Here is a 203,909-nt window from a genome sequence, read left to right on the forward strand (position 1 = left end):
CGAGCCACCAGTGCATTGCAGGTCTCACCGGGCATTCGGCGATAGTTTTTAGACACCTATATTTTAACGCTTCTTCGTGAACTCTCTAATGAGAATATTCTCCTTAGATAGAGAAAGAATATAGCATATTGACCTAGAAGAATTAATGTAGCATATTTACATAGAAGAATTAAGTAAGTTAAGCGTCTACTTACAATCTATAATTACCCTCCTTCCTGTCAGGAGCTGTCTCGTTGGACTTGCAATACACAGGGTGTAGACTTCTATCGGGAAGTGGGCATGGAAAATGAAAGTTTCTTTTTGTGATGCCGAGGAGGGTGTGATTTACGGTTGTTTTCTGTTGTTTGTTTTTGGGGGTTGAGGAAAGGAAGTATAAGGTGGAATGTAAGTAAGTGTAAATCGAGTATATGATCCTTTTGCTTTTAGAATTTTACTACGGTGTTTAAAGGTTAAGACATAATCCTTCTTATTATTAATGTAGAGTTAGCTAGAATAGAAGTAGTTAATAATGTAAAGAGAAGTTAGATTTCTATAAATTGAAATACTTATTTGTTATTAAAGTTTTCTCTATTACAACAATTTATTCTTTAGTAATCAAACAACTCAAAACTAACAAATGTCTATAAATAGACATCTGTTTATAGCGACGTATTAACTTCCAATCTCTAATACACAGCCAAGTACATTATCAACTTATTATCTCCGTCCTCATCTAAAACCAAAAACGTGACAATACGTTCAATCATAATGCGAGTCATTCTTGCAATACGGATCACGTCGCCTAGCCCAATACTCTTCTCTCCACTTCTCCTTATCCCTCCGCCACTCCTCCTCCCTACACTCCTCATTATATGCCTCACACTCAGCTTGATCCTCGAATTCCAGCATCTCATTCTCACTAATTCACGTCTTCTTCGGAAGCACATTGACAGCCACTGTCCACCCACGCTCACGCAATTTCACCCTCTCATCCGCCAGGGCCCCCCCGCTGTACACCTGGAAAACGACACGCACCTCCACGGGCGACGGCATGACTTTGAGCCGCGCGTCAAGCAGATCGAGGTTCTGTTCCGAAATTGGTTCGACGTCGACGCCGTCCGCAGGCAGGCAGAGTTCCAGCGTGGCAAGGCCAGTGCAGAGCTCCCCAATAAGGTCTAAATTCCTGCCATGTGCGCATGCGCTTTCCTCCTCGAGGCTTTGGAAAACATGGAAAGAGATGCAGATGTGTCGGAGCAGAGCGACATGGTGGCCGATCTGGTCTAGGAATGGATGAATGCGAGCGCTGTACGTCCAAGGTCCCGGAGTCAGGATGTCTGGGAATTGAAAGCGATTGTGGGAATAGAGCGATGGACTTGCTTCGTTGTAGATGTGCTTGTTTAGGCGGAGAAGCGCGGGATGGAGGTCGTGATCTTGGGGTAGATAGAGGGGCGGCAATAAAGAACCCCCGCATGCTCGGAAGATAATGGTGTCGTGGTAGATGAGGAGGGAGTTGTAGATTTGCAGTCGGATTTCCAGAGGGAAATTGAAGAATTCCATCGTTGTTGTAGTTCGATAATAAATTTTGCTTCGGGGAGTTGGGTGGTCAGAGGTTTGCTAAAAAAGACCAGATTCAATGGTCTTTTTAAAAGCATCGTGCGTGTAACTGAACCCGAATAGGTTTGGCTGCTTATGTGGTGTTACACAGCAGTAGGTTCTCGTACCAGCCAAGGTCCCGAGCTTGTGGAGTAATTCTTCTTCTGCCTCGTTGCCTAGGTGTCGGGTCTAACCATCGAGACTAGGTTTGTTAGATCTTTCTCAGTATCAAAATTTGCCGTCCCCACCACGCATTGTCTACAAGGGAGTTTTCTGGTCGGAAGGAACGCTGAAGAATCGTGTTTACCCGTTGATATCAGTGATATGTCGTTTTCAACAACCCTTGATTTCATTATCTCAGTCTGCAAAGATGTGATGTTAGACTCAATCAGTTTTATGTATTTCCACTTACCACTACGAGACTCGTTTGGTCAAATTCTTCGACATGTTGCACCCTCGTATATTTCAATGTCAAGTCTTGTAGCAACAAAACCATTTTACTCGCCACTCTTTCTCAACATAAGTAGAACCCGTTTAGCCTAACTTTGCACTGGCTTGTTGCTGCTCGTTTTGGGATATAGGTAGTTGGTGTACTGTAGTCAAACAAGCTGCTTCGCTTTGAAAATTCAGGATCGTAGTCAGAAAAAGCCGCCATGCGACTTGCTGAAGCTTGAAAGACGCTACAATTTAGACACGTATAGGTTATTTCACAGACCCGGGCTGCAGCACACAGCTGGAGAGACTTTTATGACTAGTGCATAGTAATAGGTTATCTACAAATCATCTAGTTTCCTTTGGGTGTGGAAGATCGACGAACTGTCATTATCTTTGGGTGTTTGAAGAACTAAATGGAGTATTACGAAGGTATTTTTTTTCTTTTGCTCCTCACGAACTCACACGATGGCTGTTCCTCTTGGCTAATTTACCCGGTATGTGGCGCCCGTATAACTGTGTCACAGTATGCATCTCCCAACAGCCGTTTCGCAAGCTGCGGACCAGCTCAGCCTGGAGAGTTCTATCACGTCTGTCTTCAACATAAAGATAGATTTGGTTGTTACTCGGATCCAAACTCAACGGAACACCGAAGATATTTCACGACTTTTCGCTTGCACGTTTTGTCTTCCTCGTTGGCAAGCTCAGTCTCAGGAGTTACAGCAGGTTATCGGCGTTACCATGCGCCTCCTCAACTCGACAACTCTAGAGATGAGGCAGTTCTATCACCCAGATACTCCGTCCTATGCAATTCTCTCGCATACTTGGGGTAATGAAGAAGTGACCTTGCAAGAGATTTCATGTTCTGCAGCACAAGACAAGGCCGGGTTTGGCAAGATCTTGAGCTGCTGCAACCAGGCAAAAAAGACAATATTGATTGGGTATGGATTGATACTTGCTGTATCGACAAGACATTTAGTACCGAGCTTTCAGAAGCCATCAACTCTATGTATACATGGTATGAAAACTCACATGTGTGCTACGTGTTCTTGGAGGACGTACCCGAGCACAGCCCGTTATTTTCAAGAACGCCGTTCAAATATGCGAGGTGGTTTTCTCGGGGCTGGTGCCTCCAGGAATTGATTGCTCCCAGAAAGATTGAGTTTTATTCCGCAGACTGGACGGAAATTGGCACACAAAACAGTCTTCGGGTCTTAATCGAGGATATAACTGGGGTCCCGGTAGCAATTTTACAGAAGGAGGCATCTCTTGCTGACTTGACAATTGCGCAAAAGTTTTCCTGGGCTTATAGACGGCGGACGACCAGAGAAGAAGACGAAGCATATTGTCTCCTTGGAATTTTTGGCATTTCTATGCCATTACTTTATGGAGAAGGGCGACAGGCCTTTCATCGTCTACGGCTGGAAATAATGAAGAATACGGAGGACTACTCACTTTTCCTATGGACTGATCAGTATGAATCACATGGCGGCTCGACTGGGGTATTGGCATCCTCCCCGGCGTGGTTTCCCAAGCGTGGATTTGAAGCCAAGCAGAGGATCATGGACGACAGACCAAAAGAATCGCTAAAGGGTTTTAAGTACAAAAACATCGAATCGATCTTTCTTGATAGTAGGGCTTTAAGACGACTTCCCTTCGACCTTACGCGATGGAGTCCCTTGCAGATGACGACTCGTAGACTATATTTGTATAGTTTGACGAAAGAAGTTCAACCCGCTAGTCCTGCTCAGGACGCTTCTTCCGCCAATCTCCGGCTTCCTTTGGAGCCAAAAGTGTTGGTATTTTGGACCGGGTGCGTGTACTCACAACAATATCTGTGCATTGTACTCGATCAAGATGTGAAAAGTGGATTCCTAAAGTTCGTTAGAAAGCCGGCGTTGAATATCGTACTTGTACCTCCATCACAGCTCGAGTCATTACAATTGACCGCGATATATCTCAATACCGACTGGCAGCGCGGGAACAGGATAAAAATACAAAGGCCATTTTCTCTGCATCAAGCCTTCCAACACTTCGAGGTCCTTGTAACAAAGAAGTGTCCAGAAGAGATCGTTCTGGTAAAGACTTTCCCGCCGTTAGCTTTATGTCTTGCCGTCAACGATGCTCGAGGAGAAAGAGTTTACTCTGGCAAGATTGATTTATACGCGCGCTTCTGGTTGGACTTTTGGATCTTTGATGGTAATTCAGGCGTTACCACTGGAAAGTTCAGAATAAAGCTCGAACTCAATGGATTGTGGCCAGCCGGCACGGTGTGCGACCTCGCTACCGACATCGAACAAAGGGTGTTCCCTAGTGGTGCAGGTCATAGAACCGAGAATCTTACAGATTCCGACCTTCTAATTATTAAAAGAAGGCATGTGAGCGATAAAAATCCAGTGTCTCTCGATGATCCCGGTGGAACCCTAAAGATATTTGGAAATAATTCCTCGGTATACAATGAGACGGAATTGGGCCAATTGGCCCCTATTGAGGATGGAGACCGACCTACGGGCAAGCTGAAAATGGGATGTTGGTATCGGTAGCACTGAAGACGAGCCAAGTTGGGGGGTTGAACGAAGAAAACTCGAATTCGAGGTCGACGCTCTCGGTGTTATACGTCACTGTTTTTCCTTCAGTGTATAAACATTTAGAATGTGTTCCGGAATACTCACTACCTTTTGATTGGCTAAATTAACATGGCGCTATTGATTGATTATTGTTCTACTAATTAAAGCTCGCAAGCTCGCTCTAAATTACGACCAAAGATCAGGAGTAGATTTGGACTAAGGTTTTAGCTTTCTAATTAGTCGAACTCAAGTTGCAGGTACTAAAAAGCTGTAATACTCGCCTAATTAGGTAAAGACACAAAGTTTATACGACCCTATCAGGTCCAGTACGTTGAAGAATCTAGTATTACGAATACCATGCTCTACAAGCCCTCTTCAAGATCAACTGAAAGAGAACCTACTACCCCTACGATTCTCACAGGTCAATCTATTTTATTTCACTCAAGCCAATTTAAAGCCCTTTTAAGCCCTCGGCAAAATCTGTCACGGAGTACTGCAGCCTGCGCAGGTCTACGCGGTGTGGGTTTAGGTTGCGTGCCTAGGACTTGAAAGGACCTCAACAAATCACTAACCGCATCGCTCAAAACTCGCGAATCCCTATCCGCAATTCCGACTTAACATGCATTTCTAGACGTATAGCCTCTAAACCCTCCAGGTACCGGGCAACCATTCAAGAAGTAAAAGAAGCACAAGAGCTTAAGCGCAAATGTATTTCGGGTTTTTCGTTTAGTGCAAGGGTCCGGGAGTAGATTGTAGGATTGTAGAGCGGTAGTTAATAAATAATAGTACTAGTACTGCAGAGGGATTTCATGTTCTTTAGTATACCGTTATTATCTAGAAGATTCAAATGAACGCTTAGTCGAGAGGCCCGTGTGAGAAAATACAGTCCTGTGAAGGCTCGCGGCTGGAACACATCGTCGATTTCGAGAATAGACAGTTCCATAGACTCTGAAAAAGTCGACCAACGTCTTATGCTATCTGGAAGTCTTTCAAAACTGACCCCCGTGCCACTTAATCAATCGTACAAATAATCTTCCCCTTACTCCCATCCCCCTCCATATACCTATGCGCCTCAACAACATCCTCCCACTTAAAAACCTTATCAACATAAACCTTCAGTCCTTTCCCCCCTCCATCTTTCCCCTCCCCCTTCCCATCCTCACCAAACAGCCCAACCCACTCCTCCAACCGATCCCGCAACCTCCCCTGATACACCTCATCCCGACTCCTCAAACTACTCCCCTCATACCTAACCCTCTTCAACAGAAACCCGCTTATATCCACGCCCTCCGGCAATTTACTGCCGCCCATGAAGCCCAGCTGCACGATGCGCGCGTCTTTCGCTGCGACTTTGAGGTTGTTCTGGAAATACGGCGCCCCGACGAAATCGACGATTATATCGACGCCTTTGCCATCCGTGGCTTTCAGGATTTCAGAGGCCCAGTCGGTGGTTTTGTAGTTGAAACCTGCGGTGGCGCCCAGTTCGTGCGTGCAGAAATCGATTTTCTCTTGCGAGCCCGCGGTGATGTAGATGTTTGAGGCTTTTCCGACGCGGGAGAGTTGGATGCCGGCGACTAAGATATGTTTGTTAGCGAGGGTGTGGAATGGGAAAGGGAGGTGGAGGTACTTGATACTGAACTCGCGCCCGCGTGCCAAAGAACAGATTTACCCTCCGCAAATTCGCCGATGAGATATAGTGCCTGAGTAGCCGTAATCCACGTCTACATTTCATCAGTCCCCCATATCTCCAAGTTAACAGCTTTCACTCACCTCCGGCACCCCCGCCGCCTCCACAAAACTCAAATGCTCCGGCTTCTTCAATATCATCCTGACACTAACAACAATCCACTCCGCATACGCGCCTCCATACGCGAGACCGAACACCTCATCACCAGCCTTAAACCCTTCTTTCCCGCCGTCCCCGTTTACTTCCTCGATTGTACCGGAGAACTCCACGCCGAGCGTCTTTGGGGCCTGTGGAGGGACAGGGTAGCGCCCTTCGCGTTGGAGGAGATCCATGCGGTTTAGACCAAAGGCTTTTATTTTTATGAGGGCTTGCCCGGGGGAGGGGGTTGGTTTTGGGAGGGAGGTGATGTGGAGGGATGTGGCGGGGCCGGTGCCGTTCTTGATATCTGGAGATTTGTTTAGTATGGGTGGGTGAGATTTTGGAGGGAGCACTGACCGACTGCGCGCATTTGTGCCATGTTGAGGTTGTGTTGGTGATGGTCTTGTTATGGTGTTGTTTATGAGGAGGTGACAGTAAAGGTATCTGACTTCGTAAGTTTAAGTCAACCCAATTCTTCTCTTGATACCAATCAAACAAGCAAGTAGATAGAAACGAGTTTTTGCCTACCTTTGTCTAAATAAAAAGAAAAAACAAGGGGAATTCGATGGAATATACAAACCTCTCACTCCCCAAAATATTTATCATAGTGGGGTCGACTCAATGACGACAGCGGGGTAAATTCCGGTGACATCCAACATACTGCAACACTAAGTAGAGAGCTGCATAAAGCTTACTCATAAAACGTTCTTAACTCCGAAAACGAGTCAATTAGAATGGCCTCTCCATATTGTCTTTGCTATGTTATTAGTAACTCAACATTAGCTACGTGAAAAGGCTTCCTATGAGTGAAGGAATTCGCACTCGCTTACGGTCTGCGAGAGTGGAAGTGCATGGCTGCAATGTGACTGTACAAGGTTGTGCGATTTATTGGTTCGTAGAAAGTTCTTTTTGGGAAACCCTAATTTCTGACATGTTGCTTTCAAATTTACATGGACGACGTTGGAATTGCTTGTAGCTAGTGGATGGTTGATGTGCCGAGAGGGCGTAAAATACTCGGCAGGTTGCAACCCAATATACGCAGAAGTATAGCCTTACGAGTAGTAAGAGGTATATTGACCATCATGACAAAGATAAATTCCCTATCTAGCTGCAAGTCTACACCCTTTGTCAGACCACAACGCCAATAATGCACCCCATGAAACCGCACTACCTCATTACAGCTGACTCTGGTTTCGATACTGTCTCTCAACCTCATACTCGAAATCGAAATATCCCTTGTCGAATTGATGTACACGAACATATCCATCCTCACCTCCACTGGCATATCCCTTTCCTTGTGGGTCGACTGCGACGGTGTTGAGGGGGCCAAAGTGACCTCGGACACGACCGATTTCCTCCTCGAAGATCTTGTGGTAGAATCGTGCTTCAAATTTACCTTGCCGGGCGGAGGTGGTTGTGACGTCCATTGCTGCTTGACCACCACCTAGAATAACGTAGTCTTTTTTGGGGGTGATTGAGGCGCTGTTTAGAGGGGTATCGGATACGTAGGTTTTCATAACTTCGAGGTCGGCGGCGTTGATGAGCTGATAAGTTAGAAGGGAAGTAATTTGGGGATAGGAAGTTGTAAATACATACCTTCGCTGACTTGTCTTTTGATGCGGTAATAAAGTATGTCCGGTCTGGAGACCACTGGATATCCGTGATCTGGGCGTCCATTTCGTGCACTTGCGTGTTATCGAGCTGTTCACCAGTCTAAAATTCGTCAGCATATATCCAGCAGAATTTTCTGTCATCCTACCTTTGCGTCGTACTGCGACACGGTTCCATCCTCGTGCCCAGCAATAATATATTTGTTCATGAAACTCCATCCAGCAACCGTCGCCTTACTCTCCTCACATTCGATGGTAAGAACCTTTTCATCATCCTGTTCTCCCTCTGGATCCAGGTTAATATTCACAACCACGATCGTACCCAAGAAACCCATGCGCTTTTCGGTGACGGCCAATAATTGTGATCCATCCTCGTTGAACTCGACTCGTTTGACCGCAGTGTTGAATTCCCACACCTTCAAACACTTCCCACTTCTGATATCCCAAAGGCGAACGGTGTTATCGGCAGCGCCACTCGCGATGAGTGTACTTGTTGGGTCGACGTCGACGGTCCACAGAGCTCCTTGGTGGCCATGATACGTTCCTAATCGCTCTCCGTTGTGTGCGAACCAGGCGCAAATATGTTGATCTTTCGCGGTTGAGAAGATGATGTCTCCATCTCTGTTGTATCTTGAAAAAGTCAGTACATATATATCGTGGCGGAGGGTCTAGGTTTCTGGAAGGTATTCGCATACTTGATTTGGGTGAGCGCACGCTCCTGTGAGGATGTTAGAATGGTTTTCATCACCGTTCGCATCTAGCATAACTTACGTGTCCCTGTAGCAATATTGGCCTCATGTTTGCGATTCTATGTGGAGTGTAGGATCGTTGATGGAGGGGCGAGAGACGTGATATTTATCGTGGGCTGCGGCTCCAGTCTCCAAATCTCGAAAGTTCGCGGGGCTCAAAATGAAAATGTGGTCGTGGGCGATTGGGCCAATGAGGTGTGGCGAGAAAAGTGGTCCGAGAGGTCCGAATGAAAAAGCAACCGGCTTCACAATCGGCGCCGACACGGACGACCAGCATCTCCTCCGAAATACTCGAAATTACATTTTCCTAGGAATGACCTTCTTGCCTTGAGTCACTTTGGAGTCATGGAATCCGCTTTGTCGATTATGACTGCTTCAATTCGAATCCTTCTCTGCTCGTTTAATTCACGTGCTGGATGACTCTTGCTCCTTGCCCCATTGCATCCATCGGGAACTTTTACCTCTTCAATTCGGCCGGTTTCATGTTTCTGGAAGTCACACCTAACCTCCGGTCCTCGCAGTCATTTATCAGATTCCCAGATTCCCGTCCGAGACAAAATCCGCAAAATCCAAGGCCACAAGTTCAATTGATGTATTTCTAGATATTTACAACTTCAACCGTTCGAACAAATCATTTCGAAATGTCAACAATGCTCCGATCACAAAAGTCTCTGTTGTGCTCATCCTCTCGCTTCCCACGCCTACCGATTCGCTCTCCTCGCTCTGCCGTACCAGCTCCAGCCTCGTGTGTTGGTGTGAGTCGGAGAGAATGGCGGGGTTTGTTTTCGTGTCGAACCCGAGCTCTTTCCACCCCACCCTCCACATCCACAACGACAACCACATCCACCTCAACACTTGTCAACAGTCATAATTTGACAAGATCATTGCAGAAGAAGTCGTTCTCAAGCACTTCTGCCGCGATGACTGCAACCAAGATTGACGGCACAGCTACGGCTAAAGAGATTAGGGATTCGATACGTGCCGAGATTGAAAATACCCAGAAATCAAATCCGAGGTACAAGCCGTCGCTCAAAATTATCCAGGTGGGCGAGAGATCTGATTCTAGTAAGTCAATTCTAGGATGATATGACATACTCCGCCATCAAATTATATCTGCATAATCAGCTCTACTACAACTGCGAGCCGGATCGTTTGAGAATTTGCTGCATAGTCTGATGCTTACGGTTCATGCTCGTGTGATGCACTCGCTTACATTTGATAGCTACATATGTGCGCATGAAGTTAAAGGCCGCCGAGGAGGCCAAGATTGATTGTGAGCTTCTTCAATTCCCAGAATCTATTACCGAATCCGAGTTGATCGAGACCATCACCCGTCTGAATTACGACCCTGCCGTTCATGGCATTCTCGTCCAACTTCCATTACCAAAAGGAATCTCCGAGTACGATGTTACATCCGCAGTCGCTGATGAGAAAGATGTTGATGGATTTGGGACGAATAATATTGGGGAGTTAGCAAAGCGTGGAGGACGTCCACTATTCACACCATGCACGCCGAAAGGTGTCATGGTCCTACTCGAGAAAGCAGGTGTGGATCTGAAAGGAAAATTCGCTGTGGTTCTTGGTCGAAGTGATATTGTCGGAAGCCCAGTCAGCTATCTTCTGAAAAACGCCAATGCTACCGTCGTGGTATGCCACTCACATACAGCCAATGTTGAAAACTATCTGAAGATGGCGGACGTGGTGGTGGCTGCCATTGGAGTCCCAGGTTTCGTTAAAGGAGAATGGCTAAAACCGGGAGCTGTCGTAATTGATGTCGGCACCAACTTTGTTGATGACAGTTCCAAGAAGTCTGGTCACAGATTAGTTGGTGATGTCGACTTTGCATCTGCTTCAGAGGTTGCCTCCCAAATCACCCCAGTTCCAGGTGGAGTTGGTCCAATGACTGTTGCAATGCTACTTCAGAACGTCGTCGATTCCGCTACAGCGTATTTCGATCGTCAAAAAGCGAGAGCCATTCAACCTTTACCATTGAAGCTCCAAGATCCTGTACCATCAGATATCGCAATTTCCCGAGCACAACATCCAAAGCAAATCACGCGAGTAGCAAAAGAGGTCGGAATTGCAGCTCATGAACTCGAACCATATGGCGCATATAAAGCCAAGGTTGATTTGACTCTTCTCAAACGTCTTGAGCACCGTCGAAATGGTCGCTACGTAGTTGTCACCGGTATCACACCAACACCTCTAGGTGAAGGAAAGTCTACTACAACTATGGGTCTCACCCAAGCCATTGGAGCCCATCTCAATCGTATCGCTTTCGCCAATGTTCGCCAACCTAGTCAAGGCCCAACTTTTGGTATCAAAGGTGGTGCTGCCGGTGGTGGCTACAGTCAAGTCATTCCTATGGATGAGTTCAATCTCCATCTTACCGGTGATATCCATGCTATTACAGCTGCCAACAACCTCCTAGCCGCTGCAATCGAAACCAGAATGTTCCACGAAAACACTTCTCCAACCTCTGCATTATACAAGCGCTTGGTTCCCGTCAAAAAAGGCAAGCGAGAATTCCAGAAAATCATGTTCCGTCGTCTTAAGAAGCTTGGCATTGACAAGACTGACCCTAATGAGCTCACGGAGGATGAAATTACTCGCTTTGCAAGATTAGATATCGATCCTTCAACCATCACCTGGAGACGAGTACTGGATGTAAACGATCGTCACTTGAGAGGTATCACAGTTGGTACTGCCCCAACCGAGAAGGGTCAGACTCGAGAGACAGGTTTTGATATTTCTGTCGCAAGTGAATGTATGGCTATTCTTGCTCTGAGTAACGATCTCGATGACATGCGAGAAAGACTTGGACGTATGGTTATTGGATCATCAAAGAGTGGAGATCCAGTCACTTGTGATGATATTGGTGCTGGCGGAGCTCTCACTGCGTTGATGAAGGATGCTATTAAGCCTAATCTCATGCAGACTCTGGAAGGCACGCCTGTGTTTGTACACGCAGGACCATTCGCAAACATCAGTATTGGTGCCAGTTCGGTGCTTTCAGATAAGCTTGCCTTGAAGCTTGCTGGTACCGAGCCTGATGAGAACCATAATGAGAAGACTGGCTTTGTCATCACTGAAGCTGGTTTCGATTTCACCATGGGAGGGGAGCGATTCATGAACATCAAATGCCGTTCTTCCGGACTTGTTCCAGATGTTATTGTTGTTGTGGCGACTGTTCGAGCATTGAAGGTGCATGGTGGAGGTCCCCCAATTGCACCAGGAGCTGCTCTTGACAAGGTTTATCGCGAAGAGAATGTCGATATTCTCCGAAAAGGTTGCGTCAACTTGAAAAAGCATATTCAGAATGCCAAGTCATATGGTGTACCAGTAGTTGTTGCTATCAACAAATTCGAGACCGATACTGAAGCAGAGGTTCAAGTCATTCGTGAAGAAGCCATTGCGGCTGGCGCAGAAGATGCAATTCCAGCAAATCACTGGGCAGAAGGAGGAAAGGGTGCTGTTGATCTCGCTAAAGGTGTCATTGCCGCCAGTGAAAAAGACAAGGATTTTAAACTTCTTTACGATCTCGATGGAGGTGTTCAGACCCGCATCGAAGCTATCGGTAAACAGATGTATGGCGCCGACAAGGTTGAGTTCAGCGAGATTGCTCAAAAGAAGGTGGATACATATACCAAGCAGGGCTTTGGAAATCTGCCTATTTGCATTGCCAAGACACAGTATTCATTGTCTCATGATCCAAATCTCAAGGGTGCACCAACTGGATTTACTGTTCCTATTCGGGATGTCCGGTTAGCTGCTGGTGCTGGATATCTGTAAGTCACTCACACTATTCCTTTTGATGAATTTACTAACACATTGACAGCTACGCACTCGCAGCAGACATCCAAACAATCCCCGGTCTTCCAACAGCTCCAGGCTACCTTAACGTAGACGTCGACACGGAGACAGCGGAGATTGATGGACTATTTTAGACGGGAAAAGTATGATTGGCACGGACTTTGCTTTTCAACATCAAAACGGCGTTATGTGGAGTTTTCTTGTCAACAAGAATCTTGTTTTATATTCAACAATTAGCGATACCAGGATTTGGGAATCATCAGTAAAAGCACCTTCAACGTGTGTATATTATGAAGACACGCTTCAACATTGGCGTGGCGTTGGGAAGAGCTATGGTGGGTTGGTTTGTGTTGTGTTAGTGGAGGGGCTGGAGGTGGGATGAGTAGGTGGAGATGTTGGGGATGGAGAGATTTAGAGAAAAACGCGAGAAGCGGACTGATTAACTCAGATCGATAGATGGTTAGACAAAATAACATGATTCTAAAACAGTGTTTAATATACTGTTAGTATACTTCGCCGTGAAAATTGATTGTAAAATCCGTATTCCGACAGTGTGTTGGATTAGAAAGGGGAGAATCAAAGTGGATAACTGACGGTAAGAGGGAGTTAGTGTATTCAAATGGTTGGAGTGGAGTCGAGTAGGGGATACCTACTACCGTATTGCTTGGCCAAAATGGGTTTTCAACCCTCCTATACCTCCAAAGCCGCCACCTTCTCAATATACATCCCTTATCTGAACTATAACCTGAGATGTATTCACACATCCGTAGTTCTCAATCTCTGATATTGAGGGTACGTGCTAATATATTGGAGAGCTGCGCAGAGGGTTATGTGCTAGGCTGAATTGTCCTGACTGAGGTGGGATATAAACTAAACTGACATTAGTAGTCTCCAGTGATTTTTATAAACGGGCAGAATTGAACCCACTTAATACAGTACTTAAACAAAACTCCACTCATCCTCATCTTACCCTGTGTAAGTCATTCATACGCTAGATAGAAAAGAACGATTTCGAGGAAGCTGGCAAGTTGGTGTGGTAATTGATGCTAATAAAAAAGAGATTTGGGAAGGGTTAAGGAGAAGATGCGTATACCTTTTTTGAGAGGCTGAGAGGTAAAGACCGTGGAATCGTGGATGATGGATTGAGAGATGTGCGGGTGGGAGTAGTGGTCAGGGCGTTTTATAATAGGGTATAAAGGTTAGTTTAGAGATGATGGTGTGTTTATTTGGGATAGATGACTAATCCAGTGTGAAGTTATTGAATTCGTGTTTTCATCTGGTTTTTGGCTGCTTGGTTTAGGAGTAGAGGGGTAATACAGTAAATAAAAGTAAAGTGGTATAGAACGGAGACAGAGAGAGAGAAGAACAAGGTTCCGCTGATTCTTTTTATATTCCCGGTTTAGTTGGGAGAGTTATAGGGGTTGAAACTAAACAATAATCAATTATTCCACCCTATCCTACTGAATAGAAGACTACCCTGTAATAATCCAAAACGCCGAAACAAAGCTCTAGAAGCTCCAAGAAACAACCCGAAACATCTTGTCCTAGAGTAGAAAGAAAGAAAGACATAAACGCTCATAGTAATCATTTATACACAAACCACCATCCTCACTAGACCCCATGACATCTTCAATCAACAATACCATCTCCCATTCATCATCCCACCCTCCTTCCCCCCCCTATTCCCTCCCCTCCAAGTGACCTCGCTCACTCCCCCGCCCTTCCCCTAAAACTCCCCATCTTCTCAATCGAATTCATAATCCCGCTCCTCCCCGCCCCGCCCGCCAGATACCCCGTGCCAGCCGCAAACCCCAATCCACTCCCTGGCCGCCCACCCCCCGCACTACTCCCGCTTCTACTCCTCTCACTCCCCATCCCGCCCGCCATACCCACGCGTCCAATGCGACTCTCCTGAGTCAACGGCGGTTTACCACCAGGCGCTCTAAGTCCACTGCCTCTCGCCATCCCAATCTGACTCACCGGTCTAGCCCTCGGAGAAGCCAATCCAGACGACGTAGGCGTAGGCGGCGGGACCCTTTCCTTCTCCTTCTCCCGTTCCTTCTCAGCGAGTAAATCATCAAACGCCTGGACAAGCGGGATCATCTCATCGACAGCTTGTACCAAACGTCCCTTCTCTGCGCGCTCCTCGTCCAGCATACCGCGGAGATCGTGGTTGTCGCCTTGAATACTCCTCAGCACCTCGTTCAGACCCTCGAGCTCGGATTCCAATTCCTTTGCCTTCGCAGCTTGAGCGGAGAGTTCGTCTTGGGCGCGGGGATCGACTTTAGTCATCGTAGCGTCGCGGCCGAGTCTGAGCTCTTCATTTTCGCGGGTGAGATCGGCGATCTGGGATTCGAGGTCTGCGATCTTCTTCTCCCAGCGTCGTTCGTAGGATTTCTTGAGGGCGGCGACTTTGGTCTCGTGTTTATCTTTATACAGGGTGTGGAGTTCGCGAGAGACTTTTTCGACTGCCATTTCGACGTTGCGTTGGCCACCACATGCGCATTCCCCTGCTTTAGGAGATGAAGGCGCAGGCGGTGGTTTGCCGGCTTTCAAGGCGGCGAGTTGACGTTCTGCTTCTTGCGCCATGACTTCGGACATTTCTCTCCTGCGTTCCGTTTCCTCGAGTCGACCTTCTAGATCGTCGCGTTCGCGTTCGCCGTGTAGGATTTCCTCTTTGACATTGCGCAGAACGGCTTCCATCTCGCGGCCGCGTTTATCCCATTCTTCTTTTTCGACGAGGAGCTGGTCTTTGAGATTGCGTTCTTCACGGACTTGTTCGAGACATTCGCCGACACGTTTTTCGGCATCACCAACAGCGGTTTTGAGGAAAGCGACTTGGGCTTCTTGGCCGCTGAGGGAGGCTTTGAGACTGCTAATCTCAGAGAGGAAGCCAGACTTTAACGTTTCGAGTTCGCGGGGAGTGATCGAAGGCATACTGCGTGGCGTTGGTGCGGGTGGAATATCAAAGTCTAAAAGATTTGACATGTTATTTCTATTGACGGATGGGGTTGATGGCATCCAGGGCATATCCGACCCTTTCATAGGTGATTCCCTTCCTGTTTTGTTCGGTGATTGGCGACGTCCGGAAAAATTATTGAACTGTTCTGTAAAATCGAGAAGGTTTGTGTCATCTCGAGTCTCTGTTCTGGTCGCACGTGGCGTTGGAGATGGTGAATATGTACTCATTGGACGTCTTCGAGCTGCCGCTGCAGGGGTATCGAAAGGAGCTCTTCTAGGCGTAGGACCCATGGTTGCATGTTTTGGTGTTTGACCCAATTTTGCAAACATTGTCATGTCTGGCATAGCAGAGAAATTACTAAATGTGCTAACCATTGTGTCGTCCATGGTCGTCTCATCTCCATTCTTAGCTGCAGAAGTGACAAAGGTTTCCTCAACAAATTCCTCATGCTCGCTATCATTGTCCTCCAAAATCTCAATAGCCTTTGTAAGACCTTCGTTGTTCTTCAAAACATCATCAATGCTCAAAGATCGTTCCACTGGCGGAGGCGGAGGAGATGTCTTCTCTGGCGGCGGTGAAGAAATAGATTGCGAAATAGATGGTCTGACAGGAAACCGCTTTTCCGGCGCAGACATCTTTCTCGGACTTTTCATGTAATCATGAGATGTTTTCCTCGGTGATTGTGTTGATGTGGGTGATGCGCGGCTTTTAAGCATCTTCAAGGGGGAAGTTGGTTCGCGCTCGACGGGACTTTTGGATGTCAATCGAAGCATCTTGTTCGGTGAAATGTTTTCTAAATTCGCAGATTCAGAGACATCCTGAACATCTTGAACAAATGGAGAGCTTGGTGGTCCATCGCTATCGGAACCATTTGACGTCGTGGTCTGCGTGGTGCTGTAACTTATTACTTCATAATCGTCCTCGCGCGAGGTAGCTATCGATGTTGGTGCATTAAGAGCCATGACTCCAATTTCGGAGAGCGGTGCTGCCATTCCAGTATGATAAAAATTGAAGGTATTCGCAATGCACAGCTCAAAGGGGTTGCGATGTTGTTCTGGTGAACAATCTTTCGTTGTTGCGGATTTCGTTGTCGAGGTTGCTTTTGTTTACTGCGCCTGCCAGGTTGTTTACCCCGGCTACGCAACTCTAGGGGGTTACCGCTTGGGGCAGAAATTTGAGCTTTAATTTTATGCAACGATATTGCCAAAGCGGTGTATGTCGATTCATGTAGTCATTGGACGACCTGTATTAATGAAATGATGAATTTATAGGGTATCATTATGACGGTCATAATATCTACGAGGATCATAAGATTGTCTTTTATTAAAAATCTATTCTTATCTGCTCACCAATCTCGATTATTACGTGGTAATTATTCGTGATTATTCTTCAAGCAACGGCCGCATGGACTTGCTTATGTAAGTCTCATATCGGCAGCGGAATTTGGTTTTCCCGGCTATCACAAGCCAAAGCCCCTCGTGGCGCATCATCATCCGTTGTCAAAATGTATCGCCAGCTCTCGACCGTAACCTCACAACACCACGAGATAAAATAAGCGCTGGTACGCCTAACCTTAATCATCAAGGGAATTATTCCCGGAGTTCTTGTAGCCATCTCACCTCCTACATGCGCCGCGCTGGAATTTCTTTGATCACTCCCCCAACAATCTCCCAAAATCCCCAAGTTGTTTGGCAGACAACGAAGCCTTGAGAATAAACGATGGAAAAATATTCGCAATATCGAGATCGTGGTATGTACTTCTGGTCTTATTAGGATTGGAATCGCCCAAGTCTGACTCTTGCTAATGCGCTTCAGGATCCGGCATAGCTCCATTCTTCCCAATCTCGTCGCAACCCGCAGGAATATATCTACCAGTCCATATATTCCTTTTCCTCTTCAAACTACCATTTCTCCTCACAATCTCGACGACATACTTCCTATTTCTGCAATGGTTTCCACTCGGATCTCTACTCAAGAAAGCTATTTTATGGATGATATTGGGTATACCTGGAATCTGGTGGATTGATCTACAAATCGATGGTGTCAAGAAAGGGTCATTAGCAAAGAAACATGGAGGACGAGTACCGGAACCAGGAGACGTCATAGCATCCTCTTTTACCTCCCCGATTGACTCGCTATATCTCGCGGCTATTTTCGATCCCATCTTCACCGTATCTTATCCTCATACTCGCCAGGTTCAATATATTTCTTTGTTTGGCGCCATGTTCCGGGCTCTTTCAGGACCAGTGGAATATCCACCGAAAGGAGCCAAAATGACGGACTTGAAGACTTTGGTAGCTGAGCACCCAAAAAGAGTTATTGTGGTGTTTCCAGAATGTACGACAACAAACGGGAGAGGAATCATGCCGTTTAGTCCAAGTCTTCTCACAACGCCATCAAGGACCAAGATATTTCCAGTCAGTCTGAGGTATACGCCAGCAGATGTCACGACTCCAGTACCAGGACAATATTGGACATTTATTTGGAATCTTCTCTCTCAATCCACTCATTGCATACGAGTACGCATTGCAGAGGTGGTATACAACGACTCGCAGTCATTAGATACGGCAGCTGAGAAGAAAGAGAAATATCTGTCGAATTTTATGGACACATTAGGGGAGGATTCGGCAATGACGAGTAGCTCGGATACTTTGACAAGTTTGAACGAGCAGTCAAGTGATCTTAACGATCAAGAAAAGAAAGTTTTGGACAAAATTGGGGAGGCTTTGGCAAGATTAGGTCGAGTAAAGCGGGTTGGATTGACCATAAAGGACAAGGCTGCTTTTATTAACGCCTGGTCGAAGCGGCGGTAGGGTTTAATGATAGTTTATTTGATTATTGCGACAAGAATGTGTCGAAATGCCATCTTAATTGCATTATGCCAACAACCTCAGATCCAGTCTCACGGCGTCTTGGACCATCTTGCTCTACTATCTCTGGCAACGAATGTCCCAAACTAGAATGAGCTGCTCATGCCGACCTCGTATTTCGGTCTTGTGTTCAATGACAAGCAAACACTATTGTCTTGTGCTGAACTCTTCTAACCCCTTGACCAGCCAAATTGTACTTCGACATCTTCCAACAACGAAAAAAACCCCCGAGACCCCATTCCTGCCGGATTACCCGATAACAAGCACATCTGAGATCCCCTTTTCCGGCCATCTGAGATCCAAGAAAGCTTGCATCGCCAGCTCCATCCACTCGTTCCCAAGAAGCTCCAGGAAATACGCCGATTCGCTTTCTCACATCTTCTGCGTCTCCAATTATGCGATCACCATGTCTCGCAGGTGGATAAATACTACCGGACGTCCAGCCAAGAATGTGGGGAGATGATTCATGTTACGAATTCATCCCATCACAGCATATAAACGCGGGCGACCCCGTATTTAGCGACGACCGATGTCACGACTCGTACCGGGGGTTTGGTCCGATCTGCCCCGGTTTTCCTGTCAGATGTCAGCCACACGTCAACGACAGTGGATGATCCATGAATCATAGAGAATTATTTTCTGTGAGTTTTGGTGTTGAGATGTCCGGAAGGTTGTATGGAGTTTATTGTAGATGGCGCGTTTTAGGGATTTATTCTCCACATATGAGGGTGTCTGAATGCTATTTCGCAAGTCAATCGTCGTCAATTACATGTATTCATCGGACTCGCTTAGTATTTCTGAGTCTGAGAGGTATTACACCGTCGATCAGGAGACGAGTATTCAGTAGATCTTCTATGATCCTCCTTATGGGTCCTGTCAAGCTTTCTGCTCGAACTCTAACATCCCATCCCCGTGCCATGGCGGATCAAAACTCTCTCCAAGCGAATAAGCGAGGATTAACAAGTGAACTCACGACTTCTGTTCATGTGTAACCGGTCACCGAAAGTATGGACGTCCTAGAAAATCCGGAGTGTAGATTCTCTTATTGCTATCATAGATAATGAGTGAACAAATTATCTCTCCAAATCCATAGTATCCATGTAACCCTGCATCTTCCCGTCCAAACAAACAAACATATATATCTCCATCCCTCACACTTCCCATCTTCCTTCCTCATCCTTTCCAGATAACTACAATCCAAAATGCGTCTCCTCCCCCTCCTCCCCCTAGCTCTGCTAGCACAGGCACATTCCCCACCATGCACGAACAAAACAGACGCCACCCGCGACGCGATAATGGAAATCATCACCTCCCCACACACAGACGAAGTAGACCTCCTCGCCGCCAAAAGCCTGTACACATTATCCAAGTGGCAGAAAAAACACGACAGGAATAACACCTGTACGATTGAGAATGCTGTGAGACGACGAGAATGGTACGTTACCACATCAACCCCTTTCATTTAGCGAGGATGTGTTTCAGAGCCGATGTTGATATTCACAGGTCCAACCTCTCGGGCCGCGAGAGAATCGCATACACAGATGCTGTGAAATGCCTGCAACGATTACCGGCGAAGACTAATTCCACGTACGCGCCGGGTGCGAAGTCGCGGTTTGATGATTTTGTGGTTACGCATATTGAGCAGACGTTGAGTATTCATGATACGGTAAGATGCCTACTTATGAGGGATGAGACTTGAGTGCTTGTGAGTGATGGGGTTCGGGGAAAGTGGGCTGACTTGATAAAAGGCGAATTTTTTGACCTGGCATCGGTATTATGTTTATACTTATGAAAAGGCGTTGAGGGATGAGTGTGGGTATGAGGGGTATCAACCTGTGAGTTATAAACTCCCTCTTTTCTTGGGATGAGATGCTGATTATGATGGGGGTAGTATTGGAATTGGGGGAAGTACGCTAAGTAAGTTAAAAAGCTGATGTCTTGGGTTGAGTTGAGGATGTTGGACTGATGGTTACTAGGGATCCGATTCATTCTCCGCTTTTTGATGGGAGTGAGACAAGTGAGTAAGAAAGCTATGGGTAGTAGGAAATATACTGATAATTTTAGGTATGGGAGGAAACGGCGCATACGTCAATCACACCGGTGTGCTCATCACCGGTACTCCAGCTCCGTATGATGTTATACCGCCAGATCAAGGAGGTGGTTGTGTGACCACTGGTCCATTCTCAAAGTACTTCCCTCATTCATTCCTTCTCTCCTCCATCATCCATCTTCCACCTGTCTCTCTCCTCTTCTCCCGCTAATGTTCTGTTTAGCATGACAGTCAACCTCGGCCCCCTCGCCGCCTCCATCTCAGGCGTCCCATCTAACCCCCTCCCTAACGGTCTAGGCCACAACCCCCGCTGTCTGCGTCGAGACGTGAATAAAAACTCCGCTACCGTAACAACCAGCAACTACACGTACGCGCTTATAACCGAGAGTGAGACGCTCGCGCGCTTTCAGAGGGTGATGCAGGGAGAGTTCAGCTTAGGGAAGTGGGGTGTACATACGGGGGGACACTATACTGTTGGTGGGGATCCTGGGGGTGTAAGTCTCCCTCCCTCTATCATTCTATCTCGGGTGAGTTAATGTTGATGTGTCTTCAGGATTTCTTCGCTTCCTCGGGCGATCCCACATTCTACCTGCACCACGGAATGATCGATCGCGTGTACTGGCTTTGGCAACTCCAGGATTTGAGTACGAGACTTAATGAGGTGGCGGGCACGATTACGTTGGGGAATGTGCCGCCGAGTCGGAATGGAACGGTGGATGATGTTGTGGGGTTGGGTGTTAATGCGAAGGGTGTTAGGTTGGGGGAGTTGTTGAATACTATGGGGGGTTTGGGGAGGGAGTTTTGTTATGTTTATGTTTAGGGGGTGGGGTAGGTTGTTTTGGTCAGCTAATTTAGCGGTATAATAAGATACTCCTAGGATTATCATGAATTTTTAGGTCAAGAGCATATGTGAAACCAAAGGCTGTCTAGACTTCGGTCTCACCTTCTAAAAGCATAGAGCGGGTCGTCTTTTCAAATTAGGAAATAGTAACCTCGCCTATAAAGAATCTCTCATCTCGCCGCTTAACAAGTACCGTAGGCGATAACTCTCAATGTCTCATAACCGTAATCACACCTACACTAATCCGAGTCTGGGAGTAATAGCGTTTAAAGTAGAACTCATCAAACAATCTTAAATCACTTTTCCTTCTCGGTTTCTAAACCGATTTAAAAGGTTGATAAGCTCGACCGACCGTTCCAATGTCCTTTGTACCCTTTTTCACTTTGAATTTAAGGTGTTTGTATGCCGTGGCTTATTTTCAATTAGCTGCTTTCCTCCTAAGGAAAAGTAGATTGCAGAGCGTAAACTTAAAGCAGTCTGCGATGAACAAAGGGGATATATAGGTTTAGATAAATACGGCTGTCTGTCGGGGTTCTGGCTATTTCAATTTCAAACTCATCTTTCAATTTCAAACTTATCTCTGAATTTCTGACGAGAAATTCTAGGAGTAAAGCGTTTAGTATTAATACCATAAAGCTGTAGTGCCTATGCTAGGTAACAGCATTTGTAATTTTGTAGTCGTATTTAGTTAGGGATTATTACTTAACTTTAAATCGGCTATGTTAATGAACGTTACAACTCTAAGTATAATGTAGGTTTAATAAAAAACTTCTCGGTAGATAGTTTACTCTAATATAGCTCCGCGTGTTACATCTAGTAACTCAAGTGGTGAACCCTTTTGTCGCGATTCTAGTAAGAGTAACTTTAAACCACAAGACTTTGACTCTTGCTCACTCTCCCTTTTTTCTTTTTTTTCCATACTCCTTCGAGTAAATATTTGCTACTTTTGCTATTAAAATTTCAACAATTCTGTTTCAGTCAATAGCGCATGGTGTTCTACTTAAAGGGTAATGTGTTATAGAGGGTGATAATGCAAACCTGCCCCATCTCGCTTGCCTCGCTTCCCTCGCTTCTTAGATCAAGCACAATGTTTTCGGCTGCGGGGTCACTTGACACCTTCAAACGAAACATTCTTTTACGAAGAGTACCGGTCTCAACCTTTATTCGATAAAAGCTCATATTTACACGAGCATTAATGCAGCGTGAAAGTCAACATGCGACTACTGAATGCCTCAACATTTGAGATGTGCGAATTTTTTCCCCACGATACGCCGCCTTACGCAATACTGTCGCATACATGGGGGTCGAAAGAAATAAGTTTCCAAGACTATCAAAGCCACAATCTGCCTTCTGTGAACCATCCTGCCAGGAGGAAATTGACGGGTTGCTGCAAGCAAGCAAAGATTGACGGTATTGATTGGGTCTGGATCGACACATGTTGCATCGACAAGACATCCAGCAGTGAATTATCCGAGGCGATTAATTCCATGTATGCGTGGTATGAAGAATCGGAAGTGTGTTATGTGTATCTCGAGGATGTATCGTATCCAGAAGGCATTGTGGAGCCCGAACATATACGGGTTGAGTTTACATGGGCAAGATGGTTCACGCGCGGCTGGTGTCTACAAGAATTGTTAGCTCCTCGCAAGGTTGAATTTTATACAAAAGACTGGGCGGAAATTGGCACTAAAAGAAGCCTCCAGCACTCGATTGAGTTTGTAACAGGTATCCCAGCTGATGCTTTGCTGAAGAGGACAAAGCTTTCCGATTATACGATCGCATACCGAATGTCTTGGGCTTCGAAAAGAGAAACGACTCGACCAGAAGATGAGGCTTACTGTCTCCTTGGAATTTTTGAACTTTCAATGCCGTTGATTTACGGGGAAGGAAGACGAGCGTTTCAACGTCTCCAACAAGAGATTATACGGCAGACTGAGGACTACACTTTTCTTCTCTGGAGCGAAAGGCTTCGTGAGCCAGCAGGTGTCTTGGCATCATCTCCAGGTTGTTTCTTACAAATGCACTTCGAAAATCATGCCGAGATGCTTTCTATGCGTGTGATTCCGACTGTTGTCACGGACACCGGTTATGGAACTTTGAGGTCGGTTTTTGCAAATAAGTCTGCATTGATGACCATTGGAGGGGATTTAAATGTCAGACAGATTTCAGCAGAAAAGTATGACGAAGATCATGCCCCAGCAGAAATGGGATCTAGTTCTGTCGCGAACTCAATCCTGGATTTCAATAAGTGGAAACCTTTGCAGATCACCACTCGAGGTTTACACATGAGCACTTTTGTTAGAAGGCTTAACTCGAATTCACGCAGTCTAGTTCTTTGGACACTGTGCATGTCTCATGACGGCCGGTTTATGTGCATATTAGTTGAGGAGGACCGAACCAACGGAGTTCTAAGATACAAGCGATCTACAGACGACGTGATTCTGTTGGAAAAGACTTTGGCCGCTTTCACATTATCCGAGTTATATCTCTTTACTGAAGTGCGAGATATAGCACCTAGACGGAAAAAACGCCTCTTAAGGGTTCCACAGTTAGACACAATTATATCTGCCACGTCCGCCGGGAGGATTGTATTTATAGAAACTATTCCCAGCATTCCCATTGGCCATTGGGAAATCACCGTTGACACCGAACGGTTCTTCTGCGGTCATAAAATCCTAAAAGACCTTGGAGAAATCTTGTTGAGGTTCAAGTTTTCTGAAAATGCACCCACAGCAGACGTCACAACATACTTCTCAGTAGAGGTTGGTCTGGCTAGAGCTCACAATGACGAGCCGTGGTGCCGTATAGCCATTGAGCCTCAGTCCAAGTTTGAACCACGAGATAATTATCCTCAGCACCAGATCGACCACTCGAATGTTCGAAAACCATTCTCCGATAGAGCGACCCAAAAACTGCCTAATGGAAAGGTGGTTCTTGTGGCGATTAAAGAAAGGAAGCAGACGAAGTTTATACTAGAGAATAAGAAAGCACTAGTACTATGTCACACTTTGTATATAACAGTAAAGCATGGACCGGATGAAAACCAAATATCTGACGACTCCGAGTAATGCTTAGGATGTGAAGGGAAATAATATAAAAAGTATATTAAAGAACGCTTAGTCGCTCAATAGGAAATTTATGACAGAGCGTTAGTGACACAGCTTGGCGATCCAAAAGCACTCTATTCCAAAAATAGGATCGATTAGATCCGGGAATTAACTCGTCCTCTGGAACTCGTAGACATTTCCATTTCAACTTTATCTACCTTCTTTGTTCCAAAAACATTAAAACGTATTCTCCTATCACTACCTTAGCTTCGAGCCTTTAATATTCGTGGAAATAAAAATTTGGCCCTTATTCACAAGAAAAATGAAAGCTACAAAGTTCTCTGTCGACGAGGGCAATTTAGAAGAACGAAGATAAGATGTTATTAACTATTAACAGAGGACATTCTTATATCTCTGTCTAGATAAGTAGATAAATATTTTTTGTCGGGTAATTTAGTACAAAAATGTTAGAGCGATAAACTGTTATTTCTATATTGCGAGTTTTACTCGCTTTATCTTAAGAGGCGGATATAAATTTCCCTGTATGGAAGTTCATCATCGCGCGATAGATGTGTTGCATAGTTACCTGGTATCGTCTGTTTGACGTGCATCTGTGTAAAAGGTTTACAAACGATTCGTGTCACGAGGGCTACCCGGTTGTTAAATTCAGGGGGTTACGCTAAAGAATAAGCGAAGCGAGAGCCCCTGACGGGAGTAATGATGAGGGCTGGTTCTTGTTTCATTTTCGAATGGCATTAGATCTAAAGCTCTATTGATTTTTCATAAGCTACAGCTAACATCTACGCAACAGGGTATATATGTAAACAAATCAACACCTTAACTTCAGTTCCCTTATCTCGAATATTTTTACACATTAGCTAGATTGATCGTGGATCCTCCGCATAAATGATTGAATCTAGCTTCTTGAGCGAAAGATTAAAATAGTTCGAGGTACCTCTGGTTCGTATGTAGGTGTTTGACTTGCGAATTTTCTGGAGAATATCCTCGGCCATACCTTTGCTAGCGGGGTCGAATCTTTCGTCGATGAGGCTGTCCAGTAGAGTGTCCATAGGCCCTGCTGGAGATCGCGGTGCCGAGAGGATTTGTTGCATATGAGATTTATCAAATGCTTTGCTGTAATTATAGTCCTCAATATAGATGGCAAGGTCGGCGGCCACAGGAAGGCCAAACGGCTGAGTCCTAAGAAATGTGATTCTTTGGATAACGCGTCCATCGCTGTACTAAGCCAATCGCCCACGGGTGCTCTCCCGTCATCTCTACAATTGCGATAGCGTTTCTCTATTCGGCGCTGCTCTTTCAAGATATCGGCTTGAATTTCGTCATGCTTCTCCTTTGCCCACTTCTTTGCAGATAGGGGAATCCATGAGGAGAGGATACGGAAAGAGTCAACTAAACATTCTTCCTCAAGAATTGTGTCCCAGTACTCCACTTCTCCCTGAAGCTTTTCCAGTGCATCTTCAGGCTGAAAATCAGGATCGGCTTCCCTGATCCGAACTGCTGTTTCCATCAACATATCATCTAGGATATCAATAAATGTGTCGTGAGGCTTCAATTGCTGCAGCCATGGCTCAACAACACCACTCTCAAAATATGATTGTCTGCTGAGGAACAAGAACAAATCAAAGGCCAGCAAAAGTCCATTTTCAAGATTCCCTAGGCGCCGTATCTTGGGAAGAAATTCCTCGCATCGTGAAACTAATGTTCGGGCGTACCACACCTTCGTAGGTATATGATGTTTGCTGCAAGCATTGTCGAGGCCGCCCCTCATTGCGACAATTTCTTTCCGTAGCCGCTCGTAGGTCCTCTGCGCTATTCCAGAACCTTTGTTCCAAGAAGACAGCCTTCCAAAAGATTGTTCCAAGTAGGGACGGGCTTCCTTTTGCTCAAAGAACTTGACATGCGGTTCCAAGACATCAAGATATTTTGACACCAGAAAGATCTTGTCTTCTTCGTGCAGTCTTTCGAGAATATGGAGAAGTAACACATCTGCAGAAGAATCTGAGGGACGAGTTCGATCATTTTTGTCTTGATCAAAGTTTTTGTGGCAATAAGACTGAGCACTCAGATAGATCAACAAATCACAAGCTAATTGAAGACCTCCAGGCATTTCTGCAAGCCTGCCAACCTCTGGAATATACTCAAGCATGGCTGCGTCGCGTTTTTCGGTCTGATCTATGCGGTTGGGGCTATCATTCTCAATTGCAAGAATTTTCTCATCAATCAAGCCTCGAACAATATTTGCGTGACTCTTAGCAGCATCTGGGTGTAAGTCGACATGTTTTCGTGTTGATGGAGAGGTTTCTATTGGCAAAAGTTAGATCGAAAGCTAATATGAGGAATTATATATATTTATTATATATTGATAAGCTCACTGTGCAATAGATCCTGGCTCAGGACGAAAGATTGTAGCTCTTCAAATTGAGATTGGAGTGCTTGCACATCCGGCGAAACGAGGCTTGTGCTTGTGCTAGGTGTGCTAACTCCAGCTGCTGGCTTTCTAGTGCTTCTTGTTTTCCGAGGAGCGTCCAGCTCAACTGGAGATATCGATCGTTTAATTGAAGGCATTGGGACGTAGAGTTTGCGTAGAAGGAATCAATTATTAGGAGGGGCTCTTCTGCCCCGAATGATTGACAACAAAGATCAAAGGTCAATAGCATTCATGGGTTTATTAGGAAATTGTTAGACTTCAACAGAGTTGGTGGTGTGACGCGACGGACGCGTTCCAAGGCGCATCAATCGTGGTCCGTGCACAGACCCCGCTTGAGCTCACGTGCCTCCATCTCGACGATATCTCCGATTCCGAACAAATACTCTTCGACATCTTGATATTTCTCTACTTCTCAAATCAACTAAATACCAACAAAGTAAACTCTAAGCAAATGGGTTCTCAATTCGATTCAATAAACCATGTATCAGCTATTAATCAGACAATCAGATTACTATTCATGCGGCAGACAGTGACGAAATCTGTTCAAAATATAGTACCGTGGGTCTATACTTAAGTACTAGTCTCGCTAGTACTCAAGGAAGTGTGTGAGATGATCACTCGTATGTTGAGGGGACTTTCATGTTGCTACGAAACACACCATTTGTAGTTGCAAGAGCTGGAAGGTCAACGACCTAGCAACGTATGGTTCAACAGTCCCCTTCCGTCGATTTCTGAAAAGACTCAATATCACAGGCCAGTCGAGTATCACCTTCCATTTACTTTAGTTGCACATTTCCTCTTACGTTGAAGATGCCGTGACTGACGGCTTTCCTAGCTTTACAACAAAAAGAACCCGCAATTTTCAGACAAAATGGAGTGGATCGCACCACAATCATTGAAGAGATACTTTGGTTTTGAACTCAGAAGTATCTGGCGCTTGGGGGTTTGACATTGCCAATTATCAGGTAGTTGATAATACTGCCTCGCAGAAATGGATGAGAGTAACGCATTTATGAGGTCGTCGTATGGTGACTAATGTCGTTTTTGATACAGGTCGAACGGACAGAACTTGCAATGGATAGTAAGAGGAGCTCGGTTAGACGCTTTCTGGCTTACTATATTCGCAAGACTTCAACGACTGTCACCCAACACAGTCCAAGAGGGTTCGGTCTTTTGAAGCTGGGAAGCGCTAGTTTGAATGAATATTCCAGCGTCATTGTTAGCGACCGCTGACCAAGCGCGTCTGACTTAGGAGATCAAGCACCAATGGATCCCACGACCATGGATTGGTTTACAACAAGATTTAGAACATATTGTTATCATTAATGTGGGTAGAGTCTACGTCTGCCTGTCCTATGTTACGCAGTTACCCAGGTTTTCACACAAACATGCTTACCTAACAACAGACTTTGATTACACTGCAGTCTCCAAAATCGATCATTTGTTCTTCATCTCCTCGTCAAGAGCCTTGATCTCTTGGTCCATACTGGACCCGGTGATGCTCGCCACAGCATGCAGACCAATCTTCGCTAGAAAGATATGCGTCTTGTTAGGCATCCAGCTCTCCTCAACAGCAAAGTCTTTGTTTCCTAGGCGTCCCTTGATGCTTAGGTGGAAAGCTTCTTGATCTGACTCATCAGCCCGAATGATGCCCTTGAGCTCGATGCGCTGGATGTCAATCATGGCGTCTAATGTTGCTGCGACAAAGTCACGAATTGCGTTATAGGCTGCTTTCTCCAGCGCACTGAAGGCAGCAAGAGCCTTCTCAGCTGCGAGCAAGGCAATGTTGTTCTTGCGCGCAAACTCGACGGCTTCTTCCAATGCCACGTAGCCCACCTGCTTGAACTCACTGGCCATCTTCTGCTTCTGCTTATCTAGCACTATGCTACGCGCGCGTGCCTCTTCCTCGTACTTCTGACATTCCTTTTCGACGTCTGCAACTAGGCTGTTGGCATGCTTCATGAGACTATCGAAGTTGAAGTCCTCTTCCCTGATCGTCCTCTGTAGCTCATCAAACGCAAGCGATGCGATACGGCCTGCCGTCTCCAAGGCGGAGCGGATCTGGTCACCCACGGTGTTGAGGTATTGCTCGGCCGCTTCCATAGCCTCTTTCAGCTGGCGGAACAGAGGGCTATCAACAATCTCACGCGCGCCGCGGAGGATGCCCTCATAGACGAGGAGGCCTCCTCTTGCAAACGCCCATGCGTTCCGTTTCGCCAGGTACTCGGCCTCCAGGTCGACACGCCACCACTCGTGACTGATGCGATCCTCGAGTCGATCGGCCTCCCAGCTGAGTCTGTTGACTTCACGCTCAGCATTGTTCAGATCTCGCAGAGCGTTGTCAATCACGGCGCTTGCATTGCCAAACTTGGAAAAGAAACTATCGCGTGTATTGGTGCGCTTGTTCCTCGCCTCCTGCATCTTCCATTCCCGGTTACGCTCTTGGTTCTCCTTGTCTTCATCTGCGCTGCGACGTGCAGCAGCTTTGGGCTCGAGGCGAGCCGCACGATCTTTCTCCGCCTGCGCCTGCTTTCCACTGCACTTGGCTCGCTCGTCAGATGTGTATTTCTCGTTGCGTTGCTTGACTTTCTCAACGTTGTCTTGCGCCTCCTCAATCTCGCGATCAAGACGGTCGATTTCTTCCTGTAGCTTCTTGTGCGCGGCATCCAGACGCTCCTTGGCCTCGCGGCAATCTCTTTCCCAATTCTCTTTTTGACGCTCAACATCATCCATGGCGCTTTTGATACCCTTTTCCATGGCTTTGTGCGTATTATCTACAGCCGAGAGAATGCCCTGCTTGACCTGTGCAATGATAGACTGCTCCATCAAGGCGTAGATCTCCCAGTCAGAGCCTCCGGGATGGCCTTTCAGCTCCTTTCCTGTCGCGATGTCCTTTTTGCCACTTTCTGTTTTCCTGCGCTGATGCATCTCAGCGTGCACCTTCACAAGCAGACCAGCACTCCACTTGAGCTCAAAGTCAAAGACGAACTTGGGCGATGGCATAAACTGGCAGTCGACGAAGCAGGCGCACGAAACTTCGAAAATTTCAATCCGCCCACTCAGATAGAACGACTGCTTGATCGGGTTGAGCGTGATCTCCATGGATGCGCCTTCTTCACCCTCGAGGGCTCCACTGAGCTTCAAAGGACCCAGTTCAAAGCCCTTGATTTTAGTCAAGCAGTGAAAGCCAATACTGTTTAACTCTGCATCCATGGAAGCCTCCAAATCCCAGAGCTTGATTATGCCCTTGAATTTGAAGCCCTTTGGATAATAGGTATCGAGCCATGTGCAACCTCTACTGACGTAGATATCTAAATCACGTATATTGATAAAGTCGACGTCGGGGACGGGCATGTCCTCATCGGCTACTGCGGAGATGAATTTGCAGAGCTGCGGGACACCAAGTGCATTAGCCTTGATATTGACCAGCGTTTGCGTCGGGTTTGTCCCCAGCTGCATCTCGCAGGTGTAGCTGTCCTCCTCGATGGTGAAACGGCCACCAAGTCCAAAGCTTTCTAGGGCACCCGTGGATAGCAGCATTGCCCACTTCGCACTCACGCGGCCCTGGAGAGAGTATACGACAAATCTGTCACTGAACCCCAATGGTCCCTTTATGCCATCCAATGCATCGATCTTCATCCCTATCGAGCCACCAATATGGTCGGCAGCTATCTCGAGGATGAATTTAATGGGTTTCTTGCCCGGCTCGTCCACTTTCATATAGAGTTCGCCATGAAACTTGCAAATAGGATCTGACTCGGCATCAAGCTCCAGAAAGATGGCACCAGAATAGAACCGATCGCCAAACTCCACCTTGAATGATGGTGGCAGGAAAATGGTAATTTTAGGAATTTTGTCCCCCTTCTGGTATCCAATGCGCAGGTATGCTCGATCTGTCGCTGTCGACTTTTTGAGCACCTTGCCCCCGTCTTTCTGGTCTTTGTCTTCCAGAATAGGCACGCGATCGAGTGTAGCGCACAGGTAGAAACCCTTCTTGATGGGGAACCTAGAGATCTCTGGTGGCACGTCTGGGTTATCTGAGTTGGTGCCCATAAACGTAAGATCAGATAGTTGTGCATCAAGGAGACTGTCTTTTTTGATCGCATCGCCGCAAATGTCCCGCAAAGACACTGTGGAGCGGGCTTTGCCTGCCAACAGCACTTCTACCCCCTTTGTTGGCGACTTGGATACGGTAAAGGTTACGGCGAACTTGAATTTGTAGTCGCCATCCAGGTCTTTCGGGCCATATGGTAAGACAAGTATGCCATACACCTTGAAGCCAAAGAACCAGCTGACTTCTTTCTTCGGCTTTTGGTCTGATCCCGACCCTGCATCTGCAGTCGTAGCTGGCGTGTCAGTGCACTTGGTGTCTGTTGCGGCTTTCTTGCCTGGGACAGCTGAAAGAGAGTCATTCCTTTTGGCTTCGTCCATGGAAGTCTTTCCAGCCGATTTTGGAATGAGTTTAATATCTGTCTTGTCTGACTTCTTTGTCTCTTTGCTTGTTTCTTTGGCCTCATGGCCACCCTCGACGCCCTCATCGTTACCATTAGCTGCCGTTTGCTGGCCTTTCCCATCCTCAGGGAGGTTCTCGGAACGCCGTGCAATAAAGAGATCCAGGCTAGCCTCTCTAATATAAAAGTCCGTCTCTGGGATCTGGAACTTCTGCGCTTTGCCACTGATGAAGATGCCGCCAGAGGAGATGATGATACTCGCCTCAAAGGTTGCACCGTCCACAGTGATCATACCGTAAAAGGCAAACTTGCCACTGAAGTCGATGCGGAGGCGCATGCTGTCCAGTCGAATATCCTGCTTCGGCTCTGGAACCTCGTAGTCATGGAGTTTTTTCGCTGCCTGACGTATGTCGTTGAACGTGGGACCCGTGAGAACGGCCTCAATGTATGAACTATCTGTCCGGCTTCTCAGCATCGATCTTCTTCATTACTGTTACTTGGGGTTTCATACTAGCCTGTGTCTTAGTGGATGAATAGATCTCTCCTTTCAATGAGAGGTCCTTGAAGCCCATGTTCCAGCTTCCCTCAATTTTGCAGGCAAAGCCATCGTCCAACGCGGCCTTCTCAGCCATCTTACCAAAAGCCTTGTTGGCATTCTTGGTTGGGATGTCTGCCGTGATCACAATGTCTTTAAGCTACATCACGTCAGTAAGTGGTTCAACTTGGGCCTCTCCATGTGTGGCATCGTACCTCAAAGTTCTCAATTCCAAAGGCGTGGTCCCAGCTCTTGCCCTCAGAGAGAACCATATCAAAGTGGATATTCTCAGGGGAGTACTGCGCTGTATACTCGAGCTGGAGAGGTACCACACGTCCAATGTACAAGTGCAATAGAATGTTGCCAAAAATTTTAGCAGTGAAGCTGCTCTTGCCTTTGTCGTGAGTGGTATCCGGCTGTGGATTCGTTCCTGTCGTTACAGGCCCAGAAGGGTGAGTCAAGGCTGCCGAACCGACGCCGATCAACTTATTGGGATCCGTAAGATCCGCAATCTTCGAGATAGTGGAAGAAACCGATGGTTTCGGCTTGGGCGGAATGTCTGGCGTGTCGGCAGGAGCGCTGGATGAGCCAGTCTCCGTCTTAAGCTTCTTGGGATCGGACATCTCACCACTCTCAGGTGGTGGCCGTTTCTGACCATCCTTTTTGTTTTTGTTGTTTTCAAAGGTTATGCGCATGCCTGCGGAGACGATCTCGAGAAGTACATTTCCAGGAGGATACGAGACGCGCAGGCCACCCAGACATCCAGCAAGCGTGAGATTATCGAAATGCAGCGGCTTATTGTGGTCCAAAGTAAAGCCTAGAAATGCTGAAAGGCGAATGACAATGTCAGAGTCGGAGAGAAACATTTTAAAGAACTCAAGTGGTCCGTCCAGCAGGCCACCCAGGATCAAGTCGGTGCGGAAGTAAAGACCAGGAGCATTCTTTTCGATCTCTCGAGGGTAATACGACAGGATGCAGTTCTCGAGGGCAAGGTCTCTAAATGCAGAGTTCTCGAAAGATGGAAAGAAGTCAACGAGTTGAACGTTGTCAAATATCTCGATTTCCTGGATACTGTCCGCGGAAGGTTTACTTCCAAAGGTATCACGCCAGAGAGGACTAAGAAAGTAGGAGTTTTTCTCTTGTTCCTTGGTCGGCCGTGTTGCTCCTGGTCTGGTAGTGAACCAAGAAGTTTGAGCTGGAGTTGGGCCGACTGCTTGGACAGGGCTAGAGAGATCTCTCCCCATCGTCTCGTTGGAGGCTTTCGGGTCGAAGAAGTGGCTATTGATGCCCTGATCCACGGATGTGTCAACAAAGGTTGACATGATCGGGACTCGATAAGAGGTCAATGGCTGTAGAGAGCCCACCTCGCTGAATGACGGACTGTAAGAAAAGATGCTCGGCCATAGCTGGCTTAGGCAGGCTTGATAAAGGGAAACTTAACCATGCTTCCCTAGACTGGACGTTAGGATTGTCAAGGGCATTTGTGGGCCAAGGTTTGGATAAGCAATGCGGAGTTTACGCCGAGGAAGTATCTATCACAAGAAGTAAAGATACCCAGACAGTCAACTCAGCTCAACTGGATCTATGAGAATCAATCCCGCCAATAATATGACCAATATGGACGGTTTTTGGCGATCATGCACCTTCACGCATCTGAAACAATATCACAATGGTCTAGCCAGACGTTCAAATGTATTTATTGACAGCTGAGTTCCCGATCAAGTTGTTGAGTCGGCGGCAAAGCGGCCAAGGATTCGTTAATTGCTTTTTCGAATTGCGGCGTCGAACTGGACCACACTTGGTGGCTGACTGTAAGAAGCACCCGCAGTAAGATGTTCCCCATCTGGACGCCAAGGAGAGTTTAAAAAAAGCTTGGCCAAGCCCCAGATTCTCAAAACAGAACCCCAGATTCAAGCCAAGGAAAAACTCACTTTCTCACATTGCTTTCTATCATTCAACTTGAGCAAACATCTTTGTGTGTTCCGAGTCTAGCTACCATTTTTGCTTTCGGATCACCTAAATTCTTTATAGCTACGACAACTCAGATCATTTAATATGTCGATGCAAAGAAATGACAACCTTGCCTCGAGCGAATATCAGCAGGCGAAAGAAGCTAGAAAGAATTTCCAAGTGAGTCTTGTGGGTAGAGGCCATCTTGAACTCTCCTCGCTGATTGCGTATTGCAGCCTGTAAGCGTGGGCACTGTCTGCGTATTTCCCCAGTTCGCGTTGGAATCCAACCGAAAATGTGCTGTGAGATGGCAACAAGAATACGAAGAGCGTGTTGACGATTTTCTGTTGGTTCTCTTCGAATATGCTGGAAAAGGTATTAGGCGGCTAGGAAAGGTCAACTACCCGGGCATCCTAGCTGACAGCTCACCCGCAGACCCGTTGAAGGCGTCCTGCTTTGGTCGCCTCTTCATATCCAACAAGTGTCTCAAATCTTTTGAGGCCAAAACCTCTAAGATTGACAACTTAAACAGCGACAACGAGTGGCGCGCCTTCACTGTGGATAATGACTTCCAGTACGGACAGGCTGACTCCAAAGGCACGCATCGCTTTCTGGTCTTGCATGACAAAGAGCAGAAACCATACCAGGTTAGCTTATACTTCCAAATGAGCAGGATCTGAAATCTGACCCTACTGATGTAGCACCGTTTCGTGAACTCGAGATGGGTGAAGGCGGGCACGCTGTCTCTTGGACTGCTGGACAAGGCGGGTTTTGGATCGCCTGAGGGGCTCGACCTCGCATCCGAACAAAGCCGCAACTACTTTGGCGATTACCTTCACAACTTTGACGGACAGGAAGTGAAAGGATCGGTGGATATGACTGGCGTGATGGATGGTGTCATGTCTGGCTTCGACGATTTCATAGACGAATTTGACCTTTGAGCATTCGACGCAAGTTGCCAAATGTTTACAGATTAGTGCAAGTTCACTTTGCTCCTTCTTTTGTCCGAACATTATCAGTTTGACAAGATCGTTCGTGAAAGTATGTTCTACCCGTTCTTCAACAGATGGTGTTTGTGGATGGAATGGGTCAACTCCATCCCATTCATGAATGGAGTTACTTTTAATCAAAAAGCCCACTTGATTGCCCTTATTGTAAGCCGAATTCTTATTTCCAGGCTTCTGCACAGAGTATTCTGCATAGGTACATCGACAGTACATGGTAAGGAGGTTTTCCTTTTTACTAATCAAAGATATAGTGGAAAAGTAGTATTTTCGCTGTATCTTGACCGCCTACGTATTTGAGGCTCTTTAGGCTATGTAGGCAGTACTCTATCTAGTGTTTACGAAAATGGAGATTTTATGCGGGAATACTAGATTATAGACGAATAGGCTACTAGAAGTGGTTTTCTTATTGGTAAATGGCCACCCCATTTATCAATTGGGTTTGTTGACGAACGGGTAGAATACATGCAGGGACATCCCGTGGCCTCCGCAGAATGCATTGGCGTGGAGTACTAGCGCCTGGGTGGCGCTCCGTCACTTCCCTGGCGTGGGCTGAACGGGCTCTAAGGGGAAGTGGGCACGGGAAGTTGTCCATTTTGGGTCACAGACTACACTAAAAATTAGCCGAGCAATACTGATTTCGTTGATAATAAACAACTTCGAAAGAATAGAGCTTACTCGTCCTATGCTTTTAAATTCTACGATCTAAAGGGCCAATTTACAGAGCTAGTAGATCTACTCAATTGAAGAAAATTACTTTATAGTCAAAGAGACTAGTGTCGTTACTTTTTGCCCCAAATGGGATGTTTTCCGCTCCCCCTTACATTAAGGGTGGCATTCGGCTAAGTTAGACGTCGCCAGCTGAACTGGGGCAACTCATAGTGATCTAGAAGATGTGAGCTTCATGGACTCATCTAGACCAGTGTGATATTGGCAACGAGCGCGTATAAGGAGGGTGCCAGAAGCAGAATATTCCTTCTGAGTCGCATCAAAGACTGCTCCAAACCGCTCTCCAAAATCACAAAGAACTTCCTTTTCGCCTTCAGAAACACCGATAGCAACATGCCTGTCAAGACTTCTGACGTTCTCACTATCCCCGAGGAGGGCAAGTGGAAGAGCACCCCCATTACCTGGAAGCAGAGCTTCAAGGACTACAACAAAAACTATCTTCGCATTGAGTTTACCAATACTCGTGGTATGTATGAGCCTAGTCAGAAGAACCAGTCTCCGTGATTCTAACTGAAACAGACGGCGAGGCTGAGAAGACCAATTATCTCTTCGTCTCGGAGGAGTTGCTTGACAACTTCAAGTCGTCCAAGATCCAAAAGACCGACTCAGGGTTCAAGCTCACGGTCGACGATGGCTACGTCTATGGCCAGCAAAAGGGAGGCAAAAATCGATTTCTCGTGTACCACGATAAGGACCGGCCGATTTTCCAGGTATGTCCCTGTGATATGTGTGGCGATTACCTTGCAATAGCTGATTTTATACAAGCACCGCTTTGTTGAGGGTACCATGGTTGCCATTTCTAAGCAGGCGACTGATATTAGTGCGAAGCTGGGTTATGGTGAAGTGAAGATGGTATCAAGCATTCTAAGTGGTATTGTCGGAAACAAGCTTCACCCTATGAGCGAGGGCTGATTTTCATGCCCAAGTGAATTGGCAATAAGACGTTGCTGTGTTTGCTTACTACTCGTATCTTGATAATCAATTTAATCAATTCTTTCAATGAATTTGTGCAATACAACAGGAATGATACTTGTTTGGCGTCGTAGAATTAGAGGCTTGGGCAAAGCTTTGTCAGTACGACAGCTTCTCAATCGTTTTCAAATCATTATGAATTAATAAACGGTTTAATCCCAATAATCTCGTCCTCCCAATTCATTGTTATGAAATCGTCCGAATCGTTGTTGCCACGAGCCTTCACCTGTCCAAGTAGCTTTCGCCAGTGGCAATATCTGCGCCTCAACCACCAAGTATTGTTGGGAGTTGACCCTCGACGAAGATGTTCAGCTCGTTCTTCTTCGAGTGGTAAGAAAACTGATAATTGATGATAAACACTCTCGACCGGCCAATCATCCTGCGGGACGGTGGTCCAATGTGATACGACTAGCATTTGGGCGGCTAGACTCAGATATTCAGCTGGTGTTGGAGTCAAATCTACAGCCATAAATGCAGATCTTCTGACTTGTTCATTTTCTTTGGCAGACTTGCTCATATTGTGCGGAGGCCCCCAAAATCATGCCTTCAGCTCCCCGGAATCTTTCAAGCTCAGAACTCCTGATGCAAGGAGAAAGGCCAATATCACAACTTGCTCACCTGTTTGTTTGTGGCGTTGATGCCGGCAGCTGAGCTGGATATTCTGGGCCGCTTTCAATACTGCAAGATGATTCATCGCGATTTGCACTATCTCCTAGGCCGTGTTGAGAATTATACTACCCTTTCGAAGGGATTAGCTGGTAGAGATTACAGGACTTAGCGAGAAACTAGGCTAGATCTATACAAATCTTGTGTCAACTGACCTACCATTTTCCCTACAAAAGTAGCCTAGCTTCTTCTTTCCCTGGTGATCTTTCGAGGCACGTCCTGTCAAAGTGGTGGTGTCAAATGTGTAGTGCTTAAAATGGTGGAGTTTATCAATAACGATATCACAAGACGATACACGATTGCCTTGGATTTGCAATGATCTGATTCCATACCATTTAAATTAACACATGAACAGTGAATGCATGGGACCTTCCAGCTTAGCAAGATTTCGCTGAAGCTCGGGGAGAGAGATGTCTAATCTTCTCCTATATAACCATAGTCCATGCCCAGTAGCAACCAATGGAGATAGTCAGAATCTCGCCCGCCGATAAAGCACAGCAACATAAAGCACAATCCACTTCACACTTTCTATCATTTCTTAATAGGATCATCCTCAATTCATCATCATGGACAAGTCACCACAGCAACAAAAGAAGGACTTAATCACCAAGCTCGGTAAAACTGGTGGCAAAGAATTCGAGAAAGATGTACAAGACCTCCTGAGTGCCAAACCTTCCGAGCAAATCATCCCTAGGCTGTGGACAAGGACCGATTTGATGCGTGATTTCAGAAAAGAACTCGAAAAGAGTTCTGATGGCGTAGAATTAAAAGCCACCTTTTTCTCCGCAGCTCTGTCTAAAGCTATTGAGAAAGTCGCCAGTGGGGGAGCCGGTGATCCTACCGGCCTCATTGATCAGGCGACAGATTTCGTCCTCGACACAGTTCAGAAGCGAGGTGTTGGTGAGGTTGTTGGCTACGTCGTTCAGAAAGATTTTGAAAGCAAGGCGGCAAGGAAAGCAATGCGTAGCTTCGGAACAAAATTCATCCTCATGAGCATCGCCCTTGCCAAGGGCACCGCTCTCACGCCCGCCGCTCCAGTTGGCATGATCATCACGTACATCTTGTATCTGCACGAAGCGGCGAAAGAAAAGCAAGATAATTGGAACAAAGAACTCGCAAAGGTTCTGGACGAGCGCCTGGAAACCATCCGAGCCAATGCCCAGGCCAAGCTCGATGCCAAACATGAGACGCAGATTAGGAGATTTCTGTTGTCTAACATCGCGCACGAGACCGAAGATAGCTCGCCTTTGGGCAAGTACAAGAACTTTACCCTCAGTATCGGGGACGCCGCGCAGATTCGCGACAACATCAGAGCCAACTTGGCCAATGCAGTCACCAATGCTGATCTGATCCTGATCGCCTCGCAGCTTGGCCTCAAGACTAGCAAGACCCAGACGCTCACTTTGACGGAAGGGCAGATTGAGAAGTTGAATGCCTTCGCTCAGGATATTAAGGATGCTGACTTCCATATCGATGTGATGGATGAAAAGTTATACTGATAGTAGCGGGGTTTATTTCACGCCTGGATATGAATATAGGGGACTTGGGTGGTTTTTGGAGCCTTTGGAATTTGTAGCAGGTGACTTTTCTGACCTTCATTCCAGCAAGTTGAACGCTATGTAACCGTAGAGCAGCCTCACTGTGATTTTAAATGAAAGAACCCTGTTCACTGAAGTCCCACTAGACATATTAGAGCTATTTCGAGAAAGCATGAGAAAACACACCAAGTTTACATCTCGGTATACCACCAAAAGTTTCCACGTGTACTCCCCCCTGAAACATCTACTCGTTTATTGAATGATGGCCAAGCTTGGCTTATGGCCCTTCAAGTTCACAATTATTCAAATCTCATATCGTTCTCTAGAAAACAAAGAAGAACTGCTATATAATGTGTTGACCAGTTCAATAGAGATGTGGCCGGTAGACTTCATTATTGCTCCTTGGGAAGCTCGAAGACAGAGACCCTTCCTAACTGCATTCAAAATAACCACAAGCAGAAGCCCATCTGTGGAACTAATTCGGTTTGCACAGTGGAAGGCCCAAAGAACATCCGAGCTAGTCCCTGGACTACTAAATAACTCAGACTTTAACTCTTTTTTTCACTGGTTCCGTTTTAGTGTCTATATGTGCACTTCCTGTAGGAAAACTGGCATATTTAGATCCCGCGATACAGTTCACAAAGAGAGTTTTAGGACAGAAGTACTCTCTATCGACTAGTTTTGGATCAACGCTTGTACTCGAAGGGATATTCTAGTTTCTATCTTGATAAAGTCTCTTGTTCTGCCACGATACAGAATGAGAAGCCAATTTTCTTGCTTTTTCATTCTGGTGATGAATTTTGGGTCTGATGTACGATAGCTCAAGACTGCGACCAACAGGACGAAAAGCTGGGCGATTTCGAAGGCTTGAATCACTCGGAGGCGATTTCAAGAAAATGAAGTATTTTTTTGAAGAGATGCCAAGAATTCAAAGTCGCTAAAACCATAGTTTTATATGGATGCCGATGCAAAGTCGGCTTTTGGTCGAGATCATCTAGACTCGAACTCTTCCTTAGATAGAGGATGAAGTAAGGGGGGCTTGTGTTTGAAACAATCGCTGTCACTTCTGCCAACTTTTTAGAGTAATTTTTGCTCGACACAAATTGCAACATATCTCCTGGTCTAGAGATTCTGTTACCCCCATCATTTTCGGTGTCCTCGATGCCACGAAAAAGGCTTGATAAAGATGTATGAGATGTATGAATAAAGATCACGTGTCAGGCAAGGATGAGTAACAGCAGTATCAACGGTTATGGCATGTCATATATTTAATTTTAGAGTTCAGCTAAAGAAACCCCTCTAGATTCTGAGAGAAATCACAATTTCCAAACTCGCCGTTCATATCAAAGTTCGAAAGATCAGCATAATCGAGCTCGAAATCAATGGTGTTTTGCGAAAGGTAGGGTTCAGAGTTCAGATGATCGTCTTCAGCACTAGTGATTGCCTCTGAATTTGAGTCTAGTTTTGTTTGCGTTAGAACGGTATCTATGTGGGCATGACCAGTTGTTTCTTGGCTCCACTGTGATGGAAGCGAAATTTGAGAGCTCGAGGCAGAGGTATTAACACTGGACTCGCCAGGTGTTAAGGGCAATGTAGATGGCATGACTAACGGGCTACTGTCGTATCCAGAATCCGATCGATCATTGCGGTCAGGCTTTGAAGGTGTTATATTTGGATCTGATATATCCAAGCCAGACTCAAGGTGAGTTTTAGGAGAGGGTGGTTGGCAGAAAGAAGGCAGTCGAGCTTGGCTTCGACCCTCTAAGCTGGCGATTGTTGTTGGCTCGCTCCTTAGAGGTGATGTTGCAAAGCCTTGCGATGAAGAAGAGGATGTATTTGTTTGCGGGCTTGAACTTAGAGCGCCTCTTGCAGATGTCCCTGTAGTTGTTGAGGAAGATCTGTACCTTGAGAAAACTCGATCTTGGGCATCGCGAATTAAGTCCATTAACTGGCTCCTAAGTTGTTCCTCGAGAGGTTGTGTATTGCTGTTCACAATTTCTTCTAGTGAGGCTCTAAAGACCCGTGGTAGTTCTCGACGACAGTATTCTTCGTAGTCCGCAAGATCCCGAGAGTCGGGCGACTGAATCACATCCTCCTGGATTTCTTCGAAGACTAAGCTTCATCTTAGCTTCTAACCACAGTGTTTACAATGATTGAGCAATCCAAAAGTGCGAATCTCAAGTTGATGCTGCAGGATGATGTGAAACTTACATAACTTACAAGGACTAGGTACCAATTCCCCAGGAAAAAGGATCTCGTAAATCTCTTTCCATCTGTCTTCTTCAGACTGGTCCCGGTGCGCCTTCTTCTTACTCCTCAATCTTTCCACCATCTCAGTTGTAATTCCATCCTGTTGCACAACGTCAAGAAGCTTACAACCTTCAGGCTCCATAAGATGGTCGTTCACCCCTTGCTGATCGTTGAAGACCTTTTTGCATCTCTGGCATGGAAATATCCGATGGTGTCGGTACAGATGTCCCCTGGTGCTGTTAGTACTATTCCAATTTAAAGAATGACAATGACTTACTTCACTCGAGCGACTGTCTCTAGGGGAGTTAGGGCACAAGAGCGCCAGTGTCGAACGCAATATCTTTTGGCATCATGCTTTCGATATGGACATGCGAACTTGCTGGTGTCGTCTTGACTTCGAGGAGGTGATAACAGACCTTTGGGCCTCTTTGGGTTTCGCTTCTCGCTTTCATCATTCTCATCCTCATCTTGTCTTTGACGTTCCCTCTTCCTGTTTTGGCCAGCAGTGGGACGGGTTCCATTAACCTGCACATCAGGTTGAATGCTAGACTTTGAAGCCGGTGCTGTGTTCTGTTGGTCCCCATGAGTTGTATGTTGTGCCTGGCGCTGTTGCGAAGAAGAACTTCGTGAGATGGTATTTTCATATCTAAATTACTGTTAATTTCATGTTTTGAGGATATCACCACTCGCTGTGACACAGTGCGAGACATACATGTCGTTTGCCTTTTCTTGGTTGAATATTTGCCAGAACTCCACCATAATACGGTCAACCAATTCCTGTTTCATTTTTGATAAAATCGGCCTTGCAACAAGGGTTGGGAGTTCCTGTTCACCCGATATATTACTCCCTTCAATAACACGTGCACCAATAGTCTGATGCGCATCGTCGGATTCGTCATCTCCCCAGTCTGTCTCATTATCTGAGAACCAGGAACATGTTTCGGAGCTAGAACCGAAAAATGGGGAGGGACTGGATGGTTGTCGCTGATCATGGGTAAGATTTTGTCTTGGTGATGTATTGATGACTGACTTGGTGGCGCATGGCAAAGGTAGTGCCTCAATGCTGCTCATTATATCTTCATTGCAGTGGCGCTTAGATGCAAAGCCAAAGCTTTGAGACACGGCGACTTGATGATCTCGACGTTCCGTTCCATTCTCATTCGCTAAAGACTTGGGCTGATAACCACCTTGCTCACACTCTTGGAGAACATCTGATAAACCTGAGGATCTTAAAGTTTTCTTGGGAGGGGTTTCGGCTGGCTCTACTGGGTAAAGCTTGGTATTTGTGTCCAGTTTTCTATCTTTAAGCACCTGAGTCGGCAGGTAGTTGAGGTTGGATTCACTGCTGGTTGTCGTTGAAAGATATAGATCCTCATTTGTGGCAAGTAGTGGCCACGGACAAGTTTCGTTATAGCCAGTTAAGAAATTCTTCACAAAATCTGGCTTAGCGAAAAAAGAGTTGTCAGAGTTGAAGTCATAGTCCGTAGACGCCGTAAAATTTGATTCGAATCCCGAAGAGTTCTCCAATCCCGGCAGCTCGTCCCACTGACCCCCGGGAGTCAGTACCTCAAGATCCAGGGTGTCATATGTTTTGGAAGAATCCATCGATTCCAATGAACCCGTCGATTGTATCGAAATCATTGATTCGCTCGATTCCCCTGAGTCCGTCGAGTCTATCGAATTCGACGATCCGTTCGAAGACGACAATTCCATCGGTCTCCCTGCCGGTTTTATCAATTCCATGGATCCAAAAAGATCGAATTGGTTGAACGGATACCCTAAGTTAGGCTCCGAGCTGGCAGATACCTCCGGAACTATAGTTACAGGCGTGAAGGCATGGGATCCTAAGACGTTGGCGGTTAGAAATGGTTTTGTTTGAGGGTTCTGAGAGTATTGGTATTCCTGATACTCAAATGAGTATTCCGATCGTGGTGTGTATGTGTTAGTCGAACAGTGGAAGGGCTCATAATGTACATGTGGAGGGGGATTGCTGACTTCCGTAGATGGTTGACAGGAAGGAGCATTGTATATCTGCCCCGTAAGACTTGGATCCATGGCAGGTACATTGCTCATACTGGCCTCGGGTGAGGGACAATTTGAGGGCGTCAGAACGTTCCGATTTGTTGGAGATGAGCGGGGAGTGGGCAATCCGTGACGAAGATGACTTTGCGGTCTATGAGGAACTCGTGGTTCAAGTAGAGATCTATCGTTTCGATGGAGAGTCATGTCGTCTTGTCCTTGACGTGCCATCATCGATCTCTTTTTGTTTTGTTGCTCTAGGAGTTTAAGCTGCATTTGATAATCCTGCAATGCATGGTTACCAGTACCAAATGGAGCCGACATATTGAAACTGGCGATTAAATCTACTTCTCGAGTGAGGAAGCCTTCCAATTCATAGGTTACATAGTCGTGTTGCTCGGCCTGGCTCTCGCAACAGCCTCGCTGCTTTGTCACAATTCAATCGAGGGAGACTGCCTTTCAATGTGAAAGGTAATTGTCTCTATTTTCAACAAAAGCAAAGCGATTGTAGCGAAATAACAAGCCAGTGAAGAGTTCGATGTGGAAAGAAGAGGAAACTTCTTCGAGGTTACGAGGACGGGCTCTGGGGCTGAACTGTCGACAGGGTTTAACGCACACCGGCGCGAATCTCACGTCTCTGCAATTGCACACGTGACTTAGATCACTAGGATGAAGGCAAAAATCGTGACCACTTTCGTGCGCAGCTGTGCGATTATACACTCTTCTGTGTGCCTTTTAAAATCGAACTGAGGAAGTCTCTACGCAGAAGTGCAATGCAATGGGACGTGTTTTGCAAAGTCGGAATGTCTTCATATTGTATCTCATATATTAAGCCACGATGATGGTGCTTCATGAATCTTTTAAATTCGATTCAGAAATATTGCCAAAATTCCCGTTATAGTATAATTTGATAACATTCATCTTCTCGTTATCAGAAACGTAGATTAGCAAGAGATGTCTTGCTGCAACAGAAAATCTACCGCCGTCGACAAGCAAACCACTATAATTTGCTCCAAGCACCTGCCTATTGAACGGTACTTCGACCATCTCTTCTTCTTGTTGATCATTTCTGACACTTTACTAGTGCCGAATACAGAGCGCAGAACTCGAGAGGCCTCAACAGCCATGTTTATGCCACTCCGAACGCGACAGAGCGCCTCACCCAAGGTGTAACAATGTCGAAAGCTCAATATCAAGCGCAAGCGGCAGCCGCGATTGATTCTTTTGACAAGACCTTTTACAGGAGGGATTGAAGGAGGTAGGGGATTTTGTTTAAGAGTCGAACGGGTGTGATTCTGTTTTACGCGAGGTGTAAAACAGATTGGGCTGGGACAAATGGTTTGGCAAACGTTCCTGTGGTATTTTGGAACAGCAGTTTGAATAAAATGTACTCCTGGTGCATCATGTACGAAACTCAACAGCTCAATAAAGTGCTTTAATATAGAGCCCAGTGACTTAATGGTCTACTTAAGCTACTTAAACTAATCATGAGTAGCATGAGTTACGTTTAAGTTAAGTTTAAATAGTTAATTATTATCTTGAGTTAAGTTTGAGTAGTAACCACTAATCCACTTAACTAAACTCATTCATTAAACTGATAGAGCCCACTAATCTTTCTCCAGAATCACCCGCAACTTGAGAATTCCATCCACCTGCTAATGAACTTTATTCAACCAGGTCCGTTTGGCTTTTTTCTGTCAACCTCGCTCGTGTGCTGGAGTACCACAGACTCCCCGCCTGCGTATACCGCTGTTAGTTAAAAAATGACTTGCCCTCTTTTTTCGGCAGCACTTATGCTTATCCTTCGGCTTGTCTAGTCTTCCTAAAATTCTTGAGAGATATCTGAAAACTCGACTTCCTTTTAGTCCTTCTCTAGTGCAGCCAAGTTTCAAATAAGCTTATGGCTAAATCTGTCTTATCAATACACTTTTCTTCGACCGTGTTCCGTCGTGGAAGCATAATTGTTTGATTGCTTAATAATTGACATCAAAATCTCCTGAATCACAATTTCCACCTATCCTTATAACAATCATCATGGCAAGCTCCTCATCGCTTCCATCTTCGTTCCAAGCCTATCTTAACCTGGATTTTGTCTGTTAAACTGCAAGAGCTATTTGAACCATTTACTTGATACAACTGCTAACGTCTCTCTTGTTCTTTTTGATTATGCTTGTACAGTGGTGCGTTTTCTATAGAAGCTGATTCCTTCGAAACTTAAAAATTAATTAACAGAACATTTACTCAAAGTCAAATGACACGACGGTACATTAAATCGTTTACTTTAAATGATTGTTTCCTATTTACTAAGTTGACTTGGTTTGGTGAGTGACATTACAAATGGTATAATATGATTGGCTATAAAAATGAGGCTGCAGTCAACCTTGAAAGTGCAGCAGCGAATGGCTACGTAGGCGCCCCTGCTGAGGCTATGCAGCCAGCGCAGCCAGCATGAACAATAATGTAATATAACCAACTGCTTTTGCCTATAACCTCAGACTTCGAGGTTAAGGATGGACCCTGTTTCAGCAATCGGTCTTGCTGCTTCGCTTGTGTCCGTTGGGGATGTTCTTGCAAGGAGCTTGCAGTGTCTAATCAATCTCCAATCCCGATACCGAAGCGCCAGCCTTATCGTTAGTCTGCTCATTGGGCAGCTGACGACACTCAAAGCTGCAGTGAATCAAATCACAGATTGGGTTACTACAAGCTTATTTAACGACCCCAAGCATGAGCAGGTTGTTGCGGATCTAGAAATATCCTTGGAAAGCTGCAAAATCTTGATTCTCGTGCTGGAGGAGCGGCTTTCGCAGCTTGAGCGTGATGGTGGTGGGAATTTGAACGTTAAGGGCAAGATTGGGTTCTTATGGGATGAGTCTGAGTTGAAGGAATTCTCAAACCACCTGAGTAATCAGGCTAACGCTCTCAATCTACTCCTTACAGCCTTGCATTGGTGAGTCTCGATATCCCTTCAGCCTGAAGTGAACTGATAAGAATTAGTCGAACTACTTTTGAGCGCAATGCATTGCTACAGGATAATGAAAGCCGCCGGATCATCAAGCGGATAGAAGAAAATAGAGCTTCCTTACTTTCATTGAGAGACTCAACGTCGGAAGACACGAGAAGGAGTAAATCGACGGATAATTCTCATCTTCTAGATACGGAATTTGACTTTGATCAGGAGGTCATTACAACTAGTGTTTACCGGGCTGCACTGAGATCCAACTTGCGAAAAGCGGCTCGGAAAGGGAAATCGCCCGGACTTCCAAGCGAAACTTTGGGAGGCTTCGATCCAATCCCTGAGATTGTAGAAAGTCCAGGGGTATTTTCGGGTAATTTACAGGAATCCCTATCTGGTCCATCTGGTAACGATGCCTCACTTCAATCACCCCAAGAGCTCTCGGGATATAAAAGATGGTTTCAAACAGACGAGGCTATCACGCACACCACAGAAGTAGATCAGGTCAGTACTCGACTAAGCAGATTGAGTAGATTAAGCGATGATGTCTCTGTACTGTCTTCTGAAACTCAGGAGCGAGATGATGAAGGGGGGCCGGGCCAGTCGTTACTCGCATCTCAGAACACGGTGCAAGAGAAACCACTTGAACCAAATAACAGGAAATGGCGTGCAAAGAAATACCGGATACGAAACATTTTCACGCCTCAAAGTAGCGTAGATATGCAAAAGTTACCAGCTCCTCTGGTTCTGGATCCACTAGTATCGGTAGATGGAGAACTACCAAAGGTGTTGGTGCTCGGAACTGGTAACAGCGGTAAATCAACCCTGTGTAAGTCCATGGACGCACTTTGCAAAGGAGGTTGGACTATCCAAGACCGTCTACGGTTTCAAGAAGCCGTTTTCACAAATACGATCCAAAACATGAAAATTATCCTGAAAGCTATGACTACGCTCGATATTCCTCTGGATTCTGACAAAAATCGTTCTCATGCTCTTACGATAATACACCATCCCTCGTCTATTGGTAGAGATTTCCCTCCAGATGCCTGTAATGCAATCGAAGCACTCTGGGAAGATGGCGGAGTCAAACAGACCTTTGAGAGATCGAACGAATACATACTACAGGACGCCACCGCATAGTGAGTATTCCTGTCTTCATACACTTCTCAATGCTAATTTAGTATACGAAAGCTTTTTCAATTCTCTAAGGCGTATTAGCGAACCAGAATATATCCCGACAGACGAAGATATTATCATGGCTCGTATCAGAAGTACGGGTCTCTATCCTATGATACTGAGCTCAGGTGGCATTAGCTTCAAACTGATTGATACTGGCGGAGAACGGAGTGAAAGAAAGAAGTGGATACATGCCTTCGAGAATGTCAGTATAGTCATTTTCACGATCGATATATCGGCATACGACCTTGTCCTATACGAAGATCTCAATTGCAGCCGTCTGGCAGAGGATATAGCGCTTTTTGAATCTATTTCTAACAGCCATTGGTTTTCAAATACGCAGTTCATCCTGCTTTTTACGAAATTGGACATTCTCGAGGCGAAACTCGGGAAAGTTTCTATTAAAACATATTGTCCCGACTTTCCTGGGAGAGAAGATAGTTTGGAGGATGTTAAGTGGTATATGGAGGATAGACTTTTGGCACTTATCAAAGATTCTAAGCGAATTGTTACAACTATCTTTACCAGTTTTTCAGGAGGGTACGAGGGCCCGGCAAACTTAGTCCTCGATGCTATTATTAATCAGCTTTAAAGCTCGCCTAGGATACACGGATTTACTGTTTAGATAACGAGGAGAGGATAGAATTGTTATCAAGATGAAGGTATATACGGATTTCTATTTTTTAGATATATATAGTATTGTCTGGGTGGATAAAGCAGGAATGAGCAAAGGATGTTTGCTGTTGTTGGTGATACTGTTAAATCTGATACATCTGGTGCTGATTAAGCCATGTTTATAGCAAACCTGTTTTATAGCCTGTAAATGACCTATTACAGAATATTCAATTTAGTAAAAAAAGAGAAAATTTATTTATTCTTTAAATAAACACTTTTAAATCTTGAACTAAGGGTTTAAAATAGTCAATAATTTTTAGATTATCAAATTATTAAGACTATAAGATACTAGAAGTATAATGTAAATCATCAATAAAAGTTTTATTCAAGTTATTATAGTATAAAAACAATACACAGCGTATTTAACATCCACTACTATGATTGTCGGAATAAGCAATATGTAGATTGCAGCTGTTAGGACTCAATCCGTCGGCGAATCATTCCCCAGATTCAAGAGAATAAGTAGGTATTTAAATCCGGGTGTTCCCTGGACCGACAGCAGCAATGTGAGAAATTAAGTCAGACCCATAAGGAATTTGGAAACGACAAATAAACGACAACATTTACTTGCTCCATCAATTTAACAGCAACCAAATTCTTAGGAAGTTAGCATTTTGGACATCTTCAAATTGACTATCGATCAAAGTTCCTACAGTATAAAGAACGAATCCATATCATGCTCACTAACATTGCAGCTTCCGCGCAAGAAGCATCGTCTCCCACATTCACCTGCCTTCCAGCTTCCCCAAAAGCCCAATCAAAATGCTCATCAGCCTCAACCCGCATCTCTCGAAAGTTGATCAAAATATCCTCAAACTCAGCAGCCCTATTCATGCCATGACGAGTGGTACGTCTCTCAAAGCGTCTAACCCCCCGTAACACGCTGTCCATCTTCCCAATTATTTTGAGGAGACTTTCATAGATCTCAATGTATTGCTTAGCTTCGATCAAAGTGACATTCGTCATCGCGTCTCGTTCTGCTGCTAGGGGTGTTGTTAGCTTGGTGGTGTCAATGTGCGAGGGGCTGAATGTGTACCGTATTTCACGGCGCGAGATCAGAGATGTTCTGAATGCTTAGATTTCGTTTTGTAGTTGTCTGGAAATGACCGTTGTAGCAGAGAGAGTTGTGCTGTTTGTGGGGGTTGGGATGATGCCTGTTGGCTGTGTTGTTCGTGATTTCGTTTTCGGTCTCATTTTGGAAGATGCCGTTTGTGCACTGGTAGAACGTTAGTGTGATAGTAAAGTAATAGAGCTGGAAGTCAGACGTTGGTAAATCTTATCACTCACAATTCTGAAAAAGACTGGGATGGAAGCGAGACTGTATATATGGGACCTCAAGAAGATGGATGTCGATGTTTGAAAGGATCCAAACCTGGAGAAACAGCTATGTTCAGGGTCTTTTGGTGGCTAGTAAACGAGACAAAACCATGCAAGATTCCGATCTGGGGAGCTAAATCCGTTTGCACAGTACAAGTTGTCCAAGAAAACCCAAGGAAGTGGCAAGCTACATGTGGACCTTCAATATCCGAGTGATGACTTACCAATGAGGTTATTTCCAGCTTTCACATGACTTCGTTTGCAGGGGATACTTCGTTCGTGGAGGCTCAAGACCAGTTTGGGAACGATATTTCGGTGAGTGGCAAGTTACTGGCGGTAACGCTCAGGCTCCGATATTGAATCCGATTGTGAAGCACAACTTGTTCATGTTCAAGGAAGCACTCCTCAAGCTGCGTTCTGGATCATTAATTAGCCCTTTGAGTAATGATGTTTGTGTGTCGAATGTATCATTGCCGATTGTCTTGAAACATACCTTCCCCAGAACGACTGGAAGAAGAATTCCGACTTCAAATTGAAGCTACCTCTCGCAACGCAAAGAGGGCCAACTCATTAAAAGAATTCCAAGAACCGGAGGCGCCTCTGATCCTCTCCCATCTTCTGGAACATATCGACATCTTTCTCCTTCACGTGAATGTAGGCCTTCAGTAAGTCTTTCGGTATCAGAGTATTCATAATGTCGTCCGCCTTCAGCGACTCCAATGCTTCCTACAAACTAGCAGGCATTCTTTTGTCGATCTGATAATTTGCGCGTTCTCCGTCGTCCAGCGCATTAGGAAAAACGTGGCAATCTGTCCAAACAAGCTCCGTCTTCTGGTCGAGCCCGCTCAAGCCAGCCAGAAGAATAGCCGCAGAGAACAGGTACGGATTTGAGATGCTATCCAGCATGCAGAACTCCCAATGCTGATCGCTTATCTTGCGTACTGGCAAGTCGCGGTTTTCAGTGCCAAACCCTACCCACGAGCCAGCTGCGTCTGTTCCTGTTCGAACATACCCGTCAAAGTTGGCCATCCCGAAGGCGTATAGAGAGCGCATATGGCTCAAAACTTTGCGAGGAAATTGTCTGTGTGTGGCAGTGCTAGCTTGTCGACGGACATGTGTAAGTGAATGCCATTGGTTGGACCTGCGAGGAGTGGTTTTGGAGTCATGGTTGCCTTGATGTTGTGTTTAACGAAGACTGTACGTGTTGTCTCCTGTGCTAGGATGAAAGAGTAGATTGCGTGAAGTAGCGGTTCAGGACCGAGTGCAAACTATATCTGGTCGTGGGTTTCGGTATGGAAGTGATAGATATGGATAAATGGGTCCTTGAAATTGTCAATAATCTCTTCCACTATGTCTAATATCTTGCGTCGCACCCTTGCAGTGGTCTAATAGCTATTCAATACGTCGAGCGGCTCACAGTTCTTGTCCAGTAGCAAAGCCGGCTAACACTTTTGTGTCTCATTATTTCCTAAGCCTTTCGAGGGCAAGGGGTAATATCATACGAGGACGCTTGCTGTACGTGTACTCCGCCTCTTTATGTTCTAAGAGGTAGATAATAGAAGTATAACTATATTTTAATCCGTAGCGCTATAGTATAGACCATTCAGATCGCGGCACCCTGATTTCGAGATCACTTCCAGGATTCGCAGGTCCTGTTAAGACTAGCAAGATTCAGGTACCCCTCATCCCCACATTCCCTCATTCCCACGAGCTATCTCCAGACATCGAGCAGTAAAGAAACCTCGAATCTTTTTAGACAAGCAGATTATTTTTCTTTCTATACACCCAATTTACAGCTAATACACTTTTATACAGCCCTAGCACACCAGCGCCGTCGCTATATTACTTACATATTAATACACCTTACCTGTCTTACAGCAAATCCATCCTACAAATCCTACAAACTAAAAACCTCCTGCTTATCCCCCTCACTCTCAGCCTCAGCATCAGCTACAACACCCTTCCTCCTCTTCACAAACGCACTACACAAGATACCAGCAGCCACACTAACATTTAAACTATCCACCGTAAACCGCTGCGCGCTGCCAGGGATATAAACATCCACATCGGCCTTCTTCCTCAAATTCATGCGCAGTCCCTCGCCCTCACCACCAAGCATAAGCACGCACGGCCCCTCGACCAATGGATCACCCAGACGGTCTGTCGACACCGATTTTCTCGAGTAATAGCCATCGCGACCACTAGCTGGGGCAACAGCAGCATAGATTTTCCAGCCCGCCTCACGCGATTCCTGGATGAAGACCTCCGGTTTCGAGACGGAGAAGAGCGTGATATTCTCCGATGCACCAGCGGAAGCTTTGAGGACGACGGGAGTAAACGAGGCGCTGTTACGGGTGGCGATAGCCACGGCGTTGATGCCGAGGAAAGATGCCGTGCGGATGATGCCGCCGAGGTTGCCGGGGTCTTGGACGCTGTCGAGGAAGAGGACGATAGGGTGGGCGGCTGGGCCGGTGAAGGGGGCTTTGATAAAGTCGTTGGTGCCGTTGACGAGGGCGTCTTCTTTGGATTGGTGGTCGACTGTTACTTTGAAACCGGCGACGCCGTCGACGTTGGTGATTTCGGCGAGACGGGTGATAGGGAGGCGGGGAAGGGGGGATGCTTCGAGGACGTAGCCGTTGTGTGGTCGGCCGCCGCTCATTTTGTCCATCATTCTTAGGTCGTCTGGACTTTTCATTCGGGAGACTTTTACTCCTGCTCTGCTTGCCAGCTTGGCAATATCAACATCTCGATCGGTGCTTGATTTTTCTCTGTTTTCCCCCGTGTATATGTAGAGCTTGTATAGCTGTCTAGTAGGAGCTTTACGAGATGTCAGAGCAGCCTCCACAACCGATGTCCCGTAAAGAAATTCCGAGGATGGAGTTGTGTATGGTATTGGTAGTGGGAATCGATCGTCCATCGTGTGTTTGGTGATACGTGGAGTGCTAACTGAAGCATCGATATCTGAAGAGCCCGGTGTCGCCAGCTCTGGAGGGATTGACATTGCGGCTGTACCCGAGAATCTCTCGCGTTTCATGGAGAACCGTCCAGCATCACCCCCAGATCCAAGATTTGAATCGTCGCGAGGACGAAATGTCCTGTCTGAAGAACTGCGATCCGAAGGTCTCTCGGCTGATCTTGGGGACCATCCACTGGTGCCAGATTTTGAATCGTCTCGTCGGCCGAAAGAAGATCGAGGTCGCTCATTGAATTTAGGCCTTTCGTTTTCCTCTCGAGGTGTTCGCCTTTGCATTGAAAATCGATTTGAGTCCTTCTCATCCGACCCAAAAGAGGTATTCCGTGATTGATATTGCGTAGAGGATGTAGACTCCCCTTTTATTTTTTGCATCTCCTTCACTTGTTGATAACCCGCAAATGCCACCTCCCTATCCGAAATACGAGCCCATTTCTTTTTCCCTCCGGACTCTGTGGAGTTCCCAGCATCTCTGCCAACGGAAGGCCGCGATGATTGAGCGTCGCCGTCGAAACCACTCTCTCGTCTTTCTCTACTGTCAAACAAAAATCTGCCTTCGCTCGATCGTCTCCCCGCTGGATTCGGCTTCTTTCGATCTATCTCTTTGTTGGATTTGATGACCTTGATACCCCGTCGAATCTTTGGATCACGTCCTTCCCGATCATAACCTTTCGGCCCCGTCTCCCTCGCAGGCCTGTCATTCCTAGGCCTCTCATTCCTTGCCGATTCGTCTCGACGTTCGGCTCTCTGCTGCAAGTCGTATTTTACCGGTAGATTTCCAGAAACATACTTGGCCCGCGGATCATTGGGATCTTTTGCGCCGCGTGAGCCAGATCTGAATGCGAGTCCTTTGGATTTGCGAATGCCTCGTTGAATGGCGGTATTTACAGAAGCACCTCTTCCGGCATGGTATTGACGCGAGGTACACAGTACTCTTCCGAGATGTAATGTACCTTTGGCGTGGAAGAGAGTGTTCATTTGGTTGTATTATGAAGATGAAGATTCCTGAGCTTGTCGCAAAAATAATTTCAGCATGTCTGAGCAGGTGCAGGGGTCTTGGATGTGATTGATGGCACGTGCTTTCGTGGTCACTTCGTGTCGTAAAAAATCCACCTCGCTTTCCAACCTCATCTGCTCCACCCAAAAGCTCTCGACTTCCTTACGCGATTATTTGTATCCAGAGCTTCTTTTAGCGGGCATAATTCAACTACTCTGACACCTCTTTTCCTTCTTTCGCCTTTCAAGATGGGGATTTTTTTTTTAAAAAAAAAGGACAGGGCGTCTCGGCTCATCGCATGGGTGCGTCAATGTTATTTATTAATCTCATCGCTCTGTAAAGTACATTCTGATAGCTTAAAAAAGACAAACTAAAGGGCTTCACGAGTCTGAATACCCCCTTCTCGCGAAGAGACATGCGCAGAACAATTGACGGTATGATATGTGTCATTTTAACCAAAAGAAGTATATTTCAAAATCGAAGTTTTCGCATACACTCCTGCTGCTCATCCGTTCGTGCAGTCTCGCTTTCTCGTCAATAGTTCATTATCAGAAGTTGCACGATGGGAGATATGACACTTTGTGCTTGTCTGTATGACTTGAATATTTTAGATGGCATCGGACCTTCAGTACTGATCATAGGAGTCAGGATTTGAGGAACGGGATAAATCAAGGGTGGGTTGAATATGAGGATTTTTAGTTTCTGTTGCATGGCTACTTATCTTACAGTTTCCTGGAATTCTTCCTTTAACAGGCAAAAACACACCGCTAGCAAGATTACCCAAAATTCAGATAGCTATCAACATGTTACACCGAAGTCACCGACCGTCAACTTGAACTCTCACTTTTGGGTCCGCCTCTTCTTTGCTTTCTGACTAGGTTCGGCTGGTGAAACAGCAGAGACCGAAGGTCGTTGTCTCTTCTTGGTGGCGGGCTCTGGAGCATGACTATCCGTTCCATTCTGTTGCTTGGTGGCCGGTAACAGCTTGACCCTAGGCCTGGATGGGAGGACAGATCTCTGAGTCTTTCGTGGAAGGAGTCGTCGTTTTGGTATTTCCGCTAGACCATCATTTGCTTTAGGTCGTTTTAACAGCAAAGAAGGGTACTGAGGCTTACTGGACGAGATAGTAGATCTAGGGGCGTCATCTGGCAGACGAGTTCTCGTTGGCTTGATGTGAACTAGGGTAGCGTTGAGATGAGTTTCGAGTTGCGCGTAAGGAGATACATATGGCGGAGCTGATTGTTTTGCGTCCTCTATGGCATCCACCTTTTTCGATCTTGTGTTTGGCTGACTCCTGAGATGATAGGCTATTGTTCTATCAACTTGTTGTTTCAAGAACGGATTACCAGGAGGATATTCACTTGAACTTTTTTGCGCAAGATCGCCTGTTATCTTCTGCCGCAAAATGTTTGTCGGTGTCAAATCGATCTTTGACGCCATTTCCATCTGACTCGCTGTTTCCACTACCGGCGTTTTGTCTTCACCCTTGACATCGGTGCAGATCGCAGTTTTCGTCGGGTCTCGAACCAAGTCCTCGTCCTCGAGTTCAGGAAGAACCTCTCGTTCGGTCTTGTATTCAACTACAGCCTCGCCGATGGTGAATGCGGCATGATTTCCGTGATCTTCCTGCCAGTCATCACCGACCACGCTAAAGCCATGGGCATGAAAGCAACCTCTCGCGTGCCGTGAATCTGGCCAACTGAAGGAAAACTCCTCGTTACTCACATCGAACTCCAGCGACGCACGTGGAGATCTGAAGAAACATTGCCATCGGAAGGTTCCATGGGCGATTTGATATATTCCTGGTTGAATGTGGTTTCTAAGCTCTCTGATAGGAGCTTTTTTTGCGAGTAAAATCAGAAATTCTTCCATTTTGGAGGTTTCGAGTGTCTTCATTTTGTTAGGATTGAACTTAATTTTTTGGATGTGGTATTGCTTGGACTGTTTTTATGCTATGATCAGAAGAGATGATGTGGTTGCAGGAATCACAATTGCAAAGGCAGTCACAAGGTAGGATTTGTTCTTAATGTTCGTTCACTGTTTTATTTTATTCTTCTGTTCTCAGGTGATCTGAGCGCGAATGGGTTTCTGCTCCGAGTGAAGTTGTTCATTCACGGTGGTACCATGGAGAGAGTAGCGCGATTGAGTCGTTGATGAAATAGCAGAACAAGCTAGACTCTAAAGACAAGCTTATTCTTCATATCCCAATCAACCTCACTCTCCGCACCCATCGAAGCCCTCACAGCACCCGACATATACCCCTTAAACTGCACCCTAGCCAATCCAATCATAACCGCCGTTCCATTTTCCACCACCATAGGCAGCACAACATTAGATTCAAGACCATTTCGAACCACCATAGTATCCTCCTTGAGAGTCACGGTAAGCGAGTTATTCTTAAACGGCGCTAGCTTGATCGTCCACGGCTCGTACGTTACATCGACTGCGATTTGCACTGATGTCACGCCCTGGATCCGGGTGATTAGAACGGAGCCGGCGCGGTCATCGAACTCGTACCTACCTGGTCGGAGACTGGGTGGTCCATTGGTTTTGGTCATGGAGAAGATCTCGAGCAAGGTTCGCAGGTCGTGCTGGGTGATTTTATTGATCATTTTGAGGGGTTGGTGGATAGTGTGGGAGTATTGGATAGTGTAGAACTATTGAATAGCGCGCTCTGAGATGCAGATCTGGTATGAAAAATTGCAAGCATATCTATGCGGATCCAAGCGTTGTTTTTGTTTCTTTGAAGATTCACAATGTCTTTGTGTTTGTCTCATCTCCGATATGATTCTTTGATCAGCGAGGACAATGGCATTGTTGACTGTCAGCTGTTGTGTGGAGCATTGTTATAACACATTCTCTTTGTTAATTCAAGCCAGAAGATGCCACAAAGTACCACTGCAGGAAAGTCTAACAACTTTGATAATATGAGACTGTTGAAGTCAGCAGAGGTAGATACAGCTAATCGATGTAATGTCACAGTGGATCCCGAACTGTAGATATTGCACTATTTAGAAGAGATGGTAGTAATCATAACATCACAGAGATCCCACTGGAGACCAACTTAATGTCACGACTTATGTTACCATCCATAGGGCCGATTTTCTGATTGGGAACTGTTTTGTCGCAACAATTACTGATGTGATTATCTTCAAAGCTATCGACTAGACAGCACTTTATTTCTACTAAACACTATCGCTCATGTCATACTTCAACGGTCTCTCCACAATTTGAGTATCTCAATTATATTTCAACGCATTCTTCCCGAAACCGCCACAATGTCACAAATCGCTTTCAAAGAAATCAACAACTTCCTCATGGCTCTCACCAAGCCTCCTTCCCCAGCCTCACGCAAGCATTGGCTTTCTCCACGCAAATATACCATCCACGATACGACTCAAGGGGAACCCCTCAGAACCGGCGAATTCGAATGGTACCCACGAAGCAAAACCGAGATCATGATCAATATCAAGGGCTTTCCTGAAGGGAACTCCATTGAGGTTCTAGGTGTACCGCTTGGTGCTGTCGGGACCGGTCAGCGTCACTATTCTGACGAAGAGCACCAAAGAAGGCTTGCTGATAGCTGGTTTGACTATTTCACCGTCATGCCTGGAGTCAATTTTACATGGGGATCTGAGATTCCATGGCGAAGACTTCAGGGTCGTGCGTCTTTGATTCTTCCAGCAGGTAGCGGGATGAAGTATTTCGTTGGATATAGCGGCGTGCCTGCTGATGGCTATTTGATTTATGTCAAGGGTTTGAGATGCTTGATGGATGAAGATTGTGTTCCTCAAGAGGGAGAGGTGATTCATCCGGAACGTTGGTATCTTGATGCTCCCGAGAGAGAAATTGTCCGTGGCACTAATTCGATTATTAAGAAGAAAGTCCGTTTCACTGGTGACTTGGAGTCAGGTGCTGATGCGACTCCAAAGCGGGACGCATGTCAATAGACGCTTTTAACCACAAGGATTTTGCAACATACGCGTAAATCTTAAGACCTGATAAGATTATTGATCACAAATGCAACTTTGCGATTGATCCATTCATCCATAATAGCTGACGTCCACAAACGATCGAGTCACAACTACTCAAAATACATGCAATTCATCAAACAACATTTTCACAACACTTGACCCTTTATCGTGATCTTTACTTTTCTTTCTTGTCTCATTAACCTTAGCACCATTGACTTAAAACTCACAACAGTATAGATCATTATCTTCTTATTCTTGTTCTCGTTGGTCGTGGAGTACTTATCGGACTCAAGTCAGCTGAAAGCCCACTCCAGTTTTCCTGGGGTCTATAAGGACTCCTCGATGTAAGGGGAGGTTCCACGTAAGATGTTCCATCTTCCGATGCAATTCTGCCCGGTCAATCATCAGAGCTAGACCCCGCATCCGAGTCATCGTAGTCACCGCGAAATAAATGGCGGAGCGGCGTAAGATTTGCTGGAAAAACAAAGTGAGGCGAGGATTATTGAACGTAAGAATGTATCACTTGTTTCACACTCAACAAAGGCATAGAAATGAATGTTATAACCAGCTCATCACAAAGTAATTGTTTCTCTTTGATGTTTCTTCCAGAATTAACCCCTTTTTTAACACATCCGTGTCTGTTTTTCTGACATTTCCAAGAACATGTTGTTGAGTCGTACTACCGCGTACTTTTATAAAACAAGCTTCTTTTCTCTCTGGGTAATACATCGTTATCAGTCTTGATAATCTCATCATGAGTTGCTCGAATATGTCCCAAATCACACTCCCTGAGTTGAACAACTTTTTAGCTCTTCTCGCATCGCCAGCATCCTCTCGGTTTTGCAGCAACGGCGGTGATTGGAATGGCTGGCTTCGAAAAGGTACGTACACCATTCTAAACACCCATCCCATTGGCACATTCAGCTGGCACCCCAAGACTCCCACTGAAGTTCGCATCAACATGAAGTTCTCTCAAAGAACCCCAGCTCTCTGGGGTGTTTCCCTAGACGTTCCTGAAGCGGCATCAACAGCAACCACATTCTGGGAACGCAAGCTCGCTCTCGAACGTAGATCCCAGAATCACTTTCATTCTGTCGCTTCCCTGAATGTTCGACATGTCTCCCATGCGCCTGCTCCGGGTGACTTTCTCTGGGGAAACTCAGTTGTGTTTCAAGCGAAACAGGGCATGGATTTTTGGTTCTACAAGGATGGAAGTGAAAAAGGATTCGTGCTCTACGTGAAGGGTTTGGATAGTTTGGAGGAGGAGGACATGGCTTGTCTTAGTCGTGGCGTTCGTGAGAATCATCGTCGGTCGGTAAGTATCTGATATACTAGGTAGGTACGTATCTTAACAATCCCATGTTGTCCTCGCACTCGACGCTCACGACTTGCCCTTCCTTCCTGATGACTAAAAGAGTCTTTGGGAGGAAAACCACTTTGATTTAGAAAGAAATTGTCAAAATTCCTAAATCTTCGGCGCGATAATCAAACATGACCATTCTGAGGTGTTTTCAGCACTCTTAGTAAGACATGTCGTATTCAATAAACACTACGTTATCTTTCATTGTATTTTGCATCATTTCCCGCTAACTGTCATGAAAAATATAAACTTTAAAGCTTGGTCATCCTGCAAATTACTTCAATCTATCCTTTCTCACCCAGTAGATATTGAAGCTTCTCCGATTTGTCTCAGATCCTGTGGTACACACGACTGATTTTCCCTTCCTCAACAGCAAATTTGATTACATTTAAACGTATGAGGATATCCTTCCCCACACATATTCTGTTCCCCTTCACAAACTCCGTACCAAAAACATGCATATGTCGCAACAAGGGCATTTTCGGCTCCTTGACTTTACGGAGGCGATTTTCCCTTACTCCAGTGATGTAGTCCATAGTCCCTTGGAATCCTTCCCATACTAATAACCCAGCGTTGTCACCATTAACCTGAACAATACTCTTCATCGTGTCCAACATCCTTGAATCCTCGAAGTTCTTAGACCGCAGCCCCGGATCCGCAGTAAATGATTTCTTTTCGAACGCTCCATCAGGATAGGGTACTTCAACTGTAATCTCGGCATGCGTATTTTGCTTGTGACTAACGGTGGTCAGACGAAAGTCGAGGCATCCTGGTTCTCGGTGTGGTTTCCAACTGAATTCAAAACGACAGTTATCATTGGGTGTCCTGATGTAGTCAGGCTTTTCTGGATTAGAGTTCCATAACGGGTTGTCTGAGCGCTCGAGATCTTCTATCAATGCTGGTACTGTGGGTGCTCTTTTGAGGAAAGTGAAAAATTCGTTCAAGTGATCGAGTGTTACCTCGGGTTTGTTGAATGGATAAGACATGTTTAATAATCCAAGTTTGTTGAAAACATGTCTCTGGAAGTGTGAGATAAAAGTGAAATATAGAAAGTTCTTTGTCGTCTCGACTGAAGATGATGCTTTCGGTCGTGACAAAGGTAGAATAAGAGTCGTGTGTGTACCTTTTTCTTTGACGCTTACGGAAGCAGTCATCGCTCTGGTAGCTTTGGTAAGAGCATTCATAAAATTTCAAAGGAAGCAAAAAAGCTGAAGCTTAACGCTTCGAAGTGTTTGATAAGACAGCACTTCGTTCGGTCCGAAAGTGTAAGTAAGTACTGCCGTGACGCACCAACCAATTACTGGTGTCGAAAAAACAACGTCCTTATCACAGTATGTTAGAAGAAATGAGTTGGCTTTATTGTTTCATGATATTTGATTGATAATGGGCTTTGCCGGACCCCGAGCGCACTTTAACCCCCTAACATCTCCATCGAAAATCAAGAAAGATCTTATCTAATTTGTTTAACTTTTCGTCAATCTTCTCATTGCGGGTCATAAATTTGTGACCGTCCCTTCACCTTGCCAAATAATTTTCTTCATGTGATCTTCCATCGACGGATTTCGACCATACGATGTGGGTGCTGAAGAAAACTTATCTTAAAGAAGTGAACCAAGTAGCCCAGCAGGCTTTAATCTCGCCGATTTGTCTTTCCACCTTCTCTGCGATCTTCTGGACATGACTGTGGATATCTTCCGGGTTGACCTTAAGCACGAAATGAATATCAAATCCCAAACGAATACTAGTCCCCTATATTCGTTCGACTTGATCCACTTGACAACTTTGCTTCAGTATTTCCTTGCTTTCCCATATATTTCGTTTTTCCACTATTTCACCCTCAGTGTATGTAGATCCTTCAACAATTAGGTCCCCAAAACATTGACCACTCTGATGCATGCTGGTCTCAAAGATATTCTGCTTCGTGGGACATTCAGGACCTTTTGGTGTGTAAGTCTGTGTCTGTACACTTCCTTTGGGATGGATGACGACTGTAAGGTCTCTTTTGCCGCTAGAACAGACAGCCAAAGAGAATTTAAGCAAACGTTCATCTTCGTAGGTGTTCCACGAAAAGTTCAAGGTGCATGTGCCTGCTTTGACTTCATAGTAACATGGATAAGCTACTGATAACGGGTTTTGCGAACTCTCGAGTCCTTTCCGCAACTCTGTTATGCTTTTAGCGTATGCTGCGAGGTAAAAGAAATGGTTGAGCTGATCAAGAGTTGCTTTCGACATCCTGTATACTTGATTATGACAGTTTTGAGGTCTCGACTGTACTGTGGTGGTTTGGATTCAAAGGTGAAAAGGGCAGTGTTACAAGTTGATGGACTACGGCATTTATATCATGAATATAATTTCCATGACGCATTAAAAGATTAACAATCATACGTACACCTTCGAAAGAGTCTCCAGCAATACATAAAGATGCAAGATTAGTCGACATTGAATGATTCACTTCCTTGTATTAATCCATCACCAGGTGCCTTCCAAATCACCGTCGCTTTCTACCAAGTCTTCGTCGTTTGATGATGTACTCTCTTGGCTACTGTTTCCTTCATTATCATTATGATCTGAATCGTCTGAATCGTCTGAGTCGTCCGAACCATGTTCAGTTGCATGCTCCTCCTTAACCACCAGAACTGAACTTTTTTCACCTTCCGGAAATGGCCCAATAACATCGATCTGAATCGTGATTCTACTCGGAAATGAAATTGAGGTAGCCTGTATATAGTCTGCACCAGAATATGACCAACATAGTCCCTTTTCACCAAGGTCATCAGAGGGATCATTCGTTTCGTCTCCAAACTTGGTCTCGTCCACTTGGGTCGTTTCAGAGCATGACCAACATAGTCCGTCCTCTTCAGGTTCATCCGACTGATCGTCTGTTTTATCACCTTTAATAGTATGACATCTGAATTCTCGAAACTCTTGGCATTGAAAAACCCCAGCGATTTGACCATCCCATGTTAAGCTATTCGAAAAGAAGTACCTTTGTATGTCTCTGGTTTCATCGGGATTTCCGCCATATTGAGACGGCGTGATCGTCTGGAATAGCTGCTCAGTACAACTTCCAAGAGACGCTGTCTTGGTGCAAAGTGCCACTTCGTAATTTTCGTCGATGCGCAAAGCGCGGATTCTAAAATCCAGGAGACCAACTTGCTTTGGATCGTGATTCAATCTCCATTTGAATCTTAGCTTAAAATAAGGAGTTTTGATGACATGTATCCTTGGAAGAGGTATTGACAGCGGATGCTTCATGTGCTCAAGTCTATCTCTGAAATCTTCTGGCGTCGAGGAGATTTGCAAGAGTTTGAAGAATAGATTTAAGTCGTCCATTGTCTTAGCCATTTTGGAGATTTTGATGGGAAGTCTGATACCGGGAATATAAAGTAGAGTCTGATAGGGCCGAATAAAAGGGTCAGACTTGAGGTTTTTGTTCTTGAGATATTAGTTCCGAATGCAACTAGTTTTGTGTTATGGGGATCTCGGATATATGAAGATGGAAGTAAGAAGAAGCTTCTTGTAGATCGATCGAAGGTAATATATTGGGCGCGGACAAAGGATTAAGAAGTCACAACCCACTCTTCACCTTTCGAGTCACCAACTGTTTATGCAAACACGAGCATAATTTTGGTGGCTTGTTGTATTTGGCACTGTAATCATAACATTGGGAAGAACAAAGACATGTCCGAAGCTCGGCATGAGGTTGTGGGACAATATTTTGATTGATCTGACTCTCCAACAGGAAGGTAATATCATAAGTATAATAATTCTGGTAGTCCTCTGTGGTTGGGATCTTGCATCCCGATAAAATACTGAAATAAAGAAGCGACTACTTTTATGATAAATCATACACCACATTCCTCTATTCTCTCTCCAAGTAGTTTCCTCTTCATCTCCTATAACCAAGACATAGCGCGCTCTATGAGTTCCAATTCACGTCTCTCCCGTTCGCTGTCGGTTTCTTCTACCTCAACTTCGATGGCATTCACCTCTAGCAGAAACCCACCTCCCACTTCAATTTCATAGCCAGTGCAATATCCAACTTGATTCACCTGTACCCGCCGTAATACAACTCCCTGGTCATCGCCGTCTTCCTTCAAACCGATAATTTCGTCATCGATATTTGAAAAACCTTCGAAAAACAATCCCCCAACGAACTTTTTACCCCACCGGAGACTGGAGTCGAACTTGTCCCCATCCCTTTGATTCTGTAAATTTGATGATTCTGCTTTCGGATTTTTAGCCCTGAAATTGTGCTCAAAAACGCCTTTGGGGTAAGGTGAGGTGAAAGTCATTGCGATGTGCTTTCCGGGAGCAATGCGATGAGAGGTTAGATTGAAACTTGAGAGCTTTTCCATGTTTGTGCACATCCCAACAAAAGCTCAAAGCAACGTCTTCTTTTACTTCTATTACATCAATTCCGTGCCCACGATTGGAAAATGGGCTTTGTCGCACAATTATCTTATGCTTCGAGCCCATTTTATGAGTCGAAAGAACTCATTCAGCTGGTCAAGATTTGCTGGCATCGTGAAAGATGATAGTGGACTATCTTATTGTGTCGAATAGGCTTAGTGATATTTGATATAGAAGTGAAAGGGAAATACCAAATAGATGCGGGCGACGGTGTTTTTTGGCTGGCTCCACAACAAAGAAATGGGTTTCCATCCCCGCTTGCGTTGGTGCTAGGCGCATCACCCCGTACAGAGAACTTCTCTTTCACACAAGTTCATGCTCGGAAGTTACCGTTCCTTCATTCACTTTTGTTTGATTCCGAGTCCTTTGCTACAGTCGCTTGCAAAACCGGCTTCCCCTCCACCACAGTAGCACAAACAACTCTCGCTTATGACCAGGGTGGTCCATACACCTGTCTAGCCTAATGCGGACTAGTGTAAAAGGCCCCAGATCTCAGGACACATCTTTGTCATTGTTTTTACTGTACTCTATCGAAATCAGACTTGATTGCTATTGAAATATGGCGCCTAATCTTGCTTCCTCAACACACGAACTGATTCAAGATATGATACTTGATAAGCGGCTAAAGACTAATCAAATAGCAGAGGTTGCCGAGTGCAGTGAACGGTCGGTCAAAGGTATTCGTTCGAATATTCGTTATTATGGAGCCACAAGAGCCCCTCCGAATGGCGGTAGGAGGCCTCGGTCAATGACACCTCTAATGATAGATACTTTATGTGAACACCTTCTAGAGAAGCCTGGGCTATACCTGGAGGAAATGGTAATATTCCTGTAGGACGAATTTGATGTTCTTATGTCGACATCTAGCATTAGCAGGGCCTTGAAGGCAAGAAATTGGTCAAAGAAGGCTGCTCGTCGAGTGGCGAGAGAGCAAAGTCCAGATCTTCGAGATTTCTATCTACGGAACTTATCCGCTTTTAGGTCGTATCACCTCGTCTATATTAATGAGTCTAGGTGCGATAAGTTGATCGGATTCAGGCGGACGGGCTGGTCCCCTCTCGGTGTAGCGCCTATCCACGTCTCTAAGTTCCACCGGGGCCAACGATACCAGATTCTACCTGCCTACTCGCAGGACGGGATCCTTCTCGCACGTGTTTTCAAGGGCTCTACAGATAGCGAAGTTTTTGAGAATTTCCTCGAGCAGCTCCTTCCCTATTGTGGCAAGTGGCCTGAACCGAAATCCGTGCTTGTTATGGATAATACTTCTTTCCACCGCACGGAGCGAGTTGAGCAGATGTGTAATAAAGCAGGGGTTAAGCTTGTCTACCTGCCACCGTATTCCCCCGACCTGAATCCTATTAAGGAGTTCTTTGCTAAACTAAAGGCTTTTATCAAGAAAAACTGGCAGACTTTTAGAGATTCTCTAGAACAAGACTTTGCTGAGTTTCTTGAATAGTGTATTGATGTGGTTAGGGCCAAGAAGAATAACGCCAAAGGTCATTTTAGGCATACTGGGATCACTGTTGAAGAACTATATTGAAACTTGGTAGACAATTGAGAGAATTATATTCCGAACTAACTTGAAAATAGCCTGTCTTAGTAAGTACAAAATTTTTAACATTCTAGATTGATGCGCGTCACAGATATTATCCGTTATGCATCCCGTTCATTTGCCTTCGCTGTGTTACCTAGTATAGAATATCTTTTACAAAACGACGAGCAACCCCTGGCCTCACACTTACACCTGTGTCCTTGTCCTCGTTCGTGAAGAAGTTAGGATTTTAGTCCTCATGAATCTGTTCGAGATCTAAACCATGCTCTATTGCCTTCTCGTAGGCGTTCATGAACTCTATCTTCAGTATAGGGTCACTAACTTGTGATTACTGCCAGTAAGTATATTCCTTCAAAACAACATCTCGAAGCCCATAGATCAAAAGAGGTTTAGTTACAGCCACAATAGAATAAGAAGGGATAGATTGTGAGTTGGTTATAGCTAAGGTCGGCATCAATAGTTAGGAAGAAGGTCTAGGTAGCACATTAGTAATGTTAATTAGAGGGATGTTCGAAGATGGCACGTGAGTAGCCCTCTGATACCTTTTAAGTCGCTGCTGCTCTTCTGCATAAATCTGCTGACGGATTTCCTCAGGGACATCATCGTGTGTCCGCAAATGGCCGCCGTGCTCTATATGACGTATAAGAGCTTTGAGTTAATAGGTTTTTGATTTATAGTGCTTCCTTCTAACTAGATCCCTCTAGCAATGTGGCCCAAGATGGCAAGGGGGACCGGGGCAACGTATAAGGTTATACACGTCTCGCCAGACTAATAGTTCCCCCACGGATTCTTCTTTAGCATTAATTTAAGTATAGATTTCTCTGTACATCTACTGCGTAGTAGAATACCTACTTCGTTTGTCACCCCTTCTTACTGATAAGGCCTGTAACTGGCCTGTTTCTAAATAGTTAAAGCAGATATCTAACCTTAGCTTCTTACTAGCGCGAAAGAGCACTCTCCAAGCCACAAGCTGCTTCTCTATCACTGGCCAGTAAATGTCGGTTTCGTCAAATCGCTTTGTAAGATCTCTTTCTGATCGTTCTGTTACTAAGACTACCACGTTTGTATCATCTGGCCTGACACGTTTGTTTAATAACAACTTCTTGTAAAGTAATTTCTCTAACTTAGGTTGTAGGAATAGGGGCCAGTAAAAGACCGGCGCCAAAACGAGATTCTGCTCTATATCCTTGGAAATTAGCTTATTATTAAATGTAACCTTTTATTCAATCGAGTAGTGGATGTAGCTAGGAATGGGTTCGTCATATGCCTCTTCTTCATCCTACTTATCTACGTAAAGCAATTGGAGTCTATCTGGCTAAGAGGTCTCTTCCCGCTGACTGTGAGTTTTACTACGATTACTTTTATCTATAGTGTTTCGGTCCCTAGCAGATGCAGATAGTGTCTCCTCCTCTGTGTCTGTTAATTGACGGTCCGACATATGTGCCGGTATGAGGGGCACTGATGGCTTAAACGGCGACAAATTACGCAAATGATCGTATACATTATTGCTTACTTGCGAAGACGCCTACGATTGAGACTGTTCACGATGCTGCTGAATTCCTATTAGAGCTATTCTGGCCCGATATCGAGTTGGTTAATTACGGTGGACGGGCATCTTGATGTCTTAATGATTGCTGTGTCTATTAAATACACAGGTACAATTACATAGAAGTAGTCCACGACGAGGTGTGTTGGGTACGATGTGGTCCGTGCACAAATTAATCCGGGGGAAATGTATGTTTGCTCATACATTACTTAGTAAGCAAGTCGTGGTGAGCCGCGGCTACGCATTATTAAAAGAACCAAAAATCGTCGAGTCAACTAAACCACCACGCACTTTTGCTAAGCATTCTTGCACTCTACTACAGTACAAGTATAGCGCCTACTCTCATATCTAAAGAACAACAATAGAAGTAGTCCTTGACTTACTGGCGCCGAATGTACTCGATATGCTGCGTATTCTTAAAATCCCTAAGGTGGAGGGTAAAGTAATGCGCGAACTAATAATCCGACTTGGTCAAACGAGTAAGTAAGATCGTACTTGACTTCTTCGATATCTACTAATGCTCTATTCGTTCAACGACACTCTATCGAGCGGACTCGATTAGTAGGTCTGTCCTCGTCTCTAGGTGAATTCGCGCTTTTATTAACTCCTCTCCCTAGCCCTCTATATACAGAGACCGAGCTTCACGAATCCCGCCGTACATCTAAACGCCTCGCAGATCGGTCACCGAAACGATCCTATACTGCCATACAAGGGAAAAGTACTAGGCTATACAGATCTAAGAAATTTAAAGTACTAGGTCAAGAGCATCTAGGGAATGAATTTACAAGCAGATCTGGCTTCCGTAGGAGCACCGGGGGAATTTCGATCACTAGCGAGCCTTCGACAGACTATTCGGGTACTAGTGCTTCTTCTTAAGATAATCCCCAAGAGCCGGAGTAGTCAAAGACTTCCACGATTGCGTATCATCCTAATACTGACAAATCCCTCTGGCAAGTGGTTCTACAGGGAAAGGAGGACAAAGAACTAATTAGCGACGATAATATACCTGCTATAACTCATGATGATAGAATGGCTATATTGGATAGGTATTTCCCTAGATCTCCCGTGGTACAGAGCTGGACAAGCCATGCTCTAGTACTGGACACTTTACGACCTTCAGATAAACAACTTTCTACACACAATACCCCTCCAGCTTGCCCTAATACGCCTAAATCATTATTAATCGTCCAGCTATCAGATAGAGTCCTGACCATAGTAGTTCCGGACTCCTACTAGACTAAACCCCTCGTAAACACAAATCTACTAACCGCAACTATGAATTATTGTCTAGTAAAGCGGACAGCCCTTGACGAGTCGGGCTATAAATTAGACGATATCATAGAAGCAATCGCGAACTCTACTGACACTACTTAAATACCCAATTTCATCGTGCCAGGTGTGGCGGAATACCTGATTAAGGATGAATCCATAGACTACTCGAAGATTGTGATAAGTATTGTAACAAATTGTTTTAAGTCTAATCGCAATCTGTCAAAGCCAGTACTCTTTACTAAGAAGGAAAGACTTCAAGAGTATAAAAGGACTACGTTAGAGCGTATTGCCGAAGATCGACAGCAAATGAATATAACACTCCCCGCTCGCCTTACGTCGGAAATTAACTACTAGTAATATATAAATCGCTTAAGGAAAGAAACACAGTAAGCAATTGTGCGCCTAGACCTAAAGGAGCTCGTCGACAAGGAATTACAAGAAATATTATCTAAACCTAGTAAACTAACGGGCGAATTTAGAGACGAGAGTGACTTTGAACAGGTTATTAAGCAGCTTAAGAAAGACGGGGCTAATAGTACCCTTACTCAACAACGGAGCTTATAGAAAGAAACGTTTTACTGGCCTATGATCCAGCAGCGCGCAAAAATAGTTGGCTAATTACCTAACCCTTCAGGACCCAAAACAGATATTACTCCACAAGAAAGGACTATAGCTAAGAGGCTTATCCTTACACTTGGGTATGGCACAAGTAGAGACAATGTTTTTAAGTAGACATCCTATTAGAGGCTCCTATTCGACCTTCGAAATAACGGATTAACCAACTTACTTCTCTATCGGACTAGTGAATTTAAGGCTTACTTCTTTCGCAACGCAAAAAAGCTTAACACCTTACTTTTATGGAATTAGGTCCTTGACATCCCTCTCCAGCACCTTCGTCGAAGAGTGATAGCCCAGGAAGGAGGTGATTTCTCTGGTAAGTGTGATATTAAGGACAAAGGGATCTTCGACAGACTTCGTACCGTGCGACCTGGCGCTTAGTGTGATGACATTAGGATCTCAGACGAGTCTGATCCAGAACACAGGAGTCTCTCGATCATTCATAGTTCAATGGCTACCTCTGGACGGCCAAATGAGTATGTCCTTTATCATGGCATTAAGGGCAAAAGTGACTGTAACAAGTCCGTTTTCGTGAGCTTGGTTCCTTACGACGGCGAATCTGGAAAAATGACGATCGGGAATAAACCTGCGTCGAGTAAACTCCTTTCTGTCTGCTCCATCGCCGTAGTGGCATCAGGGGATCTTCTTGGTTTCTTTCCTGGAAAACTTCGAGACGCAGGTGGGAGGCCGTCAAATGCTATTAGGAGCCCTTTCCCAGGGCTTTGGCTAGACTATTCCGAGACTCCGGGAAAGCTTACCCAAATGAGAGTAGCAAAGCCTGGTGAGATGACAAACGTCTGCCTTGCTTGGGAGGGGGTAAATGAGGTCAAAGGAGAGAAATCATTCTGTCAATATTGGCGAGTTTTAGTTATTGCCACAAGGGAATTGCGGCCATTTGACCAGCTGATCCGTCCTCCCTAAGTCGAAACTTCATGAAAGGGAAGTCTTTGCCTGAATTGGGGTTTTGTAGGTAAGGGGTTACCGGTTTAATATACTTCGTACTTCGTACAGCTCCCAAATAACCTGCCAAATCGAGTGGATCTCACGCCACCCTTGGCAATGCTGCTTTAAATGAAAATAAATTAATTGCTTAGTATTTTGTATAGCTACCATTTGCTAAAACTACATCTGTACATCAATCACCCATTCCTCGAATTAACTCCTTAATTTTAGCCTGTGAAATCGATTCCCAAGCCTCCTGGACGGCTCTTCTTAGCCTAGGATTAGAAGAATGGACTTCAGGGCAGTCTCTCTGAACATAATCCTTCATTTCATCCCAAATCGTCTCAATTAGGTTCAAATCTGGTGAATTAGCTGGCCAAAAAATAGGGGTAATACCGATTGCCTCGAGAACCTCTTTTGTAAAGGCCGCAGAATGCCCTTTGGCATTATCTTGTTGAAAAGAGAGGTCTGGGTATTGAGAAAGTATATCCTTAACAATAGGTATTATTATACCACTATAAGAGCCGGCGCTTATCGTCTCCCAATCCTTCTCCCAGAAGAGCCCTCTATGCTTCCTATATCTACTACTTATACTCCTCCAAAACATCCACCCTATCTTTCTCTGGTACCGAGATTCGATACAACCGTCGTAGAATAGCTCGACCTCCCCTATCCGCCTAGTTACCCACAGTTGCTTATGCTTTCCCGGATTTACCCAAGTCTCATCTTTTCATAGTACCGAAGCCCACTGCTCGTCAGTCTAGAATAGGTGTTCCCAGGTCCAGGCAAGCCGAGCGGCCTTATGGGCGGCTGTAAGTGGTGGTTTTCTTCGAGCAATTCGTCGTCCAAATCCCTCCTTTTTAAAGGCAGCTCGAATAGCCTTTTTACCACAAGCCCATCCTAAATTAGGAGGTATATCTTCCCACCGGGTTCGACGTTTCTTCTCGGACGAATAAACCCATTCAATAAGGCGCTTTCGTTGTGGTGTATTAAGGAATACCTTTTGGCCTCATAGTTGCTTTTGAGGGGTTAATTGGTGGGATAAAGCGTACTGGACCTGGGCCCGAGTAAGACTAGTTTGTAGGACTATCTGATCTTGGGTAAAACCAGCCTCGTAATAAAGGGTTTGTACCCTTAATCGATCATCGCGAGAGCATTGCTTTGTTGGTGTTTTTGGTGTCGGTACAGAGTATAGAGAATTCATAGCTTAACCGTAAGTAAAGAATAGAAAAGCGGCGGTCTAAGCCTTATAAGCTGATTGGCTATAGTATGGAACCTTCTGGAGCGACGGTGGCGACGGGTGTAGGTTATTTCGGCCCTAGACTAAGTATATAGCCAAATACTCCTACAATTCCAGTCTGTGCGTTATGCTACAGTCTTACTTCTAGGGGTAATAAAATACTACAAATCTGAGAGTTAATTCGCTATAAACCCCGGTTATTCTAGAAATATCCAGAAGCCGCACCGACGACTAATATGGAAGTTTTTAGCTATATACAAAGTATAGTATACTACTAAAGAATTAAAGCGAGCCTTCTAGAATATTCCTAAGAAGGTAATCAAATACGCTTAGAAATTATTTATATTTATTAAAATAAGTATATAAACACCGTCTCCCCCAAGCCCCTCTTTATTAAAGTTATAAAAATATATATAAGAGAAAGATTACAAGGTTAAAGAGTCTCTTTAGCTAAATGAGCTCGGCTTTGTCGGACTTGCCTCGATTCTCTAAGAGAGCTGCGAGGTTGTTTATACTCGAAAGCGTATTAGGGTGCTCAAGGCCAAGGACCTGCTCACAAAGCTGCAGCGTCTGCCGGTACATGGGCTCGGCCTCGTCGTACTTGCCTCGATTCTGTAAGAGAAGTGCGAGGTTGTTCATGCTCGAAAGAGTATAAGGGTGCTCAAGGCCAAGCATCTTTGTTCTCCCTTTTAAGACGCGTTCCCACATCTCTTCAGACGCACCATATCGACCATGACTCTTAAAGAAATCCCCAAAACTAGACGCAGCTTGTAGTAGTCTAGCATTTTCTAGGCTACCATTTAAAATCCTGTACTTGCTTTCGTTCTGAAGCACTGCCTCTAGATGAGCCAATAAGACCTGCTTTCTGTCGAAAGACATATCATCCATGCTGTGAGCGTCTATAAAGGCTGATAATAGAAGAATCGCTTCTAAGCCGTATGTCTGACGATTATCTATAGTGATTCTCATCTCTACCCAGTCTTGAATAAGTGGATGTAGTGAAAATATCGTCTTATTTCTTCCGATATGCACGTTCTGAAGCAGTGATAAATTCCGTAGTTCCTTTAATATATCTTGAGCCGCATACATGTCCCACGTGCCGTCCTTCATGCAAGACGTCAGCCAGTCACTGTTCTCAGATCCATAATATCCGAACAGATCATCGGAAACTTCTTTGCTATCGAGAAATGCTGCAAGAGTAAGAACATGAATCTTGTCTTTCCGTGTTGTTGGATCTCCACTTATCAAATCGAGAGATAGTTCCCAGGTTGTAAACACGGTCAGCTTGGTTTCTACCTCTGCATCTGTCTTCAGTCTTCGTCGATAGTCCCATAGTTCAGGCACTTCATTGAGGACCTTCTCTTTGCGATCGAGGAAATGCGTCATATAGAGATCCAGGCTAAGATCCCGTGCTAGAATATAAGCACCAGCCTGATCAATGGCTAGCGCATGATAGCCAAGTCTCTTGACAATGTTTGCCCCTTCTTGCAGATTTATATCTGTCCTACTTGCCTCGCTTCTCTTGAGCAAGAGCTGTAGTGCTTCCTCGTCTGACATATTCGTTACCTCAATGTGGAAGCCTAAACTTCTCACCGTGGCATGCCGGCTGGTAAAAAGAATACAACTGTAGCCGCCTCGTGGGAAATACTCTTTTATGTTGTCAAACAAGCTTGGATTATCAAAGTTGTCAAATACAAGCAGCCATCGGAACTTCCACGCTCCTGTCTTATCAAGAACAAATCTAGTGTTCCCTTGATTATCCGCGGTTTCGAAATTCGGCTTCGAAAACTTATATGCAATGTCGGTAAACGACTGCGCTATGCTTGTAGGGGAGCTTGCATCAAGCCAGAGTATTGCAGAAAACCATTTGTCGTTCTGTCTTTGCCGACAATACTCAAGTGCAAGCTGGGACTTACCGCAGCCGCCCATGCCAAGTAAAGAGACTACTGTTGGCGCCGTCTTATCTGGTGGGTCCTGAAGGCATTGATGGATAGCTATAAGGGGATCCTTTCGAGTGACATAATGCAAAACTTGGTATGATGGATATATAAAGTGATGACGAGGATGATTAAGAGCCGCAACTGCTCCATCTATTCAATGCTTAGCATATACAATATAAATAGTTATTCATTAGATACCTAACTGGCCTAAAGGAAATGCTTGTGAAGTCTTCCCTAATAGTGTATTCACGATTAAATCTATCCCTTGGCTAATGGCCTCATTACTCAAATATGCCATAGTGTGTTGTTTAACATCTCCAAGCTTGTCCCACTCCTCAAGAGATATCTCTTCAAGTCCTCTCTCAACGTTCAGCCGGTGGTAGAGGTCGGAGCAGTTCTTAAATCGGTCTTTCATCGTTGACGCTTCAATCTCGGTGTCTGTAGCCATATCTGCCAGGACCTTAATAAGTTCCAATGGCAATACTCTTTGAAATAGGCTTGGGACTTTAAAACCTGTAACCTTAGGCTTTCCTGTCCCAATGCTGACAATACAACTGACTGTTCTCTCAGCACCAAATTCCTTCTGCGCTTCCTCAACTAGATACCGTGTCGGGTTATTACATCCCATACCTGCATCGATGAACTCCTCTTGTAAACCCGGATCTCCAATCAACATCCGCTTGAAAAATCGTGGAGCAGCCGAGGTCGCACGAGCAGCTTCCCAAATGTTACAGTTATAACCTGGACTTTTGTCTGCTGACCAAGTCCGAAACAGTCTTGGTTGTTTATTGATATGTTTTGCTGGGACAGCGCAAACGAAGCTAAGAGGTCAGTATCTCAAACAAGTACCTAAATCACTATTTGAAACTCACGTCTTGCATGCTAAGGCATCATTCTCAAACATTTTCTCATCGGCATAGCCTTTGCCTAGTTTCCACTCAACAGTTTCTTTTATTGCCCCCTCCAAGTTTGAGGCTTTGAATATTCCATCCTTTCCTTGCCCTTTCTTTTCCGAGAAGACTTGTTTTGCAAGGAGTCGGTATTTGTCGATGGCTTCAGGAACAGACAATCGGAGGCGGCCGAGAAGTAGAGCAATAAGCCTCAGCGATGTCAGAAGACCTCGCAACACCATCTGAACAATTGATACTCACCCACCAGTACTTGTACCACAAATCATGTCAAAGTAGTCTGCCGGAAGTGGTTTGGATACGTTTCCTAACCGACCTACACGATGCATGATCTCCTCTAGTATAACTAGCTCCGAGATTCCTCTGATGCCGCCGCCATCTTCACAGTCAGCAAGCTCGTTTATGCACCAAGATCGTGTCTACCTACCCAAAGAGAGAAGACGTAGTGGGTGGTTCGACAGTTCTCGCATAGCGGGTGCCATATTCATAGCAGGGAAAAAGTAATGTGGATTTCCTTTGAAAATACATTGCAGGTATAGGAATGTTATATACACAAATTGAGGGGTTGATATTCAGCCGCACCTGAAAACATGCTAACCTCACTGAGCCTAGCGCCTACTGAGAGCGTTTAATCCACGAATCAGCTATCGTGGACCTTACGCACTTCTCCGGTTGGTTTCAAGCGTTTTAAATCGTCTGTAGCTCAACATGCCTCAGGCCGTACCGATAAGTAGAGATATATAAAGCTACTTTAGCTTTGAGAGATCCACTTCCCCGGCTAGGGACTGCTGATCTGGACAGTTGTGACCCCTAATTGAAGCTTGACCATATACAGCTAGCTCTTCAAGGAACCCTTGTAAGTTAAGCGAGGATGAGTAATTCTCATTGCGTACGGAGGGGAAGCCGGTTTTGCAAGCGACTGTACGTCTCCCGCACCCATCACCACTTAGCTGACCTGAATATCTGCAATGTCAATCAAAATAACAGTTTTACTTGGGGGTAAAATGCGCTGCCATGAGACGTCCAAATCGTTGGGATTATTGTATCAACAATCAGCTGTCGTGGGAAAGAAACAACCAGACCGATGCTAGATGCGACTGGCTCCAAACGTGTCAAAATAAAACACGTGAGCCATTAATCACAAATATTATGCACTTATGACCGTAATTTTAACTACTCTTTATTTGGTTGCTCCACAAATACACCTGTTTTTGACGCTCATAAAAGTCTCACTATCAACTCGACACCAAAACAATGACATCCTTGGACAATATCTGAACACTCCCAAAACTCTCACGCTCGCTCTCATGCTCTTCTATTTTTTTCATTTTCTAGTCTAGCTCCTCTTCTAGTTCCTCTGTCACATTCTTTTCCACGTCCTCTAATTCAACACTGAGAACAATGCCTGTCCCCAAGCTGATGTCTTGGCCCCTAGTCTCTGCGGCTTCATAATCACAATACATAAACTGATCCGCTTCATTGTCGTCGTCTTTGCCATTTTTGAGCGTAACTTATCGGAAGCAAGTAACCCCTTCGCCAATTATTATTCCGGCACCACTGCGTAGTTCGGTACCCGGAGCTTGCCCTTTGAGAAAGGTTTGTACAGAGTTCGGTATTTTGGCACGACGGTAGACTTCAGGGTCCGTGCCATAAGGCTCTTGGATGTAGGAAACTTCATGTCCTTGAGGATATGATATGGATTATACCGTACAATAACGTCAAGCATTACCATGGGGTTGGCAGTGAAGGACTGGGGCTTCAAGACAAAACTCATGGTGGGTTCTTTATTTTGTTGTAATTGCCAACTGAATTTCAACTGAAACTCGGGTGTTATAGCGGTGCAGGGAACTTCTGGTCTTCCAAGGTGATTCTTGACGAGTAGCATGAGTTCTGCGAATTATTGAGCGGGATTAAATTCTGCTAAAAGCTTGAAGGGGTCGTTGAAAAACTGAAAATAGATCATTTTCAGCCATCATGTAAAAGCTGTTGAAGTAGATAACCTCTTGGTTTGAGTTGATAAAAAAAAGGAGTTCTTGGTTTCTGAAGTGTTAAAGAGAAAATGAAAAGAGAAAATGAAAATAGACAATGGAAACCGCGGATATCTCGACAAAAAGCTGGATTTTATGCCCGTCTTAACATTATGAAATAGCTAACACAGGAATTGAATGTCACGTTGGATATTTTCGGGTACTTACCCATTTGAAACCGTTTCGATATTCTCTTCCCACTAAGCAACTACCATGACCGTCAATTTATTAAATTGTGACTGCCTAATAAAGAATTTTCATTTTGTCTCATCCTTGAATGGGTCAATCGGCGTACTAGCCATACAACAAGAATATCTGAAATTGCACAGGTGGAAAGAAAATCATAAGATTGTAGTTATGTCTAGTCGATGAAAAGAAAAACAGAGAAAAACATAGAAAAACAAATAAAAGCAAAGAAAAACTTGAAGATAGTCTCATGAGTACAAGCGATATTTACCACCATTGTTAGAAATTAATTTTTCAATAACATTTTACAACCAGGAATTTCCAATTCCCAAATTACATACTAAGAGGTATCCTTGGCTGCCTTCCTTCCCCTTATTTGGGAAAGACCGGCCAGGATATCGTGAGTAACTAAGCAATACTAGGAAACCTGTTCCCAACTACTCGTCAACCGATTAGATGTAATAATTAATCGATTTATCGAGTAAATAATCAATATATCGTGATTAGCGAATACAACAGCTAGTTTACTAACTTAAAGTTTAACGTGGAAATCGTGCGAAATTAGTAAAAATATCTATTACCTCTTACTCTACTCTCTACATTTCAAACCCCTGTCAACACACCCAAATAGCATTGAATTAAAAGCGTATGTACGAAAAGCAAGGCTGTTTAGGTAGACGCTAACGTATACTATTCTAATTGTGCAACACTGTTTACAACACAATTGTGAACAAGTCGTTAGATGCTGAAATCTTCGAATTGGTTGTTGAAGCTGAAAAAATGATAGTTGAATTCGACTACTTCATTTGTCGACAGTAAAAGGAGGTCGCCTAAAGAGAATAACTAATTGCGGGTGCTATTTGTTTAAAAATGTGTATGGTTTCATTCAAATTGATGAGACACAAACCAAATTTAGACCAAAGATTGGCCAAGTTCTCTATTTTAAAATTTGAAATCTAAATCTACTGAGACTATATTACATTGATGCTGATAAATCAACGAAACTATATCCAGTGTGATACATTGTTGAGACTACTGTCTCATACACTCTTCTAGTTCATCCCTCAGCCCCTAACAGATGACATGCGCAGCTTCAAAACATTGTTACTATCCCTAAACGCCCATTCCTCCAGTTATTCCCGTCCCCTGTCAGTACTTCATTCGTTGGACACCTCAAAGCCGATGTTTATTGTACTGCCCAAGTTTGTCTTTACTTTACGAGTTGCAGCTCCATGGTAACGGAAAACCCGTAGCTGGTCCGAATTTTCCGGTTCGCGTTCAACTGATGTTTTGACGTATTTCTCCTTTTCTTTAGAACTCAACGTTCGTACCATCCCGATCAATGGAGCTTTTTGTCCCTCGATTTCTGGCTTTATTTTAAGTTTGGTTTCGTGGTCATATGTTTCCCTCGTTCTACCTGTTATAATCTCTTCGACGATGATCTCCCCTGGAATCATCACGCCGGTATAGTCATTAAACCCTCCTAGTTGATCAGGTACTTTAGCGACGAGAGCCGTCCGAAGGTGCTTCGCAATACGCAGAGTCTTTAAGGAAAAGCTAATGGCACTTCCTCCAATCTGCTCCCATTTGAAATCAAACAGATAATCAACTGAAGAAATGGGTTGATTAACTTTTGGCTCCCACAAAGGATTTTCGTGGAACTCCAGGTTCTCGCGGAACTCGTCAATTGTGTGATATTTCTGTATGGTTCCAAGAAAGGTTTGGAGATCCTCGAGTGTTGCATCGTTGGGCTCTGACATTCTGGAGCTTTTGGGATAGATATCCCGCTGCTGTCTTATTGTGTCGGGATCTGAATAGGTCTTTTCATCTCGTGGGCGATGTTCAGAAGAATAAAGAGAAACAAGAAAAGACCTGACGAGAGAAGAGAATTTATACCTTTTCAGAAGAGAAATGACTGAACCAACAGACCAGTCTTTGCTCACAGTTCCTTTGTTACATGACACAACCCATGCTGTTGGCAATGTAATGATAACATATGTCAACTCGAACAGAAGTGCAACAAAGAAAGCGCCTGGAATGAGTGGAAATCGGTCAGATTTGGTCAGATTTTGAAATTCACAGAGTATTGTTGTGACCCACTCAACCCAGTTGAAGCCCACTCACAACATCAAACCTCGAATTCATATCCAGAAACCTTTGACAGATAACCACGACAGTCAAGCATAAACGTTCTACAGGCGAATATCCCTGCGGAATTAGAATTTCCTTCGTCGGAGTTGACATGTGTGACAAGTGAAATTTGCTCAAGACACAAATTCGTGTCTACTCATTGTTGCTCCACGAATCACGAATTCTTGGGACGCGCTTTTCCATCGACCAAACATCTCATGAGCGATCCAACACGCCTCATGGTTGGTACTAACCGTCGACCGTCGCGACGAGACTTGGTCGCGCATCTTTAAGGTCCGAACGATTTATTCAGTCACAACACGAATGGTAAACTAAATATTGTAACATAATAGGCATGCGCATCAACAAAACAATTCGCTAGCTATCGACTACATGTTTTAAGCACATAACGCTAAACTAAACCAAAATCTTCCTCATAATCCTCTCCACATCATCCTCCGTCATCAACGGCAACCCCAAAAGCTCATTATCAACCTTCTCATAGTACCCGCCATACCCCTCGGTCCAGATCGAATTATAAAGATACGGAATCATCACTGCACCGCTGTAATCTCCCTTCGCCAGCCCTTCATCAGACTTGGCCTTCGTCTCCGATGTCAAAACTAGCTCCGTCTCCCATGCCTTCTCAGGCGCGACTTTCTTCCCAATCTCCACCAGCTTCTTCTGCGAGATCGCAAGATCATGAACAAAGACCGCGCGATTCTTTGTTTCCTCGTAGTGTTCAAGCACACTGACAACACCCTTTCCAACGCTAGCGAGGGTCGTGGTGCTAAAGGGTTGGTCACCACCATCATACAACGGCGTCTTCCCAGTCTTCACATCAAAGAAAAATCCCACTTCAATCCCCCAGTCCAAGAAAATGCCGTTGCGGAAGTAGGTGTACGTCATCTTCTCACCTTTCTGCTCAGCGATCGCGGCTTCGAGATGTTTCTCTACCATGACTTTGTGAGCAAAAACTGGGAGAGCTGCGACTAATGGGTTCTCCACGTCGGAGCCGAATGCAGATGGCAGGAAGCGTTTCACGCCTGCGGCGATGGCGGCGTCGATGACTTTGGTTTGGCCGGCCATGCCGTCGTTGCCGACGGTTGAGATGACTGCGTCTTGGCCTTTGAGAGCGGAGGTAAGAGAGGCGACGGATTCGAAGTCGACGCGGAGGACTTTGACGCCGGGTGGGTAAGTTGACTTGGAGGATTCGCGGGCGAGGACTGAGACGGTGAATTTTCCGGAGTCGAGGAGGGCTTTTACGACGGGGACGCCGATGGTGCCAGAGGCCTGGGTGTGTTAGACTTCTGGTTGATGTTGAAAGGAGGGATTGAACTTACACCTGAGACTGCAACATTCTTGATTTCAACCATCGTGGATGATGTTGGATGTTAGATATGTGAAACTAGGAATGATTTTACGATTTAGTTTGAGTATATGTCTGAAGGAGATTTGAGAGGATGATATAGTACTGAAGGCTTGTTGAATGGAGATGCAATCGGCGGATCCATCGCTATTTATCGTTTTCTAGAAGTCCTAGTTCATAAATCACGTCACGTAAGTCATGATCCGTTTTCTAAAGCCTCCCACACTTCTTGGTATCAGAAACATCCGCATTGAAGAAAGCAGCCTAGGATGGGGTGTAGTTGAGAATCCGTGTGGGAGAACACCGATGCCAAGATAGTTTCTGGCGAGTAGCAGTAATGGTTGAAAAGGGGGAAGGGCGTTGCCGAGTAAATTATGTCAGAAAAGCGAGTCTTAAGGCGGCGCTAATAAGTGGGATCCGTGGCTTGAAATGCGGTGATACCAAGAGCTCTCATGCTGCTTTTAAATTCATCGGCATCCCACATCTTCCAGGACACGGTTTGGCCTAAGGCTTCAAGATGTCGCCACGCTCGAGCCTTCCACTTCTACTTCCAAATCGGCTCCCACTTCAACTTCTCCTCCACACATATCAGCCACTCTAACACCAACAAGCCGTGCATGATATTGGACCTGCATGTACGAGGATTTACTGCCGTTCTGTCGATGCATCGATTTCAATCCAACCCAGAAGAGAGATCGGACGCCTCGGTGAACCACTATCCTGCCCCACCTCCCGTTTCCTCGTGTTCGTCGACTCCTGATATACATCAAGGGTATCGGATCCCACATCGCTATGAGTACAGAACAAGTTAACCGATGGCATTGCAAACATGAGGGCTGTGAGAAGAGTTTTGCGAGAAAAGAGCATCTGAATCGGCATGAACGCACTCATTTACCGGCTGAACTGTTCATATGCAATGTTTGTAATCAGAAATTCAATCGAAGGTGAGTTGGAAGTGAACCTATTTTATGTTTGACATCTTGTATCACACTTAGCAGCAGGATTCATTTTCTTCGTATACTTACTAGGTGGTTGGTTTTTATTTCGAAGTTGCCTTCTCACCACCTGTCATCTTTTTGAAAAGCATTGCTGATGCGCAGACCAACGGCTGACAAGTATATAGTGACAGTCTTCATCGGCACCTGATTAGACACGGAGATGAGTTCAAACCCACTCCATCAGGAAGAAGTAAAAAGGCGTGTGTCGCATGTCACAAAGGAAAAATCAAATGTGATGGAAATCAACCATGTTCGAAATGTGCTTCGAAGGGCTCAGAATGTAAATATGAGCAACAACCTAGTCAGAATTCGTCCGGGAAACAAAGCGAAGATGCTGTCACTACCCCGGAATTCCCACCATTTACCGTGAAGGGGATCATAGACTGGGCTTCCATGATGGTCCGGAAGCCGTCAGAATCTCCCGCCAAGACAGAATCGGACTTTGAAGATGAAAAATCTCATCTTGTTCGACCGAGTGTATCTGATGAGGCAAAAGAAGAATATATTGACAGTTACTTTCGGCATTTTCACCATCGATGGCCGATTATTCATCGACCGTCGTATTTGGCTTCTGATCACAGTCTACTTTTGTCATGCGCCGTGACTATGATTGGTGCTTGGAGCTCTCAAGGTGGTGGAGCAAAAATGTATTCTATCGTGATGCAAGACTATCTCGTGGCCCGAATACCTGTGTTACTGGTATGTGGTTGCTAAACTTCACTTCAAGCGTGCTTACAAAAATACTCTAGCAAAAGCGACACTCCGGAGAACAATTCCAAGGAACACTTCCGGCAGCTATATGTCAGACAGCTTTGTTAGTCATAATACATAGTTTCACGACAGGAGTGAGTATACCTTGAACCCAGCGGTTGATGATACTTGACAACCTTATGCTTTACCCTATGCACACACCTCTAACGCTGACAGATTGAGAGGCTAGTCTCCTCTTCAATGCTCATATTAGCAAGCTTGGTCACCATTCTTCACGAAACGGAATTTTTCAACCCCGCCACAGTTTACAAAGATGAAAAGCTGGGATATTTTCTTCCAATGCACCATGCTGCTCTAGGTGAAAGACAGAGGTGCGCTTACATTTCCTAAGGGCAAAATAATCTGCTCACTCATTCTAGACTTGCTCAATATCTGTTCAAGATTGATAAGTACTTCAGTATTCTTCGCGGACACCGAGGAATCATTCCCCTGGACGCACTTCATTTTCCACCACCCTCTTCGTATGCGTTATGGAATGGTGATGGCCTTGATGTGTAGGAATTTTCAAATCAAAAGTGATTACGTGCGCTAACATAGTACAGGTGGGAAAGTAGAGTGTTACTGGAACCGTCCTTTCGCGGAGAAATATCTATGGCCGAAATATTCGGCAACTCATTTCCAGATCAAGGATCTGACAGCCAACCAATCTTGGTAGAAGATGTCCAGATGTATATGTGTGCCCTACAACCCATGATTTGGCAACTACACAAAGGGGCTGTACAATCGATCGCAAGTTCGTCTCTCATTGAGTTGAAAACCCAGCTCGACGCTATCAAGTACAAGCTCGGTCAGATGGCTTCTCAACAACCGAATTTGGCCAATTTTGGAGAAGAAGAACATCTACTATATCGTTATTATTTTGGATACGAAGACCAAAATAAGGAAGGCTGGCAGCGAGCGCCCATAATGAGAGCCAAAACCCTGATATTTGATGCGTTGTCCTTTTATCACGTCCTCGCTATAAATCTTTATTCGAATGTTCCTAAGATCAGGCAGCTGGCAAAAGATTTGAACTTGGATAACAAAGCACTTAATGACAGACATCGGAAAGCGCAAGATTCTTGCAGAACCTTCGTCAGTACTTGGGCCAAGACTCAAAACGCCGAAGCAGCTCTCCATCACGCCAACCAAATCCTGAGTCTTCACAAATGTCTCACGCTTGAACTCGACTTTGAACAGAAGGGGCTTGATGCCATTACTTATGGTGGACTCCAAATTGCGATGATCGTTGTATGGGCGTACTGCATGTTCAGTGATAAACCTTGCGCCCGTTGCGATGGCACCGAAGCATGCATCTTGAACAAAGTGTATGCTGAGATCGATGGTCTTCAAGTTTGTCTGTGTAACACCAATGAATTGGTCGAAAAGTTTCGAGCGTTCTTGCCAGATCGCTGGAATTTACCCGAGACAACCATATGAAGGTCTTGATTTGTTCTCACACGGAGCGGCAGTGCGGAGTTGAAACTCTCAACGATGAGTGATTGAATTCAAGAAGTTTAAAATCAAAGGCTGGGCTCGTCAAGAGCCGTCATAACAGCCTCAAACGATCGTCGCTACGAAATGCCATGTCACTACGAAATCCACCATTGCATGACATCTGCTCAGGAAGAACTATTCAACCCAAAAACGCAGAAACGAGTCTGAACAAAGAAAAAAGCCAAGGTCATGCTCAGAACTCATCAAAAACCTTCGACTTTCACCTGACGTTCGTCCTTCGATTGTTCGAGGCCGCTGAACAGCTCCTCCACCGCCCTCTTATACATCTCTTGAGTTGGCTCTTTTTGTTTCTGCGGATAGATTCGCTGTCGTGGATATGCCTGTCGTGGCGCGATTGGCCTCCGTGGAATCACTCTCTCATCTTCGGGATACCGTCTTGTGTCATAATCGCGATCAATGACCACTGGCCCATAAGTCGACTTTCTAAACGCATCTCGGAATCTATCTGGAAATCTGACATTCGCTGCATAGTCTTTCCCGGCTTCTTGCTTGAAAGATGTCTCGCCTTTGAGGATACAACCCCATTGAGAGATTCCTCCTTCACCATTCCACCATCCTGACCAGCTTTGTGCCTTGGTTGTGACCTTGGGCTTGAGCGGTTGGATATCGACGATGCTCCACTCGCGGAGGAAGCGCACATTGGAAGAGGCCCTCTCGCGATCTTGCATCAGAAGTACAAGTTCATTTTGAAATCGATATGAAAGGGTTGAGATGGTCGCTTTGATGGATGCTTCACGGGCGTGATACTCGGCTTCCGTTCGGGTCTCCTCGTCTTTCGCCTTCATTTCTTCTTGTGGTCTCGGTTTACCTTCAACTGTATAGCTCGTGTCATCCATCATCTCTCTGGCTGTAAGACCAAAGAACTTCCATGTCGACCGAACTCTACTTTCACCTTCAATCTTTTGCAAGATCCAGTACTCGTAGACTGCTTTTGGCTTGACAAATTGACTGAAGAGGGTTAGTCTTAAGACCAGATTCTCCCAAAATCAACTTACTCGGATGCGAAAGAGTCAAACGAAGCGATACTTCGATTGTCAAATTCGCGATAAGTCATCGGACGCTCCACAACACGATCAATAACACGGTCGTGACCACCATAATCCGACACATTGTCATCCATCCTCGCGGCCCTCTCCTGATACAAAGCCGCATCAATCACCTCTTTGATCATTATCTTCTCCCGCTGAACAGTCTTAAAATCATACTGCTCAACCGCCCTCTTAATCTCCCTCTTCTGCTCATCACTCCTCTCCCTAAAAGATCAGCACTGTCTACTCCCAAGAAATAAACAACTCACCCTTCAGCAATCCCCATTAACCCTTTCGCCTTCGCCATCACCCCCAAAAACGCCAAACAATCCAACCCATCCTCAATCGTCACCATCACCCTCCCCAGCGGCCCAACCGCCATCATCCCCTCCTGCAACGCAACCTGTCGCGGATCGCCCCTCCCCGTGCGCACTTTCTGCCCATCATCAAGCCAATCCACATCCGCCTCCTTTCCCAACGCCTCTTCCAGCACTTTCTCCACGTTATCAAACTCCCTCTCGAGGCTGCGCAGGATGATACATACGCTGTCCTCACAGGAAACTGGGTAGGTTTCCACGGTCGTGTGGAAAGTTGTTAGGATTGAGGGCGCGGCGGCGATGATGCCCGCCACGGAGCGGATCACATCGGTGCCGTGGAAGTTGGTGGAGACGTGGGTGTAGAGGGAGGAGGAGAGGACTGTGGCTTGCGGGATCAAAGGCAGGAGGAGGGCGGGGATGGGGGAAGTGGGTTTTTCGTCTTCGGCGGTGGCCATGGTCTTGGTTCTTGGGAGTATCGCGGTCGAGCAAGTTGCAAAGTACTTGAGATCAGTTCAAGAACATATATATACCCCCCTCGAACTCGCCTCCTGCAGCCTCGCACGTCGCAGCCTGAAAATCATCATACCCGCATACTTGCCTAGATACGTCGCATCTCATAGGTGCTTGTGCGAGAGTGAGTAACTTGCTTTTTCTCAGCCCTATGCTTGGGCCGATGTGCTGCAGGTGGGTTTGATGCGCCAAGGGTTCTTGCCTGATGGGGGCGGGATGTGGGTGAGTCACGGGTTCGTCTCGTGATGAGGGATGCCTTTTGTGTTATCATGTGTTGTAGTTTGGTTTGAATTTGTTGTCTTGATAGGGTTTTGTGGGGTGTAGTGGGATGTTGGTTTGGGGGATGAGATGTTGGGTAGAGGTGGAGGGGCTGGTGATAATATCTTCGTGGCTATTTGATAGAGCGGCTTTTGGTACCGTTTCTTGGGGATAGTGATGAGGGGTTGAAGTATTTATTTAGGGCTTTTTATGTGGGTTCGCAGAATAGGGATATGAAGGATAAGGTTGGAGAGGAGCGGCTGCGATTGTTATATATTATAATATAAACTTTAGAGAAAACTAAAATTTTTAATCTAGATATATAGAAAATACGAGATTTCTCGAAGAATCGAAGTAAGGAGAACTTTATTAGTAATATATATTAAAGTTTCTTATTCTCTAATCTATATACATAATAGTTTACTATAGAATATACTAATTTATTAGATATCTTTTAAGTATAATAAAGCGAAATTTAATAAAATTTATGGAGAAAAGTATATAGAGAATTATATAGATAGATCTAGAATAGAGACGAAGATGTAAAAAAAAGGGTTCTTACTAGTAGACACGGCTTTAACGAGTAAATAGACTATAATAGTATTTTTTTTATAGTTATTAATTACAAGTTGCGGTAAAGACGAGTCTATCGAATTATCGCAACCCCTAGTGGTCCCTTATTTTACACAGCTCAATAAAACTACCGTTGAATTTCCACTCTTGTCGTAAAATGTTGACCAATCAGTTCCCCTCGAGATGCAATAATGCAAAACATACACAGCCTTATGTTTTCATTTCTTCTCTAGTTTGAGATTAGTTTCGGGGTTTTAGATGATATAATCTGGAGATTGGAAACTAAAGAAAGACAGCGGATAATTGTTATAATCGAAATCGAGTGAGGTTAATGATAGCTTGTGCGTTGCGTGAGACGATATCAGAATGTGTGAAATTCTTGAGATAAATTGTAGTCGGTGATTTGGCTGTGGGATTTGGAAGATGTGAAGGCTTTGACCTAATTTTGATTCATGGGGAAAAGAGAAGGACTGTTAACACACGAGACTCTCGCAGCAATGATTTTAGATGGAATGTATATCAGGAAGAAGATTGTTTGACTAGAAATAGTGTACCTAAGATCATTTCAGTACAAAAACGGGACTGGCTTTCTGTCTAGGTGATTTAGTAGAGTTGATTGGGACATTAGAAGTACCTGATGAAAATGCTGAAGAATGAAAGTACTCTTTATACATCACAATCTCAACTCCTTTAACGACTCTCAAATGTGATTAGCTTACCCACTGGTTATTGCTCGACTTATGACAGATACACAGCTCCAGATTACCCTCTCATTTGAGAGTTGCTCTACTACAAGTAACTCCGGATTTCCACAAGGGAGAAGAGTTAGTATTACACAGGAACATTTGAGATCAGACTATGCCACCCCGCTGTGCGGACAGCTTTGATTACCCATAAATAGTATTACATCAAGCCGAATATTCATGTCCCACCATGCTGGTAGAGTCAGTTGTTGGAAATATTGCCTATGCAAGGTTACAGCCATGCACCAACCAACAAATCTCCCCTTGGCTGCCTGCCAAAACTAGGAAACTCGTGTCCGCATTGCACCGTCGTGCAAAAACATCTTTCTTACAAGAATGTTTCTCGTCGGCGAGGCTGTACATTATTCTCACAGTATTGTCTTCTGATATCACGATCCACCATCTCAAATCGCAAATCATGGCAGAACTAAACTCGGAGCCTACCACTGCATCTCAAACCCCCGATCCAGGTGGCGTTGAGGGTATCCAAGTAGCAGACGAGCAGCAACAAGAAGAAAGTACAAGCAGTCGAAGTTCTTCACCCGCGTCTTCCACCACAGAGTCGCTCTACGAGATCCACTGTGAGATTGCGAAATCGCTCCGAGTGGCATGTCTTTCTGGCGATTTGAAAACCGCGCACTCGATATCCTCAGCAGCTAGGGCAGATAACAATAGACAGCTAAACAACCTTATTGCCCAAAAACTCTTAGTCGATGCTTGCGAGGCCGGTCGAGCTGGTGACTTGACAGCTCTCTCACGCTTGCTACAACATGGAGCAAAGCTTCACAGGGCATTAGTTGGGAGTGTCTTGTCAAAAAAGCCAAAGACTAAAGCCGTCGTGGATAGGCTCGCTCAAGCATTCGACATACTCGAGGATCACGGGCTAGACTTCAAAAAAATTCCAGACATTGACTCGTATTGAGCCCCCGGACACTTTTCTATGAACGAAAAAGCTAACTGTTGCAGGTATGCGACCGGTAATGTCTTGATGCTCGAGTTCTTGCTATCAAGAGGGGCGGACCCGAATCAGATCTGTTGGAACGGATTTCTTCCGCTACGGTTTTTCGAAACTTGCCGAGCGTGGGAACTCCTCATGGATTATGGGGCAGATAAGAAACGATCTAACTTTTTACACAACGCAATCCATGTTCGTGAGGATGCAAGATGTATTGCACTGATGGAGTTGGCAATTAGCAAAGGTGTAGAAGTAAACGCTCCTGCTGGCATGGTAGAAGTAAGCAAACCCACAGTAGGGTATATGAAGGCAACTAGGTGGATTGGAAATAGAGGCACTGTTCTCCACTGGGCCATAAATGGCCGGAAAGTCAGTCGTGCTCTACGAATAAAGTGGTTGTTAGATTATGAAGTAGATCCCATGATCGAAAACGCGAAAGGAGATTACGTGATTGAGTATGCGAAGAAAAGATTTAGCCAAGAAAGCTGTACTCAAGAAATAATCGATCTGCTAATGAATTACAGCAAGAATTCTTAGTTTATAGCGTTGTGTTGACTGTCGACAGAAGTCCAAAGGATATAGCAGATGTTGTTGAGATTCTTGGGGGAAGTGCAACAAGAGGATTAAAGACGATAGATGTAGAGTTGAAAAGAGAATTTATGCAGAAATATTTTCATAACGTTAGGCGGTGCTGTGCAAGACTCACGGGACAATTTGCCTCATGACTTGTCTGTTCTCAGCCATGTAACAACCTGAATATTTGTACAGTGTAGAGATTTGTTCCCAGATGCTGGAATTGCGTCGATACAGATGCTGCTGCTACGGAGGCCGATTGAACAGATTTCTGATATGTGGTAAAATTATAAGAAATCGTTAGAGAAAACATGTAAGTTATCTATCACGTCACAGACAATTGTACTGTGTAAGTCATTCGTCGAGTAGAGAGTCGAGAGCTTGACGAATGGCTGAGAATCCCAGCAAGAATTGAATGGTTTTCGTAAAGAATGACAAAATGACCCAAAACCTGCTTTCAAACGAGAAAATAAAAACCTGGATGAGTTCGACAAACAGAACGGAAAAGCAAACAGAAACCTGGATACGTTGTTATAAAGGTTGTAAAAGATTTAAAGATTCCCGAGCTTGCAACAACGACCTTTGCCCAATCGACGCTAACACCACAACAGCCTAGCGCTAAGCTACCCCTGTTCGCCAAACCACCAAAAATTTATTCCATTCGCATCGCAACAGCAATATCGCAAACCAAAACCACAACCGTCAACTCAGTCAGTCCGCCGCCAACCTCCTCACAAACCAGTACGTCCCTCTCGCCTCCTCCCCTTCCTTTCCCCCAAACTCTCATCCCTCTAACATCCCCCAGACAACCTGCAACCATGCATCTCATGTACACGCTCGACAGCACCGGCAAGCGGATCTACACACTCAAGAAAGTCGCATCAGGGGAAGTGACCAAATCCGCACATCCAGCACGGTTCTCGCCCGATGACAAGTATTCGCGCCATCGGGTGACGTTGAAGAAGAGATATGGGTTGCTTTTGACGCAGCAGAGTGAGTTTTCTCTACTTTATCTTTGTGGAGGGGTGGGAAGGGAGAGGGCAGAGGGCTAATGTGTGTGTTTCAGAGGATTTGAAGGTTTTGGGACAGTAGAGAGGGGTTAGGAGGGCGGACGGTAGAGAGGGAGGGGGGAGGAGGGAGGATTGAAGACGGCGGATTCGAGGCGTGGAGGGAGAAGAAATGGGAGGATATGGGATGGTGATGTGCACAAAATTTGGCCGTTTGGCGGAGTACAAAGGCGTTCATGCGAGGTCGCTGGAGTTGGCTTGATTGTGGATATTACGGTGGAAAAGAGAATTTAAAAATTCATTGAAAATATTTACGATCCATCTATCTACCATATTCCCACAAAGCCGTAGCCGTATCCATACCTGCCCATTTTCAGCGCCAAACACCATACAATGCAGCAACAAATGGAAGAAACGATTTAATGTCTCCTCTTTGAATTCACACCCTTCCCAGCACCGACTCTAGGCCTTCCCCCAGGCCCCTTTCGATCACCAGACAAAATACTAGGAAGATAATCCTCATCCATGAGATCCCTCTCCTTCTGTCTCCGCCCATTGGTCAAAGCCTGTACATATTCTTTCTGATCTTCCGCCAATATCAAACTCTGACCCCATCCACCTTTTCCACCGCCCGACACCAGTTTTCCATTCGAAGTACCCGCAACGGGTTTAGGAATACTGTAGACGTTGCCTCGCGTATTCCATTGCATGTTCTTCTTGAGATGGACTTGGAAATTGCCGTTTTTGTCTGTCGAGCACGAGGTTCGTAGGAGTGTATCTTTTCCACAGCGAGCGCAGAACTGCTTCGTCATGTCTCTGGTGATGGCAAAACAACCATGACATCGTAATACCCAGGTCTTCACTTGTTGAATTCGTTTGAGTGATGATGATAGAAGGTTCAAATTCATGCGCATAAGTACGTTCTGCATGGCGAAATCTGAAGTAATGGTTGCGACTTGCATGATCTTGATTTCTTCTGCTGGCTCAACTGAACCTTCGGCGTCTTTTGCTTGGTGCTCCTTTAGATTTTGAGGTGTGATCCATCCTTCTTCATCGGAATCTTCTGCTTCATTTGGCTGTTCCTCGACGATGGCGTTTGCTGGTTGTGGTGCTTCTTCGTCCGCTGGACCGGGTTCTGGTTGTGATTCCTTCTCATTCGCCTCCTTTCCAAAATCGGGCGTTATATGTGTATTTCCAAGTTGCGTCTCTATACTCTGGTTGGTGGAAGTTGTGTCTCTTGGTACATCCTCCTGCTTCGCCTCTGCAGCCTCTTCACTCTTTGTTCCTTCTGCTGCCACGACCTTCTCAACCGTTGCATTTAAAGCTGAACCCGGTGGTTTCCCGTTCAGACCCTTCTGGCCTGGTACACTTCGTAACCTCCAATCGCCATGATTCCTTTCACACTCCAACTCATATGCCAGCGCCATCAAATGCACATCCGGCCGACTCAGAACCTCCAAATCGCCCGTCCTCCTCGCAAAATCCGTAATAACTTTGATACTGGCAGGATTTGGTTGCCTGCTGATCAGAAAAGGCCTCAGCGTCATTTCGATTCGCATTCTCGTTGTCTCATCGCGGATTTCGTCGATAACGGCGGGGATGGTGTAAAGGAATTCTGCCTGTCCTAATAAGGTGGAAACGGATGGCTCATTTTTGATGATCGGTCCAGCATCGAGAACTAGACTGTGTACGGGTTTTGGCGTATCGTTAGACATGTTGCTTGGAATAGTCAAAATTATGGTGTTGTAAGAATTGGTCGCATTCCATTCAATAAATTTTTGGAGGGGAAAGGGCAGAATCCGGGCGGTGTAGTGAATGTGCATGACAGTCAACTCTTGGTCACGTGGAGTCCTCTCCGAAATAGACGATCAGATATTGACTTTTTGTTGTGCCAATTTCATCTTCCATTAATGGACGATTTTTTTCCTGAAGTAGCTTCGAGTCGATATAAGCCTTTAAGAGACTGTGCGTCATGTGGCTCTAGTTATGGCACTATCGCTTACTTTTCGTCCCAGCCAAGACAAACCTCTTCAGACCAAAGACTCCCAAGCTTTCATTGCATATTTCCCTCCGAGGCGCCTTTATATCTGTCCCATCATTGCGCTCATCTAGCTTCATATTTCTAGATGGCATGGCGCCATCAGCGTTTTCCATCTTTCGTCTTCAATCTCCCAGGGTCCTTGGGCCTCCGCCAGCCCGAATCGCACACCGAGGAACAGCAAGGACCAGCAATATCCACACCAAGCTCACACCATAGCTTCCTTATTGAGGCTATATCAACAACCATGTCGGCCCATACTCTATCCAAGCTATTCGTCGACAAGAACGAGCTCCTCAGCAACATGATCGGTTGCAGATACCCGGAGCACCAATGCCCCGCGGCTGACTATGAACCCCAAGAAGAATCAGCAGCTCTCAATCAACATATCTAACATATGTGACGGCCAGTAAGCACCGCATAATACTCATGGTGAAGGGCAGCACTTGTAGAGAGAATCCTACCGGACAGCTCTAGGCTAGGCATCCCATCACCATGTCCATTGTGCGGAGGAGAAAAGCCACAAGTGATCGCAGCTTTACCGCCCCCAAAAGAGAGCAATTCGATGATGAGTGAGTCGCAACTTCTCCTCAATCCCAACTCGAGAATTTGCGCTCGCACTAGCCACGGATTTCTTTTCTCGCTTCACTCAGGAGGTGTAGCAACAACATCCAAATACCATATCATATGTGGTTTGACAGAAAGGCATCGTAGATTGGCCTGGATATTCTACCTAGCAGGTAGAAAGCCAATTGCTATCAAGTATTGAGGCCCACTTGTGAAATTGGAGTAACGAATCATCACAGCCAATATCTTCAACCCTCGCAATTCTTCGCGAAGGGCTGAACAACGGGAAGCTTAAATTGACCTCTCCTTTCTCGCCAGGCGAATTGACACAACAGCATTGATATGGTTCGCCTTTGCGTTACTCGCGCTTGACATATATCCTGCCAATCTCCGGCCTCTCACTTTGCAGACTTTTGCCTGCATTGTACTGACACCCGCCTCCTATTGGCCCAAAAACACTCGTGGCATGCCATTTCGTTCTGCTTCCCACTCGAAAAGAACAAGGCAAATGGTCTTCAGAACGAGGCAACCAGGCTAAGTGCTAAAACACATACATTGGACGCCCGATTTCTACTGAATGATCAAACTTGGTGCATGCAGTGGAAGCTGATCCTTGCAGAGTCGCAGAAAAAAGACCATAAGATGAGCCTCCCACCCTCAAAACTTTGTAGCAAAAAGACACGGAGAATAACAGAAGAGACAACGAAAAAAACCAGTCAGGTGATATCTTCTCAACGCCCTCCAAAGTCCATAATACTTGGATCATTATGAACTTTGCAAGGTCGCTAATCTGCTGCAGGACTTCCTGGGGACGATATGATTCGTGCGGTTTTCTTTTACGGCGAGCCGAGAAATCGTCCACACCACCATACCATCATCGAATCATATCGTCCGCGAAACAGCTGAACAACCATTTTCTCAGCAACTGAGCAGTGGCTAGTGGTCAAGATATACCCGATGAACTCGCATCGCGATCGCAGAGCCTCATTCTGCATTTTCCCGACTTGGTGCCGACTTGTGGGAAATCCATCAATCTTTTGAATGTTGTTCATTTTCTACACCCTGCATGTGGGATTCCCAAAGCAGCCAACGCCACCTTCCTTCTCCGAACAGAGAAACTCGCCATCGATCTCGAGTCTTCACGGTCTACTTTGAACGGAATGCCGCCAACAACCGACGAACCAAGCATTGGGCATCTTATCTAAGACTTGTATACATCTAAGCGATCATTTCCCTCTGGACGATGTTGCGGGAAATCTGGAAGATGCGGGACACCTCTGCCGTGATTGGATTTTGGCCCCTCCCTCCACCATTCGGAAGAGGTTCAGTGCATGTCAATGGGCGTCTGGTGGATGGTACGATTCCCTATGTTCAGTCTAGTCTTGGTATAAGTCCAGAGACCGACCCGCAAGTCACACCCTGGCGACCTCGCTATTATCCAGTCTGGTTAAATGCAAATGGATAGTCAATCTTCGTTTTGCCAGTCTTGTTTGATAATACAAATCTTCATGTACGAGACTTGCCTGGATGCTGCTTTCAATGATGGAATCCACTTGCACACAGCGGTTCGCTTTGGTTTTAGTGGAAGCCAATCAACTTGGCGCAGATTGAGGATTCAGGTTGCGCTCACGTCGTCTTTTTGCTTTTATCGGCCAGCCAAACATGCATAACGAAGCTGCCATGCAGCTCCTGCTAGGATTGTGCTTGCTAATAGTTCACGATTATCCAATAGATGCTATCACGAGAGCATATTTCATTGATATTGGGCATCAAGAGGACTGATGAGGCTGGTACATACTGATATGCACCAAGCCGAGACATACGAGATATGTTGATATCATATCCATCTCAATTCCCTTCCGGTCGCCAGTATCACTCTTCATTGTTTAAAACCGCATCTTAGGAAGAAACACACTTAGCACCACGACAGAAATAGGACATGCGATGTCTTCCAAATCGGTAGGTTCATATCCTGGTATACGTACACAATCTCATAGGCTTGTACAATTAGCGGTCATCGAAAGCACAGGGTTCATCGTCGCGCCCAACCCCATCTTCCCCGCCTGTCAGCTTCCTCTTCATCGTCAACGAATTACCAACAAACGACAATCCAGAGCACGAAGGATCGGTTGAAGCACTTTACGTTGATGGTCGATGGCGCCCTCCAGTTGACATCCGCGGGTTCTTCGCACAAGAACCTGGAGCCGTGTATCGATGGAAAGATGGTACCATCACTCGAGCGAGCGAATTTGGTTGGTCCACTCAACAACTAGGACAACCTCCTTACGCAGATGGCACGATTTTCAGGACTTACAATGGCTTTACGGACTATCCTACTTATTACCGCGCAGCTACCGTCTTTTACTGCAACCGATTCGACCTCTTCTTCACCGCACGCGGTGATGCTAGCGTGAGGAATATCAGAACTTGCGATCCCGAAGAAGGTTGGCATCCTCTTACATTCCATCACGACGGCAGAATCACCCGCGCTGAACATGCTGGCGACCAAGCACATACGAGAGTCCGAGAAGCGGATTGGATCACTCAGTTGATTCCTACCAATTACCGGGCTGCGTCTGGCAACACCACAAGTGGCGGACTGGCTGGCTTGCTCCCGATTGTGATTTCGCTAGTCGCGTTTTCTTGTACGGATCCGTATCAGCTTGATGAGATACTCATGGTTGACCGGGCGTGGAGAGGACATCGTTGGCATGGTCATCGCAGGGATACTGGTCGTGAGTCTGGCGCAACATCAACTCTATGCATCATCTAATATCTGTAGGAATCGGCGGAAGAGGTGTCATTACCACTGTCTATCTCGACCCAGATAATCCAGAGGGCTCGAATCCTAATACCTTGTGGGATGTGGAATATGGAAATACTCCTATCTTTCGCTAGATTGTCGTCGCTTCGATTTCGAGTTACGTTTGGATGCTAAGTCAGTTGATTGCATTGTGCATTCGTCTGGTGATTTCTTTGCACTAAATACGGCGCAGGAAGATGCTGGAAGACAGTTTGGATACGTATACATTAGGAGACGCCTGCGTCGTCAGGGTCTTCACGGCTAGGGAACGAATTTTCTTTCGGGGGCCCCGGATGGCAGCATCTGCTACACAACAAACGTTAGCCGATGTTCTCATGTCACCACTCAGTCATATACGTATGTGCGTTTATGAAATTCGACTATCACTACGATCATGGTAGCTATGTTGTGCATCCAATCAACTCACAAATGAGATTTCTCTAGCTTAGGAGGGGGCGGTGGCGATAACTGAACAATTTTTGTCTGGCAAGGAATTTGGCGAGTGATATAACCTTCGTCGTCTCATTTGGTCAGTTTGTTAATTAGGAGGTTTAATCCTTTCACGTTTGGGAACTTGCTGTAATCTTGGGAATTTCGCGATTTAGTAGCCAATAATGATGTGGAAGATAAGTGCAATTAGCCTTGTATATCTTTATCACTACCTGTCCCGAAATTGACTTTTCATATTCACTTCTCCCCTCCATCATCTTTCGTGCGATAACTAAGTAACAACTCAACCATCTCCTGATTATCTTGACTCCTCGCATAATCAATCGCTCTCTTACCCACCGCATCCTCAATCTCCGGATCCGCATCATGTTCCAACAACCACCTCACTCTCGGAACACGATCAATCAAACGATTCTGTCGCCCCCCTAATAAATGCCCTTTCACAGCCCAATGAAGCGCCGTACCTCTATTTCCCAGCCTCTTCACACCATCCTGAAGTTGTCGAGGACCAGCTTCTTCCTCCACGAATACAGCAGGCCAGTTGATATCCACGCCTCTGTCGAGGAGAAGTTACATGCGCTCTATACATTCGGCGTCGTCTACGGTTGCAGTTGCTTCGTGCATGGGATTTGAACGTTTGATGTCTGCACCGTGGTCGATGAGGAGGCTGGTGATGGCGAGGTCGCTGAAATGCTGGTAGGGGAGCGATCCAAAAACACCCAATCCGTTGGGATTGGCGCCGTTTTGCAATAGGTATTCCGTTATTGGATATCAGTTGGGCTGTGTGTCGCATATGCTGTGAACTGTCAGCTTGGTGCTTGATGAGGTTAGGACATGTGAGATGGGACTCACTCTATCAAGATGTCTGGGATATCTCGTAGTTTCAACCCATGTGCGAAAAAGAGCTCCATGACCTTGATTGTTGAATCCACATCTTCGATATCTTCAGAGGCAAATATAACACTTTTAACTACCCCTTCATGGAGCTCCGCTCCGCAATCCAAAAACCGCGAAAGAACTTCAACATCATGAGTCCGTGCCGCCTCATACATGTCATGGTAGAACTCATCACCGACTGTTTGGTTCAATTCCTGGTCATCTTTTGCCTTCACTGCCGAAATTATCCTCTTTCTTTCTTCCGGGTTTTTCGAGTCATATGATTTCCGTAATAATCTCGAAACAGCTGCGCGTTGGCGCTCGTCGAGCTTGATACCGTTTAATAATCCGTGGAGTCTGGCTAAATTATCGTCTATCGTCTCGATTTTGGATTGCGCAAGTCCAGCGTATGGTATAGACGCGACAAGAATTGCGAACCCTTGGTCTGAGCGGTTTTGGGACATGATTTTTGCTGCGAAACTGGTAAGGGCCGTCATCGATTGTGGCGTTTATTCGGAAATAAAACTCGAAGGACGTCTTATTTCGTTTGTCGTCTGTGGACGCCCCACGCCGTTGAGACGTTGAGTCGTTTTTTAAGGCAGCTATCGGATCATCCTTGTTGGTGACTTGTTGGTAACTTCTTGGTATATATTGGCACATCATACAGGGCGGAGCCATAAAGTGAAGTATAACCACCCGAGTGGTTCATTCACGTTCACGAAATTGTCGAAACAAGACAAACAGCAATAACTAGATGGCTAGCAAAAGTGCGAAAATGATTACATTCAGTTATTTGTCTGAAGTTCCAATGAAGAGCAAATATGCTGATTCCTACAAAAGGGGTCAGAGGATACTATTTTAAACAAAGGTTTGCAAGATCCCTATTGCTTGGTGCTGAACTACTTGGTGCTGAACTTCTGGCTTTCTCGTAAATGATTCTTTATTAGGATCATGCAAAGAACAAAGGATTGGAAGATGTAGTTGCATATTAAGGGAGAGGTTTTAGTTCGGCAGATAAGGTAAAGAGTTCTGCACCGGGCTGCTTAACCGAGGTGGTTGTTTGTTTGTTGTTGTTTGTGTGAAACATGATTGTTGCCAAAGACTCTCTCCTAGGCAGCATCTAGGGTCAACAAAGATCTACGAATGATCTTGCATCATAATCACATCATCAAAGCGCTATCAATGCCAAGAGATCAGAAAGAGTCGGAAGATGTAAACCATTTGTGAACGGTATGGCAGATATTGTCAGAACTCACAATGTTCACAGTTTTCAAGGGGTTGCTTGATTTATTACCCAGGCATTCGAGGTTTCTACTACCCCTGCCCCAAGTTTTTTTCCACCCTCCAGCCAGTTGACAGAGCCCCAGTAAATGTAATCATCTAGTTGAAAGTAAAAAGCCGCTTGCTTGTTATGGAAAAAAGATCTGATGTGTGATTTGAGTCTTGCTTGCCAACCCCTCCCCTACGAGTTACTATTGGATGAGATTCTTCAACATAAGAATGCAAACCATCTGTCTCGTACAATATCACACCCGAAAGTTTAACCATTTGGAGACAAAATTCTCGTTGTCCTTGGCTGTGGTTATAGCGGGGACGGCAGTGGGGATTACAAAGTACTTTTTTGAAATCTGTTTGCTATTGTGATAAAGTATTTGAAAGATGTTGGGAAAAAGAATGGTTGTGATGTATGCACATCAAATTATACTGTTTTTGGGAGGTCTAATATTTGTTTGAGGTGAGCTCTTGTTAGAATCGAAAGCGGAGTCTGCTTCTTTTCAAAGCGTCTTGAATATTGACGAACCTAAGCCTTAACCGCTTCTAAACACATCAAATTTGCTTGGTACATGTAGACTCAGATACAAACAGCAAAATTTCAAGGATGCTAGTATATTGTTTGGCTTAAGGTGACTTCCTCAAAGCTTCTTTTCCTTGAGCTGACAACTAATTCTCAGAACATGCAGGAACCCGCTCACGCATACACCTTCTTTATACTATGTCTTTGAAAATTCTTTTCATGTATCATTGTACATGAAGCTAAGGTGCACATGTAACCCCCCCATATGCTTCAGTTTGAATTCAAAGGCTGAGAATGATTATTTATGCTCAGCAGTTCCCCATTCTGAAACAAGACACAACACCTTCTCAACCTTCTCAGATACTCAGCAAGACTTTCACAAAAACAAGACGTTCAGTAGTCTGAAGCATCCCTTTTACAACCACTTATCCTTCAAAATGCTGTTACGACGTCTCTTGGGCGCTACGTTACTGGCCGCTGCCACATCTCAAATAACTCAGTCGCCGTTGACGGAAACCGACAACCAACAAGAAGCTCATATGATGACCGCATTCTCGGCAACTCTCGATCTTCCATTGATTCCAACTTGGTCCCGTGCTCTACTGCGGTTGCTACCACTTCAATTCTGAAAACTCAAATCGTGACGGTGACGATCAAACCATTTCCGACTACTTTCCAGACGATGACACAAGCTTCCTTGCCTGAGGAGACTTTTGAAAGCACAGTATCAGCATCTACCATTAAGAGCCAAACTACTTCGCTTTCTACCGCAGAACTAGCCATGGAAAGTCCCCCTAGAGCAATGCCTGAGCTCGTACGACGAGGGAGTCTGTTGACCTCAACCACGACCCCTTTGCAAAGTACTGCCACCCAAAAACATGCAAATCCTTCAGAACTCGAGCCCAACCAACAGCAGGATAACAGTCCTAGCAATATTCTGTTAGCAAAGTTGGTCGCCACGCTATCAAGAGAGAAGCTGACCACTGTTTCCCAATATGCAATTATCATTACGATGGTCTGCAACGTTATCCTGTTTCTCTACAAGCTGGTGCATGGGGCTATGTGGTTGCACGAAAAGTCTCTCAAAAAACCCGAATCTAACGCACAACAAAATTCCCCAGCGGATGTTGCGCTCGTGAGACGCCCAGCAGCATCAGAGGGTCAAAGCACGGAGGATGGACTGATATCAGCCACGGCTGATTTGAAATCGGCGGCGGCTGACTTGAAATTGGTGGCGGCTGGCTTGAGATCGGCGAGCGAAGCTTCTCAAGATAATCAAGGGAATTCAGTAACGAGTGGTCAAGTTGCAACCGGGCGGCCTTCTTGAACCGCATGTCTGTTTTCTTCTTTATGATTAGAAGGATAACGCGTTTCGGGCTTTTTCATTAGGGTGTGGCTGATTGGGGAAACTTCCGTAGACATCTGTTTGGATAGAATATATCTATTTAGGTGGAATGTTTAGTTGGGCGGGTGATAAACGCGACAAGCATCCATTTTGGAATTAAGACAGGTGTTGTGGAGATATATGGATTCTAGCTAGCGAAAACTGAGTGTATATATTGACATTAAACCATTTCTTGGTTCGTAGGCCTACACACTATTAAAGGCGTTTGGGAAATATAAACGTCTTCGATAAAAAAGTCGATTATGAATGATGCTCTGTGCGCTGTCGCTAATACGTTGCATTTGTTTTCTACGTTCGAGAAAGTTGTGTCTACTTTATTAAATATTAAGATTAGGAATATTATCATGTGTCGTTTTATTCGAGCATCTGCGCATAGTTATAAAATTCCTGTTACGTGTTTGACAGTAACTATGTGTCAAATTCAATTGCATGCTTTTATCCTTGAAAGGTTCAATTTTCAGGAGAATCTTTTGTTTAAAGCAGTTGAATTTACATAATTAATTGTGCTCACAAATTGTGTCCGTCAATACTATACTTGACAAATTAAAGCCATGCCAAATTGTACAAAGTACTACGGAACCTCCACTGACTTTCTAAATAGTATTAACTGACATAAGTTATATACAATGCCTATTACGTTTGTATCATTGTGAATCGAATCCTAAATTTTAGAGTTTTAACGACTTCCACGTTTGAGCTGATAAGATGAATTAGCTCTTCAACTCGCTAATGACGATCAATTGACTAATGGATTAGAGACTCAACAAATCGTTACATCTAATTAGTCCATTGAAAATTGACGAGTAGTCGGAATAGGTGCTACTACCTTTACACTTTTATGGTTTTGAATCCTTCTACCTGTTACTAAGTTGTTGTTCTCCATTTATTCATTTCATTTATTTTATCACGTTAGATGTATTTCGATTAAAACAGGTAAAGCGTTTAAGTATTATCTCTTATAGTTCTTTGTTAAGTACCTCTTTGATAACTCGTCATTGCTTTTACTACCCTCATCAAATTCTTTGTACCGGTGCCTTTGTCTCAAGCTTTGTTATAAGCTGTTTCTTTCATCCTAATAAGACCTGTTTAATGGGAAGTATTACCTTTACGTGAAAGCTTTTACAAAAAAAGATCCTGGTTCGGGTGATCTTCAATTTCTACAAACGTTTCCAGAAAAGAACAATAAGGGAGAATGTTTATAAATTGTCTTTTTTGTTTCTTTCCCATGAGTTAGAGAAGGATCACCAAGCGAACCGAGCAATTATAGCGTCTCTTCCTGAAACAAACAATTGGCAATCCGCTTTCACTATGAGCACAAAATCTCTATCACAAGTCCTAGGACTTTACGAGCCAGTCTATGGCGCTAATATCTTGCCAGGTCCAAAAGAAATTGCCGAAAGAGAGGAATGCCCTATCTGCTTGGAAACTTACACTGAGGACCGTCCTATGTGGTTTTTAGGCCACTGCACACATACGATTTGTAAAATTTGTTTCTCTCATATGTTTAGAAGCCAAAACATGACAGTCTCAAGCAATGTTAGGGAGTTGGCCGCTTGTCCATTTTGCCGAGCAACTTTAGACCAAAGACTAAGATGGACACTTCCTCCACCTTCACAAGTCAAATCTACACACAATTTATTGTCGGGTGATTATGAAACCACCCCAAAATCGAAGGAAAACAGGTACTTAATTGGAATAAACAAGTCTGGTCAGGGCGTAAGAATTCAACACACTGCCACAGTAGAGGTACGGCAGATAGGAGACATTACAGAGACTGTATGTACACGACAATTAATGTTGAACGTAACATCATGCAAGTCTTGCATCCAGACTTACACTCCAAATTGTACAACCAAAACGATTACGAGTCAATCGAAAAAGTATTCACAACTTCTCGATCTACTGGCATACGAGTCGCCTCGTCAAGGCAATAATAAAAACACAAAACGCGAGCCGGATGTAGTCACATTTCTCTCTCCGACGGATTTCTTAGAAGAAGGCGACCCTTCTTCGAATTGTATCGTTGAATTCTGGCTTCAACGAGTGTTGATCCGGCGAATTGGCTATGATCATGACCCAGAGTGTCTACCTTGTATTTGTCCAGGGGGGTCTACATCTTACGAAGTCGTAACTTGGACCAAGAAGCTCCGAGAGCGTTGCTAGCCGGGTACATTGTTAAATTCTAAATGCCCTCCTGGTCCACTGCCAAAGGACCGACAAATCATTCTCAAGGCATTTATTGACATCCACAAGGTTTTAGCTGTTGCTCACCCTATCCTAAGCGGAAAAAAAGACCTTATATCCTTTCTCGAATCTCGGGGAATTCGAACATCCAAAAACTTCCTTGCGTTGGATCCTCTAACAGACTATCCTTTTGGCCTAGAGCTTGTTCGGAGCGAGGCAGGGATTGGACGTGCACACGTGGCTATTACGTCTGTCGGTAATGGACAGAGCGAAAAAGAAGGCGCTCGTTTGGACTGTGAGTCCTGGCCATCCGATTCACTGACGTATCCGGTCTCTATGTGGTACACATCTTTAGAAAATGTTCACCGTGGCAACTTTTAGTTCACGGAGTCGAAACTGAAATACCTTCTGGGGCTGTAAGGATGTTTCGTACCTAAAAAATTACTAAGATAAATTGCTTATCATTTGAATAAGATCATTGCAGAACAGTATTTTATGGACGTGGAAAGAGCTTAATGGAACCATTGTAAATCAGTATGTTAGGAATATAAAAAAAACTCCCGAATAATATAGCTAACACAAATATGAAGTAGCCGGAAGGCAATTTAAAAGATCAATTAAGTTCGCTTACCAAACAGAAATTAAGACACGATTTTAGTGGATTAAGTGACATGGGAATGAGACGAGTGAGATATAGGCCGTTCCGATGAGTAAAGGTGATAAAATTCAAGACTTTGATGACTGGATTGCTCCACGATCACTTGAGTGGTGTATTCACAATTGCAAGTGTCAAGGTAGTTTGAAGTAAAATGTAGAATTCATTTGGTCCTAACTATCATCTCTCATGCGGAAGCAGCAGGCTCCATGTAGTCCATGATTCGATCCGTCTATATTGATTGAAACCATCTATTTCTTTGGTGGGAGCTTGGAAGTGTCGTGAATTGCATTCGGAACAGCGCGCTCGACAGACTCTGGGAGGACCTCTTGAAGCTTTTCTGGTACTATGCTGTCCCCGGTAGCGTGAGATTGACGACCTTGGGAGCCAGTGTCGTGGACGTTGTTAGGAAGGGTCTCCTCGAGTCCCTTTGGGACCTTCTCCTGGGCCTTGTCGGGAACTTTTGCATTTATTAGTCTTGAAACAGAATGTTACTTTGGACGCAAACTCACCGACGGATTGGCCAGTGGCATGGGACTGGTTTGTGCTTGCAGACATCTTAATAGATTGTTGGAATGTAGTGCGTGAAGTGGTTGAGAAGGAGTTAATTGAAGATGAAGGGTATTTTAAAGTGCTGGTTCTGATGGTTCTAAAGCTCATGTTTGATGATTGAAAAAAGAAGTCGCACCACGAGCGCTTATATGTCCAATGAAACTCTCACTGACGCTTACTTATTAATCTTGACGTCTTTGAGTACGTAGATGAATTTGTGCTTCCGTTGCCTAATGACGAACAATATGCATCGAGATATACTGGTCATCTAAAAGTGGCTGCAGGACGACTTGGCGAACGGGAAGACCCAGCGTTGTCTTTCGAGTAGCAGGTTAAACAACCCATTTGATTCATTTCATGACCGGAATTATGTTCCTGGTTTGCGGCCTAGTTGATTCCGGTGTTGGTGATGTCTAAGTGGTCAACAAATCATGTGATTCGAAGGTGGGCGGAGATGATCTCCCACGGATTCCCGAATAGTGTTTACATCAGTTGAAATTGAAATAGCCGAAATCAAAACTTGCCACCCTATTGATCTTGGTTGACTCTTCTCGGAGCTTTCGTATAGCGAAGAGGATGAAACACCGAGAATCGAGTCTTAATCCGGTCCGGTCCGTTGACGTTGACAGGTCCTCGCGTGGCAAATGTTGAATCTAGACCTCCGAGAACACTGGATCAAATATATATCGCATTGCAATTGTGTCGTATCACTTTCTGGGTGGTATGAAAACATGAGTGTTCCTACTGCAGCGCCTTTGCCATGCGAGAGCTCCAATCAATGCACTCGTACCGTTTCCCGTCGCGGGTGGGCCAAGAACGCTGCCTACGGCAATACCGCGTATTCGTGCCATCATCAAGCAATTGCATCCCGTCTGAGCGGAAACCCTTGACGTAGATAATCCCAAAACGACCTAGAGTGAGGGTGTAACAGACTCAAGGTAAATAGACAGCTAGGACCGATGCTTCGAGATTGAGCTCAACAATGAAGGAATGAATCGATGAATCCCAAGGTCAACCCCAAAATACACTCAAATGTCTGTGTTACTCGATATATTCACAAAAGAATACTCTTGATTGTTGATTGTTGTAGCTACAACTTTTGGTCCGAAGCAGCGGCAATTGAGTCCCTATGGCGTACGAAATTATGCATTCCCGATATTGAATGAACAGTTGCTTTCAGGATGAGTGAAGCTCAGTTGATGGCGAATACTCCATATCTGAAATATCTTTTTGGTATCTCTGCGCGATATAGATTTACCAGGAACCAGAACTTTCGGCCATTGAAAAGTGCCTTCAATGGTCAAGATGAAATGTGTTGCCACGGACAAGACCCTGCCAATTGTTTTTGAGACACTGTTTGGAGCCCAAAGGTGTCTCTATCGTTGGTCCGAACTTGCAGTGGTGGCACGAACCAAAACAACCAGCTCCATCCCACTTTCGTCCGTTTCGTCCGCCGAAGACGGGAGGCTGGTTTTGGCGGATGAAGGTCACGAGGTTTCACACATTTGTACTTTTATTGCGGAATTCATGGATTCTATTAAATTTTCCCCCATAAAACGGTTCAGACATTGAGTGAATTAATCAGAAAAACGCCCAACAGATTTAGAAGTCATGTGTGTTGCTCATATGTCTCATAGGGGTACTCTAAAATGCTCCCGAGAAATCCACTCGTGAGCTTTGAAAGGTAGAAAAAGTTCCATTACATACAATACCCGAATTGTTTCTATCGCTAGGTTGAAGAAATCCGAGTTGAATCAATCCTCTTTCCATAATTGATAGGCCATAAAAGTAATTATTCCAACTTGTCCCCAAACGAATCCTGATTTCTTAGTATGTCGAGACATTTATTCCTCCGAAAGTTCAAATCAATCTCGAAATCAATCTCGAAATCAATCTTATATCAGAAAACAAAGAAAAGCATCCAGCCTGGCCAACTCATATGTTCGAGTGCTGGAAGAACCGATGGCGTCTGGCCGACCGCACGGACTCGGGCAATTGCCATTTCAACCCATTTCAATCCTCGCGCAATACGGGATTTTTGATATGAACGAAAGCTTCTCCTGACTGACTTAGGTTCACTACAACAAAAGTAGAGTCTAAGGGTATGTCGTCCGATGGTATGGGAACGCCAGTACGACGGAGGGCATCTCTCGCCTGTGATGTTTGCCGGTCCCGAAGAACAAAATGCGATGGTGCAAAACCCACTTGCTCTTTTTGCAGTGTGCACGGGCTTGACTGTGTTTATCGTACGGTAGCTGCACCAGCCCATTCCAAGTATAAAAACATGAGTCGCGTCAAGAATATAGAGGCTAATATTTGACAGACATGAGCGAGAGATTATCAGCATTCGAGAAAGATTGGATTACATCTCGGGTGTCTTGTCCATACGTCCTCGAGATCCGCATTCCGTATTTTCGGAAGAGCCAGAACGGATATCAACTAATAATGTCACCGGGGTTGGGGATTACCCCTTGGACGAATCAATCATCAGCCGGAAATGGAGAAATGAGTTTCCATTCATGACAATTCAGACGCCTTCTATGATGTGTTTTTTGGGATTACCACCAAGATTTGCAGCTCAACTGGTAGTTGCCGAAAGAGAAACCTCATCAATGTTGATTCAGCCAGGGTTATCGCTGAATGTGGAAATCCACGAAGAGCAATCAATCGGGTGAGTATCTGCATAGATTAAGCCAAGAGCAATATTCTAATTTTCCATAGAGCGTTTAGAGCCCACTGCTATAAAATTCATCACTGGTACCCTATTCTGCATCCGACATTCTTTAATACATACCTCGAAATGACAAAAGGCTTACTACCTCAGTCAACAGATCTGTTTCTCAGTCTTGTCACTGCTGCAATTGGATCAGTGGTTCAATGCAGGTCATTTCGAGAGGTTCAAGAAACCCGTCCAGACACGATTTATATCGAACGAGCGCTGTCGATATTGCCAGTTGTAAACATGGAATTCAGTCTGAGAAGCGTTCAATGCCTCGTCATGCTCACTATTTACTACAATTGTATAATGAAGCCATGTCAAGCACACGACTATATTCTGATGGCTTCTTTCAAAGCACAAGGTCTTTTCAAGTGGTGAGTATACAAATTAATTGATGAAAACAAGGCTGATAGTCCTGTATTCAGTCATTTTTATCCCGATGATGACATCAATCAAAATCTGTTGAGAAGGTGCTTTTGGTCAATTCTCATGATTGAAACGTTAGTACCAGCTCATCCATATGAACATTTGATCTAAATCGTTGATAGAGATCTCGCATACCACATCGACATGCCCGAAAGCAATGCTTGGAAATTCGATGATCGCATTCTTCTGCCCGAAATCTTCGAGTCATGGCAACCCTACAGAGAATACGAACATCACCAACTGGACGACCTCCGGCTGAATGAAAATACCACCAAAGCCTACTTTTTGGCAGCAATTGCAATGTGTCGTATGATTAGGCGATGCACTACAGCCATAACAATTTCTCACGACAAAGAAGTTTACGCGTCAGTCATTGCACATGAGCTCGCTCGCCAGCTTGATACTTGGTACGACCGTCTTCCTGAATCTTTACGATTCGATCGAACTATTGATCAGGGCGCACAAAATACTGCTGTGTTATCGCCAAGCAGTGAAATTCCAGGCCTCACTACTGCCACGAAATCTCTGAAAATGCAATACTATCTATGCTTGACAGGCATATTCTGGCCTGCAGTTTATAGCGCGGTATATGTCGACAACATAGGCTCTGAAGCGTTAGCTGATTGTGCGAGGTACTTTGACGCATATGCTTCTTTTGTGGTTAGCGCCGTGGAAGCACTTCACAATTATCCCCCAAGTCCATGGAGCATCTATGCGAGGTAAAGTCTTATCCGAAATCGCTAAGAGTTAATTGACTACATCTATCTAATAATTCTGCAGTCTCTTCATTACAACTATGGCAGCTTTCCAAGGCGCTCACTGTCCAAATCTTCGAGGCTCCATTTCGCACGCCGTGCTACGGTCTTTTCAGTTGGTCGCGGAAACTTTTCGAACGTGTCAAGAAGTAGAAGTCAGTCCTTCTTTGTCAAGGATGCAAATGGTGTTAGTTGATCGCATTGGAAACCAGTTGTAATAATCTTTCATAGTCGCGTAGTATTGTCACAATTTATAATTAATATCTTAAGGGGCAGCGAAGATTTTCTATAACGTACTTCGAAATATAGCGAAATATCTTTGTGTTAATACCTAATATAGTGATTAGTTTAGTAGAAAAGTAAATATTAACTTCTAAGCTAGAATTAACTTCTTGTCTATAGGTCTCGATAGATTAACATTTTTTATAACTACTAGAGAATATTATATTTTAAAGCTACTATATTATATTTATAAGTAAGAGAAGAGAAGAGAAATTTATATATCTAAATATTATAAAATAGCTTTAAATTTAGCTTTATAAATCTAAAATTAATAGTTATACTACTATAGTAATATAACTTTTATTAGAAATAACTATAGCTCTATATAATTTTAGGTTACTAATTTATATTATTGTTACGAGCGGCGTCGGCCTCGGCGTCGTGATACTCCTAGGACTAAAGGTCCTAGGATTAGGCGAGGTCACGGGAATTAAGTAGTTCCTAGGACCGCCGTCTAATTACTTAATTTGGTTAATATTAGCAATGTTTATGTTGGTAGATAGGCCCCGGTTTTAGGTAGTATCACGTGACAAGTAAGAGTTCGATAAGTTCGCCGGGTTCGCTGTCGAACTCGTCGAACTCGTCGAACCCGTCGGGATTTAGGTAGGGCAGGAAGTCCTATATAATGATTGTAATTTCCTTAGATAGGAGCTTCGTACTCAACTACTTATAGCAATAGTATATTATCTGTTTGACTTACCCTTATTATAACGAATAGATCTCCGAATCTATAAGTGATAATCTTGCGCCTACTTCTTAATATACTAACCTTACGATAACCCTAGTCTACCCCGGGTAGAACCGAATCGTTACACTTTAAGCACCTGTTCTTAGTAAGCACTAGATTATTAACGATAGCTCTAAACGTCACTAGTCTAGCCGGAAGCGTCGTGGGAACCCCGGTACTACTACCTCTACTAGTCCCTACCGTGATCGAGGCAAAGGAAGGCCTGCGAATCCCTCCGCCAGACAAGTATAATAGAACTCTAGCCAACCTAGAGTAGTTTATTATAAAGGCTTAGCTCTATATAGGTTTTTATAGAGACAAGTTTAGGAACGATACGGATAAGGTTTTGTTCCTAATCTCGCGCTTCGAGGGAAGGGCCTATAACTAGATCGAGCCTTATATTAGTAATTACTAGGAGAACAAGACCTAAACAGGGTTAGTATCCACAGTTTGCTCCTAGTTCGTTAAAGATTATTTCAAATTAATAAAAGACTTCGTGGCCGGTATAAGGAAGGCCTTTGGGGACATCGATATTAAGAAAAAATCGGAGCTAGCCTTACTTAAGCTTACCCAGACTAGGTCAGCTGTCCGTTACAATATCGACTTCTAGCAAACCTTAGCTAGGTTAGGACTAGGCGATAAAGTACTAAGAATACTGTTCTACCGAGGATTAAAGGAATTCGTAAAGGACGAATTATTACGTATAGATCCTCTTAAGAGCCTTTACGAGCTAAGTAAAGCCGCTATCAAAATCGATAACTAAGCGTATAAGCGTTGTATTAAAAAGAAAGGAGTTTATTCTTACTATATACGTCCAACTAAGAACTACTATAGCGATCTAATAGAACTCGATGCGATTAGTAGAAGGGAACTTAATACCTCGGAGAAGAATAGGAAGAAGCTTTCTAATAAGGAAAGGATACGTCGAAGGAAGAAGGGACTCTACTTTAAGTGTAGAAAAGAAGGTTATATAGCTAGTTTCTATTATAAAGGAAAGCCGTAGAGAGGCTAGAAGAAATAGTTCGGCAACACTAGGCAACTAGCGGTAATAAACGGAGTCACCCTACTAAAAGGTGATTAGGGTAAGTAAGAGGCTACCGAATCGAGTTCGGCGGTCTAGGTGAGATCCGAAACACCTCTAGTAAAGAAGGAACACCGGATCGGAGACTCCTTACACCGGACAGACTTAGAACCTAACAGCCCCTCGGCCTACTAACCCGAGGAAGTAGTCCCGAAACCTAGAGAATACTAGTACTTTTAAGAGACAATAGGTGAGGGAAATATTTAGATAACTAAGGATAGCTAGAAGTTTACCGCCGACTAATAGATATAGGGAGAGAAACCCGTAGTTAACACACGTTATAAAGTGTCTTTCGTAGATATAAAAAGAGTAGTATTCTAATAAGAACGTACCCGGAAGACGACTATCGAACTACTTAGACTAATTAGGTAGTTACCCTACTTAAATAATATTCTTAAGCTAGGAGATATATAGGAGATTATTAGTAGATCTCTAGGAAAACGTATTTAGGAACGGGTCTCCTTCGTTAAGGGACAAACCGACGAGTTTGTCTAATAGGAGGCCCCGGTTCTAGACACGTATACCCTACGCCTCAGTACACCCTATCGTTTACAAGAATAGGCAACGTAATACTGTGTATAGACCGACCTACTCCGAGATGTAGAGGTTACGGAGATGTTGTTAGACCCTTATAAGCTCTATACTACTAGAGAATAGGGACAAATTACGGTCGAAATAAAGATTAGAGGAAAACTAATTAGAGTTATAATTGACTTAGGGGCTAATAGGAACTATATCTTACCTCGTATAGTAAAGAAGTTAAATATCCCTATAACTAATATTTAACTATACCCTCTAAAACTCGTAGATAGGTTAGACTATATTAATAGATAGGTTAATAAAGTAACTATCCCGTTAAAATTGTCCTTACTAGATAGACATAAAGCTAATGTCTAGTTTAATATTACCGAAATCGGAAACCACGAGGCTATATTAAGAATGGCCTAGATCTAAGAGTATAACCTAGAAATAGATTAGTATATAAATACTATAACCTATAGGAGATACGCCTATAAGGGTACGTAGATTTAACTATAAGGCCGGAGAGAGGTTTGCGCTACCTTCTCTAAAGCGCCCGGACACCTCGAAGGAATAGAGGGTCCTCCACAGGATACTAGTAAGGGTATAGAAAAACAAATACCTATATAGTATAGAAGATTTAAGAAGTTATTCGAAAACCCGGAAGACTTTCGAGCCTTACCTGAACACTAACTATAGGATTACGAGATTAATCTAAAAGAAGGAAGACAACTACCTTCCGAGAAATTAAGACGACACCGGTTCGACGTCTCTAAGACGTTAGAGGAATACGTCGACATAGTACTTAAGAAAGGATAGATTAGACTATCTAAATCGCTAGCTACTTCGAACATACTAGTAGTAGTAAAGACAGGTAATAATAAAGGAAGACCTTACAGAGACTTCTAAAGGCTAAACGATATTACTATTAGGGATTAATACCCTTTACTAAACGCGTAGTATCTACGGGATAGACTAGCTAAAGTAAAAATATTTACAAAACTTAACTAGAGGAATGCCTTTAACCTTATTAGAATTAAGGAAGGATACGAGTAGATAACCGTATTTATCGTGCTCTCTAGCTAATATAAATACACCGTTATACCGTTTAGGTTAACTAACGCCCCTACAATATACTAGAGACAGAACGATAATATCCTACGAGAGTACCTCGATAAGTTTATTATCTACTACCTCGACGATATCCTCGTATATTCTGAAAACGAGGGTAAATATAAGGAGTATATCCGCTTAGTTCTAGAGGCTTTAGCTAAGGTAGACTCGAGACTAAAGTGGGAAAAATACGAGTTCGGCGTTCGGAAAACTAAGTTCCTAGGGTTTGTTATTAAACTAGGAAAAATAAATATTAACCTAGAGAAGATCTAACGAATAAAAGACTAGCTATAGTTAGAAAATATTAAAGACGTCTAGTTATTCCTCGGTTTTGGAAACTTCTGCCGACAATTTATAGAAGGATATTTAAGGATCACAGGACCGCTTACTAATCTTACCCGGAAGGACGTACCCTTCCTTATAGGAGAAAAGGAGAAAGTAGCTATATAGGAATTAAAAGACCGGTTTACTAAGGAACTAGTTATTAGGAGTTTTAGTATTAACAAACTAAGTACGGTCGAGACCGATGCCTTAGATACTACCGTAGGTGCTATCCACCTTTAACTAGACGAGAATAGGAAAATATACTCCGTTATATATTACTCCGAGAAATACTCGCCGGCTAAGTAGAACTACGACATTTATAAGAAGAAACTTATAGCTATAGTCAAAGTACTAAGATATTAGAAGATTTATCTTTAAGGAGCTAAATTCCTAGTTGTTATCCTTACGGATTATAAGAACCTACGAACGTTCTTAACAATAAAGGAATTAGACAACCGACGAATAGTACGCTAGGCCGAAGAACTCGCCTATTTCGATATTATAATCAAATATATAAAGGGAACAGACAATCCCCGGGCTGACGCTTTAAGCCGTTAACTAGGTTATAAAGGAGATAAGATCTATAAAAAATAAGCTATCCTTAAAGAAGATAAAGACAGAAATCTTATCCCTAACTCTAAAGTAATTACCGCCCTTACTAAAGTCCGAGGCCTATAGTACGATGATATTATAAACGCCTAGAACAAAGAACTAGTAGTTCCTAAGGGAAGCTCGCTATACAAAGACGGAAAACTCACGGTACTAAGCTCGTATACTTTAAAATTTATCTAGAAATTCCACGAAGCCCTAGAACACAGTTATTAAGGAATTAGGAGAACCTTCTAGAGAATTTAGTAGTAATACTATATCGACAAGCTACGAACTTTAGTTAAGAAGGTAGTAACCGAATACGACGTCTATATTCGAAACAAATCTACGTACTATACACCTTACAGACTTATAGGACAAATACCTATTCCGAAGAAACTATAGAAAATAATATCGTAGGACTTTATCGTCAAACTCCTACTATTAAGAGACCTAATAATAGGAGTCGAATACGACGCGATCCTAGTTATAATAGAAAGACTTACTAAGTATATAATCCTAATACTATATAAGGAGTCAAGTACTACTAAGGAATTAGTATACGCTTTTATCCGATATATAGTTACGGACCACGGTACCCTAGAAGAAATAGTCTTAGACCGAGATAAGCTATTTACATCTAAATTCTAGACGGCCGTAACCGCCTATATAGGAATAAAGCGAAAGCTATTAATATTGTTCTATCTATAAACAAATAGAGGTAACAAAAGAATAAACTAAGTAGTTAAAGTATACTTAAGGTGTTATATAAACTATAAATAAGACAATTAGGTCGCCTTATTACCAATGGCCTAGTTCTCGTACAATAGTATAGCTATAGAAATAATATAAGTATTACTATTTAAAGCTAATTTTAGTTATAAGAAAACAGCGTTCTAAGAACCTTACAACGCGTCTATCGACAACTAGGCAGAAAGAATCCTCGTTAATAACCTTTCCTCCCTTTATAAACAACTCGTCGAAGAACTTAAGTTTATCTTAGAAAGGAACGCGTCCTACTACAATAAGAAACGTAGTTAGGAGCCTACGCTAGGAGAGGGGAATAGAGTTTATTTAGTTAGACGAAATATCTAAACAAAACGACTAAGCGACAAACTAGATAATAAGAAACTTGGACTATTCAAAATTAAAGCGTGTAAAGGACCTTTAAATTACGAGCTAGCTCTACTAAAAAGTATAAACATCTTTCTAGTGTTTTATATATCTCTCCTCGAGCCAGCACCGCCTAGAGCGCTACTAGCTCTAGTTATAGAAATAGAACCGGTAAACTCTAACGCCGAGTACGAAGTCGAAAGAATCTTAGACTATAAACTCGTTAGAGGAAAACCACGTTATCTAATAAAATAGAAGGACTACCTATAATTAGAAAACACATAGAAACTAATAAGTAACCTCAACTACCCTAAGTAGCTTAAGAAGTTCTACCGCTAGTATCTAGGGCCTCCTAGAAAGACCTAGGATCGAAATTCGGATCGAGTAGTGACGGGTCGTAAGCGGAGAAGTCGTCGGGCGGGGTAGGGTGGGCCAGTAGTCGTTCTACTTCTACTTCCCTCTCCTCCTTCTCCCTCTTCTCCTCTTCTTTCTACCGCTCCTTCCTCTCTAACTCGTCTAGCTCGTCTAGCGAATTAAGACCCGCCGAAATTATCTTCTACTTTCGCTCGCGAAGAAAGCGTTTCTACTTCTTAATACGTAGGGCGCGGGAGGTGGCCTCCTGTTGGGCCGCCTACGCCTTCTACTGAAGATCCTACACCTCTTCTTCCTCGGCCTCTAGCTTAGCCTCCTAAGCCTCGATACTCTCCTAGTCGAATTCCGTGGGTATCTGGTTCACCTCTTTTATATTATAGGTCTTACTAGTAGCGGTGTAGGCACCGCAACGACTATGGTTCGGGTTTCGTGAAACCATATATGTTTTTCCCGCCTTTTTATAACGAGAACAAGGCGCTATCTTTCTTCTAGTTAAATTGATCTGTTTTCTAAGGGCCACGATATTAGAACGTTTAGTCGTACGGTCGGGTAGTATATTAGAAAGAAGGGAAGTCTATAGCCTTCGACCGACGCATTTCTTAGTCGTACTTAAGCGTGCGGACCCGCTAGTCCGAATAGGGGATAGTGTTACGAGCGGCGTCGGCCTCGGCGTCGTGATACTCCTAGGACTAAAGGTCCTGGGATTAGGCGAGGTCACGGGAATCAAGTAGTTCCTAGGACCGCCGTCTAATTACTTAATTTGGTTAATATTAGTAATATTTATGTTAGCAGATAGGCCCCGGTTTTGGGCAGTATTACGTGACAAGTGAGAGTTCGACAAGTTCGCCGGGTTCGCTGTCGAACTCGTCGAACTCGTCGAACCCGTCGGGATTTAGGTAGGGCAGGAAGTCCTATATAATGATTGTGATTTCCTTAGATAGGAGCTTCGTGCTCAACTACTTATAGTAATAGTATATTATCTGTTTAACTTACCCTTATTATAACGAATAGATCTCCGAATCTATAAGTAATAATCTTGCGCCTACTTCTCAACATACTAACCTTACGATAACCCCAGTCTACCCCGGGTAGAACCGAATCGTTACAATTATTAAGTATAGAATAGTATAATAAAGACTGTAAAATAGTTCTAAGAAGATTATCTTATAGCTTATCTTAGTAAAATAGATATATAGTCTTAGTAGTAAATCTTTATTTAGATTTTTTACCTTAAATTTTATTTATAAGAAGTAAAGATATATTCTTAAGTATAGAAGAGCTAGTAAAATCTATAAACTTAAATATAGTAAAGTAGTACTTATATTTACTTCTTAAAAATAAACCTAGTAGCTATAATACTTTAGTAGTAAACTCTTTATTTAGATTTCTTAAAGCTAGTTTTATTTCTAAACTACAAATTTATATTTATAAGTGAAAAATATAGAGATAAAACTAAACATTAAAATATAGTTAAGTAGCTCTTAGATTTACTTACAAAAAACGAGATATATAGCGGTAGCGACCGGACTTTTCCTTCGATTTATTATCGCTATTTACATTTTGAAGTCGCCAAAATTTTAAAGTCGCCAAACTCTATTTTCCAGTTATGAAGTGGGACATCAAACTATAGAGTTAAATTAAGTAGAGTTCCTCACAGATCTTGTTCGTAAAAGCAAACGATAGCCAGCATGCCACAGTGGAGCACCGACATACCACCCCAAATCCGAGATTTAGCTGCGATGGCATATATTCTATCGTGGCCCGATATTGCCACAGCTTTCAAATTCGACTGATTACTCAAAAGTCCAATTCAATACCTTGCAAAAATCCTGATTGGTGAAATACACCTCCGTTCCCCTTTCGACCTCGCTTATCGCGAACGCCATCCCGACACACGCTGATTGTGGGGAACCGAATCTTCCCCATCATGCCCCGCATTTCAGCTATCCCACTTCTCGCTTGTCGCCATCTCTCTCCCGATACCCGCGAGGCCATAAACTATACAAAAATCGACCTTCAACGTGATATATTGAAGATGCAAGGGGAAACAAGATTTCAATATGCAGTATTCTTCGAAAGGTTCTTCTAGTGCTCATGCACGCGGCTCTGTTCGGCAGGTGGTATCAGTCTTTTGCGGGGTAGGTGTTTTTGGATTTGTGACTTGCATGGCTCTCGGGGTTGGAGAACGGGGTGAGCTGACTTTCAAGGGAGATTTGGACTTGAGGAACTGGGGAAACCTGAGTGGATTGACGCATACTGCTTTTGCTGAGCATCTTGCCGCATGTCTTGGGTCTGTCTGTTGCGGGGTTTGTGGAGTCCCCGCGTAAAACATTCGAGAATCCGAACATCTCGAACGGTCGAAGGTCGGATGGCACGGTGTAGAGTTCTGCAGATCTCATCTCAGTATTGCTAAACTTCGGACGTTGAGTTGATGGTCCAATATGGCTATATAAGCCCATTCCTCATCAAAAGAAACTCATCTTCATCCTCTCACCGATCAACAACCCAGAGCTAAAAATTTTGCTCTCCGCCAAAATGGGGTTTTTTTGCAAGCAGAGCGTTCTGCTTAATTTCATATTCTCCCTCTCCGCATTACAGACATGTGTTTCCGGTAGTGTCATCGCTCGAGCAGCAGACTGTCATGCGAATTCCTACAAGGGACCATTAAATCCAAGTTTTGAAAACGGAATCAAAGACTGGAAAGTTATCAGCGGCAATGCCTTTGGTGATAATTCGGCCAGCAGCGAGACAAGTTACTGGGGGGGACCTTTCAACAAAATTGGCAACAGTTTTCTCTGGGGTTTACTTCAATCTGGAGAAGCTGCTGTGGGAGAACTTCATTCAAGCACCTTCCGAGCGAGCTCTTTCATGAGTTTTCTGATTGGAGGTGGTTGGGGACCTGAAGATCTTTATGTTGGACTTGTTAGCGAGAGTGATGGCAAGATACTCTATCGTCAGACTGCCACCAACGATGAGGCTATGATTCGTATCGTTTGGGACACCAGTGCTTATGCAGGCCAAAATGTTTACGTTTCGGTAGTCGACAACAGCACGGCAACATCCTGGGGACACATCAATTTGGATGACATCCGAACTGGATGTGATGCCTTGATCGGAGAGAAAGGAAATCATTTCAACGTACTCGGTCAAGCAAACCAGCCAATTCGATCACAATCAACTCTCAAGCCCGATCAACTTTTCGCATCAGATCCAATCCGTCCACAATTTCATTATACACCTTACCAAGGATGGATCAACGATCCAGCTGGATTAATAGAGTGGAAAGGAAAACACCAACTGTTTAGTCAATTCAATCCAGTCGCACCTCTCTGGGGTCCAATGCACATGGCACACGCAGATAGTTCCGATGCTGTTCACTGGCGAGAATTGCCGGTCGCTATGTATCCTCCGTACGTTCAAGATCCTCTCGACACCAGCGGTCGATTTACTGGTAGTGCAGTCTTAGACAACAGCACTGGGGGCATCCACTTCATCTTCACCGATGCAACAGATGTTTCCCGCCACCCTGGTAAACTCCCCGAAGTCCAATCATCAGCACTTAGCACGGATGGAATAAACTTCGATTTCTATTCGGGAAACCCAATCATTGCAGCACCACCTCCTCGCTCCGGTAATGGTTGGCGTGACCCAAAAGTCTTCCACGACACGACTGACAACACCTGGAAGATGGTAGTCGGATCTGGCGAAGGAGCTACCGGAAACGTTCAATTGTACGTTGCTACCGATGAAAAACTACTATCATGGAAGTACATTGGAGTCCTGACAGAAGGCACCGGAAGCACAGGGGGAATGTGGGAGTGTCCAAATTTCTTCCCTATCGGCGACAAATGGGTCTTGTTCTATGGGGGAAATAGCCTCGGATTTTGGGAAGTTGGAACTTATGATGGAACGAAATTCACATCTGAGAAGGTCGGTCTGTTGGACGCGGGACCGGACAGTTATGCAATGCAATGGTACAAAGATTCCGCCGGACGAAATCTCGCTATCGCGTGGATGGGAAACTGGCCAACGTCAAAATGGCCAAGTCGTGTTAATGGGTGGGCAGGTACACAGTCTATCACCCGTGAGTTGTTCATCAGAGCAGATGGTGGACTCGGAAGTAAGCCTATCAAGGAAGTTTCCAGCCTCGCAAACGGACCAGCGAAGGCCTTGGGAGCGAAAAATGTCCACGGCACAATTTCAGTTGGATCCACAAACACCGCACGCCTCCAAGTAACCGTTGATCTAGCCACCAGCAACGCCCCTGGCTTCACAATCTTCATGCACAAATCCAACGTCGAGCAAGTGACGCTCTACTACTCCGTCAAGAACCAAACTCTCACACTCGACACCACGAACGCGGGTTACGGCCAAGCCGGCACGTGGAATGCAGTTGTTGCAAAATCTCCAGACAACAAATTATCGCTTGATATCTTCATTGATCGGTCGAGTGTGGAGGTTTTTGCTGGTGATGGAACGGCTATGACGGCGACTGTGTTTCCGAGATATCAGGAGTCGACGGCTGTTAATATTGAGTCTGTGGGGGGAAAGACTGTTTTTGATAGTATTACGTTGACGCCTTTTGGGTCTACGTGGAGTTAAAAAAGTAGACGATAGTTGTGAGGTGGCAAGTTGGCCAGAAGGCTGGTTTGTTGTAGCTGATAGTTTTTGAAAATTGAGCCTTTGTTCGATTTTTCATCGCTTGGAATCTTAAACGCTTGAATTTTGCAAGTTGTTATTTCAAATCTTATTATACTCACATGGGTCAAAAACCCATAGTTGAGGCATGGGTATATTTTGGTTTCATTGTAATTCAATCAATGTAGAGGACTTTAAAATGATATTTTGCATCGGGCCGACGATGATCGTATTATGGTACACATGCACTTCATGAACATCTGAGTCTCCATTCTCCACCCGGCAAGTCATTCACCTCTCCATTTACAAGTTTCACAATGACTCCGCGCGTACCCCCAATCAACTCGCCCTTCACTCCTGGCAAAGAAACACTTCCCTTTGTTCCCTTTGGCGTCGCAAATTTCAACGCCTTAACTGTACCATTGCAAGCACTCACCGTGCTAGAGAACTTCCCAAGAGGAGTTTCAAACCCAGCATCAACATCCGTCAAATCTCCAAGAGCTGGACTAATTTTCCACGTCCTACCAATGCTCGATGTCAAGTGAAGGCCCGCGATGTAGAAACTCATCAGACTGGTAGGTCCTGTACTCCATCCATGAGCATGCGAGACTCTTGGATCATTATTGTAAGGTGCGTAATGGAGGGATCCATCGGCAGAGTATCCTTCCATGAATGTCGAGTTAGTCATACGTGGATCGTTGAGCATGAAACCCCATTGCAGTCTAATAAGATCTAGAGCATCTTGAGTCTCTTGGCCAATGAAGTGGGCTTCAAGTTCGAATGATCCAATGAATGGTGAGATTGTCAGCGGCACGCCTGCTTCCGGGGAAGGAGCACCATAAGTTCCCCAACGAGATTTAAGTGCGTTCGTGATTGCTGAACTTTGAGCTGTAGAGAGCGTGAGGTTTGCTTTCACCGCCCAAGCATTGCCGTCCTGTGGTGATAGAGTTGTAGTTTCGTTGTCGAGGAACAGACTGGTTGCAGGATTCCATAACAGCTTGTTGGCCGCTACCTTTATGGCGTCCGCCTTGGGTGCCCAGTCAGCTACAGATGCAGAGTCGTTGAGTATGGAGGCTAGATTGAGGCCTTGATTGATGGTGTAATAGAGGATAGCATTCGCTTCGATATTCTGATCGTCGTTAGTCTCTGTGACATGGGGAAATCATGGCAACTTACATGTCCACCCATACCAACTCTCAACCAGTCTGCACTGGATGTGACATTCATCAATCCAGTCTCATCGATGTAACTCAATGACCAAGCCAGACCACGTTTGAAATTATCCCAGTGACTGCGGAGATATGTCACATTTCCAGAATATTGATGGTAGTAAGAGATCCCAATCAAAGTATACAAGTGGTATGTGAAACTGACGATACCGAGATCGCTGAATGGAAACCCAGCATATGGCATCAATCCGGTGGTGGCATTTTGAAGTGAGACGAGAGAGTTCAATGCATTGCGTACCGACTCTAAGTCATTGGTACTGACAAAGACACTTGGAAGTGCTACTGACATGTCTCCTGGCCAGACTTCCCGATCACGTTTCGCTCCATCAGTCATTGCTGAGCGCCCTTCGGTGATGGTTGCATTGTTGTACCATGTGACTGTTTCTGGCAATGAGATGTTTTGGTCTTTGGTAATAGTCCCCAAATGAACTAGAGCGTTTCCCCATTTCGGGTCAATTGCGCATATTTGGTTTGTGTAAGCTCCTATATTACTTTTAGTTCTGTTTCATTTCTAACATCGAGAGTGACATACCAGCATACCAGACTCGGTTCAACAACTCATCGTTCGAATGGAAATACCCTGAGTAGCCTCTCAAATCTTGGGCCGGGGCAGCGGTGTAATAAACACTGACACCCTGTACATCAATGGTCGCAGAAGAATTGGACACCACGCTGAGGTATCGGAAAGCACCGCGATCATATTTTCTTTCAACCGTATACGTCCCTGGACCTTCGCCGACCGGCAACCATATCACCTCGTCAAGACCCGCATCTGCTGTCGCATCACTTCCTTGCCCATTGATCCACAAACTCGACTCAGTGTAAGTCAAACCAACAAACGCATCTGGCGAAGAAGACTTTCCCACCTTGACGGAAACCACACCGCCGATGTTCTTGGTGTAATCAAAAGTTATGGAAGAAACGCCATTGAAAGTTGCTGTACCATTCGGTCCCCCAATCAAGGATTTTGAATTGGTGAGCGTGCCATTGACCTGATGGATTCGAGGAGGATAGATTGTTCGCGATTCAGGAGCAAGAATGTAATTGGAGTATGGTACCGTAGCGAGGGATTTCTGGGCCACGCTGGCTACTACCGTCAGTGTAAGGATCAAATTCATCCTGACTCGGAAATTTCAATGATGGCAATGCACAGGAAAGTAACTCATACCAAAGGAAGGGGAAATGATTTATTTATAAACCTCGATAGATCCCCAAATCTTGGAAAGTCCCCAGAGATACGACCCCGCAGTCTAGAGCTTGGTGGGAGTAGCAAGCTTTTTGTTGCCGCGTGAAATGCCCGTAATAATGACAGCGCAGAAAGTTAATGCTTCAAGGATATCCCCATACTCAAAAAGTCTTTTATCGGCATATGAAATCCTGGTCACAAAATCGAAGAGCAACTCTCAAACTCGGGTGAACAAACAGCGATAGCTTCAAGCCATAGCACGAAGGGCCGATGATGAATCCATCTAAAAATGTCGGAGAAGTGGACGTAGTAAAACCTTTCCCCGGAATGTGGACGACTGGCGGCGTTTTTGTGGAGGTTGAGGCGGGGAATCCTTGATGTCCGGTGGCAACGACTGCCGGTCACTTGGCCGGACAAGGTTTGGATTTTCTCCACAAGTATTACGAAACTTCCTTCGTGGTGATATTTATAAGTTGATTATTATTTACATCGACTAAGAATGAAGTTATAACTTAATAAATTGAAATTTCGACTCAGAAATCTAGAATAACTACTGGCTACAGTGGCGCGACGACCCGCCGAACAATGTTTGGATTTTCTCTATAACGATAACTTAAGGTCCTTCGTAGCGAAATTTGCGAGTTATTTATTACTTCTATCGACTAAGAATAAAGTTATAACTTTACAAATTAAAATTTCGACTTAGAAATCCAGAATAAATACTGGGTATAGTGGCGCGAAGACCCCGCCGAACAATATTTAGATTTTCTCTACAACTATGACTTAATATCCTTCGTAACGATATTTGCGAGTTAATTATTCCTTCTATCGACTAAAAACAAAAAATTAGGTTTGTAAATTAAAATTTCGACTTTGAAATGTAGAATTTTTACGGGCTACCGTGGCTAGTAACGACCGAGCCGAACAAAATTTAGATTTTGTTTAGTAATGTTACTTAACTATCTTTATATTTACATTCGCAAATTAATCTATTATTCCTTCGATCAAAAGCGAGGTTATAAGTTTACAAAACTAAATCTTGACTTCTAAATCGCAAATAAGTTCTCGCTACCTAGCCGATTAGCTTATATATATTATCGTTAATCTAACATTCCGGAAACGCTAAACATATCGTACTAACACGAGTTTTATAGGCAGATAAGGCAGTTGTATAAGAGGTGGCAAACGAAAGGAAGCTAAATTCTAATCGCACATGTAGGCACCGGTCTAATTTTATGTCGGGACAGCTACCTGCGATTTAAACGCGTGAATTGATTTGCGCTATATGACATACCTATTTAAGATCTCAGAAACAACCTCTGTCGTGAAATTATATCGGCTTGCAATTATTCTGGATTGATTTCCATTTACTTTCGAAGGTGTCGGTTAACTGTGATTTGTTCTCGATTGGGAGGCACCGAATCCAAGAAGTAACCCCGGGAAACCCACATCACGAGCACAATGTCCTTAATTCTTGTCTAAGTATTTCAATCTCGAATCGTTAGCAAATTCTTTAGGAGTTGTGAGAATTATAGCCAGGTAGTAAAAGTCCTGTTTGCTCCGCTCGCGACACTAGATTAGGTCTTGGGCAATGATTACATTAGGTGCTGTGTAAAGGAAACTTGGCTTATTAGATTTCTTGTAATTAAATAACATTCATCTTTGTTATTTTGGAATCGGCTGTGGAAGAAGTTTATAAATCTCAAACAATAGACTCGAATGAGTTGTATTAAAAACGATGTGGAAACTTCAGCGGAAGGCGGTGAACGATGGCAGTTTCCCAAACTGGTAAGAGTAAAACCACGTGATGCCATTCCTTTTAGCTTCTTGCTCTATTTCTCCATCTTCCCCATCACAATCGCCCAAACGAAAACGCCTTTTCAGAGCCAGAACTATCCACCACTTTACGCTTATGCCATCCACATCGCGAATCCTACCGCACCTCCAATCGCGCCGACAATTGCACCCATGTGAGCACGAGTGTTTGCCGCTCCCGATTTCGACGTGGTCGCTGCTGGCGGTGCAGTGGTCGTACCAGTGGCAGCTCCAGGAGTAGAAGCGGTACTTGCTGCAAGTGTGGCCTACCCAGCATATTAGTATCTAACAATTCCGCATCATGGGGTCATGTGCTTACCTGTCCAAAATTGGCCGAGAGACGTTCACACCAAAGACCGACCGTGTCAAAGTCAGCTGTGGTTTTGCCGGCATCCAAGTTGATCTCAAGAGTGGTAGATGCAGCAGCCATGGTGACTTGAGTGTTGGAAATTCGAAATCCGTCCTTCAGAACACCATTGGTAGTGCCCCACCTATTCAAATTGCATCAGCGTTGGATTCGTGTGTTTCAGGTGCTCTGCATGCATTTGAAGAAAAGCATTTCACATACCAATACAAGGCCGGAGCCGACGCGTCCTTGAGCGTGTAAGATGTGATCTCAAGTGTCATCGCATTTTTGACAGTCACGGTTCCTCCCAGACCTCCATCAGTCTTGGTCAGAACGCCGGAATATCCAACTTTGGTCGTGGAAACATTCTGGGCAAGGGTCTGACATGCGCAAAGGGCCAAGAAGGCAATTGAGATCGCTGACTTAAACATGTTGGCTGGTTGTATTTGGTTTTGTTTGTTCTTATTCTTTCTTTCCGAGTTAATTTTGTGGTGTAGCAACGATGGCTTGATGGAGTTTTAGTTGTGTTTGTTGAAAAAGAATCGAGCAAGTGGGCTCGTATGATTTTATATCATGTCTTTTCGCAACAGGGGTTCCATATGTGACATTCCATTTTGAGCATATTTTGAATTATTCACAAGGCAAGACAGCTACCCCTCAATGTTTCCAAATCCCAATGTTGGTTTTCGGGAATACCCCAGGGCTGTGTTCGAAAGATTCCACATGCTCAGGTACGCGCTGCTGTCATTGGGCTCGCTAAACAAATGATTCCAAACTGCTCTCGCTAAGCTGTCGGATGGCGTTCCTTTCTGTCACGCCAGAGTCCGGACCTGCATATTCACTTTGCTCCTTGCTCGCTGCGACGAAGAAGTATCATATATGATTATCTTGGCTTACTGCGTAATTCCATACAGTTTGGAATTGTTTCCCACGACCCTGAATGCATCGCCTACAGCTAGCATCTTGAGATGTATTATATGGTGCCAAACAGACGTCTTTATGAACGTTCATGCAATTTCTATCTCAAACTTTCCGCACCATCATCAGTTTAATTGAAAACAATTTGCATCATGCCAGAACCAATACTCGAAGATCAATACACGGCGGCTAGAGCGTACTTTCTTTGCGTTGTTGGACTTTTGTTTATCGAGTCCGCGATTCATTGGCCCCTCTATTTTCTGGAACTTCGCAATCGTGGTAAGATGAGCAACCGTTATTTCCATGCTTTTATTTATCGTCAACTACCAAAACAATTCTCTTGTATTCAATTTTCGTGACTATCTAGAAAGCGCTTTTAATCTTGGGGCTCGTCGTCAATGGCATGCTGATGAGAAAAATTCCGCGCAACTTGTCGCGTTGGACCACGCATACTTCTGCCATATGAACTCAGACATATTTGCTTTCAGGGAACATGCTAACTATTACTGGCAGGCAAGCCTGTCACTATATCCTCGAAAACGCATTGGCAGATCACCACCTATCTCCACAAGCTTGCCACACTTCCATCGCTGATACCATTCGTCACCGACTACACATTGCCAATAATCTTACGGCTCTTAGCATTCATTGGACTCAACATACTGTGGGGATACAACAGCATCGAATTCTCGACCGATTACAAACTCTATGGGTGGCTTACAATAGCAAATGGAGGGCTCGCACTACTTATGGCTTCGAGGACAAATCTTTTTGCCCTTGTGCTGCGCATTCCATCGCCAGTGATTCTTTTATATCACCGCTGGATTGGAATCGCAACAGTCGCACATGCAACAACTCATTTCGCGCTCAACGTCCAACGATATATCAAGACTGATCAGCTAGCTGATTCTTTCTCAAATCGAAGGATTCAAGTTGGAATCATGGCATGGCTAGCACTTGCGATCATGTTTCTGACGTCTCTGAATTTCATCCGACGAAGATTCTTTGAGGCCTTTTACTACTCCCATGCTTTGTTCTTCGTTTTCGTGGTTGGCGCTTTGGTCCACGCGACGAAAGGGCCTGAATTTCTGCTTCCAGGTCTACTTCTTTGGGGTGTTGATCGGGCGATCAGATTTTGGGATAATTTTCGACGTGTAGAAGCCAAATCAATTACCACTCTGTCAGGAGACGTGACAAAATTTACAATCGAGGGCCGTCAAGTCACACACCCCGGTCAAATTGCTTGGGTTCAAATTCCTGGTGTATCATTTCTCAATTGGCATCCTTTCACAGTCGCATCGGCGCCTGGACAAGAACATGCAGTCTTTGCAATCAGAGGTCTAGGTGGATATACAAAGCGACTTAATCACCTTGCAATGGACAACAACATCGACTCGACAAAAAAGATGTCCACGTCCTCAGCAGAACCAGATAAAAGCTCGTCAATCATGCCAACATCAGTGTCGAACACTTCTGTAACAACCGATAAACCGCTCAAAATACGGGTAGATGGTCCTTATGGTGTAGGAGGCACAAGATGGGGATTGTACCCTGTCACTGTGCTGGTCGCCGGTGGCATTGGCATCACACCCGGAATCAGCATCGCAACTCACATCATCCAGCGAGCGTTATTTGCCAGAGATTCTCAACATTCAACAGATTCGCGGCAAAATTGGCATATTCATCTTCTCTGGGTATTGAAAGACATCAAGCATACAAGCTGGTTTGCTGAGGAACTGCAAAAGTTGTCAGAATTGGCAGCCAATCCCGACGTCCCAGTTACATTCAACATCACTATTCACATAACAGGTTCCGCTGCCTCGTCCGCTCAAATGGAAGAGTCTATCGAGATGGGTTCCGAGTCGCCATTCAAATATGTGGGTCCTGGTGTTGTTGTCAATGGTAGACCAAATTTGAAGATGTGGTTTGAAGACGTGAAGAGGCAGCGAAGTGGGTTGGAAGCGGTGGTTAGTGTATGTGGTCCGAGGAGTCTGATGAATGGTGCCAGGAAATCTGCGGCGGAGGTTAGTACGGTGGATGGACACTTTCATGTGGAAGAGGAGACTTTTGAGCTTTGAATATAGCGTAATGACTTTTGGCTTTTCTTCTATTGGTGCGATAAATGCAGGGGGCAATTTTCTCGCGAGAAATGAATAGAACACTTGGTCAAGTATGATCTATTGTAGATTAGAGAGTTTCGCGATTAGCTTCCGTGGCATGATTACTTAACATCCAGTCTTTTCAAGTGTCAAGTGATTTTCAAAGATCGCAAATGTCAGTCAGTATGTCAACATTCACTCCACAACAGCGTTCTTTGATGTTATACTTATCTAGAAATCTTCAATGTAACTATCCACACTAATTTTTAGTGCCATAACTCTCATTTCGAAACTCGTTCATTTCCGACGTGTAAGAACGACGTTCAAAGGCCGCTTCTGATAAACGATATATACTTTCATGTCGTCTTTCCAATCCACACTATCTTCGCAAAGCTCCATGTCAAAATTCCACAACATCTTAGCCAAAACAGATCCTAACTCAGCCATTGCTAGAGTCTGTCCGATGCAGTTTCGCTGGCCGACTGAGAAAGGCTTCACGACTTGTCTTTTGTCATCTTTGAACTCTACATCCCCTAACCAGCGTTCCGGAACAAAGTCGTAGGGCCGACGAAAGTTGGTTTCTAGGTGATAAGCAGCCCATTGGCTTATACCGACGACTGTATTCCCTGGTACAAATCGACCATCGATGATGCATCCATTGGGTGGGGTTACTCGTGGTAAGATCGCCGGGACTGGTGGGAGACATCGGAACACCTCGTTGATTACGGCAGTTAAATATTGAAGTCGGCTAGCGCTGAGGAAAGTGATCTCCTCTTCGTTCTTGAACGCCTCTCTGATCTCCGAATTCAGCTTACTCAGAACCTGTGGATTGGCAAGGAGAAAATAAGTAGCCGTTGCCAAAGTCGTCGACCCTGTCTCTGACCCGGCAACAATGAGATGTAAGCTCGTTTCCACGATCTCATCAAAGTTCATTCCCTCGGGTGTGTTGAAGCTCGCTTGAGTGTTTGATAGACTAAACGCATTAGCTTTTAAATTCCACACTTTGCTCAACTTACAGACTTACAAATCTGAACGTATCCCTGGCGCTTCTAGTCTCTTGATCACTTTCTCTTTTATGAATTCGCGAATCTGACTCTCGGACTTTCTCAGACTCGGCGGTGCGAGAAACGCTAATATCTTGTCCAGTGGCGAGAACTTCTTTGCGATAGCGAAGGTGTTGCCGATTTTTATGAACTCAAACACCATCTTTGGCCAAAACTATATGAATGAGATGGGTCTTGGCTGGAAGTCTACTCGTAGACTTACATGTAGCTCCCAATTTTCCACACAGTTGAATGATTCTCCGAATGTGAGGTCGCCAATGATGTCGAGGAAGACAAAATGATAAAGAGGCACCATGTCGATTTGTTTCCCACAGCTCTCTCCCAGTTTGTTTATGAAACGATTGACAGTTCTCGCAATGCAGGGCTCTTGATCCGCAACCGCTTTTCGTGAGAAGCCATTGGATAGTACCCCTCTAAAATGTGCAGCTTAGCTTTAAAACATTTCCAGAGAGTGAAAGAGTTAATACCTCATTCGCGCATGACCTTTCTCACTTGGTTCAAATATCATTCCATAAACGCCATTTGGTGGTGCCAAAAACATGCTCGGGTCTTTGCGCAGTTCCGGTAACTTTCGATCTGGCTTTCCGTAAATATCATACCACGCCTTTTCCGTTGTGAATGCCAACTCATTGGGGGCGATTCGGACCACCGAGCCATATTTTTGATGGAGTTCAACGATGTGATATGGTTGGCGTTCCATCAATCGAGTGTAGATACTGGGAAGCTGGCTGGTAACCCATAGTGGCGGACCTGGATAGGATGCGAGAGGGTGAAAGTACAGTCTGTAGATTATAATAGTGATTGCAAGAAGCGTCTATCATAAGAAAAGTCAGTCAGTTCTTGGCTTGTGCTTCGGAAAAGAGACCCACGAAGCAGATGATGGCATTGACGAGTGTTAAAAATGCTAGCGCCATGTTTCGGCAATATGCCCAGCAACAATATTGTACCAGTTTGTATTTTAATGACGAGAAGGATTCTGAAAGCAAGTTAAATGCAACAGCCCTACTTTACAGATGGCAAACTTAAGTGAATTTGCAAACATGAAGCTTTACCAGGAAATGAAATGATGGCCCACATTCACATATGGCGTGCATTTCGAGTAACTATATAAGTACTAAGGAATGTAGATCTCAGGATTTGGTTTCCGATTGGTAACGAGAGTCCCACGTCTGATCCATCACATTCTCAAAAACGTTTGTTCCGCGGTGATTTAAGTCCAGAGAGTCAAAGTCCACACCTGACTATATACTTGGACTCTTTCACAAGTTTATAATACACAATCATCCAGTCGGCTTTTTTCTTTTACTTCACTCGCAAAAAGAAATCTCCAAAGTCAGAATGGCATGTTGCAAAAATGGACCTCCCAAACATCCTTCCGATTTCGATGTTGCAAACTTGCACCTTGAGCTTGAAGGGGTAGCTAGCCTGGATAAAATACGATCAATCGTACTAGGAAACCTTACGCAAACACAGTTAGCAGACCCACTAGATGTTCAAATCACGTTGACGGTTGCTCTAAGAGTCGTCGATCTCGCGTGTACATCAATTGATCAGCTACTTCAAGATGATCCCACCGGAGCCGCCTTCCAAGACACCGGTATCTATCGTTCATGTCGGCATAGTAAACAGTCCCAAAACTCTGGCCTCAGACTGGGTGAGCTCACGCCAATGATCGATGTTGCTACAACGTATCTACAGTCTATCGATGCTTTCAGTGACTTCGAAGACACGGTTGTTGAGCTACTGTCGCCATCCTCTTTCATCAACGAGAACGATGATCTTGTCATACATCGATGTTTGCTGGTAACGCATGCCTTGTCAGAGGTTTATATTAGGGCCATACAGAATCAACTCCCATCGACCGAGTACTCAAGTGCAAAAGCAACACCAATTTATCCCAAAGGCGACCTGAAGCAAGCAATTTTACAAACCGTACAGAGCCCTATCTTGGGCCACCATCAAATCATAACGTTGAACGCAGCAACCTGTACAGATTCCCAAATGGATCCAAAAGTGGCATTTATCTCTTACAAAACAAATCTCTGCTGGCTCAACGACTGGGCGACAGCCAATCGTGGAGATGGGGATGTCATCACCGCACTAGACTTGAAGACTCCTGAATTTCCCGTAAGCGAGTGGCCTTATGCTTGGGCACGCCGAAATGAGATTGGAAACCATCTTACTTGTTATCTCGCTCGCCTGGATTCAACCACGAAAAACTGCAGCGGCGCATTTCTTACCCATACCGGAGTTCTGTGCAATACGACCGCCAAGCTACGAAAGGTGATCTCAGCCAGTGTGAGCTATGATTCCTACGGCATATGGCCTACTCCCCAAATTTTGTCTGCGGCTGACTATCCTGTGGTTATTTGTGCCAAAATTGGAGCCATGGTTCGTGGCTGGGCTGTCGATCATGATACCGAAGCCTGCATTGGTGAACACAACTTGTTCAACTGGCTTTGCCGGGATTGTTCAAAGACGGCCACGCGCGAGTCACTGAGCATTTCGAATGCGGTAGCAAAACGTGCCAGTTGGATCATGCGTCTCGCTTGGGGAGCAGAGAGCTACTTCTATTTCGGCATTCGCCATTGTAGCTTCACACGAAGAGTCGATAATCTATCAGCATCATATCCTCTGGAACACGTTTCCCTCCGATCGATCGTTCCATACTGCATACCAATAAAAGCGGGTGATAGTGTATCTGAAATGGTGATTAAGCTTCTCGCATTGTGCGGCTCAGAACCTTATAAAGATAGCTTTATTGAGCTCGGAGAAGGAGAGTGGAGCTGTGGGCTGAGAATTTGCGCGGAATGCGAGTTCGCTGGTCACAGAGCACAAGCATTTATGGTTTCTGTAGGTGTCACAAGACTAGCCGTTCGTCTCCAAGAAAACGATCGAGCTAAGTTCGTTCACCTTCTAGAAACTTATGGCTTCCGACTCTTTCCTGCATTCCAATCTCGAACGCTCGTCCAATGTGACTGTTTGCCGGAGTGGATGGCAGACGTTTTGAGCCATGGATATGAAGAAGCTGGTCTCAGTTGTGGTGTATCTGAGTGCTCGATCAAATATCAATCTCGCACAACTCATCTGTTGCCCGATGCGGCAGAAGCTGCAGAGTACGATGGTATACTACTAAGGAAGGTATTGCTGGAGCAAACTCTAATCGAGGCAGCTGGATATGCGAAGGATTCGGGGAGAATGGAATGGTTCGATATGGTTTCGAACCCCTTCTAATCATACTTAATCGCATCAAAAATAGCTCGCAAAATACGGAAGTACAATAGGATTCAACGTAACTTGTCTCTTGTCGATTACCTTTAAGAAGAGTAAATATCAAGGTTTAATAGCACGAATTTGGATGTTAGCTAGCCCTCCGAGCATGTCATTAAAAAGTTAGATGTCAAGAATAATTAAGAATATACTCGTTTGATATATCTCGCAATCTGTAGTTCTTTTCCTTTTGATTTTATAAAACAATTGTAGTAACTTCTAGCCCTTTAAATAAACAGCTATCACTTTTATTGCAAAAGCATCGTATTATTCTACTCTGTATATATCTATAGAATGATTCATTCCTGTAATCGCTAAAGAATTGCGCGTCTGTTTCTTTCGAGCAAGTAAGCTCTATAATAGTCAAAACACACTGGCTAATCGTGCCTAGGTAACCCACAGGCTATTTGTGGGCACCCTTTTCGCGTTCGTATTACCATCCCGACTTATTTACCTATAATTGTCTTCTGTCTTAGCACAATATGTCTTTTCTCGGCAGGAAGGAAAAGAATTGCACAGAGGAAGATGTTGGATATTTTCGGCTTTCTTTTTATGCTTCTTCGTAGATTAGTCTTGGCGAGTGGATCTGGTTTATAAAGCCGATTCTAGTATTCGTATCTTTAGAAGCCATTGATTTCTTCTTTCAACCATTAGGTACCGATGCAAGGCTAAAGAATGACAGACTCTAAGAGGACTAGGCATAAACAATAATTTTCTCCCCCAATTATCTATTAAGTAATTACAGAACCCATGTTGAATCTTGCTCGCTCTTTGGAACAAGTTCCTGATCTTTCCGATTCTATGTCCCTCACCCATCTCTTTGTGTTCCCTGTGTGACTTCAACTTTTCCGTGGGTGTCTTCCAACTATAGACTTGCGTTTATTGTACAGCATTGTCCTTGTTAGAAACGCTCAAAGTCTTAGATTAATTGAATATCCCTCGCGATCACCTTACATAAAAAGGTACATTTTCATTATCCAAGAGCAAAGCTAATCTCCACGTGCCGGCAATTCCACTGAATCGCATCGATCTTCAAATTCCTCGATGGCAGTTCAACCGACCGTATGCTCGGGTGATTCTGTTTCTGCTGCTGATGCCCTATTTAATTCCCAGATTCATTCACACCACTCGCCGCAACGAGCTGATCATCCTCGCTCTTCGACTCCCTGTTCTTGCGAACGAAGAAGAACCACACTACAGCTGCGGTTGCTATTGCAGATACTGCGACCCCAATTCCGATGCCAGCTTTGGCGCCAGTACTTAATCCAGTTGAGTCTGCTGTGTTTATGGCGGAGGAGGTGGATTGTGTGGGTGTCGTTGTTGAGGAGGAAGAGATTGATGTTGAAGTTGACAGTATAGATATACTGGAAGTTGAGGTACTACTAAATGTAGACGAGGATGATGTTGTAGGAGCAGCTGATCGTAGTATCAGGAAACCAGGACCCGACAGTTCACCAGCACCAAAATCGAACTCCGGTTTCGGGAGCTTGAAGCGGAGGACGTATTTTGCGCTAACTGCAAGAACGTCGTCTGCAATGTCGATTACCCACGCGAAGTTCGCGGATTGAGTCATATTGATGTTCACTTCTCCAAATTAAACAATACGATTAAATGCAGAAATAAAGCTAGACACATACTATACAGCAGTTTGCTGTAAGGGTTTGTGCCGAAGTCGAAGGAGGATACCCTATTAATATATTATTAAATATTTAAATTTGATCTCTATCAATACTCCAGATAATTATTAGCTAACCTATAATCTAGATATTATTAGTATATTTATAAGCCGAGTTTAGAGTAGTAATATTAGTAAAATTATCGTAATACTTAAAGATATACTTAAAAGGTTTAACCGAAATTATAAGTAGAAAGGCATTTATTATAATAAGATATACCTAAAGCTACTCTTATAAATAAAAGATAATTAAAGGGCTAAATATAGAGTGTCTCGACTTATCCCTTAATTCCAGTATATATCGCGAACCTATCCAGAGACCCTTCCGTCTGCAAAGTTTCTGATAAGGGTAGGAAGTCCCAATTATCGTACTCCTTCCACATCTGCCTTGTCCGTGGGGATTCTGCGTCGGCTTGTGGCTTTCTATTCATGTTAGCCAACATTATCGTAGCAGTGCTGGAATACTCACGAGAATTGGTTATAAGTATCAGCACCGGTCTTTCTTGGGCATATAATGGCGACAGGACGTGCGATATCTGCAATAATCTGGTTGACAGGGGCCTTAGCAAACGCCGAGAACACTACAGACTCGTCGTCAAGTTCTGCAAAACCACCCGCGCCGTGGTCTCCCACGACCTCAAATCCAAGCTCCTGCAACAATAATTTTGTCTCGGCGGAGTATTGTGGATCTTGGGTCAGTAATCTTAACTTCTCATCCCCTTGTTTGGCACAAGAGCGTATCACGTTAGCCATCGTCAATGCAACGGCGTGATGTATCACCGACCCCTCTATCAAGCTCGTCTCCAGCTGCCGCTCCTCCTTCTCTTTCGCATTATTCTGTATTCTCCACCAATCTTGCGGTTTAAAGTTCAGATCACCTAACCCAAAGCATATCAGCTTTGTTACCTTTTTCGCAGCCCTATCTTCTTGCTCGCTTTTTATCAAAAGCCCACGGAACCGAGAAACGAAGGCACTACAAATCTGACTCTCTTCCCATCGTTTCCGACCACTTTCAAGCAGTTCCCGGGCAATTCGAATAGGCCCTTCATAATTCTGCCGCGTCTGGTTGATCCATTCGATCAGGTAGGTGCAATTGTATATCTCGGCTGGGCCATCGGGTTGAGAGCGGACTAGATGCCAGTATTCTTGGAATTTGACGCGTGGCTTCCTGAGCACAATGTCAATGTAATTTTATCTCAGAACAGTTTCTTGATCGCTTCAAGAATTCGTCGTAGCAGAGGACAAGGGATTATTTACCAGATTGGTTTCTGTACACCAAACATGGGGTTTTGGAAACGCACTATGCTGCCGTCTAAACGCTGGACGGTGAAGAAGGCTAGGGTGAGAGAGGAGGTTAGTTGGGATTCGATGGATTTTAGATTTTCTGGGGTCCACAGTTTGGTGCCGGATTGATAGAGGTCCGCCGCGTGCTGACTGCTGATTTGGAAGGGTGTGCAGTTGTATGTGAGGGGTGGTTGTGTGGGTTGCGAAGGTTCTAAATGCTCTGGGGGAGAAGACATAATTTGATGTTTGATTGTCTAGTGGCACGAAAGATTTTGAATTGTTTCTTTAACATGAGCGAAGTCTTTGATTCATTTGATAAGGAAGTAAATTGCATTCTCAAGGGGAGTGGATTCTGTTAGTTATACTGACGTTGAAACAGTTGGGCGGCTAAATAGGCTAAATGCGCCAAGGCTCTTGTGGACCGTCCTCGTCGCAATTTAAGAGGCTGGAACAGCGTATTTACATTTAGGTTCAACTATCCGATATAGAATCTATCAATGTAGTTTTGGCAATAAGTTTATAACTAAGGTGGCAAGTCTACAAAAGGTATTAAATAAAGTCATTTAGTCCGACACAAGATTGTGTTATTCGGGTATGTGAGGACTACAAAGAGGCAGCTTTAATTCTGATATTGAACTATGGGATTGTGCTAATCCTGAGAACCTGTGCCTTCTCGATGCTCGCTCCCTCCTACCTTCGATAAGTTTAATGACGCTCGAAGTGTCCCATTAGCACCAGCTTGGTGTGTTTCCGTATTTGAAAGTTTTTGCAAAACGCTCTTGAAATCATCAAGTAATATGTTGTCCGTGAGACACTTGAACACAACAGCAAGTTTCCAGTACGGGTTTATTCTGTGAAGATATTACTAACAGCGACAGTGAGCCTTCGAGTTGACTTACCCATCTGTAATACTTAAATCTCGAATGATGGTTGACAAGATGTCGACAATCGTAAAGCATACTGCCAAAACAATTGCTAGAAGCATGATGCCAAATCTCGGAGAACGCTGTATCAGCTTGATCAATTTCAAGTTGTAGCTTCCCTTGATCACATGAAAAAGCGTAAAGCAACTGAAAATCCACCATGGGTCTCGCATAAGAGGCTCATATGGTCGCACAGTAGCATAAAGTCGGCTGAAGTTGTTGAAGAATCGGAAATTATTGCATATCTCAAAGATCAATACTGGTGCCGTCATTCCTAACGTGGTGAGGTAGATCCACCTCACCCAAGTCGAGTATTGGAATCCAAAGAATGGTTGAGGGCCGGTGAAAAATGGTTTGATCTTTAGCCATGCGACAATGTTGTGAGTAAAGTATGAGCAGTAGAGCAGAGCAGCAGTGGAAGATAGATAATATCCGTAGCCATCGAAAGACATAAAGCAGAATGTACCATGGCTCATCGCCAGCACTAACTTGATTATCATTAGCGGATTCTCTTGAGTTTCTGACGAAAGGGCCCAAAACCTCAAGCAAGATCATCTTGTGCAAAAGCACGCCTCTTTTCATGTTTGTGATCGTGATAATAGCCATGATCAGCAAGGCACCAAACATAAAGCCTTGCCCCCATGCTTCAAGAATAAAGGCTCCAGGATCATCCACATCTCGCCAGTCACCAAATTTGCGATTATGACGATCTTGAGTGCTGTTCCGCTCAAATTGCACGTCGCGGATTAAAACCGGAGCCATTGCAACTGCTCAGCATCGTGCAAATGCGATTAGTATATAAACTCGTGAGAATGAGATTGTGCCCTGTGGCTTGGATTACACATAAATCGCCCGAGAACGTGTGGGGCGTGGAATAATAAGCACCTCCCGTTATGTGGGGTAATATATTCTGCCAACCACTGAGAGGTGTAGACATCCATGCAATGAAACGCGAATGCTGGGCGGATCTCATGTCAGCACTCACCGTTTTTCTTCAGCTTTTAATAAAATTGAATCGAGGGCATCTTGGCGTGTAACCCGAGATTTCTTTTCGAGTAGACAATGGAAGGATCTTTAGGTAGTGACATTTTGAAAATTTTTGCAGTGATTGGGATTTCAAGCAAAAATACGCCTATTTAAAATGGAATCAAAATATGTTAATTCGATAAAGTTCTTCAACATCGTCTGGTGCCCTACTTTGTAAATTATTTACTGTATCAAGATTAATGATTACTTTAGTCCTTCAACAAAGTGTTCAAGATGTCACCTAAGCCAAGAGTACTTTGTTGATTGACGTCCGCTGCTGCCTAAATAGTCAAAGGATCTTCAACAGACCTGGTAATTTCTATAGAATAATCAAAATATCAAGGTATACATATGAGAATTTGGGTGAAATTACTATTAAATTAATGTGGCTGTCTCGTCTTTCACAGCAAGTGGTTTGTCTTTATGACATACGGAAAAGAACCCAATCCAGAGATGGTATTTCATAAGAGTCAGTATGTTTCGATTGAGCTCGAACACGTTGGACAAAATGATCTATTTAGACTTCCTATTAACCCAGAGTCGGCGTCCTTCGTTGTAGGCAGAGCTGGGACCGTACTTTCTGGTTTTGCAGAAATGCACGTTCCAAGAAAACTCGAGATAAAATTACCTTATCTTTTCGTGAAAAATGACAATAGAAGCCATATGAAAGCACTACCAAGACTGAATTCTTTTCTTGACAAGGAACCTTTACCCTTGCCAAATGACTTCAATTAAGATCTTGAAACACTTTACCAGAACCTGAAAACATTGATCAAGTAATGGTCAATTGAATGCTGTCCTGAATATATGGAATACTCAGCTGCCATCGATGACTTGTAGAATGCCTCTATTTCAACCATATTAGGACTGTCGTTGGGATAAAATTTAATTGTGACGGTAAGGAGATGGCTATAATTAGATGTCTTGAACTCTCATTAAGTAGAACAGCCTACACTGGCAACGGATTTTGTTAAGGACGGGCCACGATTGATTTTGTTCAATCGGCCTTCATGTACGGGCGGTGTGTGCAAGAGAAGCGGGTTATGGTAATTTGTGAGATATCTGAGAAAAGCATAATATGATTGAAAACATGTTAACATGTGTTTCCACTTTCTGTCATAAAGTATAGGGCATTCATTCTGACGTCTCTTGAGTAGGTGACTTCCCTTTGAAGAAAATTGCTTCTAGATAAAATGCAAAGAAAAGTGTACCTAACAGAAGAGGATGCTCGAAGGTGTATTGCACTCGTTTCTTTATGAAGAGTAATTTATCCACACAGTATTAATGTTATGACGCGTTGACATAAAGCGTTCTTCATAGCTGGGTTAAAACGAAACGGTTTCAAGGAACGTGGTAAATTTTTGAAGGGTCTCTGATTATCTTATAAAATAGATCTATCCATTCTCTTGAACTCGAGCAAATCCCGTTTTCAACAACAGACTCAAGTCTGTCGCAGGTCTTTCATACGCCAAATCCTACACTTTGACTATAATAGATTCTTCGCTAACGGTAGGACGACAGAGACCCTTTTCTACCTTGTACTAGCGAGATCTAGAAAACAGCTCATGATAATATTGTAATGTTATTCAAATATACCCCAAAGGCTGAGAAGGTACCTTGATATTTCCCCAGAATCTACTAAATCCTAGTTTGGTGGTTCAGCTCTACTTGTCGTCAACAGAATCATCTTTTTATTAGGGAATGATCATTTGTCAGTTATTATTCGAGAAATTTGGAAAGTTTCTGCAAAAATCATTATCATCGCCTTTATTCACAGTTTCCACCAATTACCCATTCGCTATTCAAGTACAAGATGTGGGAACATCATGTAGCAATCTGATTAAACCATGAACGACAATGGCTTCGTATCTCTTAACCGCTCAAAGCACCTCCCTTTCAGCCTCGATCAAAAAACCCTCTCACGTCGTCAACCACGCATCAAACCCGGAATCCCACCCGGCATCTCACCATAACCACCCAAAGTGGCGCAACCAAACCCCTACCACGGCAGGGACTCTGCTCCCGGCGAATTCGAAGACGTCGATCTCCCACCATGGACACGAGGATCAGTCGCGTACCCTCGAAACTTAAATCCCTTCGAGACATCATCCCACAGCAACGACACCCCGCGAGACCCGTACAACCTTTACAGAATCACTCCGCAGACTAGTAGGAGCAGTCAGAATGCAAACGCGGAAACGAAATATCGAGGATATACGGCTGATGGGGCGGAGGTTTCGTTTTTTAGGCCGAAAGCGAATAATCACTGGCGGTATTTTTTGGGTATGACGGCTGTTGCTACTTGTCTTCTGATACTTGTGGCAACACTAGGTGGGCTCCTTGCCAATTCAACCGCGAAACTCAATAGTTTTAAATCTCTCGCCGTTCAAACGACCAGCACCTCCTCATCAATCCTTCCGCAAAACATCACTGTCACATCAACAGCATCCACAACAGCAACCCAGAACTTCACCATGACATCCATAACCACTCTCCCACCAATTTACGTCACAAGTGTAGTAACAGAACAAGTCACCGTGATGGTGACGCGGAATAAGAATGTAACGGTGGATGTGACGTGTAGTAATAGGGGGTGGTCGACGAAATACAAGGTTCTGTGTAATGCGGACGAGAGACAGTGTTTGAGGGTTTCGACGACGAAAGGGAAGGATGGGGAGGTTGGGACGGTGTTGGTGCCTGAGCCTACGAAGGTGTAGGGGGGTGGATGGTGGGGGATGAGGTTGAGATTAGACGATGAAATATTAATATGCAATACCAATGAGATAAATCATAATTGATAGACCATTGTTGTAATATGTTACGCTTAAACAAACGCAAACGCTACCTCGCAAAATCAAAACCATGGGTACATTTTCACTCATTCCAGCCAGCAAACTTTTGCTCTACAAATAAAACGAATAAATATATATATACACCCACCCCCGTCAACGATCAACGTCAACATCTAATTACTAACCAACTCCTTCCCCAAATCCGTCGTAACCGTAACCGGCGGCTTCGTCGTCGTCGTAGTCGCCCCATCACCCCCTGGCGGTTTCGTCGTCGTCCCCTTCTTAAACGTCGGGAAGAAATTCCCCGTACTAGTGGTGCTCGTGCTCGTGCTCGTCGCTATACTCGTGATCGTGACCGTCACGACCGGCACGCTGTCATGATTCTTCTTTGATACTGCGAGGCCGGCGGAGAGTCCGATCGTGACGATGAGCAGGATAATTGCCAGCACGGCTGTGTAGAGGAAGTGCGGACGGTATGTTTTGGCTGGGCGGAAGTAGGCGATGTCGCCTTCTGAGGTGCCGGTTATGTATTTAGATGTTGTGGGGGAGGGAGGGCTGAGGTTCGAGAGAGGGATACTGCGAGTTGGTGAGGGTGGAGAGGTGGATGACAGGGGAGATGTCGGACGGGCCATGTGGTTGAAGTAGGGGTTGTTCATTTTGTGATTGTAATGTGCTGTGTTTTGGATGTGAAATTTGTTTCGAAGATTCGGGAAATTTTGTGGAGGGCATTCTGAGGTAGGTTGTTATTAAAGTTTTGGGCGTTCTTTGTGAGTTGGATTGGAGGGTGGTGATTGGCATAAGGTAAAGAAGTTTCCTATGTGCGATATCGATCGAGGGGACCTCTCTTAGTCTGTATCTTCTTTGTTCATCGTTTGCGAAAATGCGATTCTTCTGGTGACATAGCTAAAAATAGGTAGATCAGTAAATCGAAACAAAGAAACAAGTCACGATACCAAATGGAAGCTTGGTTGCAACGCATGCAGGATTCATATTGTAACACCGGACAAAGAACGTAGAAAAAAGAGGCTCTGCCAATAATCAGCAAATTTCATAATAATGCCATTTCTCTACATTGAAAACTCCTTGCTTGCGCTGAGCAACTCCTAAAATGCAAACTATGTTCCCCATACGTAAAACCCATGCTCGGCTTTTGTCTATTCGGAATCCCCATGAGCTCCTTTCGCTTGATCGCCCCAAACATTCGCAGCGACTAACTGACGTCGGGAAGTCTGACCGCGATGTCTCCCGATTGTGTGATATACCGAACCCAAGGTAATGATGGATATTGTAACTGATACACAATTAGCATTTGATGCAGAGAAATTGCTAGCAGTTTGCCTGGCCGAGAGGACGGATACATACCTTTGGCTCGATAATTTTCAAGTACCGCACCTGAATACCACTCGTCGTGAAATATGGAATCTCAAACTTCACACTGATAGGTCTCTTGGCGCCTTTTGAGCCAACACCACCCATACTTCCACCAAATCCACCCGTCATACCACCGCCATGTTCATCATCACCCTTGACACTAGGCAATCCCAATTCCGCTCTCATCAAAAACTCCTTGCTACCACCAAACTGCTTGATCTTCCAGACAATCGCGCTTTTCTCGGGCGCATAATGTACACTTCCAATATTCGTACGAAACCTAGGAGAATCCGCATCTTCAGGTACCGGGACGATAATCTCAACATTGTTGGCTGTACTCCTCCTCTTGAATTGTGCCTTTGCTTTTAACATGTATTCAATCCTGCTCCCAGAATGTGATTCCACGATACATTCCACCCAAATGAGCGGTTTGACCTGTGTGTTCAATCTGTATGACATCAATTCGAATTCTCCGTCTGGTGGGATGAATGAGATTGTTCGGTCGTTTTCGAATCGCGAAAGTCGAACGCATTGATGGAATTTGACATCCTCCATCTCGATTGCCTTCCCGCGAGTCGCTCTTCCCGTCGTTTCAAACATCACCTTGTCGTTCAGTCCAAGTCGCAGTTCAGGCATACCAGAAAGATAGCACTTCATCTTGACTGCGCCTAAAATTTCGGAACGAAGCACATTTCCAGTCGAAGAAACCAACAGGTTGAGTGATTCCACTACATCCAAGAAGACCTCGTTTTTCCGATATCGAATACCTTCCGATCTCCAGGAGACAGCGTTTGTGACTGCAATTGGCGGCCGAGCGATTTCCAGTTTATGCGATTCCTGGGTAATGTATTCCTGCAGAATTTTGGATTCGGTCGTCTGTGGGTAGCCAAAATCCATCATCTCGTCCAGCAACTCGTATATGACCACAAAATTGTCTCTTATTGATTCCTCTTCCAGCTCCTTGAAGTATTCGGTAAAGACCTCGACGAGTTTGTGGAGAAAGAGGAGGATCTCGGCGGCATTTGTATTTCGTTTGGTAAGAGCGAGGAGATAGAGGTTATTGTGTCGGATGTAGAGGTACTGGGAAGAGGTCAGTACGAACAAATAGAGAAGGACGTTGCGCATACATTGATTCCCTCGTCGGAGAAACATGGTGGGACAGCAGAACTCTCTTCTTCTGCTTCACTGAGGAGTATTGGAAACTTTTCCACCGCAGACATGGGAATGTCTCCTCGATAATTTCTGGCCAGAAGGGTCTGTCAAGATGTATCAGCAGGGATTCCATACCATCTGCAAGATCTTACTTTGCCCTTGAGGTCGAGGAAGAAGAGAGCAGATGCCATGTTGACGGTGTTGAAAAGAGGTTCTTAGGGTGAGGATGGCGTCGCCGAGAGGCTGATAAAAGGATTCAGCAAAGTCGCAGCATGCGAGGGAAGTTGTATGTGGTTTCGAAGAGTATAGAATGTAGATGTGGTTGAGAGGAATTCGTTGTTGGTCTTGCACGGAGTGTCTGGAGTGTGTTCTAAAGACCCCACGTATTTCCAAAGTTCGAGCTTCAGTCTCGACAGCGGTGGCCTTGCAGACGGGTCTTGGCGAGTGGGAGTGGGGATAGTGGAGCGGAATCCCGCCCTCCTATGCGGCAACCCTCCAGCTGCCCAGGTGAAGGTGGGGCGACTGACTAACCACCCAATCAAGACTAGCGTCATCTCTCCCATTATCTGAATTCTCTCTCGCCAAATCTCTTCTTTCTTCTTCAACGCGCCCTTTTAGACAGTGCAGCTCAACATTTAGCATGACCGATATTGACTTTCTGTCAATGTCTACCTTGCCTTCAATTGATGAAGTTAGCGATTTCGCGGTGCGGAGACGGAGAATGCGGTACCATAAGAGCTGGCCGAGCATTGTTTGCAAGAACAACAGGTTGCTTGGGCGGCGTCAGAGGGACCAAACATATGAAAAACAACGAATTGAAAGCATATTACTTTGAGGTATTAAGTACACTTGAGAATGGTTCAAATTTTTGTAGGTATATTGGAATATTGAATTGATTTTATACGAGCAATGATACTCATTCTCCACGCTGATACCATTCCAAACAATTTGATCTCAATATTTTCATTCTTTTACTCCACGTTAAAATCCGACGATAACCCCGATAGTCCCAACTGGTGTCGCCAAATCACATGATCCCTCTCCTTGCCGAGTCAGTCTGCAGCCAACTCGCATGTGATCATCAGACAAACTCCATTGAAGATCATCCAACTCCCACATCGCCCCTAGATATGTCGACTCGCACATTCTCCTTCTTCATACAACCATTTTCTGATAACTGTTGATCATGGAATAGCTTCATTTTCCGATCATTTCTCTTTTCCACGACCTCCAGATCCCCTCACATTCGCATCCCATCGCATCGACCAAACCACATGCAAATGCCGCGCGAGTCGGTCATACTTCACGCACCCATAACGCCCATCTTATAACGAGTCGCATTCCTCTAGTCGTGACGACTTCGGAATCTGCAGAAGCAGAGCAAATCCGTTGCTCTCGACGCCATGGAGCAAACGGAGCAGGATCACTTGCCTCGAGATCAACCACCGTCCTACTCTCTGGCGCAATCTCATGATCCAAATGCTTTGAATTTACCTTCCGTACCCACCGCAGATCCACCAGCACCACCCCCCGTACATCATGAACGTACTTTACCTCCGTTGCCTCTGGCGCCCGTCGAGTCGCGGTATAGAGCCGAAGAACATATCACAATCTGGCCCTCCTCCAATCCTTTGACCGCCTATTACCAACCAGGACCGTCGCAGCTCTCTCCAAAAACAGGTCCTACCATGGCTACGGATTTACCCAGCAGAATGGACGTTGATACTCCAGACAGTCGCGGGAGGAGGGGTGGAAGTGTTTTGTCGATAGATGATCCAGATGTGCGCCTCGCTGCGGAAGCGTTGGGAGACCTGCGAGCCGGTATGTTACACGAGCATTTTTAATGTCGAAACCCGACTGACCGTATTTGTAGATTTTGTGCAGTCGCCAACGCAGAGAAACATGTCAATCCCTCGCAATTCCCCCCGAAACCCAAATAGCGGGGCACAAAACGAACCTCTACTTTCCCTCCTTACCACATCACATCCTCTTCTCGGCACAGCCATTGGTGGCTCTCTTTCCGCATATTCTGCTTCGAAGAATTATAGTCCTAGATTCAAGTCTAGCGCGGAGTTTTTGGAGAATAGATTTTCGCCGGTTGTCAATACCATAACGTCGGTAAATCGGATGACAGGTGTAGAAGGAGGGGTACGGTGGTTTCTTGGAGGTAGACGACCCAGTCATCTTTCACCAGTAGATTCGATGGAGAGTGGGAGGGAAGGAAGTAACAAACGGAGAAAGGTGGTTACGGATGACGAAGAGACTGATCGACATATGTCATATGATTCATATCCAGTTCATCGACAAGATCTCCAGCATAGACAAAGAGCCCAAAGTCAAGCTTCTCAAGTCGATAGTCTTCCAGCATATGATGAATACCGGAGCCCGAGTTACGAAGATACACAACAAGCGCTCATTCCTAAACAAGATTCAAGGGAAGTTTCCAATTCGAATAGTTCATGGCAGTCGTTCGTATTGTCAACGAGTGGCTTGAGCGTTGCGATGAGCGAGGAAAGTTTGCGAAGTCTAAAATATTGCCTTGGCTGGTTGAGGTGGGCAAATGAACATATTGGGAAAGTAATATTGGCATTGAAATCAGTCTTGGAGCAATACGAGAATCCGCCACCATCCGGCACGACGATCGACTCGGGCGAAGGTGGAGAGAAAGGCAATTCCTTAATACCACGAAGTGAAGCCGAAAGGATCGCACTCAATGCCAAGGTAGCAGAATTAAAGAAGGATGTCCTGAAAACATTAAAGAGCGTCGTTGACATCGTCTCAAAATATGCTGGTGGGGCACTTCCAGAGAATGCTAGGATCTTGGTCCGAAAACACCTCACTTCTCTACCTCAGAGATTCCGTCTCGCCAATTCCCGAACGTCAGATCAAAATCCGAGGGGTTTGGAACAAGGCGATGCGGAGGTCACTGATGGTGCGAATAGGGTTCTTGTACTCGCCAAAGAGGGCTTGGATATGATGGCTCAAGTCTCGGGCGTATTGGATGGAACGATTGTCAGTGCTGAAGAGTGGTGTGAGAAGTTGGGAAGGAAAAAGAGGGAAGAGCAAGGCGAAGAGGATGCAGCGATGCGCCACAGCACGATGGAGAAGCAACATGATTTTGAAAAAGGGGGATATCAAATCCAAAACGGAGACGAGAAAACGGGTTAGGTTCATTTGTATACCAGGAAGGATCTCGGAATTGGTATGGCGTTTTGAGCTGCGGTGTTTGGAATTTTGTACGGTGTTTGGTCTTGGGTTGACAGGCTGGGAATTGGTGGGTCGTGAGAAGGGATAGGGGTAGGAAACAGTGCGCTCTTGTATATATATATAATGAACAGCCACAACCTGCTTTTTTGGACTTTATACTCATTTGATTTGCGTAGTGATGCTGGCGTGGTTTTTTGATCACGGTCTTTCGGAGTTGTACTAAACGCTGTGCCAGGAAGCGGCCGGAGGCGACTTATTGCCTTAGGATATTCCAAAGGCAAATTACAATGAGCTGTCAAGGAATATATTTCGGTCTACTAGCTTCCAGGTTGAACGTAAGTAGCACACTAATTTCGAATTACGTTGTTCCGGGGCTTCGCACACGATTTTTTCACATAAGGGGGGGAGAATACTGCGAAGAAGGATAATTGATTGAAATGAAGTATTAAAGACCCAATAGAGGGCGCCTCTTGAAAAGAATGAAACCAAAGGTAATTCCAACACCCTGCGATATTCCTCCCAAAAATCCGATATTAACCAACTCCAAATTTGAAAACACAGCTGACCGATACTCCTCCCAAAAACCCTAGTATTACCTATCCGACACCAATTACCAGATCCCAAGCTTGCGCAACAAATCTATGAAGGGGATGTAAAGATCCGTGAATCTATACGCTGGCGCATCAGTTCACATCCAAAACCGATTCGCTACTTTCACCATTCTGCTCAGAACTCTTGCCATTCAGTGTTGGCGGCGCTCTTGACGATGGTGGATCACCACACTTGTTTCTCCCACTGGGTTGGAATTGTTGAGGCGTCGGCTTGACGTTGCTTTGGAAAACATCATTCGCAATCTCAATTCCCAAAGGAACACCACCGATTGGGAACAATTGACCTGGTCGATCCCCTCTAGCACCCACGGTCTGATACTTGATATCCTGGGCTGCTTTATAGTTTATGAGTCCATCCGCGGTGAATGTCTTGGAGGTTACGACATCCTCAGCCGCAAATGCATCGAATCCCCAGTGAACACCGAGATAGATGCGAGATATTCCATTTTCAAAGATGGCAGACCAGAGAGATGGGAATTTGCGTGCTCCAATATCTGTGCGGACGAGACCTTGCTGGTCAGTGATGGGCGCAGAAGGATCGTATGGTTGGCGAAGATCACGAGATATCCCATTCAACTCCTCACTCGTAGCCTCGAAAGCGATGTTATCTGCTTCATCAGGCGCAAAGGGGAGATTATCACGCTTCTTGTAATACAGTCTGATCGCCTGGAAGAACGCACCACCAAACGTCGCATGTCCCGATGGATAAGACGGGAACGGAGGCTTGAACGAAATCTGATCGGTATTGGTCTCTGGCGCACCAAGAGTCAACCAGAATGGGTCATGCAGCGGGCTTTGAATGTCCTGACGAACGCCATTAAGAGGACGCCAGAACTCAAAACACCATTTCGCTTGCCAGGCGAAGATTCCGGCGTCGCCCATGACTACATTGGCGAGACAGAAGAGACGCGCGAAATCGGCGTTGTTCTTCTCGTCGGTCAAGCCAGCAGCTGGTCGTTTCTCCACGGCGATTTTGCGCAGGATTTGGTTGTAGTTGCGTGGTGGGGTGCCAATGAGGTTCGAGCCGTCGTAGGCCCAGAAGTAACCGGCGGTGGTTTGATCGGGGGTGCGTCGAGTGGTGTTCAATGCAGCATTCCCGCCTTGAGAATACACTTCTTTGAAAGCGAAGTTGTATGCATCGAGGTTGTTTATGCCGAAACCGACTGGAGGGTCGGCGATGATGTGTTCAGTTGGTGCGCCGTTGACCTTGTGTTGAACGGCAATCCGTTTGCCGAGCATGCCGTAGAATGGAGCGTTGACAGGACGGATGGACTTTTGGGGTCCATTGGGGTCGTTGGGGTTGACTGGGACACGTTTGATGGGGTTTGATGGGTCTTCACTGAATTTATATTGTCCGCCGGATGGACGATAGGAGTCTTGATCGAATGGAGCGGGTCCTTGGTCAAGAAGGTTTAGGATTGCTTTACCTACTGCTACACCAAAGCGGTAGCTGTTTCCTAGGGTATTGAGAACAGGAAGCCTTGCGAGGTAACCATCGATCAGAGCTGTGAGCTCGTTCGTAGCCGCGGTAGCAACTCCTGCCGCTGGACTGGTGTAAAGTTGGCGAAGAACGGTGTTGGCAGCTCCAGCAACTGCTTGAGAGGCGTCTGTTGCTCCAACAAGAGCTGGGAGTTTAGTGCTTGGGTCGCTAGAGTTGGGATCGAGATAGGTAGTTGCATTGCCGGTCTTATCGGGGTTGATTGCAAAATACGCATCGTTGATAGCGAGATGCAGAATTGCTAAGAAGCGAGCTGATGCTGGTGGGCCACCTCCTGGACCGCCGATGGAGGAGGTGAGTCTATTCAAGTCCAGTGCGAGACTGTTCCAGAAGAGGATGTAATTGGTGTTCCATGATGCTGGCTCGTTCGTTGGTGGAAGGACTACCATTTCGAAGTTGAGATGACTTAGAGAATTCGCACGAATAAATACTGAGCTTTCGAGGTACGAGCAAAGGATTTTGTATTGAAGAGGAGTGTTTGCGTTGTAGAGATGTTGAGAAGTGTTTGTGGTTTCTTGTAACCTGGGACCAACCGCTCATATTTATACCCAGAGATGAGCTCGTCAACCTTCGCCTCTTACTGATTAACGCCCTCGAGGCTCCAGCAGACCGACAACAAACCAGAACGTCTCCTTTCCGAATCATACTCAGCTGATGGAGGCTCAGAACATACAGGTAGACGTGCCGCACAAACTGACTGGCAGATTTTGCGTTTTTCTACTAAGCCGCCAAGCCACAGCTGTTTAGTTATCGAATCATCTTTCGTGTTTGGCAATCATTCGAATTCATGATTCCATCAGTCATTAGAACACGAGACCGTACTACGATATTCGTCGCCCTGCTGTTGAATCTGGACGTGGTGCGTTGAAGACGCCTAGAACAGCCGAGCGGCTTATTGGGGGCTTATGTTTGCATAAAGGGTTGATGAAGATCTCAGTGTAGGTACCTCGGAGACTTGGAATGCGTCTTTACAGCTCCATCTTAGCAATTCAACTTAGGAACGTTTGGTTGAGATGTCAGCATAATTAACCCACAGCGAAGATTGCCAATTAGCACCCAACTTGGTAATGCGTGATTGTAGTTAATCAAACTCCTGAATCTGACATTCCACAAACATACATCGATTTCACTGGCCGCCAAAGAGTCATGCTTCGAACGTGGGCGACGGAGTAAGCCACTCGTGAGTTATGCCGAGGTGTGGTACAGAAAGCGCATATTACGAAAAAGAACATTTGGCGTCCAATGATTTCTTGGTCATCAATTTGGCAAACAAATAGATGCCTTGAGAAGTTCTATGTATAGAAGACTATTGATCTAAAGTCGGTGATTGGGTGAAGCCAGAGAATTTCCGAGGTGCTGAGGGTGTAGGTGAATCTTGCTACGAGGTTGATGGCTTGATGTTGTTACACAAAGCTGACCACCACTTCTTAGCAGAGTCACCGAGTGTTCGTAAGTAGCTGGTGGCGACTCATTACGCTGCAATAATAAATGATTAGTAAGGTCCCCAGGCCTTGCACATTTTCTAGACGTGATTGTTAAGAAGTATCGTTTAATGCATTCACTCAGTCGAGTGATTCACTAGCCAGCGCAAAAATCGCGGACAAACACCTCGAAAAAATCGTCAGATATTTTTAATCAAAAGTCTGTACACGATTCCGATCAAGTTTCACGGGACCTGCATCTTATTCAGGACACGAAGCCTCTCAATATATCACCTACGCCCAGAGACGGTTGTCAAAAGCTGACATCCGAGTGGTTAAGCGAAGGTCAATACTGTAACCTCGATCGGGAGCTGACGAATGATTGAGCGACCACGTCTCAGCCTTATGAAAATTTGTGCACGTCATCTGCGGTGCTACACATGGCTTTCTCGAAGGAAATTGCTGCGTATTAGGGTATGGCGGTCTAATGGGCATGGGATTTCTTTTACTGTCCTGGGAGCGTCTATAAGGAGAGAAGGGTGGGTGTAGTAGAATAGTTCCTAGCCTTGCTCGGTTCAACTCTTATTATTAATCTGTCACGAGTAGCGTCGTCCTCGGCGTCGTAATACTCCTAGGATTAAAGGTCCCGGGATTAGACGAGGTTACGAGAATTAAGTAGTTTTTAGGACCGCCGTCTAGTAGTTTTATTTAGTTAATATTAGCTATATTTAGGTTAGCGGATAGGCCCTAGTTTTAGGTAGTATTACGTAATAAATAAAAGTTCGATAAGTTCGCTAGATTTACTATTAAACTCGTTAAACTTATTAAACTTAGGTAAGATAGAAAGTTCTATATAATAATTATAATTTTCTTAGATAAAAGCTTTATACTTAACTTACTATAGTAATAGTATATTATCTATTTAACTTACTCTTATTATAATAAATAGATCTCTAAATCTATAAGTAATACTTTATATTACTACTTACTATATACTAACCTTATAATACTTTAGTCTACTATTAGGTAGAAAACTAAATTATTATAGTATACTACTATAGTATAAAAACTATACTTATTTTTAATAATAACTTATAATTCTATTAATTATAATTTATTATTTTATTATATAGATATTAATATACTATAGAATTAACTTTAGATTACTATATTATTATATAAGTCTTTCTTATTAAGATTTATATTATATAGATTTTACCTCTAATTAATTTAAATTTATATATATAATTTACTACTATTTCTCTTCTCTTTTACTTTCTCTTTAAGTAGTATATTTATATTTTATATTATAATAATTATATATTATTAGCTTTTAACTACTCTTAAACTTTATTATAGTATCTAAAAAGAAACTAGTTAGTTAACTAAGACTTAATAGTATAGAAAGAAGATATAGAAAGACTACTACTATTTAAGAAAGATATTAAAGATTAGGTTTTCTAAATATTAGAATTTAAAGTAACTCTTTAATCTACTCTTTTACTACTACTTAGATTTAAGATATTTCTATACTAATAAAACTATTAACTTAACTTTAAATAACTACTTAAGTTATATAGTTAAGTAGTTAAGTAAGTTAAAATAAAAATTTAGAGCTCTCTTTAAACTTAACTAACTAACTATTAATCTAATCTTAATATTATACTTAATTAATATTAAAAAGTCTTTAACTCTCTACTATTCTAGCTTTATTAATACGTCTAATATCTATATATAAACTCTTCTATTTAACTAAGTTATCTATATTCTCTTTACTAATTTACCTATAATAGTCTAGTTCTTTACTTTAACTTTCTTCTTTTATAAAAGTTATAATCTATATTTAAGTCTATTTATTATACTATAAATTCTATACTTATAGAGGTTTTATTCTAGTAAATCTAGCTTTAGTAATTATATAATCTATTATTTAATCTAGTTATATTTCTTAGTTCTTTATATAGTAATAAAGTTATTTTATAAAGACTAACTAAGTATAATAATTTAGTTCTACTTAGAGTAGACTAGAGTTATTATAAGGTTAGTATATTAAGAAGTAGATAGAAGATTATTACTTATAGATTTAGAGATCTATTTATTATAATAAGAGTAAGTTAAATAGATAATATACTATTACTATAGTAAGTTAAGTATAAAGCTTCTATCTAAGAAAATTATAATTATTATATAGAACTTTCTTTTCTTAAGTTTAATAAGTTCGCTAGTTAAACTCGTTAAACTCTTACCTAGTTCGATAAGTTTACCTAGTAAACTTATTAAACTTTTATTATTACGTAATAGTAATCTAAACTAGAGCCTACCTACTAATATAAATATTACTAATATTAACTAAATTAAACTACTAGATAGTAGTTCTAGAAACTACTTAATTTCTATAACCTTATCTAATTCTAAGACTTTTAGTTCTAGAAGTATTATAACGCTAAGAGTAATACTACTCGTAATACTATTCTCTATTCGAACTAGTAAGTCTATATACTTAAGTATAACTAAGAAATATATTAGTTAAAGACTATAGACTTCTCTTCTTTTTAATATACTACTCGACTATATAACTAAATATTCTAATATTATAGCCCTTAGTAAATAGATTAATCTAACTAGAAAGAAGATAGTACCTTATTCTTATTATAAAAAGATAGAAAAAGAGTATATAGTCTCTTAAGATCTAAAATATAGTTACTATAGTACTTATACTACTACTAGAAAATCGTATAATATTAAGAAGATAAATTAAATACCCTTAGTTTATAACTAGAAAAGTATTAAGGTTTAAGAAGAAAAACTCTTCTTAGAGAATAAGTAAACTAAGGCCTAGATTTAAGAGATACTAGCTTGTCGTATCTATTAGTAGTAAAAGTTTCTTTAAAAACAAAAATAAAAGATAATTATAATAGGTCTTAACTCGCTAGATAAGTTAGACGAGTTAGAGAGAAAAGAGTAGTAGAAAGAAGAGAAGAAGAGAGAGAAGAAGAAGAGAGAAGTAGTAGTAAAACGACTACTAGCCTACTCTACCCCGCCTAATAACTTCTCTGCTTACGACTTATCGCTACTTAATCTAAACTTTAATTCTAGGTCTTTCTAGAAGGCCCTAGATACTAGTAGTAGAACTTCTTAAGCTACCTAGAGTAGTTAAGGTTATTTATTAGTTCTTATATATTTTCTAATTATAAGTAGTCTTTCTATTTTATTAGATAATATAGTTTTCTTCTAATAAGTTTATAGTCTAAGATTATCTCGACTTTATACTTAGTATTAGAGTTTACTAGTTTTATTTTTATAACTAGAGCTAGTAGTACTCCTAGTAGTACTAGTTCGAGGAGAGATATATAGAATACTAGAAAGATATTTATACTTTTTAGTAGAGCTAGTTTATAATTTAAAGGTTCTTTATATACCTTAATCTTAAATAGTTCTAGTTTCTTATTATCTAGTTTATTACTTAGTTATTTTATTTAGATATTTTATCTAACTAAATAAACTCTATCTCTCTCTAGCTCCTAGAAGGTAGATCTTCTAATATTTTAATAATTTAACTATAGCTATAAGTTTCTTTTTATAAATATTATAGTTTTATTTAGCTAGTAAGTACTTATTAAAGTAGTAAGTAATAAAGTACTACTTTCCGGACTTATCTAGCTAGAGGTAAATAGCGCTAATAGTAGTATCTAAGATATTAGTCTTAATTCGGCTTAGTTTGTCTTTATCGAAGCTTCTTATTACTAGGTTACTAGTAAACCTATCTTTTAGCTACTAGAAAGCGGCTTTCTCGAGTTTCTCTATAAAGAAGAGTACGTCTTTTCGTATAAGTCGCGTTAGTAAAGTCGCGATATTAGAGTATTCTTTAATAAACTATTAGTAGAAATTACTAAAACTAAGAAATAATTAGACGTCTTTAATATAAGTTAATTTCGGCTAATCTATAACTTATTAGATTTTCTCTAGTTTAATACTTATTTTCTCTAGTTTAATAATATAACTAAGAAACGTTATTTTCTAAACTCTAAACTTATATTTACTTAGCTTTAACCTAGAGTCTACCTTTACTAAGGTCTCTAGAACTAATTAGACGTATTCTTTATAATTCTCTTTATTTTCTAAGTAGATAAGAAAGTTATCGAGATAGTAAATAATAAACTTACTAAGGTATTCTTATAGAATATTATTATTCTACCTTTAGTATATTACTAGTATATTCTTTACTCTAAATAGTATAACTAAAGGTTTATAGAGTCTAGAGAGTACTAAGAAGGTAAACTTTTATTCTTTACTCTTTTTAATTTATATTAGGTTAAAGGTATTTCTCTAGTCTACTTTTATAAATATCTTAACTTTAGCTAGCTTGTCCTATAAGTACTAGGCGTTAGGTAGTAGATATTTATTAGCGATAGTAATATTATTAACTTATTAGAGGTTAATATAAGGCCTTTTGTTATTATTACCTAGCTTTACAACGACTAGTATATTTAATACTATTAGTAATTTAAATTCTCTAATCTATTCTTTCTTAAGTACTACTTTAACGTATTTCTCTAGCGTCCTAGTAGTATCGAAATAGTAGCGTCTTAAGGTTTCTAAAGAGTATTTCGATTCTTCTTTAAAATTAATTTTATAGTTCTATAGTTAATATTCGAGTAAGGCTTAAAAGTCTTTCGGGTTTTTAAATAACTTCTTATACTTCTTATACTATATAGATATTTGTTTTTCTATACTCTTACTAGTATTCTATAAAGAACCCTCTAGTCTATTAAGGTATCTAGGCGCTTTAGAGAAGGTAGTATAAACCTCTCTCTAGCCTTATAGTTAAACCTATATACTCTTATAGGCGTATCTTCTATAGGCTATAGTATTAGTATACTAGTCTATTTCGAGGTTATACTCTCGGATTTAGGTTATTTCTAATATAGCCTTATAGTTTTCGATTTTAGTAATATCGAACTAGATATTAGCTTTATATCTATCTAGTAAAGATAACTTAGATAAGATAGTTACTTTATCTACTTATCTATTACTATAATCTAACCTATCTACTAGCTATAGAGTATATAGGTAAATATTAGTTATAGAAATATTTAACTTTTTACTATATAGAGTAAGATATAATTTCTATTAGCTTCTAAGTTAATTATAACTCTAATTAGTTTTCCTCTAATTTTTATTTTAACTATAATTTATTCTTAACCTCTAGTAGTATAGAGCTTATAAGAGTCTAATAATATCTCTATAATCTTCTTATCTTAGAGTAGGTCGGTCTATATATAGTATTACGTTACCTATTCTTATAAATAATAGAGTATACTAAGGCGTAGAGTATATATATCTAGAATTAAGGCCTTCTACTAAGTAAACTTATCGGCTTATTCTTTAATAAAGAAGACCTATTTCTAGATACGTTTTTCGAGAGATTTACTAATAATTTTCTATATATCTTCTAGCTTAAGAATATTATTTAAGTAGAGTAACTACCTAATTAGTCTAAGTAGTTTAATAGTTGTCTTCTAGGTATATTCTTATTAGAATACTACTCTTTTAGTATCTACAAAAGATACTTTATAATATATATTAGTTATAGGTTTCTCTCTCTATATCTATTAGTTAGTAGTAAACTTTTAGCTATTCTTAGTCTTCTAGATATATCTCTCTTCGGTTATCTCTTAGAAGTACTAGTATTTCTTATATTTTAGAATTACTTTCTCGAGTTAGTAGGTAGAGAGACTATTAGGTTCTAAGTTTATCTAGTATAATAAGTCTCTAATCTAGTATTTCTTATTTACTAGAGGTATTTTAGATCTTATCTAGACTACTAAACTAAATTCGGTAGATTCTTACTTACTCTAATTACCTTTTAGTAGAGTAGTCTTATTTAGTACTACTAGTTATCTAGTATTATTAAACTATTTTTTCTAGTCTTTCTATAGCTTTTCTTTATAATAGAAACTAGCTATATAACCTTCTTTTCTATACTTAAAGTAGAGTCTCTTCTCTCTTTATTATATTCTTTTCTTATTAGAAAACTTCTTCTTATTTTTCTCTAAAGTATTAAGTTCTCTTCTACTAATTATATTAAGTTCTATTAGGTCGCTATAGCGGTTCTTTACTAATTATATATAGTAAGAATAAACTCTTTTCTTTTTAATATAGTACTTATATACTTAGTTATTAATTTTAATAGCGGCTTTACTTAGCTTATAAAGGTTCTTAAGAGAATCTATATATAATAATTTATCTTTTATAAATTTCTTTAATTCTCTATAGAATAATATTCTTAAGGCTTTATTGCCTAGTCTTAACCTAGCTAAGGTTTACTAGAAGTTAATATTATAATAGATAGCTAACTCTATCTAGATAAGTTTAAGTAAAGCTAACTCTAACTTCTTCTTAATATTAATATCTCTAAAGGCTTTTTTTATACTAGCTATAAAATCTTTTAGTAATTTAAAATAATCTTTAATAAACTAGAAGTAAACTATAGATACTAAGTCTATCTAGGTCTTATTCTTCTAGTAATTACTAATATAAGGTTTAATCTAGTTATAGACTCTTTCTTTAAAGCGCGAGATTAGAAATAAAACCTTATCTATTTTATTTCTAAACTTATCTCTATAAAAACCTATATAGAGTTAAGCTTTTATAATAAACTACTCTAGGTTAGCTAGAGTTCTATTATACTTATTTAATAGAGAGATTTATAGGCTCTTCTTTACTTTAATTATAGTTAGAGTTAGTAGAGATAGTATCGAGGTTTCTATAATACTTTCGGCTAGACTAGTAATATTTAGAGCTATTATTAATAATCTAGTACTTACTAAGAATAAGTACTTAAAGTATAATAATTTAGTTCTACCTAAAGTAGACTAGAGTTATTATAAGGTTAGTATATTAAGAAGTAGACAAAAGATTATTACTTATAGATTTAGAGATCTATTTATTATAATAAGAGTAAGTTAAATAGATAATATACTATTACTATAGTAAGTTAAGTATAAAGCTTCTATCTAAGAAAATTATAATTATTATATAGAACTTTCTTTCTTTAAGTTTAATAAGTTTACTAGTTAAATCTATTAAACTCTTATCTAGTTTAATAAGTTCGTCTAGCGAATCTATCGAACTTTTATTATTACGTAATAGTACTCTAAACTAGGGCCTACCTACTAATATAAATATTACTAATATTAACTAAATTAAACTACTAGATAGTAGTTCTAGAAACTACTTAATTTCTATAACTTTATCTAATCTCGAGACTTTTAGTCTTAGAAGTATTACGACGTCGAGAGTAATACTACTTATAATACTAAGGTAATATAAACTATACTACTACTATCTCTATTACTATATAATATTACTTAAATAAAAAACTTTTATTTTACTAAATTAAGTAAATTTAGTATTAAAATATAAATAGAGTTAATTTATACTACTACTACTACTATATTAATTTTTAAAGTTATATTTATATAGATAAAAGGTATTTTATTTAAATTTTATAAGTATTAAGAATATATAATATAAAGTATAGACTACTATACTAGACTTAAATTAGATTTAGAGTTTTAGTCTATACTTAACTTTTACTACTTTAATAACTCTTAAAATACTTCTTTATACTATAATAGAGTTATTTTATAAGAGCTTAATATAGAATATTAAATAGTCTATACTACTACTATTACTATTACTATATAATAGTATTCTAAGAAGTTATACTAGATCTAAGTATTAGAGGTTAACTCTAGAGATATAGTACTAACTATATTTATACTTATATTTAATACTTATTAAGTCTTACTAAAGCTCTAACTCTAGGTCTATCTCTTTAGTAATACTTATATATACTTAAATATTAGAGTTTAAGTTAACTTCTACTTTTTTCTTTATTAAATTTATTATATTCTTTAAGAAACCTTAGTATATATACTACTTTTCTATAATACTTATACTACTAATACTATAATCTCTAAAGTAATTTTCTAAAAGATTTTTAAGTCTACTCTAGACTAGTTATTAAGAACTTTAAATATAAAAAGTACTAAACTACTAATACTATATTAGAAAAGCTATCTAATTATATATAACTATTATTTTACTAAGACTCTTTAAAAGATTTAAAATAAATAAAGTAAAAATAAATATATAAGAATTATAAAGAATTTCTTTAGTATTCTCTCTTTTAATTTAGTATATTTTACTAGCTAATATAAAGATTTCTATCTACTTATAGTAGCTCTTATATAATATATAGAACTTAATATAAACTACTTTATATATTTTAAAGCTTTAGATTATATAGAGACTTACTATAAAGTTATCTACTTCTTTACTTTACTTCTTACTCTTTTCTCTATAAAGTCTCTAGCTAATTAACTTATATTAAATAAACTACTCTAAAATATTTTATTAATAATATTATTATTAAAGTTATTAAATCTAAGCTTATCTCTTTACTTTATAATATCTTTTCTTCTATAACTATTACTTTTATATATACTAACCTTATAACTTATATTACTAGTAAATCTAAGAAAAATTATATCTAGTATAAATAACTAACTAGATAATAGAAAGTTTTTATAAAAGACTCTAAAATCTATAAAAGCTTTATTATTATTAGAATTCTTAGTAAGAAACTTATCTAGTTTACTTTATTTTAAACTATTACTTATATACTAAATAGATAGAGATAATAGTATAATTTAAAGAGACTTTTAGTTTAAATCTATAAACTATAATTCTAGCGATAATAATAAAGACTCTAATAAAAGGTTTAAGGTAGACGTTAGATCTCTATTTAAGAGTTCTTATAACTATAGAAGTCTAGTTACTAAGAAACTAGAGCTCTCAAATAAAGAGATTATAGAGAGAGAAGCTAAGCTTAATTTCTTAAAAGCTATTAAGACTAAATCTATACTACTAGTAAAGAAAGTAAATTTATACTTTTTAAATAAAGATAAGAAAAGGTCTAAAGTTACTATAAAATAGACTATATATAAATAAATAAGCTCTAAGTATAAGTATCTAGTTAGTTTTATTTTATATTATTAGAAACTATCTATAAATTCTAACTTAAAATAATTATAAATATAAATTATAAGGTATCTCTTATATAATTACTAGTTATTATAAGTAGTTAGTACTTAAGCCTTAATTTTAAGACTATAGTATAGAAATATAAGTTATAATTATTATAAGTAGTATTAGCCTTAGTATTATAATACTTCTAGAACTAAAGGTTCTAGAATTAGATAAGATTATAGAAATTAAGTAGTTTCTAGAACTACTATCTAGTAGTTTTATTTAGTTAATATTAGCTATATTTAGGTTAGCGAATAGACCTTAGTTTAGAGTACTATTATAAGATAATAAAAGTTCGATAGATTTACTAAATAAACTTATTATACTAGATAGAAGTTTAACGAGTTTAACTAGTAAACTTATTAAATTTAAGAAAAGAAAGTTCTATATAATAATTATAATTTTCTTTTATAGAAGCTTTATACTTAACTTACTATAGTAATAGTATATTATCTATTTAACTTACTCTTATTATAATAAATAGATCTCTAAATCTATAAGTAATACTTTATACTACTACTTACTATATACTAACCTTATAATACTCTAGTCTACTATTAAGTAGAGAACTAAATTATTATAATAATTTAACTTTATTATATTTAAAACTTCTCTTCTTACCTATATTCTAAGTACTTAGATATATCTAGTTAATAGTATAATCGATATTTTAGGCTACTATATATATTTTAAGAGTATAGACTATAGCGATAGCTCTAAGACTCTTTCTTAGCTCTAACTTATTTTAGTTAGCGCTATATACTATAGTAACTTTAAATTAAGTTTAATTGTTAGATTAGCTTAATAGTAGCTTTTATAAATAATCTTTTAAGGGCTAGTAGCTAGTTTATATTAGTAATATACTATCTATCTCGCCGAGTCCTCCCGCTATCTCTATACTAGGAAGACTATTCTATTAATATATTCTTCGAAACAAAAATCGAATATAAGTTACGTGTTAAATACCGCGAAAAAGTAACTTTAACGATAATATTACTTTCGCTACGCCCTATCTCCCCTCCTATCTCGAATTAAATATAGAAGAAGATAAAAAGACAATTCTTTAGACTTAGCGCGAAGTCTTACTAGTTCTCGAGTTCTAGGTCCTACCGTACTCTTTAAATCTTCTACCGTATTATCTAGACCGCGATGTCTCTTCCGAGGTTGATTATAGCTATAGGAGAAGAAATCTCCGTAGTCGGCGAGATGACTTTGATTTACTAATAAGTCTTTACATTTTTCGAACTCTACCGCTGTCATAATATCGTTTACGAAACAATAAACCACCTGCTGAAGCACTGCCATCTACCCAGGATTTATTGCTACGGCAAGATCGAAATGATTGAGAAAATCTCCCTATAATCCAGGTGGTTATGTACCACCCAGTGACCACCTCAGTGACCCACTAGTAGTGGGTCTTGTAATCGAGGGACCTGAACAGAAGTTCCATCCAAACAAAAATGGACCCATTCGATCGACCGGAACTTACAATTTCAGATTATCATGCAGACCTTGGATTGCCACAACAAGCAAGCTTTCGAGATGTCAAACTCGCCTTGTTTAGGTTGGCGAGAAAGCATCACCCTGATAAAAAGGCGCCGGGAATGTTTATTGACGCTCAAGATTTTCGCAAAGTTAGTCTTCTAAAGTCCATCTTAAGGGGGGGCCTTTGAACTTATCACAATGACTAAACAAGAGCCCAATTGACCTTGCGTCTTTGACCCAGGTTCGAGAAGCGTACAAATGTCTAAGTGATAAGGCGAAGCGTGTGGCATACGATGCATTTTATTTCGACCTCCAAGACCAGTGGACTTGTTATCGGGAATTGAAAGAAACTCAGTGCAAGGATGAAGAGCGGAAACGAGCCGACCAAGAGCAGCGTGCTGTCAGAGAAAGATCCGAACGAGAGAGGAAAGCAGCAGAACATCGAGAAGGCGAGCCTGAGCCGCCTTCACGGTCTTCTACGGGTGCTCATCCGCGATTCGGCTGGCCGAGGAAGAAGGGCAGGGCAAACTGCGTATTCTGTAGGGATTCCCACCTAAAATGGTCTTTTCGCTGCCCAGAGTGCAATGTGTCAGCTTGTGCAAGTTGTAAGTACAAATTGCGTATATTAGTCTTCGTCTTACATAGAGTTGGCTGTAATAGCCAGAAGTGTCACGAAATTCGAGAAACTTTGCTAAAGAGGGCCCCGAAACATTCCGAGAGAGCATTCAAGGGTTCAGCCCACTGACTAGATTTGCTTGCTAGAATAATAGCTTATGTCTGTTTCGACCCCCCGAACAAACCGCAGTGGGTCGTCTGTACACCTACGCAGAAGGTTCTAGAGGCTTCGGGGCTCTCCAACAGAATATTTGTATGAGATTGGCTGCTTTTCACCCTTTTGCACTGATTTCGTCTGTGTTCTAACATTTTACAGTCATTTTACACAATGTCGACCCAGACGGAATATCACTTCCTAAACTAAAGACCGCTACTAAATGAAGTATAGAGACTGTCCATGACACCCGAATAAAATTCAAACCCCTCAATTACGATGCTGGCTGGAAAACGGACGATATTGCCTTAAAATTAGACTTAACTCTACACCAAGTTCGGTGGGCTCTCTACTATCTTAAAACACCTCAAAAGAAGACGGTGGGCCGCCGAGTATTGCTTAATACTCTTCCAATAAAAAGCCTCTAATCGAATGTGTTAATCAATCTAAGACTACCCGCCGAGTACCTTTGGTGGAGGTCGGTCAAGGTCTCTTTAGTTGCGGCCCGAAAGCTATTGGTACAGCCCTAAAAAGAGAAGGTTATATAAGGGCAATTGCTCGACAAAAACCACCACTTTCGGAGCAGAAAAAGAAAGATCGGTTAGCCTGGGCTTAGGAGCACCTCTTTTGGTCGGACGAGCAATGGGATTGTGTTCTTTCGAGTAACGAGAGTTAGGTTAATCCAGGGCGACATCACCGAGATTTTGTAATTCGAAAGATTGGGCTAGAAGAGATATGCCACGAGGATTGTGTTCAAGCTCGATATTAAAAGAAAATCGACTGGATGTTTTGGGGTAGTATATCTGGTAAATACGTCGCCATTGAGGACTCCTTTAGGAGAAGGATTGGGAGAAAATAAACGAGGGTTCTTATTCTGGTATTATCGTACCTCGAATCCAAGACATAATCTAGGAACACCTAGAGCTCTCTTTTCAACAAGATAATGCTAAAGGGCACTCTTCCGCCTTTACTACCTATGTTTTTGAGGCAATTGGGATAAAGCCTATGAAATTGCTGGCTAACTCGCCCGACCTTAATCCAATTGAGACGATTTGGGACATAATGAAGAATTATATTGAGGAAAGGTATTCGGATTACCATAAGTCCTACAAGAGGCTTCGGAAGACAGTCCAGGAAGCCTGGGAATCCATCGCAAAAGTGCCTATTTAAGCTCTTATCCGTGGAATGATTGGTCGATGCATTGGATGAAACGTACAAGGTAAGTGAAACGGCTGACCTTTATCGGCATCGTACTAATGCTCAACAAAGTTCATGAATGCTGCTGCGGGGGCACTGACCCTGACAAACACGCTGCTATCGGTAAGTAGACTGCAGCGCCACCTCGGCGCTCGTATCGTTATATCGAATCAGGAGCTAACAATTTTTCCTGCGCTGCTCGACCTGTGTTCGATCACTATCGCACATCGCTTTACCTCGCCCGAATGGTTACATAGTCTCAAGGGCCACTTGGCAGCTGTGGCTACCAATGTACCGCACCCCAAAACGGGCGCTAAATGCGAGGGCGGCGATGCAAACGAGGATATAGGTTTCGATAGCATGGGCTAGACCGCGGAGAGGGTCTTTGGCGAGATCGCAAGATTGAGTGTTGGGGAAGCGCTCCTCTTCGCACCTGAAATCGTCAGCTTAAGTTTGAATAGTGGTAGTATGCTAGAAGCTCGGATGCTCAGAACCGAGTTTATAAATATCAGAGCCAGAAATAGATTAACAGCTGACGAGGGAAGGAGTGAGACAGCAACTTAGCGAGAATAGAAGCACTTGGTATACTAGCCTCGTTTGTGCTCGCAATCTGTTTTACCTTCCTATCCTCTATCGATTCGCTACTGAGTTATTCGAGACCTGAGTTCGCTACTTGCTGCTAACGCAGTAAATGGTGTAAGACTGAAGCGTCAGAGATGGTGACTCTTGCACCGGCAATTTTGTGGTGTCGTTGTGAGGCTCTGCAATTCCAGCGCAACGAACTTGACTCCGCAGGTGTGAGCCAAACTCTACCGCATTCATCAGCCACCAACAGTGGCAGAGATCTCAATATCATATTTGTTTTTCTAGAAAGAGTTCGTTTATGAATTGTTGAACCTCGGGTAATTCACCGATGGGGAAGTCAATTTAACGAGTGTCGTCAAAATAATTTAAGCTCGTACCACCGTCGGTATGTCCCGCAGTGTCCGTGCCTCAAATAGCGCTATGCCGTATAGAGGGCTTGGATCATCTCGAGCTTTTAATGCCCTAAACAGGCATGGCGTGATGTTGTACCGGGGTAGCGCACGGTCCCGGAGAGCAATCCATCCTCGAATCAGGCTTTGCGCTTGCGACGTTCATCGAGATCTAGTATAGTCTTCAGCTCCTCTCAAAGCTATCTAAGTCAGAATTCTGCATAGAAATCAACAATTGCCATTCGTACGAGTTCGGTTACTAATGCCAAGAATTGAATGGAAAGTTGTTTTGTCAATCACGTCTCCCACTAGTGACACAACATATCGCATAAAGAAATTATGATCAGGATCCCACTGCCATCTGTTCTCAGATGCAGCAGTCACCAATACTTCGTTGGTTAAACTCTGTCTTTTGAGCTTAAAATTATCATGTTTTCCGACAAATATCTCATACAACTCCAGGACAGTGTCGGATATAGGTTTAATGATGTATACCTATTGGAGAAATCATTGACAACCGCTGGTGCAGAAGGCGACAAGGAATCTGAAGATAGTCAAGAGAGGGACAGATACGATGGAAATCGTAAACTAGCCAATGTGGGCGATAAACTTCTTCAGCTCGTTGTGATGATCGATGTGTTTTCTAGAGGTAACCAACAACGACGCAGTGAGTGTGAGCTACCTAGCAACAGGACACTTCTAAAAAGACACAGGAGACGCAAGTGCTGCCATCGCTGCTAATAAGGATATCCTTGTAGCCCGAGCCAAGAAATTTGAAATTGACAAACACCTGAAACTTAACCCCCGTCTCCAAGGCCGACCAACAAAGACAACTTTGAGCACTGCAGTGAATGCTATTATTGGTGCGGCATGGCAAGATTCCCTGGAAGATATGAAGACTGCACGGGGGGTCATCGAGCATTTTGGGCAAGTTTTGATCCCTTTTATAGTATTTTCCTGTACTGATCACATAGTAGTTTGGGTGAGAGATCCGACTGCTATGTAGACCCTAAGGCACGTCACCATCAAGAAGAAGTTTTTATCAACGAGGTAACGCAGGATATTTTCCATGATCTTCGCGGTTGCTCAAACAACGATGACGCCCTTCACTCATCTAGCGATGCCCTAGAGATCCTGTCTTTCGCAGACGGTAATTAACCCCTGGCAATAACTTCGCTTGAAAATAGCCACTTCCTTTTTAATTAAGGCTTACGAGATATTTTAGAACTGCCAAGTTCTCCCCTACACGCTGCATGCCCCGAGATTTCTAGTCGGGAGACTGGAAAGGGTCCAGTCCATGGTCAGATTAGAGATTATTCCATGCATGACCGGGAAGGTGAAGTTGGTAATCGTAATATGACATTGGAGACTTCTAGAAGTGAGTTTTATTGTACTATTAAGAAACTCTATAACTATATTAATATACATTCTCAAGATACAGATTCTAGAATAGTAGCTTCATCGCTGCTTAGAAGGCCCGATAACACAAGACAAAACGGGCCAAAAGACCTCCAATCTCAGTCGAAGAAAAGGAAAGCACAACAAAAAACGCTCCGTATACACACATCACGGACGGAATTTGTAAAGGATTACATTCAATCTGAACAAGAGCGATGCCGCGCGTTGGCGCTACCAATGCCTAAAAGAGACCTTGGATCAGCCTTAAAGGCCCACGGTATGAATGTTGGAGACAATGGGCTCGCTAAACTCAACACACTCTACCTTGGAATTGCAAGCCCAGAGTCATTCGCCACTTTGCACGATCTAGTAAATGTACAGCGGCGGCCGGTCACTGGGAAACCATCCATCCCGTGCTGGAACCTTCCTCTCAAAGAACGAGTAGAGGCTATCGAGGGTCTGAATGATGACATTATGTACAAGAGTTTTTTAAAGAGGTGTCACATCTTAGAACTTTTCACATCGCTCTCAGGGAGCCACAAAACGAGCGACGGATTCATCAATGAAACTAATCAGACTCTCTCAGGGGATCCGCGCTCACAGCTCGGAAACCCGCTTGTGATGGAGGACTCGAAGGTGTCAAAGGAGATGTTAGCCCAACTATATCCCGGCCTAGACCGCAACAGCCCCGAATACTCTCGAAAGGAAAGATTTGTGAATAAATTACGTAAGACTGGTCAACGTCTGGATCTTCTCGTCCAAAAATTTGGCTTTGGGATTATCGGGCTGGTCCCGCTACCATCAGATGGCGGTGAGCTTGCTTTCAACATCACCGACACTATGTAGGTTTTCCTTATCTCTCTTTCGCTCTTGCGGCTAATGGTTTATGGGTTGCTCTCAATTCCCCACAACACATTTGTGTGGCTTGTTCGATATCTCGAAGACGAGCACGGTGAATACCTTCGTAGGGCGAGCTGTATAGTCTCCGATATGCTCAACGCTATTTGGAAGGGGAACTTAGTTCCGTCAAAGAAGTTCGGAATTGAACTCCTTGAACGGTCACAGATTGTTCGCTATCCGAAGTCTATTGAACTTCTAGATCAAATTATGCAGAGTGAAGTCGCGATGGGTTAGCGTACTAAAAAGTATCAACGGAGTCTGTGATTCGTACCATAGCAGATGACATCTTTAGTAATAGTGTTTTATTGTTGAAGTGCAGGCTTGGGAAGCACATAAAAATTAACCGAGAATATCGACGAAGAACCGCGCTCTTGGGAGGGCCTGAAGTCTGGGTCAAGCCGACGTAGATCGATGATTTCTTCTGGAGCAGGACCTTCAAGTCTATCGGTTTTGTGGATTAGAAAAGGCAAATCAGCGGTGGTTGCGGAATGAGAGAGATGTCTTTGTTGTTGTGCTTTCATAATGACGATGGGACAGAAGTGAGTAAGCATGTTATTTTTGGTATTTGGTTATTTCATTATCCAAATGACGGAAGGTGGCGTTTGAAGGAGAGCAAAGATTGGTCCCATGGTCAATGGTTGAGGATGAGGAGTAACGAGCATGCTTAAGGGACCCGTTTTGTTGACTGTAAGAGTGTTCAAGATCTCAAATGCAGCTCTGTGATCACATGAGCATCATATCTTGCCCTTTCTTATTCCTACTACTTACTATAAATGCATTGGCGCCCAAGATCCACACTTTTTAATAGCTTTGCACGGCTTTAGATTTGTTGAACTCAGTTGGGTATAGGATCAGATAAGCTTAATACTGATTTAAAACTGGCTGATAGTGGCAAGTAACTTACCAGAGTCCTCGTTTTACCTATTTTTTTTTTGTGGTGATGACGAATCCCATCCCCGCGGTCGCTCGCATCAATTCGTTATTTCTCTTGGTCTTTCCCATGTTGTTCGGCCAACCACTAGAACGTAACTAGGTCCAAAAAAGTCGCATCAATACCAAAATTCCATCCTACAAAGTGCAATATGTTCCTGTACCACGCCTTCGTTCTTCGAAGAGAGAATATTTTGAATACTGTATCGAGGGCTGGACGACGACCAGCCGTACTCAGGGAAGCCTAACTTCCTCACACCAAGCTGGGCGCCACACGACAACACGCTCAGCTTCACCGACTAAGAGGCAAAGAACTTCGGACACGAACTCAATTTCAGGATGGGCTGATAGGGTCTCCGTTCCGGAAAGTGATGCGGCCTCTTCATTCCTCAAAGAGCCATCATCTGCGACGTCTGCCTCTAGAGCTGGCAGTCCCACAAAGAGCGTCAGATGTCGGCTGATTCAACTAGATTACATCAAGCCTGCGATATTCTTCAGTCAATCAACACAAGCCTCCGATTCTGAAGACGAGACATTAGATACCAGCCTCGTGATGAGACAAACCATTAGTAGCTTGAACTCAATGGATTCTAAATTTGTGAATCTATTATAAGAGTTTCCGTAATTTTTGCGTTAGTCATGTTGTGTGACTACTCCTGAACAGCCCGACCCGGCTACTCTGAAAATTACAATCGCGTCGCCGCCGTCGCGCCTGATTGGAAAGGTATCAATTCGTAGTGTGACAGGAAGACTCGACCTACAGCACTACCATTGAGCTCTTTGCGCCTTTTAAACTCATGGTACAGTATGACCAGAGTTTCCGATTCAGGCTTATGAGGCCAAGAAGTGGTGTGTCATGTGACGTCGCTACATAGCTGGATACCCCAATCGAGCGATCAAGGATCCCTAGGCAGGTACATAGTCTCCTTTCCCGTATTAAAGATTATACGGTGGGTAATTTGGAACTGGCTGGACAAGTAGAACTTATTGGTTTGGAGGTGACTTACGCACTGATTAGGTGGCAATTATGAAAATTTGGTGTAAGTCCTATAAAAGCATAACTTACGGACCAGTCAGCTGTTGAGCATGCAAAATCCCACCGTATAACCTTTAATACAGGGGAGAGTCGTACGAAGTAGTACTTTCGTACCTTCCGTACGCTAGATCGGGGGCTTCCAGCGAATGGTTTGCACCCCAGGTTCGTTTGATCCAACATAAAAGCAATTCACCTGCAACATCTTCGTCAACTTCCAGTAAAAATAAAGACCCATCCTCCACACCTCCATAAATGGATTGTGTTTGGCTAATTACTTGTCACGAAGTATTTCACTCGAGAGGGGTTAACCATTACTGTTGTACGACCTGAGCGCGAGCGACTTCCCTCCGTCCTTGATCAATACGGCGAAGCCAGACTGCTGTTTAAAAGCTTGCGCATGGGAGGAGCCTTACAATTCTTCCGTTCTGCTTCTCGACATATTTCGAGCTCCGCTGGCGACTATGGCCTTGCTCGAGTCGGTCTTCAACCATTTGGTCCTGCCGCCCAAGCTGCCTGGACATCGGGATATAGACATCGAGGCCATTGAACAGAGCATCCTATCTCGCCTCATACGTACCTGCGATACGATGGGAAAGCTCACAGGCCAACAATTTCAGGAAACATGGGCTTCTGTTCGCTATTCCCTTCGCATTTGCCTTAATACCAATCTAGGCCGTCTTGAGAAAGCATCGATGCTACAAGAATTCTACAATCTCCAACGAAATGGTCTTATTATCTTATATGTGGTGGAACAGAATGCAGCACTCCTCGTTCGACGTCAAAGGCAGTAAGTATGACTACTCGAGAAAGGATTGTCTAAATTCTTACTAAGGCATGTAACGTAGTGATGGTGTAGATACCGTCATCTTCGAAGCCTTCGAAGCATCACCTTCTTCGGAAGACGTCCTCGCCGCCGAGAATGCACTCCAGTGGGACTTCCCCGGCCGCGCTGTTGAAATACCTTTCGACGAATTCCTCAAGAAGAGTTTCCAGGAGAGTCTTGCTACCTTTCTTGAGCAGGCGAGCATGGAGTCTCTGAAGCGTTTCGAGGCGCGTTCTGCTAAGGCGAAAGTCTTCGTCATTGAGGCCCGGGATACCACCGACCCAGCTCTGATTACGCAGATGCTGATGCCCTTGCTTGAGGCTGTCGGATCCGCTGTCGAAGTGCCCAGATTACGAAAGCGAGTACGGGACGATGTCAATATAGAAAATGCAGAGTTTCCGTGGAGAAGGCTGCCGTTATGGCTCGTTCTCCGTGTCGCCATTCAGCGTCAGCTCTGCATCGTCCTGGGAAACGAGCCTGGACGGGCCTGCTACAAGTTCCTCATTTGCACTGTTCTTGCCCAGTTTCTTGAGGATTGTGCTGGTCGGCTTGCCCCAGAGCTGACAGTGATGCTCAGAGCCAAGTTGTGCCGCCGCCTTGCGAAGTTGGAAATGGACAAGGCTCGGGTTTTCTCCGCCTCTGCCGTTTACAACCAGTTCTTCGACCTGGTCGGTCCAATGTTAAAGGGAATCATCGAGAAGGCTACAGACCAGGTTGAATCAGCCTGGGCACACTTTAAGACAACCATCGCTCGACCTATCTCGGTACTCCCACCTCACGCCGATGAGCAGGCTCTTCACCTTTCCCTTCCAAACAGCGGAAAATATCTCTATAATCTGCTCGCCCTACCTCCCTCACAGCGCAGAGATCCTGCATCGCTGCATATTCCTCCCCCGGGTGATGGCACCATGGAAAAAGTCACAAAGTTCACCGACCGCTACTTCTCCTTGGCCAAATTGGATAAAGACATCGAGAAGGAACGCGCGTTATCACCTGAGCCTGTGGCAGACTGCGAAGCTCGTTGTATACAGTTGGCAAAGTCGATTATCGATGTGTTCACCATGGTTGGAGATGCTTATGACTCTAATCCAGAACAAATAAGCATCTTCATCTTAAATCTATTTGACCTCTGGGTTCAAATGGATAAGTGTGCTATACGAGCCTGTACCCTGCTCCGCGACTACGCCCCAATATTCAACCCTGAGCTGCTGGATGTTCTGCACCTCTCTACATTATCAAGCATGCAGCGACTCCAAGGTATCCAGAGCCATCTCCGGAGCAGATATAGCGATTGTCGGTTTGCTAACAAGACGATTTTCAGCGAACCTGATAAGAACTGCTTCGCTGCGCGATATGTAGAACAGTCTGCTTCGCTGCGTAAACTGCAGCAACAGATCGAGGAAGCCTCAAGCAAGTCGCGCGGAAAGAAGCAATCCGAATGGGATAACCTTTGTAAGGAATACGACAATCTCAGTGAGAAAATTACTAGTACCACTTGTATTTGCACTACGAATTATGATGGGTCTCGCAACATTCATGGATGCAAAAAGTGCTGGCACTGGCGCTGCCGGAAACGCATGACAATCGCTATCCACGAAGACTTCCTCCCGGAAGATAGTGCTCAAAAAGCGGCAGTAGTACTAGAGCTCGGAATTCCCAGCTTCCTAGCGGCATATCGAAATGCAACATTTAGAATAGTCAACGATCTGGGGCACCCAAGCAAGACCAGTACTTCTCTGCCACCAGTCATGTTGCTGAAAGACTACCATCAGCTTCAGTGCTATATGAAACCGACCGTGGATGGTGTCTCAATTGCGTCAGCGAAGAAATCCTTTCTCCAGACACATTTTAAGGCGTTTAAAATGAAGGTCGGCCTCTCTGATATCCTCTTGCCGCTGGGGCTGAACTTTGCATACTATGATATCAAGTCTGGAGTATGGCTGAGAAATCTTGACAAGCAGTTGACATTTCAACACCTCTGTGGAGTCTATGTTCCGCGCTCTCTACAAGGCTCGGTCATTGGATCACCGGCACATCCCGCGCCTAACACAGAAGGGCCGTCGTCCTACGAGATCGTTGCTAGTCAAAGCAGCTGTCCGTCAGATATTTCCGTTCACGAGTTCATGAGCTACCAAAGATTGCTGTCCGGAAAGACTCGTAGGTGGCTGACCATGCTAGTGGAGTTGGGTGCTTCAAACCTAAACTTCAGCGCCGAAGATACCATGCTTATCTTCAATCATCTCGCTATGCAAGCAGGGCCAGCACAGAATGAAGCCGACCTTCTGCGAGACGCTCACGTCGTCTTCCGGGATCCGTCTTTCTGCCAGCGCTTGACAGAACAGATCGATAACCGTCTTCGCAATATAACTACTAACTGGCGTGAGATGCATTGTATGGAGATGCTCATCACCCTCAGCCTTCGACTCTTCAACTTGACATCGGGCAGGGATCGTCAATCCGCGGAAAGGCTTCTCAAGGCCGCGCGTGAGTCAACTTTACAATGGATCTCCCACCTCCGTGATGAGGTTAGAAATGCAGTCGAGGCTGACGTAGCAGAGAGAGCGGCAAGATACGGATTCTGGGCCGCTCTGCTTTGCCGAAGGACTTTCACTACCTTTGTTGACTCGAATTCCAACGTGAATGCAGAGGATCTATGTTCTTTTGTCCAAGCCTCGATAGCTCTACAAGAGAACCTCGTGGTTGATCTTGCGAAGCTCCCCTCGAAACTGAAAAACATGTTGGTCAGAGATATGAAAATGGTGTATCGCATACGAGGACTCATCCAGAAGTCTATTGAATCCAATCTTGACAGCCTCGGGTTTGCAATCAATAAGACTTGGTCCGATTCTAGCAATTCCACTGGGAGAACTTACTCTCATTGGCAGTTCCTTTCCTCCCCGAACAAGAGATGGGTCGTTTCGGTCATCACTAGTACGGCTAACAAGTTCATCGTCCCTCAGGTAGTCCACTACAACTTCGTTGAGGGTCACCTACTAGTGGACGGAAAGCCATTGGGAAGACTACCCCTGGACATCAGGGAATCAGAGGACGTCAAGGAGCTTTTCGGAAACCAGCACCTTCTGACCTTCCCCTCATCACTGAGCGGCATGAGTCACGTCATGGCAACTCGTATACGCGGTAATGAAGTCCATTTTGGACTTCGCGGAAAGAGTGTGGTCATTCGAGCTCTTGTCAGAGACAGTCTTCTAGAGTGTGTTCCTCGGCGTGTATTTGTGGATAGTGACAGCTTTGATCTGCCCTCAGGTCTAATCGAAAATTGCGTACACTGGCTTAATCTCCGTACAAGGCGCTTGGAGATCCGGCGGAAACCTGTCATATGGAAGACTAGGCAGAGTGACTGGATTCTAGATGTCTCCAATCGCCGGGCGCAGCGAAATAGAGTTGTCTTGGTTGATCCCCATTCAGATCTCTGCAAGCGTGTGGCTGAGATCTTCCGCCACTTCGAGGATCCCCAACGGCTGACCGTCTTCCAGCCTGCAATAGGTAGACTTTCGGTTGAGATGCGGCACCTTGAGCTCTCTTTCTTTGTAAATAAGAGCAACCTTCTTGAGTGTCGAGAGCTGAACGCAGAGATCGATCCCAACCAAGACGCCGGGACGCTTTACGGATTCCAGAGCAAGATTGTGCTTCGTGACGTAGCCAATCCTGAGCGGCGAAGCATAATTACTCCACTGGGACAGCTGACATACAAGCGTCACGGTATGCATCTTGCGGTTCGAGCAAGTAGCACCACTGAATATGGCAGGTTTGGAATCGACGATGTTCTGGGACGATTATCATGTCCGCCTGAGCCACGCTTACTCTACTCCAAAGCTCAGTTTCATGCATTCACCTCATTCGTTTTGCCCGATCCTCTCACCGGGCGCACTGGCACAGAGGAAGCTCTGCACACGCTGAGATCAGGCTATTGCCAGCCCTGGAAGCCAGTGAGCGACGGTCTTGCCTCCATTCTGAGAGTCATCGGGGGACTAAGTCCGAGTAGAGAGTACTATCCGAAGGACAAGAGACGCTTGCAGACCGTTATCTGGGACAAGCACCTTACAATAAGCGTTCAACACGATAGCTATATGGGTCTGGCCCAAGAGCTACTGGCAAAATCAGATCGGCTCCGAGCCTTTACTGCTAACGAAGGCGAAGTGATAGATTTTGAAACCGAGATCCCTTCTCATCTCCGAAGGCGTGGTGAAATTCGGCGTCTTTACGAGCGCGGCACTTCTGATCCGAGCAGATTGATAGTGGGAAAAGACATGGTGTACAACCCCAGAGATCGACATAGCAGTTTGCCCCAAGCCACCAATGTTTACCAAATCGTGGGACTTTTTCGCAAGCGACCGTTTTGTGCACATAAGGCAAGAAAGCTGGCAGCTATTCTTCAGGACTGGAAATTAATCGGTGGATTTCACCATACCGACTCAGATTCACAATCCATTTCGAGTTGCCTCAGCGATCTGATGGAGAACAATATCGGCGAACAGTGGGGCAGTCTCATGAATCTTTGCCGACATAGCGATCCTCAGGATCCGTATACGTTGATTTTTCGACTTGGCCTCTTGTCATTTGGCACAAAGGCTGACATGGATGCGATCCGGTCGCTGGCTGCATTCGGTTGTTTAGATGAATTGAAAATATTACAGCCACCAATAAGTCCTTCCTTTGCTGAGTTCAAGCTCTACGCATCTCCAACGCTTGAATTGCTTCTAAATCTCATCGTAGCCGACTATCCCATTAGTCAACCGGTTGTCAGCAAGAGTAAAAGAAAGCAAGATCGGTTTCGAGAGAAGCATCGGATCCTGTGCGAGGCTGAAGGGAGACGCCTAGCCACCTTTCTCTTAGAGCAGTGGCCCAGCTCGGAACCATCAGCGGAGGAATTTGAATCAACGGTGCTTGATCGCGAGCTAGCCATGGAAAGAATTCTCCCTGAGTGGCAACGCTTGCATCGGAATATGCGTCTTTCGGAGTATGTCATTCAAGCTCAGGAGATCCTGGATCGCTACAAAGGCGCGAACGACATGTCAGTACCGCAAGCTTGGAATGAAGAAGCTGCAGCCCTCTGCAGGCCTGACCGTGGCTCTCCTATTCCAACATTATCGGATCTTCTAGTGAAATGCGCGCCCCTTCCTTTAGGCCACTTGTCTCATGGAGCACTTCTGAGCAAAGATCTACTCCGAGGCGTACATTCGCCCAGCGAGCGGAAGAAGATCTCCCGAAAAACCATTTCATCCAAGGAGGTTGTTGAGCTAGGTAAGATCTTAGATTTATTCGCTGAATCCGCGGACGTTCTTCGGCAGCAGTACGGAAATGACTTGAAGAAGAGTCTTCTTGCTCTAGAGAATGTCAGCAACCAGGCACAGCTTCAAGAGACGCCGCCAGGTGTGGATGTTGTTAGAGAGGACATTGAAAAGGCTCGGGCGGCTCTAAACCATGAGTTTGAACGTGTTCAGAATACCTTCTCCGCCGAGGACGATCGCTTCCAATGGCTTCGATTGGGTAGCTTGTGGCCATGTACCACGCCGATAACAACTCTCGAACAACTACGGTCAAGCTCTGATCACCATTTCGGAAGCAATATGAGAGAATGCCTGGTTTCGTATGGCGTTCTAGCTACGACTTTGCAAAGGCTTCTACGTATCAGACATGCCCAATTGAAAGGAGATCACCATAAGCTGCTTCAGGAATGGCGAAATACTGGCCATGAGAACTGGAGCGCTTTGGAGTTCCCTGACTGGTTACTTCTTGAGATTGAAAGCGATCTTCTCATTCGTTGTGAGCAGATAGATGTTGCCCATGCTATTATATCGCCCTCATCTAGATCAAACTCTGTATTACAAATGAACATGGGCAAAGGTAAAACAATCAACTTTTTGACTCGAGGCACTATAACCCTTCTGTTCCGACGTACCCTACTTTGAAATAGATTTGAAAGTTGGCATGCTGATGGATCTTTAGGAAAAACCTCTTGCATTGTGCCTATGGCTGTGGCGATTCTGGCAGACAAGAAGCAGCTTTCGCGTCTTGTCGTGCCAAAGGCGCTGCTCCTGCAGACTGCTCAAACAGTCCAGTCTAGATTGGGGGGATTAGTAGGTCGAGAGATCAGGCATATTCCATTCTCTCGCCGGACCTTGACCACGCCAAACATGCTCCGATTATTCTCCGCACACCATCGCGAAATTCTTCAATGTTGCGGTGTTATTCTTACTACTCCTGAGCATATCTTGTCGTATAAGCTCAGCGGGCTCCAACGCCTTGCGGACTCCCGGCTTCATGAAGCGCAGGAGATGGTCACATTTCAGTCATGGTTAACTAGCACTTGTCGCGATGTCCTTGATGAATCAGACTTCACCTTAGCGGTTAAGACGCAATTAATCTACCCAAGCGGCCCACAGGTATCCGTCGATGGACACCCACACCGCTGGGAGGTTGCACAGATCCTGTTGTCTCTGGTCGAGGATCATCTCCCGGATCTTCAGTGCGATTTCCCAAAAAGCATTGAGGTTGTCAAACGACCGGGTGGATTTCCCATGATACACCTCCTCCGAACCGACGTGGAAGACGCCCTGCACCAACGAATCATTAATGACGTCTGCGACGGACGGATTTCCTTCCTTCGCCTGACTAACTCAACCGTACCTGTTACTAGGCGTAAGATCAAGCGCGTATTATCGGATGATAATATCGACCACAAGTTCACCGAGCAGGTATCGACTCTTTTTGCAGATAGATCTTCGGCTCGCAAGAACATCCTCCTTCTCCGTGGCTTGCTCTTCAACAGAATTCTCTTACTCTGCCTAAAGAAAAGATGGAATGTGCAGTATGGCCTGCACCCAAATAGGCATCCTATTGCAGTCCCATTTGACGCGAAAGGAGTTCCATCTGAGCAGGCAGAGTTCGGCCATCCTGACGTCTCTATCCTGTTCACTTGCTTGGCTTTCTATTACTCGGGCCTCAACCTATCTCAGTTCCGCGAAGGTTTACAGCATGTTTTGAAGTCTGATGATCCAGCAGCGGAGTATGATAGGTGGACTTACGGTTCTGATACCCTGCCAGAAGCCTTGCATCACTGGAATGTCATTAATGGAGATGACCAAGGACAAGTCGAGGAACTCTGGCGTCACCTTCGACTCAATAGAAGCGTCCTTGACCATTACATGAACAACTTTGTCTTCCCTGCTCACGCTAAGCAGTTTGGCGTCAAGCTGCAGGCTTCTGGGTGGGACCTCCCATTGTTCTCGAAATCTCGACCAGGTGAGGAAACCTCCTGCACGAAGACAACTGGTTTCAGCGGCACAAATGATAACAAGATGATGCTCCCACTGAACATCAAGCAAGACGACCTACCCAGCTTACGTCAAACCAATGCAGAAGTGCTCACTTACGTTCTACAGAGCCGGAACCGGCAGTACAAGCTTGCAGCTGAGCAGGGAAAGCGCCTGACAGAGGAAGAGCTACTGCGAAGGATCGCGGGATTGGAGATAAGAATTCTAATCGACGCCGGTGCCTACATCCTCGAGATGGACAATCGGACCCTCGTTAGGGCATGGCTAGATATAGACACACAAGCCAAGGGGGCTGTCTATTTTGGTGCTGACAACAGAGCCTGGGTTCAGTATCGAGGAGGGAAGGAGGTGGTGCCGCTGCTTGCCACCCCTTTTGCCGAGAAACTTGACGAATGCCTCGTGTATATTGATGAAGCACACACCCGTGGAATAGACTTGAAGCTGCCCCAGAAAGCCCGCGGAGCATTAACACTAGCTCTCGGCCAGACGAAAGACCACACGATGCAAGGTAAGCTGACTGCCAACCATCGCCCTGATTGAAAGGCGTACCTAACAGACCCAGCTGCGATGAGGCTACGACAACTGGGAACCACTCAGTCTATCATTTTCTTTGCCCCCCCCGAGGTCCACCAGAGCATATTGGACGTGTGTAGGAAAATATGTGGAGAGGTACTTGACTCTTCCCGTATTGAGTCCTCTCACATCGTGTGCTGGCTTCTGGAACAGACCTGCCGTGCGAATGAGCACTTGCGGAATCTGTATCTTGCACAAGGAACGGATTTCTGCCGCCGGACGGATGCGCAATGGAAATACGTGAAGTTCCTTACAAAAAATCGCCACCGAGAAGCCTATCTCAGAGTTATTCAGCACCCAGAGCGCCAGACTCTTGAGCAGCTGTATGGAGTAGTGCCAGACACCCAGCCGAGTTCCGTCGCTGACACCCCGTCCGCAGAACTGAAGTGTTTCATGGAGGAGCTCAGTGAGCAGAGACGAGCAGCAAAGAACAAGGGAGATCGTGTTCATAGCTCTGTGCTAGAAGAAGTAGAGCAGGAGCGAGAAGTCGAATTCCAAGTCGAGCAGGTACGCCAAGTGCAAAAGCCGGCGCACTACAAGGCTGTCGCATTTCCGGGTCTGCATGCAGCTATCTCTCACTTTGCTAAAACTGGCGAGCTCGCTGGTGGGCACGGATACGAACATGTCTTTGACGCTCTGGCGCGGACGAGCATCGGTCAAAAGTATAATGTTCGCCGCACGACATCGCAGCTGTACGTCTCGCCTGAGTTCATGCGCACTATTGAGCTTGGAAAGCGTATCCCAAATGACAACTTCCTCGTAAGTTATAGCCCATCAACATTCCTTGTCCCTGGTTGTGCTAATGTCTTCTACAGCGCCCTGTTGAATGGATCCTGTGGAGCCCTTCGAATGGGACGGCCCTCATAGTTATCTCCGAAGAAGCTGAACTTTTGATTCCCATGATCCGTGTAGCAAGAAAACCAAAGGTACACCTAATTACGTATGCTGCCCCTGTCACAAAAAACATGTTGCACTTCAACGAGCTTTCATACTATGTCCTCCCTCGCCTGCCCGATGGCTACACGGCACCCGACTGGCTCTCCATCGAACTTGGAATTTTCGCTGGCCGGCTATACATTAACTTCACTGAGTGTGCTCCTCTGACAAATTATTTGCAGCTTGCAGACAATACCGGTACAGACTCCCCGCAGGGTCGCACCGAGCACGTCGGCATCTCTACCAAGAATCCTGTCGACTTCCTACTGGAGTGGCTTACGGTCTGCCGCAAGGGGCAAGACATCATGCACACGCCAATGGGTTATATCTGCCAGGGACGGCCCTTGCACGAAAGCCATCCTTTCTTTGCAGCGCGAGGTATAGGTGCTAGAGACGTTGGAGGGCCTTCCGGAGGTGGAACTAGTGGCGATGTAGACGAAGCTGAAGTCCAACATCCGGACCTGGAAGACGAGGGCGACTCAATGGGTACTCTATAACGGATCTCCTCATATGAGTTCCTCCATTCTTTACTTTGCCACTTTTTCTATATGTCTTTTTCATCGAAGATCGGTCATGGATGCGTTCGCCGAGGCTTGGGTTGTTTCGGGAAGTTTCACAAAATGACTCATCTTGAATTGTTTTCCTGCGATGAGCGCCTGGTACTGACAGTTTGTAATTCGTATAAACCCAATTATATTTGGAAATTTATTCCCTTGCGCCTCTTATCGCAAGGCTTCTTCAGGGAGACAGTTGGCACTGCACCAATGACTTGAATGCCCCGAGCAGAGGTAGCGAGGCTTTCATTTCTCACTCTCCTGCGATTGCCGAAACATTGCGAGCGTTCACATTTTGTTTTATTTTTATGTGTGAATGGACGTTGTTGATACGTTGACAGGCTTCCTCGCGGAGTGATCATGTATTCTGGCTTCCCATGCTACCCGTGCACGTCTCCCTTACAGACCCTTTCGGTGGGAAGATCTTGCCATTTGTCACTAAGAACGCTTGAGGGGCAAGTCGATTGTATGTCGGAAGCTCTTTGCGATACTGTAGCGTGCTGAGATTTAAAGGCAGGAGTTGAGAGTTGGTACGGTGCTTTAGCTATTCGAAATGTGAAGCAAATGATTACATGGGCAATTTTGTTTTAAGTTAAAAAATTTGTTGTCTCGGATGTTTCAGAATTACCCAGACATTATAGTTACAAGAGATGATGGCAATCCGAAGCGGTGTATCGAGGTATGTTGTATAACTTCAGCTCTACACTATCGTCCAATGACCCAGCGACACACAATCTCCCGGTCGTATCTTCTGAATACAATACTTTCATACCACTTGTACACTCTCCGAGAAAGTGTTTCATTCCCCATCTCACCGGTCAATATGCATCCAACGAACAGTATTATCGAAGGGTACGTCTCATCACCGGTTGATATCGCATCAGTCCACTACGAGGCTCACCTTGAAATGGGAATATAATCCCAAAGATGCTTGATACTGGATTGAAGTATAATGATCTTTCCTAGGATGACTATGTGTCAATCAACTCGTGCTTTACCCATGATTCAGCCAACATATATATTTGAAAATGAATACATTGCAATTAATAATAAACATCAGAAGAAGGTGGTATTCCTGTGAGACCCTAGGCATATCCTTTCGACCGTAAATACGCCGTCCCCAAAATCCGCCCATTTTCCAGCATATCAAACTTCTTAACTCACCAAAACAGAATAGATCACACAAGTTACTTTCCAAACAGAGCGCTTCAACAGCATTTTGATGCAAGAATTGAAACCCGAAGAACAGCGGAAGTTGATGCCCCCCAAATTCGCCACCACCTTGATGAGCTACGCAAACTTCATTCCGACAAGCTAGGTGGACCCTCTACTAAGGGCTTTTATTCCTTTGCAGTCCTGTTTCGACAAACTTGTCTTCGCAAACAATTCTGTAAGGTACTAAATGATTTCTCCTGGAGCATTACACTCAACCCGTCAGATCTAACGATTTCACTCAAAATCTCCAGCGGCACCTCCTCAACTTTTTCGATTCTTACATACGATAGTACACGTAAGATTGTTTGTCCTTCGAATGTTCCACATAGTTTTAATTGTATACCACCCTTCTGGAGTTTTCTTGTAGGATATATAGGAAGGTACTGATTCTGGTCGGAAGTTGGAGGTAAAGTTGATGTGACCTGATCAAATTAGAACATTTCCAGCGTATGAGCAGAAAGATACGAACTGTAACAATCCTGACCCATCCAGGAGGTCTTTCTAATGCTTTTCCTAGAACAACCACCATATGAGACCGGTATTGCGATGATAAGTGCACCTGCTGAGCAACTTCGCTACTCCATTCTGAGTTGTCTTTGAAGTCGAAGACTTTGCCCCTCGCTGCATTCTTGTCCCTCATAGTGTATATTGTGCTAGGCTTTTGGATGTATTATAGAAAGTACAGAGTAGAGCACGGCAATTAATGGAAGCCCAATCTACCTCAAGGTTAGGCAATGGCCCTGGAGAGGTGTGGCAGAAGTTTGGTTGAGGTTGACGATAGGCAAATGGTTTATTTAATCAGCTGGCCTTTATCGCAACCTTTCAAAAAATCTGCATGCACCTCGACCCCGCACTTCAACAACAAAGATCGAGAAGATGTATTCCTGGAATATAAATCAGCATATCCTATCTCTTATTCCGCTTCACCTTCACACAGACTTGATAGCAGTCCACATCCACTAAGAGGTAACTATTTTAAGGTTCATTATCAGACATACCCTCGCAACCTAACGTCTGTCCATGCGTAACGAGAAACCACGCGTGCCGAGAATTCTTTTGGGTACTTCACCTTTAAACTTGAAAAACTTTGAATACGTATAGGCGACTCCTTTATTTTTTGTACTAGCTATGTTCTATAGTCAATCTGGAACACAACCTCTACCGAAATGGGGTTGTGCGTGGGCCAGATTACAAACACCTGTGACGCCAGTAACAGCAGATGTGCTTATGTCGCTGCATAACATGATCAAACAGGATACCAGTAAACTTACCGAGACAATTGCTGCCGCCGACGTTGTAATTCGGCTCGACTCGGTTGGCTGTTCGTCTTAAATAAAGTCTCAATTGGCCAGTGTCAACCTGAGTTCTTGGCGTAAATCTTCGTCGTGCAATCTCCAGCACCTACAAATTTTCCTTCACCTGTTATCCGTACGCCCTTGGCGCGGCTGTTTGCCTAGCCGCGCTATAAATACTCCCACGAAAATCTCTCGCTGTGAACTAAAATCTTATCTCAATACCCCCTTCGCTCAAACCACTATTTCGAGAACTACACGCCATTCCCGATATCCATCAGCCTATGCTCGGTTGGTTATTCTATTACAGGACCATCCCATACAAACTTAATACAAACAAATTCTTTCCGAGCACTTTGCAACTGAATTGTAAGCTTGTTTGAGCCTCGCGGGCAATCCAATGTTAGTTCTGTCGTCGTCGGAATATCTTTGACATCGATAACGTGAACTTCCTTATTCCTAGCCGAGTCCTCTCTTACAGGCTCGATAGATAGATGGCCGGAAGTCACTCTAGCAAAATCCAAGGTAAGAGATAACTCGTTCAGTTGTAAGTGAAGTAATGGCGTCGTCAACACGATGAATTGACTATATGGAAGCTCGCTATATCCGATATCTATTAAAGAGATATTCTCCCAACTTGGCGTGTTCCCCGCATAGTCTGTCAGTTCGATCGTTCTTGAAGCTATTGTATCTAAATCGCTTCTAGCAGCAGCACATGACTGAAACGGTGTCCTTGGTGGAGTAAGAGGCAAGTTGGTGCTGTTTGATAATCCAGGCTGGGCAAAAGGCTGGCTCGGGCGAAGTGTAGACGTTGAAGCCAAAGGGTTGAGTGTCATCTTGCTAGAAACAGCAGACGACGACGGCCAATGACCACGTGGCAGTAAGATGCTCTCGTTTGGATGGTAGCATATACTCTTCTTGGATTTCGAGACTATTCGGATTTTGTTCTCCAGCACTGCCTGCAACTGGGTTGCCAAGGATCCAAGCTCTCCACGTCGTTGCGTAGGGACATTCAACCAATCTGGCAAGATCCATTTCATGTAAAGCCTGCCATGTGTTCGGGGCACGCTGAAACCACCATGGATCTGGAAGAACAGGTTACACAGATAGCAAGCACTCTTGCTCGAGCAGATAATTCTGGGTCGAGGTCGGTCTGGGTCAAGCTCGTAAAAGAAGAGAAGTTGTATTTCAGCGTGAACCTTGTAAAGTGGTTCTAGGACAGAGGCAGGAATAGCGACTTGGAAGGGTTCTACATGAATCTTTTGGAACATCTGGCACGCCTTGTCCCTCGCGGCGCAGACAAGCTCTAATACCGCGGAGTAATACCGACCAAGCTTGCCCACCGCTTCTGGCAGGTATTTTTTTAAGCTTGGATCGCCTGTGAATGTGTAAATAACTTCGCTCAGATCGATTTCCTCGGTGAGTTTGTGGGCTGTATATACTATATTTTGAACGACCTCTTGCACCTGGATATCACCGGCTGATAGGTGCGGTATGCTTTCAAGCCTGGTGAATAAACTTTGTAGCGCCTCCGCCCTTCCTCTTGCACCCTCCAGTTGACTTCCTGTGAATTTTGCCGTGACTGATATGGACTTATCATTAAGAATTTGGCTTAGCTGACTAGTAAGAGCTGGCCTTCCTGCAGTCTTCCGGGTAGTTCTGGCATGTCGTGACCGTAATCTTGATAGAATTCTTGGGAGATCTAAGACCACTACATGTTGGAAAACGGCTTCTTTGGCTTGAGCTCTGGAAATTTCTATAGAGGTCATTTTAGTTTCAGCCCGCATAGAGCACTTACTAACCTCGCCGTGCTGCTTGCTCTAAAGACCGGGCAAGTCTTTTAAACCCGCTTGTAACCTCCGAGAGATCTCCGGTATTCGACGCAATCCGAATCGTAATTTCCTTTCCGTTAGATGCTTCTTCTATGCAGACAGCCATCACTTTAAGACTGTCATCCCGAATTGCAGACAGAAATGCTAGGTTACTAGTGATCTCATTCTCGCGCGAAATGCTTAATTGATGGGTCGAGCCGCTCGAAACGAGAATGTGCTCTCTTGGCTGCTCAGGGACCGGGTTTAGCCTTCCAAGGTGGCTGATACTTCCCCGCAATTGCTGCCAGGTTGTTGCACCTCCCCACATCGTCAGGCGTTGTCTACAAGAACTCAGTTCAGGATGAATAATAGATGGAAGATTTATAGAAGGGTTGTGTGAACTCATATTACTTTCCCGAATAATTATTCGAGGCTTTCAGTGGCGTTGCCTTGATTCGATCAGCTATACAATGTGTGGGAGTACAAGTCGAGATACCCCTCACCCTACATCACCCCACAATGGGCCACAGCTGTTAATCTGCCTTGGCGTTGTTTCAAGCAGCTCTCTTTATCAAAAGGAAGAGGTGTTGTTTTCTGTTAGACATCACCTTGCTAGATTGCCCTTTCTCCTCACCAATAAGAGTAGTACTTCTTATAATACGACCGTAGCCAACCGGTCTGAACGACAGATGATCCGATTGCCTCGCTTTTGAGCCGCCACTTCCATCTCAAGCCCTTCGCCTCCTATGGGAAAGCAAGCTTTACCGGCAAGCCATGCATCATTTTACGAATTGGTCTATTGAAGTTGCACGGCAGCACAGAAGAAATGCCACTCGTATCTGGCTTGCAGTAGTCGCAGGGATATCCCCTTTCCAAAGAGCCCCAAAGAAATGATAAAGGTTTAGCAGAGAATACTTTTACCGCCAATTTTAATCTCATCTGAGCCCCTCCAGCATACTGGCTTACTTACTTCCCTTACGCGAATCCTCATCATAGATAGCTATGGCTGAACCTGCAATGAATTTGGCAAGCCCAGTACAGCTCGACATTATTGATGGGTTACGCGGGCTTGGGATATCAAACTTTGTTGCCCTACCCCAGGTAAGAGATACGTCTAGTCTAGGAGTCCTTGCTGAGGCCTAGAATCAACAGCTTGCCGTGGTAGGAGACCAGTCGAGGTATGGGTGCTCTAAATCCAACTCGTCAATGCTGACCCTTGTAGTGGCAAGAGTTCCGTTCTTGAAAGCTTCTCTGGGCTCCCATTCCCACGAGACAGTGGGTTGTGTACTAGATTCGCAACCCAGATTATCTTCCGGCGTGGTCCTACGAGTAATATCAAAGTCTCCATTATCCCTGGGCCCGATCGAAGTCTCCAAAAAGCGCATAAACTCCACGGCTATGTGAAGGACAGCCTGACAACTTTGACAAGTCATGAGTTTCTTGACATCCTTAAGGAGGTTCGTTATCCGCTGTAACACTACGAACTACTCTTGGCTAATATCCGCCGCCGCAGGTCTGTCAACTGATGGAAATCCCGAGTCCGGGCCAACCCCTCGAAACGAGCCACTCTACCTTTAGCGATGATCTCCTCAGTATAGAGCTCTGTGGTCCAGACAAACAAAATCTCAGTATTATTGATATCCCAGGCATCTTCAGAACGCCAACGGAGGGTGTGACAACGGTACAAGACATGGCTTTAGTGAGACGGATTATGAACCGCCACATCAAGGACGAGCGGACCATTATCCTTGCCGTTATCCCTAGTAATATGGACATTGCTACTCAAGAGATTTTGTCCATAGCTAAAGAATTGGACCCAAACGGCCTGCGGACGCTCGGAGTCCTCACAAAGCCTGACTTAATTGACAAGGGCGGGGAGGAAAATGTGATGAGCCTCGTGGAGGGAAAACGGAACCAGCTCCGTCTTGGATATTGTATTGTCCGAAACAGAGGCCAGAGTGAGCTCTCAAACGATGCTACGACGCGCCACAGGAAGGAGAAGCATTTCTTCTCGACGGAGCCCTGGTCTAGATTAGACCCTGATCGGGTCGGTACGCCCGCGCTCCAGAGACGTCTGCAGGAGCTGCTCGTTAGTATCACACGCCGAGAGTTCCCAAAGGTCCAAGCCCAGATTATACAACAGCTATCGAGCTGTCGCAAGCGCCTAGATGGCCTTGGGGCTGATCGAGAATCGACAGATCAGCAGCGTCGCTTCTTGCTCGAATTGTCGCAGAAGTTCCAGGACGTGACAAATTGCGCTTTAGATGCGTACTATTCACGCCACGCGGTATTCGCAAGCGTTCCTGGGCTCAGGCTTGCCACATTAGCTGTCGAACGCATGGAGCGCTACGCGAAAGATATCAAAACATTTGGGCATACAATAAGCTTTGATTCGGAAGAGGAAGGAGTGCCACCCACCGCATATCCCGCGGTCCCTAGTACGCCACCTTCAGATGGATCAGAAGTAGACGCTGACAATCCTGATTCTGAGTACCCAGAACTCGCGGGCTTGATCTGACGAATGAGGTAGCCCCAATGCCAAATGACTGTAGCACCAGCATCATAGAGTGGATAGGAGAAGAGTACAGGAGGGCTAGAGGCTTCGGTCTTGCGACAATCGGACCTTCGATCTTACCTACAATATGGCAGGAACAATCAAAGAACTGGGAAGCTCTGACCTTAAATTATATCGCCGATATCGTGTTCTTCGTGCACGACTTCATATTCAAAGCCCTTGCTCATGTCTGCCCCGACGAAGGGATCCGTTCAAGCTTGAGGTTGGTACTACAAGAGAAACTTCTTGACCGGTATCGAGTTGCCATAGATCACGTTAGGTTTATCATACGAGTGGAACGATTCGGCACGCCGCTGACAACCAACCACTACTTCAATGAAAATTTGCAAAAGCACAAAACAAGCCGTCTGGAAAAACTACTCGAAAAGCACGCAGAGATAAGCCATAGCTCTAATGGTTGGGCGCAACCCGGGAAGGTCGTGAGACTGGGGCAGATTTCGAAAACGATGACGATGGATAACACTGAACACACTATCCAAGACATTCACGATATCTTGGACTCATACTATAAAGTTGCAAGGAAGCGCTTTGTTGACACTGTGTGTATGCAAGGGAGCGATTTCCATCTATTAACTGGAGTGGATTTTCCATTGCGAATCTTCGGGACTGCCTTCGTAAGCGAGTTATCTGTAGCTCAGTTAGATATCATTGCTGGGGAAGACATTTCAGTGAAGCAGCTTTGAAAGAACTTGAAGAACGAGATCACAGCTCTTGAAAAGGGGGCAAAGTTGCTTCGAGCGTAAATATGTGTTGATTGGGATATGGTGATGGGACTTTGCCTGGGTTCCTGGTCTTACTTCTCCGGCAAGTATTCGACCAGCGGTGGAACACATTGATCAGAACTATGATTGGGGCAAGTGGTCGATGGATCTTGGCTCCTCTCCTTGAAGTCTCCTTTAAAACTGGGTTTAAAATATCGTGATTGCTTGCAAAGAAGTGCCTTCGAGAGTATATAATCCTTAGATCCAATGCTAATCGTGACCCGAGGGCCAGAATAGAGTAAGAGGAGGCTAAAGGAGGATTGCTATATGCAGGTTTTGCTGTTCAATTTCAAAAGTTTCGTTTTCGCTGAGTCAAAATCTGGGCGGAAGTAATCACATGATACATTACATTAGTCAGCTAGCACTTTGGCGCACAACGGCTATCTGTTTTTTTCTCGTTCATTTGTCCATCCTCTCTAAAATATTGTCACGTTGTGTATCACCTTGCTTATTTCGCGTCGCAGCACGCAGAGTGTCTATTACAAATCGATTAATCACCAAACGAATATGCGTACAGTACCTAATATACTGCTTAAACACTGGCACAGAATCTTGGGTTTATCGCGGCAATCACCACCGTCCTGGTATCGAGACCGACTTCGGGAGGAACTATGGGAGCGCCGGACTGCAAATACACCATGGCAGAAGCTTAGCGAGGCATCGGACGTTTTCTTTTCCCTTAGTCGAGCTCAGCACGATGGTTTTCCAGTCCGGATGTTACCCCCATTTATTGCTTCTCGCCATGTACTGGTGTACGTGTACATGCTAGCAAAGTACACTTCACGTTGGAAATTCTACCGAACGGCCGCTATGCTCTGCAACGCTCCCAATTACGACCTGGTCCGTGAGGTAGTCAATCCCAGCAAAGATCACAAGCTTAAGGAAGTCGCTTCCCGTTACCAGATCAATCCAGTGGAATTTGGGCGGGTTGCTCGTCAACTGAGACGAGTATGGCCTCTTCTCCCATAATGAAATATTTCTAGTGAGAAAGGAAAACTGCAGAGCCACCAACTTGGTGGACCTGCCTAAGACTAGGTTACCTTATCACGCTTGAGCTATTTTTGATCCTGAAGCATTCGGTAATGAACATACTCTCATTTCAATATTTCACACGCCTCGTCCTCATCTTTACACTCGCCCATCCAGCCAATCCAAAACCCTTCCTTCCTTAATCCTGTACTGCAGCTAATACATAGAGCTAGGGCAGATGCGTCGTGTTGAACAGACGGTTGCCAGTGTCAGTGGCGCCTCTACCAGTGAACTTGTTCTCGGAGAGACGAAGAGCAATAACACTAAGCCCTACCTGACCGAGTGCCTGGGTGAGACTGCCCCCGGAAACCGACTGAGCCTGGATGATGCCGGCAACTACTACGATGCGAATAGTGGCATGTAGATTGCGGACGTGCTGCACGAATTGTATTACCGTCTTGCCGCTGTTCACAACCGAATCCACCAGTACTACGTTGCACTGTCCCTGTAGGTGATGGAGCATAATGTCGTCGGGATGGTTGGCATGGATGAATACAGCGAGTGGAAAAGCATCGCTGACGCCAAGGGCCATAGGTTCTCCGCCACGCATCAGTGCTACGATCAATGTCTGCTGCTCATTGCAAAGGCGATAGCCGCTTGTCTGATTGCCTTGGACGTGGGGAATCGGGTATTCTTCAATGTCGACCACGTTGGCTAAGAATTCGGTCGCTAAATACCATCCTGCACGGCGATGGGCTTCCCTTAGCTGCGGGCCAGCATTTGTTGCATCGCGCATTGGCGTCATGAGCAACTTGGCGGCATTCCTGTGTGTTGCATGGAGGACTTGAATGTCAGCATCTTGACGGCGGCAATGGAGGATCGAGTTAAAAAACTCGCCCGACGTGAGCTGAATTAGGGGAAGCATCTTGGTGTCCAACCGTGGCGACGTACAACTAGGTAACACAACCTGACATGCTCGAAGACCGCCATCATGGATAAGATTAAACAAGTCCAAGTCCATGGTCTTGCTTCTAGTCTGCTCCTGGCCAACGACAACGATAGCTTGATCTGCCTTGCTTAACATTTCCAAGTCCAGCGGACTGTCTCCGAACGCCCAGACATATATCTGGTTGGCATTTTGCAAACGACCGACCAAGGCGGCTTTTACTGCAGCTGTGACGACAAAGCCGTCGGTAATACGGCCCCCACCAATAACTTTCACTTCCTTCGAGAGACCTTCTCTCTCTAACACCTTCTCCCAGACACGACGCAGCCCGCAGGTAACAACTACCGCGCCAACGTGTTCCTGCCCTGCCACCCGCTGCAAAAGGGACACAAACTCGGGATACATCGTTACAGAGGCCGCCACATCTTGGCAGAGAGAATCGAACTTTTCATCGTCGACCGTCTCTTCATATAACAATACGGCCTGGCGAAAGGCAGTGTACGTGTATAGTAATGGACTGCTGAATAGCGTCTTCAGCGGATCAGTATCATCCTTTGACAAGCTGCGAACTCTCTGCCAAAATAACGTCCCAGTATCCTGCGGAGCTAATGTCCTGTCGGCATCCATGACCAGCATAGTCTTCAGCCGGCCCTCACCAGCGGCAATAATCTCTTTAAGCCTGCCTTCGGCCTGGCACAGGTTGTATTTCTCAGTGTGATGCCGAAAATCGTGTAGCAAGGTCAAAACTTTATTCAGCATCGTCGGATGTGGAGATACAAGCGAGAACAAAATCTTATGTTTGCGGCAGAGATGGCGCAGCTGAGTCTTTTCGGCCTGCTGCCACTTGCACAAATGGGTGATGGATGTGGAGGGACGAACTCTTTCTGTGTCATGTAAAAGACGTTGCACGACGACCTCAGGGAGAACATCCAAGTAGAGAATATGTGTGAAGGTGTCAAGGTCATTTTGAGTATACACTGGCCGTCCAGCTTCTTCTTCCTCGGACCAGAACATGAAATGTCCGGCGACAACTGCAACTCGACCGCTCTCTCCGCACTCTTTTCTGATCGTGTCGATAGCAAGCTTGCGCCATTTCTCCTTCTCCAGTTCTCCTAGCTTCTGGAACCCGTTAAGATCGCCAGGAACTAGAGTGGCAATTACCTTGGAGCCTTCGTAGAACGCAAAATGCTCTGTTCCGAGTTCCTCCTTTAGCTGGTCCAGCAGAAATGTTTTACCAGAGCCGGGAACTCCGTATAGGCCGACAACTACTGGCTTATTGTCGTTGGGAGCAGATCGATAGTCTGTTGATTGTTTCGGCTGTGGATTTATTATTGGCTTCGACATACTGCTTGATGCGTATTGGTATTTTGGAGAGGAATTTCCTAGGTTTTTAAGAATGGTGAATATGTGAGTACTGGCACTTAATTTAACGTTTAATAAGTAGAATAGAACATTTTATCACATGGAAATTTTGTCAGATGGAATGTCAGTGTGACTAAGAGTTGTGGCAATTGGTTGTATTGACGAATTTGTGGGCACAGGTGCAAGCTCCACTATCTTGCTGCTATCAATCGACTGGTCCACCGAACAGACGTTAGGAAATTGGACCCTAGCAGCTTCTTCTCTTGTACTCCCACATACACGCATCCTCGTAAACATGAGGCTGTTGATAGGGCAGGGTTGTGTATTAACGGAAGGCTGCCATAGCCTTCCTTAGCCGAATGAGCAGCCCCAGCCTAAAGCCAAAATCAAGACAATAGATTACTTATTTTACGACAACAATTTTTTGAGTACGCAAACTCGTGGCTAGCCGAGAGAACACTTTTCTGTACTATTGTAATAGAATATGTATCAATCTTTTTCGTAGATAAGTGGAATTGGCTGTTACATGTTGGCTTATTCTTGACAAGCATTGGGGGAAGCGCGACGCAGAGGCGGCATCGTGAGGCCACCTCAGTGGAGATCGTCAAAAGCCGAGATGATCCCAAACAAACGAGACAATCTCATGGGCAAAGACTGCTTAATTCGCGCACACTCTATGTAGCTTTGGTTCCTGACTAACTCGGAAGGTGCCACGGAGCAAATTGTGCGCCAGTCCAACTCCTGATTTTTGACAATATAAGTAGATTTATGACAGATTCAAGCCACTCTTTAAACGAAGTTTAGATATGATTCAGATTCATCCAAAGTTAAGGGCAAATCTTCTAATTCCATATCCAATGATACAAACAAGGCTCGCAGTTGGCCTCACTGTATTAATGACCAGCTTTCTTGACCATATATAGGACAGGCCTGCAGCACCGATGGGCCTGAAGTAGACTCCCTTGTCATGGCTCGCCCATGAAGATGAAGGTGGAACATATGAATGAACTGGTGCATCGGTTGAATATCTCCGCAGGATTAGCTCCAATAGAGTCTCCATACGGTCTTTCCCAGTTGCGAGAGGGGCCAGATATCCACAACAAGTAAACGAGCAGATTATATTGCCATATTTCGGCGAAGTAATTATCGTTAGTTCTCTTATGATAGAGAGATGTCAAGCCTGAAATGGTAACGAGCTTGTCATTCGCTTTAGTCAAAGCACACCGGCTGTAGCTTTCGATTATATTCGCCCATTCCTTGAAGACAATCCCACTCGCGAGAATGTCGTTCTCATTTTGGTCTGACTGCCGTATGGATGGTACGCGGATAGTTGGTGCTAGCCTGGGATATGGAAACTTATTCCGAAAGATTTCGTTCTGGAGGATGGCATCGCATTCCCATAAGAGCTGTGGAGTGGCAAAGTGGATTGTTCTGGGCGCACGAATTCGTTCTTGAAAGCACCATCCGCGTAATTGAAGCACAGAGGCCTTAAATTCTCTATCCCATGAGTCTCTTTCTAGTATGGCAAAAGTCCCAATGACAGGGACGTTGCCTTGAGTCGTGTTGCATTCAGCAATCCCTGGTAGGATGTCCTCTAGGCTTCTCTCTTTGAAAAGGCTATTGTTAGGATCTACTGAAGCTGCAGCAGCAATTGTGCAATAGGAGTTGGCGTAGACATTTGTCATTCTCGCACTTTCATATGACCAATCTTCCGGCGAACTCCTAGGTAGACAGCAACTTCCATTGCATCCTGGAAGAGTTGAGGGAGGGCAAAGATTTTCTGGCCTCTTCAAAAAATGGGGTTCTGTCGACGTTAAAGAACGTATGAATGGTACATTTAGTGACCTGTAACTCAAGGCGACGAATTTGACACGTTTTGTACGTGCTTCCTTAGCAGTATGACAGAGTCGCCACTCTGTTGTTCCAATTTCAATCAGATGTGTTGGAATGTCGTCATTATTCTTCATTCTGCAGGCGTCATGATTTTTCTCGCAGTCCCGAGTACCATTCTTTGATCAATTGTAAGCTTCTCAACGAAGACGTGCTCGATCCATGGGTCAAAAAGAAGCTTCCCGAAAATGTTTGATCTATGATATATTAGACTCAGAAGATCAATTGAAAATGAGCAAACGATATTCATTTCCACACACCAGAACGAAATGATGTTATCAGCTGGTTGTCTACAGCAGTAATTTCCAAGCGCTGGGTTGGAACCAAGTGGTAGAAGGTACTCCATGATTTGCAGGGAGTCCATTTTGTTCATAGTATCTCCAAGGCTAAAAATTCGGTGGGTTCAGTAACCGTATCGTATGTATTCTGAACAAAACGATAGCGCATGAAGTCCACGTCGTTCCAAGTATTGTCTTCTTGGTTCTCCCACTTGAGTCGGTAAGGCTCAGGGATCTTTGCCCAATTTTGGGAATAAATGAAGCACTTTGGTAATGCAGCAGCTCGAAAGTGAGTGGGAGACGTTTGATGTAGTCTGTATCTAGCGTTTTTCAAATAATCTCGCTGAAGATATCCCTTTATACTGCGTAGCAGAGACACGTTTTCAGTTTGCCTTCCTGTTTGCTAGTCTTAGTAGAATAGAAGTATAATTGCTATTATGTGGCATCTGATACGTCCAAATTCTTCACCAAACATTGAGTGGATGTTTGGACATCAGCCGTTTCCCAGTCAATCACTGAATATTCACCCCAAATGAAAGAACCCGCTCTCGACAGATGACAGAACCTCCACCAACACGTCTTCCTTCGGGTGTGTCAAAACACTACAAGCATGGGTTCTCCCTCCGAAAGTTGAGCCGCTTAAGCTCTACCGGCCAAAGTACTTCAGTCCCATCACGCGATGCATCCAGCTCGAGGCTCTCATCTAGCTCACCGTGAACGTATGTCGTCATAACCAAGTACGGACCCCAAGAAATTATTAAGCTGTTGTTGACGGAGATCTGGCTCCAGCTCTTTAGATTGTCCTTTAGCTCGTATAAGGCGCATATCGTAGGAGCGAAAAGATTGCTGACTAAACCACCCTTACAGAAGATCTCTTGTCGAAGGGAGGTGAGTAAAACAACTCGTTTACAAGTGATGTAGATAAGAACGACGTAGCTATTTGAAGTTTTTAGTAAAGAGGAGTGCTTTTCGTTGGGTCCAACGTCTTTTTGTTCGAGTCTGGTATTAATGCTGGCTTGCTTTGCGAACCTAGAATCCATTTAGCAAGATTAGTATTTAGACGGCTCGTGCTGGTAGACGGAGGAGACTTAGTTACTAATAGTTGACTTAAGCTTAGGGAGCGTCTTGAAGCGCGTTCTAAGCCATGAATTAGCATTCTGTATTAGGAGATATAATAACACGTATTGATTATACTCACAAGGTGATTTCTCTATAAAGAATTGTTATCGGAAGTCACTTTAGGAAAGCGCCCGTCCTACCTATAAACCTAAGGCTAAAGCCATTTCATCTATTTATAATGTTCTCGTTTACGATATTCTTGTATACTAATGCGATTATCCTTTGCCTTCACGATACCGGTCTGGAGGGCTCTTGTACGCTTGAACTTTTAGTAACGGCTAGTCGACCTGGTAGCTGCCCGTCCGCGCCAACGCAGCCCACCAAAAAATGTTTCAAAGGATGGTTTTCCTACTATTCTGAAGTGAGTCCAAAGTTGGTCGCTCATATTATAGATTATTGTTAGTAGAACTGTTAACCGAAACTTTCTCGTAAACAGGTTCCAAAAAAGCAATTAGTATAGTTGCTAGTGTTAAACAAGGCGTTTACTGTAACAGATCCGAATTGTATAATACATCTATTCCGCCTGTCGGCCAATTCTCCTGATGTACTTGTCTAGACTAATGACGTTCTTAGGCAATAGTAAGGCGAACCGAGCCGTGATAGGTTTCTAACCTCATTATAACAATACATTAACGTCGAAGCCGTCGAGATTCTAAAAAGCAAAAATCCTTAGGACGAATCGGATTAATATAAGGTACCGCGAAGACGCCTATTGCTCTAGATATCGGGATTATAAGGGGAGAGAGGAGCTATTCGAGTTCTCCACCTTCTCCTTCGGGAACTATTACCTAAGATCTTTTTAGATATACCTATATACAACACCCCCCTATATAACACGACTACGTGACTACCTAGCTAGCTACCTACCTCCCGTTATAAGATTCGTCTCCTAATTACCTTTAATTACTATAATATATCTTTAACTTTTATATCTATTACGAATTTCCTATCGCTATATCTATGCCGCTAGAGTAAGGTAGGTACTATTGTATACGTTCTATACCAGGTATACGCCGACTAATTCTATTTACAGAGCTATAATGTTATCGAAATAGACAGATTACGACGCGTTTTCTAATTCTTCTATTTAGTAATTCCTATATCTCACGTAACGATATCCTACACTAGATCGCGACCGTAGATAGAAGCGTAATACGACACGAAATTTTATATATTTCTTCCTATTTATATTTCCTAATCGTCTACGTCGACTAATAGCTCCTCGATCCCCGCTTCCAACTATACTAAACACTCCACTCCTCAATAGTCAATAATTCGATAATGTCGCAAACACGATTAAGCAAATAAGGCTGTCTACAACAACTTTCGTCAGTTGAAAACAACTTGTAAGTACAACAATAAGTCAGACGCTCTAAATCATTACGAGAATTAATACAAGAGATACTAACTTTCCAAAATTCCATTAAGTATATTTAGCACTTATTACAAAAGGCCTCTCCATACCAAGACGACCCAAATATCCATCCCCAAAATAGCCAACCTAAGAGCCCCCGAAGCTTAAAACAACATATCCACAACCCTAGGTCATGGCCAATTCCTAAACCCTAACCCCAGCCTCAAATCACGCATCGTCCCCGCCTACATAACCTACGAACGCATCATCCTGCTCAAAACCGTACGCCAACATCTCCATTTCAGTAACGAAGGTATTTTTATCGCAAATATCTTCGTTTCCATCATCTATACGGAGAGAGCGCACGCATTTCGTTGCACAGAAATCTAGTGGCTTCTTGGAAGCCGTACGGGCGTATATTGGTGGGGATACCCTGCGGGTTGCTGAGAGTGAGGGAAAGATAGGATTGTAGCAGAGGTGATTTGTTAATCAATATTTAAGAGGGGTGGATGAGATGAATAGTGTTTTGGTACATGAGGATGGGAGGGTTGAGGTTTTGCCGTGGGTTGTGGTGGGATATTTTAGAGATGGTGAGTTGGGTTGTTAGGGGGTGGGGAAATGGTCGGTGGTGTTTGTTTGAGAATGTTGGGAATGGATAGGAAGTTTTGGGAGCTGGTCATGGTTTGTTGGATGAAATCATCGCAGTCTTCTGGTATAGTATGCTTGTGGAGTTCCAAAGTAGGGCCACATACTGTTTCACCTCCACCTAACAAGTCCTCAAATCCCCTATCACCTCTCCTGCTCACCATCTCCACACTACTCATCCCCTATATGCCTCCGCCAAGCCGCCAAAAAATGCTCCCTCAACCCCATCACCTCAATCTCACTCCTCTCCCTATCAAATAGCCCCGCTCCCGTCGTAGTAACAAACAACGACGCACAAGTAACACTAGTCGCTATAAACACCGCCGAAGTAGCCGCCCCTCCCGCCCTAGCACTTATCAAAAACGTAAATAAACTCACGGCACCGATACCAGATTGCCATGCCGTAGCGGCCGATCCGCCTACAACGCCTAGAGATCTAAAGCCTACGAGGGGAAGAATCAAGGGGACGGCGAGGGCGCCGATGAGACATGCTACGCCGCCGAGGATTTGGGCTCCTAGGAGGAATTTTTTCTTGGTTACGTCTGGTTTGGCGCGGTCTTCGGTGACTGGGAGAGGGTTAGTTGGATATTTGAATGAGCTATAGCGTTAAGGAAATGGCTAAGGGGATTGGTTATACCTTTCTCCATCTCAAGTCTCGCCTTCACTAGATCCTCAGCGAATCTCGGACACCAGCACCCCAGAATCCTAACCGCTATAGGATAAGCCTAGATATTATCCGGGAAATCACCAGCTACGAAGCGTTTCTCGATAATAGAAGCACTCTCTAGACCTGTTTCTACATCGTGGAAAAATTGTTTGCCGGTGATGAGATGATACGTAAGACCTCCTAACGCAAAGAGTTCTTTACGCTCAATCTTCTCGAGGCGGGAGGGGAGACGATCCTCGATTTGTTTCGGGAGTCGGAATCGTGCTAGATACTCTCGGATAGGTAGATCTTGGGTGCGTAGCTCGATGATGTCGTAGGAGTCTATAGCGAGGTTTGTGATAGAACCATCGCCGTTAATGAGGATTTTCCAGTCACGGATGTCGTTTAGGTAGGTTTCGTTTTCTTTTCAGGATAGATCGGCTATCAGAGCAGTAACCCATTTCAGTCTCAAATCCTCTAGGCATTGACTTAGGTCTAGAGGTTAGTCGATGAAGTTGATAGTGGTTACTTGATTAGGATCTGGAATTTTGTCAGTGTAGATCGGGTGAAAGGTTGTGTGTTGTCGAATATAAAATCCTTGGTGTGGTCGTACCTCCAATTATCATCTGGCACAGTGCCTCATTACTCGCCATTCTGTACTTTCTAGTCATGATATCACACTTATCCCGCTGTGTGCGCTTGTGTTTTGAAACTTCTGGGTAGACCCGGTTGATATGGCTGCAAAACGGAGATGATGTGATCGTAGGCCAGTAGCAAGTTACGATACTGAGTAGTTCTGCCACGACAAGTTATTATACAAACAAGAACAGTGTTTTTCCGAGAGCAAAAAGGAAATTGAAGATGAGGCTGTGGAGCCGCTGCGGGGTCGAGAGGTTTACACAAGGCACTCGCTTCGGTGAGCTGTTGCGGGAATGAAGACCAACTATAAGAAACATGGTGTTGCACGGCATGAGGCGGCCAATTTGGTCGCCAGCACGACCGAAATAGCCAAGTTTGGTAGAATTAAGAATTATGTAAGGTTGGGCTTAAATTCATTTAGAATTCTTGTCATACTCGGTCAACATTATCTTCTAAGCGCTAAGCCATTAAACATGTCCCCACAGGTCGAGCATAGTTTGCTTAGCTTAATCATTTAGGCTATGAACTGCAATTGCGAGTGCCTATCCATGACACATGTTCGATGAGAGGCGAGAGCATCTGCATTTTAACACACCTTTATAAGCCTGGGCCGAATTGTGTAAAGCGTACGTATGACTGCAGGCTCAGTGCGCTGAATCGCATTGTTTGTCTCTTTTTCAATTCACTTACTTCAGATAATTCCTCGACGCCTTCTAAGTAGTTAGCTCTACTCTCTATTCTGAGGAAAATTTTACCCTGACGTACGGAGCATTGTGTAAAATGAGGAGAGAGCGGCGAGCACATCTGCTGCAATGCTTGCATTTCCTTCGGAGCGTACCGTGACCTTGTCGTCGCCCTTTGAATATTTGGGACACTAGAATCGCTTCAGGTACGAAAGGCATATATGTAGGAAGCTTGGACTGACGGTAGAAAGTGAGAAGGAAGCGCTAAGTGTTGCCGGATAATTCTAGATAAATACAAGTGGCAACATTAATGCTTTTTGAGATTTCACGAAACTACTAGAGAACCCCTCCTATACGACATGCCTTCAAAGAAAACTACACAGATCTCAGCTCAATGAACATCGTTAAGGAATAAACAGTCAAGAAACTCAGTCATCAAGCCTGTAACATCGGAACATTAGTCCCCATGATGGCCGTCGGATGGACGGCGTTGTCTCGGAAATAGCAGCCAGTACTATGGGCCAGGCGATTGTTCCGGACGCCTTGCCAGTTGGCCAGACATTCCCAGCAAAATTCGTGTTTGCAAGACGAGCCTGTAGAAATTTGGAGTTAGATACATATTCTTACTGGTATGCTGAGGGCTATTATACGCTATACTGAGAAAAGGAGAAGACATCCAGAGGCCTTTGGTATCAAGAACTATCTTACATGTCATGTGAAAACAACCTGGCCCCTTTTCAATTCTAGCTCCGCAGCCTGGACAAGCTTTAGTGTTGGTCATGATATATTCCTGCGTCTGTACGAATTTCGGATCGCTGTCGAATTCCGCGCATGTGATACCCGAATGCCATGGCCCTTGGTGTCTGAAGCACATTTGGAAACTGCACTCCATACATTGGATTGCCGCTAGCGACATATCGACATCTTCATGTACTTGGCCATTTTCACATGTTGGCGATAGGCACCAGCGGAAATTAGGCTGCGAGGAGAGAGCCCGCCGGAGGAGCATCTTTTCGTATCTGCGATGCTTGTTAGGCTAGATCTTTATAGGAATATAGGTTTATTGGTATTCATAGTGACCTTTCGAATGTATCTGACCGGCCTAACATCCGAATTTCCTCGAATAAAAGAACTCGATTGCACTGAGGGCACATGATGCGATCAACTTCACCGCCCTCAATCAACGTAGAAATATGTTGTGCCATACAGACTCGACAGACGTCCAATGGATGATCACATTGTTGTATCGCGCTTGTGGGATACTCTAACACGCTCCACATCCACATCCCAGTGCAGGCGTAATCTTCCCTCCATTGATCTAAGTTTCCGTAGTCAACTTCATTCTTCTCTTCAGTGCACACTATACATTCCTTCGGGGTTCTCAGCCGTCGAAATAGGCTTAGAAAAATTGGAACTTTGAAGTTGTCACAGCCCATATCGCCTACAATAATTGGTCCGGGACAGAATTTGGATACTCTGCCGTCTTGCCCTATTTTGATCGGAGCATCGAAAAAGTTGCGCATGCGACCTTGGTTTATAAGATGTGCGTGGAGATCTGCAGCCGCATCTAGCTCTGCGGCATTCGGCCGCCGATCAAGGCTTTTTAGGGCCTCTCGGTATTTCGTCGCCTTCTTAAACCTATAACGTGAGCTTTATACACATCAGACAAGGCGTGGGAGGGAATACCTTTTGACATAATCATCGACATTGTTTACATCCTGACAGCCGAGGGAGTCTAAGATACTTACTAGATCCTCTTCACACATAATATCGAAGGCACAGCAATTTCGATCCCAATCATGCTTTAACCACACCATATTCCCTAGATTGTGCCACCAGTCCTGCCAAATGGCCCGAAGGAGAGTCTCCAGGCCACATGATGAGCAAATCTCTCCATAAGATAGCATATCTCCTAGCTTGGGATATTCGTTCAAGTTGCGGAAAAGAGGGTTGCGATTGGCTTTGTTAAGCCGGAATTTTGGTTTGAAACACTTTGTGCAAGTATGAATATAAATCCCATCGTAAAGATCTTTATATGCCGTACCACTTGGAAAAAGGGGACCCAGTAGGTTGGCACGACCCGGAGTTAAAGTGGCATCAAGTGCATCAATGTGGATGGGGGTTAAGTTACCCATCTCAGTGAAAAGCAGAGTTGGTCGTTGATTCGAGTAGGTGGTCCAAAGTTTGCTTCCACGACTCGCATCATGATGATTGTTCGGAGGGTCACTGGTGAAATTTTGCTACTAACTATCATGGTAGTATTTTGGCGCATCTTCGTAAACTGATGAGAAAGCTCATTGTTCTCAGCTTGAAGATCTCGCACAGCAGTGACGAACGTCCTCACTAATTCTTTCATGTGGAACGACCTTCTTTTGAGCCGTCGCAGTCATATCCTGGTGTCCAGGAGCCGATATCCCGAGCAGACTGGCGAAGTCTTGCAGCTGCTACACGTCGAATTTCATTATCTTCTAGATTTCCCGCGTTGGATCGGGAGATGTCTTCTGTGCCCCATTTGGAGTCCGTACAGCTCTTTCCGTAGCTTGGGTTCTGTGTCGCTTTTTTCAGAGTTTGATATTTCCGCTCCGGATGCTTATCTAAATCATTGAAGAGGCCGTCGAGATAGACTTGAGCATCTATTCCTAGACGAAACTGTTGCATGGGAGTCTTAGACCAGAGGCATGCATCGTTCTCTTTGTCAGCCAAGGTTTGCGTGTTCTGGAATGGGAAAGCCTGAGAAATCGTCTCAGTAAGCTCAATATGGTTCCAGTCAGCGGTCGACATCTCGCCTAAGTTGTGGTTAGCGACAGGAAAGGATGAGACGAAGTTGGAAGAAGCGACGGCGCGTAACAACGAAAAACGTAGATAATAACAAGTGCTAGAGAGAGGAAGCGCTGTCCATCGGAACACTACCCCGGCACTCGCTTTATTGAAAGTGGCAAAGCTTCATGCAAGGATCGCTTAATAAGTGGGGTTAGTTATTTTCGAAGAAAGAATGTTTTAGCGTAATAGTCGGTGGATCCTCCTCTTGCGCGTCCGCTTAGAGTCGGGGAAAGCAAGTGTCCCAGGAAAGTAAGTGTCCCAGCCCAAATAGGTGCAAAATCACGATTTTCATACAAATTTTCGACCTCGAAAATTTCGAAAAAGGGGTTTCTAAATCGTATACAAAAAGTGGTGATTTTACACCTGTTTGGGCTCTTTCCCCGACTCTAAGCGGACGCGCAAGAGGAGGATCCACCGACTATTACCTTACGTACAAGGGTACAATCCAATTCGGCTGGTGTCATGCATCACTGTCAACATACACAAACACATCAATACATTTGTCAATGGTCGATCTTCGGTGTCATCATCTGCCGAATCACTTCTCATCTAATTTACTCCGAATTCTTTGGATACATTTCCATTGTGCGTTGGTGTATTTCAATCCGATTTCTGTGGTCATGGTCAAATTTTATATTATATTTTAGAAATTATATTTGAACTAATAAAAAACAATCTAATAACATACCTGTTTCATCTGTATGATTTTCTAATGGCGCCGTACATAACATATAACAAATAAAACATGTAAAAACCCCACTAACTTATACTTATCAATACTTTTAGCATTTTGTGGTAATTCAAATAGGCGCTGATCCACCACTTTAACACGTCCTGTCGTCTATCGCTTTCATTGTGTTCAAACAACGCTCCAAAATTCGATTCCAAGCACGTAATAAACGCTTTAATTGCGGTTCGTGGGGGTTGGGCACTCCGGCATACTGGAATGTTTTGACCAAATCGTGCTTGGACTGGCTTAACACCTCATTCCATTTGGTATACTGTAACCGGGAATCCATTTCAATGGCGGGCTCCTGGGCCTCGCCCTTCCATTTCTAAATGTCCTGGACAATATGGTCGTCGATATTATCCTGGTCGCTTTTGTCCTCCTAACTATTATCGCCGTTATCGTAGGAATGATCGGTTTCTTCACCTGCGTGTCATGGCTCGACGTGCCTGGCGCTCCTGCTCTTGCCCTTTGGCTTCGTTGACGATCCAAAATCTCCCTCTCTTTACCCTAAATCAACATTGTAATTTGACCAATTTAAATATATCCTCATCTGCCATCTTCTTCTGGCTATGGTCCTTATTACAATGCTGCCTGGCTGTATCCCGCCCGTGGGTTTGAATTGGCAAACCTTACATTTATACCCATCTAACACGGGAATGATGGGCTGTGGGGCTGAACCGTCGTTGGGCAATTGCACACTGGCATAATCATATTGAAATGGATGCCCTTTGATATACTCCTGAAACTGCTTTCGTAATTTGATCGGGACCTTGTGTTGGTCATTTATTAAATGCCTACAAACATATGTGAGCTTTTGCGTATAGTGGCACTGTAAACAAATCAATGTGTTAAACTCAACATTCAACAGGGTCATCAATAGGGCTGTCATTGATGAGATGTCCAAACGCTTCCTCACAACTGGAAGAGAGGAGCTTCGGGAGTTAGAGCAGCAGATTGCCACACTGGAGCGAAGCCTCGGGACAACTCGAGAGGATATTATGCGGCCAATCCGTCAAGCCAGAACCCATGTGACTCCAAGCCTCACTCAGGCAAAGTTTTCGGAAATCACTAGAATTTTAAAAGAACGAGATACAGAATTCAGGAAGCTTGAGGGCGCCATTGAAGTCTTTCGCAATAGCGTCGCTGATAGCCATCAACCAGCGCAAAAGCTCCATGACGCTACAGTCCACGCAGCAAGAAAGACCGCTGCCGCTACTGCATCCGTCGATACACTTATAACGAATATGTCGATCACGAACGCCGCACAGTTCTCCCGCGTGATCGTCGAGTTACTATGGGTGGTCGAATGGTTCAGATCAAGACCGAATTTTACATCCTTAATGAGAAATTTATGTTTGCTTAAGCATTAAAATCAATATCCACCAAGTCTTCAATCAAGATCCCTGGCGGAGCTCCTGACCTACTTGCAGTTCCATTCTTCTAGAACTGCAAAATCTTTATTGAGGAATGCCAGGTCGAGAATCTACCGAAGCTAGCTGATGAAGTGTCACTGTTCTATACAAGTATATCGCGCTTATTCGAGATCTTTTATTATTCTGGTAAAATAAACCTTGAAAAAGCCGCAATTCATACGGCGATGGCTAAACAGTTGTTAGAGGATGCTCGAGAAGTTTGCTAGCAGCAATTTCAGAACGCTAAAAGCTTACGTAATGCAGTCGAGGAGTCGATACGTCTAATGAAGAAAGAATCGTATAGAGAAATCACAGCAGAGGAGATTAACGCGATCAAAGCTGCGATGGTTAGTGGGTCTCAGGGCATTGCGAGTCATTCGGGTCATTAGTATAATTGCGAGAATAGACATCCCGTAAGTTCATGGGTTGATGCTTTTAACATCCGCTGATTTCTGACCAGTTTGCAATTAGTGAGTTGCGGGATGCCAATGGAACTGGCTCGTTGCCCGGAATGTGGGGCAAATGTTGGTGGACAGAATCACACCGCAGTTGGAGGCGTGACTCGTGCAATGAAAATGGAAATTTAGGATACTGTATCCGTATTGGATTGGATGTGAGAAAACCAGGAAAGGAGGGCCGTGACGCTGATCCACCTTTGCTTGAAGAGCCATTTTTGTAAAAGGGTTCTGGATGTAAGGATATAAAAGTCCTCCACTTATGTTTTGTTTCAAATTGAAATAGACTTTGTCAAAAATATCAAATACAAACTAAGACGTACTCACACTCCTGTCTCCTCTCCTAGACAATATAGTACAGCGGCGGGGATCGACGTGCTGACTCTGGAATGCTCTGCCAAAGGAAGGGCAATATTCTTACTATTCAATTATCTATAGCCAGGGCCTTAAACTAAGCTTCAAGACGTATGCCGGATAAAAGGTGAGTCGTGTTCCTGGTGGGAGCTCATAGCAATATGTTAAATGTGATTTTCGATGGCGAACAAAAATTCCCAAAAACTCCCTCACAGATTTTTCAAACAAGTTTGCAGATGAAAACTAACTTCAAGTCAGTGATAGTCCTGTAAAGGTTCTACAATGTACCTTCTGACTAGATATCCTGGAAGATCTCGTGGAAAGGGACCACCTTCCTCTATCAATGCGAGGAAACTCTCATTCTTTCCGATGATTTCGAATTTTGCAAGCTATGTAATACACAGCTAGCCTCCTCAGATCATCGATATCTTGTCCAGGCTCGCAGTCTCGAGAATGCTCATTATCATAACAATACTGAGCAAGCTTTACAATACGGCTATCCGCTCTTTGTGTAAATGGAACGCTTGGAGGGTGTCGTGCAAATTAAACAGCGCTAGCGAACACAATTTTGGTATGTCGTATTTATGCGCAAATACATATATACGAGCATGGCATAAGAACACTTCTAGTGTAGTCGTCGCACTCGTTCGTGTTCCATAGTGCGCCACCCTGATGAGTGGGTTGGGAGCTGCTTAACACCGAATCAACCACTTAATTCTTTCCATGGTTGGCTCCTACTTTTGTGGTTGCTGCTAACGACATATCGACTAGAGAGATGTGCGAATGCGACCAGGTCTAACATTATCAGACTCCTACTTATTGGACTATCACCTTGAATGCAAACTCCATTAGATAGTGCCGGTCAGATCATGTGGACTATCTCTCTCACACAAACACTACATCACGTTGGCAGGATAAGTGAGGATGGCGAGGAGAGAGCTGCTGCGAGATGGCTAGGGAAATGGTAGAGGAATATGTGTAGCAGAGAATGTCCGGATTTTCGAGAGCATATACAACAGCGCATTCTCAATTGTGCTGCATTGCGACAACAAAGCTTGTAAAGTATTCACAATCATTCACACAGCAGACTTCTACAAACCGTTATCATAATTTAATCCCCTCGTACGCTGCCTTGCCCACACGAACCGCCTTCATGTGTATTGGGCTGATTGAGGTTTCGCTACCCTATCGCGTCACAATTGACATTAACCAAGCCTACATTGTGCTAAGTTTGATAAATTCAATCATGCCTTTGTTTTCTGATCTTATCCTGTTCAAAATAATCATCTCAAGACGCGTGCGCCTCGCTTCCCCACATACTAACAGCCCTAAAATCCTTGACGTTGCCAAATCTGATTCCCTCAAAGATGCGATCGCAGGGTGAAGTTATGAGCTGGGGAGTCGAGGTGTTGCTGGAGAGATTGCCGACTGCCAAACGTTCGGTCACAGCTGTTACAGTACATTGCAATCTTAGGTGAATGTGCGTCTCGGAGTGAGATTTCGCGTCTGATTGAATTATTGTAATCTCAGAGAGGCCGTCGCCATTTCGAATTTTTACCCAGCTTCGGAGATCGTTTGTCACTAGTCCCAATAAAGTTTAGTGGAAATTTTCCAAAGACGAAGAGTTCATACAAAATTCAACCTATTATCTCCAGACTCTTGTTTGGGGGTCTAGTTCTTTCGCGAGATCCTATCAACCTGAGTCCTCCTATAATCGTAATTCTCGTATTTCATCTGCATTATTGTCCGTGTTGGTTTGCTCTCCTCTGATATCTTCTTCTAATCTGCCGAAAAATGGATGAGTCGCTGTGAGAGGTTTTGCTTGGCAAATATAACCCATTGGCGTGTGAACGAAGTCTTGCCCTTTGCATCTCAGCGACAGCCATTCCTGGAGGAATGTTAAGGGTTTGGTTGTGAAACTGTGGCATGGAGGTGCGCCTTCGCTCTGTTCTGCCGAGCGCAGCTCAACTGGAGACCGCATTCTCTCAGAATATCTGCCCTGATTCTGTGAAACCTCCTAGGATCCAAGATACTGGTTTATATTATTGTACTCATTGTATTCAAAGTAAAGCCGACCTGCGAAGAAACCAAGCTCAACAGTGAGCCATGTTGGCGCCTCCCATCCTGGAGGGAGATTGGGCACGGCAAAGTAATCAAGTTTGTTGAAATGGAGCATTTTGCGCGTCACTGACGCGGCGTAGGTGAGTAAGTGTGTGGTTGGTCGCTTAGCGTCGCAGATGAGTGGAAATAGATGCTCTGCTTCCTCTGCGTTGATAATTAGAGTTGTATTCGATGTTGAGTTCCAGATGATCCAGTTTACTTGACGCTATAGACAGAGTTAGATTTTTAATCAAGGGAGAATTAAATTTAGCTCGTGACTTCCCTGGAAGTTATCAGCGAGGCGAGCCAATGGGAAGCTCAAAGTCCTGGCAAATTCTGCCGAAACATATAGTTTGGAAGTCATCGCTTCACTCCTGATCCCATGTTTTTGGCCCAGGGTGGTATGCCGAAGAGCCATGAACCACTGTTCATAACCTGCAGAATCCGCAGTAAGTCTTCCAGTGTTTATAAATACGGCAATGTCCCTATGAAGGCCTCTAAATGTTAACGGTGAGTAGTGTTCCTGCTTTTGCACTTCACGGATGGTCTCGACCTCAAACGCAACCTCCTTTTCTTGCTCAACCTCTTGTAGGGCGGAGCTATGAACAGCATTTCCGGTGTCCTGGAAGGCTTTCCGCCGAATCCCAAGCTCCTTCATAAACCGAACGAGTTTTAACGATGTTGGATCTTCACCAGCCACGAGCTTCGACTTCGACTTGGCTCTAGGCTGATACAGCTGCTGCAGAGTCTGCTGTTCTTTCTGCTTTAAGACGCTTATGTATGCACTCCGTTGCTCGCTGTCCACAAGGAAATTGGTGTTGTTGCTGGCAGCTTGTATACGACGACAGAAGTCGCTACCCTGAGAGTAGTACAGAGGCTAAAGCTGCTCGATTCCGTCACAAGTCTGCTCTAGAATCCAACATATTACATCGTGAGAGTCGACTATGTCGCCACGAATCTTCTTGCGAAGATGTAAAATACTCTAATAGACTACCTATAATTCCAGACATCGTTTTGCCTTATAGTAGAGCTACTATAAAAATTTAATCCTAGCTACTATAAGAATTTAATCCTAGCTACTATAAGAAAAAAGTAGGTTTTAGAGACCTGTTTTTATAGTAGGTCGAAAAGAGGTAGAGTTATTCTTAAACAATATACTTAATATATATTAAACGTAGAGATTTAACTAAGCTAACCTAGAAAAAAATAAGATTCTAGAAAAGTCTTAACCTTATAAAGTTATATATATATCTAGTAAAGAGTAATAAGTTAAGGTTTTTTGTATTTCTACCCTTACTTTTTAAGTAAGGTCTAAGCTTTCTTTATTACTCTTCTAGCTATATTATACTAGGCTTATAAGTAATTCTTATTATTATTTTATAAAAGTAAAGAGCTAATATTAAGCTATCTAAAGAACTAAAATTTATTATAATAGCTCTTATAATAGTTCTTAAATCTTAATATAAGTAAAAGCTAAGCTAAAAGATACTAGAAAAGAATTTACTTAGAGAGACCTATTTTTATAGTAGGTCGAAAAGAGGTAGAGGTATACTTAAATAATATACTTAATATATATTAAATATAGAGATTTAACTAAGCTAACCTAGAAAAAAATAAGATTCTAGAAAAGTCTTAACCTTATAAAGTTATATATATTTCTAGTAAAGAGTAATAAGTCGAGGTTTTTTATATTTCTACTCTTACTTTTTAAGTAAGGTCTAAGTTTACTTTATAACTCTTCTAGCTATATTATACTAGTCTTATATATAATTATAGTTATTATTTTATAATACTAATATAGAGTAAGTATAGAGCTATCTAAAGAAGTAAAAAGTATTATAATAGTATTTTATTAAAGACTATAAGAGTAATAGAAGAATTAGAAGAAGAAAAAAAGAAAAAAAGAAAAGAATTAACTATTACTACTAAGCTATTATAGTATTAATAGTATTAGTAGATAACTAATATATTTCTACTTATTTTTAATCTACTTAAGCTTTAAAAATATTAAAAAAAAGAAAGAATATATAGTAGAAAAGCTATATAGCCGAGGTAATATAGTTTTCTCTTTATATATAGTAGAAAAATACTTATTTTAATATATAACCTATAAAAATACTTAGTAGATACTAAGTCTAAGGTATACTCGAGTAAGTAAGAGAAGTAAAAAAAAGAACTCTTAATAACTAAGCTAATAACTAAGCTATAAAGATAATTTATAGCTTATTAGATAGCTAAAAGCTAGAACTTTAAGGTTTTTATTAAAAAAGTTTAAATATTACTATTATATAATTATAAAGGTTATTACTAAGATTCTTCTAAGATTAATAATAACTTAGAGTTAAAGTCTTTCTAAGTAAGTTTTTAGAGTTTAATATACTATATACTATATAAATAAGAAATATTTAAAGTTATAGCTTAATTAAACTTATAGATATAAAGTTATTAGTATTTTACTTCTTTTACTTTTACTAAAAGTTAAATTTAATTTCTATAAACTATATACTCTAAATATTTCTAAAATATAGAGATTTAATTAGATTAACCTAATCTAGAAAATTATAATATTCTAGAAAAGTCTTAACTTTATAAAGTTATATATATTTCTAGTAAAAAGTAATAAGTTAAGGTTTTTTATATTTCTACTCTTACTTTTTAAGTAAAGTCTAAGTTTTCTTTATTACTCTTCTAGCTATATTATACTAGTCTATACGTTTAGCGGCGGCTTTACGGCTAGGCGGCTTCGGGTCGATATCGTAACCCTACTAAAACTCTATCGACTAAAGTCTTAATTAATACTAAAAATAAATAGATATAACTTAGTATTATATTAAATATATACTATACCTACCTAGAAACTAACTTATAGTTACGTGCGACTTGTTTATATTAAGTTATTATATATTTATAATATTACTTATAAATAGTTTAGGTCTATACACGTAATCTATATACTACCGTAGTATAAAAACTATACTATTACCTTCGACAACAACTTATAACTCTATCGATCGAAGTTTGTTATCTTTTAATATAGATATCTATTTAGTATCGAATTAACGTTATATCGCTCTATTATTATACGCGAGTAGAGGTACTTAAGATAGAATACCTTCTCGATATAGCTACTAACTACTATCAAATAATTTAGGTCTATATAGATAATATAAGTAGTATACTACTATAGTATAAAAACTATACTATTATCTTTAATAATAACTTATAACTCTATCGATCGTAATTTATTATTTTGTAATATAGATATTAATATACTATAGAATCGACTTCGGATTACTCTATTATTATACGCGAGCCTTTCTTATTAAGATTTATATTATATAAATTTTACCTCTAATTAATTTAGGCCTATATACGTAATTTGCCACCGTCTCCCTTCTCTTTTACCCTCTCTTTAGGTAATATAATTACGGTTTATATTATAATAATTATATATTCTTAGCTTTTAACTACCCTTAAACTTCGTTATAGTACCTAAAAAGAAACTAGTTAGTCGACTAAGACTTAATAGTATAGAAAGAAGGCGTAGAAAGGCTACTACCGCCTAAGAAAGACGTCGAAGATTAGGTTTTCTAAATATTAGAATTCGAAGCAACCCTCTAATTTTCCCTTCTACTACTACTTAGATTTAAGATGTTCTCGCGCTAATAGAACTATCGACTTAACCTTAGACAACTACTCGAGTTATACGGTTAAGTAGTCGAGTAAGTCAAAATAACAATTTAGAGCCCCCTTTAAACTTAACCGACTAACTATTAATCTAACCTCGATATTATACCCGATCGACGTCAAAAAGCCCTTAACTCCCTACTATCCTAGCTTTGTTAACACGTCTATCGCCTATATACAAACTCTCCTATTTAACTAGGTCACCTACGTTCTCTTTACCGATTCGCCTATAATAGCCTAGCCCTTCGCTTTAACTTCCTTCTCTTATAGAAGTTATAACCTATATTTAAGCCTACCTATTATACTATAAATCCTATACTTATAGAGGTTTTATTCTAGTAAATCCGGCTTCTACGATTACGTAACCTATTATCTAACCCCCTTTAGAAATTACTTATAATTCTATAGGTTCTCTTTAAGATATTTCGCTAGAAAGTATCGAGGAGTCTAACCTTTAGCGAGAAGATAAAGGGAAAGAGAGAGAGGTTATTAGTCTATAATATACTATCGAGGTAATACCTCTAATACTTAATATAATATATTAAATATTAAATATCTAAAAGATAATACCTAACTAATATAATTTAGAATAAAGATTACTAGACCTTACCTAAACCTTAAGATTCTACTCTAATAAAGTAATTATATTCTAATACTATATAATAGTATATTTAATAATAATTCTATTATAGTTATTCTCAATCTACTTTACTAGTTATTAATACGCCCTTAATAGATTCTCTATAGTATATTAATAGAGATAATAATATTCTTCTCTAACTACTATCTAACGATTATTTCTCGAATAGTAGTTAAGACGCTATAATATTAATACTATATCGAAAGGAAATTTCCTTAGACGTTTGTGTAGAAATAGAGTTACGCCGTAAACCTATAACTGTAAAGGCGAAAGTATTATAAGAAATTACCCCTATCGAAGCTAGGCCGTCTAGCTATCGATCCGATAACGATTTATAGTCTAATAGAGATTATATTTCTAGTAGTAGTAGCTCGGATTTCGAGAGGCCAGATATCGATAAAACGGACATTCTCTTACTATAAGATAATAATATTAAAGTCGAAGTATAACTACTTAGTAGTCTATAAGAAACAATTATTTCTAAAATTAACCTAGCGCTCGCTACCGCTATATAATTAGTTTTATTTTATAGATATAGAGTAGAGAGTTATATACTCTCTATATTTGAGAACTATTTAGAGTATACTCTTTTATCTATAGAAGTTAATTATTATATACTTACCGAGCTTACCGATTTATTCTTACTAGATATACCCTTATAATTTAGATAGGATCGATTCTTTAGTAGCGAGGAACGTAAAAAGAGTTCTACTCTAAACTTTAAGATAGTCTTTAAGAGGGTATATTATAGTCTAGAGTCGTTAGGTCGAGAGTTACCGAATAGCCTTAAGGAGAATAATACCGAGGTTTTAAAACATCGACTCTATTTAGAGTACTTAGAGATAGACTTAATATAACTTACCTAATTTAATATTAATAGCTATCTTAAATTCGCTAGTTAGGGTTAGGGTTAGGGTTAGGGTTAGGGTTAGGGTTAGGGTTAGGGTTAGGGTTAGGGTTAGGGTTAGGGTTAGGGTTAGGGTTAGGGTTAGGG

The 203,909-nt window shown here is 43.7% G+C and overlaps 65 protein-coding genes across 65 annotated transcripts; 27 read left to right on the top strand and 38 right to left on the bottom strand.

The window, feature by feature from the left end:
* Positions 1-903: 903 nt before the first annotated feature.
* Positions 904-1,536, bottom strand: GLAREA_07218 (uncharacterized protein; the record flags this gene model as incomplete). Its single annotated transcript, XM_008081166.1, has 1 exon — positions 904-1,536. One exon carries the CDS (start codon positions 1,534-1,536, stop codon positions 904-906), a length of 633 nt encoding a protein of 210 aa, XP_008079357.1.
* A 1,328-nt stretch (positions 1,537-2,864) lies between these two features.
* On the top strand, positions 2,865-4,547 carry GLAREA_07219 (uncharacterized protein; the record flags this gene model as incomplete). Its single annotated transcript, XM_008081167.1, has 1 exon — positions 2,865-4,547. The coding sequence occupies one exon, from the start codon at positions 2,865-2,867 to the stop codon at positions 4,545-4,547; it is 1,683 nt and encodes a 560-aa protein (XP_008079358.1).
* Positions 4,548-5,582: 1,035 nt separating this feature from the next.
* GLAREA_07220 (NAD(P)-binding Rossmann-fold containing protein) lies at positions 5,583-6,775 on the bottom strand (the record flags this gene model as incomplete). The annotated part of the gene is made up of 4 exons (XM_008081168.1): positions 5,583-6,145; positions 6,199-6,292; positions 6,342-6,703; positions 6,754-6,775. The coding sequence occupies 4 exons, from the start codon at positions 6,773-6,775 to the stop codon at positions 5,583-5,585; spliced, it is 1,041 nt and encodes a 346-aa protein (XP_008079359.1).
* A 796-nt stretch (positions 6,776-7,571) lies between these two features.
* GLAREA_07221 (WD40 repeat-like protein) lies at positions 7,572-8,804 on the bottom strand (the record flags this gene model as incomplete). The annotated part of the gene is made up of 5 exons (XM_008081169.1): positions 7,572-7,940; positions 7,993-8,109; positions 8,156-8,636; positions 8,702-8,724; positions 8,778-8,804. 5 exons carry the CDS (start codon positions 8,802-8,804, stop codon positions 7,572-7,574), a joined length of 1,017 nt encoding a protein of 338 aa, XP_008079360.1.
* Positions 8,805-9,675: 871 nt separating this feature from the next.
* Positions 9,676-12,702, top strand: GLAREA_07222 (P-loop containing nucleoside triphosphate hydrolase; the record flags this gene model as incomplete). The annotated part of the gene is made up of 3 exons (XM_008081170.1): positions 9,676-9,820; positions 9,978-12,543; positions 12,594-12,702. The coding sequence occupies 3 exons, from the start codon at positions 9,676-9,678 to the stop codon at positions 12,700-12,702; spliced, it is 2,820 nt and encodes a 939-aa protein (XP_008079361.1).
* Positions 12,703-14,275: 1,573 nt separating this feature from the next.
* Positions 14,276-16,522, bottom strand: GLAREA_07223 (uncharacterized protein; the record flags this gene model as incomplete). Its single annotated transcript, XM_008081171.1, has 1 exon — positions 14,276-16,522. The coding sequence occupies one exon, from the start codon at positions 16,520-16,522 to the stop codon at positions 14,276-14,278; it is 2,247 nt and encodes a 748-aa protein (XP_008079362.1).
* Positions 16,523-17,249: 727 nt separating this feature from the next.
* On the top strand, positions 17,250-18,343 carry GLAREA_07224 (uncharacterized protein; the record flags this gene model as incomplete). Its single annotated transcript, XM_008081172.1, has 2 exons — positions 17,250-17,280; positions 17,346-18,343. The coding sequence occupies 2 exons, from the start codon at positions 17,250-17,252 to the stop codon at positions 18,341-18,343; spliced, it is 1,029 nt and encodes a 342-aa protein (XP_008079363.1).
* Positions 18,344-19,602: 1,259 nt separating this feature from the next.
* GLAREA_07225 (Di-copper centre-containing) lies at positions 19,603-21,270 on the top strand (the record flags this gene model as incomplete). The annotated part of the gene is made up of 8 exons (XM_008081173.1): positions 19,603-19,835; positions 19,904-20,066; positions 20,149-20,235; positions 20,292-20,317; positions 20,377-20,417; positions 20,465-20,588; positions 20,674-20,944; positions 21,004-21,270. The coding sequence occupies 8 exons, from the start codon at positions 19,603-19,605 to the stop codon at positions 21,268-21,270; spliced, it is 1,212 nt and encodes a 403-aa protein (XP_008079364.1).
* Positions 21,271-22,505: 1,235 nt separating this feature from the next.
* On the top strand, positions 22,506-24,359 carry GLAREA_07226 (uncharacterized protein; the record flags this gene model as incomplete). Its single annotated transcript, XM_008081174.1, has 1 exon — positions 22,506-24,359. The coding sequence occupies one exon, from the start codon at positions 22,506-22,508 to the stop codon at positions 24,357-24,359; it is 1,854 nt and encodes a 617-aa protein (XP_008079365.1).
* An 857-nt stretch (positions 24,360-25,216) lies between these two features.
* GLAREA_07227 (uncharacterized protein) lies at positions 25,217-26,924 on the bottom strand (the record flags this gene model as incomplete). The annotated part of the gene is made up of 3 exons (XM_008081175.1): positions 25,217-25,531; positions 25,597-26,660; positions 26,732-26,924. 3 exons carry the CDS (start codon positions 26,922-26,924, stop codon positions 25,217-25,219), a joined length of 1,572 nt encoding a protein of 523 aa, XP_008079366.1.
* Positions 26,925-28,224: 1,300 nt separating this feature from the next.
* On the bottom strand, positions 28,225-33,095 carry GLAREA_07228 (uncharacterized protein; the record flags this gene model as incomplete). Its single annotated transcript, XM_008081176.1, has 3 exons — positions 28,225-31,694; positions 31,750-31,933; positions 31,989-33,095. The coding sequence occupies 3 exons, from the start codon at positions 33,093-33,095 to the stop codon at positions 28,225-28,227; spliced, it is 4,761 nt and encodes a 1,586-aa protein (XP_008079367.1).
* A 733-nt stretch (positions 33,096-33,828) lies between these two features.
* GLAREA_07229 (uncharacterized protein) lies at positions 33,829-34,664 on the top strand (the record flags this gene model as incomplete). The annotated part of the gene is made up of 3 exons (XM_008081177.1): positions 33,829-33,903; positions 33,960-34,370; positions 34,425-34,664. The coding sequence occupies 3 exons, from the start codon at positions 33,829-33,831 to the stop codon at positions 34,662-34,664; spliced, it is 726 nt and encodes a 241-aa protein (XP_008079368.1).
* A 1,125-nt stretch (positions 34,665-35,789) lies between these two features.
* GLAREA_07230 (uncharacterized protein) lies at positions 35,790-36,368 on the top strand (the record flags this gene model as incomplete). Its single annotated transcript, XM_008081178.1, has 3 exons — positions 35,790-35,922; positions 35,976-36,166; positions 36,222-36,368. The coding sequence occupies 3 exons, from the start codon at positions 35,790-35,792 to the stop codon at positions 36,366-36,368; spliced, it is 471 nt and encodes a 156-aa protein (XP_008079369.1).
* Positions 36,369-36,561: 193 nt separating this feature from the next.
* Positions 36,562-36,945, bottom strand: GLAREA_07231 (uncharacterized protein; the record flags this gene model as incomplete). Its single annotated transcript, XM_008081179.1, has 1 exon — positions 36,562-36,945. One exon carries the CDS (start codon positions 36,943-36,945, stop codon positions 36,562-36,564), a length of 384 nt encoding a protein of 127 aa, XP_008079370.1.
* Positions 36,946-37,660: 715 nt separating this feature from the next.
* Positions 37,661-38,593, top strand: GLAREA_07232 (uncharacterized protein; the record flags this gene model as incomplete). Its single annotated transcript, XM_008081180.1, has 1 exon — positions 37,661-38,593. The coding sequence occupies one exon, from the start codon at positions 37,661-37,663 to the stop codon at positions 38,591-38,593; it is 933 nt and encodes a 310-aa protein (XP_008079371.1).
* A 1,324-nt stretch (positions 38,594-39,917) lies between these two features.
* GLAREA_07233 (uncharacterized protein) lies at positions 39,918-43,225 on the bottom strand (the record flags this gene model as incomplete). Its single annotated transcript, XM_008081181.1, has 4 exons — positions 39,918-40,744; positions 40,853-41,112; positions 41,160-41,528; positions 41,595-43,225. 4 exons carry the CDS (start codon positions 43,223-43,225, stop codon positions 39,918-39,920), a joined length of 3,087 nt encoding a protein of 1,028 aa, XP_008079372.1.
* Positions 43,226-45,411: 2,186 nt separating this feature from the next.
* GLAREA_07234 (Transducin (alpha subunit), insertion) lies at positions 45,412-47,622 on the top strand (the record flags this gene model as incomplete). The annotated part of the gene is made up of 3 exons (XM_008081182.1): positions 45,412-45,848; positions 45,896-46,993; positions 47,046-47,622. 3 exons carry the CDS (start codon positions 45,412-45,414, stop codon positions 47,620-47,622), a joined length of 2,112 nt encoding a protein of 703 aa, XP_008079373.1.
* A 602-nt stretch (positions 47,623-48,224) lies between these two features.
* Positions 48,225-50,051, bottom strand: GLAREA_07235 (Glutamine synthetase/guanido kinase; the record flags this gene model as incomplete). Its single annotated transcript, XM_008081183.1, has 5 exons — positions 48,225-48,302; positions 48,390-48,688; positions 48,813-48,921; positions 49,400-49,439; positions 49,753-50,051. The coding sequence occupies 5 exons, from the start codon at positions 50,049-50,051 to the stop codon at positions 48,225-48,227; spliced, it is 825 nt and encodes a 274-aa protein (XP_008079374.1).
* Positions 50,052-50,919: 868 nt separating this feature from the next.
* Positions 50,920-52,971, bottom strand: GLAREA_07236 (alpha/beta knot; the record flags this gene model as incomplete). The annotated part of the gene is made up of 1 exon (XM_008081184.1): positions 50,920-52,971. One exon carries the CDS (start codon positions 52,969-52,971, stop codon positions 50,920-50,922), a length of 2,052 nt encoding a protein of 683 aa, XP_008079375.1.
* Positions 52,972-53,830: 859 nt separating this feature from the next.
* Positions 53,831-54,886, bottom strand: GLAREA_07237 (uncharacterized protein; the record flags this gene model as incomplete). The annotated part of the gene is made up of 1 exon (XM_008081185.1): positions 53,831-54,886. One exon carries the CDS (start codon positions 54,884-54,886, stop codon positions 53,831-53,833), a length of 1,056 nt encoding a protein of 351 aa, XP_008079376.1.
* Positions 54,887-55,161: 275 nt separating this feature from the next.
* On the bottom strand, positions 55,162-55,602 carry GLAREA_07238 (uncharacterized protein; the record flags this gene model as incomplete). The annotated part of the gene is made up of 1 exon (XM_008081186.1): positions 55,162-55,602. The coding sequence occupies one exon, from the start codon at positions 55,600-55,602 to the stop codon at positions 55,162-55,164; it is 441 nt and encodes a 146-aa protein (XP_008079377.1).
* Positions 55,603-56,268: 666 nt separating this feature from the next.
* On the top strand, positions 56,269-56,940 carry GLAREA_07239 (uncharacterized protein; the record flags this gene model as incomplete). Its single annotated transcript, XM_008081187.1, has 1 exon — positions 56,269-56,940. One exon carries the CDS (start codon positions 56,269-56,271, stop codon positions 56,938-56,940), a length of 672 nt encoding a protein of 223 aa, XP_008079378.1.
* Positions 56,941-57,733: 793 nt separating this feature from the next.
* Positions 57,734-58,291, top strand: GLAREA_07240 (uncharacterized protein; the record flags this gene model as incomplete). Its single annotated transcript, XM_008081188.1, has 1 exon — positions 57,734-58,291. One exon carries the CDS (start codon positions 57,734-57,736, stop codon positions 58,289-58,291), a length of 558 nt encoding a protein of 185 aa, XP_008079379.1.
* A 362-nt stretch (positions 58,292-58,653) lies between these two features.
* Positions 58,654-59,310, bottom strand: GLAREA_07241 (uncharacterized protein; the record flags this gene model as incomplete). The annotated part of the gene is made up of 1 exon (XM_008081189.1): positions 58,654-59,310. One exon carries the CDS (start codon positions 59,308-59,310, stop codon positions 58,654-58,656), a length of 657 nt encoding a protein of 218 aa, XP_008079380.1.
* A 763-nt stretch (positions 59,311-60,073) lies between these two features.
* On the bottom strand, positions 60,074-60,556 carry GLAREA_07242 (uncharacterized protein; the record flags this gene model as incomplete). Its single annotated transcript, XM_008081190.1, has 1 exon — positions 60,074-60,556. One exon carries the CDS (start codon positions 60,554-60,556, stop codon positions 60,074-60,076), a length of 483 nt encoding a protein of 160 aa, XP_008079381.1.
* Positions 60,557-60,793: 237 nt separating this feature from the next.
* Positions 60,794-61,669, bottom strand: GLAREA_07243 (uncharacterized protein; the record flags this gene model as incomplete). The annotated part of the gene is made up of 1 exon (XM_008081191.1): positions 60,794-61,669. One exon carries the CDS (start codon positions 61,667-61,669, stop codon positions 60,794-60,796), a length of 876 nt encoding a protein of 291 aa, XP_008079382.1.
* A 551-nt stretch (positions 61,670-62,220) lies between these two features.
* Positions 62,221-62,682, bottom strand: GLAREA_07244 (uncharacterized protein; the record flags this gene model as incomplete). The annotated part of the gene is made up of 1 exon (XM_008081192.1): positions 62,221-62,682. One exon carries the CDS (start codon positions 62,680-62,682, stop codon positions 62,221-62,223), a length of 462 nt encoding a protein of 153 aa, XP_008079383.1.
* A 908-nt stretch (positions 62,683-63,590) lies between these two features.
* Positions 63,591-64,193, top strand: GLAREA_07245 (uncharacterized protein; the record flags this gene model as incomplete). Its single annotated transcript, XM_008081193.1, has 1 exon — positions 63,591-64,193. The coding sequence occupies one exon, from the start codon at positions 63,591-63,593 to the stop codon at positions 64,191-64,193; it is 603 nt and encodes a 200-aa protein (XP_008079384.1).
* A 3,982-nt stretch (positions 64,194-68,175) lies between these two features.
* Positions 68,176-68,646, top strand: GLAREA_07246 (uncharacterized protein; the record flags this gene model as incomplete). Its single annotated transcript, XM_008081194.1, has 1 exon — positions 68,176-68,646. One exon carries the CDS (start codon positions 68,176-68,178, stop codon positions 68,644-68,646), a length of 471 nt encoding a protein of 156 aa, XP_008079385.1.
* A 1,711-nt stretch (positions 68,647-70,357) lies between these two features.
* GLAREA_07247 (FabD/lysophospholipase-like protein) lies at positions 70,358-73,237 on the bottom strand (the record flags this gene model as incomplete). Its single annotated transcript, XM_008081195.1, has 5 exons — positions 70,358-71,997; positions 72,046-72,668; positions 72,720-72,947; positions 72,999-73,134; positions 73,183-73,237. 5 exons carry the CDS (start codon positions 73,235-73,237, stop codon positions 70,358-70,360), a joined length of 2,682 nt encoding a protein of 893 aa, XP_008079386.1.
* Positions 73,238-76,125: 2,888 nt separating this feature from the next.
* On the bottom strand, positions 76,126-76,728 carry GLAREA_07248 (uncharacterized protein; the record flags this gene model as incomplete). The annotated part of the gene is made up of 1 exon (XM_008081196.1): positions 76,126-76,728. The coding sequence occupies one exon, from the start codon at positions 76,726-76,728 to the stop codon at positions 76,126-76,128; it is 603 nt and encodes a 200-aa protein (XP_008079387.1).
* A 787-nt stretch (positions 76,729-77,515) lies between these two features.
* Positions 77,516-78,474, bottom strand: GLAREA_07249 (NAD(P)-binding Rossmann-fold containing protein; the record flags this gene model as incomplete). Its single annotated transcript, XM_008081197.1, has 2 exons — positions 77,516-78,391; positions 78,442-78,474. 2 exons carry the CDS (start codon positions 78,472-78,474, stop codon positions 77,516-77,518), a joined length of 909 nt encoding a protein of 302 aa, XP_008079388.1.
* Positions 78,475-79,259: 785 nt separating this feature from the next.
* GLAREA_07250 (C2H2 and C2HC zinc finger) lies at positions 79,260-81,655 on the top strand (the record flags this gene model as incomplete). The annotated part of the gene is made up of 6 exons (XM_008081198.1): positions 79,260-79,411; positions 79,591-80,164; positions 80,215-80,310; positions 80,393-80,547; positions 80,596-80,730; positions 80,779-81,655. 6 exons carry the CDS (start codon positions 79,260-79,262, stop codon positions 81,653-81,655), a joined length of 1,989 nt encoding a protein of 662 aa, XP_008079389.1.
* A 260-nt stretch (positions 81,656-81,915) lies between these two features.
* Positions 81,916-83,533, bottom strand: GLAREA_07251 (uncharacterized protein; the record flags this gene model as incomplete). Its single annotated transcript, XM_008081199.1, has 3 exons — positions 81,916-82,681; positions 82,729-82,986; positions 83,031-83,533. 3 exons carry the CDS (start codon positions 83,531-83,533, stop codon positions 81,916-81,918), a joined length of 1,527 nt encoding a protein of 508 aa, XP_008079390.1.
* Positions 83,534-85,580: 2,047 nt separating this feature from the next.
* Positions 85,581-87,782, top strand: GLAREA_07252 (Nop10-like SnoRNP; the record flags this gene model as incomplete). Its single annotated transcript, XM_008081200.1, has 5 exons — positions 85,581-86,077; positions 86,129-86,564; positions 86,642-86,755; positions 87,302-87,683; positions 87,757-87,782. The coding sequence occupies 5 exons, from the start codon at positions 85,581-85,583 to the stop codon at positions 87,780-87,782; spliced, it is 1,455 nt and encodes a 484-aa protein (XP_008079391.1).
* A 334-nt stretch (positions 87,783-88,116) lies between these two features.
* Positions 88,117-89,412, bottom strand: GLAREA_07253 (NOB1 zinc finger-like protein; the record flags this gene model as incomplete). Its single annotated transcript, XM_008081201.1, has 1 exon — positions 88,117-89,412. The coding sequence occupies one exon, from the start codon at positions 89,410-89,412 to the stop codon at positions 88,117-88,119; it is 1,296 nt and encodes a 431-aa protein (XP_008079392.1).
* A 2,834-nt stretch (positions 89,413-92,246) lies between these two features.
* Positions 92,247-93,200, top strand: GLAREA_07254 (uncharacterized protein; the record flags this gene model as incomplete). Its single annotated transcript, XM_008081202.1, has 3 exons — positions 92,247-92,261; positions 92,314-93,037; positions 93,085-93,200. The coding sequence occupies 3 exons, from the start codon at positions 92,247-92,249 to the stop codon at positions 93,198-93,200; spliced, it is 855 nt and encodes a 284-aa protein (XP_008079393.1).
* A 592-nt stretch (positions 93,201-93,792) lies between these two features.
* Positions 93,793-94,895, bottom strand: GLAREA_07255 (Ankyrin repeat-containing protein; the record flags this gene model as incomplete). Its single annotated transcript, XM_008081203.1, has 2 exons — positions 93,793-94,111; positions 94,408-94,895. The coding sequence occupies 2 exons, from the start codon at positions 94,893-94,895 to the stop codon at positions 93,793-93,795; spliced, it is 807 nt and encodes a 268-aa protein (XP_008079394.1).
* A 2,013-nt stretch (positions 94,896-96,908) lies between these two features.
* Positions 96,909-97,553, top strand: GLAREA_07256 (uncharacterized protein; the record flags this gene model as incomplete). Its single annotated transcript, XM_008081204.1, has 1 exon — positions 96,909-97,553. One exon carries the CDS (start codon positions 96,909-96,911, stop codon positions 97,551-97,553), a length of 645 nt encoding a protein of 214 aa, XP_008079395.1.
* A 3,168-nt stretch (positions 97,554-100,721) lies between these two features.
* On the bottom strand, positions 100,722-101,028 carry GLAREA_07257 (uncharacterized protein; the record flags this gene model as incomplete). The annotated part of the gene is made up of 2 exons (XM_008081205.1): positions 100,722-100,930; positions 100,983-101,028. 2 exons carry the CDS (start codon positions 101,026-101,028, stop codon positions 100,722-100,724), a joined length of 255 nt encoding a protein of 84 aa, XP_008079396.1.
* A 2,108-nt stretch (positions 101,029-103,136) lies between these two features.
* GLAREA_07258 (C6 transcription factor, putative) lies at positions 103,137-104,890 on the top strand (the record flags this gene model as incomplete). Its single annotated transcript, XM_008081206.1, has 5 exons — positions 103,137-103,273; positions 103,346-103,693; positions 103,744-104,115; positions 104,167-104,241; positions 104,290-104,890. 5 exons carry the CDS (start codon positions 103,137-103,139, stop codon positions 104,888-104,890), a joined length of 1,533 nt encoding a protein of 510 aa, XP_008079397.1.
* Positions 104,891-113,576: 8,686 nt separating this feature from the next.
* Positions 113,577-115,643, top strand: GLAREA_07259 (Arabinanase/levansucrase/invertase; the record flags this gene model as incomplete). The annotated part of the gene is made up of 1 exon (XM_008081207.1): positions 113,577-115,643. One exon carries the CDS (start codon positions 113,577-113,579, stop codon positions 115,641-115,643), a length of 2,067 nt encoding a protein of 688 aa, XP_008079398.1.
* Positions 115,644-115,929: 286 nt separating this feature from the next.
* Positions 115,930-118,026, bottom strand: GLAREA_07260 (Six-hairpin glycosidase; the record flags this gene model as incomplete). The annotated part of the gene is made up of 3 exons (XM_008081208.1): positions 115,930-116,808; positions 116,856-117,391; positions 117,441-118,026. The coding sequence occupies 3 exons, from the start codon at positions 118,024-118,026 to the stop codon at positions 115,930-115,932; spliced, it is 2,001 nt and encodes a 666-aa protein (XP_008079399.1).
* A 1,978-nt stretch (positions 118,027-120,004) lies between these two features.
* GLAREA_07261 (uncharacterized protein) lies at positions 120,005-120,686 on the bottom strand (the record flags this gene model as incomplete). The annotated part of the gene is made up of 3 exons (XM_008081209.1): positions 120,005-120,175; positions 120,229-120,400; positions 120,478-120,686. The coding sequence occupies 3 exons, from the start codon at positions 120,684-120,686 to the stop codon at positions 120,005-120,007; spliced, it is 552 nt and encodes a 183-aa protein (XP_008079400.1).
* A 639-nt stretch (positions 120,687-121,325) lies between these two features.
* Positions 121,326-123,251, top strand: GLAREA_07262 (Ferredoxin reductase-like, C-terminal NADP-linked; the record flags this gene model as incomplete). The annotated part of the gene is made up of 2 exons (XM_008081210.1): positions 121,326-121,452; positions 121,687-123,251. The coding sequence occupies 2 exons, from the start codon at positions 121,326-121,328 to the stop codon at positions 123,249-123,251; spliced, it is 1,692 nt and encodes a 563-aa protein (XP_008079401.1).
* A 318-nt stretch (positions 123,252-123,569) lies between these two features.
* Positions 123,570-125,250, bottom strand: GLAREA_07263 (Cytochrome P450; the record flags this gene model as incomplete). Its single annotated transcript, XM_008081211.1, has 5 exons — positions 123,570-124,245; positions 124,297-124,490; positions 124,539-124,749; positions 124,804-125,150; positions 125,206-125,250. The coding sequence occupies 5 exons, from the start codon at positions 125,248-125,250 to the stop codon at positions 123,570-123,572; spliced, it is 1,473 nt and encodes a 490-aa protein (XP_008079402.1).
* Positions 125,251-125,674: 424 nt separating this feature from the next.
* Positions 125,675-127,570, top strand: GLAREA_07264 (uncharacterized protein; the record flags this gene model as incomplete). The annotated part of the gene is made up of 1 exon (XM_008081212.1): positions 125,675-127,570. The coding sequence occupies one exon, from the start codon at positions 125,675-125,677 to the stop codon at positions 127,568-127,570; it is 1,896 nt and encodes a 631-aa protein (XP_008079403.1).
* Positions 127,571-128,708: 1,138 nt separating this feature from the next.
* Positions 128,709-129,179, bottom strand: GLAREA_07265 (uncharacterized protein; the record flags this gene model as incomplete). The annotated part of the gene is made up of 1 exon (XM_008081213.1): positions 128,709-129,179. One exon carries the CDS (start codon positions 129,177-129,179, stop codon positions 128,709-128,711), a length of 471 nt encoding a protein of 156 aa, XP_008079404.1.
* A 380-nt stretch (positions 129,180-129,559) lies between these two features.
* Positions 129,560-130,801, bottom strand: GLAREA_07266 (uncharacterized protein; the record flags this gene model as incomplete). Its single annotated transcript, XM_008081214.1, has 3 exons — positions 129,560-129,704; positions 129,751-130,449; positions 130,539-130,801. 3 exons carry the CDS (start codon positions 130,799-130,801, stop codon positions 129,560-129,562), a joined length of 1,107 nt encoding a protein of 368 aa, XP_008079405.1.
* Positions 130,802-131,214: 413 nt separating this feature from the next.
* Positions 131,215-132,250, bottom strand: GLAREA_07267 (uncharacterized protein; the record flags this gene model as incomplete). Its single annotated transcript, XM_008081215.1, has 3 exons — positions 131,215-131,416; positions 131,465-131,976; positions 132,029-132,250. The coding sequence occupies 3 exons, from the start codon at positions 132,248-132,250 to the stop codon at positions 131,215-131,217; spliced, it is 936 nt and encodes a 311-aa protein (XP_008079406.1).
* A 3,229-nt stretch (positions 132,251-135,479) lies between these two features.
* Positions 135,480-135,962, bottom strand: GLAREA_07268 (uncharacterized protein; the record flags this gene model as incomplete). Its single annotated transcript, XM_008081216.1, has 1 exon — positions 135,480-135,962. One exon carries the CDS (start codon positions 135,960-135,962, stop codon positions 135,480-135,482), a length of 483 nt encoding a protein of 160 aa, XP_008079407.1.
* Positions 135,963-136,516: 554 nt separating this feature from the next.
* Positions 136,517-138,020, bottom strand: GLAREA_07269 (Second of Mu2 adaptin subunit (ap50) of ap2 adaptor; the record flags this gene model as incomplete). Its single annotated transcript, XM_008081217.1, has 4 exons — positions 136,517-136,597; positions 136,669-137,757; positions 137,805-137,933; positions 137,982-138,020. 4 exons carry the CDS (start codon positions 138,018-138,020, stop codon positions 136,517-136,519), a joined length of 1,338 nt encoding a protein of 445 aa, XP_008079408.1.
* A 1,212-nt stretch (positions 138,021-139,232) lies between these two features.
* GLAREA_07270 (uncharacterized protein) lies at positions 139,233-140,997 on the top strand (the record flags this gene model as incomplete). The annotated part of the gene is made up of 2 exons (XM_008081218.1): positions 139,233-139,650; positions 139,703-140,997. 2 exons carry the CDS (start codon positions 139,233-139,235, stop codon positions 140,995-140,997), a joined length of 1,713 nt encoding a protein of 570 aa, XP_008079409.1.
* Positions 140,998-141,719: 722 nt separating this feature from the next.
* On the bottom strand, positions 141,720-143,534 carry GLAREA_07271 (Acid phosphatase/Vanadium-dependent haloperoxidase; the record flags this gene model as incomplete). Its single annotated transcript, XM_008081219.1, has 1 exon — positions 141,720-143,534. One exon carries the CDS (start codon positions 143,532-143,534, stop codon positions 141,720-141,722), a length of 1,815 nt encoding a protein of 604 aa, XP_008079410.1.
* An 11,588-nt stretch (positions 143,535-155,122) lies between these two features.
* GLAREA_07272 (Chaperone J-domain-containing protein) lies at positions 155,123-156,143 on the top strand (the record flags this gene model as incomplete). The annotated part of the gene is made up of 3 exons (XM_008081220.1): positions 155,123-155,296; positions 155,359-155,752; positions 156,079-156,143. 3 exons carry the CDS (start codon positions 155,123-155,125, stop codon positions 156,141-156,143), a joined length of 633 nt encoding a protein of 210 aa, XP_008079411.1.
* A 2,373-nt stretch (positions 156,144-158,516) lies between these two features.
* GLAREA_07273 (RNase III) lies at positions 158,517-160,331 on the top strand (the record flags this gene model as incomplete). Its single annotated transcript, XM_008081221.1, has 5 exons — positions 158,517-158,754; positions 158,801-159,046; positions 159,094-159,237; positions 159,313-159,465; positions 159,523-160,331. The coding sequence occupies 5 exons, from the start codon at positions 158,517-158,519 to the stop codon at positions 160,329-160,331; spliced, it is 1,590 nt and encodes a 529-aa protein (XP_008079412.1).
* A 2,481-nt stretch (positions 160,332-162,812) lies between these two features.
* Positions 162,813-172,475, top strand: GLAREA_07274 (uncharacterized protein; the record flags this gene model as incomplete). Its single annotated transcript, XM_008081222.1, has 5 exons — positions 162,813-163,138; positions 163,197-169,090; positions 169,142-170,977; positions 171,032-171,801; positions 171,858-172,475. The coding sequence occupies 5 exons, from the start codon at positions 162,813-162,815 to the stop codon at positions 172,473-172,475; spliced, it is 9,444 nt and encodes a 3,147-aa protein (XP_008079413.1).
* A 2,860-nt stretch (positions 172,476-175,335) lies between these two features.
* GLAREA_07275 (uncharacterized protein) lies at positions 175,336-177,178 on the bottom strand (the record flags this gene model as incomplete). The annotated part of the gene is made up of 2 exons (XM_008081223.1): positions 175,336-176,795; positions 176,842-177,178. The coding sequence occupies 2 exons, from the start codon at positions 177,176-177,178 to the stop codon at positions 175,336-175,338; spliced, it is 1,797 nt and encodes a 598-aa protein (XP_008079414.1).
* Positions 177,179-177,852: 674 nt separating this feature from the next.
* On the top strand, positions 177,853-179,368 carry GLAREA_07276 (P-loop containing nucleoside triphosphate hydrolase; the record flags this gene model as incomplete). Its single annotated transcript, XM_008081224.1, has 4 exons — positions 177,853-177,951; positions 178,003-178,028; positions 178,073-178,307; positions 178,364-179,368. 4 exons carry the CDS (start codon positions 177,853-177,855, stop codon positions 179,366-179,368), a joined length of 1,365 nt encoding a protein of 454 aa, XP_008079415.1.
* A 2,016-nt stretch (positions 179,369-181,384) lies between these two features.
* Positions 181,385-183,445, bottom strand: GLAREA_07277 (PRTase-like protein; the record flags this gene model as incomplete). Its single annotated transcript, XM_008081225.1, has 1 exon — positions 181,385-183,445. One exon carries the CDS (start codon positions 183,443-183,445, stop codon positions 181,385-181,387), a length of 2,061 nt encoding a protein of 686 aa, XP_008079416.1.
* A 983-nt stretch (positions 183,446-184,428) lies between these two features.
* Positions 184,429-185,430, bottom strand: GLAREA_07278 (uncharacterized protein; the record flags this gene model as incomplete). The annotated part of the gene is made up of 1 exon (XM_008081226.1): positions 184,429-185,430. The coding sequence occupies one exon, from the start codon at positions 185,428-185,430 to the stop codon at positions 184,429-184,431; it is 1,002 nt and encodes a 333-aa protein (XP_008079417.1).
* Positions 185,431-188,920: 3,490 nt separating this feature from the next.
* On the bottom strand, positions 188,921-190,048 carry GLAREA_07279 (uncharacterized protein; the record flags this gene model as incomplete). Its single annotated transcript, XM_008081227.1, has 3 exons — positions 188,921-189,315; positions 189,498-189,818; positions 190,009-190,048. The coding sequence occupies 3 exons, from the start codon at positions 190,046-190,048 to the stop codon at positions 188,921-188,923; spliced, it is 756 nt and encodes a 251-aa protein (XP_008079418.1).
* A 3,021-nt stretch (positions 190,049-193,069) lies between these two features.
* Positions 193,070-193,498, bottom strand: GLAREA_07280 (uncharacterized protein; the record flags this gene model as incomplete). Its single annotated transcript, XM_008081228.1, has 1 exon — positions 193,070-193,498. One exon carries the CDS (start codon positions 193,496-193,498, stop codon positions 193,070-193,072), a length of 429 nt encoding a protein of 142 aa, XP_008079419.1.
* Positions 193,499-195,163: 1,665 nt separating this feature from the next.
* On the top strand, positions 195,164-196,358 carry GLAREA_07281 (uncharacterized protein; the record flags this gene model as incomplete). The annotated part of the gene is made up of 3 exons (XM_008081229.1): positions 195,164-195,620; positions 195,944-196,026; positions 196,140-196,358. The coding sequence occupies 3 exons, from the start codon at positions 195,164-195,166 to the stop codon at positions 196,356-196,358; spliced, it is 759 nt and encodes a 252-aa protein (XP_008079420.1).
* A 2,147-nt stretch (positions 196,359-198,505) lies between these two features.
* On the bottom strand, positions 198,506-199,246 carry GLAREA_07282 (uncharacterized protein; the record flags this gene model as incomplete). The annotated part of the gene is made up of 3 exons (XM_008081230.1): positions 198,506-198,753; positions 198,809-198,814; positions 198,868-199,246. 3 exons carry the CDS (start codon positions 199,244-199,246, stop codon positions 198,506-198,508), a joined length of 633 nt encoding a protein of 210 aa, XP_008079421.1.
* Between the last annotated feature and the right edge of the window lie 4,663 nt (positions 199,247-203,909).

The sequence above is a fragment of the Glarea lozoyensis genome (assembly GCF_000409485.1).
Source record: "Glarea lozoyensis ATCC 20868 chromosome Unknown GLAREA14, whole genome shotgun sequence".
Lineage (NCBI taxonomy): Eukaryota > Fungi > Ascomycota > Leotiomycetes > Helotiales > Helotiaceae > Glarea > Glarea lozoyensis.